At 50.5% G+C, this 285,230-nt stretch overlaps 2 protein-coding genes across 3 annotated transcripts; both read right to left on the bottom strand.

Moving 5' to 3' along the window:
- Positions 1-82,260: 82,260 nt before the first annotated feature.
- Positions 82,261-222,896, bottom strand: UVRAG (UV radiation resistance associated). Of its 2 annotated transcripts, XM_064144217.1 has the most exons (15): positions 222,654-222,896; positions 198,316-198,433; positions 196,558-196,592; positions 193,866-194,027; positions 192,431-192,505; positions 190,071-190,156; positions 166,966-167,071; positions 164,718-164,844; positions 161,280-161,364; positions 159,608-159,695; positions 158,628-158,688; positions 155,073-155,238; positions 131,264-131,342; positions 98,624-98,715; positions 82,261-86,818 (listed from the first exon to the last, which is right to left on the bottom strand). In XM_064144217.1, the coding sequence occupies exons 1-15, from the start codon at positions 222,732-222,734 to the stop codon at positions 86,116-86,118; spliced, it is 2,064 nt and encodes a 687-aa protein (XP_064000287.1). In that variant the 5' UTR covers positions 222,735-222,896; the 3' UTR covers positions 82,261-86,115. The 2 variants fall into 2 exon arrangements, with proteins under 2 accessions (XP_064000287.1, XP_064000288.1); XM_064144218.1 differs by lacking the exons at positions 82,261-86,818; positions 98,624-98,715 and adding an exon at positions 123,532-123,774.
- A 10,947-nt stretch (positions 222,897-233,843) lies between these two features.
- Positions 233,844-271,095, bottom strand: DGAT2 (diacylglycerol O-acyltransferase 2). Its single transcript, XM_064144215.1, has 8 exons — positions 270,965-271,095; positions 258,229-258,348; positions 256,407-256,514; positions 255,160-255,230; positions 240,189-240,393; positions 238,035-238,209; positions 236,256-236,458; positions 233,844-234,182 (listed from the first exon to the last, which is right to left on the bottom strand). The coding sequence occupies exons 1-8, from the start codon at positions 271,002-271,004 to the stop codon at positions 234,028-234,030; spliced, it is 1,077 nt and encodes a 358-aa protein (XP_064000285.1). The 5' UTR covers positions 271,005-271,095; the 3' UTR covers positions 233,844-234,027.
- Positions 271,096-285,230: the final 14,135 nt, after the last annotated feature.

Here is a 285,230-nt window from a genome sequence, read left to right as displayed (position 1 = left end):
AATTGAGGAGCCCAGAACTGGACACAGCACTCAAGGTGTGGCCTGAGCAGTGGTGAGTACAGGGGCAGAATAACCTCCCTTGTCCTTCTGGCCACACTGTTCCTGATGCAGGCCAGGATGCCATTGGCTCTCTTGGCCACTTGGGCACACTGCTGCCTCATCTTCAGCTTACTGTCTATCAGTACCCCCAGGTCCCTTTCCTCCTGGCTGCTCTCCAGCATCTGATGTTTACAAAGGGCAGGCTGTCCTCTGAGGCACAAACTGAGGTTTCCACTCCCATGCAGCCAACAGTCTGAGAGGGTAGCCCAGCCAAGCAGATACAGATTTGATCCAGATTTCTCAGCACAGAAGAGACATGAACCTGTTGGAGCAGGGCCAGAGGAGGCCACAACAATGATCAGAAGAGTAGAAGCTCTCTGCTGTGAGGACAGGCTGAGTTTGGGTTGTTCAGCCTGGAGACAGCTCTGGGCAGACCTTGTTGTGGCCTTTCAATAGCTAAATGAAACCCCTAGAAGGAAGATGGGGAGAGGCTTTTCATCAGGGTCTGCTGTGACAGAACAAGAGGTTTGAAGCTAAGGAAGAGATTTGTACTGGGTAGAACAAAGAAGTTATTTTATAGTGAGGGTGGTAAGATACTGGCATGGATTGCCCAGAGAGGTGATGGATGCACCCTGGAAGAATCCCAGCTCAGGTTGGACAGGGCCCTGAGCAATCTGCTCTAGCTGAAGATGTCCCTGCTGAGTGCAGGGGGGGTGAACTGGATGACCATGGTCTGGTTGATTGGACAGGGCTGGGTGCTAGGTTGGACTGGCTGAGCTTGGAGATCTCTTCCAACCTGCCTGATTCTATGATCCTGTGACCTTTAAAGGTCCTTCACAAACAAAACCATCCCATGATTCCACAGTCCCCTGATTAATTATTTACTTAATTTACTTATTGTTGGCCTCTATTCTCAGCAGTGATGTCCATTTACTGCCACACAAGCCTGAATGCTCAGCTCTAGGATGAATATCTACACTGGAAACATCTGAAGCTATTTGAGATGCTCAGTTGCTAAGGTTGAGTTGGAGCCCCACAGTGAGGTGGATATTTCCCTTAGGACACATCAACATTTATGACCTCCTATATTGTGCTTTAATGATCAAGTTTGGCCCACACATTGATGTTTTGCCTCAGAAGAAGTGAATCTGGCATCTTTGGCTGTGCAAATGCCTGCACTCTCCTGCTAAGTTGTCTCTGTTGTGCTGCACCTAATGAGAGATAGTTCCAGGCTCTGAGGGAGGAGTTTTGAATTCCCTTGGAGATTTGATGCACCAAGACTGATGCCAGAAAGTCTGGCCCCAGCAGAGGAGGAGATGTTCAGCAAGCTGGTGGGTTTTGGCAGCAGACCTGGCGCTCAGACAATGCCTGCAAATGATGGCAAAGCAGCTTTATGGTATTAATTAGCACAGCCTCAGCTGAGACACCATAATTGCCTGCCCAGGGGGTGAATTATGAAGTGAAAAGCTTCATTCCCAACTGCTGTGAGTCAAATCACTTCTGCTTTGCATCAGGAAGGGCAGGCAGCACACACAGCCATGGCTGGATCTCATGATGGAAGGATTTTGGTCATTCAGAGCTGAATTCAGGCAAGGCTTTACAACAGAATCATAGGATCATAGAATAAGTTAGGCTGGAAAGGACCTTAGAGATCATCTACTTCAATATCCCTGCTTAGGCAGGGATGCCTCTCAACCTGGCCTTGAACACTCCCAGGGAGAAGGCATCCATGACTTCACTGGGCAACCTATTCCAGAGTCTCACCATCCTCCTACTGGAGAACTTCTTCCTAAGCTCCAGCCTAAACCTACTCTCCCTCAGCTTCAAACCATTCCCCCTTGTCCTGTTCCTAGAGATCCTTATGGGAAGTCCCACACCAACCTTTTTGTAGGATCACTTCAGGTATTGGGAGGCAGCCCTAAGGTCCCCCTGGAGTCTCCTCTTCTCTAGGTTAAACAAGCCCATCTCTCCACAGCTGTCCTCCTAGCAGAGGTGTTCCAGACTTGGGTCATAGAACTGTTTTGTTTGGAAAAGGCCTTTCAGGTACTCAGGTCCTACTGTCAAGCTAAGACCAGCATGGCCACTAAACCATGTGCCAAAGTGCCACCTCCACACATTGCCTGAACACCTCCAGGGACGGTGACTGCCACCACCCCAGGCAGCCTACATCACTCCTGCTTTCAGCTCCATCACCTTCACAGTCACTGCCTGGGCAGCCACAAGCTCCTGAGTCAGCTGAAACAACTGTGGTCAGGGAGCTGGATGCATCTTTTCCACTTCCAGGCACTCTGAGAAGTCCAACCTGAAAGTCCCCTTGATGAGGAGCACAGAATCACAGAATTAATCAGGTTGGGAAAGACCTCTAAGATCATTGAGTCCAACCTCCCTTCAGGTAGTTGTAGAGAGCAATGAGCTCTGCCCTGAGCCTCCTCTGCTGCAGGCTGCACACCCCCAGCTCCCTCAGCCTCTCCTCACAGGGCTCTGCTCCAGCTCCCTCCCCAGCCTTGCTGCCTTCTCTCAACACCTTCCAGCACCTCAACATCTTTCTTAAATGGAGGGGACCAGAACTGGACACAACATTCAAGGTGTGGCCTCACCAGTGCTGAGTACAGGGGCAGAAGGACTTCCCTGGTCCTGCTGGCCACACTATTCCTGACCCAGGCCAGGATGCCATGGGCCTTCTTGGCCACCTGGGCACACTGCTGGCTCATGTCCAGCTGCTTCAAACTCATGGCCTTGAACTCTGCCCATCTGTCCAGCCTGAGAGTTGGATGGAGCTGGATGCATCTCTTCCACTTCTAGACACTCTGTGAAGCCCAGGCTGAAAGTCCACTTGCTGAGGAGCGTGACAGGGAGCAGGCACATCTCCAAGGCACAAATGTTAGAGGTTTGAACTGCAGACTGGAGGCATTTCAGCACACAGCTGCAGGCCACAGGGCATTCCTTCTTGAGCCATGGCTTTATTATTTCATGCTCATACCTTTCTTTCCAGAGAAAAGGTTGTGCTAATCTGAAGCCTAAGGCAGAATTCATGGGGCCTGATGGATGGGGGCCTGACATCTGGGTAGGTTTGATTGAGCCATGGCAATATCTGCTGAAAGCACACAGTGAGCACATCTGATTTGGCCATGATCATAGAGTCATAGAATCAGGCAGGGTTGGAAGGGAGCACAAGGAGCAGCCAGTCCCAACCCCTGCCATGCCCAGGGACATCCTACCCTAGAGCAGGCTGCACACAGCCTCAGCCAGCCTGGCCTCAAACACCTCCAGCCATGGGGCCTCAACCCCCTCCCTGGGCAACCCATTCCAACCTCTAAGGTTCTGTGATTCTGTGACAGAGACCTCCTTGGACAGCAGCCACTGAAGAAGCTTCACCCCTGTGATGCTTCAGCTTTATACTGAAGATGACATCCGTGGGATGGAATCCCTTGGTCAGTTTAGGGCCTCCTGTCCTGTGCACTCTGCTCATCCCCACCTGTGCCACCTGATGACACATGACACACAAGATGCAGCAGTGCCCTTGGTCCTCACAGGAGCAAGTTTCAGCCAGAGTCCTTCCACGCCCAGCCCTTGGCAGTAACTCTCCCCATCAGTGTTCCCACTGCTAGGAGCAGCCCCTGGCTGTGCAAACCTGCCCTCGACTTCAGAAAGTGCCCTCACTGAGCAGAGCCTGAGCTGAGAAGTCAAATCCCTGAGCAGAACTGGTTCTGCTCTCGCTCAAACCAGGACAACCTCCTTTCTCAAGTGTGTTTTTCCCGATTTGCTACCAAGGGTTTCACTGCTGCCAGCAGGAGCAGCAGAAGGAGTTCATCCCACGTGGCAAGACCTGGTCCATCACCCTCTTTTTCAGGAAGCAAAAGCCTTTAATCTCCCAAGCCCAATCAATCCCCATTCCTTCTCCTCCCTCACACAGATGTCAAACCAGCTGTGGCAGGAGCTGAAAATGGGCTTTGCATTATGTCCAGCTGTTAGGCAAATCAGGCAGCAGAAAGACCACATTTGGGACCTCTTTTTTTCTCCCCCCCCCCCCTTTTCTTTCCTCTCCATTGCTGTCAGTCAGATGGAACAGCAGGTCCCTAAAACAGTTATGAAAAACCATTAGTGGGAGAAGACTTTGAAAGTGTTCCTTGTTTATACATTTGCTGGAGGGTCTAAATCCTGGTAGGGCTTAGAAAAATCCACAGTTCTCACTCAGCTTTCAACTCTGCTTGGGCAAGAGCTGTGCAGCACAGGATAATAAATAAATGTCATGCCACATGTATACACATTTCCATCCCAGGCTGCTTTCAATTTCTCCTTTCAGGCATGTTTTGCCCTGCTGGTTCCCTTTGCTGGCTGTATAAGAACCAGCTTCAGCACGTCTCTGAAAGCTTTCCAAACAGAAAGCTCATTCATGTCCTCAGCTCTGAGATGAGTAACAGTCTGCAGCCATCTACCTCAGGAGCCATAAAGCAGAGTGGCCTAGTTTGGAAAAGCTCCTCTCTCCCTCCCCACTGTGTTTTGTTTCTGGTTTTAATGGAGATGATATCCTGGAGGAACACAGGGATTGGAAGTGATGCCAGCAGAGGAGCTCTGAAGAGTCAAGTCCTCACATCTCTGAATTCAGCAGCCAGAGCTGACCTGGTTGATAGTTCTTCTATAGAGACACTTCATTCCTCACATCCTGAGATGATTCCAGAGTGCATTCACTTCACATCCTGAGATGATTCCAGAGTGTGTTCACTTCACATCATGAGATGATTCCAGAGTGTGTTCACTTCACATCATGAGATGATTCCAGAGTGCATTCACTTCACATCCTGAGATGATTCCAGAGTGCATTCACTTCACATCCTGAGATGATTCCAGAGTGTGTTCACTTCACATCATGAGATGATTCCAGAGTGCATTCACTTCACATCATGAGATGATTCCAGAGTGCATTCACTTCACATCCTGAGATCATTCCAGAGTGCATTCACTTCACATCCTGAGATGATTCCAGAGTGCATTCACTTCACATCATGAGATGATTCCAGAGTGCATTCACTTCACATCCTGAGATGATTCCAGGATGTGTTCACTTCACATCCTGAGATGATTCCAGAGTGCATTCACTTCACATCATGAGATGATTCCAGAGTGCATTCACTTCACATCCTGAGATGATTCCAGAGTGCATTCACTTCACATCCTGAGATGATTCCAGAGTGTATTCACTTCACATCATGAGATGATTCCAGAGTGCATTCACTTCACATCATGAGATGATTCCAGAGTGCATTCACTTCACATCATGAGATGATTCCAGAGTGCATTCACTTCACATCCTGAGATGATTCGAGAATGTGTTCACTTCACATCATGAGATGATTCCAGAGTGCATTCACTTCACATCATGAGATGATTCCAGAGTGCATTCACTTCACATCATGAGATGATTCCAGGATGTGTTCACTTCACATCCTGAGATGATTCCAGAGTGCATTCACTTCACATCATGAGATGATTCCAGAATGTGTTCACTTCACATCATGAGATGATTCCAGAGTGCATTCACTTCACATCCTGAGATGATTCCAGAGTGCATTCACTTCACATCCTGAGATGATTCCAGAGTGCATTCACTTCACATCATGAGATGATTCCAGAGTGCATTCACTTCACATCCTGAGATGATTCCAGAGTGCATTCACTTCACATCCTGAGATGATTCCAGAGTGTGTTCACTTCACATCATGAGATGATTCCAGAGTGCATTCACTTCACATCCTGAGATGATTCCAGAGTGCATTCACTTCACATCCTGAGATGATTCCAGAGTGCATTCACTTCACCTCATGATTCCAGAGTGTATTTGGGTGTTAGATTTCACCTGGAGAGCTGGCTGGAGCACCTCTCCTATGGAGACAGACTGAAAGAGTTGGGGATGTTCAGTCTAGGGAGAAGGAGGGTCCAAGGAGACCTGATTATGGCCTTCCAGTATCTGAAGTGGCCTACAAGAAGGCTGGTGAGGGACTTTTAGGGATGTCAGGTAGTGACAGGACTTGGGGGAATGCAGCATCAGATTGGATGTTAAGAAAAAGTTCTTCAGTATGAGAGTGGTGAGAGCCTGGAGCAGGTTGCCCAGGGAGGTGGTGGAAGTTTCATCCCTGGAAGTGTTTCAGGCCAGGCTGGATGTGACTCTGAGCAGCCTGCTCTAGTGTGAGGTGTCCCTGCCCATGGCAGGGGGGTTGGAGCTGGCTGATCCTTGTGGTCCCTTCCAGCCCTGACAATCCTGTGATTCTGAAAACAGAGTAGTGCAGTAACCTGACAACTGCTGGAACTGCTCACCTCATGCACATGTCCTCATCATTTGTGTTCAGTTGTGGGCTCCTGAATTGCAGAGAGCTGCTGAGGTGCTGGAAGGTGTTGAGAGAAGGGCAGCAAGGCTGTGGAGGGGCCTGGAGCAGAGCCCTGTGAGGAGAGGCTGAGGGAGCTGGGGGTGTGCAGCCTGCAGCAGAGGAGGCTCAGGGCAGAGCTGATTGCTGCCTGCAGCTGCCTGCAGGGAGGCTGTAGCCAGGTGGGGTTGGGCTCTGCTGCCAGGCAAGCAGCAAGAGCAGAAGGGGCCAGAGTCTGAAGCTGTGCCAGGGCAGGTTTGGGCTGGATGTGAGGAGGAAGCTGTTGGCAGAGAGAGTGATTGGCACTGGAATGGGCTGCCCAGGGAGGTGGTGGAGTGGCTGTGGCTGGAGGTGTTGCAGCCAAGCCTGGCTGGGGCACTTAGTGCCATGGTCTGGTTGGTTGGGCAGGGCTGGGTGCTAGGTTGGGCTGGCTGAGCTTGGAGCTCTCTGCCAACCTGCTTGATTCTATGATTCTGTGCCAGATGCCCCATCCCTAGAATCATTCAAGGTGAGATTGAAAGGGGCTTTGTGTTCACCTGCTCTTGCTGAAAGTGGCTCTTCAGGCTAGGGGTTGGATTAGACAGGCTTTGGAAGCCCACTCAACCCAAACCCTTCCATGTTTCCATGACTTTTGGACATGTTCTGCCTGCAGTGGAAGCAGAGACATCCCTGCTGCTCCCTCAAAGATAATTCATGGTGGCTACCTCAGAGTGGCAGGGCTGAAATCACACTTTAGTGGAGTGATCAGAGGGAAAGATGATTTGTTGCCATTTGGTTTTGCCTTCTAATCTTGGCTGGGCTTTCCCTTAGAACAATAAACTGCTGCCCCCTTCCTCCCCCTCCCTTCCCTTTTCTTGTTAATGATATCATAGCTATGAAGCACTCTGGAGTGAGTTTTATCAGGCACAGCATGGGTGGGGGAAGGCAGAGGCCACACTGCAGCAGCACCCCCCAGCTAGGCACGCATTAATGAGCCCCATAAAGCACACCCCCGTGGTGTCTTCTGCCTTAATTGTCAAATGGTTTCCAGATTGAAAGCCCCTAAAGAGAAGCCTTGGGAGGCTCTACCTTCATTAGGTAACATCAAAAGCAGCAGTAAACATAGGAAATGGGAGCTGCCCTCTCACACTCACCCAGGCACATCACCCAGGGCTTTGCTCCTTTGTTCTTTCTTATTGGCCCAACTCAATCAAAAAGAAGTTAAAAAAAAAAAGGGGTGAGGGTTGGGGGGAAGTTATCATTGAGGCAGAAACTGGATGCACCAAAAATCATAGAGCCATAGAAAGTCAGGGGCTGGAAGGGACCTCAAAAGATCATCTGGTCCAGCCCCCTGCCAGAGCAGGATTTAGAGTCATAGAATCATAGAACCAGTCAAGGTTGGAAGGGACCACAAGGAGCAGCCAGTTCCAACCCCCTGCCATGCCCAGGGACACTCTACCCTAGAGCAGGCTGCACACAGCCTCAGCCAGCCTGGCCTCAAACACCTCCAGCCATGGGGCCTCAACCACCTCCCTGGGCAACCCATTCCAGCCTCTCACCACTCTCATGCTCAACAACTTCCTCCTCACCTCCAGCCTCACTCTCCCCACCTCCACCTTTGCTCCAGTCCCCCCACTCCTGACACTCCCTCACAGCCTCCAAAGTCCCTCCCCAGCTCTTTTGGAGCCCCCTTCAGATCCTGGCAGGCCACAAGAAGGTCCCCTGGGAGCCTCCTCTGCTGCAGCCTGCACAGCCCCAACTCTTTCAGGCTGTGCTCACAGCAGAGCTGCTGCAGCCTCTGAGCATCCTCCTGGCCCTGCTCTGGACACTCTCCAGCATCTTCACAGCCCTCTTGGAATGGGGACTGCAGAACTGGATGCAGGACTCCAGGTGGGGTCTCAGCAGAGAGGAGCAGAGAGGGAGAATCACCTCTCTCAACCTGCTGGTCACACTTCTCAGTTTCTCTGCCCACCTGGAGATCTGATTCTGTCCTGATGGCCCTTCCCAGCCCTTTACCCCTTGTGGAGTTATAACATGTGTGAGGAAGCAGAAAGCAGGCTAAGCCCCGAGGGTTTGAAAGCCTTGCCCATCATCTGTAGGAGTGCAGGGCAGCTTGGCGTAACTCAGGGCTCTGGGAGCCCTATCCTGAGGTGATTTGAGGATGTTTTAAACTGTCTATGATGAACTCCATCCCTCTGCCACGTCTCAGGCAGGGCACTTGAAGATCTTACAAAAGTTGGCTCCTTTTCTCCTTGTTTCAATCTCCTTTTGATCCAAGCCATAGCAGGGTGCTTCAGTTTCTTCAGATGTCTCTTTCTTCTTTCTTTGTTTTCCAGCACTGCCTACTTGAGAGCTTCTTGTAGCTGTTTTCAGGGCATCTGGTACTGATCACAGGCAGAGACACAATAACAGACTTGCTGGAGCACAGCTCCGGTGTAGGGTGGTCTGGAGTGGGAGACCTCCTGCTCACAGCTTTCTTTGGTACAGGCTCTGGTCCTGAAAACACCCTGGGAAGGAAGGGATTTGGAAGGAAGGAGTTTGGAAAGAAGGAGGGAATTTGGAAGGAAGGAAATTGGAAGGAATTTATAAAGGAGGGAGGAAGGAAATTGCAAGGAAGAAAATTGGACAGAAGGGATTCAAAAGGAAGGGATTTGGAAAGAAGGAAGGAATTCAGAAGGAACAAATTTGGAAGGAAGGAAATGGGAAAGAAGGAATTTGGAAAGAAGGAGGGAAGAAGGAAGGAAGGAAGGAAGGAAGGAAGGAAGGAAGGAAGGAAGGAAGGAAGGAAGGAAGGAAGGAAGGAAGGAAGGAAGGAAGGAAGGAAGGAAGGAAGGAAAGAAGGAAGGAAGGAAATAGGAAGGAAGGAATTTGGAAAGAAGGAGGGAAGAAGGAAGGAAGGAAGCAAATAGGAAGGAAGGAAGGAAGGAAGGAAGGAAGGAAGGAAGGAAGGAAGGAAGGAAGGAAGGAAGGAAGGAAAGAAGGAAGGAAGGAAATAGGAAGGAAGGAATTTGGAAAGAAGGAGGGAAGAAGGAAGGAAGGAAGCAAATAGGAAGGAAGGAAGGAAGGAAGGAAGGAAGGAAGGAAGGAAGGAAGGAAGGAAGGAAGGAAGGAAAGAAGGAAGGAAGGAAAGAAGGAAGGAATTATTTTGGAAAACAGGAGGGAAGGAGGAAAGGAAGGAGGGAGGGAGGGAGGGAGGAAGGAAGGAAGGAAATAGAAAGGATGGAATTTGGAAAGAAGAAGGGAAGAAGGGAAGAAGGGAAGAAGGGAGGAAGGAAGGAAGGAAGGAAGGAAGGAAGGAAGGAAGGAAGGAAGGAAGGAAGGAAGGAAGGAAGGAAGGAAGGAAGGAAGGAAGGAAGGAAACAAAGGAAGGAAATTGGAAAGAAGAAGGGAAGAAGGAAAGAAGGAAGGAAGGAAATAGGAAGGAAGGAATTTGGAAAGAAGGAAGGAAGAAGGAAGGAAGGAAGGAAGCAAATAGGAAGGAAGGAAGGAAGGAAGGAAGGAAGGAAGGAAGGAAGGAAGGAAGGAAGGAAGGAAGGAAGGAAGGAATTATTTTGGAAAACAGGAGGGAAGGAGGAAAGGAAGGAGGGAGGGAGGGAGGGAGGAAGGAAGGAAGGAAACAGAAAGGATGGAATTTGGAAAGAAGAAGGGAAGAAGGGAAGAAGGAAGGAAGGAAGGAAGGAAGGAAGGAAGGAAGGAAGGAAGGAAGGAAGGAAGGAAGGAAGGAAGGAAGGAAGGAAGGAAGGAAGGAAGGAAACAAAAAGGATGGAATTTGGAAAGAAGAAGGGAAGAAGGGAAGAAGGAAGGAAGGAAGGAAGGAAGGAAGGAAGGAAGGAAGGAAGGAAGGAAGGAAGGAAGGAAGGAAGGAAGGAAGGAAGGAAGGAAGGAAGGAAGGAAGGAAGGAAAATCTGGTCCCATCCTCTTGACCCTCACCTTTCAGATATGGATCAGCACTGATCAGATCCCCTCTCAGGCTGCCCTTCCTCAGGCTAAACAGCCCCAGGGCTCTCAGCCTTCCCTCCAAAGAGAGATGCTTCTTTTGGAGAAGGTTACAAAGGTCGTATTGGTTGTGAAGAAGCTTCTGCAGAAGGTTCTGAGTGGATACCTTTGCTGCCCACCTGTGCTGCAGGGCTCTCACCTCTTCAGTCCTGACAGAAACCAGCACAAAATACTGCCCAGATGAACAGGAAAGCCAAGTCACAGGATCATAAAAACAAAGAGGTCTGGAAGGATGAGGAGAGGTCATCAAGGCCTTTTCTTTGCCTCAAGGCAGGATCAGTCGTTCCTAAGCCACTCCTGACAGATGTTTGTCTAATCTGCTTTTAAAGAGCTCAACTGGCTCAAGAAGCAGAGCCTCCCTGGGCAGCCTACCCCAGTGCCTTGCCGTTAGCAGCTTGCCTCAGGTTTAACAGAGCTCTCCCAGGGCTCTCTGTAAGACCATGACTTCATGCCTTGTTCCCTGAGGATATTCCCTTCCTCTTTACAACCCTTTTTATATAGTCAGAGACTGCTGAGGGGAGCTCTGCATAATCCCCTCTAGCTGCATGTTTGGTGTCCAGGCTGCTGACCAGCCTCAGCTGCGTGAGGAGCTCCCATGGACTCCTGTAGGGTTTATGCTCACTTATGGGATGGGTCAAGTAACTTCACAGAATCACAGAACCATCCAGGCTGGCAAAGCTCCTCAGGATCACCAAGTCCAACTTAGAACCCTACTCTGCAAGATCCACCTTAAACCATATCCCTGTGCTCCACAGCCAAACCACCCTTAAACACATCCAGTTAGTGACTCCACCACCTCCCTGGGCAGCTCTTTCCAGTCCCTGACCACTCTCTCCATGAAAAACTTTTTACTAACATCCAATCTAAACCTCCCCAGCCTCAGCTTGAGGCCATTCCCCCTTCTTCTGTCTTCAATTACTTGTGAGAAGAGACCAGCAGCAGCCTCTCCACAATGTTCCTTCAGGTAGCTGTAGACAGAACAGTTCCTCTGCTGTCTTACTGCTGGCCAGTAACGGTGGCCCAAGACCTGTTAGGTGCATGAGTGGGGCATGGAAGTCTTGCTCCCTGAGAGCTTGTGCCACTGTGAAATGCTTGGGCAAGTGTATCTATGCAGAAGTCCCCTTGGGGTGCTGCTGCCTGCTCTCAGTTCTACACTGCCAGCCTGCAAGGTTGCTAACATCGTCTACGCTCTTGTTGGGCACCACACTGGCCCTGGTGGCTTTCTTCATTGCTGGTCCTTGAAGCTTTGTTCTCACTTCTGAACTGCTGCCCCATGAAGACTGTCACCATGGGGAGCAAAGATCAGGCATCATCAGTCTGTGCACCCCCTGCCCAGCACTGCTGCCCAGCAGCCCAGTGGCTTGCTCTGGACTTAAGCAGCCTCCACTGAGGACCTGAGTGGCCCAATGGCTCTAGCTTTGCTCACCTGAGGTACAGGTGGCTTAGTTGCAAAAACACCACAGCTGCCCTCCACAGAGGCTGCCAGACCTGCTCAAAGACTCTTCCATTAGGGAGCTTGGGGGTTAGGTTAGGGTCATCTAAAGCCAGCAAGAGTAGATGCTCTCACAGTGCTTGCTCTTCCTTTCTTCCTTTCTCCCTTTCTCTTTCTCTTCCTTTCTTTGACTCTTTCTCTTTTTTTTTCTTTCTTTCTTTCTTTCTTTCTTTCTTTCTTTCTTTCTTTCTTTCTTTCTTTCTTTCTTTCTTTCTTTCTTTCTTTCTTTCTTTCTTTCTTTCTTTCTTTCTTTCTTTCTTCCTCCCTTCCTCCCTTCCTCCCTTCCTCCCTTCCTCCCTTCCTCCCTTCCTCCCTTCCTCCCTTCCTCCCTTCCTCCCTTCCTCCCTTCCTCCCTTCCTCCCTTCCTCCCTTCCTCCCTTCCTCCCTTCCTCCCTTCCTCCCTTCCTCCCTTCCTCCCTTCCTCCCTTCCTCCCTTCCTCCCTTCCTCCCTTCCTCCCTTCCTCCCTTCCTCCCTTCCTCCCTTCCTCCCTTCCTCCCTTCCTCCCTTTCCTTCCTTCCTTTCCTTCCTTTCCTTCCTTCCTTTCCTTCCTTTCCTTCCTTCCTTTCCTTCCTTTCCTCTCTCCCTTCTCTCTTTCTCTCCTTCTCAGTCTTCACAGGGCTGCATCTTTACCTATCCCTTGCTCTGCCCCTTTGAGCCCTTACAAATTCCTCAGACAGAACTTCATCTCCTTTGCCCGTAGCCATAACAATAACAAGAACCACAAAAGCATGTGTCAATCTCCTGGAGGGCAGAAGGGCTCTGCAGAGGGACCTGGGCAGGCTGGACAGAGGGACTCAGTACAAAGCCAGGAGTTTTAACAAGTCCAAGTGCCAGGTTCTGCACTTGGGCCACAACAACCCCATGCAGTGCTACAGGCTGGGGACAGAGTGGCTGAGAGCAGGCAGGCAGAGAGGGAGCTGGGGGAGCTGGTTGACAGCAGCTGAACATGAGGCAGCAGTGTGCCCAGCTGGCCAAGAAGGCCAATGGCATCCTGGCCTGCATCAAGAAGAGTGTGGCCAGCAGGACTAAGGAAATCTTTTGCCCCTGTACTCAGCACTGGTGAGGCCACACCTTGAATGCTGTGTGCAGTTCTGGGGCACTCAGTTGAGGAGAGTTGTTGAGGTGCTGGAAGGTGTTGAGAGAAGGGCATCACGGCTGGGGAGGGGCCTGGAGCAGAGCCCTGTGAGGAGAGGCTGAGGGAGCTGGGGGTGTGCAGCCTGCAGCAGAGGAGGCTCAGGGCAGAGCTGATTGGGAGGTTGTGGCCAGGTGGTGTCTCTTCTCCCAGGCTCACAGGGGCAGAACAAGAGGACACAGCCTCAAACTGTGCCAGGGCAGGTTCAGGCTGGATGTTAGGAAGAAATTCTTCCCAGCAAGAGTGGTTGGCATTGGAATAGTCTATGCAGGGAGGTGGTGGAGTCCCCATCCCTGGAGGTGTTTAAAAGGAAGCTGGATGAGGCACTTAGTGCCATGGTTTAGTTAATTAGAAGGATTAGATGATAGGTTGGACTTGATGATCTTAGAGGTCTTTTCTAACGTGATTAATTCTGATTCTGGAGCTTTGCTTGCAGTGGTTGTGACCCAGGTCCCTGATCTGGCACTGTGACCCAGTCCACAATCTGGCACTTGACCTTGTTGAACCTTATTCCAGTGGCCTCAACCAATTGGTGCAACCTGTGCAGCAATGAAGTGACAACCTTTCCTCCAAGGAGGTGTGACAAAGTGACTCTGAAGTTAGTGTAGGATGCTTGGAAGATAATAACTGCCTAAGATCAGCATCAGTTGTGTTCCCACCAGCTCAGGGCAAGTCCTCTGCAGACATCTGCTGTGGGATGTGTGTGGGGGAGGTGTGTGTTCGTGTGTGGATGTGCATGCCAACTGTGTTACAGACATCTGCTCTGAGGTGGTATTCATGTCTCCAAAGTGCATGTCAATGCTGAAGCCTCACCAGGCTTTGGCTGCATCTCTGTCTCTCTCTCTCAGCCTCTTTCTCCCCACTCCTCTCCCTCCACATCACAATCTGGGCACTCGGTGGCTGCCAAACACGCGAGACAAACATCTGCCTGCCAGAAAAGTGCCTGTGTGGGGTCTGCTGCTGCTGCTGCTGCTGCTCCATGAGAGGTGACAGCCTTCAGGGCTTGGAAGGACTGCCCAGCACCTCGCTGCTCTTCAGCTCTTGTTCATCTCTTTACACCTCCAAGCTCTGCACTGCCTTCCATGGCCACAGCACTTCACCGCTTCCAGACTCGGACACAGGCCACTTCTCCACATCTCCCAGGGAGCATTTCCTTTAGCTCCTCTGCCTCTTTCCCATCTCCCTCATTTTCATGGCCCAGACATTGCAGTGGGAGGATTCACCAGGCTGCAGTAACACAAACAGTGCAAAGAAATAATTCTAGGACAATGAGTATCAGAAGCAAGCACTGAGCTGTTGGAGACCTAGACCAGACCACCAGGAGTGGAGACTTAGACCACTCAAATCTGGAGAGCTAGACCAGACCACCAGGAGTGGAGACTTAGACCACTCAAATCTGGAGACCTAGACCAGACCACCAGGAGTGGAGACTTAGACCACTCAAATCTGGAGAGCTAGACCAGACCACCAGGACTGGAGACTTAGACCACTCAAATCTGGAGAGCTAGACCAGACCACCAGGAGTGGAGACTTAGACCACTCAAATCTGGAGAGCTAGACCAGACCACCAGGAGTGGAGACTTAGACCACTCAAATCTGGAGAGCTAGACCAGACCACCAGGAGTGGAGACTTAGACCACTCAAATCTGGAGAGCTAGACCAGACCACCAGGAGTGGAGACTTAGACCACTCAAATCTGGAGAGCTAGACCAGACCACCAGGAGTGGAGACTTAGACCACTCAAATCTGGAGACCTAGACCAGACCACCAGGAGTGGAGACTTAGACCACTCAAATCTGGAGACCTAGACCAGACCACCAGGAGTGGAGACTTAGACCACTCAAATCTGGAGACCTAGACCAGACCACCAGGAGTGGAGACTTAGACCACTCAAATCTGGAGACCTAGACCAGACCACCAGGACTGGAGACTTAGACCACTCAAATCTGGAGACCTAGACCAGACCACCAGGACTGGAGACTTAGACCACTCAAATCTGGAGACCTAGACCAGACCACCAGGACTGGAGACCTACACTACTCAAATCTGGAGACCTAGACCAGACCACCAGGACTGGAGACCTACACTACTCAAATCTGGAGACCTATACCACTAGGACTGGAGACCTACACTACTCAAATCTACAGACTTAAACTCCTCAAACCTTGAAGATTTTGTCCAACAAACCTATTTTCTCTGATTGTTGTCTTCCCATGGTACTGTTCCCTTTCCTCACTCACATCTGTCTATGTAACAAGTCTGGTAGATCTCAGCCTACACATCTAAAGCTTAACACAATCACATCCTGACCTTGCCTATGACTTACAAGCTTCACTGCAGCAAAAATAATGTCACTCTGGTTAAACAGAAGCATCTTCACACAGAGCTGCTTGGTATGGACTTCTCTTTGCATTTCCACCTCCAGCCATGAGATGAAGCCTTCGAGTTCAGAGTATTTGGGCACCATAGCATGGAGGTAAGTGAGCAAAGCTATGGATACTCCTTTTCCCACACACCACTGGAGGTGTACAGCAGCAATCAGGAGGAAATCATAGAATCATAGAATCAGGCAGGGTTGGAAGGGAGCACAAGGAGCAGCCAGTTCCAACCCCCTGCCATGCCCAGGGACACCCTACCCTAGAGCAGGCTGCACACAGCCTCAGCCAGCCTGGCCTCAAACACCTCCAGCCATGGAGCCTCAACCACCTCCCTGGGCAACCCATTCCAGCCTCTCACCACTCTCATGCTCAGAAGTTTCCTCCTCACCTCCAGCCTGGCTCTCTCCACCTCCAGCTTCACTTCATCCCTTTTTCTTGTAGTGGCCAAGAGTTTAGAGAAGCAAAGAATCAGGAGAAGCAAACAGGTTGTCCAGGGAGGTGATGGAAGCCTCATTCCTGGAAGCTGTTAAGGTCAAGCTGAATGGGGCCCTGAGCAACCTGGTCTAGTGTGAGGTGTCCTTGTCCACAGCAGGGGTGGGGGGGGGGGTGGAAAGCATCTTTAAGATGCTTTTTAACCCTGACCACTCTGTGATTCTGTGATTCCTAAGCATGACTCACTTGCTGTGCACCCATCTGGAGGCTGATCCTGCTGAGCACAGCCCCAGCACACCGGAACCATCACATCCTCCCCCTGAAGTGTTGAGGTTTTATAACTGGGGCCAAGCCAAAAAGGAGAGGGAAGAAACTTGGTTTCTGCAGCATTTGTCAGGGAGGGAAGGCAGGAGGGAAGATGTGCAACACATCTGTTTTGCAGTAGGACATCTTACCTCAGACCAATTCATCATGGTCCATCCACCCTGCTGGGACCCAGTGGCAGGTCACCAGCAGAGGCCTCAGCTCCACTGCCTCCCCAGAAGTGATCAAAGGGTGAGGTTGGGAGTGGTGTAAGCTTTCCTGGATGGGATTACAGACCAGTCAGAGCATGCAGCACTCTGTCTAAGAGACCTTCCTTTTCATCCCCCCCCCGGAATGGGTTGGTTTTAGTTCCACTCCTGCTATGCCCAGCACACAGTGCTCATGGAAGATGCAGTAAGGATGGTTTTGGAGGAGGACACACTGCAGCTTGCAGCCCAAAGGTTTGCAGCAAACTGGTGGTGTGTAGGGCTCACCCCCTGCAGCAGTCATCTTTACACAGCAACAAGTCATAGAATCACAGTCTGCTTTGGGTTGGAAGGGACTTTAAAGGTTATCTAGTCCAACTCCTTTGCCATGGGCAGGGACACCTTCCACTAGACCAAGGTGCTCAGATCAACCTAGCCTTGAATACTTCCAGGGATACAACATTCATAACTGTCCTGAGCAACTTGTGGTAGCCTCTTGCCACCTTCACAGTGAAGAATTTCTTCTTGATATCTGTTCTAAATCTCCTCTCTCTCAGTTTAAAACCATTGCTCCTCATCCTAACACTACCCTCCCTGGTGGAGAGTCCCTCCTCATCTTCCCTGTATCCCACTTTAAGCACTGAAGGGCTCCAAAAAGGCTTTCCTAGAGCCTTCACTTCTCCAGGCTGAACAATCCCAACTTTCTCAGCCTGTCCTCACAGCAGAGGTGTTTCAGCTCCCTGATCACCACCATAGTCTCCTGTGGACTTGCTCCAACAGTCTTTATGCTGGGAGCCCCAGAGCTGAACAGAGGTCTAGGTAGGCTTTGGCAAGAGTAGAGTGGAATGTCTGGGTCCTCAACTCTTCAAGTTATGGTTGAAAGTTCAAGAGTGGTTCAAGTCTTCAAGACTGGTTCAAGTCTTAAGCTCCAAATGAGGCTTGAAGGTGAAGTGAGACCAAACAGCATGCAGGAAAAGAAACTGGAGCAGAAACATTTCACTGAGACCAACAACACAAAGACAAAACTGCTGTCTCTTGGCACCTCATTTGTGCTGGGTGGAAGGTGAAAGGATGCTGGCACTGGTCCTCTGTGGCTGTCCTTATACAGTAACTGGGTGGAAATGGAGTGGTTTTCTGGGCTGGGTTCGCAGCTTCTGAGTCTGCCAATGGGAGATCCTCAGCAGAGAAAACCCCAACATATTTCATGGGTCCATTTATGAGGAGAGACTGAGGGAGTTTGGGCTGTTCAGTCTGGAGAGGAGAAGGTTTCCAGGTGACCTTATTGTGGCTGTTCAGTATCTTAAAGGGGCCTACAAGAAAGCTGGAGAGGGACTTTTTAGGCTGTCAGGTAGGGATAAGACTAAGGGGAATGGAACAAAGCTGGAAATGGGTAGATTTAGACTGCATGTTAGGAAGAAGTTCTTCAGCATGAGGGTGATGAGAGCCTGGAACAGGTTCTCAGGGAGGTGGTGGAAGCCTCCTGGAGGTGTTTAAGGCCAGGCTGAATGAGGCTGTGGCCAGGCTGATCTAGGGTAGGGTGTCCCTGCCCATGACAGGGGGAGTTGGAACTAGATGATCCTTGTGTTCCCTTCCAACCCTGACTGCTTCTGTGATTCTATGATCTTGTCCTGACAACTGGAGGCTGGAGATTCATACAATTACAGGGTGTGGAGGAGGCTGCAGCAAGGTCTGAGCTGCTGGGTAGTGCCAGAAGCAGATAACAAAGCACACATCAGCAGAGACACAGCTTCCAAGAAGGAAAATCCACTTTCCTTTCAAGGAGGAAAACTTCCAAAGGAGAGGAAAACTTCCAAAGGAGAGGAAAGCCCAACCAACACTTGGCAGGTTAGTGTCAGTCACACACTCTTAGAATCAGTTTGGTTGAAAGAAACCTTTAAGATCATGAAGTACAATTGTTAATCCAGCACTGCCAGGTCACCACTAAACCATGTCCCTCAGCACCACAACTCCTTGGCTTTTAAATCCCTCCAGGGATGGGCCAGCAATGTGCTCTTGTGGCCAAGAGAGCCAATGGCATCCTGGGGTGCAGCAAGCAAAACGTGGCCAGCAGGGCTAGGGAGGTTCTTCTCTACTCTGCCCTACTGAGACCACACCTGGAATACTGTGTCCAGTTTTGGGCTCCCCAGTTCAAGAGAGACAGGGACCTGCTGGAAAGAGTCCAGCAGAGAGCCATGAGGATGAGTGGGGCCTTGAGCACCTCCCCTATAATGAAAGACTGAGAGCCCTGGGGCTGTTTAGTCTGCAGAAGAGAAGACTGAGAGGAGATATGGTCTGGGAGTGCAAATATCTGAGGGGTGGGCATCAAGTGGAGGGGGTCAAGCTCTTCTGGGTGGTGCACAGCAAAGGAGCAGTGGATACAAACTGGAACAGAGCAGGTTTCACCTCAACATGAAGAGGAGAACATGAAACAGGCTGCCCAGGGGGGTTGTGGAGTCTCCTACTCTGGAGACTTTTCAGCCCCACCTGGATGCATTCCTGTGTGGACTTGCCTAGGAGGTCCTGCTCTGGCAGGGGGCTTGGACTGGATGAACTTTGGAGGTCCCTTCCCACCTCTAACATTCTATGATCCTGTGCTATGGGGACTCCACCACTGCCCTGAGCAGCCTGTGCCAGGCTTTGACAGCTCATCTGTGGCATATTGCAGGGGATGCAGGGGCAGCCTGTGAGGACAGCTGTGGAGTGGCAGCCTGTGTGTTCATCAGCTCTTGGCTCTGCTGTGCTTCACTAGGAGCTTCTGCTGTGCTTCCCTAGGAGCTTCTGCTGTGCCCTTGCAGAGGCAGAGCTGCCCTGGGGTGGGTGTTGACTGCAGCCGTTTCCCTCATGCCTGCGCAGGGAGCACCTGAAGCCTGCAGAGCTGGGAAAGACCTCCTGAGCTCCATCTGCTGCTACCTCAGCAAGCTCATCCCAAGCCTCAGAAATCCCAGGTGTCTCTCCAGCTAGAAACTACCACGACTCCATTGCCCACTCTGACCTCCTCTTAAACAACGCTGGGGCTGCAGGAAACTTCTCATCTCCTTTTCCTGCCTCACTGGCTTAGGTGGAGGAGACTTAGCATGTCAGTGGTGCACTGGAGTTGTCACAGCTCCTTGTAATCACTCCATATATTACCAGGAGTGACTCCCACAAAGGCTTAAGCTCCATGACAACATTTTCCAGCTCTGCCTTGTTGCATCCAATTACCCTGACATGAAGCTGATGCAGAAAAAGATGATCCATGTCTCCCATCCAGAGACTGGCTGGAAACTTTCCCCCTACCCCTATGCCCTGCTCCATCCTTCTTCTTGTGGATGAGTTACATCTTCCCTGGCTGCCTGCTTCGGTGAGCATCCGGAAACTCAGGAGCAAGGAAGAAATATGGGAGCAGTAAAGCAGAACAAGTCCTATTGTTCAGATGTTAAAGGCAGGCAGCAAGGTGGGACGTGGCATGAATCACAGCTGCGGCTTGCCTGGAGGATGGAGGTGCCTCACAAATGGCAGCTGGTGTTGATTATCTGGAGAAGTTCTCCTCTTTGTTTTATTCCCTAGTCCCTCCTGTTCTAATAGAATCAGCATGGGCTGCATGACTCTGCTCTCTGGAAGATCCCAGGGATGAGTTAGTAATCCATCACAAGCAGATCACAGAAGCATGGAATGTCAGGGGCTGGAAGGCACCTCCAAAGCTCATCCAGTCCAACCTCCCTGCCAGAGCAGGACCTCCTAGGGTAGTCCACACAGGAATGCATCCAGGTGGGGTTGGAAAGTCTTCAGAGTAGGAGATAGCTCTGCCTCAGCAAGGGCACAGCAGAAGCTCCTAGTGAAGCAGAGCAGAGCCAAGAGCTGGTGAACACACAGGCTGCCACTCCACAGCTGTCCTCACAGGCTGCCCCTGCATCCCCTGCAATATGCCACAGATGAGCTGTCAAAGCCTGCCACAGGCTGCTCAGGGCAGTGGTGGAGTCCCCATAGCACAGGATCACAGAAGGTTAGAGGTGGGAAGGGACCTCCAAAGCTCATCCAGTCCAAGCCCCCTGCCAGAGCAGGACCTCCTAGGCTAGTCCACAGGAATGCTCAAAGGGCTGCAGCAGCTCTGCTATAAGGACAGACTGGCAGTGTTGGGCTCTGCAGCCTGGAGAAGAGAAGGCTTTGAGGAGATCTTGAAGTGGCCTTCCAGTATCTGAAGGAGGCTACAGGAGGGCTGGGGAGGGACTACTGATAAGGACCAGGAGGAATGGGTTTAAACTGGAAGAAGATGAGTGAGGGTGGTGAGACACTGGCACAGGTTGCCCAGGGAGGTTGTGGAGCACAGAAGCAGCCAATGTGATCATAGATCACATTGGCTGCTTCTGTGCTCCACAACCTCCCTGGAAGTGTCCAAGGCCAGATTGGATGTGGCCTTGAGCAACCTGTTCTAGTGGGAGGTGTCTCTGCCTATGGCAGGGGGTTGGAACTGGCTGAGCTTTGAGGTCCCTTCCAACCTAACCAGTTCTATGATTCCATGATACATCACATTCCCTGCTCCCAGCAATCTCATCATATCCAAGATACTTTCTGATACCTCAATTTATAATCTGGGGGCTACACCCAAGTACCAACCTGGGACAAAGTAGGAAGGCTTAACTTGGGGTCAATGGTTACATCCCATTTGTCTCCACCCACCTCCTTGGCTCATTCCTCTTTGGAGCCCTGCTCCCAAGTGTTGACAATGTTGGCATGTTCAGCCACTGTAGCTTGTCACTGCTGGTTCCAAATGCATCAGTAACCTATGCCATGTGGTTGGTGAAGATGGCAGAGCTCTGAAGGTCATAAGAAATCCTGGATTCTGGCTAGTCTTCAGAAGAAGGGCACAGAGTCTCAAGTTGTGTCAGGGCAGGTCTAGCCTGGATGTTAGGAGGAAGTTCTTCACAGATAGTTCTGGGCTCTTCTGTTCAAGAGAGATGTTCAAGAGGTACTGGCACCAAGGCTGGAGAGGGGCCTGGAGCAGAGCCCTGTGGGGAGAGGCTGAGGGAGCTGGGGGTGTGCAGCCTGCAGCAGAGGAGGCTCAGGGCAGAGCTGATTGCTGCCTGCAGCTGCCTGTAGGGAGGCTGTAGCCAGGTGGGGTTGGGCTCTTCTCCCAAGCAAGCAGTAACAGAAGAAGGGGCCAGAGTCTGAAGCTGTGCCAGGGCAGGTCTAGGCTGGATGTGAGGAGGAAGTTGTTGGCAGAGAGAGTGATTGGCACTGGAATGGGCTGCCCAGGGAGGTGGTGGAGTGGCTGTGGCTGGAGGTGTTGCAGCCAAGCCTGGCTGGGGCACTTAGTGCCATGGTCTGGTTGGTTGGGCAGGGCTGGGTGCTAGGTTGGGCTGGCTGAGCTTGGAGCTCTCTTCCAACCTGCTTGATTCTATGATTCTATGCCCCCCAGCTAGGTGGTTTAAATCCAGAACTATGAGAGAATGTTGTCAAGTCTCCAGCCCACAAGCTTGGTTGGTTTGTTTTTTACCTTGGAGCAAGGGGAAAAATGAATAGGAGAACCCAAAGGCTGGGAATAAGTCTAGGAGGCAAATCAAAAGAGTGAGAGGAAGGGGAAACAAAATCAAATAACAGGAAAGCAAGAAAAGAAGTGGAGGGAAGGAGAGAAAAAAGGGGTGGAAAAAAGCCAGGGGGAGAAAGATGGATGCTGATAAATGGCTCTGCAGAAAGGCATACTGAAAGTTTGTTTGCAATCTCATGGCACCAAAGCAAGGCAGGATTAATGGCCTTTGGCACCTTGTAAACTCAGCAAAAGCAAATTTGCAGCAAAGAAGTCCTTTCCCAGCAGTCTCCTCTTTCTTGCTTAGCAGGGCTGACATCTCCCCTTTCATCAGGGCTGCAGGAAGGGAGCTGGAAGCTTTGCCAGGACGCCTGCGGTAGTGCCCTGTCTACTCTTGCAAAGGCAAACCACAAGCAAACAACTCCATCAGATCTTTAATGACCCAAACCACCTCCTAACACTCTGCTGGGACAGTGGGACCAAGGGTGAACTCATAAACTCTGCTGGTGGGGCTGGCAGTCATTGCTGTCCCAGGCTGCTGGATAAAGGGAAGCTGAGAAGGGTCACACAGAAAGCCAAGGTCAAAGCTGAGACAGAAGCAGAGACTGCATTAAAGAATCATAGAATGGGTTGGGTTGGAAGAGACCTTAAAGATCATCCTAGTTTCATCCCCCCCTGTCATGGACAGGGACACCTCCCACCAGACCACATTACCTAAGGTCTCATCCAGCCTGGCCTTAAACACCTCCAGGGAGGGAGCAGTCACAACCTCCCTGGGCAACCTGTGCCAGTGTCTCACCACCCTCACTGCAAACAACTTCTTCCTCACATCCACTTTCAATCTCCCCTCTGCCAGTTCAAACCCATTCCTCCTCCTCCTGTCATGACAAGACCTTGTCAATAGTCCCTCCCCAGCCCTACTGCAGCCCCCTTCAGATCCTGGAAGGACACTCCAAGGTCTTCTCCAAGCCTTCTCTTCTCCAGGCTGCAGAGCCCAAACTCTCCCAGCCTGTCCTCACAGCAGAGTTGCTGCAGCCCTCTGAGCATCTTGGTGGCCTCCTCTGGACTGGCTCCAACACTTCCATGTCCTTCTTGTGTTGGGGGCTGCAGAACTGCACCCAGGACTGCAGGTGTGGTCTGAGGAGAGCAGAGCCAAGGGGCAGAATCCCCTCCCTTGCCCTGCTGCCCACACTGCTCTTGCTGCAGCCCAGCACACAGCTCTTCCTAATCTCCAGTCTAAATCCCCCAGTCTGGCCTAGCTGTCTAGACAGTTGGTCCAGTTGTCTGTCACCCATCCTGTGATCATGATAGAGCACCATATGCTCCTTTATGTCCCTGCTCAGGCAGCTCAGCCTAGCTGTTGTGCCCAAATTGAATTACTCTTCCTCTGTCAGCAACTTTACCAAAGGTGTAGTGCTAGATGGCTTCCATGGTCCATGGCCCTTTCAAAGACCTTACAGTCAACCACTGCTGGGCATCATCCATATGATGCCTAAGGGCCAGTGGGGGTGAATGATGCTGTCTGGGCACTGTGAGTCACCTCTCTTCCCCATATAGAATCATAGAATCAGGCAGGGTTGGAAGGGAGCACAAGGAGCAGCCAGTCCCAACCCCCCTGCCATGCCCAGGGACACCCTACCCTAGAGCAGGCTGCACACAGCCTCAGCCAGCCTGGCCTCAAACACCTCCAGCCATGGAGCCTCAACCACCTCCCTGGGCAACCCATTCCAGGCTCTCATCACTCTCCTGCTCAACAACTTCCTCCTCATTTCCAAGCTAAATCTCCCTACCTCCAGCTTTGCTCCATTCCCCCCAGTCCTGTAACTCCCTGATAGCCTCAAAAGTCCCTCCCCAGCTTTTTTGGAGCTCCCTTCAGGCACTGGAGGGCAACCTGGGGCAGCAGCCCAGGATCCAGCTGGCTGGATGAACATAGTGCTACTCATGTTCAGCTCAGGGTAGGATTGCACACCTAGCAGATGATAGCTGGACATATTCAAGGTGAGGCTTGAGAGGGCTCTGGACAGCCTGGTCTAGTTGAGAATGCCCCTGCTGACTGCAGGGGACTAAGTGACCTTTGGAGGTCATTTCCAACCCAGACCATTCTATGGTTCTATGATTCTAGTCATGGAAGAAGTGCTGGCTTGGAAGAAAGATAACCTTTGGCTTGCAAAACCCAGACAGAGCAGTGAAGGTTTGAGAAGCCTCTAAGCCACTCCTCCTTTTGCCAAGGAGTTGCAGTATTTGCTCTATGAGCCATGCAAGAAAGCCTAGGAGAAGATGGAAGCATCTCCTCTGCTCCCAGGAGCAACGTGAATGTGAATCTACAACAGCACACAGACACCTCCACTGCTCAGCCCCTGCACACATACACACAGGACTGACCTGATGAAACTGGGAAGGTGTCCAAAGGCATCTGCAGTGTCAACAGAGGGTGATGGAAGAAGCTTGGCATGCAGAGCTGGTTGAGCAAGGCCTCCCTGCTGCTGCTGGGATGTACAGTTCAAGGGCAGCACAATAAGCTTGTGGCTTCTCCCACCTGCTTAGGACCTGGCATCCAGCTTGGCAGTCATGAAGCTGATGTTCTCACGAAGGGCTGGAGACAAAACCACACAGGGTTTAACATTTAATGAGCTGATTGTTAGCTGTAGCTGGGATAGGAGCTGATGAGAAACACGTTGGTGTCTAACCAGCAACAGAGACCCATCTGTGCTGTTCCTCCAGCCAAAGCTAAATGGTTCTGAGAAACAATCCCATGTCTGGTCCTCAGTGTCAGCATGGGGGCAGAATGGGAACTGCTGATGTTCTGCTGGCCAGACTGCAAAAACAGCTCCCACCTCACCCCTGGATGGTCTCTGTTGTCTCTTCAGTGGAGAAGGGGAAGAACACAGCAGGTATTTGTTAGATGCTGCAGCCCTGTAGCCTTGGGAGCAGGTCCTGAAAACTGGCAGGGGTGAGATACATCTACTGACAATCTTCTTCAGAGTCTGCCCTGCTGAGACCACAGCTGCAATACTGTGTCCTGTTTTGGGCTCCCTAGTTCAAGAGAGACAGAGACCTGCTGGAGAGAGTCCAGCAGAGAGCCATGAGGAGCATTCTTGTGCTCCTCCTCATGCTGCTTCTCTTCCTTCTGACTGGAGGACTTGAGCATCTTCCCTGTGGAGAGAGTCTGAGAGCCCTGGGGCTGTTTAGTCTGGAGAAGAGGAGGCTGAGAGGAGCTCTGCTCAATGTGTATAAATACCTGAGGGGTGAGTGTCAAGTGGAGGAGGCCAAGATTCTTGGGTGATGAACAGCAATAAGCCAAGGAGCAATGGATGCAAACTGGAACAGAGAAAGTTTCAGCTCAACAGGAGGAGAAACTTCTTTGGTGTGAGGATGGCAGAACCCTGGAGCAGTCTTCCCAGAGAGGTTGTGGAGTCTCCTTCTCTGGAGGCTTTCCAAACCCACCTGGATGCATTCCTGTGTGCACTGTCCTAGGGGATGCTGCCTTGGCAGGGGGATTGGACTGGATGGTCTCTGGAGGTCCCTTCTAACCTTTAAATTTCTGTGCTTCTGTCTCCTTCCAGATATCCAGGAACTTCCAGTTTTGGGCTGGCATCCTCAGCCATGGAATAGCCAAATGTCACTGACTCCAAACAACCACTCTGGCCCTTTCCTTTGCCAGGATCTCCAGACTTCAGGCTTGGAGAGGTTACATTAGAAACATGGCATCTACTGCAGCACCTCTGTCCTTTGCATCAGCTTCTCAGGCAGCTCCCTGCATTCATAATCCTGAGCAAGGAGGCAGTAGAGCTCCAGGTCTAGCTCTGTTTCAGGTGGGATGAGATCAGATTGCACTTGAGAACCTTGCACTCCATTAGACTGTGTGGGACCTTTAACCCAAAGCTTGTCCTTTCTTGTCCTTTGGCTTGTTGTCTTCTTGTATGGAGTGCACTAAAAGGAGCTTCTGATCTCCTCTCAGCAAATCTCTGCAGTGTCACCATCATCTGATGAACATCTGAAGCAAGATGATTCACCTTGGGTGTCACCACCTCATCACACCCAGTTGTTAAGGGTGTAATCCACCAAACCCTCTTCATCTCAAGATCTGCCCTTTACACTTGCTCACAAAGTCCAAAATGCCACCCCAAAACCTGTCTTCTTTCAGTGACTATCATCTGAGCACCTCAAAGAGTGCTGCATTTTATGTGCAGCAGGGCAGAATCTCTGGAGTCATAGAATCATAGGATCAACAGGTTGGAAGAGAGCTCCAAGCTCAGCCAGCCCAACCTAGCACCCAGCCCTGCCCAACCAACCAGACCATGGCACTAAGTGCCCCAGCCAGGCTTGGCTGCAACACCTCCAGCCACAGCCACTCCACCACCTCCCTGGGCAGCCCATTCCAGTGCCAATCACTCTCTCTGCCAGGAACTTCCTCCTCACATCCAGCCTAGACCTGCCCTGGCACAACTTGAGACTGTGTCCCCTTGTTCTGTTACTGTTTGCCTGGCAGTACACCTGGCTACAGCCTCCCTTCAGATAGTTGTAGGCAGTAATGAGGTCCCCCCTGAGCCTCCTCTTCTCATGTCCTTCACTGCCAGGAGGTTGCTCCAGAGTCCCAGAAATGTGCAACTCCATGGGGCTGGAAAACTTTGGGGCTGGAAAACTTTGGGGATTCAAGCTATTGTTCTATTTCTCCCACAGCTCCTGCTTGGGAAGGCTGAGAGCAGCCTCATTGCAGAGGACAAGGCAACATAGGACTCCTTGAGACACTCATGGCCTGCAAGGACTTCTGGAGAAGGAAGGAGGTTAGGAACTGGGGCTCAGAACAAGGGGACACAGACTCCATCTGCACCAGGGGAGGTTTAGGCTGGATGTGAGGAAGCTCTGCAGGAGGAGTGATTGGCATTGGAATGGGCTACCCAAGGAGGTGTTGGAGTCCCTGTCCCTAGGAGTGTTTAAAAAGAGGCTGGATGTGGCACCTGGTGCCAGGGTTTAGTTGATTAGATGGCATTGGGTGATAGGTTGGACTTGATCATCTCAAAGGTCTTTTCCAACCTGATTAATTCTGTGATTCCTCTGATCTCAGCCCCCACAGCTGCCACTTTGCCCACGATGTGGGATCCTGGATGCTGAGCACTCTCCCTTCAAGCCTCTGGGTGCAAACTCAAGCAGGATGAGCTAGAAACACACCAACCATCAGGTCCTTGATGAAACTCTACTCTCTCTGTGGTTCATTTTGATTCCAGCCGTGAGATCTGTGGAGATGTTGTCATAGTAGGAGGCATGAAGAAAACCAAGACAAAAGAAACAGACTAACAAACCTCTGTAAACAGGAAGGGGGAGGGGAGCCAAATATCTGAGCATTTAAAGGGAAATAATTAGTGCTGGACCCAACCCAGATCATTTATCTAAGACCCCACATACCTTGGGGACCTTCATCTGAACCACGTTTAGCTTTTGCTTCTTCTCTTTTCTTTCTCGTTCCCCCTTCTTCTGTTGTTTTTAACCAGGCTGAAGCCTACAAGAGCAAGATTTGAGGCACTAATAACCGTGGCTGATTTCTGCCTGGACTGCTTTCAGCCTTCTGTCTCTTAATGCTAACCAGCAAAGTGAAACAATAATTAATAACACTCAGAAGTCTGCAGGCTGAGCGCGAAAGTGCCCTTGTTCCCCTCCGCATTCCTGGTGCTGATTCTGCAGGGCCCCAACCCAACAAAGCAATCAAAGACATCTGGACAGCTGACAGCCTGCCCAGCAGCTCTGGCTCTGAGCAGCTCAAGGCTATTTCATCCAAAAAGGTGTTGGGTTGTTAGCTGAAGAGCTGCATGGACATCTTGAACAGGTTCTTGCCTTGGCGTTCCGACCGCTCGCGCCTGGGTCTTTTTATGTGGGCTTCTGTGTTTTCATAGCTGGCCACGGTAAATCCAGCCCTGGAGCTTTAGATGAGCTTCCAGAATGGTTTCAAGGAAGGTATTGTTTGATGCAGAAGGGGTTTGTGGGGTCTTCTGCAAAGTTTCTCTTAGGCTGTGTCCATATGGGTAAATCAAACAGCACCTGGGATTGTCCGCAGGGCCACGAGGGTGATCTGAGGGCTGAGGCAGCTCTCCTGTAAGGACAGACTGAAAGAGTTGGGGCTGTGCAGGCTGGAGCAGAGGAGGCTCCCAGGGGACCTTCTTGTGGCCTGCCAGGATCTGAAGGGGACCTAAAAAAAAGCTGGGAAGGGACTTTTTAGGATATCAGAGAGTGCCAGGAGTGGGGGGGATGCAAAGCTGGAGATGGGTAGGTTCAGACTGGAGGTGAGGAGGAAGTTGTTGAGCAGGAGAGTGGTGAGAGGCTGCAATGGGTTGCCCAGGGAGGTGGTTGAGGCCCCATGGCTGGAGGTGTTTAAGGCCAGGCTGGATGAGGGTCTGGCCAGGCTGATCTAGGGTAGGGTGTCCCTGTGCATGGCAAGGGGGTTGGAACTAGATGATCTTTGTGGTCCCTTCCAACTCTGGTTCTATGATTCTATGAGAGCTCTCTTCTCCAAATGGTTTAGTTTTTTAGGATACTCTTGGCACCAGTCAGGTCTGGACCACCAGACTGCTCCATGAACACCTCCCAGGCACAGCTCAGGCGGTAGCACAAAGCATGGACAGCAAACAGGCAGTTTGAAAGCCCTCACTTTGGTTTGGATGGTAAGAAAGAGCAGGAACACGAACTGCAGTGCTGCAGATCAGCATTGGGCACGTTCAATTTACTGGTATAGACACAGAGACTGAAATGAAGCTTTAGATGAGCTTCCAGAATGGTTTGGAGGAGGGTATTGTTTGATGCAGAAGGGGCTGTGTGGTCTTCTGCAAAGTTTCTCTTAGGCAATGTCCATATGGGGGTAAATCAAACAGCACCTGGGATTGTTCACAGGCATCACAGCTCCCTTCTCCAAATGGCTTAGTTTTTTAGGATGCTCTTGGCACCAGTCAGATCTGGACCACCAGACTGCTTCAGGAACACCTCCCAAGCACAGCTCAGGAGGTAGCACAAAGCAAGGCCACCAAACAGGCAGTTTGAAAGCCCCCACTTTGGTTTGGATGGCAAGACAGAGCAAGAGCATGAACCTCAGTGCTGCAGCTCAGCACTGGGCACATTGAACTCGCCGGTACAGCCGCGGCGACTGAAATCTCTCTCTTACCCTCTCCGTTACCCAGTGGGAACATGTCATGTGGCAGAGAGATGTTTATAAACCTTCACCCATCTGGAAGCCATTATCTGAAAACCCAAGTTTATTTGAAGAAATTGTATTAAATGATTACATGTTATTTTTTTGCCTCAGCTAGAAAGCAAACTGTTGTACCATAGCTGAGAGCCCCTCTTTGGTCCGGATTTGTTTGAACGCTCGAGCTGGATTATCAGCAGCAGGCTATGGCAGCTCATTTGGCTGCCTGGCTGCAGGCATCTGGTGGTAGGACGTAATTTATTAAGAGTTTGACTCTTTGTTTAGGTTTATTTGTTACTGTTTCTCTTCTCCATCTTCTCTTAGGTCTCCACATTACCCCCTCCGAGTTGCCTCTTTATATTTACTTACGGCGTTCTGCAGTGGAGGTCTGAAGTGCACACTGAAGGCCAGCAAAGAAAGAGAAGAAGAGAAGGAGGCTGCTGTAAACCAGCAGATAGGTGGCCAAGATGTTGTCACTTGTGTTGTGTACTGGAAGAAAGCTGGAGGAGACAGTTGTGGGGCTGATTCTTTCCCCCAGTGAAAAAATAGAGGGGAGGGGATAAAAACCCCAAGCAGAACTGTGTACACTTCTGGAGCCCTCAGCACAAGAAGGACATGGACATGGCCTCAAAGCATCATGAAGAAAGGGACCTGGGGGTGCTGGGTTAGGCTTATTTGTTATTGTTTCTCTTCTCCATCTTCTCTTAGGTCTCCACATTACCCCCTCCGAGTTGCCTCTTTATATTTACTTACGGCGTTCTGCAGTGGAGGTCTGAAATGCACACTGAAGGCCAGCAAAGAAAGAGAAGAAGAGAAGGAGGCTGCTGTAAACCAGCAGATAGGTGGCCAAGATGTTGTCACTTGTGTTGTGTACTGGAAGAAAGCTGGAGGAGACAGTTGTGGGGCTGATTCTTTCCCCCAGTGAAAAAATAGAGGGGAGGGGATAAAAACCCCAAGCAGAACTGTGTACACTTCTGGAGCCCTCAGCACAAGAAGGACATGGACATGGCCTCAAAGCATCATGAAGAAAGGGACCTGGGGGTGCTGGGTTAGGCTTATTTGTTATTGTTTCTCTTCTCCATCTTCTCTTAGGTCTCCACATTACCCCCTCCGAGTTGCCTCTTTATATTTACTTACGGCGTTCTGCAGTGGAGGTCTGAAATGCACACTGAAGGCCAGCAAAGAAAGAGAAGAAGAGAAGGAGGCTGCTGTAAACCAGCAGATAGGTGGCCAAGATGTTGTCACTTGTGTTGTGTACTGGGAGAAAGCTGGAGGAGACAGTTGTGGGGCTGATTCTTTCCCCCAGTGAAAAGAAAATAGAGGGGAGGGGATAAAAACCCCAAGCAGAACTGTGTACAGTTCTGGAGCCCCCAGCACAAGAAGGACATGGACATGGTCTCAAAGCATCATGAAGAAAGGCACCTGGGGGTGCTGGGTTAGGTTTATTTGTTATTGTTTCTCTTCTCCATCTTCTCTTAGGTCTCCACATTACCCCCTCCGAGTTGCCTCTTGCAGCATTCTACAGTGGAGGTCTGAAGTGCACACTGAAGGCCAGCAAAGAAAGAGAAGAAGAGAAGGAGGCTGCTGTAAACCAGCAGATAGGTGGCCAAGATGTTGTCACTTGTGTTGTGAAAGCTGGAGGAGACAGTTGTGGGGCTGATTCTTTCCCCCAGTGAAAAGAAAATAGAGGGGAGGGGATAACAAACCCCAAGCAGAACTGTGTACAGTTCTGGAGCCCCCAGCACAAGAAGGACATGGACATGGTCTCAAAGCATCATGAAGAAAGGCACCTGGGGGTGCTGGGTTAGGCTTATTTGTTATTGTTTCTCTTCTCCATCTTCTCTTAGGTCTCCACATTACCCCCTCCGAGTTGCCTCTATTTACTTACGGCGTTCTGCAGTGGAGGTCTGAAATGCACACTGAAGGCCAGCAAAGAAAGAGAAGAAGAGAAGGAGGCTGCTGTAAACCAGCAGATAGGTGGCCAAGATGTTGTCACTTGTGTTGTGTACTGGGAGAAAGCTGGAGGAGACAGTTGTGGGGCTGATTCTTTCCCCCAGTGAAAAGAAAATAGAGGGGAGGGGATAAAAACCCCAAGCAGAACTGTGTACACTTCTGGAGCCCTCAGCACAAGAAGGACATGGACATGGCCTCAAAGCATCATGAAGAAAGGGACCTGGGGGTGCTGGGTTAGGCTTATTTGTTATTGTTTCTCTTCTCCATCTTCTCTTAGGTCTCCACATTACCCCCTCCAAGTTGTCTCTATTTACTTATAGCGTTCTGCAGTGGAGGTCTGAAGTGCACACTGAAGGTCAGGAAAGAAAGAGAAAAAGAGAAGGAGGCTGCTGTAAACCAGCAGATAGGTTGCCAAGATGTTGTCACTTGTGTTGTGAAAGCTGGAGGAGACAGTTGTGGGGCTGATTCTTTCCCCCAGTGAAAAGAAAATAGAGGAGGGAGTTGACAAACCCCAAGCAGAACTGTGTACAGTTCTGGAGCCCCCAGCACAAGAAGGACATGGACATGGCCTCAAAGCATCATGAAGAAAGGGACCTGGGGGTGCTGGGTTAGGCTTATTTGTTATTGTTTCTCTTCTCCATCTTCTCTTAGGTCTCCACATTACCCCCTCCGAGTTGCCTCTTGCAGCATTCTACAGTGGAGGTCTGAAGCGCACACTGAAGGCCAGCAAAGAAAGAGAAGAAGAGAAGGAGGCTGCTGTAAACCAGCAGATAGGTGGCCAAGATGTTGTCACTTGTGTTGTGTACTGGAAGAAAGCTGGAGGAGACAGTTGTGGGGCTGATTCTTTCCCCCAGTGAAAAGAAAATAGAGGGGTGGGGATAACAAACCCCAAGCAGAACTGTGTACAGTTCTGGAGCCCCCAGCACAAGAAGGACATGGACATGGTCTCAAAGCATCATGAAGAAAGGGACCTGGGGGTGCTGGGTTAGGTTTATTTGTTATTGTTTCTCTTCTCCATCTTCTCTTAGGTCTCCACATTACCCCCTCCGAGTTGCCTCTTTATATTTACTTACGGCGTTCTGCAGTGGAGGTCTGAAGTGCACACTGAAGGCCAGCAAAGAAAGAGAAGAAAAGAAGGAGGCTGCTGTAAACCAGCAGATAGGTGGCCAAGATGTTGTCACTTGTGTTGTGTACTGGGAGAAAGCTGGAGGAGACAGTTGTGGGGCTGATTCTTTCCCCCAGTGAAAAGAAAATAGAGGGGAGGGGATAACAAACCCCAAGCAGAACTGTGTACAGTTCTGGAGCCCCCAGCACAAGAAGGACATGAACATGGCCTCAAAGCATCATGAAGAAAGGGACCTGGGGGTGCTGGGTTAGGCTTATTTGTTATTGTTTCTCTTCTCCATCTTCTCTTAGGTCTCCACATTACCCCCTCCGAGTTGCCTCTTGCAGCATTCTACAGTGGAGGTCTGAAACGCACACTGAAGGCCAGCAAAGAAAGAGAAGAAGAGAAGGAGGCTGCTGTAAACCAGCAGATAGGTGGCCAAGATGTTGTCACTTGTGTTGTGAAAGCTGGAGAAGACAGTTGTGGGGCTGATTCTTTCCCCCAGTGAAAAGAAAATAAAGGAGTGGGATAAAAACCCCAAGGAAGACTAAAGCAGAGCACTGACCTTCAGCAAAGGCACAGATCTCAAGCTGAGACTGGGTAGGTTTAGGTTGGCCATTAGGAGAAAGTTGCTCACAGAGTGGTCAGGGACTGGGATGAGCTGCCCAGGGCAGGTGGTGGAGTCACTAACATTGGGTATGTTTAAGGGTGGTTTGGATGCAGTGCTTGGGGATATGGTTTAAGGTGAATCTTGTGGAGTAGGGTTCTAGGTTGGACTTGGTGATCCTGGGGGGCTTTGCCAGCCTGCATGTTTCTGTGGTTCTGTGATTCTGAGGATGAGACCTGCAGGGGGGGTTGGAGTGGATGATCTCTTTCAACTGAAGCCATTATTGGATTCAGTGATCATCATTAAGATTGGGAAAGAGCTCCAGGATCAACAAGTCCACCCATCAGCCACCATGCCCATTAAGCAATGTCTCAGTATCATGTCTGTATGTGCTGCTGGACACCTTCAGTGAGAGTGACTCCACCACCTCCTTGAGCAGCCTGTGCCTGTGCCTGACAGCTCTTGCAGCACATCAGTTTTTCCTGCTAGCTCATTTAAATCTCCCCTGGAGCACCTTGAGGCCATTTCCTCTTGTCTTGTCTCTACTTACTGGCGAGAAGAGACCAACCCTCACCTCAGTACAAGTCCCTTTCAGGTGGGGATCGCTTCAGTGAGAAGGTGAGGAGAGGGGAGTGAGCGAGGAGAGATCTCACAAGATGCCTTTTGAAGGGCAAAAGAACTGCTAGGTTTAAGCACTTGAACTAGTGGAAAGTCAGATCAACCCCTGCATCTCCTTCACTTCTGGCTCCTAGCCCATACACATGGTGCCTCTGCAGCCTGCCCTTTCCAACCCATCTGCACCACCAAACTCCTGTGTGGGGGAATCTCTTTCCCTCTGATCTTTGCAAGCTCCATCCCATCCCGCTGATATTCATCCTGAGGGAGTCTTGCTTTGATCAAATTTCTTCCTCCCCAAGCAGCTCTCCTCAGATTCCACCATCTGTGCTGCATCCAACACGAGCTGCTTCTCCTCCTTTTCAAAGCCTCTCATCCTTCAGTCGGTGTCAGGCTGTTCCCAGTGCCAGGTTTTGCATCTGCTGCCCATTTCAGGTGTACTCAAACATGTGCCTGGACTCATCCCCTTCAGGAGGCAGCATCACTCAAGTGCTTTGTAGAGTCTCCTTCTCTGGAGATACTCAAAACTCACCTGGGTGTGTTCCTGTGTGATCTGCTCTAGGTGATCCTGCTCTGGCAGGGAGGTTGGGCTGGATGAGCTTTCAAGGTCCCTTGCAGCCCCTGACAGTTGCAGTTGATCCTAGAGGTCTCTTCCAAGCAAAACCATTCTTGGATTCTATCCTAAGGAGCTTTCTTATAAAATCTTCTGTTTAGCAGATTTCACAGAGTCATAGAACTGCCAGAGCTGAAGGGACCTCAAGGATCACCCAGAGCCAAGCCCTCTGCCATGGGCAAGGACACTTCACGCTGAATCAGGTTGCTCAGAGCTGCATCCAGCCTGGCTTTAAACACCTCCAGGGATGAGGCTTCCACCACCTCCCTGAGCAACTTATTCCAGGCTCTCACCACCCTCATGCTGAAGAGCTTCTTCCTAACATCCACTCTGAATCTCCCCCTTTCCAGCTTTGCTCCATTCCCCCCACTCCTGGCACTCCCTGACAGCCTAAAAAGTCCCTCCCCAGCTTTCTTGTAGCCCCCTGCAGATCCTGGAAGGCCACAAGAAGGTCACCTTGGAGCCTCCTCTGCTCCAGCCTGCACAGCCCCAACTCCCTCAGTCTCTCCTCACAGCAGAGCAGCTCCAGCCCTCTGCTCATCCTTGTGGCCCTTCTCTGGACACCTTCTAACACCTCCATATCCCTCTTCTACCAGGGGCTCCAGAACTGGATGCAGTACCCCAGGAGGGCTCTCACCCTGGATCATCACCTTCTGTTGTGTTTGTACTGCGACCTGCAGAACAACCACCCCCTGCCATACACACACCCAAACTACAACCATTTACTTCTCTGCCCTGTGGCCACATTTCCACTCCTCCAGAGCCATTCCTTAACTCCTAAGCTAAATCCCTTCACCAAGCAGGAGAAATGTCAGCCACATCCCATGATTTGTATCCTCTCAAGGTTTCCAAGCCTGCCCTTATCAGCTTAATTTTTCACTTTATTTTTCTTGCTAATGACATCTTTTGAAAGGAATTCCACATTCTGGCTGATTCAGAGGCATTTATTAATTACATCCTGCTCTTTGTTTATTAATGAGCCTGGGTTCTCATTTTCCCCTCTTTTATAATTGCAAAGGGCTTTTATTTCCCTTTAGCCCCTGTCCACTTCACATGAGCTCATAAATGCTTCCTTTCCTATGGCCCAGAGATTTTCACTATTAGCTTAATTGACCAATGGCTCATCTCAAGCAGGGACTGACTCATTGTGCACCAGAGCTGTCAGCAAGTTGATTAATGGATAATAAGCTCACTGGGGCTGAGTCCAGGACAGCTGGAGATAAATAGACATGAAAAGCAAGCCTGGGTTCCTCCTCTGCCTTCTCACAGCACCTAGCACAGCACAGAGATGCTCCAGAGTTCATAGATCATAGAAGAGCTTGAGCTGGAAGGGATCTTAAAGATCATTTAAAATCATAGAATCACAGAACCAGGCAGGGCTGGAAGGGAGCACAAGGAGCAGCCAGTTCCAACCCCCTGCCATGCCCAGGGACACCCTACCCTAGAGCAGGCTGCACACAGCCTCAGCCAGCCTGGCCTCAAACACCTCCAGCCATGGGGCCTCAACCACCTCCCTGGGCAACCCAGTCCAGCCTCTCACCACTCTCCTGCTCAACAACCTCCTCCTCACCTCCAGCCTCACTCTCCCCACCTCCACCTTTGCTCCAGTCCCCCCACTCCTGACACTCCCTCACAGCCTCCAAAGTCCCTCCCCAGCTTTTTTGGAGCCCCCTTCAGATCCTGGCAGGCCACAAGAAGGTCCCCTGGGAGCCTCCTCTGCTCCAGCCTGCACAGCCCCAACTCTTTCAGGCTGTGCTCACAGCAGAGCTGCTGCAGCCTCTCAGCATCCTCCTGGCCCTGCTCTGGACACTCTCCAGCATCTCCACAGCCCTCTTGTCCCAGGGGCTCCAGAGCTGGATGCAGGACTCCAGGTGGGCTCTCAGCAGAGCAGAGCAGAGGGGCAGAATCCCCTCCCTGGCCCTGCTGGCCACACTGCTGCTGCTGCAGCCCAGGCTCTGCTTGGCTCTCTGTGCTGCAAGTGCACACTGCTGGCTGTTAGTCTGAACACCCCCTGGCATTGGCAGGGACACCTTCCAGTTGACCAGGTTGCTCAAGGCTTCACTCAACCTGGCCTTGAACACTTCCAAGGAGAATGCATCCATGAGACTCCTTCCTAGGAACAAAGATAAAATGTTATCTTTATTCTAGCATCATAGAACCATAGAATGGTTTAGGTTGAAAGGGACCTCAAATCTCAGCCAGTTCCAAACCTCCACCATAGGCAGGGACACCTCCCACTAGAACAGGTCACTCAGGGCCTCATCCAACCTTATTATACCTTATTAATAAGACAGAAATGAGAAGAACTGAGTGGGGGGGAAGCAATGTATTTGCTGGGCAAACCCTTTTGCAGGATTGCTTTGACTCAAGGACCTGGAAGTACTTGATGGGTGCTGATGAAACACCATAGAATGGTAGAATTGTTTCAGTGGGAAAAGATCTTTAAGATCATGGAATCATAGGACTGTTTTCCTTGGAAAAGCCTTCTGAGATCATCAAGTCCAACCATCACCTCAACAAAACCACAGCCACAAAAACATGCCCCAGACTGCCATGTCTCCATGGTTTATGAATGTCTCCATCACATTCCTGGGCATCATTGAGTCCAACTATTATCTAACTCCACCAAGACTGATGCTGAGCTATGTCACAGAATCATGGAACCAGAATAATTGTGGTTGCAAAAGACCTTTGAGATCATCAAGTTAAATCATCCTCTGTCAGGTCTGGTGCTAAACCACATCCCTCAGCACCACATCTCTGAGTCTTTTAAACACCTCCAGGGATGGTGGTTCAACCACCTCCCTGGTGAAGCCAAATAGACCTCAAGGAGGTTTAATTTGGGGTGAGTATGGTTGATTTAAAACTGTTCTAGTTTCCTTTTCCACAATGTCCTATGGGGAAGAAGAGGAGATGGTATCAGGGGATGTAGTGATAGGACAAGGGGAATGGTTTTAAACTAAGAGAGTGAGTTTTAGACTAGATATAATGAATAAAGATTTCACACTGGGTGTGGTGAGACACTGTCACAGGTTGCTCAGAGAGGGGGTTGATATCACATCCCTGGAAACATTCCAGGTCAAGGGGCTCCAGATCAGGAGCTAGGAAGCCCTCCCTGCTCTAAACATTCCAGGTCAGGTTGGATGGGGCTCCAGATCAGGAACTAGGAAGCATCCACTGCTCTAAACATTCCAGGTCAGGTTGGATGGGGCTCCAGACCAGGAGCTAGGAAGCCCTCCCTGCTCTAAACACTCCAGGTGAAGTTGGATGGGGCTCCAGATCAGGAGCTAGGAAGCCCTCCCTGCTCTAAACACTCCAGGTGAAGTTGGATGGGGCTCCAGACCAGGAGCTAGGAAGCCCTCCCTGCTCTAAACACTCCAGGTGAAGTTGGATGGGGCTCCAGATCAGGAGCTAAGAAGCCCTCCCTGCTCTAAACACTCCAGGTGAAGTTGGATGGGGCTCCAGATCAGGAGCTAGGAAGCCCTCACTGCTCTAAACACTCCAGGTGAAGTTGGATGGGGCTCCAGATCAGGAGCTAGGAAGCCCTCCCTGCTCTAAACACTCCAGGTGAAGTTGGATGGGGCTCCAGATCAGGAGCTAGGAAGCCCTCCCTGCTCTAAACACTCCAGGTGAAGTTGGATGGGGCTCCAGATCAGGAGCTAGGAAGCCCTCCCTGCTATGCATTGTGTTGCAGATTTAATGCTTTGATGTTTACCTCTTCCTTTACTTTGCAAAGGAAACATTCCAGGTCAGGCTGGACAGGGCTCTGAGCAACCTGATCAAATTGAGGATGCTCCCACTCATTGCAGGGGTAGGTGGACTAGATGACCTTTAAACACCCCTTCCAGCCCAGAGCTGCATGCCCAGTGTTGGAAGCCATGGGATGCCACCACCCATCAGCTCTACAATTAAGCAAGCTCCAATGTGTCTTGCTGATGCAGAAGTTGCTACATCCTCACGTGAGATGAATCACAGAATTGTCAGGGTTGGAAGGGACCACAAGGATCATCCAGTTCCAACCCCCTGTCATGGGCAGGAGCACCTCACACTAGACCAAGCTGCTCACAGCCCCATCCAGCCTGGCCTTAAACACTTCCAGGGATGAGGCTTCCACCACCTCCCTGGGCAACCTGTGCCAGGGTCTCACCATCCTCATGCTGAAGAAGTTCTTCCAAACATCCAATTTGAATCTCTCCACTTCTTGTTTTTCTCCATTCCCCCCAGTCCTATCACTACCTGACACCCTAAAAAGGCCCTCAGCAGGCTTCTTGTAGCCCTCTTCAGATACTGCAAGGCCACAGTAAGTTGTCCTTGAAGCCTTCTCTTCTCCAGACTGAGCATGGCACACAGAGCCACACATGCCCTGATGAACACATGCCTCTTCAGTGAGGCAGGATGGAGCTGTGCTTCCATGCACAGGAGCAGAAAGCCTAAGCTTAGTGCAACTCCTCAGCCTCCTCACCACCAGCAGGACAACTTGGCAGTCAGAACCAGATCTGAGGTTGAGGCCCTCTGCCCTAAGATGTACCTCTTCAAAAGGAGCTGAGTAAATGTAGTTTTGGAGGATGTCAGCAGAGAGCTGACCGACATCTCAGGGGTCCCAAGGTGAAAATGGGAAGAGAGCAGGTGAGTCTAGCACCTGACACAGCCAATTCCTTTCATTTGCTTCTCACCCTCTCCAGATGTGCCACAACCTGATTTGTGTTTCAGACACAAACAACACACTCCCACATAAGGTCCCTCCACCACCATGTTGGCACAAAGCAAGAAAGCCCTTTGTGGAGCCCAAAACATGTCCTGTCTGCACAAGGGGAGCTTGGAAACTGCCTGACACATCAGAGGAGACAGCTTCAAGAATCTGATCTTCTGCCTCTTCTGCTGTCAGCTGAGAGCTTCCTCCTTTAGCCTACCCCTTTGATTTATGTTGCTTTTGCACTTCTGAGCACCTGCAAAGTGTTTTTGTCCCATTCATTTTGACTTGGAAGTTTCAATGTTTCCCAGAAGGAAAATAAATCACTCAGCTTAGGAAGATGCACCCCACACAACCTCCTCCCTTGCCTGGATCCCTCCTTTCCTGCCTTCCACTTTCTTTTCCCTCCTACTGTTCCCTTCCCCACTCTCCAAGAGGGAAGAGGGATGATAAATGTGCCACACAAGGTATGAAGTTCCCATACCAAGAGTAATGAGGCAATCCCATCTGTCCAAACCTGGTTTCCTGAGCACCTAAATAAAGATCTCTGCACCCAGTTCAGTCCCCATGACTGGAGATGATGGCTGTGGACCCAGGAAAGAGGGCTAGATAATGTCACACAACCACAGAAACAGCCAGGTTGGAAAAGCCTCTCTGGATCACCAAGTCCAACCTAGAACCCTACTCAATAAGACTCAGTTGTTAGAACTCAGTGGTTAGGAAAAAAAGCCTGGCTGGGGCACTTAGTGCCATGGTCTGGTTGGTTGGGCAGGGCTGGGTGCTAGGTTGGGCTGGCTGAGCTTGGAGCTCTCTTCCAACCTGATTGATTTTATGGCAGTGACCCACTCTGGAACACCCTCCCTTCCCTCACCACTTGGACATCTCATTCAGCCTTCAACCAGTGCTAAGTGGCTGGAAAGCAGCCAGGAAGAAAGGGACCTGGGGCTACTGATAGACAGTAGGCTGAAGATGGGCCAGCAGTGTGCCCAGGTGGCCAAGAGAGACAATGGCATCCTGGCCTGCATCAGGAACAGTGTGGCCAGTAGGACAAGGGAGTACTCAACACTGCTCAGGCCACACCTTGAGTCCTGTGTCCAGTTCTGGGCTCCTCAATTGCAGAGAGCTGTTGAGGTGCTGGAAGGTGTTGAGAGCAGGGCAGCAAGGCTGGGGAGGGGCCTGGAGCACAGCCCTGTGAGGAGAGGCTGAGGGAGCTGGGGGTGTGCAGCCTGCAGCAGAGGAGGCTCAGGGCAGAGCTGATTGCTGCCTGCAGCTGCCTGCAGGGAGGCTGTAGCCAGGTGGGGTTGGGCTCTGCTGCCAGGCAAGCAGCAAGAGCAGAAGGGGCCAGAGTCTCAAGTTGTGCCAGGGCAAGTCTATGCTGGATGTGAGGAGGAAGTTGTTGGCAGGGAGAGTGATTGGCACTGGAATGGGCTGCCCAGGGAGGTGCTGGAGTGGCTGTGGCTGGAGGTGTTGAAGCCAAGCCTGGCTGGGGCACTTAGTGCCATGGTCTGGTTGGTTGGGCAGGGCTGGGTGCTAGGTTGGGCTGGCTGAGCTTGGAGCTCTCTTCCAGCCTGCCTGATTCTATGATTCTTTGATCTTGTGCTTAGGCACACGACAGACAACTGAGCTACCCCTGGCACTGAAGGAGGTGCTCCAAACCCCATGAAACTTTTGTCTCACCAAGCCTTGCTTTAAATCCAAATTAAAGTCATTGACAAGTGAGCCTCAATCCCCAGATTCAAACCTGGCTTAAGGTTTTCCACAACTTGCTTCTCCTCTCCTCAGGGAGAGGGAACCACTTGTGAGTTCACATTACCAAGTTTATGATGGGATTATTCCCCCCCCTTTCCCTCCCCTGCAAACTAGATTTAAGTGGTCATTCAGTCTGTCATCTACCTGCCCTCCATGGACTTCTCCACCTGCTCATTTGTCAACCAGCTCTGACAGAAAGCTGAAGCTCTCCAAACAAGCTATGGTCCTATTTCCACACTAAAATAAAGACCTAGGGAAAGGAATGAGCTCAACCTAAGCAAATTGCTGGTGAATTTTTGATCCCTTTTTAGCTGATTCATACAGGGTAGGGGATGTAGATAAGCAGACTGCAGCAGGGAAATTGTGGCCTTCCAGTGGCTGAAGGGGGTCTCCAAAATAGCTGAGGAGGGACTTTTGAAGACATCAGGGAGTGACAGGACTAGGGGAAAAAGAGCAAAGGTGGAGGTGGGGAGAGTGAGGCTGGAGGTGAGGAGGAGGTTGTTGAGCAGGAGAGTGGTGAGAGGCTGGAATGGGTTGCCCAGGGAGGGGGTTGAGGCCCCATGGCTGGAGGTGTTTGAGGCCAGGCTGGCTGAGGCTGTGTGCAGCCTGCTCTAGGGTAGAGAGTCCCTGGGCATGGCAGGGGGTTGGGACTGGCTGCTCCTTGTGATCCCTTCCAACCCTGCCTGGTTCTATGATTCTATGAATCTTATTGAATAGGGTTCTAGGTTGGACTTGGTGATCCTGAGAGGCTTTTCCAACCTGGATGTTTCTGTAGCATTATCTAGCCCTCTTTCCTGGGTCCACAGCCATCATCTCCAGTCATGGGGACTGAGCTGGGTGCAGAGAGCTTTATTTAGGTGCTCAGGAACCCCAGATTTGGTCAGATGGGATTGCCTTGTGCTCCCTTCCAACCCTGACTGATTCTATGATTCTATGAGTCTATGATCCTTGTGCTCCCTTCCAACCCTGACTGATTCTATGATCCTTGTGCTCCCTTCCAATCCTGACTGATTCTATGGTTCTATGATCCTTGTGCTCCCTTCCAACCCTGACTGATTCTATGGTTCTATGATCCTTGTGCTCCCTTCCAACCCTGACTGATTCTATGACCCTTGTGCTCCCTTCCAACCCTGACTGATTCTATGATTCTATGACTCTATGAAATGGTACCCAAACCCCTAAAGGAATTCTAAAGATGCAGCAAAAGATGAGGGACAATCTTAAAAGAAAAAAGGAAATCAATGTAACAAATCATCAACCTTGAGACACAAACCCCAGAGTCTGTTTGCTGCCATTCTTTGTTCTTCTAGTTTGTAGCTGCATTTGAGTCCACTGAAACTGAACAGCAGGGGTTGGAAGGGACCTCTGGAGGGACCTCTAGTCCAAACCTTGCTACAAAGGTACCCCCCCCACACACACACTTCCAGGCTGCCTAGAAACACCTGAGTAGAAAGCTGGGGAAGGGTTCATAGATTGAATTGTAGATTGGGTTAGGTTGGAAGGGACCTCAAAGCTCAGCCAGTTCCAACCCCCTGCCATAGGCAGGGACACCTCCCACTAAAGCAGGCTGCTCAAGGCTTCATCCAACCTGGCCCTGAACACCTCCAGGGAGGTTGTGGAGGACAGAAGCACAGAATGTGATCAAAGATCACAGAACTGGACACAGCACTCAAGGGGTGGCCTGAGCAGTGCTGAGCACAGGGGCAGAATAAGCTCCCTTGTCCTACTGGCCACACTGCTCCTGAGCCAGGCCATGGCCTGAAGCTGCTTCAGGGAAGGTTTAGGCTGGATATTAATCATAGAATCAACCAGGTTGGAAAAGACATCCAAGACCATGCAGTCCAATGTCTGACCTGAAAGAGTGGTCAGGCATTGGAACAACCTGCCCATGGTGGAGTCACTATCCCTGGAGGTGTTGAAGAATCATCTGGACATGGCATTTGGGGACATAGTTTAATGGCCATGGTGGTGTTAGGTTGAGAGCTGGGCTCGATGACCTTGGAGGTCTTTTCCAAGCAAAGCCAGTTCTATGGAAAAGCACTGGAAATTCCTCCAGGAAGCTCTTTTCCCACATGGTTTGCAGTTGTGCTTTGCACGGTGAGGTCCCCAGGCGCAGGTGAACCTGTTCCAACCCAAATGGCACTCAGCCCAGCAGAGAGGCCACAGAAACCAGGGCCAAGTGCCTTAGAACTGGTAGTGACTTCAAAATGACCACCTGCCCTCATGGTGACATCTGTTTCAAAACAAGCAGGACCCTTTCTTCTAGGCTGAAGGTTTGAATTGCTTGGTGATGTCATCGAGAACATATTTAGGGCATAACTCATCTCAGCCTAGACTTTGTCAGCAAGTTAAATGAGTTACATCACCAAGTGTCTGCTTCTCTGCCTTATACTAACCATAAAAGTAATAAAAGTATATGAGAGCAGGAGGAAAAAAGAACAAAAGATCATTCCATCAGAAAGAGATCATTCCAGTAACTGCTGTAGCAGTGCTGGATTAACAGTGGGACTTAGAGAATCAGAGAATCAAGCAGGTTGGAAGAGAGCTCCAGGCTCAGCCAGCCCAACCTAGCACCCAGCCCTGCCCAACCAACCAGACCATGGCACTAAGTGCCCCAGCCAGGCTTGGCAAGAACACCTCCAGCCACAGCAACTCCACCACCTCCCTGGGCAGCCCATTCCAATGCCAATCACTCTCTCTGCCAACAACTCCCTCCTAACATCCAGCCTAGACCTGCAGCTCTTTTGTCCAGAAGAGGTCTGTATGTCCCAGGTGGGATGTTTGCTACCTGAATTAACCCAGCTTAGCTATGCAGCACCTCAGTCTCTTTAAGTCATCTCCATTTCCAAGGATGTGTCCCCTCCAGGGACAGTGACTCCAGCACCTCCCTGGGCAGCCCATTCCAATGCCAATCACTCTCTCTGGGAAGAGATGTGATGTAGGTGAGATGTCTTCTGCAAATGACATAGTTGTAAGAACCATAGAATCATTCAGCATGGAAAAGGCCTTTAAGATCATCAAGAGACACTGGAAGGTGTCCAGAGGAGGGTGACAAAGCTGGTGAGGGGTCTGGAGCACAGTCCTGTGAGGTGTTCTAGGAAAGCCTGGCTGGGGCACTTAGTGCCATGGTCTGGTTGATTGGGCAGGGCTGGGTGCTAGGTTGGGCTGGCTGAGCTTGGAGCTCTCTTCCAGCCTGCTTAATTCTGTGATTCTAGGCTTTACTAAAGTCTAAATACAGTACCACAGTGTCACAGTATCATCAGGGTTGGAAGAGACCTCACAGATCATCAAGTCCAACCCTTTACCACAGAGCTCAAGGCCAGACCATGGCACCAAGTGCCACGTCCAACCTTGCCTTGAAGTGCCCCAGGGACGGCGACTCCACCACCTCCCCGGGCAGCCCATTCCAGTGTCCAATGACTCTCTCAGTGAAGAACTTTCTCCTCACCTCCAGCCTAAATCTCCCCTGGCACAGCCTGAGGCTGTGTCCTCTCATTCTGGTGCTGGCCACCTGAGAGAAGAGAGCAACCTCCTCCTGGCTACAACCTCCCCTCAGGTAGTTGTAGACAGCAATAAGATCACCCCTGAGCCTCCTCTTCTCCAGGCTAACCAATCCCAGCTCCCTCAGCCTCTCCTCGTAGGGCTGTGCTCAAGGCCTCTCCCCAGCCTCGTTGCCCTTCTCTGGACACGCTCAAGCATCTCAATGTCCCTCCTAAACTGGGGGGCCCAGAACTGAACACAATACAGAGCACCAACAGCCTCTCCCTCATCCACTGAATGGATCAGCTTCTTGTAGAAGGAGATCAGGGTCACCAAGCTGGACCTGCTCTTCAGAAGCCCATGCTGAATGGGCCTAATCATCATCTGATTGCCCTGCACATGTTGCATAATGGCCCTCAAGCTGATCTGCTCCATGACTTTCCCTGACGCTGCTCTGCAGCCCTCCCTTCCCGAGTCCCAGCTGTAATCAAACAGTCTGTTAAGTCTAAGCTGCTATTTTTAATGGGGAAAAAAACCCAAAAAAAACCCCAACAACCTCAAAAAAAAAAAAAAAAAGACAGAAGGAATTCAGATTGTTCTGTTTGCTGACCTGGAGCTAGCAACACATAACCCCCAGCCTCCCTCTGCAGCTCCAAACCATCGGTGCGAGCGCAACGCAAGATGCTGAGGAAGTGACCCCTCACAAACATTAGGATGAGGCTTTTGTGTGGTGGTCCCTGTGGAGTGATCTACAGAGTGATCAACAAACTGCCCTGCTGCCACCCAGCCCCCCCCCAAGAAGTTCCTCATAGTCTACTCTGCATATACCAGGGGTTGTTTCTTCCGAGCGGCTCCTTCGGAGACGGTGAGTGAGGAGGGAGCGAAGCTCGAGGGGATCAGAGAGTCCTCTCCCAGGGATGCAGTGACCTGTTTGACTGCTCACTCTAAAGCAAGAAGGAAAAGGTGGTTGCTGAGGTCTTTCTGGCTGAAGATGCTCTGCCTGGGGGAATAGAAGAGGAGAGGGAGCCATGGGTTGGTTTGTGGGGGAGTGAAGACCTACCTGGGAATCAGGAGGCTTCCCCCCACTGCTCTTTACTATGCAGAGTAGGGTGGAGGGGGCTGCTCTGGTCCTCCTGCACTCGTGCAGGCAGTGGAGGGGGCTCTGTCTGCTTAAGAGAGAAGCTGAACAACCCAGAGGAGCCCTACTGACAGTTCTGCACTCATTCCAGACACAAAGGAGACATCAGAGCTTCGGCATCTCTTCAGAACAGAGACACCTGCTCTCACAAGAGCATCTCCAAGGCCAAGGCAGCTTTACAGGGATGTCTCCTGCTGAGAGACAACTGTAATACCTCATCTCCTCCCAAGCACTGGAGACCAGCTCTTCCAGGGCTGGCTATAAACCTGTGGCCTCATCCAACTTCTTTTTATGTTTATAGAACTTAAGGAAGGAGGAAAGCTCCAAAAGCCCATCTGGTTGTCTCCCTCCTCCTCTCAGGGAAAATTCCCACCTCTGGAGTTTGTTTCTGTTCTCTGGGACTGAGCCCTTGATTTGGCAGCTCTCAGATCACATCCAGCCTGCCAGACACCATGGTGGACTCCATGCAGCTCCAGAGCAGACAGCTTGTGGAGTTACCACGAAGGTCCCATAACACTGAAATGCAGTCCAAGCAGACATCCTGTCTCCTGGACAGCAAGGTGGGATCAGGGACAACCTCTCCTGGATAGCAGGGTGGGATCTGGGACAGCCTCAAGCTGCCACAAGACCCAGCAACTCTGTTGCTGCTTCTGCTTGGCCCAGGCTGAAAAGTAGCCCTCTCCTCTCACCTCAGGGTACAGCAGCTCAAGCCCATCTGGAAGAGCTACAGCATCACAGCATCACAGACTACCAGGAGCTGGAAAGAACCTCGACAGCTCCTCCAGTCCAGCCCCTCCTGCCAGAGCAGCATCACCTAGAGCAGATCACACAGGAACACACCCAGGCAGGTCTGCAATATCTCCAGAGAGGGAGACTCCACAACCCCCCTGAGCAGCCTGTGCCAGGCTTCTGGCAACCTCATAGGGAAAAAAATCCTCCTCGTGCTTCCATTAAAATTCCTATGCCTCAACTTCCACCCAGTGCCCCTTGTCTTGTCATCAGACATCACCCAGCAGAGCCTGGCTGCAGCCTCTGGGCACTCACTCTGCACATCTTTATCTCAGTCTCCTCTCCAAGCTAAAGACCCCCAGCAACCTCAGCATCTCCTCCTAAGAGAGGTGTTCCATTCCCTTCACATCTTTGTGGCTCTGTGCTGGACTCTCTCAAGCAGTGTGAGCAGCAGGACAAGGGAGGTTCTTCTGCCCCTGTACTCAGCACTGCTCAGGCCACCCCTTGAGTCCTGTGTCCAGTTCTGGGCCCCTCAATTCAAGAGAGATGTTGAGGTGCTGGAAGGTGTCCAGAGAAGGGCAACAAAGATGGGGAGGGGCCTGGAGCAGAGCCCTGTGAGGAGAGGCTGAGGGAGCTGGGGGTGTGCAGCCTGCAGCAGAGGAGGCTCAGGGCAGAGCTGATAGCTGCCTGCAGCTGCCTGAACCTGCTTGGTTCTAGGATTCTATTCAACTGCAATGTTTTGAGTAAGTCCTTTAAGTTGAACCCTGAACTGCAATGTATTGAAGAAGTCCTTTAGGTTGAGTCCTCAACTTCAACATATTGAGTAAGTCCTTTAGGTTGAGTCCTCAACTTCAACATATTGAGGAAGTCCTTTAGGTTGAGTCCTCAACTTCAGCATATTGAGGAAGTCCTTTAGGTTGAACCCTCAACTTCAACATATTGTCTAAGTCCTTTAGGTTGAGTCCTCAACTGCAATGGGTTGAATAAATGCTAAATGTCTCCTTGGCTGGCATCACAGCTTTATCATATCTCCTCTTGCTCTCATCCTAGCAGTGTTCCCTTCCCTGGAAAGGTTCTGCCTGCTCCTGTCCACCACCCCTCTTCCTACCCCAGCATTATCACTGGAGTCTGGCAGGACAATGTGAAGTGAATTTGCACTTGTCTCTCCTGCTGTTTGTTTTGATGGCCTGGAGTGTTCCTCCTGCTGGAGGGTTTGTTTGAATTCCTGCATTTGCAGCCAAGCCTTTGTAGCTGAGCAAATCCATGTGTGCTGCTCTCCTTTTCACCTTGGAGTGCTCCAAGCTTTCATGGTTCTGCCCCAGCTGTGGTGTCCAAGTCACGCGTTCCTCACAGAGGGACAGAGAAGATGTGTGGTGTCTGCCTACAAAGATCAAGCTCTCAAACCCCATGGGTTTCCATGTGTTATGGCAGGGCTCTTCAGCTCCTTTCTCAGTTTTAACTGTTCTTCTCCTCTGCAAATACTCTGGCTGCTGATCCCCTACCCTGCTCTTGAGAGGCTGCCAGTTTCTGGGACATCACATTTGGTCTTTTCATCCAGGAGGAAAAACAGGAGACACAACTCAGTTCTTGTTTGCAGTAGAGTCATAGAATGGTCCAGGCTGGAACTCTTGCTGGGAAAACACTTTTCCTCATCTCCAGTCTAAACCTCCTCAGTGGCAGCTTGAGGCCATTCCCTTTTGTTCTAGCACTAATCTCCTGGCAGAAGAGACCAGCACCAACCTCTCCACAACCTCCTTGCATGTAGCTGCAGACAGCCATGAGGTCCCCCTTCAGCCTCCTCTTCCTCACTCTAACCATCCCCAGCTCCTTCAGCCTCTCTTCAGCAGATGTCCTCTCCAGGCCCTTCCCCAGCTTCCCTGCCCTCCTCTGCCCTGGCTCCAGTACCTCCACATCCCTCTTGTATTGAGGTGCTCAAACCTGAACACAGCCCTCGAGGTGAGGCCTTCCCAGGGCAGAGCTCAAGGGGACAATCCCCTCCCTGCTCCTGCTGGCCACAGCATTTCTGCTCCCAGCCAGGATGCCTTTGGCTGTCTCTGCCCCCTGGCCACACTGCTGCCTCATAATAAGCTGCTTGTTGATTAGAACTCCCAGGTTGCAGAATATGATGTCACAGGGAGTGCTTTCAGGGATGTCCCCTTAAACTTGTGTCATGCTGAATCAGCTGGGGCAGCTCAGGGATTCAGAAGGAAAATCACATGGGATGCTCACCACCAAGACAAGTCAGAGTGCACCATGACTAATCACTGCTTCCAGCACAGCTGTGGAGCATCATTTTTCACAAGGGCTTCTACTGATAGGTTGGGAGGAAAATAGATTTAAGTTCGAGGAGAGGAGGTTTAGGCTGCAAGGAATTCTTTAGAATGAGGGTGGGGAGACACTGGAACAGGTTCCCCAGGAAGGTGGAGGATGCTCTCTCCCTGGAGGTCATAGAAACCTAGAGTCAAGCATGTTGGAAGAGAGCTCCAGGCTCAGCCAGCCCAACCTAGCACCCAGCCCTGCCCAACCAACCAGACCATGGCACTAAGTGCCCCATCCAGGCTTGGCTTCAACACCTCCAGCCACAGCCACTCCACCACCTCCCTGGGCAGCCCATTCCAGTGCCAATCACTCTCTCTGCCAACAGCTTCCTCCTCACATCCAGCCTAGACCTGCCCTGGCACAGCTTCAGACTGTGTCCTCTTGTTCTGTTGCTGCTTGCCTGGCAGCAGAGCCCAACCCCACCTGGCTACAGCCTCCCTTCAGGTAGGTGTTGAAGACCAGGTTGGATGAGGTCCTGAGCAAGCTGATCTAGTGGAAGATGCCCCTGCTGATGGCAGGGGGAATTGGAACTAGATGATCTTCAAGGTCTCTCCCAACCCAAACCACTCTACAATTCTATGATCATAAACCCCCCCTTTGGCTGTCCCTCCCCACACCCTCACCCAACATTGAAGGTACTTAGAGCATGAAAACTATGCAGCAGTGTGGAAGGCTGCCAAGACACCCAGGGAAGCCTGGAAAAGCATCTCTGTAATGACACCAAGCTCTGGCTAAGCCAAAATGTGTCACAGGAGGCTCTGTGGGGAAGCACTAATTTATCAGTCTAACTAGACTGGAAATTCCTTTTCAGCAGGATGTGTTCCCTCTCCAACATGTGCAGCACAGCCCAAGGAATGAGCAATGAACTTGATATCTCTTTTATGTCTGCCATGGCAGACAGCCTTTTCATAGGAATAATAATTAGACTAATTAAAACAGCCTGCCCATTGGCTTCACACTGCTCTTGCTGGATGTGAAACACAGGATGGGAAAGATCATGAGACATTCGTGGTCTTCACCCTTGAAATGCCTGTGTCCTGCCTCAGTTTACTGCATGGAATGATAGGGGTTGGAAGGGACCTTCAGAGATCAAGTCCACCCCCCCATCAAAGCAGGATCACCCAGAGCAGGTCACACAGGAATGCATCCAGATGGCTCTTGAAAGTCTCCAGAAGAGAAGACTCCCAGGCAAGCAGCAACAGAAGAAGGGGACACAGCCTCAAGCTGTGCCAGGGCAGGTCTGGGTTGGATGTTGTTAGGAAGTTGTTGTCAGAGAGAGTGATTGGCATTGGAATGGGCTGCCCAGGGAGGTGGTGGAGTCTCTGTGGCTGGAGGTGTTGAAGCCAAGCCTGGCTGGGGCACTTAGTGCCATGGTCTGGTTGGTTGGGCAGGGCTGGGTGCTAGGTTGGGCTGGCTGAGCTTGGAGCTCTCTTCCCACCTGCTTGATTCTATGAAGAGAGACAAGGAATTACTTTGGAGAGTCCAAGGGAAGGCTACAAAGGTGCTGAGGGGAATGCAGCATCTGTGAGGAAGAAAGGCTGCGAGACCTGGAGCTGTTTAGCCTGGAGAAGAGCAACCTGAGAAGGGATCTGCTCAGAGCTTAGCAATATCTAAAGGGCAGGGGGGAAGAGACTCAGAATCACAGAATTAACCAGGTTGGAAAAGACCTCTAGGATCACTGAGTCCAACCTAGCACCTAACTATTCTCATTAACTAAAGCATGGCACTAAATGCCTCATCCAGCCTCCTCTTAAACACCTCCAGGGATGATGGCTCCACCACCTCCCTGGGCATCACTCTTTCTGTGTAGAACTCCCACTCTTCTCAGTGGTGCCCCATGGCAGGGCTATGGGGCAATGGGCACAAACTGGAACCCAGGAGGTTCACAGACTCACAGAAGCATCAGGTTGGCAATGCTCCTCAGGATCACCAAGTCCAACCTAGAACCCTACTCTACAGGATTCACCTTAAACCATAGCCCCAAGCACCACATCCAAATGGCCCTTAAACACATTCAGGCTTGGTGACTCCACCACCTCCCTGAGCAACTCATTCCAGTCCCTGACCACTCTCTCTGTCAACAACTTTTCCCTAATGTCCAATCTAAACCTCCCCAGCCTCAGCTTGAGGCCATTCCCTCTTGTTCTGTCTCCAATTACCTGTGAGAAGAGACCAGCAGCAGCTTCTCTTCACAGTGTCCCTTCAGGTAGTTCAGTCTGAACACAAGGAAAATCTTCCTGACCTTGAAGGCACCTGAGCCCTGGGGGAGGCTGTCCAGAGGGATTGTTGAGTCTCCTTCTCTGGAGAGATTCCAAACCTGCCTGGACATTGTGATCCCAGGCACCTTGCTGTGAGTGACTGCTTTAGCCATGCGTTGGACCAGATCATAGAATCAGCCAGGCTGGAAGAGAGCTCCAAGCTCAGCCAGCCCAACCTAGCACCCAGCCCTGCCCAACCAACCAGACCATGGCACTAAGTGCCCCAGCCAGGCTTGGCTTCAACACCTCCAGCCACGGCCACTCCACCACCTCCCTGGGCAGCCCATTCCAATGCCAATCACTCTCTCTGCCAACAACTTCCTCCTCACATCCAGCCTAGACCTGCCCTGGCACAGCTAGAGGCTGTGTCCCCTTCTTCTGTTGCTGCTTGCTTGGGAGAAGTCACCAACCCCACCTGGCTACAGCCTCCCTGCAGGCAGTTGTGGACAGCAATGTGATCTCCAGATGTCCCTTCCAGCTCCCACCATCCTGTAACTCTGTGCTCATGCTCACTCCTCAACCCTTTCTTGCCCTGAGCATCAGCAGGATTTCTTTCCCTTGTCTGCTTGGGTTCACAAACCATCAGCAATTCCCTCTCTGGCTAGAAGTGGTCAAGAGCTGTAATGGTTTTTGAAGGGATAAACACACAGACACAGGTATGTGCAGGACAGGATCATATACAAGTTGTGCTTTCTTAGGGAGCCAAGCAGAAAGCAAGCCAGATGACTTCAACCCAAAAGGCACTTGGAAAAGCAAACCTTGAGATAGTGATCGTGGTGGGGGTGTGGATTAAGCTGGTGCAAGAAGAAACAGGCTGTGAGGGTAGCTGGAGCTCTTGGGTAAAGGAAAATAAACAGTGATGCAAAAAAATAGGTGAGATCAGCCACGAGGATGAGGACTGCAGAGCCTCAGCCAAGGTTTTGTAGGCTGAGAGCAGAATCTGGCTTTAGATGAAGAAAATTGCTACTGGCTGCTTGGGGTGAATAGCTCTGGGTGCACCCATCCTGCAGCACTGGGGCACAGAGATCACAGTGGCACTGTGCTGATAGCACACTGAAGGTAGGGGTGGGGATGTGAACAAGAGCAGAAGCCAAAGCATTTCTCCTCTTTCAAGGACCTTGTGTTGTCCCCGAGAGCAGCATGGTTGAGGCTCCCCTCCCAAGTTCAGGTGGGGAGAGATGGTTTAGTGAAAGCACAAGAATTGGCCTGACAGATGAAAGGGCCTGGAGGAATGAGGAACTTCATGAGGCTCCACAAGGATCAGTGCAGAGTCCTGCACCTGGGAAGGAAGAAGCAAATGCATTGGTGCAGGCTGGGAGGTGATCTGCTGGAGGGCAGCCCTGTGCAGAAGGAGCTGGGAGTGCTGCTGGGCAAGAAGCTCTCCATGGCACAGCAATGTGCCCTTGTGGCCAAAAAGGCCAATGGGGACCTGGGAGGGGCATTGAGAGGAGTGTGGGCAGCAGATGAGGGAGGTTCTCCTCCTCCTCTACTCTGCCCTGGTGAGACCTCACCTGCAGCGTTGCATCCAGTTCTGGGCTTCCCAGTTCAGGGCATACAGGGATCTACTGAAGAGTCCAAGGGAGGGCTGCAAAGATGCTGAAGGGGCTGGAGCAGTGCCCTGTGAGGAGAGGCTGAGAGCCCTGGGGCTGTTTGGTCTGGTGAAGAGAAGACTGAGAGGGGATCTGATCAATATCTGAGGGCTGGGGGTCAAGAGGGAGGGGTCAGAGTCTGCCCAGTTGTGCCCTGGGATAGGAGAAGAGGCAAAGGATGGAAACTACAGCACAGGGAGTCCCACCTCAGCATGAGGAAGAACTTTTTGACTGTAAGGGTGATAGAGCCCTGGCACAGGCTGCCCAGAGAGGTTGTGGAGTCTCCTTCTCTGGAGCCTTTCCAGCCCTGTCTGGATGTGTTCCTGTGGGACCTGAGCTAGATTCTCTGGTCCTGCTCTGGCAGGGGGGTTGGACTTGATCTCTGTAGGTCCCTTTCAGCCCCTAACATCCTGTGATCCTGTGAACATCTCATTCCTGCCCTGAAGGACAAGCCTCACGTTTGCCTCATGTCTCCACAATGCCTCTGATCAGCAGTTCCCACCATGACACCCTGGGTTAACCTTCTCCTATTCATCTTTCCTCTCCAAAGAAGCCTGTGCAGGTGAGAAGTTTCAGTCACCCTGCATCACATGAGCATTCCCTTCCCAGGGAGGTGGTGGTGTCACCATCCCTGGAGGTGTTGCAGCCAAGCCTGGCTGGGGCACTTAGTGCCATGGTCTGGTTGGTTGGGCAGGGCTGGGTGCTAGGTTGGGCTGGGTGAGCTTGGAGCTCTCTTCCCACCTGCTTGATGCTATGATTCTATGATATGCCAAGGTGCCTGTAGCATTCATCTACCTACCCAAAGCTTTATTGGCTGAGCTGGACTGGGAGACTAAGCCTGACCTGGGAGACCCAAGCCCCTTCCTGCTCTGCTTTTTTGCCTCCTCTAAGTGATAAATTCCTCAGAAGCAAGACCATCAAAGCCCAGCTGTAAATCTGTCTTCCATGAAGGAAGGGCAGGTGGTAGAGCAAGCAGGAGGAGGGCAGGCATCGTGGGTGCTCCAGAATAATCACCAGTGCAAAGAAAACCCCCAAAAGTGTGAAGGAAAGAGATCCATAAACCTCCTTTTCTGGCTTGTAGCATGGAGCCCCAGTTCCACCCAGCCCTCTGAGGAACTGGCTGTGCAATGGGTGACTGCTGCCGATGATGTGCAGGGGCAGCACTAAATCACAGGCCTGAGAACAGGCAGAAGCAAAGCCCCCAAGACTGCTTTGTGAGGTTTGGGTTATTAAATCATCTCTTCTAAGGAGACTGTTGCTTTAAAAGCAGTTCATGCTTTCAGGCAGGAGGCTTGCCCAAGCCTGGCTTTTGCTCTGCAGCTGCAAACACTCAACTCCCAATAGATCTACCTGAAGCCAAGGAAACAGAAGGCACTGACAGTTTGCTGCTGGCTGTGTGCTCCCTGGAGCCAGATTCCCACTGCCACCCTGCTGCAGGACCAACAATTTTCCTGGTCTAGACCCCAGAAGATGTTTTTGTCCTCCCTGAGTGCACCACTACCAGCTCCTGGCTGTGAACAGGGAAGCCAACACTACCATCCTCTGAGTGCTCTGAAGAATAGAATCATGGAATCAACCAGGCTGGAAGAGACCTCCAAGCTCATCCAGTCCAACCTATCAACCAAGCCCTGCCCAATCAACTAGACCAATGCACTAATAATTAGGAGCAGGTCTCTACTCCTCCTTGGTGAGATTCCACCTTCAGTGCTGTGTCCAGTCCTGGAGTTCTCAGTGCAGGAATACATGGACCTGTTGGACTGGGGCCAAAGAAGGCCACCAAATTGATGCAAGAGATGGAAAACATCCTCTGAGAAGAAAGACTGAGAGAGCTGAGGTCGTTCAGCCTGGAGAAGCACAGAATCATGGAATCAAGCAGGTTAGAAGAGACCTCCAAGCTCAGCCAGGCCAACCTAGCACTCAGCCCTGGCCAATCAACCAGACCATGGCACTAAGTGCCTCAGCCAGGCTGGAAACTGAAGAGTGGTTTGTGTTTGCTGCAGACAGGAGTCCTTCCTTCGCAAACACCTCCCCAGCGGGAAGCTGCAGGACAAAGCTCAGCCTGACGACTTGGAGCTGATTAGACATCTTAGTTGTTGTTTTTTTTTTCCCTCTCCTCCCCATCACACAGCTTGGTGTGGAAAAGTGCAGAGCCTGAGCATGTGCATAGCTCTGAAATTACTGCTATCCATCACGTCCAGCTGGCTCTTGGAGGGAGCCCAACCGCTCCAGGAGCTCCGCAGCGTAACAACAGGTGATTATCCTTTGTTCCAGCTCACTTTGTCACAGGAGCCTCCCAGCCTTTGCTGGACTGTGAGTTGTAGTTGGGTTCCAGGAAAACAACAGAAGACCCAAGCAGTGAGACAGGTCTTTGCTTCTCTGGGGAGGGCACTTCATGTTTGGGCAAGGAGTCAAGGGCTGCCTGTAAGCCAATCAGACAATCACTGTCTTGTGCCTCACTGGAAAAAAGCTAAACCTTTAACCAAGTCCTGTAGCTTTAGTCATGGAATCACAGAACTGCCAGGGCTGGAAGGGACCCCAAGGATCATCTAGCTTCAATCATCTTACCATGGGCAGGGACACCTCATGCTAGAGCAGGTTGCTTGGAGTCACATCCAGCCTGGTCTTAAACCTTACCATGGGCAGGGACACCTCACACTAGAGCAGGTTGCTTGGAGTCACATCCAGCCTGGTCTTAAACCTTATCATGGGCAGGGACATCTCACACTAGAGCAGGTTGCTTGGAGCCACATCCAGCCTGGTCTTAAACCTTACCATGGGCAGGGACATCTCACACTAGAGCAGGTTGCTTGGAGTCACATCCAGCCTGGTCTTAAACCTTATCATGGGCAGGGACACCTCACACTAGAGCAGGTTGCTTGGAGTCACATCCAGCCTGGTCTTAAACCTTATCATGGGCAGGGACATCTCACACTAGAGCAGGTTGCTTGGAGTCACATCCAGCCTGGTCTTAAACTTTACCATGGGCAGGGACACCTCACGTTAGAGCAGGTTGCTTGGAGCCACATCCAGCCTGGTCTTAAACCTTATCATGGGCAGGGACACCTCACACTAGAGCAGGTTGCTTGGAGCCACATCCAGCCTGGTCTTAAACCTTACCATGGGCAGGGACACCTCACACTAGAGCAGGTTGCTTGGAGTCACATCCAGCCTGGTCTTAAACCTTATCATGGGCAGGGACATCTCACACTAGAGCAGGTTGCTTGGAGTCACATCCAGCCTGGTCTTAAACCTTATCATGGGCAGGGACACCTCACACTAGAGCAGGTTGCTTGGAGTCACATCCAGCCTGGTCTTAAACCTTACCATGGGCAGGGACACCTCATGTTAGAGCAGGTTGCTTGGAGCCACATCCAGCCTGGTCTTAAACCTTATCATGGGCAGGGACACCTCACACTAGAGCAGGTTGCTTGGAGCCACATCCAGCCTGGTCTTAAACACATCCATGGATGAGGCTTCCACCACTTCCCTGGGCAACCTGTTCAAGTGTCTCACTACCTTCAGAAAGGAAGAGTCCAGAAGGAAAGGGCCCAAAAGGGAGGGAAGAGGCCAGAAGGGAAGAAAGACCCCAGAAGGGAGAGAAGAGGCCAGAAGGGAGGGAAGAGCCCAGAAGGGAAGAAAGAGCCCAGAAGGGAGAGAAGAGCCCAGAAGGAAAGAAAGAGCCCAGAAGGGAAAAAAGTACCCAGAAGGGAAGAAAGAGCCCAGGAGGGAAGAAAGAGCCCAGAAAGGGAAAGACAATGGCAGACCTGAAGTAGATCAGCCCTGGGGAAGAAAAGATCTTTTCCCAGTCATCTTCATCCTCTCTTTTCAGCTTAGCCTGGAACCACAGGATCACAGAATTGTTTTGGTTGGAAGAGACCTCTAAGATGACCAAGCCCAACCCAAGCTCTGCCAAGTCATCACTACACCATGTCCCTCAGCAGCACATCTACAAGGCTTCCAAATCCCTCCATGGATGGGGACTCCATTGCTGCCTGGGCAGCATGTTTCAAAGTGTCACAAGCCTTTGGAGGAAGAAATTCAACCTAAACCCCCTCTGGTGCCTCTTGAGCCTGTTTTGTCTTATCTTTGTCACTTGTCACCCAACCTTGCTACAACCTCCTTTCAGGTAGTAAGAGAAACTCAAAAGGATTTCCTTCAGCCTCCTTTTTACCCAAGCTAACCAATCCCAGTGCCTTCAGCTGCTCCTCACCAGGACTTCTGCTCTGGACCCCTCACCAGCTTCATTGAGCTTCCTTGCACACAAGATTAATTTTAAGACTCCAGCCATGGGTATGGGAGGTTCTCAAGCACCAGCAAGAAAAGGTCATTTGGGTACTAGGCAAACATGCTTGGAGTTGGAAGGGGCTTCAAAGGTCATCTTGTCCAACCCTCCTGCAGGCAGCAGGGATATCTGATAAGGTTGCTCAGAGCCACATCTAATCTGATCTGGAGTGTTTCCAGAGATGTACCTGCAGTCCTGGGTGCAGTTCTGGAGCCCCCAACACAAGAGGGACATGAAGCTGTTGGAGCCAGTGCAGAGGAGGCCACCAAGATGCTGAGAGGGCTGCAGCAGCTCTGCTATGGGGACAGGCTGAGAGAGTTGGGACTGTGCAGCCTGGAGAAGAGAAGGCTTCCAGAAGACTTCCAGGATCTGAAGGGGGCTACAGGAGAGGGCTGGGGAGGCACTGCTGACAAGATCTGGTAATGACAGGACAAGGGGTAATGGGTTTTAAGTGGCAGAGGAGAGATTGAAACTGGGTGTCAGGAAGTTGTTTGCAGTGAGGGTGGTGAGACACTGGCACAGGTTGCCCAGGGAGGTTGTGGCTGCTCCCTCCCTCCCTGGAGGTGTTCAAGGCCAGGCTGGGTGAGTCCTTGAGCAACCTGTTCTAGCGGGAGGTGTCCCTGCCTATGGCAGGGGGTTGGAAGTGGCTGAGCTTTGAGGTCCCTTCCAACCTAAGCCATTCTATGATTACATGAGGCATCTACCACCTCTCTGGGCATGCTGGACCAGTGACTCACCAGCCTCAGTGTCAAACACTTTCACCCTCTCTCTAGCTTGAATCTCTTTTAGTTTAAAACCACCTCCCCTTGTCCTGTTGCAGCAGATCCTGCAGAAAAGTCTGTCCCCATCTTCTGACTCCAGTGCAGAGCCACAAAGGTGATGAAGGGAATGGAACATCTGTCTTATGAGAAGAAACTGAGGGAGCTGGGGCATGGAGCTTGGATAAGAGAAGCCTGAGGGCAGACCTCATTCATGTGGCTAAAGCTGTGCAGGGTGAGTGCCCAGAGGCTGGAACCAGGCTCTGCTGGGTGATGCCCAATGCCAGCACAAGGGACACTGGGTGGTAGCTGAGACATAGGAAGTGCCATGGAAACATGAGGAGGATGTGAGGAGGAAGTTGTTGTCAGAGAGAGTGATTGGCACTGGAATGGGCTGCCCAGGGAGGTGGTGGAGTGGCTGTGGCTGGAGGTGTTGCAGCCAAGCCTGGCTGGGGCACTTAGTGCCATGGTCTGGTTGGTTGGGCAGGGCTGGGTGCTAGGTTGGGCTGGCTGATCATAGAGTCATAGAATCAGTCAGGGTTGGAAGAGACCACAAGGATCATCTAGTTCCAACCCCTCTGCCATGGGCAGTGACACCCTAGCCTAGAGCAGGCTGCCCAGAGGCCTCTTCCAACCTGACTGATTCTATGGTTCTATGAACCATAACTCTTCCAGCCATGACCAGCCCTGGCTGCAGCCTCTCTCAGCTGCAGCAAACCTCATGCACATCACATTGATTGGAGTTCCCACTCCCAAGAAGACCCAACCACCCATTTCTCAGCCTCCTGTGGAAACACCACAGGTGTTAAGAAGAAGTTTATCAATCAAAGCCCCCACAGCCCAGGGGGAAGATATCCCCTACCTATTTTCTAGCACAATGAACAAAGCCCAGTGTCAAGTTGCAGCAGGTTGGGCTAAAAAGCACAGGCAGACCAAAGGCAAGGAGTGCTCCTAGGAGACACAGCACACAGGATACCTTCTGTCCTCTCCAAATGTCAAAGTCCTCTCCCCTCCTAGCTATTCTCTGTCCTTTACACTAACCTTTTACCTTCAGTTAATCTCTTCCCAACCACAACCCTTCACAAGAGGCTTGGCCCTCTCCAGCAGGTCATTGCTTTGAGCAGCAGAGCTATTTGCAGCAATCAGCTCTTGCTCAAGAGCCAGGAAGCAAATGGTCAAGGAGGTTAATTGAGTAGAAAACATTTCCATGGCAGCTCCAGTTCGTGGGACTCAGGGTGTGCATTGGTTCCCCCTTCCCCTCTGTGTGGAAAACACAAAGGTGTTGCAACCACTCTTGGAGACAGGGAATGACATCTGCATCTCCAGCACCTTCCTACTGAATTCCTTTGGTGAAGGAGTCTGACCCTGCCTGGAGAGGAGGTTCATGCCTCAGCTGGCTGTGCACGACAGGAAGGGCCCATCCACACCAGCACAGCCTCCTTGCATGCAAGAACCACCCACAAAGTATCTTCTCCCATCACCTTTCCTCAGCCAAGGACTCCTAAAGCCCATCTTGAGAGGTGGCTCCTTGCAGGCATGTTTTTGTTGCACAAGCTTCGTCCCCATCACTCATCTTCCAGACAAAAACTGCTCCCTCTGGTCATAAAAATCAAGTCACAGCCTGCTTGCAACGTGATGATCTGAGAACAGAGGAGTTGCAAATGCCTGGGCTTAAAACCCAGGTGAAATTCTGAAGAAGAGGCAAAAAAACCCTCCCAAAACACAACCAAGCTCAGGTGATGTGCGTGCTGTGGGTGAAAGATGGTCAGTGCATCACTTCACCAGTGCTCCTCAGCTGTCCCAGGTGATCCCAAATGGGCTGCACCAAAACAATTGTGACCCTGCAGGATAAGGGAGGGGATTCTCCCCCTCTGCTCTGCTCCCATGAGACCACACTTAGAGCTCTGGGCTCAGTTCTGGTGTCCCCGACACAAGGAGGATATGGAACTGTTGGAGGAGGTCCAGAGGAGGACAGGAAAATGATCCTGGAGAACCTCCCCGATGGAGACAGGCTGAGAGAGTTGAGGCTGCTCAGCCTGGAGAGGAGAAGACTTCAGGAAGACCTTGCAGGAACCTTCCAGTACCTGAGGGGGTCTACAGGGAAGCTGGAATGGGACTTTTGAAAAGGGCTGGGAGTGACAGGAGGAGACTGAAATTTGAGGAGGGCAGATTTAAAGGGGAGATCAGGAAGAAGTGAGGCTGCTGAGACACTGGAACAGGTTGCCCAGGGAGGTGGTGGATGCATCATTCCTGGAGGTGCTCAAGGCCAGGCTGGACAGGGTCCTGAGCAAGCTGTTGGAGAGGGATTTGGAACCAGATGACCTTTAAGGTCCTTTCCAACCCAAACCATTCTATGATTCTGTGATCCACGGCTGCAAAACAAAGGCAGCTGCTGGAGAGCTCTGCAGTTCATCTGCTGGCAGCTGAAAGCAGCAGCCAAAGCATCTCCACTTCCCAAGTGCATGCTCCTGGGTCTCAGATGAACAAAGAAATTCAGCAACTCCCAGAAATTCCATGGAATGCTAGAATGGTTGAGGTTGGATCTCAGAGCTCAGCCAGTTCCAAGCCCCTGCCATAGGCAGGGACACCTCCCACTAGAACAGGTCTCTCAAGGTCTCATCCAACCTGGTCCTGAACACCTCTAGGGAGGGAGCAGCCACAACCTCCCTGGGCAACCTGTGCCAGTGTCTCACCACCCTCACTGCAAACAACTTCTCCCTAACATCCACTTTCAGTCTCCCCTCTGCCACTTATAACCCATTCATCCTCATCCTGTCATTAACAGACCTTGTCAATAGTCCCTCCCCAGCCTTCCTGTAGCCCCTCTCAGATCCTGCAAGGCCACTCCAAGGTCTCCTCAAAGCCTTCTCTTCTCCAGGCTGCACAGCCCCAACTCTCTCAGCCTGTGCTCACAGCAGAGCTGCTGCAGCCCTCTCAGCATCTTGGTGGCCTCCTCTGCACTGGCTCCAACACTTCCATGTCCTGCTTGTGCTGGGGGCTGCAGAACTGCCCCCAGGGCTGCAGGTGGGGTGTGAGGAGAGCAGAGCCAAGGGGCAGAATCCCCTCCCTTGCCCTGCTGCCCACACTGCTCTTGCTGCACCAGCACAGGGTTGTGTCTGGGCTGCACTCACCCTGCAGGCTCCTGTGGAGCTTTTCACCACCCCAGACCCCTCAGGGCCTTTTCACGAGGGCTGCTCTCAGCCATTCCCCACCCAGCCTGGAGCTGTGCCTGGGACTGCCCAGCCCCAGGTGCAGGACCTTACACTTGGCCTTATTGAATGCCATGAGGTTGTCCTGGGCACAGCTCTGCAGCTTGTCCAGGTCCCTCTTTGGAATGTGGGAGAAACCTCCTGCAAGCCTGGTGTCAGAAGGGTTCTCCTCGACATCTAGTGGTGAGAACAGGGGGAGAGATAAACAGGGCAGGAGCAAACAAGCCATGCTATTGCAGGAAGATTAATTACCAGCACAAGAACATCCAGGCTTGCTGATGAAATATCTTACAGTATATTGCCCTCAGGAGAGCAGCTCCTTTTGCTGATTTATTTTAACCTCCACATTACCCAGATACATTAGAAATGGCTTCAGAGGTGCCCTGGTGTTATTTCCCCCCACCCCCACCCCCTTGACAGCAAACAATAAACTCTTTCTCAGCTATAAAACATTGCCAAGGAAGCCTTTGACGTGAGTAGAAGAAATATTGAGGACAATGAAGTCACAGGGCACTGTGGGAACCAACTTGAGCCACGCTGCAGGGCTTGCACAGCATGAGAAAGCCTGGTTCAAACGGAGTAGCAAGAGCCTTGGAGGTAGTAATTATTAAAGATCTTCTGCTTAAAGATCCTCTGGAGCCTCTCTATTCTTTTAATAAGGGTCCCAGCCAGCTTTACAGCTTCCAGAGGAGCCAGCTAAGCACGAAGGAGGAAGGGCTCAGCGTGAGGGAACGTGGGCAGGAGCTGGGCTGCCTGCAGCTCTCTTTAGTGGGGTGGCAGACACACAGCTCTGGTGGAGATCTGGTGTCCTGCTTGCATCCCTGCTTTCAGTCTCACTGAGGTGGAGGTGAACACCAGCATGGGGCACCCGTGATGGATGTTAGTTATTGCCAGAGAGTGATTGGCATTGGAATGAGCTGCCCAGGGAGGTGGTGGAGCTGCTGTGGCTGGAGGTGTTGCAGCCAAGCCTGGCTGGGGCACTTAGTGCCATGGTCTGGTTGGTTGGGCAGGGCTGGGTGCTAGGTTGGGCTGGATGAGCTTGGAGGTCTCTTCCAACCTGCTTGATTCTATGATTCATTTTGGTCAGATAAAGACCTTTAAGACCACCCAAAAGCTTCCCCAACACTGCCAGGTCACCACCAAGGCATGGATGCAAAGAGCAGAGCAGGGAAGGATATGCAGCCTGGAGAAGAGGAGGCTCAGGGCAGACCTTCACTGCCTGGCTCTGCACAGCTCTGCTGGTTCCACCTTCACTGCCTGGCTCTGCACAGCTCTGCTGGTTCCACCTTCACTCCCTGGCTCTGCACAGCCCTGCTGGTTCCACCTTCACTGCCTGGCTCTGCACAGCTCTGCTGGTTCTACCTTCACTCCCTGGCTCTGCACAGCCCTGCTGGTTCCACCTTCACTCCCTGGCTCTGCACAGCCCTGCTGGTTCCACCTTCACTCCCTGGCTCTGCACAGCTCTGCTGGTTCCATCTTCACTGCCTGGCTCTGCACAGCTCTGCTGGTTCCACCTTCACTCCCTGGCTCTGCACAGCTCTGCTGGTTCCATCTTCACTGCCTGGCTCTGCACAGCTCTGCTGGTTCCACCTTCACTGCCTGGCTCTGCACAGCTCTGCTGGTTCCATCTTCACTCCCTGGCTCTGCACAGCTCTGCTGGTTCCACCTTCACTCCCTGGCTCTGCACATCTCTGCTGGTTCCACCTTCACTGCCTGGCTCTGCACAGCTCTGCTGGTTCCATCTTCACTCCCTGGCTCTGCACAGCTCTGCTGGTTCCACCTTCACTCCCTGGCTCTGCACAGCTCTGCTGGTTCCATCTTCACTCCCTGGCTCTGCACAGCTCTGCTGGTTCCACCTTCACTGCCTGGCTCTGCACAGCTCTGCTGGTTCCACCTTCACTTCCTGGCTCTGCACATCTCTGCTGGTTCCACCTTCACTGCCTGGCTCTGCACAGCTCTGCTGGTTCCACCTTCACTGCCTGGCTCTGCACAGCTCTGCTGGTTCCACCTCCACTCCCTGGCTCTGCACAGCTCTGCTGGTTCCACCTTCACTGCCTGGCTCTGCACAGCTCTGCTGGTTCCACCTTCACTGCCTGGCTCTGCACAGCTCTGCTGGTTCCACCTTCACTCCCTGGCTCTGCACAGCTCTGCTGGTTCCACCTTCACTCCCTGGCTCTGCACAGCTCTGCTGGTTCCACCTTCACTGCCTGGCTCTGCTCTGAGGACAGGGTAGGAGAGGTGGAGCTCTTCAGCTTGGAGAAGAGAAGGCACCCAGGAGACCTTGGAGTGGCCTTCCAGGATCTGAAGGGGGCTGCAGGAGAGCTGAGGAGAAACTATTGACAAGGTCTGGTAATGACAGGGTGAGGAGGAATGGGTTTGAACTGGCAGAGGGGAGGTTGGATGTTAGGAAGAAGCTGTTTGCAGTGAGGCTGGCAAGACACTGGCACAGGTTGCCCAGGGAAGTTGTGGAGGACAGAAGCACAGAATGTGATCAAAGATCAAAGATCACATTCTGTGCTTCTGTCCTCCACAACCTCCCTGGAGGTGTTCAAGGCCAGGTTGGATGAGTCCTTGAGCAACCTGTTCAAGTGGGAGGTGTCCCTGCCTATGGCAGGGGGCTGGAAATAGATGACCTTTGAGACCCCTTCCAACCTAAACCATTCTGTGACTCCATGATTCTGATTTTATTCTATTCCATTTTATTTTGGTTTGGTTTATTTTGCATTATTTTACTTTATTTTGCATCATTTTATTTAATTTTGCATCATTTTATTTAATTTTGCATCATTTTATTTAATTTTGCATTATTTTATTTTATTTTGCATTATTTTATTTTATTTGCCTTTTTGCCTGTCTCTTTCCAGGTCCTGCAGCACTGGAAGGGATCCCTGCAAAACCACTTTGGTTGGGGAGCTGTTGTCAGGTCATTTAGAAAAGTCTGCAACACTTTGCAAATTGTTCTTGCTGGAGGTTGTACAATAACAAGGCCATTACTCAAAAAAACAACCCCAAAACCCAAACCTAACAAACCACAACACCAAAAAAACCCCAAAACTCCCCAACCAAGAATATTATGTTAGGCACAGCTTAGCTTTCTCCACCCAAAATCACTCTCTCTGCCAGCAGCTTCCTCCTCACAATCAACTTAGACCTCCCCCAGCACAACTTCAGGCTGTGTCCCCTTCTTCTCTTGCTGCTTGCCTGGCAGCAGAGCCCAACCCCACCTGGCTACAGCCTCCCTGCAGGCAGCAATCAGCTCTGCCCTGAGCCTCCTCTGCTGCAGGCTGCACCCCCCCAGCTCCCTCAGCCTCTCCTCACAGGGCTCTGCTCCAGGACCCTCCCCAGCCTTGCTGCCCTTCTCTCAACACCTTCCAGCACCTCAGCAGCTCTCTGCAATTCAGGAGCCCACAGCTGGACACAGCACTCCAGGGGTGGCCTGAGCAGTGCTGAGCACAGGGGCACAAGAACCTCCCTTGTCCTGCTGCCCACACTGCTCCTGAGCCAGCCCAGGATGCCACTGGCTCTGCTGCCCACCTGGGCACTGCTGCCTCAGCTTCAGCTACTACCTACATATATATAAATCCACACTTTATATATATATATAATTAGATGTGTGTTTTATATGTATAGATACAGATATAGATGTAGATAGAGATACAGATATAAAATATATGACTAAAGAAATATTTCTATATAGCCTTACATATTTATACATTATATTTAATATCTGAATATAGAAATACTTAGACTTAAATAAATATAAATATTTTCCATGTTTATATGTCATACTTTGTATTATATATAAATAAATAAATAAATAAATAAATATATATAATCATAGAATTAGTATCGACCTTGTTGGAAGAGAGCTCCAAGCTCATCCAGCCCAACCTAGCACCCAGCCCTATCCAGTCATAGAATCAGAGAATCAACCAGGTTGGAAGAGACCTTCAAGCTCAGCCAGTACGACCTAACATCCAGCCCTAGCCAATCATAGAATCAATCAGGTGGGAAGAGAGCTCCAAGCTCATCCAGCCCAACCTAGCACCCAGCCCTGCCCAACCAACCAGACCATGGCACTAAGTGCCCCAGCCAGGCTTGGCTGCAACACCTCCAACCATGGCCACTCCACCACCTCCCTGGGCAGCCCATTCCAATGCCAATCACTCTCTCTGCCAACAACTTCCTCCTCACATCCAGCCCAGACCTCCCCTGGCACAGCTTCAGACTCTGCATATACTTATATATATTTTTTTGTATACTGCATATTATACAGATATGAATAATTATTTTTGTAGGCATTAATACAACATATAAAGAAATAGATATTAATTATAATAGTATAGAGTAGTTATTGCATATAATTATATACAGAATCCTATAAATTATTTGTATAAATATATTTATATATATATGCTACATATATGTATATATGTTTTTTATATATATGTTTTATATATATATGTTTCATATATATATGTTTTTCATATATATGTGGTTTTATATATATGTTTTTTATATATATACATATATATGTATATATATACACATATATATGTGTATGTATACATATGTATATATAACAAAGATATACACATATAATATATATGAGGTATGAATGTATATGAATATTTGTATATTTTTATATGATATTTATAATACATAGTATATATATAAATATATAGTATATATATACATAGTAAACATATATATATACTATAGTATATATAGAGACTATAATACATAGTATATATATAAATATATAGTATATATATATACATAGTAAACATATATATACACTATAGTATATATAGAGACTATAATCCATAGTATAAATATAAATATATATACACACATAGTAAACATATATATATACTATAGTATATATAGAGACTATAGTATATATATACATAGTATATATATAAGTATTTATTTATATCTATAAATACACATTTATATAGATAGCATATATATATAAAAAGATATAGTGTATATATATATATATATACATAGTATATATATATATATTATAGTGTATATATATGTAGTATATATATAGAAATATATAGTATATATACATAGTATATATATACTATAGTGTATATATATATACACATAGTATATATATGCTATAGTGTATATATATATTATATATATATATATATATATGTATATATGTATATATATATACACATATATATGTGTATATATATGTATATACATATATATGTGTATATATATGTATATACATATATATATATAAAAATATATATATATATATATATATGTGTGTGTGTGTGTATATATGTATATACATATATATATATATAAATATTCACATGGAGGATTTTTATATGTAAGAAAAATTCCCTGTATAGGTCTATGTATAAATAATAAATTAATATACATATATAAAATGCATGAAATGAAAAATAAATATTAAATTTAAACTATAATATGTAGCATAATAGACATAAAAATAAATAGAAAATGTAAAATAAAATCGGTACATTTAAATATAGAAATATATATAAATGTATATTCTATTAAGTATAAAATATAAAATGAAATATGTGCATTTAAATATAGAAATATATAAAATGTATATTCTATCAAATAGAAAATATATAATAAAATATGTAAGTTTAAATATATAACTATATCAAAATGCATAATCTATTAAATATAAAATATAAAATAACATATGTAAGTTTAAATATATAACTATATCAAAATGCATAATCTATTAAATATAAAATAAAATGTGTAAGTTTAAATATATAACTACATCAAAATGCATAACCTATTAAACATAAAATATAAAATAAAATATGTAAGTTTAAATATACAACTATATCAAAACGCATAACCTATTAAATATAAACCATGAAATGTGTAAATTTGAATATATATCTATATAAAAATGTATATTTTATTAAATATAAAATATAAAATATGTCCCTTTAAATATATAATGATATAAAGTGTATATTCTATTAAAAATATAAAATAAAATACGTACATTTAAATATTTAAATATACTAAATAAATATATATAATATAATATATTTATATAAAATATTATATATAAAAACGTATATTCTATTACATATAAAATATAAAATGAAACATGTCAATTCAAATATAGAAATATATAAAAAGGTATGATTTATTAAATATAAAATGTACAAATTTAAATATAGAAATATATAAAAAGGTATATTCTATTATATATAAAATAAAATGTATAAATTTAAATGTAGAAATATATTAAAAGGTATAATCGATTAAATATAAAATAGAATGTGTAAATTAAAATATAGAAATATATAAAAAGGTATACTCTATTAAATATAAAATGTATAAAATTAAATATAGAAATATATTAAAAGGTGTAATTTATTAAATATAAAATGTATAAAATTAAATATAGAAATATATAAAAAGGTATAATCAATTAAATATAAAATGTATAAATTTAAATATAGAAATATATTAAAAGGTATAATCTATTAAATATAAAATAAAATGTATAAATTAAAATATAGAAATATATAAAAAGGTATAATCTATTAAATATAAAATAGAATGTATAAATTAAAATATAGAAATATATTAAAAAGGTATAATCTATTAAATATAAAATAAAACGTATAAATTAAAATATAGAAAGATATTAAAAGGTATAATCTATTAAATATGAAATAAAATGTATAAATTTAAATACAGAAATATATAAAAAAGGATGTTCTATTGAGTTGAAAATATAAAATATGAAATATAATATGTGAGTTTAAATATATAACTACATAAAAATATATAAGCTATTAAATATAAACCGAAAAGTGTAAATTTAAATATATGACTGTATAAAAATGTATTAAATATAAAATATAAGATATGTAAGTTTAAATATATAAATATATAAAAAGTATTTTCTGTAGAATATAAAATTAAACACGAAAATTTAAATATATAACTATATAAAAATGGATAATCTATTAAATATAAAATAAACCATTTAAATATATAAATATATGAAATGCATACTCTATGAAACACAAAATACAAAATGAAATGTGCAAATGAAATACACAAAATGTATGAATGTAAATAGATATAAAGAAATAAGAATACATAAATATAATTTGTAAGACAATAAATATAGAAATAAGAATAAATCACTGTAAAATAAAATGAGTATATAAAAATGTAAAAAATGAGTATATAAAAATGTAAAAATATATAAAATATTTTAAATGTAAAATAAAAATATATATAACACAGAAAATATATGAATATAAATTTTTAAATCATATAACACTAATAAAAATATAAAGGATATATAAATATAGATATAAATAAGAATAAATGTAAGTGTAAATATTAAATAAAAAATATAGAATGTAAAATAAAATGGATGAATAAATATATAAAGATAAAATAGAAAATGAAATGTGCAAAGATAAGTATATAAATATATTAAAATATATTTATAACTATGTAAATATATATAAAAACTATAAATATATCTTTATACAAATAAATACATATATATAATTTAATTGTATATTTAAATATATGAATATATATCAATATATAAAAGGTATACATAAGTATATAAATATATAAAAGGTATAAATAAGTATATAAATATATAAATACATATATATGTATATAAAAATATATATAACTACATATACAAATACATATAAAATAAAAGAATATATAAATGTAAGTGCAAATATTAAATAAGAAATATAGAATGGAAAATAAAATGGATGAAGAAGTACATAAAGATAAAAAAGAAAAGAAAATGTTTAAATAGAAATATAGCAATATATAAAAATATAATTATATATTTATAAATATAAATAAAAATATAGATGTAAACATATAAAATTTCTTTATATAAAAATAAATACGTATAGTTTATATAAATAAAGAAATAAGTATATCAATAGATAGGAATATATTTATATATTTATAAATAGATAAATAGATATAGATATATATGAATATATAAAATTTATTTCTGTATAAATGAATACATATAATTTATTTTTATATATATAAATAAATATATTATATATAAAATATATAAATAGATATAAATAGATAAATAGATAAAAATATATATGGATATGCAAAATTTATTTATATATAAATGAATATATAAAATATATAGGTTATATAAAAATATATATAAATAAGTATATATGTATATAACTGTATTAAAATAAATAGATATTTGAATATAATATATAAATATATATATTAAAATATATATTTATATAAGTATAGTGTGTATATATACACTATATACTAATATATGTACTATATACTTATATATAAGTAAATAGATAGTGTATAGTATATATATACACTATATACTAATATATATACTACATACTATAGTATATATATATATACTATATACTAATATATACACTATATACTTATATATAAGTAAATAGATAGTATATAGTATACATATACTATATAATATATACTTATATATAAGTAAATAGATAGTGTATTGTATATATATACACTATATACTAATATATATACTATATACTATAGTATATATATATACTATATACTAATATATACACTATATACTTATATATAAGTAAATAGAAAGTATATAGTATATATATACTATACAATATATACTTATATATATAAGTAAATAGATAGAAATAAATATATATAGATAAAATATATATAAATAAAATAAGTATATATAGATGTATACATGAATATATAAAATAACTTTATATAAATTTAAGTACATAAATATATTTATATAGATAAATATATGAACTATGTTAATAGTTTTATATATCAATATATATATCAATATATATAGAGAGAGATATAGATACATGGAATATACATTTGTGATAGAATCACAGAATCAAGCAGTTTGGAAGAGATCTCCAAGATCATCCAGTCCAACCCATAAATGAATATATATATGGAATCCATATACTTATGCAAATATATATATATATATATATATATATATATATATATATATGGAAAAGAATTTAGCACCAGCTGCAGATGACACTGAACAATTCCCCCTTAGCTCTGTGTGCTGTCCTGCAGCAAGGTTATCTGCCCATCCCTCATCACTTCCTAGCACAGGGAAGAGCCTGCGAGGATTCAGGTATTTATATCTTGCATGTGCTGTGGAAAGAGGGAAAAAATCCCCCCCCAAGAGATCATTGAATCACAGAACCAAGCAGGTTGGAAGAGAGCTCCAAGCTCATCCAGCCCAACCTAGCACCCAGCCCTAGCCAGTCATAGAACCAAGCAGGTTGGAAGAGAGCTCCAAGCTCATCCAGCCCAACCTAGCACCCAGCCCTAGCCAGTCATAGAACCAAGCAGGTTGGAAGAGAGCTCCAAGCTCAGCCAGCCCAACCTAGCACCCAGCCCTGCCCAACCAACCAGACCATGGCACTAAGTGCCCCAGCCAGGCTTGGCTGCAACACCTCCAGCCACGGCCACTCCACCACCTCCCTGGGCAGCCCATTCCAGTGCCAATCGCTCTCTGCCAGGTTGGACTGGATGATCTTGGAGGTCTCTTCCAACCTGGTTGATTCTATGATTCTATGGTCTGGTTGGTTGGGCAGGGCTGGGTGCTAGCTTGGGCTGGCTGAGCTTGGAGCTCTCTGCCAACCTGCCTGATTCTGTGATTCTATGATCATCTCTTGCCCACTTCTAGCATCCCGAGGTCTCTGCAAGGGGCTCTGCAAAGCTGGATTCAATGAAGTTTTACCCCCTGGTTGGGTCTGGTCAGAATCACAGCTTGGGTCATTGGAGTGGTTGCTAAATTTCCACAAGGTTTCAGCAACTTTCATTTCCTTTCAATCAGTTTTTCCCTCTCCTGATCAGTCCTTGCTGGCTCTCATACATTTCCAGGCTCTGCAGCCTCATAAAACTTCATGGGAGAACATTTCTGCTTGGAGGGTGTGGGGCAGGAAATTGCTGTCATTTTTCACTTCTCCAGCCCAAGGAGGTGTTCACCAGGCCCATCACTGGTGGGCAGTTGCACACTGGCCCTTCCAGCACCATCCCCAGAGGTCTCAGAGCCAGCAGCCAGCCCAGAAAAGAAGCCAAGGTCTTTGTTTTGACTGGCACGGGGAAGGCAACTTGGGTGCTGCAGCAGCACAGCATCTCCAGCTGACCCCCTCAGCAGCATCTTGGCAGTGCAGGGGTGGCTGCAGCACACCTCAGCCACCTCTGAAGGTCAGCAGCAACTCAGAGGCATGTGTTTTGTCCTGGGCTTGGACACAGCACAGCCTGTCCCAGCACAGCTGAGTCAGTGTGAGCCTGGAACACCTCTGTGCATTGTCATCTCCCTGATGGACCTGGGCCACAAGACCTCTGAGAAGGACTTCCACAGACAGCCTGTGTGTGGGGAGAGGTCACAGAGAGGAGCTCTGTGGCAGAGCACAGACATGCAGAGAGGGTTGCAAGTATCCACCAAGCTTTGTCTGCTCCCCCTCTGCTCTGCCCTGCTGAGAGCACAGCTGCAATGCTGTGTCCAGTCTGGGGCTCCCCAGGGCAGGAGGGACAGGGACCTGCTGCAGAGAGTCCAGCAGAGAGGCACGGGGGGGAGTGGGGGACTTGAGCATCTGCCCTGTGCAGAGAGCCTGAGAGCCCTGGGGCTGCTTAGGCTGCAGGAGAGAAGGCTGAGAGGAGCTCTGCTCAATGTCTCTCCCTAGCTGAGGGGTGGGTGTCAGTTGGAGGGGGCCAAGCTCTTTTGGGGGGTGCAGAGCAAGAAGCCAAGGAGCAATGGATGCAGAGTGGAAGAGAGAAGGTTTCATCTGCACAGGAGGAGGAGAAAGTTGTTTGGTGTGAGGGTGGCAGAGGCCTGGAGCAGGCTGCCCAGAGAGGTTGTGGAGTCTCCTTCTCTGGAGGCTTTCCAAATTCCCCCTGGATGCATTCCTGTGTGGGCTGCCCTGGGGGATGCTGCTTTGGCAGGGGGTTGGACTGGATGATCTCTGGAGATCCCTTCCAACCTCTTCAGGTTCTATGATTACCACCTCCCCAAGCAACCTGTTGCAGTGTTCCAGCACCCTCCTGGTGCAGAACTTGTTCCTCACATCCAAGCTCAATCTGCTCTGCTCTACTTTGAAGCCATTGCCCTGTCCCTGCAGCCCTTTGCAGTCTCTCTGCAGGTTTCATGCAGCCCCCTTCAGGTCCTGGCAGGCTGCTCTTAGGTTCTCCCTGGAGCCTTCTCTTCTCCAGGCTGCACACCCCCATCCAGCCAGGTGGGTTTTGCAGTTCCTGTCCTCTCAGGAGAGAGATGCCCAAGGACAGGAGGTAAGAACTGTTTCCTTTCAGCAGAGGAAGGTCATTCTGCATGTTTTGGTGGCTTGCCAGCTAATAATTGCCAAACATCCTTTGCAAGCATCACTTCTACCTGCCTTCACAGCTTGCTTCTCACTGCACAGGATGGGGCCAAATTCCCACTCCCATCCTCTCCTTTGCTGGGCTCCAGCCTTGAGAGCAGCTCAGCACTCAGGTTGCTTTACTGGCTGCTCAGTGTCATCCAGCCCATGCCCTGGGACAAAGCTCTGGCTGTGGTGGGCTCCTGGATAATCCAGACAGGCACCTTTTTGACTCCTGTGCTGGACTTTCCTGGCAGGCAGGGAGCTGGGGGGCAGCCAGGAAAGGAAAATTTCTAAGTATAAAACCCAAAGTGTCCTCAGCCTCACAAAAGTGTCAAAGTAGGAGGCACAGGGTTGACCCAAACTATTTATAAGCTGAGACCTGATGGAAACATGATGGAGCTGAACCAAATTCCTGTTTCCATCCCATCCTTCTCCTCGCAGCCTGTCACCTCTGGCACCAGCCAGTGTCTTTCTTTGAATCACTGAATCACAGAATCAAGCAGGATGGAAGAGAGCTCCAGGCTCAGCCAGCCCAGCCTAGCACCCAGCCCTGCCCAACCAACCAGACCATGGCACTAAGTGCCCCAGCCAGCCTTGGCTTCTACACCTCCAGCCACAGCCACTCCACCACCTCCCTGGGCAGCCCATTCCAATGCCAATCACTCTCTCTGCCAACAACTTCCTCCTCACATCCAGCCTAGACCTGCCCTGGCACATCTTAAGACTCTGTCCCCTTGCTCTCTTCTATCTGTAACAGCATCAGCTCTGGCTCTTGCTCTACTTGAGATGGGAAACCTCTCACAGGTTCACAGCATGTTAGGGGTTGGAAGGGACCTCTGGAGATCATCAAATCCAACCCCCCTGCTAGAGCAGGTCCATAATCTAGTGCAGGTCACACAGGAACACATCCAGACAGGGCTTGAAAGGCTCCAGAGGAGACTCCACAACCTCTCTGGGCAGCCTGTGAGCCTTACAGTAAAGAAGCTCTTCCTCACGTTGAGGTGGACCTCCCTGTGCTGTAGTTTATGCCCTCAGCTCCTCTCCCACTACTTACCCCCACATGGAGCCAGCTCACATTTTTCCACTGGGACACAGCAACTTTCTCTCCTCAGTAGAAAGCAGCTCCAAAATTCCACTGGTGACATTTCACAGCTGAGAGCCATCAGAGAGCTGAGTCTGTTTCTCTAAGGAGGAGGTGGAAGGAGGAGTGATGCTGTCCACATGTCGGATGGGCACAGGCAAGTCCCAGGCCAAGCTCACACCTCATCATGGCAGCTTATTAACTGCCAGCTCAAGGGCTTGAGAAGCAACTTCACTGTGTTGCAACCTTCATGTAGAGATGGAAAGATTGGGGGATAGGTCCCACTGGTGGAGTTAATGAGGACAGCTAAAGCCTTATCTGCTTGTGGAGCTTATCAAAGCTGGGCACAGGCTGTTTGGAGGAGATGCTGTGGAGATTCTTCTCCTGCTCTGCAGAAAGTGGGACAAGAGGCTTTAACCTCTCAGCACATCTGACTAGTCCTGAGCTCTCTGGGCAACCTCTAATGAAGCATCTCCAGCCTAGGCAGCCCCTGGCAAAGTGGAAGGAGGCAGTGGGGAGAGGAGGAGGAGGAGGAGGCTCATCTGCAAGATGCAGTAGGTTCATTGAGTCTTAGCTGTGATACTTGCACAGGGGGAGACATAAGTCAAGGTTGTACTGCTTAGGTTCCAAAAACACATCTGAGAATCATAGGATGGTTTGGGTTGGAAGGGACCTTAAAGATCATCTAAGCTACCTGGACCTGACTAAGGCATTTGGCTCTGTCCCACAGGACACCCTGGTCACTGGACTGGAAAACACAGACTGGATGCGTGGAGCACTGCTGGGTAAGGAATGGGCTGGATGGTGGCACACAGAGAGCAGTGATCAAGGGCACAATGTCCACCTGCAGACCAGTGCCAGGTGGTTCCCTCGGGGGTCAGTGCTGGCACCAGTGCTGTGGAACATCTTTGTCAGCAATATGGACAGAGGAATCAGTGCACCCACAGCAAGTCTGCAGATGGCACCAAGCTGTGTGGCACAGTCGACTTGCTAGAGGGCAGGGATCCAAAGAGGGACCTGGACAGGCTGCAGAGCTGTGCCCAGGCCACCATCATGACATTCAACAAGGCCAAGTGTAAGGTCCTGCACTGGGTCTGGGTAATCCCAAGTACAGCTCCAGGATGAGCGGGGAATGGCTGAGAGCAGCCCTGAGGAAAAGGACCTGGGGGTCTGGGGTGATGCAAAGCTCAACATGAGCCTGCAGTGTGAGTGCAGCCCAGACACAACCCTGTGCTGGGCTGCAGCAAGAGCAGTGTGGGCAGCAGGGCAAGGGAGGGGATTCTGCCCCTTGGCTCTGCTCTCCTCACACCCCACCTGCAGCCCTGGGTGCAGTTCTGGAGCCCCCAACACAAGGACATGGAAGTGTTGGAGCCAGTGCAGAGGAGGCCACCAAGATGCTGAGAGGGCTGCAGCAGCTCTGCTGTGAGGACAGGCTGGGAGAGTTGGGGCTGTGCAGCCTGGAGAAGAGAAGGCTTGGAGAAGAGCTTGGAGTGGCCTTGCAGTATCTGAAGGGGGCTACAGGAAGGCTGGGGAGGGACTATTGAGAAGGTCTTGTCATGAGAGGATGAGGAGGAATGGGTTTGAACTGTCAGAGGGGAGAATGAAAATGGCTGTTAGGAAGAAGTTGTTTGCAGTGAGGGTGGTGAGACACTGCCACAGGTTGCCCAGGGAGGTGTTCAAGCCCAGGTTGGATGAGTCCTTGAGTGACCTGTTCTAGTGGGAGGTCATTAAATCAGAGAATCATAGAACCAGGCAGGGTTGGAAGGGAGCACAAGGAGCAGCCAGTTCCAACCCCCTGCCATGCCCAGGGACACCCTACCCTAGAGCAGGCTGCACACAGCCTCAGCCAGCCTGGCCTCAAACACCTCCAGCCATGGGGCCTCAGCCACCTCCCTGGGCAACCCATTCCAGCCTCTCACCACTCTCCTGCTCAACAACTTCTTCCTCACCTCCAGCCTGTTCTAGTGGGAGGTGTCCCTGCCTATGGCAGGGGGTTGGATCTGGATGAGCTTTGAGGTCCCTTCCAACTTAAGCCATTCTATGATCCAGTTTCATCCCCCCCCAGGGGCAGGGGATCCCTTCCACCAGACCACACTGCTCAAAGCCTCATCCAAGCTGGCCTTGAACAGCTCCACAGAGGGCAAAAATCTGCTCAGCCACAGGACTGGGGATTCATTCACTGCTTCTTAATGAGCTCCCCTTGAAATCAGCACCCAGCCCCTGTCTTTGGGAGCTGTGCAGGGCAGAGACCTCCACCTCTGATCCCAGCCAACAAGGCAGGAGAAGGAGAGAAAACACAGCTCCTTTGGAGGCTCCACAAACACCCTGGCAGCAGTCACCAAGCTGAGTCTGATCTGCAGGCATTCTTTTAGCTCAGTACCACTGGGAATCCTGATTTCTTTTCAGTTTGGGTCTTTCCAAGGCTCACCCACAGGAAATCCCTGAGCTGGAGGCTTTAGCTGTAATGAACTTATTGTATATTTGAGCACTGGATGTCAGTTTGGATTAGGATGGTAAAAAAATAAGCACTGAGAACATGCAACCATCCCCTGGGGTCACCTGTCAGGAACTCCAGACTGAAACTGGCCAGATTTGGAGCACTGCAACCTTCATCTATGTTTCCCCCTGTGTAAATATCACAGCTACAACTCAGTGAACCTACTGCATCTTGCAGATGAGCCTCCTCCTCCTTCTCCTCTTCCCACTGCCTTCTTCCACTTTGCCAGGAGCTTCCCAGGCTGGAGATGCTTTGTTAGAGCCATCTTGCAGATGAGCCTCCTCCTTCTCCTCTTCCCATTGCCTTCTTCCACTTTGCCAGGAGCTTCCCAGGCTGGAGATGTTTCATTAGAGGTTGCCCAAAGAGCTCAGGACTAGTCAGATGTGTTGGGAGGTTAAATCCCTTCTATTAGTACCTGTCTAAATCATTGTCACTTGTGTCATTCTGGGAGCTTAAAGTCCCAGGCACACTCAGGATCCAATCCCACCCTCCCAGGCACACTCAGGATCCAATCCCACCCTCCCAGGCACACTCAGGATTCAATCCCACTCTCCCAGGCACACTCAGGATTCAATCCCACTCACCCAGGCACACTCAGGATTCAATCCCACTCTCCCAGGCACACTCAGGATTCAATCCCACTCTCCCAGGCACACTCAGGATTCAATCCCTGCCTCCCAGGCACACTCAGGATTCAATCCTTGCCTCCCAGGCACACTCAGGATTCAATCCCACTCTCCCAGGCACACTCAGGATTCAATCCCACCCTCCCAGCACACTCAGGATTCAATCCCACTCTCCCAGGTACACTCAGGATTCAATCCCACTCACCCAGGCACACTCAGGATTCAATCCCACTCTCCCAGGCACTTCTTGGTTGATTCTGTGATTCTAAGGGGATGCTTAGGAGAAATTTCTCCGCTGCCTCCTCCCTGGGGGTGCTCAAAGCCAGGTTGGATGAGGCCTTGAGTGACCTGTTCTAGTGGGAGGTGTCCCTGCCTATGGTGGGAGGTTGGGAGTGGCTGAGCTTTGAGGTCCCTTCCAACCTAAGCCATGCTGTGAGTCTGTGATTCTGTTTGCTGTGCTCAACTCACGCCAAAAATCATAGCAGAGGCAGAGCTTTGGAGGTCACAGGATCACAGGAGGTTAGTGGCTGGAAGGGACCTCAAAAGATAACAGGATCACAGGATGCCAGGGGTTGGAAGGGATCCAGAGATCATCCAGTCCACTCCCCCTGCCAGAGATCACCTAGAGCAGGTCACACAGGAACACATCCAGGTGAGTTCTGAATGCCTGCAGAGAAGGAGACTCCACAGCCTCTCCGGGCAGCCTGCTCCAGGGCTCTGCCACCCTCACTGCAAAGAAGTTTCTCCTCCTGTCCAGCTGAAACCTTCTATATTCATGCTTAGCCAGCCAAAGAGCAGGAAGACAGCTGCTCTGCTTTGCTGCTCTGCTTTGCTGCTCTCCAAGAGCTCCCTGGAGGCAGGACCAGGCTTGGCTGCTGCTGAAGCTCTCCTGCAGGGAGCAAGCCCACGTTCATCAGCCCTGCACTCTCCAGCCCCTGCTATCTGGCAGGATTAAAGCTTCCCAGCAAAGCTGACAGCGTTTTGGACTTCTCACCCAGGGCAAATCCTACCTCAATTTAGCAAAGGCTCCTCTGAGGATGAAGGAAGAGCCAAACAGGGCCCTTTGCCTTGTCACCCTCGGTGCTGCTGACAAAAGCTATCGCGATGGAGCCAAGCGAAGCGGAGCCCTTGGCCCACGCCAGTGTGAGAGCATTTCCTGCTAGCACAGGGGAGCAGATCCACATGGAGGTGAAGATGGCTGCTGGAGGATGTGGAGTTGCTCTTGCTGTATAGCACAGATTCCACAGATTGGTGGAGAAGCTCAGCAGGAGCCAGCAGTGTGCACTTGCAGCCCAGAGAGCCAAGCAGAGCCTGGGCTGCAGCAGCAGCAGTGTGGGCAGCAGGGCCAGGGAGGGGATTCTGCCCCTCTGCTCTGCTCTGCTCAGACCCTACCTGGAGTACTGCATCCAGTTCTGGAGCCCCATTACAAGAGGGCTGTGGAGATGCTGGAGAGTGTCCAGAGCAGGGCCAGGAGGATGCTGAGAGGCTGCGGCAGCTCTGCTGTGAGCACAGACTGAAAGAGTTGGGGCTGTGCAGGCTGGAGCAGAGGAGGCTCCCAGGGGACCTTCTTGTGGTCTTGCAGGATCTGAAGGGGGCCTAAAAAAAAGCTGGGGAGGGACTTTTTAGAGTGTCAGGGAGTGGCAGGAGTGGAGGGAATGGAGCAAAGCTGGAGGTGAGGAGAGTCAGAGTGGAGGTGAGGAGTCGCTGAGCATGAGTGGTGAGAGGCTGGACTGGGTTGCCCAGGGAGGTGGTTGAGGCCCCATGGCTGGTTCTGGGGTTCAATGGGTCTGTAAGAGCAGGGCTTCACCTGGCAGATGAGGAGCATTGAAAGCCAAAGGCTGGAGGTTACCTCTAGACAAAGCAGATGGTAACCAAGTTACAACAGGGACATGGCTGCAGGTGCCTAAGCTCCTCTGGGAATTACATGAGGTCTTGCAGTTGCAAGAGGCTGTAGCTGCCCAGCTTAATGTTCTGACCAGTCCTGGTCTCCTCTTCACCACCAGCTGTGCTAGGAAGGATTTCCACACTTCTCTGTAATGCTGTGGTTTACACTGCAAACAACACAGAGAGGCTGTGGAGTCTCCTCTGGAGAGGTTCCAAACCCCAAGCTGGACACGATGCTGTGCAACCTGCTCTGGGTGCCTCTGCCTTGGCAGAAGGGTTGGACTGGATGATCTCCAGAGGGTCCTTCCAAACTCCACCACTCTGTGAGATACTGTGAAAGACAAGAGGAACTCTGTGAGGTTACCCCCAAAGCTGAGTTGTTATCAAAACATCTGCACTGTGCCTGCCAGGTGCCCCTTGAGGAATTTTCCCTCTTGGTCCCACTCAAGGCACAGTGCAAGTGGAGCCATGGAAAACAAGAGGCACATAAGGCTCCTCTGTCTTGCTGCCAGTACTCTTATGTCTCCAATTAAGGCATTGAGGAGGTCTCAGGTTGCTCAGAAACTTCACCCTCCTCAGAAATATGCAGGGAGAAGAAGATTAATAGGAGCAAAATGAATTCCAAAGCCAGCAGCCACGTTCTGTGCAGAGCTAAGCCAGGGCAGACAAAACCACAGAAGACAACCACTGTGATTTCATGGATTCATGGGAAGGGTTTGGCTTGGAAGGGACCTGAAAGATCATCTGGTTCCAACCCCTCTGCCATGGGCTGGGGCACCTCCCACTGCAGCAGGTGGCTCAAGGCCCCATCCAGCCTGCTCCCCCTGGCATTGGCATGCAGGCCATGTACCACTGCTGGCAGGTGGACATGTGATGGACAGCCAGAATGCTGCTGCCAAGAGACCAAAAATCAATCATCAGAGCAAGTGCTGGATTTATTTCTGCCAGCCAAGGAAACCAAGCTCAGTTTTGCCCAAATAAACAGCCTGAGCTTGTTTCAGTGACTGTGGGTAATCAGTGCAGGGTGCTCAGCCCTCTCCTGCAGCTCCAGGCTTGGAGACATGGCAGAAAACACTGCTTACATTCTCCACCTGGGAGATGTTTCCCCTGGGCAGGAGCAGAAGCCTTCTGCTCGCTGTAGCTGGGGAAAGCAGTGCCCCTGCACACAGGCAGCCAAGTCAAGGCTTCATGGACCTGTGTCAATGGAACCTTTGTGATACCTGAGCACCAGAAAGCACTTTTTGAAGGCCAGAGCCTTAGCTGCTCTGCAGAAGAATCTGGACAGGTTGGCTGGGTTGAGGTCAGTGGAAGGAGACTTAATAAGGTCAAGTGCTGGGTTCTGCACTTGGGTCACAAGAAGCCCATGCAGTGCTCCAGGCCTGGGGCAGAGTGGCTGGAAAGCTGCCCAGCAGAAAAGGAGTTGGGGGTGTTGGTTGACAGCAGCTGATCATGGGCCAGCAGTGTACTCAGGTGGCCAAGGCCACCAACATCCTGGCTTGGATCAGCAATGGTGTGGCCAGCAGGAACAGGGAAGTGATCTTACCCCTGCAGTGGGCACTGGTGAGGCCACACCTCAAATCCTGGGTGCAGTTCTGGGTCCCCTCACTCCAAGGACACTGAGGTGCTGGGGTGTGTTCAAAGAAGGGCAGAGAAGCTGGGGAGGGCTCTGTTAAACAAATCTTCTGAGGAGCAGCTGAGGGAGCTGGCATTGGTTTGTCCTGAAGGAGTTGGAGGGGAGACTGCCTTGCTCTCTGCAAGTCCCTGCAAGGAGGCTGGAGTGAGACAGGAGTTGCTCTCTTCTCCCTAGTGATGAGTGATAAAAGAAAGGGCCTCAGAATCCTCAGCATAGGAGAGGCAGGGATCTGTTGGAAGGGGGCCAGAGGAGCTCACAACTCTGATGGTAGGGCTGGAAGCCCTCTGCTGTGAGGCCAGGCTGAGAGTTTGGATCGCTGAGCCTGGCGAAGAGAAGGCTCCAGGGAGAATCTGCTGTGGCCTTCCAGTATATGTAAGAAAGATGAGGACAAACTTCACCAGGGTCTGTTAGCACAGGCCAAGGGCTGATGCTTTAAACTAAAAGAGGGAGACTGAGACCAGGCAGAAGGAAGAATGATTTTTGTATGACGAGAATGGCGAAACAGTCCCAGGTTGCCCAGAGAGGTGACAGATGCTGGAACCATCCCAGACCAGGTAGTCTGAGGCTCTGAGCAATCTGATCTAGTTGAAAATGTCCCTGCTGAATGCAGGGGGGTTAGGACTAGATGACCTTTAAAGGTCCCTTCCAACCCAAACCATTCTATCATTCAGTTTACTCTCTGCTGCAACAGAGGTTTCAATAACGCTGCGGAACAGCTTAGAGCAGAATTCCTCACCTCTATCTTCCCACTTCAGGACTCTACAGTTGGCTTCTTGGCATCCTACTCCCTGCTGACAGACAGATTGGGTGGGAGAAAAGGAAAAAAAACCCAACACCCTACTAACAAGAAAAACAACAACCCACCCCTGATGCTCTGACGGTGCTGGGAGAGTCCTGATGGCTCTTCACATCACACTGCCTCCCCCCAGCGACTCTACGCCATGGACTGCCTCCTCCCAAGCCTTCTGCAGCAGGCTCCTGCTTGAGGGCAATGGAAGGTTTTGAGGCAGACACATGTTACTTATTAGCTGGGCTCACAGAAGGTGCTGGATGAGTAGCAATGCCTCCCTGGTGAGGGGAGGTGGTGTTTTCCACTAGCCAGAGGAGCTCTGCAGAGCCAGCTGTCTGCTGGCCCCTCCGGGCGGTGTTTTTCCAGCTGTGTGCCATCTCTTTGGAAGGGACGTGGAAAACTCCAGCACCATCTCTTCTCAAACAAGACTGGGAGCCAACAAAGGCAGTCAGGTCCTCCTAGCGAAGCTTCTTGCCTTAAGAGTCACAGTTTGATCAATTCTGGGCTGGATGAAGTGAAAGAGGGCATGGAGAGGACAATGAAGGGAACCACAGAAACATGCAGGTTGGCAAAGCCCCTCAGGATCACCAAGTCCAACCTAGAAGCCTACTCTGCAAGATTCACCTTAAACCATAGCCCTAAGCACCACATCCAAACCACCCTTAAACACATAGAATCATACAATCAAGCAGGTTGGAAGAGAGCTCCAAGCTCAGCCAGCCCAACCTAGCACCCAGCCCTGCCCAACCAACCAGACCATGGCACTAAGTGCCCCAGCCAGCCTTGGCTGCAACACCTCCAGGGACAGAGACTCCACCACCTCCCTGGGCAGCCCATTCCAGTGCCAATCACTCTCTCTGCCAACAACTCCCTCCTAACATCCAGCCTAGACCTGCCCTGACACAACATGGGAATAGAATCATAGAATCAACCAGGTTGGAAGAGACCTCTAAGACCATCCAGTCCAACATCCAGGCTGGGTGACTCCACCACCTCCCTGGGCAGCTCATTCCAGTCCCTGACCTCTCTCTCCATGAGAAACTTTCTTCTAATGTCTAATCTAAACCTGCCCAGTCACAGCTTGAGGCCATTCTCCCTTGTTCTGTCTTCAATTACCTGTGAGAAGAGACCAGCAGCAGCCTCTCCACAAGTTCCTTTCAGGTAGTTGAATACCTTAATGCTGCATTTCAACTTCTGAAGGAGGCCTACAGGAAAGCTGGGGAGAGACTTCATAGAAGGGCTTGGAGAGATAGGATGAGGAGCAATGGTTTGAAACTGGAGCAAGGCACATTTAGGTTGGACACTGGGAGGAAGCTCTTCACCATGAGGGTGATGAAATACTGGAACTGCTTGTCCAGGGATGTGGTTGAGGCCCCATCCCTGGAGACATTCAAGATCAGCCTTGATGTGGCCCTGGGCAGCCTGCTCTAGTTGGGAGGGGGATTGGACATGATGACCTTTGAGGATCCCTTCCAACCCAATCTGTGACAGAAGACAGGCTGTTGTGAGGGCTGTTCAGCCAGGAGAAGAGAAGGCTCTGGGAAGACCTTAGAGCAGCCTTCCAGTCTTTGAAGTGGGTTACAGGAGAGCTGGGGAGGGACTTTCTACAAAGCCATGCAAGGACAGGATGAGAGACAATGGCTTCACACTGCAGGGAGCAAATTCAGATTAGACATTACAAAGAAATTCTTCATCATGAGGCTGGTGAGACACTGGAATAAACTGCCCAATCCATAGAGAATCCAACCCTGGAAGTGTTCAAAGCCAGCTTGGGTGAGGCCTTGAACAACCTGGTCTAGTAGGAAGGTATCTATGCCCATGGTCTCCAAGCTGGTGACACGTGGGTTTGAGGGGTGTCAAGGAGTGCCAGGACTGGGGGGAATAGAGCAAGGCTGGGGGTGGGGAGATTGAGGCTGGAGGTGAGGAGGAAGCTGATGAGCAGGAGAGTGGTGAGAGGCTGGAATGGGTTGCCCAGGGAGGTGGTTGAGGCCCCATGGCTGGAGGTGTTTAAGGCCAGGCTGGATCTAGGGTAGGGTGTCCCTGGGCATGGCAGGGGGGTTGGAACTGGCTGCTCCTTGTGCTCCCTTCCAACCCTACGATTCTATGATCCTACGGCAGGGGGGTTGCAAATGGATGACCTGTAAGGTCCCTTCCAACCCAAACCATCCTCTGACTTGATGATTGTGGTTGAAAGAAGGGGTTGTAAAGCAAGCAAGCCCAGAGGAGCCATCAAGAGAAGGAAGACACAGGAGAGGAGAGATACTAATCAGTTTTATTGTATAAATACAGAGGAGCTTTCCCGCAGTTGCCAACGGAGGTCGAATGTCTCATTTGCTACGGGCTATAGTCTGGAGTTGGTGCTTATTTTAACTACCTGCTCAAGCAAGGAGAAGCCAATGCTGTTGTGCTTGCTATAAAAATAGAGTGGGATGTGATCTTCCAAAACTAATATTCTCAAAAATCTTAGGAATTCCCAGGCAGGGGGGAGGGGGAAGGAGGAAGGAAAAGCAGAAGATGGCAACGAAATGTTTTCTCCACTTGAAGACATTTGCAGACATTTAACAGTGTCACAGCTGTGCAGGAACTGAAAGGCTCTTGCCAGTTTAAAGCACGCTGTGACAGATCATCTCACCTCCAAACCTGCTGTTTGTTTCTCTCCCACTGAGTAATTCACAAGGGGAGGGGAAGGGGGAGAAGTAATCGCGGCCGAGCGAGGTGCGAGGCGGCTGAGGGCTGTACAATCTGCTGTCCTCTCCTCAACGAGGAGTTGCTTGGTGCTTTAATTAGCCCTGTGACTCCATCCCACTTCACACCCCCTTCCTCTACAGGAAGAAAGAGGGGAAGTTGCAAGAGAAACGTGGGGACAACTCAAGGCCAACTAAAGATCCACTCAGAGCAAGCTCTGTCAAAGAAACTTTGTGCAGGACCCAGCTACCGCCTTTGACACGTGAACGACCACGGGGCTCAGACAGGGACAGCAACACCAGGGAGGAGAAATGGACTTCATTTGGTTGGGTGCAACCTGAGAAAACGTCCAACTAGTGACCAAAAGAGGGAAAAAAACCCTCAAATCCAACAAACAAACAATCCAAAGTCCTGCTGACGCTCTAAGGAACCTAAGTGGACGTTGGTGCTGAATTGCACTGAGCCGCTCCGTGCGCGCCTACGCCACACGGACACTTCACTACTACTCTTTGGGTTGCTTGGAAAAGTCACCACCAGGCACAAGCTCTCTGCTACAGAGCAAACTGAGTGTGCCTACAAGCAGGGCTTGTGCTGCTTTCAGCCTGCCAGATCTCATCTCTCAACTCAACGTTCCTCAAGTTCACCTAAAATCATGCTGCTGTCAGAAGAGGGCAAGATACAAGCAGAGGACAACTTCTCTTATGGCCACCTCATGAAGAAGTGCTGAGCTTTGGGGTGTTCAGTTCTCCCTCTCTACACCAAAGCACAGAGAGGATGAGTTGATGGAGAAGTGCTGAGCTTTGGGGTGTTCAGTTCTCCACCTCTACACCAAGCACCATGAGAAGTTCTTGTCACCTCTTAAAGATGATGGATGCACATCAAGCTGCTGTAACACTTGAACACAGGACAGCTCTTCTGGCCAGAAGTGCTGAGCTTTGGGGTGTTCAGTTCTCCACCTCTACACCAAAGCACAGTGAGGATGAGTTGATGGAGAAGTGCTGAGCTTTGGGTGTTCGCTTCTCCCTCTCTACACCAAAGCACAGTGAGAGCTTCCTACCCATATCCTCTTAAAGATGATGGATGCTCATCAGCCTGCTGCAGCACTGGAACACAGGAAAACTTCTCTTCTGTCCAAAGTGCTGAGCTTTTGGGTGTTCATTTCTCCCTCTCTACACCAAAGCACAGTGAGGATGAGTTGATGGAGAAGTGCTGAGCTTTGGGGTGTTCACTTCTCCCTCTCTACACCAAAGCACAGAGAGGATGAGTTGATGGAGAAGTGCTGAGCTTTGGGGTGTTCATTTCTCCCTCTCTACACCAAAGCACAGAGAGGATGAGTTGATGGAGAAGTGCTGAGCTTTGGGGTGTTCGCTTCTCCCTCTCTACACCAAAGCACAGTGAGAGCTTCCTACCCATATCCTCTTAAAGATGATGGATGCTCATCAGCCTGCTGCAGCACTGGAGCACAGGAAAACTTCTCTTCTGTCCAAAGTGCTGAGCTTTTGGGTGTTCATTTCTCCCTCTCTACACCAAAGCACAGTGAGGATGAGTTGATGGAGAAGTGCTGAGCTTTGGGGTGTTCATTTCTCCCTCTCTACACCAAAGCACAGTGAGGATGAGTTGATGAAAGAGTGCTGAGCTCCCTCCACACCAAAGCACGGTGAGAACTTCCTACTTAACTCTTCTCAAAGATGATGGATGTACATCAACCCTCTGCAGCATGGAAGCTTTTCATGAGGTTGGAAGAGAGGAGCTTATTCAGGGGAGAAGCCACTGGTGAATGTGTCCACCTGGAAGCACATTCACCACCTTACAGCAGGGGGGTCCCTACTGCTGAGCACTTCCACCCCACCCATCAGACTGGGAGAGAGCACAGCCAAAGAATCAGCGTGGCAAGGCTTGATCCAATTGCTCCATCACACACACAACCCTTAGAAGCTAAGAGAAGAAATGTGAATATAATTTTAATACAATCATTAAGGTGTTATCCAGAAAGATGCAGACTCTAGAACAGTGCTGTGATCTGTACTGGTTCTCACATACTCACCTGGTTTGGACAACAGATTATACACATCCATGTTTTAAAGAGTTAATTTAGGCTTGCCTGAGGGGGTGAAGTTAGGAGAGACTAAGTCATTGGGTCAAAAGAAAGCACAGACCAAGGAAGGGTTAAAAAAGAAGCCAGGTGTGATGAAGTGGTTTTTCACTCTGCTATAGGTTTGAGGGCTCACAGCTGAGCCCTGATTCTTGGGTGCACAACAAGAGAAAGCAAGAGGAAGGAAATCCCAAGCGGAATGAACAGAGAGGATCACAAATCAGGCTGCAAATGGCTTTCCCACGAGTGCAGCTGGAGATGTGTGCCAGTGGTCACCTTCCTAAGAGCAACTCACACCTCCAGCGTGCTGCTGGGGGTTTCTTTCCTCAAAGTCCAGATGGTTAGGAGGGTCTTAATGCAGATGAAAAGACTAAAGTGCCTCCTTTCTGCAGGGGGGGAGGGATCCTACAAATTCATCTCTTTCCAAAGTGCTGACTGCATTTTCAGTCTGGGGTTTTGGGAAGCCATCTGTGAAGTGCCTCCCAGCAGCACACTGTCTCCACGGGCATCTCAGAGGGTGGCAGCTAGCCCTGACTTAGGGAGTTTGTTAGGTCTCTGCTGATGAGGGTCTGCAACCAGCTGAGGTGGGGAAGAGTCAGGCTGAGATTCTGACACAAAACCTTAGAGAGGAGTTAGTCCTCAAGGCTTCTGTGGTTGGAGCAGCGAGTATGGAGTAAAGGAGAGGAGGAAAAATGCCACTCCTGATGAATCTGATGCAAGGAAACCGCAGATATCTCACAGGTGCTCATTCTCTGGCTGAGTTCACACCACCAACCGAGGACCCATCAGTGCAAACTTCAAAGGTCACAGAGCACAGGCAAGAGAAAGCTGCCAAATTATAACTAAATCATGGTATTTCTGTAACCCTGACTCCACTGCTGAAGGAAACACAAAGAGCTCTTGCCATGGAAGGTAATTTATGCTGCTTTTAAAATGAACTTCTTTATTTTCCCTTCTGAAAAGAAATTTCACTCGATATAATAACGAAGAGACGAACAAATGCTCAGAGAAGGGCCTGATCAGAGCCCAGAGCTGTTGCCAGGAGAGCCTTTAGAACTGGATTTCAATGCCTAAACTGAAAGTATTTCCACCAGATTACAAATACCAGACTTGGGAGGGCTGGAAGCAGAAACAACTTTTCCCTGGGCTGTGACTTATCGCCTGCCTTACCGTGCTCGAGTCCATTTGTCTAACACCACAGGAATAAGCTTTAGCTCTTCTTTCCTTCTTCTGTTTTAGAATTAATATAAAGAATAAGTGCAATTTTGTCTCTCTCTACCCCCACCCACTGCCTTCACCTCAAAGGCTGCTACCAGATCCCTGCTGCCAGCTCACTTGTCCGAGCTCTTGCGTGGCCTGCGGAAGCTGGACATGTTTTCGTTCAGTGCATAGATCCTGCGAGAGAACTCCTCAAACTCCCCCAGGACTTGTTCATCACACTCCACTGCCACAGCATGCTCCACTGGGATGGAGTTAAAGTCTTCTAGCTGATCTTCTGTGCTGAACCCCGTGGCTTCCATCCCCATGATCTCCTCTGCTTGCTCCACGGTGCAGCAGAGGATGGGACCCGGGGAGGGACGAAACTCACAGGGCTGCTGGCTGCCGGCGGTGCCGGAGCAGTCGCCAGGGAGGAAGGCTCCGTTTATTGCACTGCTGTGTCCTAGGAAAGACTCCTGCTGGTCTTGAGTATTGTTCAGGCTCCTGTTTTCTCCATTTAAACTGCTGGACAAGTTCTCACCTTTCTTGGTACTTCCTTTAGTGGAGTCCATCGAGGTATCCAAGGAGGAAGATATGGAGACAGGTTTCTTCTGTAGCTCTCCTACGCGGGCGCCGATGGCAACAGGCTGCGTTACAGCAGAGCTGTAGCTAGGAGGAGGAGTTTTGTGCTGCAGTCTTTCATTTCCTGTGCTGGCTCGTTTTCGGAGTCCTTTATCTGGAGAAGGAAGCCCACTGGAGAAGCCAAGATCCAATCTGGCAAAGCTGGAGCTCTGTCTCTTTGGAACGGGAATTGCGCTGGACGTGTGGTGCCGATCACTGCAAAAGGAGGAAAGGATAAATCACAGCTGTCAGGCACACTCACCAAGCAGGACAGATGTTCAACCAAAGGCTGAAGCAATTATTTTATCACAACTCCAGGCTGCCTTTGGTCAACTGCTTGTCTCCTAGAAGTGCTAAAACCCCAAACGTGTTTAATGCTCTGCGAGCTACAGAAGACACCCCAGAGGACAGCTCTGACCGCAGAGCGCTAAGGTGGTGCAGGAACATTTACAAAGCTCGATGGTTTGAGGAGTCAATCACCCAAGAAACCACCACATTCTGTTAATTTGGACTGTTAACACCGTTTTACAGGGTGCACTTTATGAATTATTACTGTTGACCATATCTTTATGCATTTATGGCCTGCACTGGGCCACCATAAACTCTTGAAACCTGAGTGCTAAAGGCTGAATCCTCGGCGAGAAAACTTCTTCCAGCAGTGGACTCTCCTGACAGCTGCACAAAGGAGAACAAAGAAACCTCAGCTCACTCCTGCTATTTATTTACAGAGGATTCATTTTGCCTGTGACCTGCTCCAGGTGATCCTGCTCTAGCAGAGGGCTTGGACTGGATGATCATTGCAAGTCCTTTCCAAGCCTTAACATTCTGTGCTCTTTGCCAGATCTTCTGCTTTTCTGTGCCAATCATTCCAGAACAGCATTTCTTTGGACCTCGAGTTTCTTGAGGGACATGAACTAATCAAGCTTCATCTACAAGGTTGATTTTAGTGTTTAATCCCATTCCACAGATCATTTCCACTGTCTCAGGTCCTAGCTTTTGGAACATCAACTTGGTGTCAGCTGGGATGGGTTATTTGAAGTTCCTTTCATTGGCTTAATCCTTCTCCAAACATAATCACCACTCTGCATGCAAACTGCACGTTGGACATTAGCAACTGGGTTGTATCCCTGCCAAATTGAAACCAAAATCATAACAAGAGGGCTAGGACCGACCTGCTGGATCCAAAACTCCAACATTCAACTGCTGCCACTAAGAGCCTCCTTCACTAACTCAATTGAAAAGAAACTGAGGGGATTAGGACATCACTCTTGGGAAGAAAGGCTGAGGGACTTGGGGCTTTTTAGCCTGGAGAAGACTGGGAGGGGGAATCTCATCAATGCTGATCAATACTTGAAGGGTATTAGGAGGATGGGGCCAGATAGAATCACAGAATGGTTTAGGTTGGAAGGGACCTTCAGAGATCATCCAGTCCAACCTTCCTGTCAAGGCAGGATCCCCCAGCACAGTCCACACAGGAATGTATCCAGGTGGGTTTGGAAAGCCTCCAGAGAAGGAGACTCCACAACCTCTCTGGGCAGCCTGCTGCAGGGCTCCAGACAGCACAGACTCAATGTTTTAATGGGTTTGAACTGGCAGAGGGGAGATTGAAACTGGATGGCAGGAAGAAGTTCTTTGCAGTGAGGGTGGTGAGACACTGGCACAGGTTGCCCAGGGAGGCTGTGGCTGCTCCCTCCCTGGAGATGTTCAAGGTCAGGTTGGATGAGGCTTTGAGTGAGTGACCTGTTCTAGTGGGAGCTGTCCCTGCCTATGGTGGGGATTAGAACCTCTAAGGTTCTGTGATTGCACCTAAATATGAGAAATTTCTTCATTATAAGAGTGGTAGAGCCCTGGAGCAGGCTGCTCAGAGAGGTGGTGGAGTCTGTGTCTCCAGAGGCATTAATAACCCACCTGGAGATTGTCCTGAGCAACCTGCTCTAGCTGAACCTGCTCTGGCAGGGGAGTTTGGACTGGATGATCTCCAGAGGTCCCTTCAAACTCCTATCATTCAGTGACTCAAGGGGGATCTGTCTTAGAATCAGAGAATGGTTTAGGTCAGAAGGGACCTCAAAGCTCAGCGACTTCCAACCCCCTGCCATAGGCAGGGACACCTCCCACTAGAAGAGGTCACTCAAGGTCTCATCCAAACTGGCTTTGAACACCTCCAAGGAGGGAGCAGCCACAACCTCCCTGGGCAACCTGTGCCAGTGTCTCACCAGCCTCACTGCAAAGAACTCCTTCCTAACATCCACTTTCAACGTCCCCTCTGCCAGTCCAAACCCATTCCTCCTCCTCCTGTCATTACCAGACCTTGTCAATAGTCCCTCTCTAGCCCTACTACAGCCTCCTTCAGATACTGGAAGGCCACTCCAAGGTCTCCTCCAAGCCTTCTCTTGTCCAGGCTGCAGAGCCCCAGCTCTCTCAGCCTGTCCTCAGAGCAGAGCTGCTGCAGCCCTCTCAGCATCTTCATGGCCCTCCTCTGGACTGGCTCCAACAGCTTCATGTCCTGCTTGTGCTGGGAGCTCCAGAACTGTCCACACTGTCTTGCAGGGGGAATCACAGTTAGGAGCAGTCCCTGGCAGGGATCCTTCTCCACATTATTTTCACTTTTCCCCCCCCATCTTTTTGCTCCACTTTGTAAACAGGATAAAGTCAGACTGCAAAGTGTGCAGAAGCAGTGCTGAGGGACAAGGTTTAGTGCTGCCCTGGCAGTGGTGGGTTAATAATTGGACCTGATGAACTTAAAAGGTCTCCTCCAATCAAAATGATGCTATGGTTTCATGAAGTCCCCCCTGTGAACAATAAGCACCCCAAGGGGAAGGCAGCATGAAGTACCACTGCTCTTTAATTTCCTCTTCCATCTTACCACCTCCTCCCAGGCTGCTCCTTAATACAATGTGCAGAGCTTCCTTCTCTTCCATAAAAAACTTTAGATTCCCTCAAGGAAAAGTTACTTTCCAGCATCTAGAGTTGTGGACAGTGGAGGGATTTGTGCCACACATGCAGCTGGCAGCAAAAGAATTGCATCTGCTGAGATTTCAGCTGCTGGTTTGGACCTTTTCAATGCAAGCGTGGCACTTGCAGCTTCGTCTGCAAAGGTCTGGAGGGTTCCTAACAAAGGCAAGGAGAAAGAAAGCAGAGAATCATAGAATCAAACAGGTTGGAAGAGAGCTCCAAGCTCAGCCAGCCCAACCAACCAGACCATGGCACTAAGTGCCCCAGCCAGCCTTGGCTTCAACAACTCCAGCCACAGCCACTCCACCACCTCCCTGGGCAGCCCATTCCAGTGCCAATCACTCTCTCTGCCAACAACTTCCTCCTCACATCCAGCCTAGACCTGCCCTGGCACAGCATGAGGCTGTGTTCCCTGTTTGTAACTTGAGTCTGTTGCTTCCTACCTGGGAGAGGAGACCAAACCCCACTTTGTTACAAGGTTGGATGAAGTCATCCTTGAGGTCACTTCCAACCTGGTAATTAATGATTTAAATCAGCGAGCATGTAGGCAACTCAAAAAGAAGGTGAGGGGTGTGAGGACATCATTCTCACACAAGCTCCTTTTCAGACTTGAGGAGCACTTACTGTCAACCCCTTCCCCACCCCAAAAATAATTGGTTGTTCCCAGAACTGATTTCAGGGCTACATCCTCTGCAGAAGCAGTGACAGGAATCATTCCTCTTGGTTTCTATTGAGATGCCAAGGATGAGTCAAATGGGAAAGTATTCCTGCTGGACTGGAACCCAGGAAAGCTGCAGATGCCAGAGAAACAACCCCACACATTTGAAGGAATAAAACCCAGAAAGGCAAGAGTGGGAATCATGGAATGGTTTGGTTGGAAGGGACCTTTCAAGGTCATCTAGCCCAATCCTCCTGCAGCGAGCATGGACATCTTCAGCTAGAAGTGGTTGCTCAGAGCCACTTCCAACCTGACCTTGAATGTATCCTTTGCAAAGTAAAGAAGTTGGACATCAAAGCATCAGCTCAGCATAGCAGTGAGGGCTTCCTATCTCCTGATCTGGGCCCAAAGACATGAAAGGGTTTACAGGAAGTTCTGCCACTCCTTTGGACTTTCTTCAACCACCCACGGGTTGAAACAGACCTTTAAGAGAGACAAATCCAACCCAGGGAGAATTCCAAGCTGCATCTTAAGGATTTAAGTCCAGGTGAGTGTTTCTCAGGGTAGTCACAAGGCCAGGGACTCTTCACACAACGTTTTAGTGGTGAAAGCTCCTGCCTGAAGTGTGGGCAGCAAAAGGAGGGTCCAGGCAAGCCACCACAGTGGCCTGAACAGCAGCCTACAGACAGGTGTGGGGTGAGCCCTCCTGTCTGGAATCATAGAACCATTTAGGTTGGTAGAGACTTTGGAGATCATCATAGGGCCATGAAAATGATCAAGGGGCTAAAGCAACTCTGCTATTAGGACAGGCTGAGGGAGCTGGGGGTGTGCAGCCTGGAGAAGAGAAGGCTCCAGAGAGACTTAATAATAACCTTCCAGTACCTGAAGGTGGCTACAAGAAGGCTGGCTGCAGAGAGACTGTTTACAAAGACCTGTGGGGACAGGATGAGGGCAGTGGCTTCAAACCAGAGCAGAGCAGACTGAGACTGGATGTGAGGAACAAGTTGTGCACCATGAAGGTGCTGGAAGACTGCAACAGGTTGCATGGGCAGGTGGTGGAGGGCCCATGCCTGGAAATACTGAATGTGAGGCTGGACAGGGCTCTGGGCAACCTGATCTAGTTGAGGATGTCCCTGCTGAGTGCAGGTAGGAGGTTGTATTAGATGACTTTTAGAGGTAACTTCCAACCCTGCTGATTCTATGATCAAGTCCAACCATTAGCCTCAGCCTGCCAAATCACCACTAAACCATATCCCTCAGCACCACATTTCCACAGCTTCTGAAGCCCTCCAGAGAGGGAGATTCCAGCAGTGCCCTGGGCAGTCTTGTAGCACAAGATGCAAGATCTCAGAAAAGCAAGGGGCAAGAGAAGTGAGGAGGACATGTAGTGAAAGAAGAGCAGCAAGCAACCCTAGATTTAATCCTAGCTCCTGAAGTTGTAGGAGGCAGATTTGAAACAACAAAAAGCAAGGCTAGGAATCATAGAATGGTTTGGGTTAGAAGGGATCTTTAAAGGTCATGGAGCCAAACTCCCCTGCAGGCAGGAGAGACATCTCAGAATCAGTGAGTGGCTTAGGTTGGAAGGGACCTCAGAGATCACCTACTCCAACCTCCCTGCCACTGGCAGGGATGCCTCCCAACTAGACTCCACTATTCAAGGCCTCCTCCAACTTGGCCTTGAACACCCCCAGGGAGGAGCTATCCACAGCCTCCCTGAGCATCCTGCTCCAGAGTCTTAGCACCCTTGTACTGAAGAACCTCTTCCTAAGCTTCAGTCTAAGCCTGCTCTGCCTCAGCCTCAAACCATTCCCCCTTGGCCTGTCTCTAGACACCCTTAGCCAAAGTCCTTCTGTAGTTCCTGTAGGATTCCTTCTTGGAGAGACAAACTCTTCACCTTCTGAGTTAGCTGTAGCTGCTACTCCTAGTTGTTGTGCTGGACTACACTCCAAGTTTGCCCATATTAACTTCCCTTAGCTCAGTCTCTTTACAGGGCAAAGACTCTCAGCATCCTTGTACTGAACAACTTCTTCCTAAGCTCCACTCTAAGCCTGCTCTGCCTCAGCCTCAAACCATTCCCCCTTGGCCTGTCTCTAGACACCCTTAGCCAAAGTCCTTCTGTAGTTCCTGTAGGACTCCTTCTTGGAGAGACAAACTCTTCACCTTCTGAGTTAGCTGTAGCTGCTACTCCTAGTTGTTGTGCTGGACTACACTCCAAGTTTGCCCATATTAACTTCCCTTAGCTCAGTCTCTTTACAAGTCAAATACTTAAGTATGGCACAAAGCTGCCAAACTGGCAACCCCCAGGTTCTCTTCAGGGCACTTCAGGCACAACAGCCACTTTTCTGGGCAGGAGCAGAAGACATTGAAGTGTCTGAGTAAAGCAACATGAAAGCTGTGGTGTGCCTAACTAGCTGGAGAGAAGCAGCTTTTGGGTGGCACAGAAAGTGAAGCTCCTCCTGAGGAGAAATGTGCTCCAATTCCTTTGTAAAATGGAGCTCTTGGAGGCAAGTGGGTGAGAAATTAATTAGTTTGTAGGACCAGGAGAGGTTTTCAAGAGCTTGTTATGACAAGGCTACTCAAGCCAACACTTTATGTATGCCTGAACAATACCTCTTTAGTCCAGCAGCCAAAACAAATCTTCCCTTCCTTAGTAAGCTGAAGTGGCAGAATGATCTATACTAAGTGATCTAACAGCCTGAACCCAGCAGCAATACAAAGCTAATCTCCCTCCACTCCAAAACAACTTCCCAGCTAATAGAGTAGATCAGGGCTGCCCCAGAAGGCAGCAAGGCAGGAATGATCTTCATTTATCATGCAAGTGTTCAAACTAATGAATCAGAACAAAAAGCACTTGCAGGCAGGCTCCTTCAGCCACAGGCACTCAAATGGAGCTTACTTAAGGCTGAAAGAAACCCCAAAACCCAACAGGTTTTAAGCTGCTTGAGCCATGTGGTACAGCAATGTGCCCTGTGGCCAAGGAGGCCAATGGGATCCTGGAGGGCATTAAGAGGAGTGTGGGCAGCAGATAGAGGGAGGCTCTCCTCCACCTCTACTCTGCCCTGGTGAGACTTCACCTGCAATATTGCATCCAGTTTTGGGCTTCCCAGCTCAGGAGGGACAAGAATCTACCAGAGAGAGTCCAAGGGAGGGCTATGAAGATGCTGAAGGGGCTGGAGCAGTGCCCTGTGAGGAAAGGCTGAGGACCTGGGGCTGTTTGCTCTGGTGAAGAGAAGACTTAGAGGGGATATGATCAGTGCTTATAAATATCTGAGGGCTGGGGGTCAAGAGGGAGTCCTGGCATAGGACAAGAGGCAATGGATGGAAAGTACAGCACAGGAAGTTCCACCTCAACATGAAGAAGACCTGCTTTAGTGTGAGGGTGACAGAGCCCTGGCACAGGCTGCCCAGGGAGGTTGTAGAGCCTCCTTATTTGGAGCCTTTCCAGCCCTGTCTGGATGTGTTCCTGTGGGACCTGAGCTAGATTCTCTGGTCCTGCTCTGGCAGGGGGGTTGGACTTGATGATCTCTGGTGGTCCCTTCCAACCCCTAACATCCTGTGATCCTGTGATGTGGGCAGTGTTGTGGGCTACAGCAAGTGTGGCCAGCAAGTCAAAAGAAGGGATTCTGGCCCTGTGCTCTGCTGTGCTGAGATCCCACCTGGAGTGCTGGGGCTAGCTCTGGAGCCTGGTCTGGGTTGGAAGTGTCCTCCAATCAAGTTCAAACCCCTCTGCAGTCAGTAGAGACATCCTCAACTAGATCAGGCTGCCCAGAGACCTCTACAGCCTTACCTTTAATAGCTCCAGAGTGGATCCTCAACCACCTACCCATGCAACCTGTTGCAATGTTCCAGCAGCCTCCTGGTGCAGACTTTGCTCCTGACATCTAATCTCAATCTGCTCTGCTCTACTTTGAAGCCATTGCCCTCATCCTGTCCCTGCAGCCCTTTGCAAACAGTCTCTCTGCAGCCTTCTTGCAGGCCCCCTTCAGGTCCTGGCAGGCTGGTACTAGGTCGCCCTAGAGCCTTCTCTTCTCCAGGCTGAGCAGCCCCAGCTTCCCTCTGCCTGTCCTCATAGCAGAGCTGCTCCAACCCCCTGAGGGAGGTGGTGGAGTCACCACCCCTGGAGGTGTTGAAGCCAAGCCTGGCTGGGGCACTCAGTGCCATGGTCTGGTTGATTGGGCAGGGCTGGGTGCTAGGTTGGGCTGGCTGAGCTTGGAGCTCTCTTCCAACCTGGCTGATTCTGTGATCATTTTTGTGGCCCTCCTCTGCACCTGCTCCATCAGGTCCATGTCCTTGCTATATTGAGGGCTCCAGAGCTGGATGCAGCACTCCAGGTGAGGTCTCCCCAGAGCAGATCCAAGTGGCAGAATCAGCTCTCTGCATCTGCTGCCAACACTGCATGGGATGCAGCCCAGGCTGCCCTTGGCCTTCTGTGCTGCAAACTCACACTGCCTGCTCCTGTCCATTTCTAACCTTCTTTTCTTAGTGAGCAGGCTCTGGCTGTAATTTGTTTGCAGCTCTGCTGAAAAGAAAGAGCCTCTTCAGTCAGGCTCATTTGTGATTGTTTAATCTGCCTGCAAGGGGCTCAGGGAAACTGCAAAGCAGTCTGAGAGACAGAACACAATCCCCGGGCTCAAAGATGTATCTTTTCCTCCCCACAAAACGTTTCCTCTGAGGGACATTATTGGATCACAGCTGGTCAAAACACTAAATCTTCATTGTCTGGCCAACAGCCAAACCCCCACAGCTACAGCATTTTAGTATGAGAATACTTGGGGAAAAGGGGAGGGGGAAAAAAACCCCAAACCCAACAAAAGAGGAAAAAGAAACAACCCCAAACCCCCAAACCCTTCAAGGACCATTTGATGCTTTCTTTTTTTTTTCTGGTTGCAAACTATGACCTCATGGCAGCCAGAACGTTCAAGGAAGGTGTTTAAGTTGGTTTCTAGCCATCTGAAACGTTTGAAGCTGTGAGTGCAGCCCCTGAGCCAACCTCATGTCAAGTGTGCTAGAAAGCAATAATCGTTTCTCACCTGCTCGGAGATTACCGCTTCAAGAACCCACTGCAGCCGTGGGGGCTGCCAAGGGGAGGCTGCCACTGGCAAGCTGAGGTGAAAGTGTGTCTTGTGGCAGCTCAGAAGATGGGACACATGCTTTAGAGAGATAAATTCATCCTGGGAAATGGAGCTACCAAGGTTTGTTTGGTGCTGGTGAGGTTGGAAGAGGCTTTTTGATCGCTCAGCTAGAGCTTGCGAACTAAATGCTAACCGCTCGACCACAGCCCCCAGCTGGCATCCTGGGGGGCAGCAGCAGAAGTGTGGCCAGCAGGGATAGGGAGGTTCTGATTCCCTTCTGCTCTGCCCTGCTGAGACCACAGCTGCAATACTGTGATCAGTTTTGGGCTTCCCAGTTCAGGAGTGACAGGGACCTGCTGCAGAGAGTCACAGAATCAACCAAGCATAGAATCAACCAGGTTGGAAGAGACCTCCAAGATCATCCAGTCCAACCTATCAGAGTCCAGCAGAGAGGCACGAGGATGAGTGGGAGACTTGAGCATCTGCCCTGTGCAGAGAGCCTGAGAGCCCTGGGGCTGCTTAGGCTGCAGGAGAGAAGGCTGAGAGGAGCTCTGCTCAATGTCTCTCCCTAGCTGAGGGGTGGGTGTCAAGTGGAGGGGGCCAAGCTCTTTTGGGGGTTGCACAGGAATAAGCCAAGGAGCAATGACAACAAGCTGTGTGGCACAAGTGACTTGCTAGAGGGCAGTGATGCCATCCAGAGGGACCTGGAAAGGCTGGAGAGGTGGGCCCAGGCCAACTTCATGACATTCAACACGGCCAAGTGTAAGGTCCTGCACCCAGAGGTTGTGGAGTCTCCTTCTCTGAGAACATTGAAAAGCCACCTGGATCCATGCCTGTATGACCTGCCCTAGGCAATCCTGCTCTGGCAGGGTGGGGCTAGGATTGGATGATCCTTCAAGGTCCCTTGCAACTCCTAACACTCTGTGATTCAGGTTTGCATGGTCTGCTTTAGTTGTCCTTACTCAACACAAAGTTTAGAGTAAACAAAATGAAGCTGAAAAATAAGGAAAGGAACATAAAGAGTCTCTTGGTGTAAGGCAGCCATGATCTAAAGAGTCTCTTGGTGTAAGGCAGCCATGATCTAAAGAGTCTCTTGATGTAAGGCAGCCATGATCTGAAGACTCTCTTGATGTAAGGCAGCCATGATCTGAAGGGCTTGACTTAGAACCACAGAATCATCAAATCAGTCAAGGTTGGAAGTGACCACAAGGGTCATCCAGCTCCAACAACCCTGCCATGGGCAGGGACACCTCACACCAGAGCAGGTTGCTCACAGCCACATCCAGCCTGGCCCTAAACACCTCCAGGGATGAGGCTGCCAACACCTCCCTGGGCAACCTGTTCCAGTGTCTTAGCACTGTTATGCTGAACAACTTCTTCCTAACATCCAGTCTGAATCTCCCCATTTCCAGCTTTGTTCCATTTTCCCCCAGTCCTATCACTCCCTGACAGCCTAAAAAGGTCTGAGCTCCAAGCTCAGCCAGCCCAACCTAGCACCCAGCCCTGCCCAACCAACCAGACCATGGCACTAAGTGCCCCAGCCAGGCTTGGCAAGAACACCTCCAGCCACAGGCACTCCACCACCTCCCTGGGCAGCCCATTCCAGTGCCAATCACTCTCTCTGCCAACAACTTCCTCCTCACATCCAGCCTAGACCTACCCTGGCACAACGTGAGACTGTGTCCTCTTGTTCTGTTGCTGCTTGCCTGGCAGCAGAGCCCAACCCCACCTGGCTACAGCCTCCCTGCAGGCAGCAATCAGCTCTGCCCTGAGCCTCCTCTGCTGCAGGCTGCACACCCCCAGCTCCCTCAGCCTCTCCTCACAGGGCTCTGCTCCAGGCCTTTCACCAGCTTCATCATCCTATAACCAGCAACTTTGGCTCATCATCTATCACCTCCAGATGTCAACTTTCAGATTTGATACCAGAACAACACCACCACCAGAAAAAGAGAGAAGCTTTTGCAGTTCTGTAGCTCTCCAGGAAATAAAGATTTGTCTTGATTTCATCTACACACAGTCCAAACAATATTTGCAGTAGGGAGGAAAAGGGGGAAGAAAAAGTAAACACAGCAGAATATAGGTGCCAGGAGAGATATGAAGGGGGAAGCAGAGCTTGTAGACCTGCAGGCTTGCTGCCATAAATCAGGCATGTTGGGATGTGAAAACATTTATTAATCATGCAAGTGTCATGCCTGAGAAAGCAAATCAGCACAAATCTCACCAGGCAGAGGGACCCAGCAGCAAGCAGATGACAGCTTGATGCAAAGGCACTGGAGCTCTGCAAAGCCTTCAGCAGGGCCATGGGATGCCCCAGAGCTCCAGGCAGAACAAGAGAGTTTGTGAAAGCTTCACTAGGAGGAACTTGAAAGCCAAATTTGCTTTGATAGAAGTGGGTGGGAGGTTTGGTTTGGTTTTATCCTGAAGGGGTGAAGAAACAAAACCCTATTCTGTGCTCACATCCAAAGTGATGCTCAGCAGAGAAAGAAGTTAAGCCTGACACAAAAAATGGTTTTTCAGTTCCCCTGAACATCTAAGGGACTCAATCCCATGCCAGACTGCAGAGGTAGAGATGTCTCTGTGAGAAATACAGAGAGGGGACAGTAAAAGTGAGGATGATGTATGGCCTAGGAGTTAAAAACAGTCCTGTGCAGAGAGAAACTGAGGAGAATCACAGTAGACCCACAGAATGGGCTGGGTTGGGAGGGACTTCCAAAGCTCATCCAGTCCAACCCCCTCTGCACTCAGCAGGAACATCCTCAATTAGATCAGCTTGACCACAGCCCTGTTGAGACTCACTTTGAGTATCTCCAGGGATGAGATCTTCACCACCTACTCATGCAACCTGCTGCAGTGTTTCAGCACCCTCCTGGTGCAGAACTTGTTCCTCACATCCAATCTCAATCTGGATAAGGCACTTGGTGCCATGGTCTGGTTGACTGGGCAGGGCTGGGTGCTAGGTTGGACTGGATGAGCTTGGAGCTCTCTTCCAACCTGGCTGATTCTATGATTCTATGATTTTTAAGAGCCTCATCCAAGCTTTTCTTGAACACCTCCAGGGACAGTGACCCCACCACCTCCCTGGGCAGCCCATCCCAATGCCAATCACTCTCTCTGCCAACAACTTCCTCCTAACATCCAGCCTAGATTTGGGGTCCATCAGAGGGAAGAGATAAAAGTACCAGAACATATTGGATATTCACATGCTTTTTAGTTTAGGAGACTCACAACCTTCACCACATGTACTTAATTCCTTTTAAAAACTCTTACAAGTCTTCTTTTTCTCCTGTTTGTGCCATCCACCTCTTTCTTTTTCATCAAAAAGAAACATTAAGCACTTACCATCTAACCATGAGCCCAAGCTCCAGGAAGTTTTTCAGGTTAGGAAGAGTTTGCCTTAGATCTGGAGTACTCAGCCCATGTTGATATCTAAGCTGTGAAAGGAGAGCAAAATGAAGTCAGTGCAGCTTCTCAAATCCCTGATTACAATTAATACAGCATTAGTGGGCACTTAATTTACTTGGCTTTCAAAGAAGATGGAGGATAATCAGATAGTTCCACAAGATCACAGAAGCACAGAATCATAGAATCAGGCAGGCTGGAAGAGAGCTCCAAGCTCAGCCAGTCCAACCTAGCACCCAGCCCTGCCCAACCAACCAGACCATGGCACTAAGTGCCCCAGCCAGGCTTGGCAAGAACACCTCCAGCCACGGCCACTCCACCACCTCCCTGGGCAGCCCATTCCAATGCCAATCACTCTCTCTGCCAGGAACTCCCTCCTCACATCCAGCCCAGACCTGCCCTGGCACAACTTCAGACTCTGGCCCCTTCTGCTCTTGCTGCTTGCCTGGCAGCAGAGCCCAACCCCACCTGGCTACAGCCTCCCTGCAGGCAGCTGCAGGCAGCAATCAGCTCTGCCCTGAGCCTCCTCTGCTGCAGGCTGCACCCCCCCAGCTCCCTCAGCCTCTCCTCACAGGGCTCTGCTCCAGACCCCTCCCCAGCCTCGCTGCCCTGCTCTCAACACCTTCCAGCACCTCAGCAGCTCTCTGCAATTCAGGAGCCCACAACTGGACACAGCTGGACTCAAGGTGTGGCCTGAGCAGTGCTGAGCACAGGGGCAGAAGAACCTCCCTTGTCCTGCTGCCCACACTGCTCCTCAGCCAGCCCAGGAGGCCATTGGCAATCTTGGCCACACAGCCAAGTCTTATGGTGGGCTTGGATTCCTTTTTCTTTTCACTTGGATGAAGAGAACCATACAATATAAACTACTAAACCATCACCACATTCTCCTGATGGGATCACAGTGGATTTGGTTAACCAAAGAACCAGCCTGGGGCAAAAGAAATATAAAAAAGGGAGGGGGGAGGAAAAGAAATCACCAAAAATCAAACACATGATGCTTGTTCCTCCTCCAATCAGATCTTCACAGCACAGCCCTTTTTATAGTCACTCTTCAATTCTAAGGTTTCAGAGCATGCAAAGAATTGGATTAAGGGATCCTGCTATTTCCAACAGCCAGGATAAGAGGAATGTGTGTGAGACTTCTATCAACATGTGAGCAAAAAACTCTGTTTCTGCTAACCAATCCCTTCCCCTGCTCCATGTTCACATTGCAGAGAGCAGAGATGCACAGTGAGTCACAGAACATCAGGGGCTGGAAGGGACCTGGAAAGTTCATCCAGACCAACCCCCCTGCCAGAGCAGAGTTACCTAAAATAGGTCACACAGAAACAAGCCCAGGTGGGTTTGGAATGTTCCCAGAGGAGGCTCCACAACCTCTCTGGGCAGCCTGCTCCAGGGATCTGCCACCCTCACAGTTACTTGCTCCCAGTGCCCCTTGTCCTGGCAGTGGTCATCCCTGAGCAGAGCCTGCCTCTGTCCTCCCCACACTGCCCTGCACAGCTTTAGCAGCAGCAGTGAGGGCAGCCCTCAGGCTCCTCTGCTCCAAACCCCAGCTCCCTCAGCCTGGGCTCACAGGAGATGTTCCACTGCCTGCAGCAGCTTTGTGGCTCTGTGCTGGACTCTCTCAAGCAGTTCCCTGAGGTCTTTCTTGAACCAAGGAGCCCAGAACTGGACACAATATTCCAGATGTGGCCTCACCAGGGCAGAGTAGAGGGGGAGAAGAACCTCTCTGACCTATGAACCACATCCCTTCTAATTCACCCCAGGGTGGCACTGACCTTCTTGGCCACAAGGACACATTGCTGGCTCATGGGCATCTTTCTGTCCACCAGCACCCCCAGGTCCCTTACTCCTATGCTGCTCTCCAACATGTCAGTCCCCAGCTCATCCTGGACCATTTGGCTGTTCTTTCCCAGATGCCCTTGCTGTATTCCAGCTCTCCAGCCTGTCCAGGTCTCACTGGATGGCAGCACAGCCCTCAGGTGTGTCAGCCACTCCTCCCAGTTCGGTGTCATCAGCAAACCTGCTGACATAGCCCTCTGTGCCCTCCTCCAGGCTGCTGGTGAATATATCACAGCACTGGTCCCAGTACTGACCCCTGAGGGACCCTGCTAGACACAGTCCTCCAGCTGGACTCTGTCCCATGAACCACAACTCTCTGATAAGGTAGGATGTTTAGTTCTGTGCAGCTTCTAGAAAGAAACATTGCTTAACTTTATAAACTTTGTTCTGTTTGGGCTTTAAAATAGCTTAAAACTGAAGCAATGTTGCTTTAGGTGCCTGTAGCAAGACAAGCTGCTGCTGACACATCCACAGAACAAACCTCCAAGCAAACCCAGAAGCTGCTGAGAAACTCATCTGCCTTCCAGTGACAGAAAGAGCTCCAAACAGTTAAAGCATCAGAGACACCTCCCAGGCTTTGGTCTGGCTCCAGGATTACCTTCCTGTTAACTCCTACCTCACAGTGCTCTGCAGCAGGCTCACACAGTACCACAGAATCACTTCAGCTGGAAAAGACCCTTTCTTCCACTCCTACCCCTCAGCCTCTTGTGACAGGACAAGAGGTGATGGTTTTAAACTGAAAGAGGAGATTCAGATTAGAGAGAGGGAGGAATTTGGTTTACTTGATGAGGGTGGTGAAAAACAGGCCTAGGATGCCCAAGCAGGGGGGTAGATGTTCCATACCTAGAATCATTCCAGTTCAGACTGAGCAACCTGCTCTAGTTGAAGATCATAGAATGGTTTGAGTTGGAAAGGACCTCCAAAGCTCATCCAGTCCAACCCTCTCCCCACTCAGCAGGGACACAGAATCAACCAGGTTGGAAGAGACCTCCAAAGCTCATCCAGTCCAACCTATCAACATCCTTTAGAAACACAGAATGGTTTGAGTTGGAAAGGACCTCCAAAGCTCATCCAGACCAACCCCCTCTGTACTCAGCAGGGACACAGAATCAACCAAGTTGGAAAGGACCTCCAAAGCTCATCCAGTCCAACCCCCTCTGTACTCAGCAGGGACACAGAATCATAGAATCAAGCAAGTTGGAAGAGACTTCCAAAGCTCATCCAGTCCAACCCCCTCTGCACTCAGCAGGGACACAGAATCAACCAGGTTAGAAGAGACCTCCAAAGCTCAGCCAGTCCAACCCCCTCTGCACTCAGCAGGGACATCCTCAACTAGATTAGGTTGCCCAGAGCCCTGTTCAGCCTCACCTTCAACATCTCCAAGGATGGGGCCACAACCACCTCCCTGGGCAACCTGTTCAAGTGTTCCACCACCCTCATGGTGCAGAACTTGTTCCTCACATCCAGTCTAAATCTCCTCTAATTTCAAACCATCACCCCTTGTCCTGCAGACCTTTGGAACCATCTCCTCTCCAGCCTTCCTGTAAGCCCCTTTCAGGTAGAAGAGTCCAGCACAGCCTCTGTGATTCTCTACACCTGTGATGTGCTACAGTCAGATTCATACATGTACCTCTAACATCAAAATCAACTTTCAAAGGAGAATAGTGCAGGGAGAAGGCAGCTGTTTGCTCCCACATATAAAAGGGCAGACAAACAAAAGCTGCCTGTGTGCTGCCTTGATTCTCCTAAGAAACTGAGTTCATGTTCCAACTGTTGCTATTAAACATCACCCACCTCCTCCTGCCCCACACTAACCTTCCAAAGGAGCCAAACAGCACTTGCAAAAGCAACATTTTATTGTGAGATGGGATTGTTCCTCCAGGATATTCCAGACCTGGCCATCCCCTGAAAACGTGCCTGGTTTCATTACAGGGAACAAGTGTCCAAGGCTTGTGCTCACATTTATGTATTCTCCATGGGACTCTGAGTAAATCATTAATGGTGTGCAAGGAATAAAATATTAATTGCCATTTCCTTACTGATATTTAGCTCCTCCACAGAGCTTGGTTTTCCCAAGGGCTGTGTGAACTGTTAGTTCACTGAGCAAAAACACGTAGTAAACGTGAACTGGGAAACAAATAAGGTAAAGATATCAGGCAGGAGGCTGAGCCTGCTCTCATGTCAGCTACTAGCAGCACTTAGTCGTAGATCATAGAATCAACTAGGTTGGAAGAGAGCTCCAGGCTCAGCCAGTCCAACCTAGCACCCAGCCCTGCCCAACCAACCACACCATGGCACTAAGTGCCCCAGCCAGGCTTGGCTGCAACACCTCCAGCCACAGCCACTCCACCACCTCCCTGGGCAGCCCATTCCAGTGCCAATCACTCTCTCTGCCAGCAACTTCCTCCTCACATCCAGCCTAGACCTGCCCTGCCACAGCTTGAGGCTGTGTTCCCTGTTTGTAACTTGAGCCTGCTGCTTCCTAACTGGGAGAGGAGACTAAACCCCACTTTGTTACAAGGTTGGATGAAGTCATCCTTGAGGTCACTTCCAACCTGGCCCCTTCTTCTCTTGCTGCTTGCCTGGCAGCAGAGCCCAACCCTACCTGGTGACAGCCTCCCTGCAGGCAGCAATCAGCTCTGCCCTGAGCCTCCTCTGCTGCAGGCTGCACCCCCCCAGCTCCCTCAGCCTCTCCTCACAGGGCTCTGCTCCAGGCCCCTCCCCAGCCTTGCTGCCCTTCTCTCAATACCTGCCAGCATCTCAACATCTCTCTTGAACTGAGTGGCCCAGAACTGGACACAGCACTCAAGGTGTGGCCTGACCAGTATTGAGTACAGGGGAAGAATAACCTCCCTCATCCTGCTGGCCACACTGTTCCTGATGCAGCCCAGGATGCCATTGGCTCTCTTGGCCACCTGGGCACACTGCTGCCTCATCTTCAGCCTACTATCCACCAGTACCCCCAGGTCCCTTTCTTCCTGGCTGCTCTCCAGCCACTCTGTCCCCAGCCTGTACTACTGAACAGCACAGGTCCTTCTATGGACCCCTGAGGGACATCATTTGTCACTGCTCTCCATCTGGACTTCAAGCCACTGAGCACTACCCACAAGAACATGAGGCCAGACTCTGCTCAGTGGTGCTCAAGAAGAGGGCAATGGGGCAGCAGGCACAAGGAGGATCCATCTCAAGATGAGAAACCCCCAAGCCCCCCTTTATTTTCCTATGAGGGTGACAGAGCCTTGGAGCAAGCTGCCCAGAGGGGTTGTGTAGTCTCCTTCTGCAGAGAGATTTAAAACCCACCTGGATCTGATTCTGTGCAACCTGCTCTGAGTGACCTTGCTTTAGCAGGTCTGGACTGGATGATCTCCAGAGGTCCCTTCCAAACCCCTACTGTCCTGTGATCCTGCTTTTACGTGCAGAGAAGCACAGCTCATTTCCTACTACACTAATTCCTGTACCAGTACTTACTGACTAATGGGATACAAGCACATACAGTAACTTCCAGCCAGACACCACAGACTACCTGGCCTGGAATCTCCTTTTTGACTTTCTGGAAACACAGAATAACTCTAACCCTGAGCTCATCTGTTCATCATTTACTCCATTGTATCCCCAGTCATATTCATCTTGTTCTGAGCCACATGGAAGCAGTCTTACAGCTCACACTATGCTAATGAAGTCCAAAATATAGCATCATAGAATCAAGCAGGTTGGAAGAGACCTCCAAGATCATTCAGTCCAACCTATCAGCCACTTCAGTCCATGCTGTGTATAATGCTCCAGTCTACACACAAACCTCCTGCAGTTTTGCCCTCCTCTTGGTCTGCACTGCAGCAGGTAACTGGACCTTGATCTTGTAGCAGTGTCTGTAAGTAGAGTACTGGGTCCAGATCTGGCCTTCCCAGTTAGAATCATAGAACCACAGAACCAAGCAGGTTGGCAGAGAGCTCCAAGCTCAGTCAGTCCAACCTAGCACCCAGCCCTGCCCAACCAACCAGACCATGGCACTAAGTGCCCCAGACAGGCTTGGCAAGAACACCTCCAGCCACAGCCACTCCACCACATCCCTGGGCAGCCCATTCCAGTGCCAATCACTCTCTCTGACAACAACTTCCTCCTCACATCCAGCCCAGACCTGCCCTGGCACAGCTTCAGACTCTGGCCCCTTCTTCTTTTGCTGCTTGCCTGGCAGCAGAGCCCAACCCCACCTGGCTACAGCCTCCCTGCAGGCAGCTGCAGGCAGCAATCAGCTCTGCCCTGAGCCTCCTCTGCTGCAGGCTGCACACCCCCAGCTCCCTCAGCCTCTCCTCACAGGGCTCTGCTCCAGGCCCCTCCCCAGCCTTGCTGCCCTTCTCTCAACACCTTCCAGCACCTCAGCAGCTCTCTGCAATTCAGGAGCCCACAACTGGACACAGCACTCAAGGGGTGGCCTGAGCAGTGCTGAGCACAGTAGCAGGAGAACCTCCCTTGTCCTGCTGCCCACACTGCTCCTGAGCCAGCCCAGGATGCCATTGGCTCTGCTGCCCACCTGGGCACTGCTGCCTCAGCTTCATCTACTACCTATCAGTATCCCCAGGTCCCTTTCTTCCTGGCTGCTCTCAGCCACTCTGGCCCCAGCCTGTAGTGCTGCTTGGGGTTGCTGTGGCCAAAGTGCACTTCAAGAGAGAAAGGGAACTACTGAAGAGAGTCCAGAAGAGGATACAAAGATGCTGAAGGATCTGGAGCATCTCTCTGAGGAGAAAAGACTAAGAGCCTTCATGCTTTTGAGCCTGGAAGACAGCAGCCTGAGAGGAGATCTGCTGAACAGTCATCAGTATCAGCAGCTTTTGTGAGTATCAGGAGGATAGGGACTGGTTCCAGTAGTACCCAGTGACAGGACATGGGGCACTGGGCAGAAACTGGAGCTCAGGAGGTTCCACCTGAGTTAGCTTCAGGTTAGCCAGACCAGGCACAGACATTTGCTCTCCCTCTTCTCTAGTGTCTTGCAGCAATTCTCTCTACAGCTACCTGAAAGGAGTTTGCAGTGCAGTGGGGGTCAGTCTCTTCTGCCTGGTATCAGGTGATAGAATGAGAGTAAATGACCTCAAATTGTGCCAAGGGAGGTTTAGGTTGGACATGAGGAAAAATATCTTTCCTGGTAAAGTGGTTAGGATTGGAACAGGCTGTCCAGGGAGACAGAGGAGTCATCACCCCTGGAGATGGTCAATAAATGTGTGGACACAGGACCTGGAGACACCCCTGGTGGCCTTAGGTTGACAGTTGGACTTGGTGATCTTAGGGGTCAGTTGTATGATTCTATGAGGAGAAAACACCTTTGCTGTGAGGGTGCTGGAGCCCTGGCCCAGGCTGCCTGGAAAGGTTGTGGAGTCTCCTGCTTTGGGGAGATTCCAAACTGGCTTGGATGTTGTGATCCTATGCAACCTGCCAGGGGTGACCCTGCTTTAGGCAGGGGGTTGGACAGGATGATCTCCAGAGGTCTCTTCCTAGGAGTACCATGCTGGGACTCTGTGATTCTCTGCCTATGGCAGAGATGGGCCCAATGCACTACTACACCATGCAAGCTGCTCTGCTTCTGTCAAGCCAGTCAGGAGCTATTTTGACTTCAGTTCAAGAAGGAGGGTTTGGGGTTTTTTTCTGGTCTTGATAGCATCAAACATTTCAAAGGACACATCTGCTCCACAAATGTGAAAAGCCCACAACAACAAAAATAGAAGCAAAAGTCTTCTTTCAATCAAGTTTTGGAGAGCTGGGCAGGAGCCAAGCATTTACAGAAGGTTTTCAGAGCATGGTCAGAAAAGGTTGGGGAAGAGAAGTCTGAAATGCAAGCTTTAATAACATGACATAGTTAATTGTTTTCCAAGGTCCTGGCTGACTTCTCAGGCTCTGAAGGAGCACTGGCTGGGATTCAGATGACTAAGCACCACAATAATGAAACCAGAAAGTGTTGTTACAATGCCTGTTGCTATATAAACAGCCTTGGGGGCTCGGTGAAATAATGCCTGCTGCTATATAAACAGTTGAGTGTGTTTAGACCTTTTGGGGGGGAGGGGGAAATTGGAGGGTTTTTTATGCTCTTCACATGTTGTTTGCCTTTGTTTTATTAAAAGTGAGGTAGTTTAGTCTAGCTCTGACCAGGTATGGGAGCTTAGTGGGCTGAAGCTTAAGGTGCAACATCAGGGAAAGATGCTGAGGTATCAACGAGCTCTTTAGATGAGAAACTACTTTAAAGGCAGTTTGATTTTTCATAGCTCAAAGATTAACAGAGCTTGGAATGAAACCTAACCAAGGCCATCCTTATCTTCCTCCCTTTTCTTTCTTCCTTCTTCCTTTCCTTTCTTCCTTCTTCCTTTCCTTGTATTCAAAGCTTCTCCAGGAATTAGGAGAGGGTAAAAAAAAACATCCCAGAACCATAGAATCGTTTCACTTGGAAGAGACCTCTAAAATCATTGAGTCAACCATCAACTTGACACCACCACAGCCACTAAACCACATCCCAGAGTGACACAGACACAGGTTTCTTCCCTCCCTTCCTTCCTTCCTTCCTTTTGTTACTCAAAGCTTCTCCAGGAGCTAGGAGAGGGTAAAAAAAACATCTCAGAACCATAGAATTGTTTCACTTCAAAGAGAGCTCTAAAATCACTGAGTCAACCATCAACTTAACACCATCACAGCCACTAAACCACATCCTAGAGTGACACAGCCACAGGTTTCTTCCTTCCCTTCCCTCCCTTCCTTCCTTCTCTTCCATTCTTCCTTTTGTTACTCAAAGCTTCTCCAGGAGCTAGGAGAGGGTAAAAAAACCCATCCCAGAACTATAGAATTGTTTCACTTCAAAGAGAGCTCTAAAATTATTGAGTCAACCATCAACTTAACACCACCACAGACACTAAACCATATCCTAGAGTACCACGGCCACAGGTTTCTTCCTTCCTTTTCTTTTATTCAAAGCTTCTCCAGAAATTAGGAGAGGGTAAAAAAACCCATCCCAGAACCATAGAATTGTTTCACTTCAAAGAGAGCTCCAAAATCATTGAGTCAACCATCAACTTAACACCACCACAGCCACTAAACCACATCCCAGAGTGACACAGCCATAGGTTTCTTCCTTCTCTTCCTTCCTTCCTTTTGTTACTCAAAGCTTCTCCTGGAGCTAGGAGAGGGTAAAAAAAAAATCCCAGAACCATAGAATTGTTTCACTTCAAAGAGAGCTCTAAAATCATTGAGTCAACCATCAACTTGACACCACCACAGCCACTAAACCACATCCCAGAGTGACACAGACACAGGTTTCTTCCTTCCTCCTCTTCCTTCCTTCCTTTTCTTTCACTCAAAGCTTCACCAGGAGTTAGAAGGGGGTCAAAAAAACCATCCCAGAACCACAGAATCGTTTCACTTGGAAGTGAGCTCTAAAATCATTGAGTCAACCATCAACTTAACACCACCACAGCCACTAAACCACATCCTAGAGTGACACAGACACAGGTTTCTTTCCTCCCTCCCTCCTTTCTTTCCTCCCTCCCTCCCTTCTTCCTTTCCTTTTATTCAAAGCTTCTCCAGGAATTAGGAGAGGATAAAAAAACCATCCCAGAACCATAGAATTGTTTCACTTGGAAGAGACCTCTAAAATCATTGAGTCAACCATCAACTTGACACCACCACAGCCACATCCCAGAGTGCCACAGCCACAGGTTTCCTCAGCGCCTCCAGAGATGGTGACTCCACCACCTCCCTGGGTAGCCTGTTCCAATCCCTGACTACTCTTGCAGTAAAGAAATGTTTCCTAATCTCCACCCTAATCAAATCAATGTTATAATCAATGTTTATAACTATCTGAGGGCTGGGGGTGAGGAGAGGGGGACAGGCTCTGCTCACCGCTCCCTGGGATAGGACAAGGAGCAATGGATGGAAGCTGCAGCACAGGAGGTTCCAGCTCAGCACAAGGGGGAACTTCTTGACTGTAAGAGCCACAAAGCAATGGAACAGGCTGCCCAGAGAGGTTGTGGAGTCTCCTTCTCTGAAGACTTTCAAGGCCTGTTTGGATGTGTTCCTGTGTATGGTCCTGCTCTGGCAGGGGGAGTGGACTCGATGATCTCCTTGGGTCCCTTCCAACCCCTGCAAACCTCCCCTGGCACAATCTGAGGCCAGGAAGAAGAGAGCAACTCCCACCTGGCTCCCATCTCCTTTCAGGGAGTTGTAGAGAGCAATGAGGTCTCCCCTCAGCCTCCTCTTTTCCACACTAAACAAGCCCAGGTCCTTCAGCTGCTCCTCACCAGCCCTGCTCTTCAGACCCTTCACCAGCTTTGGTGCCTTTCTCTCGACACACTCCAGCACCTCAGTGTCTTTCTTGTGGTGAGTAGCCCAAAAATGAACCCAAGATTTGCAGTGTGGTCATAGAATCAAGCAGGTTGGAAGAGACCTCCAAGCTCAGACAGTCCAACCTAGCACCCAGCCCTGGCCAATCAGCCAGACCATGCACTAAGTGCCTCATCCAGGCTTGGCTTCAATACCTCCAGGGACAGTGACTCCACCACTTCCCTGGGCAGCACATTCCAATGGTCTCACCAGTGCAGGATCACAAGCACTACCTTGGTCCTGCTGGCCACACTGTTGCTGATCCAGACCAGGATGCTGGTTGCCTTCTTGGCCACCTGGGCACACTGCTGGCTCATGTTCAGCTGGCTGGTGACCAACAGCACCAGGAATGCTATCACCAATTACCTGTGAGAAGAGACCAGCACCAGCCTCTCCATCACACCCTTTTTAGGTAGTTGTAGAGAGAGATGAGGTCTCCCCTCAGCCTCTTCTTTTTCAGACTAAACAGCCCCAGCTCCTTCAGTCACTCTCCATAAGGTTTATTTTCCATATTCATGGACTATTCTCCATTATTCACAGAATAATTAAGGTTGGAAAAGTCCTCTGAGATCACTGAGTCCAACTGTCAGCCCAATACCATCATGCTTACTAAACCACAGCCCAAAGTGCCATGTCCACACTTTGTTTTGAACACCTCCAGGGACAGTGACTCCACCACTTCCCTGGGCAGCCTGTTCCAGTGCCTGAACATTCTTTCTGCGAAGGATTTTCCCCATATATCCAACCTAAACCTCCCCTGGTGCATCTTGAAGCCATTTCCTCTTGTCCTAAGGCCATTTCCTCACTTCCACCTGAAAAGCAGGGGAAATGCATGCATGAAATCTAAGCTCAGGAGTAATTCAGCAGTGAGCAGGGCAATGATCTCCTCCTCTGACAACAGATCTAATTCCCTTCTACCTCCTTTGATTTGCCTTTGAATTACATCAAGCTGCTCCTTCCCCTCACATCCATCAAAATACAAAAGCCTGATCATTACTCCAAGCCAGCAGCAGCCTGGATGCTGATCCTCAGCAACTTGTAATACTCTGCCAAGCATTTATGAAGCAGGCTTTGGTTTGTTATTGTTCAACCTGAAATGTGATAACAGGCACCATTCAAGAGTGGATTTTGGTTTCACAGCAAGAAGTGTTTATTGGAGATCAACCACAAGAAAATAAGGGAATAGGAGTAGGTGTGGGAGGACATGCAGGACACACTGCAGAACTAAACATTCAGATGAGCCAAAAGCCACTTTTCCTCTAGGACTCTCTTGCTGATATTCATGAGAGTAAACACAATATCCCTCCAGAGAGGTCTCAACCATCAGCCTTCATGGTTCAGGTCTGATGACCCAGTAAGGATATGGGAAACCACTGTCAAAGACAGGCTGGGGGGGAAATAGCCACTTAGAGAAGTCAAGTATGCCTGTAAAACTTAGTGGTTAGTGGGCTCACTGCAAAAACAACATCCAGGGGCCCCCTTGCCCATAAAGGTGCCTCACACACAGCAGAGTTTTATAGAAAGAACATTCAATAATAACAATTAAAAAGGCAATTTAGAAGATAGAGCAGTTACTGGCCTCAGAAAAGCTTCCCCCTTTCCCCAGCCAAGCACTCAACTAACTAAAACCACCTTTAGTGTTCAGCTCTCCTCTTGCCTCCTGATGGCTCGATGAGATGAAACCATGAAGCGTTAACCTCTGCAGGCTGAGGTCACAACTGCTATCACAAAGTGATATTTATTGGATTAGAGGACCTGGGCATGTTTGCTTCCTATGACCTCATGCAGCCTGAGCTGTTGTATTAAAAGAAACCATTCCACCAGGCACAGAACAAAAGGTCAGATGTGCAAAAGGCAGAAGGGGAAAGAGGAGCAACCTTTTGTGCCTCCCATCTTAAAGCATAGAATGGTTTAGGTTGGAAGGGATCTCAAAGCTTATCCAGTTCCAAACCCCTGCCATAGGAAGCTCAACCTCCCACTAGAACAGGTTGCTCAGGGCCTCATCCAACCTGGTCCTGAACACCTCCAGGGAGGTTGTGGAGGACAGAAGCACAGAATGTGATCAAAGATCACATTCTGTGCTTCTGTCCTCCACAACCTCCCTGGGCAACCTGTGCCAGTGTCTCACCACCCTCACTGCAAAGAACCCTTCCCTAATACCCAGTTTCAATCTCCCCTCTGACAGCTCAAACCCATTACTTGTCCTGTCATTAACAGACCTTGTCAATAGTCCCTCCCCAGCCCTCCTGGAGCCCCCTTCAGATCCTGGAAGGCCACTCCAAGCTCTCCTCAAAGCCTTCTCTGCTCCAGGCTGCACAGCCCCAACTCTCTCAGCCTGTGCTCACAGCAGAGCTGCTGCAGCCCTCTCGGCATCTTGGTGGCCTCCTCTGCACTGGCTCCAACACTTCCATGTCCTGCTTGTGCTGGGGGCTCCAGAACTGCCCCCAGGGCTGCAGGTGGGGTGTGAGGAGAGCAGAGCCAAGGGGCAGAATCTCCTCCCTTGCCCTGCTGCCCACACTGCTCCTGCTGCAGCCCAGCACAGGGTTGCTGTATGGGCTGCACTCACACTGCAGGCTCATGTTGAACTTTGCATCACCCACTCTCTCTCCAGCCTGAACTGTTCCTGGGCTTGTTATGATCCAAATGCAGGACCCAGCACCTGGCCTTGTTGAACTTCATCCCACTGCCTTCAGCCCATCAATCTACCCTGTCTAGACCAAACTTAAAAGCTGAGGTCAGGGAGCAGTAAACCAAGACCTATTCAGCAATGTCCTTCCTGAAAGCAATCAGCAACTCATGTCTGCTGCACTGAACCACAGCTTCTTGTCTCTGTTTCCATGACAGTCACTTGTGAAATACTCCCAGGAATTACCCAGGAAGCCATCAAGGGAAGCTACAAGAGCTCCTTCTCCAGAAAAACAAAATCCTGGAAGTTCTGGATTCCACACAATGGTCTGGGTTGGAAGGAACCTCAAAAGCTCACCCAGTCCAACCCCCTCTGCATTCAGCAGAGACATCATCCACTAGATCAGGTTGCCCTGTCCAGCCTCACCTTCAACATCTCCAGGAATAGGAGACATTGCCCTTCCTGGGCAACCTGTTGCAGTGTGCCAGCACCCTCATGGTGCAGAACTTGTCCCTCACATCCAATCTCAATCTGCTTTGCTTTACTTTGAAGCCATTGCCCTTGTCCTGCCCCTGCAGCCCTTTGGAAGCATCCTTGTAAACTAGATGATTTTTAAAGGTCCCTTCCAACCCAAACCATCCTAGTTGTAAAAGGAAGCCTCAAGCAACTCCCTAGGCAACCTGTTGCAGTGCTCCACCACCCTCATGGTGCAGACTTTGTTCCTCACATCCAATCTCCATCCGCTCTGCTCTATTTTGAAGCCATTGCCCTCATCCTGTCCCTGCAGCCCTTTGCAAACAGTCTCTCTGCAGCCTTCTTGTAGCCCCCTTCAGGTCCTGGCAGGCCACTATTAGGTCTCCCTGGAACCTTCTCATCTCCAGGCTGAACAACCACAGCTCCCTCACTCTGTTTCCATAGCAGATGTACTCTGAACATTCTGGACTGATCACAAACCAAATAAGCCACTTTGGTGCCTTTTGCTGGAGAACAATTTGCTCTTGGACTTGAACCACAGTACATCATAGACTTGAAAGGCATATCTGGCTGACTGAGCAGCTGTCATTCCCAAAGCTTTGAAAACAGGATTTGTGCCCTGATGTGCCAAATCCCATGCACAGAAGACATGAGGCAAGCCCTGCCTGGAAGCACAGAACTTAAACACTGAGCTGTACAGCAGAGAGAACAGAGGATGGGGCTGGGTGGGATGGGAAAATGACAGCTCAGCAAAAGTAAAGTGTCACAGCTTGTCACTTGCTGGCTAATGACAGCTAAGTGTCATCTTTATGCACTGAATAAGTGAGGGTTTGGCTAATGATAGCCATTTTAGCAGGAACAGGGTTCTCCTCCCCCCCATTAAGTGATCACAGAATGGTAAGGATCTTTAGAGATCACTGAGTGCAACCCCCTGGACAAGGCAGGTTCACCTAGAGAAGGGCACACAGGAACACATCCAGGCAGGTTGTAGATGTCTTCACCATCAACCTGGGCAGCCTGGTCCAGTGCTCTACCACTCCCAAAGTAAAGAAGTTCCTCTTCATGCTTAGCTGGAACCTCTTCAAGTTTGTGCCTGCTACCCTTGCCCTGTCACTGGGCAGCACTGAGTAAAGCCTGGCCCCATCCTCCTGACTTCCACCCTTTAAGTACTTAGAAGCACTCATGAGATCCTCCCTTAGCCTTCTCTTTTCCAGACTAAAAACTCTAATTCTCAGAGTCACTCCTCACAAGAAAGATGTTCCAGTCCCCTCAGCACCTTTGCAGCCATTTGCTGTACCCTCTCAAACAAGTCCCTGTCCTTGAACCAGAACTAGATAGGGTACTCTGAATGTGGCCTCACCAGGGCTGAGTAGAAGGGGAGACCTTCCCTAGACCTGCTGGCCACAGCTGCCATTAGCCTTCCTGGCCACAAGGGCACATTGCTGGCTCATGGTCACCCTGTTGTCCACCAGGACTCCAACAGACCAGCCCCATCCTGTACTGACCCATGGGGTTGTTCTTCCCCAGATACAGGACCTGACAGCAGCCCTGACTGAACTCCATCAGAGCTCCCCTCCCCCAGCTCTCCTGTCTGTCCCAGTCATGCTGGCTGGCAGCACAGCCTGAAGCAGTGTCAGCCACTCCTCCCAGTTTGGCACCATCATCAAACTGGCTGAGGGTATGCTCTGTCCCTTTGTCCAGATCCCTGATGGATATATTCACAGAATCACTGAGGCTGGAACAGACCTCTGAGATCAAGTCCAGTCTATGACCTGCGACCAGCACAGCAACCAGACCATGGCACTAAGTGCCACATCCAAGCTTTCCTTAACTCCAGGGACAGAGACTCCACCACCTCTCTGGGCAGCCCATTCCAGTGTCTAATTCCCCTTTCCATCAGGAAGTGCTTCCTAACACCTAACCTCAATCTCCCCTGGAATAGCCTCAGGCCACATCCTCTCATCCTGTCACAAGTTGGGGGTTGGACTCGATGATCTCCTTGGGTCCCTTCCTACCCCTAACATCCTGTGAAGTTGCTTGGCAGAAGAGCCTGACCTCCCCCTTACTACAGCTTCCCTCCAGGTAGTTGCAGAGTGTGATAAGGTCCCTCCTGAGGCTCCTCTTCTCCAGGCTATTGAACAGGGCTGGACCCAGTACTGACCGTGGCAACATGATAAGAAGTGAGCAGGCTCCTGAGGGGAGAAGCTGCTTGCAACTGAGGTCCACAAATTCCACAGGTGTTACTACTTTACATCTGAAAGCCTCCAGAGCACACCCCCCACTCATTAGGAAGAGTTCCACATTCCATCTTTTCCCTACACTAACACATTGTGCCACAGCTTGCTAACAGCCTTCCCACTTCCCTATCTCCTTCAATTTCCAAATGCAGAGCTTGCATCCAGCTCCAGAGCAGCCTGAGCTGGCAGACCACAAGTGTTTATGTCAGCCTGGCTGTATCAGGAACCCATTTGCCTTTTGCTTACTACATTTTGGGGCTGTTTTAAACACAAACTCATTTCTGGCTCAAACACTCAGCAGGCTGAGCAGGTAAGACATGGAGATGATGACAGCTACAGCGTACACGAGTGACCTAACACACACAGCATGCTTGCAGGGGGTGGTCCTCAAAATCCATCTGTGGAGGGCAACTCTTCTACTACACCCAACCATGTCATCCACCTCACCTCATCTGCTCCATGTGCTCTGTGACAGCAGCAAGGAGCAGAGCCCCCAGCTTGGGCTCAGGTTGCAGGTGCAGGCATTGGTAGAGGTTGAACAGGCAGACCTGCTCTGGACTAGAGCATCTCCAGAGGTCCCTTCCCACCCCTGTCATTCTGTGAGTCTCTGAGAGACAAGATCTAGAGAGAAGGCTCTGAGGTGACCTTATTGTGACCTTTCAGTGTCTGAAGGAAGCCTGTAAGAAAGCTGGGGAGGGACTTTTTAGGCTGTCAGGGAGTGACAGGACTGGGGGAAATGGAACAAAGCTAGAAATGGGGAGATTCAGAATGGATGTTAGGAAGAAGTTCTTCAGCATGAAAGTCTGGAATGGGTTGCTCAAGGAGGTGGTTGAAGTCCCATCCCTGCAGGTGTTTAAAGCCAGGCTGGATGAGGCTGTGGACAGCCTGATCCAGTGTGAGGTGTCCCTGCCCATGGCAGGGGGTTGGAACTGGCTGATCCTTGTGGTCCCTTCCAACCATGACTGATTCTATAAGACCTGCTCCACCACATTGCACAGAACTGGTGAGGTCATACCTTGTATAATGGCTTCCTTCTGCAAGAAGCACCTTGAGTTGCTGGAGGATGTCCAGAGAAGGGCAACAAAGCTGGTGAAGGGAGTGGGGAACAGGGCTGGTGAGGAGCAGCTGAGAGACCTGGGCTTGTTAAGCCTGGAGAGAAGAAGACTAAGGGGAGACCTTCTTGCTCTCTACAGCTCCCTGAAAGAAGGCTGGAGTGAGGTTGGTCTCTTCTCCCTAGTAACAAGTGACAGGATGAGAGGAACTGGCCTCAGGTTGCACCAGGGGAGGTTTAGGTTGGACAGTAGGACAAATTTCTTTCCTGAAAGAGTTGTCAAGCCTTGAACAGGCTGCCCATGGACATGGTGGAGCCACCACCTCTGCAAATGACGTTCAAAAGCCACACAGATGTGGTTTAATGGGCATGGTGGTGTTGGGTTGTCAGCTGGCCCTGATGATCTTCGAGGTCCTTTCTAACCTTAATAGTTCTATGATTCTAAGTTGACATCAGCCTTTGCTGGCCTGCATGGGCAAGGACAGGCAGGCTTTCATCTGAATGAAAGGGTGACTGTTGTTACAGCTAATACAGTCTCATTTCAACCTATTTTCTCTTGGCATGGGCAGTAGGAAAGGAGGAAAAAAAAGGAAACCTTCCAACAAACCTGCAAAAACCCTGTGTAAATTCCACTATCCTAAATGATCTGGCTGGGGATCAGCCCATCACTGCCCTAGGAGACTTTCAGGCATGAAACCTCTCCTGAAAGCTTTTGGCTTTAGGCAGCTGGAGAAGGTAACTTTGTGGTTTTTCAGGTGCAGTCCCTTCCTCTCGACGTTAAAACCAACGCTTGGCACTTTACAAGACGAAGGACTCGATGCTGGCTTCAACCTGTGCTGTTTCAAGAACACTTTTCCCCTGTGCAGTTAAATTGGCCACAAATTCAGACAGTGCATTCTTTCTGAACCCTGCATTTTATGGTCCTACTTCAGGGGGCCTCATAAAAGATGTAGTGTGCGAGTCACAGTATCCTACACTCGCAGGGTCACAACCACTGCACCTACACTGATACCCAACGCAACTCTTAAAGATACTTCTGCTCCATAGTTTTATTGCCAAAACAAATTTCTAGGCCCTAACATTTCTGCTGTTCAACTTCCCATGGAAAACTTTAAGAGTTTCTATTCCAAAGTCCATTTTCTCACGTGTTTGGTAGTCTACCAGAGCCAGAAAGTGAACATCTCGCTTTGCTTTACTGTGTCCAGTTCTGGTGCCTCCAATGTAAGGAGGACGTGGAGCTGTTGGAGAGGGTCCAGAGGAGGCCACAAAGATGATCAGAGGGCTGGAGAAACTCTTCTATGGAGACAGGCTGGAAATGTTGGGGTTGTTCAGCCTGGAGAAGGCTCCAGGGAGACCTTAGAGTAGCCTTCTAGTACCTAAAGGGGGCGCAAGAAAGCTGGGGAGGGACTTTCAGCAAGGGCTTGTAGTGGCTGGATAAGGGGCAATGGATGGAAGCTGGAAGAGGGGAGATGAGGAAGAAATTCTTTATAGTGAGGGTGCTGAGACACTGGAACAAGTTGCCTGGGGTGGCTGTGGATGCCCCCTCTCTGGAAGTGCCCAGGGCCAGGCTAGATGAGGCCTCGAGCAAGTTGTTCTAGTGGAAGGTGTACCCTGCCCAAGGCAAGTGGAGTTGGAACTGGATGACCTTTCAAAGTCCCTCCCAACCTAACCCATTCTATTACTGTTGTGCTTTAAGAGCTGAATTTCAGTTCAGTTTCTTCCATGTGGCACTAGTACAGAAGCAGTTAACTTCTGCTCCATGCAGCTATTTGAAAGGTCTCAGTTTGACTGCAACTAAAACATGTCAAGAAGCATCTTGCTTTTGTTCTGTGCTTCTCTGAAAGTTCCTTACCTAGTGCATTGGACAAGCAACTGAACCAAAAAGCAGGAGAGCAGAGCTGGCCGACTGACATCTCTAGCAGGTTGCAGAAACCACACAAACGTTGCCTGCCACCCTGTGGACACAGCTACTCTGGACACACAAAAGCAAGGCTAGACCCAAGGTGCTTGCATGGATCTGGATTGCACCGGAGTGAAAACAAACACCCTTGGGGGAGCTGACAACAGATTGCTGGAGTGATTCCTTCCTGTCAAACAGCAAAGTTCATCTGCTGCTAATGACTGTCAGATGAAGGCAGAACTATTCCTTGGCCAGGGCTGAGTAAATCATGCCAATGTGAAGAGGAGCTTTAGTCTAACATCACTCAATAGCTGTCTGACAAAACAAATCAAGGCTGGATCAGGATTGAAGCTTTGCCTTCGTTAAGCTAAGAGGAAAAAAAAAACACCCAAATCTTTAACTCATTCAGGGTAAGAAAGAATTCCCCAAACCTGGAAATGATGCCTGGGGAGGTGTGCTCTGGATGCCAACAACTGCAGAGCCTCCCTGACCAACAATCAGGGATCAGGTGCAGTAAGACCAGACACATTTACTGCCTAGCTTGGTTCCAGGACATCAGATGAGCTGCTAAGAGGCATCCCTGTCAGAGAGGTTGGAGGAGATGATCTTTCAGGTCACTCCCAACCAAAGCCATTCTGTGAATCCATGCAAACTGAGCAGCAAACAATTTGGCCTGTTCCACAATTCTCCTCTGAGCCATAGAATCAAGCAGGTTGGAAGAGAGCTCCAAGCTCAGCACCCAGCCCTATCCAGTCACCTAGACCATGGCAGTAAATAGACAAGGAGAGACACCACATCCACTGAAGGCAGATGGACCATGGTTACTGCAGCAATGAGGCTAAAAGTGGACTCTCAGGGATCCTAATTCTGGCCCATGGCTCCGTGGCAAAGCTGGGCCAACACTCAGAACCAGAAAACCAGATCAAGAGACAAATTAACTTCCACCTCCCTTCTGTGGCTGGCCAAAATACCAAATCATAGAATCACAGGGCTGGAAGAGACCTCAAGGATCATCCAGTTCCAATAGCCCTGCCATGGGCAAGGACACCTCACACCAGAGCAGGCTGCTCACAGCCACATCCAGCCTGGCCTTAAACACCTCCAGGGATGAGGCTTCCACCACCTTTCTGGGCAGCCTGTGCCAGGCTCTCAGCCCCCTCATGCTCAACAGCTTCTTCCCAACATCCAGTCTGAACCTACCCACTTCCAGTTTTGCTCCATTCCCCCCACTCCTATCACTCCCTGACACCCTAAAAAGTCCTTCCCCAGCTTTCTTGTAGCCCCCTGCAGATCCTGCAAGGCCACAATAAGGTCACCTCAGAGCCTTCTCCTTCCCAGAGCAGAAAAAAAGCAACTAGAGAAGAGCTCAGCCTAAGTAAAGAGACCCAACCAGCACCCAGAGGTGATGTTAGGGTGATCATCAGGTCTATTCCTACCTAGCTGGGGGGCCACCAAGGCCCCCCAGCCTTTAAGATCCCACTCCCATTCACCCAGTGTGCACCATGAGCACTCACCAGTGATGCCAGGAGCAGGATCCCTCTGCCCAGTTGGGCACAGCTTAGGGCTGCTGCCTTTCCTGGGGCCCATTAAAAAGGGGAGTGGGCAGGGAGGGCAAAGTGGTCACAGCTGGGCTGGGAGGAGCCTCCAATAGCACCCAGGTTCAAAAGGGGAGTGGGCAGGGAGGGCAAAGTGGTCACAGCTGGGCTGGGAGGAGACTCCAACAGAACTCAGGTGCTCTGGGTTTGGGGAGTAAAAGGGCAACATGCAGTGTGGGGTGGGAAAGGGGCAGAGGTGATTCCTGTAGTAGTTTTTGCTGGGTTGATGAAGTTTTTGCTGGGTTGATGAAGTTTTTGCTGGGTTGATGAAGTTTTTGCTGGGTTGATGAAGTTTTTGCTGGGTTGATGAAGTTTTTGCTGGGTTGATGAAGTTTTTGCTGGGTTGATGAAGTTTTTGCTGGGTTGATGAAGTTTTTGCTGGGTTGATGAAGTTTTTGCTGGGTTGATGAAGTTTTTGCTGGGTTGATGAAGTTTTTGCTGGGTTGATGAAGTTTTTGCTGGGTTGATGAAGTTTTTGCTGGGTTGATGAAGTTTTTGCTGGGTTGATGAAGTTTTTGCTGGGTTGATGAAGTTTTTGCTGGGTTGATGAAGTTTTTGCTGGGTTGATGAAGTTTTTGCTGGGTTGATGAAGTTTTTGCTGGGTTGATGAAGTTTTTGCTGGGTTGATGAAGTTTTTGCTGGGTTGATGAAGTTTTTGCTGGGTTGATGAAGCTTTTGCTGTTGTTTTTCTTTAAAGCCTGGAGCTTTCCACCCCAAAGCTCCCAGTTTGACCACTGTGGAAGCTCAGTGATAAAGGATATCACAGAATGGGCTGGGTTGGAAGGGAGCTCCAAAGCTCAGCCAGTCCAACCCCCTCTGGTCTGAAGCTGGAGCAGGGCAGGTTTAGATTGGACATCAGGAAGAAGTTCTGCACAGTGGTAAAATGCTGGAACAGGTTGCCCAGAGGAAGTTCTGCACAGTGGTAGTGGTGAAATGCTGGAACAGGTTGCCCAGAGGAAGTTCTGCACAGTGGTAGTGGTGAAATGCTGGAACAGGTTGCCCAAAGGCTTCCACCACCTCCCTGGGCAGCCTGTGCCAGGCTCTCAGCACCCTCATGCTGAACAACTTCTTCCTGACATCCAATCTCAATCTCCCCACCTCCAGTTTTGCTCCCTTCCCCTCAATCCTATCGCTACCTGACAACCTAAAAAGTCCCTCAACAGCTTTTTTGAATCCCACTTCAGATACTGCAAGGCCACAAGAAGGTCTCCTCAGAGCCTTCTCTTCTCTAGACTGAACAGCCCCAACTCTCTCAGTTTGTCTTCAAAGGAGAGCAGCTCCATCCCCATGATCATCCTCCTGGCCCTTCTCTGGACATCTTCCAGCACATCCAGATCTTTCTTGTAATAGGGGTTCCAGAACTGGACACAATACTCTATGTGGGGTCTCACCATCATTTGATACTCAGAGTTGCAAACAGGTTGATTGTCCTGTGCAAGAAAAGAGCTGCAGTAAAACCCCTTGTAGCCAGGATCAGAAGAACCTGCACTATAGCTGCAGAGCAAATTACTTCCACTCCAAGCAAGCTGGCAACTGGGAGAGGAAAAGTGTCTGTCAAGAATCATGCAGGAGACAACCTCTTGGAAACCTAAAGGAACTGGAAATTCCATGAGAAAAATCAGAATGGTTGTGTTGGACCTTCAAGATCATCTAGTTTTGACTGCCCTGCTGCAGGGCAGGGACACCTTCTACCAGTGCAGGTTGCTCAAGGTCCCAGCCAATCTGAACTGGAACACTTTCAGGGAGAAGGCATCCAGAACTTCCCTCAACAACCTCTTCTGGTGTCTTACCATCCTTACAGGAAAGAATTTCTCACTAACATCTACTCTAAGGTTACCTTTGTCTGATCTAAGACTAAGCAACAGCCACTCACCAGCCTGGATCTGCTTCCCAGCACTCCCACAAAGGGCTTTTTGCTTTCAACCAGGGGGCTTAGCCCTCATGACTCTGCACTATGCCTCCCAAATCCTTGCTAAGAGACATGTCTAACATCATGGAACATGTTCAACCGTTGCCAGGCAGCTCATCTGTAGGTGAGGTTTAAGCTGATGTTTAAAATGCCTACTCAAGAAGGTGGCAGATGGAGTTGAACACCCTCCAGCATCTTCCCACATCTTCCTGCTCCTATGCAGATGAGATCTCCTGGAAGAACATCAAGCTCCTCTGCTTCATATTCTCTTCAGTGGCTACACATCACATACGTGTGGGTTAGAAATAATGACCACTACAGGAACAAAACCAGGCTGTATCATCTTGTTTAGACCTTTGGGCCAGGTAGTCCACAGTGTGCATGCTCACTAAGAACTCACCATGAGAAAGATGGTCACTAAAATAAGATGATCTCTTCAGGTGAGCAGCAGAGCCAATGGCATCCTGAGCTGGCTCAGGAGCAGTGTGGCCAGTAGGATGAGGGAGGTTATTCTGTCCCTGTGCTCAGCACTGCTCAGGCCACACCTTGAGTGCTGTGTCCAGTTTTGGGCTCCTGAATTGCAGAGAGCTGTTGAGGTGCTGGAAGGTGCCCAGAGAAGGGCAGCAAGGCTGGGGAGGGGCCTGGAGCAGAGCCCTGTGAGGAGAGGCTGAGGGAGCTGGGGGTGTGCAGCCTGCAGCAGAGGAGGCTCAGGGCAGAGCTGATTGCTGCCTGCAGGGAGGCTGTAGCCAGGTGGGGTTGGGCTCTGCTGCCAGGCAAGCAGCAAGAGCAGAAGGGGCCAGAGTCTGAAGCTGTGCCAGGGCAGGTCTGGGCTGGATGTGAGGAGGAAGTTGTTGGCAGAGAGAGTGATTGGTATTGGAATGGGCTGCTCAGGGAGGTGGTGGAGTCTGTGTGGCTTGAGGTGTTGCAGCCAAGCCTGGCTGGGGCACTTAGTGCCATGGCCTGGTTGATTGGCCAGGGCTGGGTGCTAGGTTGGGCTGGCTGAGCTTGGAGCTCTCTTCCAACCTGCCTGATTCTGTTCTATTCTATGATACTGAAATGCTGCTCTAAGGTTTCCCTGGAGCTGTATCTTCTCTAGGCTGAGCAACCCCAATTCTTACTTCATCCTCCAGCTAAAGGCTCATCTTCACCAGACACTCCACACACATCCATGACTCAGCAGCTATGGAGTTTGTGGGGCCAGCTACCTACTGACTGCTCTCCCAGTGCCTAATGCCTTTGAAATCTGAGCAATTCACTCCCACCTCACTTGTGTTGTGCTTCAGTTTTGACCACACTCTGCAATTAGTGATTTAATTGTTTTGAGAGGGAGGGGCTGATATTATTAGAGAAAAAAAAAATTAGAGCATCACATTTGCATCTTTGCTGGAGTCAAAGAGCTGAAATCATAGCTGGAAATTTAGTCTTACCTAATAGTAGAGAGAAAAAAAAGCTTTGTGAGGGATTCCAGTTTAGAGATAGAAAATGTGGGGATTGAAACAATTTGTGCTGAGATCCAGCTGGAAGTTATTAGGATCTCTTGGAATTAACACACATTGTTTTGACTTGGGAATGTAACAGCAAAGCAAGTTTCTTCCAAATAAATGCTCTACCAAGCTAGGGTTAAGCTGCTTCTAATTCCAGTCCAATTCTCCTGAGTGCAAGATGTGGTTTTCATTGTTCTGACCCTGCTGCTTTACAAACTTTATCTCTAGAAGAGTTCTGATTTCAGTGATTTTGCTTCATACCAACCCCAGTCTTGCTTCTTTCCCCACTCTACAGTTCACAGAACCATAGAATGTCAAGAGGCTGAAAGGGACCTCAAAAGCTCATCCAGTTCACCCCTCCTGCCAGAGCAGGATCACCTAGACCAGATCACAGTATCACAGTATTATTAGGATTGGTAGAGACCTCATAGATGACCAAGTCCAACCCTTTACCACAGAGCTCAAGGCCAGACCATGGCACCAAGTGCCACGTCCAGTCCTGCCTTGAACAGCTCCAGGGACGGCGACTCCACCACCTCCCCGGGCAGCCCATTCCAGTGTCCAATGACTCTCTCAGTGAAGAACTTTCTCCTCACCTCCAGCCTAAATCTCCCCTGGTGCAGCCTGAGGCTGTGTCCTCTTGTTCTGGTGCTGGCCACCTGAGAGAAGAGAGCAACCTCCTCCTGGCCACAACCACCCTTCAGGTAGTTGTAGACAGCAATAAGGCCACCCCTGAGCCTCCTCTTCTCCAGGCTAACCAATCCATCCAGACAGGTCTTGAATATCTGCAGAGAGATATTCAAGCAGCATGGTCCAGTGTTCTGGCACCCTCTTGTTTCTCCTTGCTCCAAGAAATTGTGGAAGGACAAAAAGAACCACCAAGCCATGACAAAAGTCTGTGAAAGCAGGGAAGCTCACTGAAATCCTTTCAAGTATTTAAGTTGATGCAAATTCTCCTGAGGTCCTGAGTGTCTCACCCACAGTGACCAAGATTTGCATGAATGATTTGAGCCAGGTGATTGCAAAGGGTTAAGGCTGGGCTAGGCACTAACCAAGCACCAGCTGCTCTCCATGAATCATAGAATCATAGATTCAACTCAGCTGGTAGAGAGCTCCAAGCTCAGCCAGCCCAACCTAGCACCAAGTCCTGGCCAATCAACCAGACCATGGCACTAAGTGCCCCAGCCAGGCTTAGCTTCAACACTTCCAGGCACAGCAACTCCACCACCTCCCTGGGCAGCCCATTCCAATGCCAATCACTCTCTCTGCCAACAACTTCCTCCTAACATCCAGCCCATATGAACTCCTCTCCCTGCCCAAAGGGAAGAGAAAAGGAATAAGGAAGAGAGGCTGATGGGTTGGGGAAGAGAAACAAAACTGCTTTAATGATTATTACTAAAATGAATGAGCTATAAATAGACAGAAACCAACATCAAACCCACCCCCTGGTGGCAATGGTGTCACCAGCACCACTGATGCTGTGGGCAGGCACTGGGGAAGAACCAGACTGGATTCAGCAGGAGATGAGAACTGGATTCAAGAACTCACAAGCTGGGATCAAAGGTGATGTCAGCCATTCAAGAAGAGGCTTGATCCTCCTGATGTCCATGGGCTGGAATCCCTTGTTGGACAGTTTAGGGCCACTCAATCCCAGAGATGCCATCTCTTATTCATTGCACCCCAGCTTGGGGGCACACAAGATTTAGCAGTGCCCTTGGCCTGCACAGGAGCAGATCTAATCCAGAGCTTAGCTCTTCTGCAGCCCACCCCTTGGCAGTAACTGTCCCCATCAGCTTCTCACTGCTAGAAGCAGTCACTGCCTGTGCAAACCTGCCCTGAGCTTCAGAAAGTGCCTGAGATGAAAAGTCAAATCACTGAACAGGACTGGTTCTGTTCCAGCTTGAACTGAGAAAGAGAGGAAGATCCAAGCTCTTCACCAGACACTCCAGTAGAGTCAGAACTCTTCCTCCCAGGCACCTCTAATCTTCCCACACCTCTCAAAGGGACTTAAGCAACTGATCCTCATTTATTTGTGACAGAAGAATTCACAGGGCTGGTTCTCTGAATTAAAGACAATGACTTTGGGCCTTAAAGAATTCCCTCATGGGTTGGAATGGTTTAGGTTGGAAGGGACCTCAAAGATCATCCAGTTCCAACCCTTCTGACATAGGCAGGGACACCTCCCACTAGAACAGGTCACTCAAGGCCTCATCCAACCTGGCCTTGAACACCTCCATGAAGGAAGCAGCCACAGCCTCCTTGGGCAACCTGTGCCAGTGTCTCACCACCCTCACTGCAAACAACTTCTTCACAACAGCCAGCTTCAATCTCCCCTCTGTCAGTTTAAACCCATTCCTCCTTGTCCTTGTAAACAGTCCCTCCCCAGCCCTCCTGTAGGCTCCCTTCAGATACTGGAAGGCTACTACAAGCTCTCCTCAAAGCCTTCTCTTCTCCAGGCTGAAGAGCTCCAGCTCTTGGAGCCTGTCTAGAGATAAGAAAGAGGCAGCTGATCATTCTCCAACCAAATTTCACCTAATCACATAAACCAAGCACAGAATCACAGAACTGCTGAGGTTGGAAGAGACCTTTGAGGTCATCAAGTCCAACCACTCACCTAGAGCTTGCAATCCCAGCACTGCTGCTAAGCTACTACCTTTGAACCATGTCCCACAGCACCATATCCATGCATCTTTTAAGTACCTCCAGGGATGGTGACTCCACCACTTCCCTAGGCAGCCTGTTCCAAGGAGAGATGGGAATCTATCTGGAAGCTTCTCATGAAGTAGTCTTAAGATTAATAGATTCAGAAGATGATTTAGCTTGGAAGGGACCTTAAGATCATCTACTTCCAACTACCAAGACCTTCACTTCATTCAGTTAAGAATACTTCCCAACCTTGCCCAAAATCATAGAATGGTTTGGGTTAGAAGAGACCTTAAAGATCATCCAGTTCCAATCCACAATCCACAGGCAGGGGCACATTCCTCTAGACCAGGTTGCTCAAGGCCTGATCCAACCTGGCCTTGGACCTTCAATGTCCTTCAATTCAACAATTGAGACCTTCAGAGGAGGAGACAAAGACTTCAAGCAATCTCAGCCCCTGAGTATAGAGGTTTGTGATGCATTTCTGGATGTTATCTCCCTCCTCTGTGGAATTTCTTCCTGGCAGAGCTATGCAAAAGCTGCAAAATTTGCCCCAAACCAAGGTGTCTGTGTTGGACTGCTGCAACACTTTCCTGATAAACCAAAGACTAGAAACCCCTCACAGTTCTGGTGATGTTTTTCTCTTCAGCAGCATGCAAATCTCCAACATTAACATGTGAACCACTGGTGTTGTACAAACCACTTCAAAGCTTGGCCACCAGCTGCTCCAGCTTGTACCAGCACCAGTGAGCCCATGGCAAATTGTGACTCTTTTCTATGCCAATACACAGTTAAAGGCATCATTTACTTTTATGGGTTTAAAACACATGCCAATGTTTGCAGAAACCAACTGCAGGGAATTGGGAGGTTAAGGTAACTGCAGCCAGTTCTGCTCAGACCCCATTCCAAGAGGGATGTGGAGATGCTGGAGAGTGTCCAGAGCAGGGCCAGGAGGATGCTCAGAGGCTGCAGCAGCTCTGCTGTGAGCACAGCCTGAAAGAGTTGGGGCTGTGCAGGCTGGAGCAGAGGAGGCTCCCAGGAGACCTTCTTGTGGCCTGCCAGGATGTGAGGGGGGCTCCAAAAAAGCTGGGGAGGGACTTCTGAGGCTGTGAGGGAGTGTCAGGAGTGAGGGGAATGGAGCAAAGCTGGAGATGGGTAGGTTCAGACTGGAGGTGAGGAGGAAGTTGTTGAGCAGGAGAGTGGTGAGAGGCTGGAATGGGTTGCCCAGGGAGGTGGTTGAGGCCCCATGGCTGGAGGTGTTTGAGGCCAGGCTGGCTGAGGCTGTGTGCAGCCTGCTCTAGGGTAGGGTGTCCCTGGGCATGGCAGGGGGTTGGCACTGGCTGCTCCTTGTGCTCCCTTCCAACCCTGCCTGATTCTAGATGGGTGAGTGACCATGTGTCATAGTCCTTTAGAATCACAGAATGGCTTAGGCTGGAAGGCACCTTGGAAATCATCTACTCCAAGCTCCCCACCGTGGGCAGCGACACCTCTCAACTAGACTTGGTTGCTGAAGGCCTCATCCAGCCTCATATTGAGCATCCCCAGGAAGAAGCCATCCACAACCTCCCTGAGCAACCTATTCCAGAGTCTCACCATCAACACAGTGAAGAACTTCTTTCTCAGCTCCAGTCTAAACCTACTCTGCCTCAGCTTTAAACCATTCCCCCTTGGCCTGTCTCTAGACACCCTCAGCAGAAGTCTCTCTGCAGCCTTCCTGAACAAAATTAGAACAAAAGGTTTCAACAGGTCCAAGAGTGGTAGAAACTCAGAGATGTCAGATGCAAACAAGAAAACAGGTGAAGTGGTCACAGCATGCTAGAAGTTGAAAGTGACCTCCAGATATCATTTTGTCCAGCCCCCCTGCCAGAGCAGGACCATAATCTAGTGCAGGTCATACAGGAACAGGTTGCTCAAGGCCTCATCCAGCCTGACCCTGAACACCTCCAGGGAGGGAGCAGCCACAACCTCCCTGGGCAACCTGTGCCAGTGTCTCACCACCCTCACTGCAAACAACTTCCTCATAACAGCCAGCTTCAATCTCCCCTCTGCCAGTTTAAACCCATTCCTCCTTGTCCTTGTAAATAGTTATAGAATCACAGAATCAACCAGGTTGGAAGAGACCTCCAAGATCATCCAGTCCAACCTAGCACCCAGCCCTATCCAGTCAACTAGACCATGGCACTAAGTGATGTCCCTTCCCAGCCCTCCTGTAGGCTCCCTTCAGATACTGGAAGGCTACTACAAGCTCTCCTCAGAGCCTTCTCTTCTCCAGGCTGAAGAGCTCCAGCTCTTGGAGCCTGTCTAGAGATAAGAAAGAGGCAGCTGATCATTCTCCATCCAAATTTCATCTAATCACATAAAACAAGCACAGAATCACAGAACTGCTGAGGTTGGAAGACACCTTTGAGGTCATCAAGTCCAACCACTCACCTAGAGCTTGCAATCCCAGCAGTACTGCTAAGCTACTACCATTGAACCATGTCCCACAGCACCACATCCTAACATCTCCCCAGTCAAACAGCAATAGAACAAGGGGACACAGCCTCAAGTTGTGCCAGAGAAAGTATAGGCTGGATGTTAGGAGGAAGTTGTTGGCAGAGAGAGTGATTGGTATTGGAATGGGCTGCCCAGGGAGGTGGTGGAGTCACCATCCCTGGATGTTGGACTGGATGATCTTACAGGTCTCTTCCAATCTGTTTGATTCTATGATTCTATTCCCATGTTGTGCCAGGGGAGGTCTAGGCTGGATGTTAGGAGGAAGTTGTTGGCAGAGAGAGTGATTGGCATTGGAATGGGCTGCCCAGGGATGTGGTGGAGGCACTGTCCCTGGAGGTGTTGAAGCAAAGCCTGGATGAGGCACTTGGTGCCATGGTCTAGTTGACTGGCTAGGGCTGGGTGCTAGGTTGGACTGGCTGAGCTTGGAGGTATCTTCCAACCTGCTTGATTCTATGATCTAGCTGAAATCTCCCCTCTGCCAGTTTAAACCCATTCCTCCTCATCCTGGCATTACAAGACCTTATCAACAGTCTCTCCCCAGCCCTCCTGTAGACCCCCTTCAGATACTGAATCCAGCCTGTCTATATCCCTCTTCAGAGCTTCCCTACTTTCAAGCAGATCAGCAGACAAACTGAAGGCTGAAGAGTTCCTACTATCCATCAAGAAGGAAGAACAGAGCAATTGTATCACCCAACTGAACAGCCCAGTATGGGAACCCTAAGGTCACAAAAGGCTGGAAAGCAAAGTGAGCAACATCACAACTCCCAAGGCACAGAATGAACTCATGTATTTACATAAGAGGAGATTAAGGAAAGCACTGAGTTGATAGTAATGGAGAGAGAAAGCTCTCAAAGCCTTTGAAGGCAGAGGGTAGTTAATCCTTTAGTCTCACTGGTCTTCCCCATGAAAGTCAAGTGTGAACAGCTGGCTGCCATTCTTAATAGCAGCAACAAAGAGTCACAGTCTAAGTTATATTAAGAACTTGGTTAAGTGAATTTTCCAAGATTAGCAGGCCTTGATTAACTTCATCTTAAGGTATTTCAGCCCTTTAAGTCATTTCAGAGCCATTGGAGGTTATCTTCCAAAATACACTAAGCATGGGCAAGATATCAGAAGTCTGGAAAAGGGTAAAGGGAATCCAAGCTTAAAAAACAAACAACACAGAGAGCCCCCAGAAGCTTTAATTCAATTTGGGGTAGGGAATGGGGAGGGGGAGAAAGTGGTGGAAGAGAGAAGTGGAAAAACAAATCAAACAAGCATAAAAAGGAGCTGATTTTCCCTTCTTTTTTTTCTCCAGGCTAAGTCTATCAGACAGCTCTTGTGTTGAGCCTTGCAAACAGGTTAGGAACTGAAATACCTCTGTTGGAATTTAAACCAAGCTCTTGGTGCTGTAACATGCTCACAGCTGTGCCTGGGGAATGGGATATTGATGAAGTATGAATGAATACAGAGCAAGAAAGGACTCTTTGGGTGCAGTCAAACAAGGGTTTGCTGCTGTGGATGGAAGTGTCAGGGAATCATAGAATCAACCAGGTTGGAAGAGACCTCCAAGCTCAGCCAGTCCAACCTGTCCCCCAGCCCTAGCCAGACAACCAGACCATGGCACTAAGTGCCTCAGCCAGGCTTTGCTTGAACACCTCCAGGGACAATGACTCCACCACCTCCCTGGGCAGCCCATTCCAATGCCAATCACTCTCTCTGCCAACAACTTCCTCCTAACATCCAGCCTATACTTTCCTTGGCACAACTTGAGACTGTGTCCCCTTGTTCTATTGCTGGTTGCCTGGGAGAAGAGACCAACCCCCACCTGGCTACAACCTCCCTTCAGGTAGTTGTAGACAGCAGTGAGGTCACCCCTGAGCCTTCTCTTCCGCAGGTTAAACAACCCCAGCTGAAAGCAGTGACAATTCAGCTATTTTGATGTAGCTGTATGACACAAGGACATCACCATCCTGGCCCTGAGGGACCAGCACCTCTGCTCCATTATTACTGTGGCCCTGACACAGCATCTCTTGGGGCTCGACCTGGGTTTAGGTGTTCTCCCATTCCTGTTCAAGATTTTGATTAGGTGATCTGCATAGAGAACAGGCAGAGATGCAAACAGCACAAAGCTGAGGTTGAGTTTACAGCCTACCTGTCCACGTCTCCTAGAGTTACATCACCAGGCTGGAGAAGGAGGGCTGGATAATCATACAATCAGGCAGGGTTGGAAGAGACCACAAGGATCAGCCATGGCCTTGGCAACATGGGCACATTTGTGTGTCATGGATAATTTACTGTCCCCCAGAACTCAAAAGGTGCTTCTCCATGGAGCTGCTTTCCAACAGGTCAATCTCTAATATGCACAAACCATTTTGCACAGGTGTCATTCAAAAATGCAGATGGAAGATAAATCCTTAGCTGGTGATGTGTCCAGTTCAGGGCCTCTCAATTCAAGAGAGATGTTGAGGTGCTGGAACGTGTCCAGAGAAGGGCAGCAAAGCTGGTGAAGGGCCTGGAGCACAAACCCTATGAGGAGAGGCTGAGGGAGCTGGGGGTGTGCAGCCTAGAGAAGAGGAGGCTCAGCGGGGGACCTCACTGCTGTCTACAACTAACTGAAGGGACATTGTAGCCAGGTGGGGGGTGGCCTCTTCTCCCAGGCAACCAGCAATAGAACAAGGGGACACAGTCTCAAGTTGTGCCAGGGTAGGTCTAGGCTGGATGTTACAAGAAGTTTGCAGATGACACCAAGCTGGGGGCAGATGTGACTGAGTTGGAGGGCAGAAGGGCTCTGCAGCAGGACCTTGACCGCCTGGACAGATGGGCAGAGTCCAATGGGATGGGGTTCAATAGCTCCAAGTGCAGGGTGCTGCACTTTGGCCACAACAACCCCATGCAGAGATACAGGCTGGGGTCAGAGTGGCTGAGAGCAGCCAGACAGAGAGGGATCTGGGGGTGCTGATTGATACCCACCTGAACATGAGCCAGCAGTGTGCCCAGGTGGCCAAGAGAGCCAGTGGCATCCTGGCCTGCATCAGGAATGGTGTGGTCAGCAGGAGCAGGGAGGTCATTCTGCCCCTGTACTCTGCACTGGTTAGACCACACCATGAGTGCTGTGTTCAGTTCTGGGCCCCCCAGTTTAGGAGGGACATTGAGATGCTTGAGCGTGTCCAGAGAAGGGCAACGAGGCTGGGGAGAGGCCTTGAGCACAGCCCTACGAGGAGAGGCTGAGGGAGCTGGGATTGGTTAGCCTGGAGAAGAGGAGGCTCAGGGGAGACCTTGTTGCTGTCTACAACTACCTGAGGGGAGGTTGTAGCCAGGAGGAGGTTGCTCTCTTCTCTCAGGTGGCCAGCACCAGAACAAGAGGACACAGCCTCAGGCTGTGCCAGGGGAGATTTAGGCTGGAGGTGAGGAGAAAGTTCTTCCCTGAGAGAGTCATTGGACACTGGAATGGGCTGCCCGGGGAGGTGGTGGAGTCGCCGTCCCTGGAGCTGTTCAAGGCAGGATTGGACGTGGCACTTGGTGCCATGGTCTGGCCTTGAGCTCTGTGGTAAAGGGTTGGACTTGGTGATCTGTGAGGTCTCTTCCAACCTTGGTGATACTGTGAAGTTCTTCACAGAGAGAGTGATTGGCATTGGAATGGGCTGCCCAGGGAGGTGGTGGAGGCACAGTCCCTGGGGGTCTTCAAGCAAAGCCTGGCTGAGGCACTTAGTGCCATGGTCTGGTTGACTGGATAAGGCTGGGTGCTAGGTTGGCCTAGATGATCTTGGAGGTCTCTTCCAACCTGGTTGATTCTATGACTCTGTGATCCCTTCTCTTAAGCACAACAGAAGAAAATCTCAAGCAGAAAGCTGCAAGTGAAGAGAGTGATTTGGAGAACACCTCCACTCATGTTTGCCATGGAGAACAGCATGGCCAAGTACTAGAGGCACACTCATGTCCTACAGACACTAAGCAGATTGGTAGATAGAAATAAAAGTCAGTGTACCAACCTGTGCTATGTTTTTGTTGAGAAGATAGACTCCATATTCAAACTGAAGCTTCTCCCCTCCTTTTGGATACAAAGGAAATCTGATGGGAAATAAACAAAAAGAGGAAAAAATAAGATGAGATTATTCACAGAATAGCAGAATGGAAGGGGTGAGAAGGAACCTTGAAGTTCAAGTCCAAATCCCCCTGCCAAAATAAGATGGCCAAGGGCAGGTCACAAAGGAACACATCTGGAGACTTTGGAAATCTGCCTAGAGAAGGAGACTCCACAACCTCTCTGGGCAGCCTGCTCCAGGGCTCCAGCACCCTCACAGTTTCTCCTCATGTTCAGGTGGACTTATTGTTCCTTGCCCTGTCACTAGGCACCACCAAAAAGAGCCTGGCACCTTCATCTTCACATCCACCCCTCAGATATTTAGAGACATTGGGAAGATCTTCTCTCAGCCTTCTTTTCTCCAGACTAAGCAGCCTCAGGGTGCTCAGTCTTTCCTTACAGCAGAGATGCTCAAGGCTCCCAGTCAGTCTTGTGGCTCTCTGTTGGACTCTCTGCAGCAGATCCCTGTCTCTCTTGAACTGGGGAGCCCAAAAATGGACACAGCATCCCAGTGTGGTCTCACTAGGACAGAACAGAGAGGGAGGAGACCTTCCTAGACGGCCTTTGGAGTGAGGAGGGGGCAGCCTCTGCTCCTTAGTGTCAAGCAACAGAAACAGAGGAGCTGCACCAGGAGAGGCTCAGGCTGGATATCAAGAAATACTTCTTCACAGAGAGAGTTCTCAAACATTGGAATGGTCTGCCCAGAGCAGTGCTGGAGTCACCATCTCTGGAGGTGTTCAAGCAGCCACTTAGGGACATGGTTTAGGACTGACCCTTCAGTGCTGGGCCAAAGGTTGGACTGGATGAGCTTTGAGGTCTCTTCCAACTGGATGTTTTCTGTGATCTAACATTTCTCTGTATGGAAACTACACCACAAAACAAGCTTTTGCTGGGTCAAGAACCTTATGTTCTGTAGCTCCTAATCAAGATACTGAGCTTATTATCTGTCCCACACCCACCTGAGATCAGAAACAAAAGCCCCTCTCATATCTGAGATAACAAACAGAAGAGATCAGTATCTGCTAGAAACAACACACATCCTGGAGGGGTGATTAGGCAGAGTGGATTTTATCATCAATCAGCCCCACAGCCAAGGGCACTTGCAAATTGAAGGAGAATTATACAGCACCATTAAAGCTAAAGGTCAAGAGTGCAGCAGATCAAGTATGAAGACATCAGCTCCAAGTTTTATGCTGCTTTCAAACTCAGTGGTTCACCTCGAGTTGAGGAACATAAAAATCATCATGAATAGTAGATCTCTGCCTCACCTTGCTTAATAGCTCTATAAATTCAACTAGTTCCTCCTGCAAGGAAATATAACCTTCCAAAAGGAACACAGGCTGCAAGAAATCCACCATGCCTTAGCCTAAGTGTAAAACAGAAACTGAAAGGAATTCATTTTGACATCACAGAGTGGTAGGGGTTGGAAAGGACCTCCAGAGATCAGCCAGCCCAACCCCACTGCCACAGTAGGATCCCCTAGAGTAGTCCACACAGGAATGCATCCAGGTGGGGTTGGAAAGTCTCCAGAGAAGGAGGCTTCACAACCTCTCTGGGCAGCCTGCTCCAGGGCTCTGCCACCCTCACATCAAAGAAGTTTCTCCTCCTGTGGAGCTGAAATCTCTGTTCCACTTTGGATCCATTGCTCCTTGACTTATTGCTCTGCACCCCCCAAAAGAGATTGGTCCCCTCCACTTGATGTCCATCCCCCAGATAATTATAGCCCTGGATCAGATCTCCTCTCAGCCTTCTCTTCTCCAGACTAAACAGCCCCAGGGCTCTCAATCCCTCTCCATAGGGAAGGTGCTCAAGTTCCCTACTCCAGCAGATCCCTGTCTCTCCTGAACTGCAGAGCCCAAAATTGGATACACTGGGCACAGTATTCCAAGTGTGGCCTTACTAAGGCAGAACAGAGGGGGAAGAGAACAGCCCTAGACCTGCTGGACACACATTTCCTTATGCACCCCACAATCCCTCCTCTTATCAGTGGAAAGAGCCTGGCTGCATCCTCCTGACAGCTACCCTGCAGCTGTTTGTAGGCTTTGCTAAGGTCCCCTCTCATCCTTCTCTTCTCCAGACTAAACAACCCCAGGGCTCTCAGCTTTTCCTTGTAAGAGGGATGCTCCAGTCCTTTAATCATCTTTGTACCCTCTGTTGAACTCTCCAAACAGTTCCCTGTCACTCTTGAACTGGGAAGCTCAGGACTGGACACAAGACTCCAGACGTGGTCTAACTAGAGCTGAGCAGAGGGCGAGAAGAACCTCCCCTAACCTGCTGGTCACACTCTCCTTAATGCACCCAAGTATATCACCTTAGCCACCAGGGCACACTGCTGTCCCATGGAGAACTTCTTATCAATCAGGACTCTCAATGCCCTTCTCTGTGGAGCTACTTCCCAGCAGGTCATCCCCTAAGCCCAGTGTTATTCTTCCCCAAGCTACAACGACACTACCCAAACTGAGCAAGATTTAAAGGAGGTCTTTACAATGAGCACCATAAAACCAACTCCAGCCTGACACTAAAAGCACCATTAGGAACACAAGCCACGTTTCATTGGAAGGTAGAATTTCATGAAGTCACCAGGCACCAGAACTGTGCCTTCTATTATTAGACAGAGAGCTCTTGCAGACACACAGCCTAGAAAAGAGGTCAAAAACTGTTTTGCTACCCTCTCCCACACACAGTTTCTTTCAAGTGGTAAAGATGAAGTTTTTCTGTTTATCACTTGGGTCCTGCTTCTTTGCTAATACTCAGATTTCCACCCTCTGACTTCCACTAATTAATCTTGAAAGCCTTTCAACTACACCCAGCCTGGTGTCAGCTTGCATAACATCAGCACTTACATGAAAGCCTTGAAAGATGTCAGTGGATGTCTCTGTGTGTGCACATTTAAGACTTGGAGGAAAATGAAGCCAACCTTTCTCTCTCTATGTTACCTTGCTTGCCCATTAAAGCCTGGTCACAAGCAATAAACTGAAGGAAGAAGAACCACAATGTGTTTGTGTAGTGCTTCACTGAGTGTAATTGAATGCAACTTTAACTGCTTGGCTCTGAAATTCCTCTTGCCTGCTCCTTAGGAAAGCACAGCTCTAAGTGAAACCTCTCACTCTGGCATGCTGCAAAGAGTCAAAGTCTGCTGGGTAAGGATTCAGTTATCCTTGCTGCAAAAAAAGACACTTGAAAAATGACTGTTTTACAGGGTCTGTAATCGTGAAGCACTCAGTTAAACACAAATGGCATCTGGCTGCCCACTTCAGGCCAAGATGCACCTTCTTGTTTCTATTCTTGCTGATAGGTTTTTGGGGAGGGAGGGGGGAAAGAATGCAAACCATTAGGCTTCTTGAAAGCAGAACACACAGACTCTGAGATCAGAGAATCCCACCACAGTGGGGTTGGAAGGGACTTCTGGAGACCAGCCTGGTCACAGAATCACAGCATTAACCAGGTTGGAAAAGACCTCTGAGATCAACAAGTCCAACCTGTCACCTAACCCTTCTAATTAACTAAATCATGGCACTAAGTGCCCCATCCAGCCTCCTTTTAAACACCTTCTTTTAAATCCCTCTGCTAAATCCTCTGCTCATCCCACAGCAGGTTGCACAGGAGATTACAATGTGCAGGTGGGTTTGGAATCTCTTCAGCAATGGAGACTCCACAACTTTTCTGACCCAGTGCTCCAGCATCCTCCCAGAGAACAAGTTGTTCAGATGAAATCTCCTGTGGTGCAGGTTGTGCTCTTTGTCCTGGGCACCACTGAAAAAGAGTCTGCCCCCATCCTCTGGACCCCCACCCTTTAGATTTTGGTCAGCATTGAGAAGATGCCCTTCTCAGGTTGCACTTCCCCAGGCTCAACAGCCCCAGGGCTCTCAGCCTTTCCTCCTCACAGAGATGCTCCAGGCCCCTTATTAACTTTGGAGCCTCTGCTGGACTCTCTCCAGTAGTTCTTTCTTGAACTGAGGAGCTCAGAACTGGAGACAGTGATGCAGATGAAGCCTCACCAGAGCAGAGACAACAAATTCAAAGGAGTAAGTGTGATGTGATAGCTGACAGCACTTACACTTTTAATTGACTCATAAAGAAGACCTTAATCTAGAGAACATGAAGCTGATGCAAGAAAAGCCACAATGTTTAGTAACTTCCAATCAGGAACATTCTGGTTGGAAAAGAATTTCAGGATCACCAAGTCCAACCCAGAGCCCTACTCTGCAAGGTGCACTCTAATCCCAAGCACCACATCCAAACCACTCTTAAACACACCCAGGGTTGGGGACTCCACCACCTCCCTGCTCAGCCCATTCCAGTGCCTGACCACTCTTGCTGGGAAAACATTTTTTCTCCTCTCCAGTCTAAACCTCCCCAGTGGTAGCTTGAGGCCATTTCCTCTTGTCCTAGCACTAATTCACTGGCAGAAGAGACCAGCACCAACCTCTCCACAACCTCCTTGCAGGTAGCTGTAGACAGGCATGAGGTCTCCCCTCAGCCTCCTCCACCTCACACTAACCATCCCCAGCTCCTTCATCCTCTCCTTATCAGGTTTCCTTTCCAGGCTCTTCCCCAGGCTTTGCCCTGCTCTGCCCTGGCTCCAGCACCTCCACATCCCTCCTGTCTTCAGGTGCCCAAAACTGAACACAACACTCAAGGAGTGGCCTCACCAGAGTCAAGTCCAAGGGGACAATCACCTCCCTGCTCCTGCTGCACTCACTCCAGCAAACATTCCATGATTCCATGTGCTGCTGAAAGCAAGTCTGAGAAGTCTGAAGGGCAGATTAGATAGAGAACTGCCTCTGAAAGAGTTTGTCACATGTACAATTGAAGGTGAGATGCTTACAGCAGTGTGGATGAATCAAGTTCAGTGGTGGGCTGCTTTCTTATGCAAAGTATTTAGACTGGAGATTGGATGCATTTAAAAGTCTGGATTAGATGTATTGAAAAGTCAAAAAAGTCACTTAAACCAACAGAAAAGGTCTTTAAAAGGTTGCTTCTGTTGCCTGCAGATATTAATTCTGGGAAACAGAGGTCTGCTTCAAAGTTAAAAATGTGATTAGCCTAATTCCAGTGTTCTCAGCAATAGCTCAGCCTTCTAGGGGGTTGGACACAATGATCTCTGGAGGTCACTTCCAATCTCTAACATTCTGTGATTCTCACAAAGACCTCACCTCCATCACAGAAGAAGGACACAGAGCTGCTGGAACAGGTCCAGAGGAGGGCCACAAAGATGATCCAAGGGCTGGGACACCTCTCCTATGAGGGTAGACTGAGGGAGCTGGAGTCTAGGTGAGAGAAGACTCAGGGGAGAGCTTAGAGGTCCCTTCCAGCACCTGAAGGGGTCCTACAAAAAGGCTGCAGAGGGACTTCTGCTAAGAATGCCTAGCAAGAGGCCAAGGGGGTATGGTTTAAACCTGAGGCAGAGCAGGGGTAGATTGGAACTCACAAAGACGTTCTTCAGTGTGAGGGTGGCAAGACTCTGGAATAGATTGCTCAGGGAGACTGTGGATGCCTCCTCCCTGAAGGTGTTTAAGGCCAGGCTGGATAAGACCTTGGGCAACCAAGTCTGGTTGAGAGGTGTCCAAGGCAGGGAGATTGGAGTAGATGATCTGAGGTCCCTTCCAACCTAAGCCATTCTATGATAAATGAATGACAGAAGAGGAGGCTCAGGAGTATTCTCACTGCTCTCTACAGCAGCCTGCAGGGAGGCCATAGCCAGGTGGGGTTGGGCTCTGCTGCCAGGCAAGCAGCACCAGAAGAAGGGGCCAGAGTCTGAAGCTGTGCCAGGGCAGGTCTGGGCTGGATGTGAGGAGGAAGTTGTTGGCAGAGAGAGTGATTGGCACTGGAATGAGCTGCCCAGGGAGGTGGTGGAGGGGCCGTGGCTGGAGGTGTTGAAGCCAAGCCTGGCTGGGGCACTTAGTGCCATGGTCTGGTTGGTTGGGCAGGGCTGGGTGCTAGGTTGGGCTGGCTGAGCTTGGAGCTCTCTTCCAACCTGCTTGATTCTATGATTCTGCTCTAACAACAAAGAACTTCTCCTGATTGTCCTAACTCTTCCAGCTGACCTTAGATAAGCACTCAGCCATCAAGATCTCATTTAATTTTATGCCCTCAGCTAATCTTTTGCTGCCTTGCAGAGTCACTTCAGCATCTGATGAACATGCACTAAACCACCCCAGGATTCCTGGTTCAGTCAGCTGGGAACCCTTAGGGGAAGCTGAAAGAATCCTTATTCCATACATTGATATCAGACCTCCAATATCTCCTTGTGAATTCAAATCCAAACACATTTACTGCTGTGTCCTGTGATTTATGGACTCCTCCACATCCAGGACAACACGAAATTAAATCACATAGGCACCAGTTTTTATTGTCTATAACCACCTGCCTTTAATACAAGCTATTTTTAAAGCTTAAGCAATTGCTTCATTGCTAACTGCTTTCACCTGCTTCTACTTTGCTATGACACCAGATGGTTCAGATCTTTCCTTCTCTCTTCTCTCCACGTTTCTACCATATCCCAAATTCCACTAAAGCCTGGAAGTTTAAGCTCTACTTCAGAAAGCTCTTTAGGGAAGCAGTCAATAAAATGATGATTGTTTTGGTTGGGTTTTTCCCCCCCCCCATACATCACATCTAATTGTTTTCCATTAGCTGAAGTGTGGCACAATTTAAATGCCTTCTTCTATAACCCATTTGGCAATTGGAACCAAGAGTCCAAATCTAGATCCAAATCTTAATTTTCCACGTGCTGCAGAAGGTTAAGGGGCACTAATATTTGTAGCTATGCAAGATGAATTCACAGCAAGGACATTGATCTGTCAAGATTGGAAGGGGCCTCAAAGATCATCCACTCCAACCTCCCCATCATGGGTAGGGACATCTCTCAAATACACTTGGCCACTCAAGGCCTCATCCAACCTGACCCTGGATACACCCTAAGGAGGAAGCATCCACAACTTCCCTGGGCACACTATTCCAGTGAGAGGCCTTGAGCACAGCCCTACGAGGAGAGGCTGAGGGAGCTGGGATTGGTTAGCCTGGAGAAGAGGAGGCTCAGAGGTGACCTTATTGCTGTCTACAACTACCTGAGGGGTGGTTGTGGCCAGGAGGAGGTTGCTCTCTTCTCTCAGGTGGCCAGCACCAGAACAAGAGGACACAGCCTCAGGCTGTGCCAGGGGAAATTTAGGCTGGAGGTGAGGAGAAAGTTCTTCACTGAGAGAGTCATTGGACACTGGAATGGGCTGCCCGGGGAGGTGGTGGAGTCGCCGTCCCTGGAGCTGTTCAAGGCAGGATTGGACGTGGCACTTGGTGCCATGGTCTGGCCTTGAGCTCTGTGGTAAAGGGTTGGACTTGATGATCTGTGAGGTCTCTTCCAACCCTGATGATACTGTGATACTGAAGAACTCCTTCCCAGTATCCAGTCTAAGCCTGCTCTGCATCAGCTTCAAACCATTCCCCCCTGGCCTGTCTCTAGACACTCTTGTGAAAAGTCTCTCTGCAGCCTGCAGGATCCCTTCAGGTACTGCAAGGCAGCTCTAAGGTCCCCCCTGGAGTCTTCGCTTCTCCAAGCTGAACACTCCCAACTCCTTCAGCCTATTCTCATAGCAGAGGTGTTCCAGCTCTTGGATCATAGAATCAAGCAGGTTGGAAGAGACCTCCAAGCTCAGGCAGCCCAACCTAGCACCCAGCCCTGTCCAATCAACCAGACCATGGCACTAAGTGCCTCACCCATTCTTTTCTTGAACACCTCCAGGGACAGCGACTCCACCACCTCCCTGGGCAGCCCATTCCAATGCCAATCACTCTCCTCTGGGCTCACTCCACCAGCTCTGTGTCCTTCTGCTGGGGCCAGCAGCACTGGAGGCAGGATTGGAGGTGGGATCTGAATAGAGCAGAGTCAAAGGGCAGAACCCTCTCTCTTGCCCTGCAGCCCAGCACATAGCTGCCTTCTGGGCTGCATGAGGGCACTGCTGGCTCCTGGGCAGCTTCTCAATCAGACAAGACACCCAAGAAAGTTAAATATCCAGTAGTTAACTAAACCTCAGAAAATTAGTTGAGTGGCTAACTGATGTCCATGCACCAGCACAGGTGAGAGGTTAATCTGATAGAAAGCAGCTGCCCAGAGGAGGAGTCCTGATTTTAACGCCAAGCTGCCCACGAGCCTGCAATTTGCTCTTGTATCAAGAAGGTCAATGGTCTTAAGGGGTGCATTAAGTAGAGTGTGACCAGCAGGTTGAAGGAGGTTCTCCTCACTCTACTCTGCACTGATGAGAATATACCTGGAGTACTGGGTCCAGTTCTGGGCTTCCCAGTTCAAGATAAACAAGAAACTACTGGAGAGGGCACAACTATGAAGATGCTGATCCTGCTTCCAGTTCTGCTGTCCCCAGCAGGAGGAGGACACAAATCTGGTGGAGGCCACAAGAGGCCACAAAAATGATCCAAGAGCTGGAACACCTCTGCTATGTCTCTGATAAAAAGAAGCTGAGGTGCCTGTGACTGTTTAGCATGAAGAACAAAAGACTGAGAGGGAAGCTTCTCAGTGGCTATCAATATCTAAAGGGCCAGGGTCAAGAAGATGGAGTCAGACTCTTTTCAATGGTGCCCAGGATCAAGGGTCACAGGCACAACCAGGAAGGAAAGACTTCTTTACTTTGAGATTTACACAACCTTGGACCAGGCTGCCCAGAGATGTGGTGGAGTCTCCTTCTCTGGAGAAATTCCAAACCATCCTGAATCTGATTCTGCATCCAGTTCTAGAATCCCTACTACAAGAAGGATGTGGACGTGCTGGAGAGTGTCCAGAGCAGGGCCAGGAGGATGCTCAGAGGCTGCAGCAGCTCTGCTGTGAGCACAGCCTGAAAGAGTTGGGGCTGTGCAGGCTGGAGCAGAGGAGTCTCCCAGGGGACCTTCTTGTGGCCTGCCAGCATCTGAACGGGGCTCCAAAAAAGCTGGGGAGGGACTTTGGAGGCTGTGAGGGAATGTCAGGAGTGGGGGGACTGGAGCAAAGGTGGAGGTGAAGAGGAAGTTGTTGAGCAGGAGAGTGGTGAGAGGCTGGACTGGGTTGCCCAGGGAGGTGGTTGAGGCCCCATGGCTGGAGGTGTTTGAGGCCAGGCTGGCTGAGGCTGTGTGCAGCCTGCTCTAGGGTAGGGTGTCCCTGGGCATGGCAGGGGGGTTGGGACTGGCTGCTCCTTGTGCTCCCTTCCAACCCTGCCTGATTCTATGATTCTGGACAGCCTTGCTTTAGCAGAGGGGTTGGCCTGGATGATCTCCAGAGGTCCCTTCCAGCCCCCAGCACTCTGTGGCTGGGAAGGTGATGCCACTGCGTGTTCGCAGTACCTTTGATACTTCCTGCCCCACTGCATGCACCAAATCTGTCAGACAACAAACTTGACCTGGCTTTTTCCTTCACTTCTTCTCGAGGACAAGAAGCAGAAAGGCTGCAGGGAGGTGACTGGAGAGCAGACTTGGCAGAAGGCAGCTGAAACCCAATCATTCACTATTACGCAGATAAAGACCTGATGTAATTGTGGTGACTGTAACAGTCGCTGCCCCAATAGCGAAGTCATCCATCAGATCTAGGGAGCAACTCTGCCTCACACAACACTCCCTCTCCCTCCCCCCAAAAAAACAGGCTACTTTAGAAGAAAAAAAGATGAATTTTAAGCTTAACCCATGGACAGGACACTCTGTATGGGGATAGACCTAAATAGCCCAATCCAGATAAGATAATGACCTGAAGAAGTCCCAAGTTCTTGCTTGCTATGGCTGAAGCGTGAGGAGTGTATGAGAATGAGGCTTAAATATTTACTGGAGGTTGAGTTATTTCACCCTCACCCCCTTTTGGTGGGGGAGGGTGAGGGGGACAAGTAGGGGAGAAAGGAGCTCCCTCTAACCTAGCCACATCCTGTTTGCTCATTTTGCTCACGTTGTAGCCAGAGGAGAAAGGTTTTGCTTTCTAAAGGTGCTGGGACCAGAAGAAAGCCAATCTTTGAAAGTCTTTTAAGTGAGAAGGACTGTCCAGTGAGCTCACTTGCATTCACTGCTCCCCAGGCCACCTCAAATCATGTATCAGGAGAAATTCCTTGCTTTGAGGAGGATGGAACACTGGCCCAGGCTGCCCAAATAGGTTGTGGAGTTTCCTTACCTGCAGGTTCCAAACCCGCACGGATGCGATCCTGTGCAACCTGCTGTGGGTGACCCTGCTTTAGCAGAGGGGTTGGACTTGATCTCCAGAGGTCCTTTCCAATCCCCACCAGAAGAGAATCACAGAACATTAGAAGCTGGAAGGGCCCTTGAAAGATCACCCAGTCCAATCCCCTTGCCAGGGCAGGATCACCTAGAGTTGGTCTCACAGGTACACATCCAAGTGGGTTTAGAAAGTCTGCAGAGGAGGAGACTCCACAACTTCTCTGGGTAGCCTGCTCCAGGGCTGCCACCCTCACAGGGAAAAGGTTTTTCCTTATGTTCACATGGAACCTCCTTTGCTCCAGCCTGCTCCCACTGACCTTTGCCCTGCCATTTGACATCCCTGAGCAGAGCCTGCTCTGTCCTCCTTACACTGCACATCTTTATCAACATGAATGCGGTCACCCCTCAGGCTCCTCTGCTCCAAGCCCCAGCTCCATCAGCCTATCTTCAGCAGGGAGATGTTCTACTGGATGGGGCACTTGAATCAGAGAATCAGGCAGGTTGGAAGAGAGCTCCAAGCTCAGTCAGCCCAACCTAGCACCCAGCCCTGGCCAATCAACCAGACCATGGCACTAAGTGCCCCAGCCAGGCTTGGCTGCAACACCTCCAGCCACGGCCACTCCACCACCTCCCTGGGCAGCCCATTCCAATGCCAATCACTCTCTCTGCCAGGAACTTCCTCCTCACATCCAGCCTAGACCTGCCCTGGCACAGCTTCAGACTCTGGCCCCTTCTGCTCTTGCTGCTTGCCTGGCAGCAGAGCCCAACCCCACCTGGCTACAGCCTCCCTGCAGGCAGCTGCAGGCAGCAATCAGCTCTGCCCTGAGCCTCCTCTGCTGCAGGCTGCACCCCCCCAGCTCCCTCAGCCTCTCCTCACAGGGTTTGTGTTCCAGGCCTCTCAGCAGCTCTGTTGCTCTTCTCTGGACATGTTCCAGTATCTCAACATCTCTCTTGAACTGAGGAGCCCAGAACTGGACACAGTAGTCAACTTAGTGCCATGGTCTGGTTAATTGGCCAGGGCTGGGTGCTAGGTTGGACTGGATGAGCTTGGAGGTCTCTTCCAACCTGCTTGATTCTGTGATTCCATGGTGGAGGTTAGAAGCAGAGCTTGGGGTGGCTACCAGTCTGCTAGGAACAGCGAGGTGAGGTCAGTCTCTTCTGCATCATATCAGGTGATAGAATAAGAGGAAATAGCCTGAAATTGTGCCAGGGGAGTTTTAGGTTGGAGATCAGGAAAAATTCTTTCCTGCAAGAGTGGTCAGGGGTTGGAACAGGCTGCTGAGGGAGGTGGTGGAGCCACGAGCCCTGCAGGTGTTCAAGAAACCTGTGGGGATGGCACCTGGGGCCATGCTTTAATGGCCACAGTGGTGTTATGTTGAAGGTTGGACTCCATGATCTTAGAGCTCTTTTCCAACCAAACCAACTCTGTTAATTAGTCTACCAACCATCAGCATGACTGGAAAAGCCATAAATGACTACGTCAAGGTCCCCATCTGGTGAGCAATGCTGAAATCAAGTGAAAAGGCAGGAGAAAAAACAACAAAAAAGAAGGATTACAGGAATATGAATCACAAAAATCACAACCAAATTCTGAGTTGATTATTATAGGGGTCTCAGTTTCTACTTCAGAGCAAAAGCTACGCTTGTAAAACAAATCTGATGACAAAAACACAGACTGCCAAGGGGCTTAAAAGTAAAAAAAGGATCTCCTCAGTCAAGCTTTACACAATATGATGGTAATTAGGTCAGTGGGAAAGGAGAACATATTGGCAGCTGAATCTGTGCAATGCATGTTCAGAATGCCTCTTGGAATAGCTCAATGCAATGATAATGGAAAGCAGAAGCCACTGTCATCTTCCTCCTAAGATGTGGAACTGCTGTGACCTTGCTCTTGGAGAACCTACAACAGCTTAGATACGTGCAGGCTGTGCACAGGGAAAAGCAGCAGAGACTTGGATTGTGAAAGTTAGTGAAGCATAGAATTGGGTTAGAAGAGATCTTAAGAGCAGAGAGTCAGAAAATTGTTTCAGTTGGAAAAGACCTCCAGGATCATCAAGTCCAACCTTCAGCCTAACACCACCATGGCCAATAAACCACGTCCCAAAGAGCCATGTCCAGATGTTTCTTGAACACCTCCAGGCATGGAGACTCTACCACCACCTCCCTGGGCAGCCTGTTTCAATTCCTGACCACTCCTTCAGTTCAGATTTTTTTGCCCAGTCTCCAACCTAAACCTCTCCTGGCACAATTTCAGGCCATTTACACTCATCCTAATACTTATTACCTGGAAGAAGAGGCCAAAGACAATCTCACTGCAATCTCCTTTCAGGCAGCTGTAGAGAGCAATGAAGCCTCTCCCCCCAGCCTCCTCTCCACCAGAGTAAACAAGTCCAGTTTCTTCAGCTGCTCCTCACCAGACCTGTTCCCCAGGCAGCTTTGTTGTCCACTTCTGGACCCACTCCAGCACCTAAGTGTCTTCTGTGTTGCGAGAGGCTCAAAACTGAACACAGTATTCAAGGTACAGCCTCAGGAGTGCCAGATAAAGTCCAACCATAAACTGCCAGCACTGCCAGGTGACTACTAAACCATGTCCCTCAACACCACATCTAGATGGCTTTTAAACCCCTCTGGGCAATTCTTGGTCAACCAGAGCATGGCACTAAGTGCCCCAGCCAGGCTTGGCAAGAACACCTCCAGCCACAGCCACTCCACCACCTCCCTGGGCAGCCCATTCCAGTGCCAATCACTCTCTCTGCCAGCAACTTCCTCCTCACATCCAGCCTAGACCTGCCCTGGCACAGCTTCAGACTCTGGCCCCTTCTGCTCTTGCTGCTTGCCTGGCAGCAGAGCCCAACCCCACCTGACTACAGCCTCCCTGCAGGCAGCTGCAGGCAGCAATCAGCTCTGCCCTGAGCCTCCTCTGCTGCAGGCTGCACACCCCCAGCTCCCTCAGCCTCTCCTCACAGGGCTCTGCTCCAGGCCCCTCCCCAGCCTTGCTGCCCTGCTCTCAACACTTTCCAGCACCTCAACAGCTCTCTGCAGTTCTGGAGCCCAGAACTGGACACAGCTGGACTCAAGGGGTGGCCTGAGCAGTGCTGAGCACAGGGGCACAAGAACCTCCCTTGTCCTGCTGCCCACACTGCTCCTCAGCCAGCCCAGGATGCCATTGGCTCTGCTGCCCACCTGGGCACTGCTGCCTCAGCTTCAGCTCCTCTCTCCCACCACCCCCAGGGCCCTCTCTGCCTGCCTGCTCTCAGCCACTCTGTGCCCAGCCTCTAGTGCTGCTTGGGGTTGTTGTGGCCAAAGTGCAGAACCTGCCCTTGGCCTTGTTCAATCTCATCCCATTGGCTCTGCCCACCCATGCAGCCTGGCCAGGTCCCTCTGCAGGGCTCTGCTACCCTCCAACACAAGGACTATCTGTAAGGACAGAGCAGACAACCTCGCTATCAGAGTTTTCAATCTCCCTGGCACTGAAGGATCATTTTTAACTGGAGGATTCTTCAGACAGGTCAAGTCCTTGTTGAAAAATGAAGTAATGTTTTGACAGATCAGGAGGGTCTTGTTCCAGTGGGAGTCAATTAGGAGTAGGATGTCTTCACAGAAACATTTCTCAGCTGTGGACGTCTGGGGTCAGTGATCTCATCTGCTGCTAAAAACAAAACCTGCCTTCTCAGAATGGCCAGGAGCATGGCAAAGCTCCTAGTCCCCAGAAACAGCATCTACATTTATGAATGAACACCTGATCTCACTCTCAATCCACACACAGTGATATCTGCTGAGCCAGTGAAGGCAAAAAGCACTATTTGGGGGATGAAGCAAATAAAACAGTCAGGATTCTAGCTAAGTATCCTCAAGAATGTGGAATGTCAAAGCACAGTTCAAGACAAGTTCATGGCAACAAAGCTTTCTGTGAGCAGTGGAGTTGAACACTTAACACACACTCAATCCACCACAAAGCATCAGCTTTGCTCTGACAGCTCTCAGATTTCCCAACAAGCAATCTCCTTCCATCTGATTGGAGTTTGCCAAAGCTGCTTTGCAAAGAGGCTGTTTGATTATCTCAGCCAAAGGACCAAAGGTGATGGAAGACTTCTGGATTGAGTTGGGAGATGTTAGTGCCAGACTGCTTTCTTGCAAGGGGGTGATCTGCTACCAGGCACAAAGCAATTGCCACCTTTGGTTGTACTCAAGTCCACTACAGCTGAAACTTGGATTTTCACACAGTCAGAGAATGTCAGGGGCTGGAAGAGACCTCAAAAGCTCATCCAGTCCAACCCACCTGAGCAGAGCAGGATCACCTAGAGCAGATCACACAGGAACACATGCAGGCAGCTCTGCAATATCTCCAGAGAGGGAGACTCCACAGCCCCCCTGGGCAGCCTGTTCCAGGCTTCTGGCAGCCTCGCAGGGAAAAAATTCCACCTCATGCTTCCATGGAACTTCCTATGCCTCAACTTCCCCCCAGTGCCCCTTGGACTGGCATTGGGCATCACCCAGCAGAGCCTGGCTGCAGCCTCTGGGCACTCACCTGCACAGCTTTATCAGCAGGAATGAGGGCAGCCCTCAGGCTCCTCCTCTCCAAGCCCCAGCTCCCTCAGGCTCCCCTCCTAAGGAAGATCTTCCACTCCATTGTGGCTCTGTGATGGACTCTTCCAAGGAGTTCCCTGAGGTCCTTCTTGAACCGAGTGGCCCAGAACTGAACAGAGTACTCCAGATGCAGCCTCACCAGGACAGAGTTGGGGCTGTTCAGTCTGGAGTAGTGGAGGCTCCCAAGTGACCTTCTTGTGGCCTTTCAGTATCTGAAGGGGGCCATGGCAGGGGCCTGGAACTAGATGATCCTTGTGGTCCCTTCCAACCCTGACTGATTCTATGAGTCTGTGAATAGAGTGGGACAAAAACCCCTCCAGACCTACTAAGCACAGCCCTTCTAATCCACCTCAGGATGCCATTGGCCTTCTTGGCCACCAGAGCACATTGCTGACCCATGGTCAACCTTCCAACCACCAGGACCCCCAGGTCCTTTACCCCTTCACTGCTCTCCAGCAGGTCAGTCCCCAACCCATACTTGGCGACAAAGCTGGTGAGAGGCCTGGAACACAAGGCATGAGAGGAGAGGCTGAGGGAGCTGGGGGTGTGCAGCCTGCAGCAGAGGAGGCTCAGGGCAGAGCTGATTGCTGCCTGCAGCTGCCTGCAGGGAGGCTGTAGCCAGGTGGGGTTGGGCTCTGCTGCCAGGCAAGCAGCAAGAGAAGAAGGGGACACAGCCTCAAGTTGTGCCAGGGCAGGTCTAGGCTGGATGTGAGGAGGAAGTTCCTGGCAGAGAGAGTGATTGGCATTGGAATGGGCTGCCCAGGGAGGTGGTGGAGTTCCTGTCCCTGGAGGTGTTTAAGAAAAGCCTGCCTGAGGCACTTAGTGCCATGGTCTGGTTGGTTGGGCAGGGCTGGGTGCTAGGTTGGGCTGGCTGAGCTTGGAGCTCTCTTCCAACCTGCTTTGATTCTATGATGCATGAGGTTGTTCCTTCCCAGGTACAAGTGTACTACAGTATTCGAGAGCAAAAGCAGAAACACCAACAGAGGCAACTCACAAAGGTTGTTTCCCTCCAGCCATAACAATCCTTACTTTGCTCCAAACTGAAAGCTCCTCTTCAGTCAAAACATCTGGCAGCAGAGTAACAGAGGCATTTCAGGCAGGGCTTGACAGACAGCATCAGAAGACCTCAGGAACTGGTTCATCACAGCATTCTTCCTGAGTTTAGGAGGCTGTGATGAAGTGCTAGGTTTTAGTTCCACTAGAATAGAGCCAAAGAATCGAGGTGCTTTATTCAGGAAATGGATTTGCTTGTCAGAGGAGAGAGGAAAATGCTGCTGAAGTAGCTTAAATCTAGGAGGTGTATCTCTTCAACAGCCTTCAGACTCCAGAACTTTGGAGGAGTGCTGCTGTTTCCTTTCTGCAGCCTCAGTGCACACTGGAGATGTTTGAAAGGAATGACTGAAGGTATTCAGTGAATGTTGTGCTCCTGCCTTACCTTGGTGGCTCAGAAAGCCACAGAAGGAGATTTATGGGAGGAAACTTAAAGCCTTTTACTAGTACACAAAAGACATCAAATCAAATTGATTTGGCCAAGCTTGAGAAGTAGCCTGTGAAAACCTCAGGAGGTTCAAGAAGGCCAAGTGCAAAGTTTTGAATCTGAGTCAGGGCAATCTCTGGTATCAGTCCAGGCTGGGAGATGAAGGGCTGAGGAGCAGCCCTGTGGAGAAGGACTTGGGAGGGATGCTCCATGAAAAGCTGGAAATGAGCTGATGATAGAAGCTCACAGCCCAGAAGGGCAACCAGATGGTGGGTTGAATGTGGAGGAAGAGGATCTGTACCTCTGCTCTGCTGAGATCACATCTGCAGTGCTGGGGCCAGCTCTGGAGTCCTCAGCACAGCAGAGGCAAGGACCTGCTGAAACGGAGCCAGAAGAGGCCACAAGAGGGTTGGAAGCCTTCTGCTGTAAGGCCAGGCTGAGTTGGGGTCATTCAGCCTGGAGAAGAGAAGGTTCTGGGGAGACCTTCTGATGGTTTTCCAGTACTTTAAGCAGAGGCTACAAGAAAGCTGGGAGCAGACTTTCTATCAGGGCATGTTGTGACAGGACAAGGGGTGATGGCTTCAAGCTGGCAGAGGGGAGACTTATACTAGGACTAAAGAATTCTTTTACACTGGAGAGACACTGACCCAGGTTGCCCAGAGAGATGGCAGATGCCCCATCTCAGGATAGGTTGGATGGGGTTCCAAGCAACCTGCTCTAGATGAAGATGTCCCTGCTCACTGCAGGGTGGCTGGACTGTCATAGAATGATTTGGGTTGGAAGGGACCTCCAAAGATCATCTAGTCCAACCCTCCTGCAGTCAGCAGGGGCATCCTCAACTAGATCAGGTTGCCCAGAGCTCTGTCAAGCCTCATCTTGATTATCTCCAAGGATAGAGCCTCAATTATCTCCTTGAGCAACCTACTGCAGCGTGCCACCACCCTCATGGTGCAGAACTTGTTCCTAACATCCAACCTCAATCTGCTTTGCTAGTGTGAAGCTATTGCCTTTGGTCCTATCACTACAGGCTTTTAGAAGCATCCTTGTAAAGGAGAAGATTTTCAAAGGTCCCTTCCAATCCAAACCATCCTAGTTGTGAAAGGAAGCAGCTGTTAACTGGATATAAACACTAATATCTCTACAATTAGAAAGCTCAGCATATGTTACTGCCTGGTATCTAGACCTTACTTGTACCCTCAGTACCCTCCAGACAAGTGTTAAGCTCTCACTACAGCCTCCTGCTTCTTTTATAGTGGAACTGAAGAGTATAACAGTAACTCCAGAAGAGAACATGCCACAGTTCTACAAGAACCCTGAGATCATAGAATCATAGAATGTCAGGGGCCAGATGGGACCTTGAAAGATCATCTGGTCCAGCCCCTGTGCCAGAGCAGGGACACTGAGGTGCTGGAGCAGGTGCAGAGAAGGGTGATGAGGCTGGGGAGAGGTTTGGCAAACATGACCTATGAGGAGTGGCTGAGGGAAGTGGGGTTGTTTAGTCTGGAGAAGAGGAGGCAGAGAGGAGACCTTATTGCCCTTTACAACTACCTAAAAGGAGGCTGTAGTGAGGCTGGAGCTCATCTGTTCTCCTGAATTACTAAGACAGGACAAGAGGAAAGAGTTGCATCAGGGGAGGTTTAGGTTGGATGTAACCAGGTGGGGATTGGTCTCTTCTCCCAGACAACCACCAAGAGTACAAGGGGACACAGTCTCAAGTTGTGCTGGGGGAAGTATGGGCTGGCTGTTAGGAGGAAGTTGTTGGCAGAGAGGGTGATTGGCATTGGAATGGGCTGCTCAGGGAGGTGGTGGAGTCACTGTCCCTGGAGATGTTCAAGAAAAGCCTGGCTGGGGCACTTAGTGCCATGGTCTGGTTGACTGGCTAGGTCTGGGTGCTAGGTTGGCCTGGATGAGCTTGGAGCTCTTTTCCAACCTCGTTGATTCTATGATTCTATGTTGGGAGGAAATTCTTTACTGAGTGGGTGGTCAGGCACTGGAACAGGCTGCCCAGGGAGGTGGTGGAGTCACCATCCCTGGAGGTGTTTAAAAGGAGAGTGGTTGTGGTGCTTGAGGCTATGGTCTGCTGATGAAGGATGCTGGGATGAAGGTTGGACTGGATGATCCTGGGGGTCCTTTCCAACCCCAGCAATTCATAGTGATTAGATGTTGTGCTGAGGGATTTGGTTAGGTCAAGGACTTGTCAGTGTGAAACTTATGTTTGGACTTGATGATCTTGAAGGCCTTTTCCAGTCTAAGCAAGTCTGTGATTGTGTGATCACCTAGAACAGATCACTTTGGAATGTGTTCAGATCATAGATGGGTCTTGAATATCTCCAGAGAGGGAGATAACTCCACAGCCCCCCTGGGGAGCCTGTTCCAGTGCTCTGTCACCCTCACAGGGAAATAATTCCTCCTCAGGTTCACATGGAATCTCCTGTGCCTCAACTTCCACCCACTGCCCCTTGTCCTGTCATTGGGCATCACTGAGAAGAGGCTGGCTCCATCCTCCTGGCACTCACCCTGCACATATAAGGGGTGAGATAAGTGACTTGGCTCATCCAACTAAACAAATCTGAAGTGGATCAAATATTTCCCAAAGGCAACTCACATTCTGAAAGCTCACAAAGATATTTAACCACCTTATTAGAAAGCTGGTAAAGGAGCTTAAAAGTGAAGTCACACATTTAGAGAGTGTAACATTAAACCCAAACATGTGTAGTTAGGAAATTGCTCTCAAGTGAAAACATCAGCTGGTCCCCCAAAGCATCATTTGTAGAAGCTCTCAACGTGGAGCTTAGGGCAACACTGCAGGCCAAAAAAACACAAGTACAAAGCCAAGTCAAATGTTTAACCATCCAATAATCATGATGCTAAAGACTGAGCACTGAGAAAAGCTCACTCTAATTACTCAAGAGGCTATGCTGGACTCCTGTACCTGAAGGGGGCCTATAAGAAGGCTGGGGAGGGAATGCTTCCAAAGGCCTGTAGGACAAGGGATGATGGTTTGGAATTAGAGGATGTTTAGATTGAATATTAGGACCAAGTTCTGCACCATGAGGGTGGTGGAACACTGGAACAGGTTGCCCAGTTTGGTGGTTGAAGCCTGGAGATATTCAAGGCTGAGGCTGGAGAGGGCTCTGGGCAGCCTGATCTAGTTGAGGATGTCTCTGCTGTCTGTAGGGGAGTTGGACTGGATGAGCTTTGGAGGTCCCTTCCAACCCAAACCATTCTGTGACTTTGCAAAGCTGCTCCACACAGGTGACTGAAATAAAGAGATTTAGCAATGCCTGTTAACTGCTGTGTTTGGTTCAGTTACAGCAGGTGAGAAACCTGAGCTGTTAGTACAGAAAGAACACTGCCAAGTTAAGACATTTGAGGTTTTCAAGAGCAACCCAAATCCTCTGAGAGTTGGCAGGATTGACTCTCCAATAGCTGGGACAAGAAGATCTCAGGCAGGAGCTAATCCTGAAACAATCTTGCAGAACACAGGTAAATGACCCAGCAGGGATTCATTTCCTTTACTCAGCTTTCTCCATTTCAGAAATCTGTTGTGAAATAAAGTATTAAGTCATGAGGCTTTGGAAAGCTACAGCCTGAAGGATTAAACCTTCCAATCTGTCTCAGACAACAGGAAATTGTTCTAATCTTTATCCACCCACACACACAGGCAGCTCTGCTCAGCAGAAATTTGTTTTCCAGATAGAAATGTTCTGCTTTGCTACCCTTCTGAAAGTGATGGAGAGGAAGGGCTGTGAGCATGTGTTTAAAGGACTAAACTGAAGCAAAGCAGATTAATGTTCCATTCAGTTGCCCAGGAAGTGTTTGGACAAGTCATTAACAGGGTATCAGAATCAATCTGCAAGAAATCATTCTATAGCCATTTTTTGACTGTGTCACAGCAGGAAGCCCTCAGTGAGTTTAACTCTTAGGGTGAGTTACCTCTGGTGTCCTGCCACAAATCGCTGAGCTTCAATGGCAAATCAGACACTTGCAAGCAACAGAAGGAAAAGCTTCTTTACTTTGAGGGTGATGCAACCCTGGACCAGGCTGCCCAGAGAGGTTTTGGAGTCTCCTTCTGTGGAGAGATTCCAAATCCAAACGGACACTGAGATCCAGGACAACCTGTTTTAGCAAGGGAGTTAAAATACAGGCTGAAAGAATTGGGGCTGTTCAGCCTGGAGAGACCTTAGAGCTACATTTCAGTATCTGAAGAGGACCTATAGGAAATCTGGGAAGGGACTGTTTAGAAGTTGTGACGTGATGAGAGGCAGTGGTTTGAAACTGGAGCAGGGTAAATTTAGGTTGGACATCAGGGGGATGTTCTGCACAATGACAGTGGTGAGATAAAGGAACAGGTTGCACAGGGATGTGGTTGAGACCTTGTTCCTGGACACATTCAAGATCAGAGTCAGTGTGGTACTGGGCAGCCTGATCTAGTTGGAGGTGTCTCTGCTGACTGCAGGGGGATTTGGACAAGATGACCATTGAGGGTTCCCCCTTCCAACCCAATGCAATCTGGGAATCTGTGACTAGGTGACCTCCCAAAGTCTCTTGCAACCCCTACAATGTGTGATTGTGTGATCCAAATCCTTGTCAGTCATGCACAGTAAGATTCCTCCATCTTGGTCTGAAGGATGAGTTAAAATATTACAATACTTTGATTTCAGATTTCCAGAGAGGAGACTTCTGTACAGCACCCATGTCACAACAGACCCAGCTACTTGACTTCTTTCTCCTCAACCATTTCATGTGCTCCTTTTTCAAAGCCTACACATGGAAAAAGAATGTTACTGGTGCTGCAGACTGGACCCTGCAGCCACCTACAGACACAGGGGATGGGATCAGAGCAGCTGGCCTTCCACAGCTGGTCAGAACTGCATTCCTTGGAGCTCTGTGGTTGCAGGCTACAAAGTGAAGCTTAACCAGAATTTGCCACTATTTTCCTCTTAGAGCACACAGGTGCAAAAGCAGTGGGAAAACAGGCAGAGAGCCAGAAGGCAGGAGAAGACATTCAGGGAGTGAATTTGAGGACAGCAAGATTGTTTCCTAGCAGCATGACAATAACAGCATAGCTCCAAGTGGCAAGGCAGCCACTACAGGACAAGTGAAAAACTCATCACTGAATGTTCAGGGCAGTTCCCAGGATCTACACAAGCTGAGGGATGAAGTGTTGGAGAGCAGCCCTCTGAAGAAGGACTTGGGTGTGCTGGTGGGGGAGAAGCTGGACAGGAGCTGGCACTGAGCGCTAGCAGCCCAGAGCCAGCCCTGTCCTGGGCTGATCCCCAGCAAGTGTGGGCAGCAGGGGCAGGGAGGGGATTCTGCTCCTCTGCTCTGCTGAGATCTCCCCTGCAGTGCTGGGGCAGCTCTGCAGTGCTCAGCACAGCACAGACAGGGACCTGTTGGAATGGAGCCAGAGGAGGCCAGAACCATGATGGAAAGGCTGGAAGCCCTCTGCTGGGAGGTCAGGTTGGGAGGTCAGCCTGAAGAAGAGAAGGCTCCAAGGAGACCTTCTGCAGTCCTTTCAGTACTTCAGTAGGGCTATAAAGAAGCTGGGGGATAGAGTTTTTATCAGGGCCTATTGTGATAGGACAAGGAGTGATGGTTTGAAACTAAAAGAGAAATAATCAGACTCTAGAGAAGGAAGAAATGTTCCACACTGAGGGTGGTGCAACACTGACCCAGATTGCCTTGAGAGGTGAGAGATGCCTCATCCCTTGGCACATTCCAGATCAGGTTGCTTGGAGCTCTCAGCAACCTGCTGTAGCTGAAGTTGTCCCTGCTCACTGCAGGGCAGCTTGACTAGATGACCTTTAGAGGTCCCTTCCAACCCAAACCATTCTACAGTTCTCTGATAACTACAAGTGAGGAGATTCAGATTGGATGTTAGGAAGAAGTTCTTCACCATGAAGGTGGTGAGACACTGGAACAGGTTGCCCAGGGAAGTGGTGGAAGTCTCATCCCTGGAGGTGTTTAAGGACAGGCAATCTAATTAGGTGTGAGGTGTCCCTGCCCATGGTAGTGGCATTGGAACTAGATGACCTGTGAGGTCCCTTCCAGCTCTGACAATTCTCTGATTCTCTGACTTCCAGCACCTAGCAGCTGGCAGGGCTTTTCCCCTACTAGATTTAAACCCTTTGCACTAAAGCAAGCTGGTTTTTTTTCTCTCATACTTATCAACTACAACTCCAGCACTGGCAGTAAATCCCCACTAAAGCTACACTTGCTACATGCTTCTCAGTCCCATAGCCAGCAGCAGAACACAAAAGGGCAGCAGCCTTCAATCAGCAGCTATAACTCAGCTATATAAAGCTTTCTTCTAGCATTATTAGAGCCACATCAATAATGAACAGACCTAGAATGACAGAGCTCAACTACTCCATTGGAACACAGAATTACAAGAGGAGAAATTCATTTTGAAGCTACCTCCAGTAGCCTGTCCCACAGCCAGTGAAAGCAGAAACAAGTTCAAAGTCAGTGTCACCTGAGGCAGAGAGAGATGGAATTGTTCAGCCTGAAGAACAGGAGGCTTAGAGGAAACCTTATTGCTGTCTACAGCTACTTGAAAGGAGGTTGGAGTGATGCTGCTGTTGGCCTCTTCTCCCAGGTAATTAATGACAGGACAAGAGGAAATGGCCTCAAGTTGCACCAGGGGAGTTTTAGGTTGGATAATAGGAAAAAATTCTTTGCTGCAAGAGTGGTCAGGGACTGGAACAGGCTGCTCAGGAAGGTGGTGGAATCCCCATCACTGGAGGTGTTGAAGAAGCCTGTAGATGTGGTGCATCAGGGTAGACTTTAATGCTCATGCAGGGGTTGGGCAGAAGGTTGAACTTGGTGATCTTACAGATCTTTTCCAGCCTTAATGATTCTATGATACTCAGCCTGCCCCAAAGTGTTCTGGGTGGGTTTGGTTGTTGATTTGATTAAAAATCAGGTTGGAAAAGACCTCTGAGATCATCAAGCACAACCTGCCACCTAACCCCTCTCATTAACTAAACCGTGGCACTAAGTGCCCATCCAGCTTCCTTTTAAACATGTCCAGGGATGGGGACTCCAACACCTCCTTGGGCAGCCCATTCCAATGCCAATCACTCTTGCTGGGAAGAACTTCTTCCTAATATCCAGCCTAAACCTGCCCTGGCACAGCTTGAGACTGTGTCCCCTTGCTGTGTTGCTGGTTGTTTGGCAGAAGAGATCAACCCCACCTGGCTACAACCTCCTTTCAGGTCGTTGTAGAAAGCAATGAGCTCTGCCCTGAGCCTCCTCTGCTGCAGGCTGCACACCCCCAGCTCCCTCAGCCTCTTCTCACAGCGCTGTGCTCCAGGCCCCCTCACCAGTCTTGGTGCCCTTCCCTGCACACATTCAAGCACCTCAACATCCTTCTTCAATTGAGTGGTCCAGAACTGGAGAGAGTAGTGAAGGTGTGGGCTGAGCAGTGCTGAGCACAGACACAAGGTGCAGAAGCTGCTCATGCCGTACTTACTCGCGCTCCTTCTCCGTCAGCTTGTCGTTGATGTTGTCTTTGATGGTGGAGCGAGAGCCCTTGTGGATGATTGGATACCTGAGTGGCACTTGGAGGAAGAAGGAGATCATGGAAACCAAGTGAGCAGTGTAGCCCAGGGCAACAGCAATGCTTCCATCATCTTTTGCTGCCGAGAACAAGAAAGAGATTAAGCAATGGAATGAACTGGGATCTCTCTGCAGGCTCAGCACAACTTCATCCTTACAGCTTTGATAACCACAGAATGTCAGGGGCTGGAAGGGTCACTCCACCAAGCTCATCCACTCCAATCCCCCTGCCAGAGCAGGATCACCTAGACCAGATCACACAGGAACACATAGAATCAAGCAGGTTGGAAGAAACCTGTAAGATCATCCAGTCCAACCTATCACCCAGCCCTGGCCAGTCAACCAGACCATGGCACTAAGTGCCTCATCCAGGCTTTGCTTCGACACCTCCAGGGATGGGCACTCCACCACCTCCCTGGGCAGCCCATTCCAATGCCAATCACTCTCTCTGTGAAGAACTTCCTCCTAACATCCAGCCTATACTTCCCCCAGCACAACTTGAGACTGTGTCAGACTCCACAACCCCCCTGAGCAGCCTGTTCCAGGCTTCTGGCACCCTCACAGGGAAAAACATTTTTCCTCATGTTCCCATAGAACTTCCTATGCATCAACTTCCACCCAGTGCCCCTTGTCCTGGCACTGGGCATCACCCAGCAGAGCCTGGCTGCAGCCTCTGGGCACTCACCCTGCACATATCGTCAGCATGAAGGAGGTCACCTCTCAGGCTCCTCCTCTCTGAGCTCCAAGCCCCAGCTCCCTCAGGCTCTCCTCCTACAGAAGATGTTCCACTGCCTTCAGTGTTTTCGTGGCTCTGTGCTGGGCTCACTCAAGCAGTTCCATGTCCCTCTTGAACTGAGGGGCCCAGAACTGAACACAATATTCCAGATGTGGCCTCACCAGGGCAGAGCAGAAAGGGAGAGGACCTCTCTGGACCTACTGACCACTGCCCTAATAATACACCTCAGAATGGCACTGGCTTTCTTGGCCACAAGAGCACACTGACAATGGTATGGTTCATGAAGTCATCAGAAGAGCAGGTGTCAGTCTGAGATGGGTTTAGCAGCTCCTCCACCTCCCTGGGCAGCCCATTCCAGTGTCTAATTACCCTTTCCATCAGGAAGTGCTTTCAACCTAAACCTCCTCTGGCACAGCTTCAGGCCAGGCTCTTGTCATAAGTTGCCTGGCAGAAGAGCCTGACCCCCACCTGACTACAACTTCCCTTCAAGGAGTTGTAGAGTGGGATAAGGTCTCCTTTGAGCCCTCTCTTCTCCAGGCTATACCACCTCAGCTGCCTCAGCCTCTCCTCATCAGCCTTTCCCTCCAGTCCCTTCCCCAGGCTCATTGCTCTCCTCTGGACCTGCTCCAGCACCTCAGTATCTTTCTTGAAGCACTTCACCATGTGCATGATCATTACCAGTTGTGCTTTTATTGGTCTTCACGCAGCTTTGCTCACACATATTTATAGAGCAAAAGCCCTTGCACAGAGGGACAAGGCAAAAAGATGAACCTCCTCAGCTCCAGAGCTGGGCCACAAAGCTCATCAGAGGGCTGGAGCGTCCCCCTCCTGCGAGGACAGGCTGAAAGCTGAAGTTGTTCAGCCTGGAGAAGAACTTTGAAAGCTACAAACTACTCTTCTCAACATTTGGATTGGTGAGGGAAGGTAAAACAAAACTAAAAGAGGAAAAACGAAACAAATTCCCCAAGAGAAACTGGAAGTCAGATGGAGCTGACATGTGTGAGCAGAGCCAGGGAAAAGCTGCATTCCTCCACAACTGCATTTCTTAGTGAGATCAGCTGGAGGGACACCGACCCCAGGCTAAGAGCTCTGTTCTCTGCCAGTAACTGGGAGAAGGGAGCTTAACCCATTGCTATGAAGTATCAATTTTGACACTGAAGGTTTCAGCCTTGGAGCTTTATCTCATGGGAGTGCCCAGAAAGATTCAAACTGCAACCTTTAGCCATGTTAAGGCCTTTTCCTTTCTGTTGCATCTGAAGACACCAACACAAACAACATGGTTAAGGCATGGAGACAGACTGAGAGAGTTCATATTGTTCAGTTTGGAGAAGAGAAGGCTCTGAGGTGACCTTATTGTGGCCTTGCAGTATCTGAAAAGGGCTACAAGAAAGCTGGGGAGGGACATTTTAGGGTGTCAGGAAGTGATAGAACTGGGGGGGAATGGAGCAAAAGTGGAAGTGGGGAGATACAGATTGGATGTTAGGAAGAAGTTCTTCACCACGAGGATGATGAGACCCTGGAACAGGTTGCCCAAGGAGGTGGTGGAAGCCTCATCCCTGGAGGTGTTTAAAGCCAGGCTGGATGCAGCTCCGAGCAACCTGCTCTAGTGTGAGGTGTCCCTGCCCATGGCAAGAGGGTTGGAACTGGATGATCTTTGAGGTTCCTTCCAACCCTGACACTTCTGTGACTGTGAAATCAGCTGAAAACAGAAGATTTTCTAAGAAAGCTTCTTATCATAGAATGGTTTGCTTGGAAGAGACCTTTTGGGTCAACTGCAACCATGAAATCACACTGAGCTCTATCAGAACACACAATATACTGCTGGAGTGAGTCCAGAGAAGGGCTTCAAGGATGCCACCAGACTGGGTGGAGCAGCTGCCACACCAGAAGGCTGTGCTGCCATTCAGACAGACCTGGACAGGCTGAGGGTTGGGCAGGGAGAAACTGAATGAAATTCAACAAGGGCAAGTGCAGAGTCTGGCACCTAGAGGTGTCCAAGGCCAGGCTGGATGAGGCCTTGAGCAACCTGTTCTAGTGGGAGGTGTTCCCTGCCTATGGTGGGAAGTTGGAACTGAATGATCTTTGAGGTCCTTTCCAACCTAAACCATTCTATGATTCTTCCATGTCTGCTTTAAGCACTGTAAGGCCACAAAAAGGTCTCTCCACAGCCACTGTCAATGGATGAAGCAGAAGCTGTCTTGTAAAACACTCCACATTGTCAGGCAGCCTTAAAGCTGGAAGAAACTCAACTGGTTAAGTCCACCAGCTACAGCCAGGATTCATGCACATTGCCCCACTAATTTATGGGCTGCAAATAGCCACAATGGAATTTTAGCTCAGACAAATATTTTCCAGGATCACTGAGTTTGGAAGGCACCTCTGGAAATTGTGTGGAGTCCTGGCTCAGAGATGACAGCAAGGAAAGCTACAACAGGTTGCTCAGGACTGTGTCCAGTTGGGTTTTGAGCACGGCCAAGCATAAAGAGTCCAAAGCCTCCCTGGGTAACTTATTTGAGTATCAAGTCACAGCATACAGCTATTTTTCTCTGAGTCAGCAGTAAGTTCTTTTGTACTAGGTAGGAAGTAGGAATAAATAATGCATAAGTTTCCTTCTAGTCCACAGCTTTCCAGGCAGAAATTTGGCTCCTGCACCGTTGCTATCGGTTTGCTTAACACTATGAAGTTCAGAAGCAGTGTGAGTTGTAAGAGCTCCAATTAAGAACATCCAGTTACCTTGAAAGTCTTCAGAATTAGGAAGCTTGACTCCACAAACAAAGTAATCCTTTTGTTCATTCTGTTAAGTCAAAACAAAGATAATCAACAGTAGCAAGTGAGAATGGAACAACCACCAGCAGCAAATGGCAACCTGCACAACGTCTGATGACAACAAAGCATCTTTGGAAAGCAAAAGCTCCTTTCCTGAACCCCAGAGTGACTCTGATAAAGCGTTTTAGTCCTCTTTTCATCTAACTCAGAACTTAAATGCAAGTTGTTTAAGGAAGGAAGAGCTTCACCTTAATCAATTCATCAGATAAAAGGGTTTGGAGCTCAGTATTTTAACATCTGTGGCCTTGTAGTATCTGAAGGGGCCTACAAAAAAGCTGGGGAGGGACTTTTTAGGACATCAGGGAGTGGCAGGAGTGAGGGGAAATGGAGCATAGCTGGAGGTGAGGAGAGTGAGGCTGGAGGTGAGGAAGAATTGTTGAGCAAGAGAGTGGTGAGAGGCTGGACTGGGTTGCCCAGGGAGGTGGTTGAGGCCCCATGGCTGGAGGTGTTTGAGGCCAGGCTGGCTGAGGCTGTGTGCAGCCTGCTCTAGGGTAGGGTGTCCCTGGGCATGGCAGGGGGTTGGGACTGGTTGATCCTTGTGCTCCCAGCCCTGACTGATTCTATGGTGTATGTGCACTCTGTTAAAGTTCACCCTAGCCTACTGTCAGAGTTTACTATCATTATTGTGACCAAAATGGAAAGCATTCATTAAGTTAGAGCTAGAAAGAGTTTACTTCTCTAGCAGAGACCAGTGAAGAGATGCTGCCATAAATCCTCTCCCCTCAAGGCTTGCAGGCTAAGGATCAAATCCAAGAAAAAGCTGGAATAAACCAGCATGAGTGAAGAGCAAGTTTCATCCCAAATAAAACATGGCATTTGCTTTAGAGTGTAACAAGCAGGACCTTCATTCCAGCATCAAGCAGGTTTGGAAGTGGCTAGAAACATACCAAATCTATGGGGTAGATGTAGGAGAGCTCCGACAGCAGCTGCTTGCAGCGAATTGTCTGCTGGGCATTTGTCTTCAAAAACAGTTCTCTTTGGGGAAAAAGAGCCCAAAACCATTAGTTCCTTCAAAAGCTTGGAAGTCAAGGTGGCAACCCCTTGTTTCCCTTCTGGATCTTCCCAAGTAGCAGGTCCCCTCCCTTAATTGCACCAAAACAAATGCAGGAGACAGAATTATTGAGGCTGGAATAGACATCTGAGAGCATCGGCTCCAGCCTATGCCCTGACACCACCACAGCAACCTGACCATGGCACTAAGTGTCACATCTAAGCTTTCCAGAGACAGACTCCACCACCTCCTTGGGCACTCCATTCCAGTGCCTAATTCCCCTTTCCTCGAGGAAGTGCTTCCTAACACCCAACCTAAACTTGCTCTGGCACAGCTTCAGGCCATGCCCTCTCGCCTTGTCACAAGTTGCCTGGCAGAAGAGGCTGACCTTCACCTGACTACAACTTCCCTTCAGGTAGAGACAGAGTGTGATAAGGTCTCCCCTGAGTCTTCTCTTCTCCAGGCTAAGCACTCCCAGCTCCTTCAGCCTCTCCTCATCAGCCTTCCCCTCCCCAGTCTCATTGCTCTCCTGTGGACCTGCTCCAGCACATCAATACCTCCCTTGCAGTGAGGGGCCCAGAGCTGCTCGAGGTGAGGCCTCTCCAGTGCCAGAACAGGGGCAGAATGACAGCCCTGGTCCTGCTGGCCACACTACTCCTGATACAAGGCAAGATGCCACTGGCCTTGCATGCCAGCTGGCACACTGCTGGCTCACTTTCAGCTGGTTGTAACCCAGCACTCCCAGCTCCCTCTCTACTAGGCACAGAGGCATCTTTCCAGTTTGAGTCGTACCTCATGTTGCAGGCTTAATTTCACAGCATCACAGTGTGGTTTGGGGTGGCAGGGACCTCTAGAGGTCATCTAGTCCAACCCCTCTGCAGTCAGCATGGACATCCCCCCCAAGTATAGCAGGTTGCTCAGACCCTATCAAGCTTGACCCTGAATATCACCAGGGATGAGGCTTCTACCATCTCACTGGGCAACCTGTTCCAGTGTTCCACCACCCTCAAAGTAAAGAACTTCCTCCTCATGTCCAATCTGCCCTTCTTTAGCTTTACCTATGGCAATTAAGTCTTACAAAACTAAGCCTACAACAAGCCCTGCACTGTCCTCACCTGCAACCAAGCATCTCTTTTCCTCTCTGCTAGGCTTACCAATGCTAATTATCACTTTAGAACTCTGTGAAATGTAGCAGAGGTCTTAAGACAAGTTTTAGGAAGGACAATTAGGATGAATTTGGACAATGGCTTCAAACTAGAAAAGAGCAGATTTAGATTGGGTGTTAGGAACAAATTCTTCACTATAACCACAGTGGAACACTGCAGCAGGTTGCTCAGGGAGGTGGTTGTGGCTCCATCCCTGGAGATATTCAAGGTGAGGCTGGACAGGGCTCTGGGCAACCTGATCTAGTGGAAGATGTCCCCACTGACTGCAAAGGAGGTTGGACACAATGACCTTTGGAGGTCTCTTCCAGCCCAGCCCATTCCATGATTCTAATTTGGTGCCAGGAATCCCACTCTGAAGCTTCTATTTTGCTTCCAGTTGCAGGAAAAGCAGAGTTCATTTACCTCTTAGCAGTGCATTCCTTTCTCAGCTCATGAAGGGATTCATTATGCTCTTCAAGTTTCAGGTGTTCAGTCCCAAATGCACATTCTAAAAAACAGGAGGAATTGGAGGGGGATAAAAAACACCCAAAAACTTAGCAGGAAATATTTTCTTAGCTGAAGTTTAAAAGTAGGTATGACACAAACGTTGGCAATAATGATTCAGTTACTCTTCAGTGCCCATTTGACATGTTCTGATGTCCAACTGAGGAAGGAGAGTGCAAGAGGAATATCAGACTTCAAGCACTGCCCACGACCTACCAACCAAATATGAGCAAGGGAAAAAAAAATCCTTCTCAATATGTTTCCCTGGGAAGTATTTGAGTGAAAGCATCTCAGCCAAGGCAGGTTCTTCTTCCCCTCTGCTCTGGCCTGCTGAGACCACAACTGCAATACCGTGTCCAGTTTGGGGCTGCCCAGTTTAAGACAGAGAGGGACCTGTTGGAGAGAGTCCAAGAGAGAGCCATGATGATGACTGGGGGACATAAGCATCTCTGCTATGAGGAAAGATGAGCCCTGGGGCTGTTCAGTGTGGAGAAGAGAAGGATGAGAGAGGATCTTATCAATGTCTATCAATATCTGAGGGGTAGGCATCAAGAGGAAGGGGCCAGGCTCTTTTCAGTGATGCCCAGTGGTAAGCAGTGGCTAGAAACTGGAACACAGAGGATTTCACCTCAACACAAGGAGAAACTTCTTTACAGGAGGGTGGCAGAGGCCTAGAACAGGCTGCCCAGAGAGGCTGTGGAGACTCCTTCTCTGGAGACTTTCATGACCCATCTGGATGCATTCCTGTGTGGCCTGCCCCAGGGGATCCTGCTTTGGCAGGGGAGTTGGACTCAATGTCAGGGGCTGGAAGGGATCTCCAGACATTCTTTGATTCAACACCTGCATGGCCAAAACCAAGTGAAAGGCAAAACCTCCTTTCTAATAGTGGCAAACAACTTTAGACTCAAAGTGTGAAAAAATAGTCCTGCCACAAGATCAAACATCCTTGTGGCTTGGTCTTTGGGAGCTCCAAAGAGAGAGCAGCAGAGCATTTGATTGCAGGACACTTTGCCAGTAAAAGGAAACACCAAGACTGAGAATTTCAGCTTTCACTTCACAGAAACCTGTGTCTGTCTAAAACTACCTGCAGGGAGGCTGTAGCCAGATGGGCTTGGGCTCTGCTGCCAGGCAAGCAGCAAGAGAAGAAGGGGACACAGCCTCAAGCTGTGCCAGAGCAGGTCTAGGCTGGATGTGAGGAGGAAGTTGTTGGCAGAGAGAGTGATTGGCACTGGAATGGGCTGCCCAGGGAGGTGGTGGAGTGGCTGTGGCTGGAGGTGTTGAAGCCAAGCCTGGCTGGGGCACTTAGTGCCATGGTCTGGTTGGTTGGGCAGGGCTGGGTGCTGGGTTGGACTGGCTGAGCTTGGAGCTCTCTTCCAGCCTGGCTGATTCTATGAAATCCACCACTGTGGGTGTTAGAAGTGACTTCTGGAGATCATCTGGTCCAATCTCCTTGCTAAAGCAAGGTCACCCAGAACACAGGACTGCATCCAGATGGGCCCTGAAAGTCTTCAGAGAAGGAAATTGCACAACCTCTCTGGGCAGCCTGCTCCAGGGCTCTGTCACCCTCACATGAAAGATGTTTGTCCTTTTGGTGTAAGCTTTTTATTTAATAAGTTATTAAGAGGCATTTTTGTCTTCTAAACACTTACACCAGGATCCTAATCAGAGGTAAAACAACAACCTTCATGACATTACTGAATCATAAAATGGCCTAGGCTGGAAGGGACATTACAGAATGGTGGTGATTGGAAGGGACCTTGAAGATCATGAAGTTCCAGAACTCCCTACTATGGCCAGGGATGCCTCTCAACTAGATTCAGCTGCTCAAGGCCTCATCCAACCTGCCCTTGAGCACCCTCAGGGAGGAAGCATCCACAACCTCTGGGCAACCTATTCCAGAGTCTCAGCATCTTCCTACTGAATAACTTCTTCCTAGCATCCAGTCTAAGCTTGCTCTGCCTAAGCTTCAAACCATTCCCCCTTGGCTTGTCTCTAGACAGCCTTATGAGAAGTCTCTCTCCAGACTTCCTGGAGGATGCCTACAGCTCCTGGCAAGCAGCTCTGAGGTCACCCTAAAGTCTTCTCTTCTCCAAGCTGAACTCCCTCGGCCTGTTCTCATAGCAGAGATGCTCCAGCTCTTGGATCACCTTTCTGGCCTCCTCTGGACTCCCTCCACCACATCTGTGTCCTTCTGCTGGGGACAACGGAACTAGAGGCAGGATTGGGGGTGAGGTCTGGTCAGAGCTGAGTAAAAGGGGAAGAATCCTTTCTCTTGCCCTGCTGCCCACACTCCTCTTGCTGCAGCCTAGGACAGGCACTTTTGTCTGTATTACAGTGCAGCTCTCCTGATTTTCTCATAAAGCTCTAATTAAGCACAGATCTAAGAGGAGTGTTTCAGATAAGAAGATACTTAGAGATGGAAACCCAACATTTGCTCTCCAGACAGAGGGTGAAGAGATTCTATCTGGCTGCAAACTTCAGGAAGAGAAAAATACAAGGATAATAAAAGAGCAGCACCTTCCTTTTGGTTACCATAATCATGCACTAGGCTGCTACTCTTCCAATCATCAGATGATCAGAGAATCACACAATGTCAGGGGCAGGAAGGGACCTCCAAAGCTCCTCCAGTCCAACCCCCCTGCCAGCCTGCCAGAGTAGCATCACCTACAGCAGATCACACAGGAACACACCCAGGCAGGTCTGCAATACCTCCAGAGAGGGAGACTCCACAGCTCCCCTGGGCAGCCTGTTCCATGCTTCTGGCACCCTCACAGGAAAAAAAATCCTCCTCATGTTTCCATGTAACTTCCTATGCCTCAACTGCCCCCCAGTGCCCCTTGTGTTGGCATTGGGCATCACCCAGGCAGAGCCTGGCTGCAGCCTCTGGGCACTCACCCTGCACAGCTTTATCCACATGAAGGAGAGCAGCCCTCAGGCTCCTCCTCTGCAAGTTACACAGCCCCAGCTCCCCCAGTCCCTCCTCCTAAGGAAGATGTTCTGCTCCATCATTGTGCCTCTGTGATGGACTCTTCCAAGCAGTTCCCTGAGCTCCTTCTTGAACTGAGGGGCTCAGACCTGGGCACAGTATTCCATATGAAGCCTCATCAGGGCAGAATAGAGGGTGAGGAAAACCTCTCTGGACCTACTAACCACAGCCTTTCTAATCCACCCCAGGATGCCATTGGCCTTCTTGGCCACCAGAGCACATTGCTGGCTCATGGTCATCCTTCCATCCACCAGGACCCCCAAGTCCTTTACCCCTTCACTGCTCTCCAACAGAACGAATCCAGGAGGTCATTCCCCAACCTATGCTGACATTGAGGAGTAGTAGAGAAGCAACAATGTTTCTACACTCACCTTTCTCCTGCAAAGTACTTTTTTCCTTGTGCAGCAAGGCCACTTCCTGACCAAGGGCTTTCCTCTGCCTCTCCAGCTCGTTCCGTAGCACCAGGATCTTCAGCTGTAAACATTCACTCTCCTTTTTCTATTGGAAGTAAAAAAAACCAGACTTTAAAACCATGAAAGCTTTTCTGCACACCTGCAAGCCCACAAAAGAGGTGACAGAAGAAAGCAACAGGGTAACAGTCATGTCTGGCAGCCTAAATACTGAGCCCATGGGCAACAGGGATGTTCTCTTAAGAAACTCTTCCCAATACCCAACCTGAGGGTGGTAATGACCTGCAGCCAGCAGGGTTAACATCTTTGATTTCTGAATTGGATTGGGTATACAAAGTCCCATTTTTCCCTTTGACCAAATCATTAAACCAGTCTGACACAGAGCTGAGTTACTTGGAAGAGGGACAGGGACCTGCTGGAGAGGGTCCAGTGCAGGGCGACAAGGACGATGAGGGGACTGGAGGGCACTGCCTGATGAGGAGAGGCTGAGGGACCTGGGGCTGCTTAGTCTGGAAAAGAGAAGACTCAGAGGGGATTTGATCAATGTTTCTAAGTATCTGAAGGCTGCCAGGAAGGGGGTACAGGCTCTGCTCACTGCTCCCTGGGATAGGACAAGGAGCAATGTGTGTAAACTGCAGCAAAAGAAGTTCTGCCTCAACACAAGGGGGAACTTCTTGACTGCAAGGGTCACAGAGCACTGGCACAGGCTGCCCAGAGAGGTTGTGGAGTCTCCTTCTCTGGAGACTTTCAAGGCCTGTCTGGATGTGATCTATGTTAGATAGGATTGTCCTGCTCTGGCAGAGGGGTTGGACTGGATGATCTCCTTGGGTCTCTTCTAACCCCTAACATCCTGTGAGTCTGCAAATCCAGAATCTACCTTGGAGCAATAAAATAACTTCACAACTCACAGAATCACAGAATTATTGAGGCTGGAACAGACCTCTGAGATCATCAGGTCCAGCCTATGACCTGACACCACCACAGTGACCTGACCATGGCACTAAGCTTTCCTTAAACACCTCCAGGGATGGCAACTCCACCACCTCCCTGGGCACTCCATTCCAGTGCCTAATTACCTTTTGCCTGAGAAGTGACTCCTGACATCCAACTTAAACCTCCCCCAGTGCAGCTTCAGGCCATGTCATCTTGTCATAAGTTGCCTGGCAGAAGAACCTGACATCCACCTGACTACAACATCCCTTCAGGTAGTAGTAGAGTGTGATAAGGTCCCCTCTGAGTCTTCTCCTCTCCAGGCTGAAGACCTCCAGCTCCCTCAGCCTCTCCTCATCTGACTTCCCCTCCAGTCTCTTCTCCAGCTTCAATGCTCTCCTTTGGACCAGCTTCACCACCTCAATATCTCTTGCAGTGAGAGGCCCAGAGCTGCACACAGTGCTCGAGGTGAGGCCTCCCCAGTGTCAGTATGAGGGTAGAATGACAGCCCTGATCCTGCTGGCCACACTATTCCTGATACAAGCCAAGATGCCAATGACCTTCTGTGCCAGCTGGGCACACTGCTGGCTCCTGTCTGGCCATCTGTCAAGTGAGCCTTTTCCTACAGGAGGCTTCAGACATGTGCCAGCGAGCAGCAAGAGAGTGAAATCACAACTCTTGTTCTGTCAATTCACTGCTGTGAGCTGAGCTCAGCCTTTCTGGGCAGAAAAGAGAAACCAGTGCCAGTGTCCTCTTTCTTTTCCTCTGGAGAGGGGAACAGGATAAGCAAAACAAACTGTCAGAAGCTATTGCAAAATCTAACACAATTCCTGCTTAAAATGAATGTTTCACTTCAGTGACAGCTTGTGCACGAATTCCAGTCACCCAAAGGGAGCTGGGGTGCAAGGAGGTACAGGCAGGAGACTCACCTCCCTCCAAATCTACCACAGCTCCCTGTCAAGCTTTATCTAAATCATGAAAAGTTTGGTTTCACCTGAGAAACCTCTTTCCTGCACTGTGCAATGTTGATGCTTTTAGGATATAAAAGCAATTATACAAAACAAGGGTAAAAACAGGGCAGGTAATCTCTCAACCCAGTTGAGTAACACAGACAGGTCTAAGATCCATTACATTACACTCCTGAGATGAGTTCCCAGTTGAAATAAAAGGTTTAAATAACGATTTCAAGTTCAAGGGTGGAAGAAAAACCCCACCCAACTCCAAGCCATCAGCCAAATGCTTCAGTAAGGCTGCACAACATGGTTGAAAATCAACTTACCAGCTCGTTGCTCGTTGATGTACACCTCAGCTTCTCTTCAATCTCCCTTCCTATTTTCTGAACAGTTACCTGAGTCTGTTTAATTGCACACTGGGCTCTGTGAAGCCTGCAAGGAGAAGAGAAGAGCTGAACTCAAGGTTCCCTCAGGATGAGTGCAGCAGGTGCCTCGAAACCAGCAGCAGTGCAATGGACCCAGACTGTCAACTGCCGGTTTGAAACGAAACCTTTAAAGAGGAATCACAGAACCTTAGAGGTTGGAAAGGACCTCAAGAGATAGAATAGAATAGAATAGAATAGAATAGAATAGAATAGAATAGAATAGAATAGAATAGAATAGAATAGAATAGACCAGGTTGGAAGAGACCTCCAAGATGATCCAGTCCAACCCCGTGCCAAAGCAGGATCCCCTGGGGTAGTTCAGACAGGAAAGCATCCAGGTGGGTTTGGAAAGTCTCCAGAGAAGGAGACTCCACAACCTCTCTGGAAGGAAGTTCTTCCTCCTATTATCCAGCCTATACCCAGGTCTCACCAGGGCAGAGTAGAGGGGAAGGAGAACCTCCCTCCATTTGCTGCCCACATTCCTCTTAAGACCCCCCAGGACCCCACTGGCCTTGTTGGCCACAAAGGCACATTGCTGTGCCACGGATGCTGTCCACCAGCACTCCCAGGTCCTCCACAGGGCTGCTCTCCAGCAGATCACCTCCCAGCCTTTGCTGGGGCAGTTTATTGTTCCTTCCCAGGTGCAGAGCTCTGCACTTATCCTTGTTGAACCTCATCAGGTTGCTCTCTGCCCAGCTCTCAGCCTGTCCAGGTCTCTCTGAATGGCTGCACAGCCTGCAGGTCTCTCATCCAAGCCTCCCAGTTTGATGCTGTCAGCAAACTTGCTGAGTGGACTCTCTCTGTCCCTGATGAAGATGTTGAGCAGGACCAGATCGAGCACTGATCCCTTCTCCATATATCTTTAGCTGACACAAAGCTACCCAGGCCAAGAGCATGAAAGACTCTTAAATGCCCCCAAAGAACAAACTTATGTAACGAGCCCAAAAGGTTTTTGAGGCAAGTTTGAAGTGTGAAAAGATGAAATGGTTCTACTCATTAGCCCTGGCTTCAGAGTGAAGAGGCAAAAGTGATTATTTAGTTGTCCCATAGGGAAGAAAAAGCAAGCAATGGCCTGAGCAGCTCTGAGAGAGGCATTAATAACTTCCTTAGAATTAATAAGGAGTGGAAATGAATGTCTTGGTTAGGGAAAAAGAGTTGGTCTGCAGACATCAGCTGATGGGTTTTGAAGGCATGCAAAGGCAGGCTTGCTTCTCCCATCCAAAGCTTCACTATTAATGGCTTTTCTCGTGTAAGGATGTTTTTCAGGCAGCCTTTTTGCCTGTGGGAAACTCAAGAGAGTTGTAGAATCAGTCAGGGTTGGAAAAGATCACAAAGATCATCTAGTTCCAGCCCCCCTGCCACGGGCAGGGACACTTCACACTACAGGCAGAGGGGTTGGAACTAGATGATCCTTGTGCTGCCTTCAACCCTGATTCTATGATTCTACATCAGGCCATCCAGAGCCTCATCCAGCCTGGCCTTAAGCACCTCCAGGGATGAGGCTTCCATCACCACCCTGGGCAACCTGGTCCAGGCTCTCACCACCCTCATGCTGAACAACTTCTTCCTCACGTCCAGTCTGAAGTCTCCCCACAACCTCTCCGGGCTAAACAACCTCAGTTCCCTCAGCCACTTGAGGCTTGTGCCTTTCAGCAGCTTCATGGCTCTCCTTCAGAACATGCTCTAACACCTTAATATCCTTCTTGTAGTGAGGGGCCTGAAACTGGACCCAGGATCCATGGTGTGACCTCACCAGTGCTGAGTACAGGGGGACAACTCCTGCTCTTGCTGTGGGTGCTGGGTCACCCAAGTGCTCAGTCTCACATCCCTAATGGAGTACTAAGACCTCCTGGAAACAGTTATTTCCTGCTGGGAAGTATTATTTTTACTTCCTACTTTCCTAAATGCATCCTGATGCTGTTGGCAGTGGCTGTGCAGGTCAAAGCCAAGGTTTGCTGCCCATCCTGAACGTCATTCAGAGCTCTGCTTTCACATCATGTAGCAGGATCTAAGTTTCCTACTTCAACAAGTTTCCAGCCTGCCTCTTTCCAGAAGTCTGGAATACTTTTCTTTCCAGACATAGAAAAGCCTCACCCAAAAGTTGAAACTTACAGGCAAAGAGTAGTAATTGAGTGATATTTCCCTTTCCTCCTCTTCTAATTTTATACCCTAAGAACATTCTTGCTTTGGTCTGCTAGGTGATGAAGAAAGAAGTTTTACAAGTCTTCACTTCATGTCATCTAGGCAGCAAAACCTGGCTGCTGAGGAGTGTTTTATTCCTTGAAAGAGGATTTATGCAACTGAGAAATTGTTAGAAAGCTCATTTGTCATCTGAGTTCCTCACAGTGATTTGATCAACAAATTTGCTTGCAGAATCACAGAATCAACCAGGTTGGAAGAGACCTCCAAGAGCATCCAGTCCAACCTAGCACCCAGCCCTAGCCAGTCAACTAGACCATGGCACTAAGTGCCTCATCCAGTCTTTGCTTGAAGACCTCCAGGGACAGTGCCTTCTCCACCATCTCCCTGGGCAGCCCATTCCAATGGGAAATCACTCTCAAGTTCTTCTATCCAGGCCCAAGTATAAGGAGCAAACACAGCAATGTGCCCTTGTGGCACTTGCTGTTGCTGAACCTTATGAGCTTCCCCTGGGCACACCTTCCCAGCTTGTGCAAGTCCCTCTGGAGAAGATCATAGAATCAAGCAGGCTGGAAGAGAGCTCCAAGCTCAGCCAGTCCAACCTAGCACCCAGCCCTGCCCAACCAACCAGACCATGGCACTAAGTGCCCCAGCCAGGCTTGGCTGCAACACCTCCAGCCACAGCCACTCCACCACCTCCCTGGGCAGCCCATTCCAGTGCCAATCACTCTCTCTCCAACTTCCTCCTCACATCCAGCCTAGACCTGCCCTGCCACAGCTTCAGACTCTGGCCCCTTCTTCTCTTGCTGCTTGCCTGGCAGCAGAGCCCAACCCCACCTGGCTACAGCCTCCCTGCAGGCAGAAATCAGCTCTGCCCTGAGCCTCCTCTGCTGCAGGCTGCACACCCCCAGCTCCCTCAGCCTCTCCTCACAGGGTTTGTGTTTCAGGCCTCTCACCAGCTTTGTCCCCCTTCTCTGGACACCTTCCAGTATCTAAACATCTGTCTTGAATTGAAGAGCCCAGAACTGGACACAGCACTCAAGGTCATAAGGTGAAAAGGTCCTCCCTCATCCTCCTCTTCCTCACACTAAAGAACCTCAGTCCCCTCAGCTGCTCTCTAGGGTCTTCTCCAGCTTGGTTGCTCCTCTTTTCACCTGCTCCAGCCCCTCAATGTCTTGTATTGAGATGCTCCAAACTGAACACAGCTCACTAGGGCCAAACACCTCTCTACTCCTGCCTTTAATAAGAAATGGTTTTCTTTTCCAGCCAAGCATCATCCAGTTGTTTCTTGCAACATAAAAACCCCTACAGTGAAACTTGGCTGCCTGGATGCCACAAAATTTCCATTCCAAGACAGCAAACTTCCTGTTACTGCCTGACTCAATCCCAGTATGTTCACTGTGCTTCCAAAGCCATTAAAATGGTAACAGTGAGATCATGACCACATCCAAAGTCAAGCCTTCCAAGATGCAAATTTAGGTGTCTTCCCATCTAAAAAGCAGCATCCATCATGAGAAATCTCCCTTCCCCAGCCAAAATAAAGTCCCCATTGCATCCACATGGAAATCTTCAGACATCCAACAACAGGAATACAAACTAAGCACATCAGCATGGAAATTCTGCCCATTGCTCCTGCAGGCTTTGGTGGAAGCAGTTAGGATGGCACCACTGAATGGAGAGCAGTAAGCTGAGGCCATAAATTTGGTGTAGAATTTACTTGTAATGAATGGAGAGAGCCCTCAATGCTAACTGACTGCACTCTGTTTCCATTGCTGGTCTCAAAGCAAGCCCAAGCCTGCAGTCTAAAGTGAGCTTAACTTGTGCTTGAAGTTCTTGCTTTGGTAACTGGCGACCAAGAGCCAAGTGCTGGCATAACCAATGTGCCATCAGGCAGTGCAGGGCTCTCTCTGTTCCAGAGGGCTCTTGCTTTAGGGGTTTTCATGATAATTAACACATCCATAGGACTTAAAGAGCTGATTGAGGGCTTCAAGAGGCCATTGGCCTGCTACCAAATTTCCTCTGGAAAGCCAAGGCAGCTACAGCAGAAACTCCAAGGCTTTTCCAAGAGCCAACAGTGTTGTCATCCTGGGTCTGGTGTCTCTGCAGCAGCTCAGGGCTGTTGTCAGCCAGCAGCAGAGTCATAGGAATGTGAAGTGTGACTGATTTATTGCCAGGGGCTTGGAGAGCTGCTGTGCAATTGTCCAGTGTCAGGTGAGTTGTGTGTTGCTGCATGGGGAGGGAGTGGGAAGCAAATCAGACCTTGCAATTCCTTACCACTCTAGTATGGTCTGGAATCACAGAATGGTTTGGGGTAGAAAGGTCCTTAAAGATCATTCAATTTCAACCTCCCTGTTACAGACAGGGACACCTCCCACTAGCCCAGGTTGCTCAGGGCCTCATCCAGTCTGGTCTTGAACACCTAATATCTGAGGGCTGGGAGTCAAGAGGGAGGGACAGGCTCCTCTCACTTGCTCCCTGGGATAGGACAAGGAGCAATGGATGGAAGCTGCAGCACAGGAGGTTCCAGCTCAGCACAAGGGGGAACTTCTTTACTGAAAGGATCCCAGAGCACTGGAACAGGCTGCCCAAAGAGGTTGTGGAGTCTTCTTCTATCAAGACTTTCAAGGCCTGTCTGGTTGTGCTCCTGTGTGACCTGAGCTAGATTGTATGGTCCTGCTCTAGCAGAGGAGTTGGGTTCAATGATCCCTTTGAGTCTCTTCCCACCCCTGATATGCTGTGACCTACAGGCAGGAGACACCCAAAGGCTCCCTAGGCAACCTGTTCAGTGCTCCACCACCCTCACTGTTAAGAACTCCCTAATGTCCACTCTAAAGCTCCTCTCTTCCAGCTTAAATTCATTCCCCCTTGTGCTATCACAAGAAGCCCTTGTAAGAAGTTCCTCCCCAGCTTTCTAAGTAGCCCTCTTCAGGTACTAGAAGGTTGCTCTAAGGTCTCCCTGCAGCCTTCCCTTCTCCAGGCAATGACTGCTGTTGTTGACTCTTCTCCAGATCCACAACTGTTGTTCCACTTCCATTCTCATCTGCTTCAAGGTGAGTGAGATGAAGAGGAAACAAAATACTCTCCCTTCATTTGGGAGCTTAAAAGGCAGAGGGATAGCTACAAAAACATCAGCCACCTTCTCTAAGCTAAGACTAACAAAAGCCACATCCTTAATCCTATCTAGGAAGAACCAGCAGCAAAAAATCTCAACATGTCTTAATGTGCTAGTTCCAAAGTGGCTCAAAGATGGCCTACCTGGGGTAGTTCTGCACCATGAGGGTAGTGGAACACTGCAACAGGTTGCCCAGGGAGGTGGTTGAGGCCCCATCCCTGGAGATAATTGAAGGTGAGGCTGGGCAGAGCTGTGGCAACCTGATCTAGTTGAGGATATCTCTGCTGAGTGCAGAGGAGGTTGGACTGGTTGAGCTTTGGAGGTCCACCCCAACCCAGACCATTCTATGATTCTACTTGTTCAAAACTTTTCAAGTCAGACATAAAATTGCTGCCTTTCCTCTTTGCCACAAATAAAGAAGCCAACCAAACAAAGCCACAACACAACTACCATCTACCTTGGCTGTAAGATCTGAACCAATGCTAGCACACAATGTTCTGCCAACCCAGCCAAGTTGGCTTCCCACTTGGAGGAAACAAGCAAAAAAGTACCTGCCAACTTTGGGATCTCTTCACCATCACAGAAATTTCTTTGCAACAACATCCTTGTGTAGCTTGCAAAATCCAGAAGCTTCCCTGCACAGTGCTGGGCTCCAACATAACTTTACAACATGGAAATGCACTGCAGCAACACATTTGCTCCTGGTAGGCTCCAGGCAATGGCTGAAGGTTCAGCAACACATTTGCTGCCTTTGAGCTCCTGGTAAGCTCCAGGCAATGGCTGAAGGTTCAGCAACACATTTGCTGCCTCTCAGCTCCTGGTAAGCTCCAGGCAATGGCTGAAGGTTCAGCAACACATTTGCTGCCTCTCAGCTCCTGGTAGGCTCCAGGCAATGGCTGAAGGTTCAGCAACACATTTGCTGCCTCTCAGCTCCTGGTAAGCTCCAGGCAATGGCTGAAGGTTCAGCAACACATTTGCTGCCTTTCAGCTCCTGGTAGGCTCCAGGCAATGGCTGAAGGTTCAGCAATACATTTGCTGCCTTTCAGCTCCTGGTAGGCTCCAGGCAATGGCTGAAGGTTCAGCAACACATTTGCTGCCTTTCAGCTCCTGGTAGGCTCCAGGCAATGGCTGAAGGTTCAGCAACACATTTGCTGCCTTTCAGCTCCTGGTAGGCTCCAGGCAATGGCTGAAGGTTCAGCAACACATTTGCTGCCTTTCAGCTCCTGGTAGGCTCCAGGCAATGGCTGAAGGTTCAGCAACACATTTGCTGCCTTTCAGCTCCTGGTAGGCTCCAGGCAATGGCTGAAGGCTCAGCTGAAGCACTTTCCTTTAAGACACACTGTGGGATCCTGCAGCAGAGATATGTCTCTTGGTCATGAACCACTCTGGTGAGTTACTGGTTTCTGCAGCAAGTTCTTTGCTGGCTGCACCTTGCCCAAACTGAAAGCTGGAGTGCAGTGACAGCTGTGAAGAGAGGGCACTGCCAGCAGGTTTGCTGCTGACACCAAGCTAGGTGGAGTGGCTGACACCCCCTCAGGCTGTGCTGCCATCCAGCAGGACCTGGACAGGCTGAAAAGCTGGGCAGGGAGAAATGGAATGAAATTCAACCAGGGCAAGGGATCTGGCATCTGGGAAAGAACAACCCCATGGATCAGTACAGGTTGGAGACTGACCTGTGGGAGAGCAGCATAGAAGAAAGGGTCATGAGGGTCCTGGTGGATGATTCTCCAAAGGATGATCATGAGCCAACAATGTGGCCCTGTGGCCAAGAAGGCCAATGCCATCCTGGGATGGATTAGAAGGGGAGTGGTTATTAGGTCAGAGAGAGGTTCTCTTCCCCCTCTACTCTGCCCTGGTGAGGTCACATCTGGAAGACTGAGTCCAGTTCTGGGCCTCTCAGTTCAAGAAGGACTTCAGGGAACTGCTTGAGAGAGCCCAGCACAGAGCCACAAAGCTGCTGCAGGCAGTGGAACATCTCCTGTGAGGCCAGGCTGAGGGAGCTGGGGTTTGGAGCAGAGGAGCCTGAGGGCTGTCCTCACTGCTGCTGCTAAAGCTGTGCAGGGCAGTGTGGGGAGGACAGAGGCAGGCTCTGCTCAGGGATGACCACTGCCAGGACAAGGGGCACTGGGTGCAAGGGCTGGGTGCTAGGTTGGACTGGATGATTTTGGAGGTCTCTTCCAACCTGACTGATTCTATGATTCAAAGTGGAGCAGTGGAGGCTCCATGGGAACACAAAGGAAAACCTTTTCACTGTGAGGGTGACAGATCCCTGGAGCAGGCTGCCCAGAGAGGTTGTGGAGTTTCCTTCTCCAAAGACATTCAAAATTCACCTGGATGCATTCCTGTGTGATCTGGTTTAGGAGATCCTGCTCTGGCAGGGGGGTTGGACTGGATGATCTTTCAAGGTCCCTTCCAGCTCTTTACATTCTGTGATATGCTTCTATCTACATTAATGAAAGAGCTTCAGCTTTATTAGGGTTATGATACACAATTCTGTATCATATCCCTAATAAATCACATCCCCCACTCCAGGTAGCTCTCTGCTTCTATCAGACACATCTGGATTTCTCATGTGCAGACCTTAAAGCCATAAATACATCCATTAATTACAGCAGTCACATTCTACAGCTACTCCCTCACAAGAGACATAATTGCATGCCCGCGGCCTCATTCACCAGAACAACCTTTGGTTGAAAGGAGGAGACTAAATTTAAACTGAGAATTACTGCCAGAGGTTGAGAAAGGAGAACAAAATACTTCTGGCAACGCCAGATGAAGGATCCTGGAAGTAAACCACCCAAACCTATCATTAAGGAGAAAAAAAAATACTAAGCCAAGCCTTTCCTATTACACAAAAAGCAAAGGAAAAAGGAACATTCACTGCTTTATATCAGTCAGAAATCAGATGATGGAGCATGCCAGCCAGCTCTCAAGTGTTTTTCAGAGAGCCCCTTAAAGCAGCACTTGCTACAGCTCCTTTCCCACAAGAAAAGCTGCTGTAATTCATAATCATACACTTCCCTCTCCCAACTTCCTCAGAAAGCTACACCTTCAATTTGTCAAGAGCAGATGGAGGGGGAGGGAAGACAGCAGGGAGTAAGAAGAGAATAAACCTCAAGTCTGATTTGCCTATTTATGGCATTAAAGGTCTACAAGAAGTAGAATCAGAATCAACCAACTTGGAAAAGACCTCCAAGCTCAGCCAGTCCAACCTAGCACCCAGCCCTAGACAATCAACCAGACCATGGCACTAAGTGCCCCAGCCAGGCTTGGCTGCAACGCTTCCCAGGGACAGCAACTCCACCACCTGCCTGGGCAGCCTATTCCAGTGCCAATCACTCTCTCTGACAACAACTTCCTCCTAACATCCAGCCTAGACCTCTCCCAACACAACTTGAGACTGTGTCCCCTTGTTCTCTTGCTGCTTGCCTGGCAGAAGTGACCAACCCCACCTCGCTACAGCCTCCTTTCAGGTAGTTGTAGACAGCAAAGAGGTCACCCTTGAGCCTCCTACTCTCTTCTGCAGGCTGCACACCCCCAGCTCCCTCAGCCTCTCCTCACAGGGCTCTGCTCCAGGCCCCTCCCCAGCCTTGCTGCCCTTCTCTCAACACCTTCAGCACCTCAACACCTCTCTTGAATTGTATAGCCCAGAACTGGACATTGGTAGCAGCAGTAGTAGTGCTGTAAGGAACTCCAACAAGACAGTCCTGCTGAAGCAGATGCATCCTCATCATTCTTAAGGACCATTCTCAAGTGACCTACCAATGCATCCACATTGGGGTTTGGACTAGGTGACCTTTGGAGGTCCCTTCCAACCTAAGCCATTCTATGATTCAGATTGAAGTTTCTGAATGACCAAGTCCATGTGGACAGTGCAATGCTGGATGCTTTACCTGAGGTACTGGTGGGTGAAAAGCTAGGAATGAGCTGGCAGTGAGTGCTGCCAGCCCAGACCAAATCATGTCCTGGGCTGATCCCCAGCAGCAGGGGCAGGGAGGGGATTCTGCCCCTCTGCTGTGCTCTGCTGAGACCTCACCTGCAGTGCTGGAGCAGCTCTGGAGTGCTCAGCACAGCACAGGCAGGGATCTGTTAGAGCAGAGTCAAAGGAAGCCACAACCATAATAGGAGGACTGGAAAGACTGCTGTGAGGTCAGGCTGAGAGAGTTGGAGGTGTTCAGCCTGGAGAAGAGAAGGGTCCAGAGAGACCTTCTGGTGGCCTTTCAATACTTAAAGGGAGCCTACAAGAAAGATGACAAAGGGCTTCTTAGCAGGGTCTGCTGTAACAGGACAGGGTGTGATGGTTTCACAACGAGGGCAGTAAAACACTGGACCAAGTTGCTCAGAAAGTTTCTGACACTACATTCCTGGAAACATTCCAAATCAAGTTGCTGGGGATTCTGAGCAACCTGCTCTAGCTGAAGATGCCCCTGCTCAGTAGACTCATAGGATCAACCAGGTTGGAAGAGACCTCCAAGCTCATACAGTGCAACCTATCCCCCAGCCCTGTCCAGTCAACCAGACCATGGCAATGAGTGCCTTATCCAGGCTTTGCTTGAACACCCCCAGGGATGGTGACTCCACAGGAGAGAGGAGGTAGACTACATGACTCTATAGGTCCCTTCCCACCTTAACCACTTTATGACTTGCAAATGAAGAAGGAAATAAACTGCTTATCAAACTGGCAGGAGGGGAGATTCAGGCTGGACATCAGGAGAGAGTTCTTTACAATGAAAGTAGTGAAATACTGGAGTATGTTGCTCAGGGCAATGGTTGAGATGCCTCATCTCAGGAGAGAGAATCATAGAATCAACCAGGTTGGAAGACACCTCCAAGCTCAGCCAGTTCAACCTAGCACCCAGCCCTGCCCAATCAACAGCATTCAAGATTCAAGAGCAGACTGGATGTGGCCCTGGGCAACCTGATCTAGTTAGAGGTGTCCCTGCTTACTGCAGAGATACACAGATGACCTTTGAGGGTCTCTTCGAGGAGACCTTACAGTGGCCTTCCAGTATCTGAAGGGGACTCCAGGAGGGCTGGGGAGGGACTATTGACAAGGTCTGGTAATGACAGGAGGAGGAAGAATGGGTTTAAACTGGCAGAGGGGAGATTGAAAGTGGATGTTAGGGAAGGGTGGTGAGATAGGCAGTGAGGGTGGTAAGACACTGGCACAGGTTGCCCAAGGAGGCTGTGGCTGCTCTCTCCCTGGAGGTGTTCAAGGCCAGGCTGCATGAGGCCTTGAGTGACCTGTTCTAGTGGGAGGTGTCCCTGCCTATGGCAGGGGGGTTGGAACTGGCTGAGCTTTGAGGTCCCTTCCAACCTAAACTGTTCTCTGATTCTATGATCTTTCAAGGTCCCTTCCAGTGCCTAACATTCTGTGATCCTGTAACATCCCCATATTGCTTCTGCTGAAAATCTATCACCCCAGGAGGGTCTTAGCCCATATGGTATAGTAGGAAAGCTGAAGTTAAGAGCAGCAGCAGCAGACTACTGACCCTGCAGTTAAGTTGACATGCACAAAACCCCCAAACCACCACCTAAACTCCACTTCTTTTGTGCTTCATGGACTGCTTCAACTCACTGTGACCCATGCTGCTCTCTTCTACAGATCCTGGCAGAAGCTAAGCTTGTAAATTGGCTCTTCAAATGACTGATTAGCACCACTCAAGTGAAATGGCCTGGGAACAGATTGCTCTGAAAGTCTTGATTCCACAGATCTCAAAATCCCTAAGGAATCTTCTTCCTTATTTCCACTGATTCTCAGAAAGACACCACCCCACATGGTTGTTAGGCCAAGAGAGATGATACTTGTCAGACTCTTCAGCCATTTCTGCTTGTTTGAGTATCCAGAGACACTGGAGAGGTCCAGTTACAGTTCATGTTTATTTATGCTGGCCTGAGGCCACCTGGGTTTTCATCTCCAGAGTCAAGGGGATGCCTGCCTTGTCTTGGCTGCCACTCCAGGACAAAGAGCCAAGTCTTCCAGGTGGGAAATCCATGTTAGAAACATTAAGCCTGGCCATGATAGACAAAAACAACCCTGCTTATCACTAGCAAAGGGAATATTTAGCAGAGGAACTTGCTGATTGAAGAGCACAGGTCAGGTGAGGAGAATCCTACTGCCTGCTCCACATGTGAGATTGGCTATTTCCACCTCCTGCTGGCAGAGTGAAAGCAGCATCAGTAGCAACATTACAAAGGCTGAAAGGCTGTAAAATGAGCCATGAAGTTCAGTAAGGACAAGTGCAGGTTCCTGCATGCAGGGAGAAGTAACAACAGGCACCAAGACAGGTTGGGGATGCCCTGCTGGAAAGCAGCTCCATGGAGAAAGACCCTGGAGTGTTGGAGCAAGTTCTGCATGGGCCAGCAATGTGCCCTTGGGGGCAACAGAGCCAATGGCATCCTGGGGGGCAGCAGCAGAAGTGTGGCCAGCAGGGTTAGGGAGGTTCTGCTCCCCTTCTGTTCTGCCCTGCTGAGAGCACAGCTGCAATGCTGTGTCCAGTTTGGGGCTCCCCAGGGCAGGAGGGACAGGGACCTGCTGCAGAGAGTCCAGCACAGAGCCACGGAGGGGAGTGGGGGACTTGAGCATCTGCCCTGTGCAGAGAGCCTGAGAGCCCTGGGGCTGCTTAGGCTGCAGGAGAGAAGGCTGAGAGGAGCTCTGCTCAATGTCTCTCCCTAGCTGAGGGGTGGGTGTCAAGTGGAGGGGGCCAAGCTCTTTTGGGGGGTGCAGAGCAAGAAGCCAAGGAGCAATGGATGCAAAGTGGAACAGAGAAGGTTTCATCTGCACAGGAGGAGAAACTTGTTTGGTGTGAGGGTGCCAGAACCTGGTGCAGCTTCAGGCCATGCCCTCTCATCTTGGCACAAGTTGCCTGGCAGAAGAGCCTAAGTCCCACCTTACTACAACCTCCCTTCAGGTAGTTGTAGAGTGTGATAAGGTCCCACTTGAGTCTGCTCTTCTCCAAACAATTAGCTCTGCTCAAGCTCAAACCAGATAGATACACACAGGAAAAGCTAGAACAAGGCACTGCAAGGCCATCAGACCATCAGTGCCAAACCTTTCCTGCCACACACATGCCATCTTCTCAGGACATGGCACTGTGCCTGCTGCATGAACATCCACAACTACACTGAGAAGGGTTTTGGTTGTGGCTATGAGTTGGGACCATTCATGTCATGATATCATAGAAGGCTATCAGGTTACTCAAGCAAGATCTCCCCTTGGTAAATCCATGTTGGCTCCTCCTGATATCCCTCTTTTCTTCCATGTGGTTAGACATGGCCTCCAGAATGAGCTGCTCCATCTCTTTTCCAGGGATGGAGATGAGGCTGGTCTGTAGTTGCCAGGAAACAGAAATACATCTGTGATGAATTACTGTTCTGATCACACAATCACAGAATTGCCAGGGGTGGAAGGGATCTCAAGGATCAGCCAGCTCCAACCTCACTGCCATAGGCAGAGCCACCTCACACTAGAGCAGGTTGCTCACAGCCTGGCCTTAAACACCCCTCCAGGGATGAGGCTTCCACCACCACCCTGGGCAACCTGCACCAGGTTCTCAGCACCCTCATGCTGAAGAACTTCTTCCAAACATCCAATTTAAATCTCCCCACCTCATTTTGCTCCACTCCTCCCAGTCCTGCAGGCTTCTGCACTTTGGCCACAACAACCCCAAGCAGCACTACAGGTTAGGGACAGAGTGGCTGAGAGCAGGCAGGCAGAGAGGGCCCTGGGGGTGGTGGGAGAGAGGAGCTGAAGCTGAGGCAGCAGTGCCCAGGTGGGCAGCAGAGCCAATGGCATCCTGGGCTGGCTCAGGAGCAGTGTGGGCAGCAGGACAAGGGAGGTTCTTCTGCCTCTGTGCTCAGCACTGCTCAGGCCACATCTTGAGTGCTGTGTCCAGTTCTCAGCCTCTCAATTCAAGAGAGATGTTGAGGTGCTGGAAGGTGTCCAGAGAAGGGAGACAAAGCTGGGGAGGTGTGAGCAGAGCAGAGCCCAGAGGCAGAATCCCCTCTCATGCCCTGCTGCCCACCCTGCTCTGGCTGCAGCCCAACACACAACTGCCTGCTGGACTGCATGAGGGCACTGCTGCTGCCTCCTTGACAGCTTCTCAGCATCCAATCCACCCAAGTCTCTTCCTTCAGACCTGATCCTTTACACTCATTTCTAGCACTCAAACTGTACAGGTAACCAGATCTTGTTGCTGCTACTGAAAATATCATTTGATACAAAAACACAACCAAAATGCTTTCAGCTTGTAACTACCTGGCTGCATAAACACACTCATGTGCATCTCACCTGCTGAAAGGTCAGACCACAGAGACAGTTGATTTGACCAAAGAGATGAAAACACAGGGGCAAGTTTCACCAGTTCTTGGAGCACTTTTTAGTCTCCAGGCAGCACTTGGGAAGAATTCAGGCTCTTGACAGGTTGGACTGGATGATCTTGGAGGTCTATTCCAACCTGGCTGATTCTATGAATGAGCACTTTGAACACACAGCTATTAGCAGGCCAATTGCTCTATCACAGTATCACCAAGGTTGGAAGAGACCTCACAGATCATCAAGTCCAACCCTTTACCACAGAGCTCAAGGCTAGACCATGGCACCAAGAGCCACATCCAATCCTGCCTTGAACAGCTCCAGGGACCACTCCACCACCTCCCTGGGCAGCCCATTCCAGTAGCCAACGACTCTCTCAGTGAAGAACTTCCTCCTCACCTCAAGTGATTGCACCTCTAAGTGCAACACCACCACAAAGGAAACAAAAAGCTGTTGTAGGACACAAGATTTTACCCCTTGCATGCAGGAATTGAAGTAAAAATTGCAACAGAGAGGATTTTGAAGCCTTTAGCACAGTGGCTGCCAACGTATCCCATTTTCCCAACACTCCTTAAGCCTGAAAGGTCTATTTTTCAGTTTCAAGAAGAGAAAGGAGAAGAAAAGGAAGAGAACACTAAAAAAAAACCTTATTCCCATCAGAGCTGCAAATGTGCTGAGGGCTTGACTACAGAGACACATCCAGAACATGACCTCAGCTGAATTTGGCCCTTCCTGAGTGTTATGTGAAAGGTGAAACGTGCTGCTCCACAACCTCTTATTACCAACTCCCTAATATTTAGAGAGCCTTTAAGTGACCTCTTTTTGGGTGTTTTTTTTTTGCAGGAAACCTGACAATAGGGCCAAGGGACCCAAAGCACCTCCCAATTCTGAGCTTTCCAGGTGGGGTGGTTCAGTTTCCCCTTCGTTAAAAGTGGGGTTTTGTTTTAAAACAAGGGGCTGGAAGAAGGTTCAGCATTTCTATGTGGCATGAAAAACTTATTAGCAGCACCACATTGGCTCAAGGATCTTGCTCCCTGCCCAAAACCAAGGAGGTTCACAAGCTACAGAGGTGCTGAGAATGTCCTTGGGGTAAAGCTAAGCTGTCTGGGTTCTTAAACTTTTCCTCCTGCTTAATGGCCTTGTAAATCCCTGGAATTAAGCATCTGAGCACACAGGCAATGTTTTAATCCAACACTATAAACTTTTTTCTACTGTTCACACACTCTGGCATCCCTAATTAATTGAAATCAACATCATTTCAACCAAGCACCTGCTTTTCATTAGGAGTTTCAGCTATTCACTTGTGAGAAGTGAGGAGGAGGAGAACCACAGGGATGATCCTGCTCTGCATCTCTGCTATGAAAACAGGTTGATGGAGCTGGGGTTGATCAGCTTAGAAAATAAAAGACCCAGGGGGATCTTAGAGCTGCCCTTCTAATACCTAAAGAGAACCTAGAAGAAGGCTGCAGAGGGACTTTTGCTAAGGGAGCCTGGAGAAGGGCCAAGGAGGAAGAGTTTGAAGCTGTGGGAGAGCAAGGTTAGACTGGAGCTTAGGAAGAAGTTCTTCAGTAAGAGGGTGCTGAGACTCTGAAACAGGCTACCCAGGGAGGCTGTGGATGCCTCCTCCCTGGGAGTGTTCAATGCCAGATTGGATGAGGTCTTGAGCAGCTGAGCCAAGTTGAGAGGTGTCTCTGCCCATGGCAAGGAGGTCAGAGCAGATGATCTCTGAGGTCCCTTCCAAACTAAGCCATAAAGTTAAATCACAGAATCAACTTCCTCCTCAAAAAGTTTGACAGCAAACAGAGACCAGCCACAGAACTTCTCATTCTGTAGGTTTTCAAGAGTTGAGGCTTGAGCTGTAACTGGGTAGGTTTAGACTAGATAGGAGGGAAAATGTTTTCCCAGTAAGAGTGGTCAGGCAGTGGAATGGGCTGGGCAGGAAAGTGGTGGAGTCTCCAACTCTGGATGTGTTTAAAGGTGGTTTGGATGTGGTGCTTGGGGCTCTGGTTTAGAGTGAGCCTTGCAGAGCAGGGTTATTGGTTGGACTTGGTGATCTTGAGGGGCTTTTTCAACCTGAATGTTTCTGTGATTCTGTGAGCCAGGATCTGCTCTTTCTGTCAATCTTCACAGTGCTCCTGGTGGCTTTGCCACACCTGGCAGCATGGTACCATCAGAGGAACTGGGATGCAGGTACCACCATCACCAGGACTTGCTTCTGCCTTGAGAAGTCTGAAAGCAGCCAGTGCAAGCTGCTCTTCAGCTTCACATGCCATGAAAACATGAGGAAGCCACATGTGCAGCTTGTGAATTTTAACTACAGACAGATCTCAAATCACGAGGAAGTCTTTCAAACTGTGGGATTTATGTGACCAGATGCAAATCTTTCTGGTGCAGACACCTCCCTGTTTTCTTTACAGCCAATGGACAGAAGCAGGCAGACAGCAGTTCATTTCCTCCCAAAGCACCAGTCCTGTCAAATGAATCAACTCAAATTATAGACTCAAAAGATCTTTTTTCAGCCTAAATGATTCTCTGAGATAGAGTCCAACCATGAACCTATCACTACCAAGTCTGCTGCAAAACTACTTCTTTACATGGAACATGTTGGACATGAGGAACAATTTCTCCCCCCAAAATGTTGTCAAAGTCTAGACCAGGCTGCCCAAGGCAGTGCTGGAGTGCCCCTAGCCCTGGGGGGATTTAAAAGCCAAGGAGATGTGGTGCTGAAGGACATGGTTTAGTGGTGAGCTGGCAGTGCTGGGTTAATGGTTGGACTTGCTGATCTTAAAGGTCTCTTTTTCCCAGTTCAAATGATTCTGTGATGTTCTCACCAAAACTATCTTTGAGGAGAATTCATGGGTTAGCTACTCAAGCTTCAGCTGCTGAAAGAGGTGGCTTGGTAAGGGAAAAAGGACATCTGCCAGCAGGAGACTATTTTTAGTTACTTTAATTGTCACCTATCAAAGGTAACTAGCAGTAGAGAGAGGGAACCTGCAAAAAACCAGAGCTGATCTGAGAGGGAACAGAGAAGATTCAGGACTAATTGAAGGATTTTGCCTCAACTCTCAAGGAGCTTTCTTAGCTAGGAAGTATTTGGGGGGTACTGGTGGGTGAGAAGCTGGACATGAGGCAGCAATCACAAGCTCACAGGATATTAGGGGTTGGAAGGGACCAAGGAGATCATCCAGTCCAACCCCCCTGCCAGAGCAGGACAATCCTATCTAACACAGATCACACAGGAACACATCCAGACAGGCCTGGAAAGGCTCCAGAGAAGGAGACTCCACAATCTCTCTGGGGAGCCTTACAGGAAAGAAGTTCTCCCTTGTGCTGAGCTGGAACCTCCTGTGCTGCAGCTTCCATCCATTGCTGCTTGTCCTGTCCCAGGCAGCAGTGAGCAGAGCCTGTCCCCCCCCTCCTGGCAGCCTTCAGATACTTACAAACATTGATCAAATCTCCTCTCAGTCTTCTCTTCTCCAGACTAAGCAGCCCCAGGTCCCTCAGCCTCTCCTCATCAGGCAGTGCCCTCCAGTCCCCTCATCATCCTCCTAGCCCTCCACTGGACCCTCTCCAGCAGATCCCTGTCCCTCTTCAACTGGGGAGCCCAAAACTGAGCACAGTATTCAAGATGAATACAGAGTAGAGGGGGAGGAGAACCTCCCTTGATCTGCTGGACACACTGCTCCTATTACACCCCAGGATCCCATTGGCCTTCTTGGCCAGCAGGGCACATTGCTGTGCCATGGGTAACTTGTTACCCACCAGGACTCCCAGGTCCCTCTCCACAGGGCTGCTCTCCAGCAGTCACCTCCCAGCCTGTCCTGGTGCAGTTTATTATTTCTCCCAGATGCAGGACTCTGCACTTGTCCTTGTTGAACCTGCAGCCTAGAAGGGCAATGGCAGCCTGGGCTGCATCACAAGAAGTGTGACCAGCAGGTCAGGAGGTGATTCTATCCCTCTGCTATGCTCTGGTGAAACCTCACTGCAGTATTGTGTCCAGCTCTGGTGTCCCCAACACAGAAAGGTCATGGATCTGCTGAAATGGATCCACCACCTCCCTGGGCAGCCCATTCCAATGCCAATCACTCTCTCTGTGAAGAACTTCCTCCTAACATCCAGCCTATACTTCCCCCAGCACAACTTGAGGCTCTGTCCTCTTGTTCTGTTGCTGCTTGCCTGGGAGAAGAGACCAACCCCACCTGGCTACAACCTCCCTTCAGGTAGTTGTAGACAGCAATGAGGTCCCCCCTGAGCCTCCTCTTCTCCAGGCTAAACAACCCCAGCTCTACAGCAGGCCTCAGCCCACCAATGCAGCCTGCCCAGGTCTCTCTGCAGAGCATTTATACCTTCCAGCAGATCAACACTCCCTCTCAGCTTGGAGTCATCTACAGTCTTAGTGAGGGTGTCTTGATTCTCTTGTCCTGACCATTCAAAAAGCTATTAAAGAGACCTGGCCCCAGCACTGAGCCCTGGGGTGTACCACTTGGGACCACAAGTCAAAGAAGTGCAAAGGCAACATGAACAAACCCAGGCATGAACAAAGCACTCAGGACAGCCAGCACATATTTGCCTCTTTCTATTTAACAGGGACTTGATATTAGGCAGCATGAGAGCTCTCTTCTAATAGACTGCCAGAATGTAACCAGATCTTCTTAACGTGCCCCCTGGTTGTTTTCCATTCAAAGTACAAAAGACAGACATTGAAAAGGCAGCTTTTGGTTCAAATAGGCTTTACAGAATGGAGAAACAGCACACTGAAAATTTCAGACAGCCTCATAAAATAAGAACTCCTGAATAAGCAACCCAGAGGTAACTTTTCCTATCTGGAATAGGGAGCTGATGCTTCACGCAGCCAACAGTGACACCTACAGCCAACATCACTCAATGCAGTCAACTTCTACAGTACCACAGCATCACAGCATCACCAAGGTTGGAAGAGACCTCACAGATCATCAAGTCCAACCCTTTACCACAGAGCTCAAGGCCAGACCATGGCACCAAGTGCCACGTCCAATCCTGCCTTGAGCAGCTCCAGGGACGGCGACTCCACCACCTCCCCGGGCAGCCCATTCCAGTGTCCAATGACTCTCTCAGGGAAGAACTTTCTCCTCACCTCCAGCCTAAATCTCCCCTGGCACAGCCTGAGGCTGTGTCCTCTCGTTCTGGTGCTGGCCACCTGAGAGAAGAGAGCAACCTCCTCCTGGCCACAACCACCCCTCAGGTAGTTGTAGACAGCAATGAGGTCTCCCCTGAGCCTCCTCTTCTCCAGGCTAACCAATCCCAGCTCCCTCAGCCTCTCCTCGTAGGGCTGTGCTCGAGGCCTCTCCCCAGCCTCGTTGCCCTTCTCTGGACACGCTCAAGCATCTCAATGTCCCTCCTAAACTGGGGGGCCCAGAACTGAACACAGCACTCAAGGTGTGGTCTAACCAGTGCAGAGTACAGGGGCAGAATGACCTCCCTGCTCCTGCTGGCCACACCATTCCTGATGCAGGCCAGGATGTCACTGGCTCTCTTGGCCACCTGGGCACACTGCTGGCTCATGTTCAGGCAGGTATCAATCAGCACCCCCAGATCCCTCTCTGTTTGGCTGCTCTCAGCCACTCTGACCCCAGCCTGTATCTCTCCATGGGGTTGTTGTGGCCAAAGTGCAGCACCCTGCACTTGGAGCTATTGAACCCCATCCCCTTGGACTCTGCCCATCTGTGCAGGCGGTCAAGGTCCCACTGCAGAGCCCTTCTGCCCTCCAACCCAGCCACATCTGCCCCCAGCTTGGTGTCATCTGCAAACTTGCTGATGACTGACTCCATGCCCTCATCCAGATCATCTATGAAGATGTTAAAGAGGATGGGGCCCAGCACTGATCCTTGAAGGATCATTAAAACCCTAAAAAGCCTTTTTGAAAGCACATTAAAGAGTTCCTTTCTTGTCAAAGGTTTCCTTTGTAGCACATCTACTGCTTTTATAAGGACAGGCTGAGAGAGTTGGGGTTGTTCAGCCTGGAGAAGGCTTCAGGGTGACCTTCTTGCAGCCTTTCAATACTTAAAGGGGCATGTAAGAAAGAACAGAGAGGGAACAGTGTTTTTAACATAGCCTGCTGTGATGGTTTGAAACTAGGAGAGATAAAAGCAGACCTTTAAAGATCTCTCCTAACCTAAACCAATCTATGATATTATGTATGGTATGAGCAAGTCAACCTAAGTTCACTTTTGGGTGTTTCTGAAGGTGAAGTATGAAGGTAAACAAGAAAACCTTCTCTAGATGTGCTTTAATTACAGTTGCCAATACCTGAAGGGATCCCACAGGAAGGCTGCAGAGAGACTTCTGCTAAGGGTGTCTAGCAACAATGGTTTGAAGCTGAGGGGGAGCAGGGTTAGGTTGGAACTGAGGAAGAAGCTCTTCAACAGGAGGGTGCTGAGACTCTGGAATAGGCAGCCCAGGGAGGCAGTGGATGCCTCCTTCCTGAAGATGTTTAAGGCCAGGTTGGATAAGGCCTTGAGCAGCCAAGTTGGCAGGCATCCCTGCCCATGACAGAGGAGCTGATGATCTCTGAGGTCCCTTCCAAACTAAGACATTCAAGGGTGTGATGACAGCAGTTCAAGCCTGTGTACTGTGGAGGAGCACAACAAAGGTTTAAAACACATTTGGCAGCTTGGCTGCCAGCAATCTGTATTTTAAAGGACACTTTCCAAGACAGGTTGATCACTTCACAGAGTCACAGAAACATTAAGGTTGGAAAAGACCCTCAGGATTACTAGGTCCAACCAATAATCCTGCTCTACAAGGTGCACCCTAAACCATAGCCTCAAGCAAACCACTTTTAAACATATTCAGGGTTGGGGACTCCACCACCTTCCTGCCCAGCCCATTCCAATGCCTGACCACTCCTTTCCATGGACAAAAAAACCTGCTAATGTCCAGTCTAAACCTACCCTGTTGCAGCTTGAGGCCATTCCCTCCTGTTCTATCACCCAGTGAGAAGAGACCAGCACCAACCTCTCTACAACCTCCTTTCAGGTAGCTGCAGACAGTTATGAGGTCTCAATTCTGCAGTGCATTCATAGAATGGTTTGAGTTGGAAGGGATACTTAAAAGTCATCTACTCCAAAGTCCTTACAATGACTAGGGACATCTTCAATTAGATCAAGTGGCTCAGGGTCCCCATCCAATTTGACCTGGAATGGTTCCAAGGATGAGGCATCTGCCACTTCTCTGGGCAGCCCAGGCCAGTGTTTCATCACTCAGTAAAAAAGTCTTTTATCTAGCCCAAACCTTTCCTCTTTTAGCTTAAAGCCATCACCCTTGCTCCTCTTGCAACAAGACCTGCTAAAAAAAATCAGTCCCCATACTTCAAGACCTCCTTTAAGCACTGAAAGGTCCCTCCCTAAAGCCTTCTCCAGGCTGAACAACCCCATCTCAGCCTGACTTCACCACAGAAGGGTTCCAGCCCTTCTTGTGGCCTCACTCCAACAGGTCCCTGTCTGTGCAGAGCTGAGGACTCCAGAGCTAGAGACAGCACTGTAGGTGAGTGTGCTAGTTTGAATCTAGCTAGAAAGTTTTGATGAGAAAGATTAGGTCACAGGCTGTGAAAGGGAAATAGTGGTGATGTCTAGAATCATAGAATCAAGCAGGTTGGAAGAGACCTCCAAGATCATCCAGTCCAACCTATCCCCCAGCCCTATCCAGTCAACCAGACCATGGCACTAAGTGCCTCAGCCAGGCTTTTCTTGAAGACCTCCAGGGACGGTGCCTCCACCACCTCCCTGGGCAGCCCATTCCAATGCCAATTACTCCACTCATAGGCTTGCTAAGATGTATAAGAACAGGAGTATAAACACAGATAAGGCCTTCGGGCACTGCCTGAGCTCTGGGATGCATTTTTCTCTCTTAACCTCATCCTCCATCTCTCTGATTAATCCACCTGCTTCCTAACCCCCCTGGCTGACCCTCCATTCTTCCCTGGGGCACAAGGCAACATTTGGGGTAAGGCAGAGGGGTGGGAGAAGGTGGAAGGGCAGTTGGGAGCCCCTCTTGGGGATTCAGGTTCCTGGGAGGGCTGTTGTGCTTCTGTATTACCTTTTAGCTTGTCTATTTCTGTATATAAATGTGTATACTGTAAATACCTGCTTGGATATTCTGCTAGCTGTAAATAATAAGCTTCATTCAATTTCCAGAGCTGACTGGAAATCACCCAGACTAGACTCAAAGTGTGTGGGGGGGATAGGTAACACCCAAACCACCACAATGGGGTCTCAGCAGAGCAAAGAGCAAGAATGTGTTGAATGAACTGCTCCTGGCTGGGCAGTGCATCTCTTCTGGATTGCAAGGGAGAACTGTGCAAAAGCTAAATGCAATCCTGTGCTTCAACACTGGAAAAGAATAAAGCAAGCCCCCACCCTCACACTTCGGTGTGGAACTGTTTTGCTCCAATTCCAGCATCATTCTGCCACAGGAGGGTTTGGAAAGTTGCTTTTTAATCCTATTGCTCTAATTTATTAAAATCCAGTTTAATTTTCTGTTGAAGAGGACACAGTTGGGGTTTTCCTCAGCAGCTCTCCAACAAAAACGTTCCATGTTTTCAGTATTTGAAGGATTAAGGCCATGAGCCAACTCCACAGCCAGCTCTTATGCCAGCCTCACAGCTGCCTCTCATGCCAGCTCCACAGCCAGCTTTTATGCCAGCCTCACAGCTGCCTCTCATGCCAGCTCCACAGCCAGCTCTTAGGCAGATCACTCAAAAGTCAGAGAATCATAGAGTAATAGAATCAGTCAGGGTTGGAAGGGACCACAAGGATCAACTAGGTCCAACCACCCTGCCATGGGCAGGGACACTTTGCACTAGATCGAGTTGCTCAGAGCCTCATCCAGCTTGGCCTTAAACACCTCCAGGGATGAGGCTTCCATCACCTTCCTGGGCAGCCTGTTTCAGGGTCTCACCACCCTCATGGTGAAGAACTTCTAACATGCAGTCTGAATCTCCCCATTTCTAGTTTTGTTCCATTCCTCCCAGTCCCATTACTACCTGACATCCTAAAAAGTCCCTCCCCAGCTTTCTTGTAGCCCTCTTAAGATACTGAAAGGCCACAATAAGGTCACCTAGGAGCCTTCTCTTCCCGAGACTGAAGAGCCCCAACTCCCTCAGTCTCTCCTCATGGGAGAGGTGCTCCAGCCCTCTGCTCATCCTTGTGGCCATTCTCTGGACACCTTCCAACACATCCATATCCCTCTTGTAATAGAAGCTCCAGAACTGGTCCACATAGCAGAAGCCTGAAGACCATGAGGAAAATACCAAACCATCATAATTCATCTTCTTGCTACCAGCAGCAAACCCCTCTCCTTTTGCACATGGCAGTCCAGAAGGTGTCTCTGCATTTGGAACTGCTCCTTTCATCCATAGTAAAAAGAAGTTCCAATAGGTGAACAAGACAGCCTGGAAAATCTCACCTAAGCAAAGAGAAGACATCGTACGAGTTACGGACGCAGTTCTGATCCACCTGGAGAAGGCTGCTCTTCAGGGTACCTGAGTGATCCTGAAGGCAAAGAAAGAATCCAGGTCAATTTAAGAATCAAAAGCTTGTTGATTCACAGAATCATAAAAAACACACAATGTCAGGGGCTGGAAGGCACCTCAAAAGCTCATCCAGTCCAAGCCCCCTGCTCAGAGCAGGTCATATAGGAATGTATCCAGGTGGGTCTGGAATATCTCCAGAGAGGGAGACTCCACAGCCCCCCTGGGTAGCCTGTTCCAGGCTTCTGGCACCCTCACAGGGAAAAAATTCCTCCTCATGCTTCCATGGAACTTCCTATGCCTCAACTTCCCCCCAGTGCTCCTTGTGCTGGCATTGGGCATCACCCAGCAGAGCCTGGCTGCAGCCTCTGGGCACTCAGCCTGAACAGCTTTATCCACATGAATGAGGGCAGCCCTCAGGCTCCTCCTGTCCAAGCCCCAGCTCCCTCAGCCTGTACTCCTAAGGAAGATCTTCCACTCCATCTTTGTGGCTCTGGGCTAGACTCTTCCAAGCAGCTCCCTGAGGTCCTTCTTGAAATGAAGTGCACAGAACTGGACACAATATTCCAAATGTAGCCTCACCAGGGCAGACTAAAGGGGAAGGAGAAGCTCTCTCAACCTACTAAGCACAGCCCTTCTAATCCGCCCCAGGATGCCATTGGCCTTCTCGTCCATCAGAGCACATTGCTGGCTCATGGTCATCCCTTCATTCACCAGGACCCCCAAGATCATCCAGTCCAATCTATCACCCAGCCCTACCCAATCACTAGGCTAAGTGCCTCATCCAGTCTTTTCTTGAACACTTCCAGGGATGGCAACTCCCCAGTCTCTCTGGGCAGCCTGCTCCAGGCCTCTGCCACCCTCACACTAAACAAGTTTCTCCTCCTGTGCAGATGAAACCTTCTCTGTTCCACTTTGCATACATTGCTCCTTCTCTTACTGCTGTGCACCCCCCAAAAGAGCTTGGCCCCCTCCACTTGACACCCACCCCTCAGCTAGGGAGAGACATTGAGCAGAGCTCCTCTCAGCCTTCTCTCCTGCAGCCTAAGCAGCCTCAGGGCTCTCAGGCTCTCTGCATAGGGCAGATGCTCAAGTCCCCCACTCCCCCCTGTGGCTCTCTGCTGGACTCTCTGCAGCAGGTCCCTGTCCCTCCTGCTCTGGGGAGCCCCAAACTGGACACAGCATTGCAGCTGTGCTCTCACTGGGGCAGAGTAGAGGGGGAGAACCTCCCTAGCCCTGCTGGCCACATTGTTCCTGCTACAGTCAGGAAATTGTCTCTCCTCCAGCCATTGGCTCTCTTGGCCACGAGGGCATGTTGCTGGCCCATGCAAAACTTGCTGCCCACCAACACTCCAGGGTCTTTCTCCATGGAACTGCTTTCCACCAGGGCAGCCCCAGCCTGTACTGGTACCTGGCTGCTCTTGATGCCCAACCTAAATCTAACCTGCTCCAGTTTCAAACCACTGCCCCTTGTTCTATCATTCCAAGGCCTTCTAAACAGTCCTTCATAAGGGACACCTCTCAACTAGACTCAGCTGCTCATCCAACCTGACCATGAACAGCCCCAGGAAGGAGGCATCCACAACCTCCCTGGGCAAACTATTCCAGAGTCTCAGCATCTTCACACTGATGAACAGAACTTCTTCCTAAGCTGCAGTCTAACCCTGCCCTCCATCAGCTTCAAATCATTCCCCCTTGGCCTGTCTCTAGACACTCTTAGCTAAAGTCCCTCTGCAGCCTTCCTGCAGCATCTCTTCAGATATTGGAAGGCAGCACTAAGGATTCACTGGAGCCTTCTCCTCTCCAGGCTGAACCACCCCAGTCTCCTCACCCTGTCCTCACAGCAGAGCTGCTCCAGCTTTTGGATCATCTTTGTGGCCTCCTCTGGCCTCCCTCCACCAGCTTTATGTCCTCCTTCTGCTTTGGGCAGCAGCACTGGAGGCAGGTTTGGAGGTGAGGTCTGAGCAGGGCAGACCCAAGGGGCAGAATCCCTTCTCTTGCCCTGCTGCCCATCCTGCTCTGGCTGTAGCCCAGCACACAGCTGCCTGCTGGGCTGCATGAGGGCACTGCTGGCTCCTGGGCAGCTCCTCAGCAACCAACACCTTCAAGTCCCTTTCTTCAGGGCCGCTCTCAACCCACTCTGCACCCAGCCTGGATTTGTGCCTGGCCAGCTTCTTGCCAAAATGATGCATTTCAGTGGTCTGAGCAGCCAAGGTGTGAATGTTTAAGTTTAGCAGTTCAACTTCAGCTTGTCACCAGGACTAACAAGCCAGAACAAATATGATTTACCCCTTACCTTCTGTTCAAATGAAGCTCCATAATAGCCATCATTCAGACCAAAAATTATCTCATTTGGGTTTCTTGCATGTATCTGTGAGAAGAAAAATCAACCATTTTACACTCAGTTCACTGTGACTGCACACTGCAAAAGAGAATAAATTGCTCTGTTTAAAAACCTGAAAACAGTTTATCAGCCTTTGAGATTCCAACCATACATGAAAGCTAAGAGAAGACTGGACTGGACCATAACATGGATTTGCTTCACAGCTTTAAAATGTCACATATCACATCAGTGTTATGTATCAGGACCAATACTGTTCAATATCTCCATCAATCACACAGAGAGATTGAGGAGGGAATTGAAGGCACCCTCAGCAAGTCTGCAGGTGACACTGTATTGGGTGGGAGTGTTGATCTGCTGGAGGGTAGAAAGGCTCTGCAAAGCCACCTGGCTGGGCTGGAGCAATAGGCTGGGGTCACTTGTATGAGGTTTAATGAAACAGAGTGCTGGGTCACAACAACATCATGAACACTGCAGGCTTGGGGCAGGGCGGCTGGGGAGCTACCCAGAAGAAGAGAGAGAGGTGCTGGCTGACAGCAGGCTGAACACAAACTGCAGAGTCCAGCAGAGAGCCACGGGGGGGGGGGGGGAGTGGGGGACTTGAGCATCTGCCCTGTGCAGAGAGCCTGAGAGCCCTGGGGCTGCTTAGGCTGCAGGAGAGAAGGCTGAGAGGAGCTCTGCTCAATGTCTCTCCCTAGCTGAGGGGTGGGTGTCAAGTGGAGGGGGCCAAGCTCTTTTGGGGGGTGCACAGCAGTAAGGGAAGGAGCAATGGATCCCAACTGAACAGAGAAGGTTTCATCTCCACAGGAGGAGAACTTTGTTTGGTGTGAGGGTGCCAGAGCCCTGGAGCAGGCTGCCCGGAGAGGTTGCAGAGTCTCCTTCTCTGAAGGCTTTCCAAATCCACCTGGATGCATTCCTGTGTGGACTCCTCTAGGGGATCCTGCTTTGGCAGGAGGGTTGGACTGGATATCTCTGAAGTCCTTACCTCAAAGGCTCTGTGACTCAGTGGGTCTAGCCCCATCCTCTCACTCCTCTACCTTTTTGCTGTTGATCAGCATTGAGAAGATGCCCTCTCAGACGTTCGAGATCACGCTTGATGGGACTCTGAGCACCCTCATCTAGTTGTAATGTCCCTGCTTACTGCAGGGTGTTTGGGCTAGATGACCTTTAAAGGTTCTTTCCAACCCAATGCATTCTATGATTCATGTCCAGATGTGGCCTTACCACAGCAGAGGGGGGAGGAGAAGCTCCCTCAACCTGCTGGCCACACTCTTCTTAATAAACCTCTGGAGACCATCGACCTTCTTGGGTGCATTGCATGCTCATGGTGATCTCATCCACAGGTTGTTATTTACTTGAGGAAAGAAAAAAGGCACTCTTGTCACATTACCTGCTGGCCCAAGTACTTCAACCCATCTAGATTGACTTTCCATTCAATCAGAAGCTGAAAGTGCTCCTTCTTGCCACCCCAGATCCTCACAACAAAACAGGAGACAGAGGTATCAAGACGATCAGGCATCAGTCCAAAGTCCAGACTCCTCCATGTTGGATTCTGTAGGTATTCAAAGAGGGATTAAACCAACTCAAACTACATGAAAGAAGCCTTAAAATGGACAATTCAAATTTCTGGTCAAGTGCATGGTCAGAGATTTAAAAACCTTAAGAACAGTGAACACAGAGCTGAAGCCAACAGGCTCTGCTGCTTTCACTTCAGAAACTCAGCGTGGGCTCAGCCTCCTTCCATTACAAAATGTTCAAGACTTGAGTTCAGAATTTACTAACCCAGTTCAGACAAATTAGGAACTTGAAAAGTGGAAGTGAAATCCCTTTCCAAGTTCTAATTCAGCTTCTGAGAACTAGGGAGCAGCTTCCACTGCAGAAGCTCACATCAAAATGCTGATCTACTCCTCATTAATTAAAGCTTGCATCATTTATTGGCAGGTTTGTTCACATTCTTCTTCTCCTCTGCTGCTGATGGCAGCTCTTGAATGCTGTCATTAAGAGCTTCTCTTCACTCCAACAGATCAGATTTGCACCTCAGGCTCTACAGAAGCAGCACACATTAAGCTAAACTTCAAAGATCTATTCCACTGCAACTCAGATTTGCAAATGTGGGGCACTGCACCAACTTTCACTCACCTCTGATAACCTTTAAATTGAAGATTCATGGCAACTGTTCTGCTTGGCCCAAGCTGCAACCAAAGCAAGTTAACTCAATGCTACTACTGCTAAGAACTATACACCAACTCCAGGAATTCTACAAGCCAGAAGTCACAGGGTGTCCAAAGGTAGAAATGGGAAAGTGCTTGGTATAGCTGTCTCCCTCTGCTGCACACAGAGAGAGTGGCTACTGCAAAATAAAAAGCATAACTTCAGCATCCCATGGAAAGGCCAAGCCTTTCCTTCTGGATTCTGCTCTGAATCCAGTGAGACCACACCTGGAATACTGTAACCAGTTTTGGGCTCTCCAACTGAGAGAGATAGGAATCTGCTGGAGAGAGTCCAACAGAGAGCTACGAGGATGACTAAAGGACAATTTAGTCTGGAAAAGGGAAGGCTGAGAGGGAATCTTATTAATGTCTATAAATATCTGAGGGATGGGTGTCAAGAGGAAGGGGAGAGGCTCTTTTCTGTGGCACCCAGTAATAGGACAAGGAATAATGGACATAACACAAGGAAGTTTCACCTCAACATGGGGAGAAACTTGAGTGTGAGGATGATAGAGCCCTGGAACAGGCTGCCTAGAGAGGTTGTGGAGTCTCCTCCTCTGCAGACTTTCAAAGTCAACCTGGATGTGTTCTTAGGTGAACTGCTCCAGATGATCTTGCTTTGGCAGGGAGGTTGGAGTCAGTGATCTGATGAGGCACTTGGTGCCATGGTCTAGTTGACTGGATAGGGCTGGGTGCTAGGTTGGACTGGATGATCTTGGAGGTCTCTTCCAACCTGATTGATTCTATGATTCTATTATTTCTAGAGGTCCCTTCCAACCCCTAACTTTGTGCTAAAGCAGCTTGGAACAGGCCAAGCATCTCTGAACTGGCTATCTGGAACAAGATAGCCCTGGAAAGAACGGAGAGGCAAAGCTATCCAGTAAGCATGAGGGAAAGAATGCATTCATCAAGCTTTCCTGAGGAGGAGGGAGATTTGGTAGCTATTTAGACACAGGAACAGCAGGTCATTAAAATATCCATTGATTATGCATGGAATTTCCTCAGGATAACTTTCAGTTAGAGCTTTGGTATTCCATCTCCTATTTCCTTTGGTCTCAGACTCCCCTGCTGTTATTCTTTTTCCCAATTTAGAATAAACAAGACTCAAAATCCTAAAGCCTAAAATAAGCTGGACAAAGCCTTGAGGCTGCAGATGGCTCCGCCTTGTTCAGGAGGTTTCCAAAGCACTTCCAAGCTCAGTGTGCTGTAAAAGCTGCAGTTCCACCTTATTAGCATAGATATTAAGGGTCTGTTTATCATCTGTCTGGACTAGATGGAGAGGGGAATAGAGTAACAAAGGATGAGCAAAGTAATAAAGGATGAAGCTGGTGACAGAGCGGCTGGAGAGCAGCCAGGCAGAAAGGGACCTGGGGGTACTGGCAGATAGTAGTGAACAAGAGCCAGCAGTGTGCCCAGGTGGCCAAGAAGGCCAATGGCATCCTGGCTTGTACCAAAAATGTTGTGGCCAGCAGAAGTAGGGAGGTGATTTTTCCCTTGTACTGGGCTTTGGTGAGGCCACTCCTCAGGTTTTGGGCACCTCAAGACAAGAGAGATGTGGAGGTGCCACAACTTGAGACTGTGCCCCCCATCTCCATGGCCTCCTCAGACCCTCCAGGTCCCTTCCCTTTGAGTGTTAGATGCTACCTGCAACAGACCACTGCACCACAGCTGTTAAAACAAGCATGCATTTGTACAACTCATTAACTCTCTACTCCAACCCTTGTGAAGAGAGCTTGAAAAGGTGGAGAAGAACCTGACATAAGAGTGGAAATACACACTTAAGAGTTACCTACCCAGCAGAGAAATCAATACACTGCAGAAAATGCTTAAGTAAAATAGTAACAGTGATTTTTCCATATTAACATAACTTACCAGAGAATTCTTGATCACCTCACTCTTATAAAACTCTACAGAAAAATAAGAGGGGGTGGGGGGAGGGGAAAACAAACAGTTTTAGATTTGCTTCAACACCAACAAAAAAAATTACTGTTTGAAATAGAAACAAAAGCCAAATTAAGGAACACTCAAAGACAAATGGATTCGGTTTATCAGTAGCAGATTCATGGGCAAGACTAAAATGTTATTGTGGCCTTCCAGGATCTGAATGGGGCCTCTAAAATAGCTGAGGAGGGACTTTTTAGGATATGAGGTAGTGACAGAACTAGGGGGAATGGAGCAAAACTGGAGGTGGGGAGATTCAGAGTGGCTTTGAGGAGGAAGTTGTTGAGCATGAGAGTGGTGAGAGGCTGGAATGCGTTGCCCAGGGAAGTGGTTGAGGCCCCATGGCTGGAGGTGTTTGAGGCCAGGCTGGCGGAGGCTGTGTGCAGCCTGCTCTAGGGTAGGGTGTCCCTGGCCATGGCAGGGGGGTTGGAACTGGCTGCTCCTTGTGGCCCATTCCAACCCTGATTGATTCTATGACTCTAAGATTCATGCCACTGGCTGATCCTTGTGCTCCATTCCAACCCTGATTGATTCTGTGATTCTATGCTTCATGCCACTGGCTGATCCTTGTGCTCCATTCCAACCCTGAATGATTCTATGACTCCAAGCTTCATGTCACTGGCTGAGAATTCTACTTTTGGAAAAATAAGCAGCTGTTTTATGCCCTGTAATACAACTGCTACACACAGAGTAGAACACTCATCCAAAAGTTCCAAAGGCTGGAATTTTTTGTACTCTTGGCCTAGTTTCTTAAATTACTGGTAGGGGGGAGAAGAAAGCAACAACAAAAATAAGCTGATTTAAGAGACTTTACCACATCTGTCTTTCTTTTGCTGCTCACATGAAAGCTTTTGTGAAGCTTTATTTTCACTGCTAGTACACGGTGAGGATGCTAACAGTAGCAGGTGGTCAAGGCAAAAAAGAAAGACAGAATTAATGTTGTAGTAATTGAAAGATTAATCATAGGTTGGAAGGGATCTCAGAGATCATCTACTCTAAGCTTCCCACCACGGGCAGGGACACCTCTCAACTAGACTTAGCTGCTCAAGGCCTCATCCAATCTGGTCTTGAATCATAGAATCATAGAATTAACCAGGTTGGAAGAGACCTCCAAGATCATCCAGTTCAAGCTATCCCCCAGCCCTAGCCAGTCAACTAGACCATGGCACCAAGTGCCTCATCCAGGCTTTTCTTCAACACCTCCAGGGACAGTGACTCCACCACCTCCCTGGGCAGCCCATTCCAATGCCAATCACTCTCTCTGTGAAGAACTTCCTCCTAACATCCAGCCTAGACTTCCCCTGGCACAACTTGAGACTGTGTCCCCTTGTTCTGTTGCTGGTTGCCTGGGAGAAGAGGCCAACCCCCACCTGGCTACAATGTCCCTTCAGGTAGTTGTACACAGCAATGAGGTCACCCTCAGGCTAAACAACCCCAGCTCCCTCAGCCTCTCCAGGAGGCAGCCACAACCTCCCAGGCACCTATACCAGAGTCTCACCATCCTCACACTGAAGAACTTCTTCCTAAGCTCCAGTCTAATGCTGCTCTCCCTCAGCTTCAAACCGTTCCCCCTCAGCCTGTCGCTAGACTCCCTTAGGATAAATCCCTCTGCAGCCTTCCTGGAGGAAGTAAAACTAGTAAAAACCACAAGTAGATGAGTAATAAAAGTTGATTTCAAGGCTGGCTTACCTTTGTAGATCTTAGTGTTATCACACAGGTGAAGAGTGAAGTAGGTGTCCAAGAGGCGATAACCATTCCTGTTGATGATGTTCCGCGCTGCGATGTTCCGGAGGTGGCGAAGCCGGCGCTGAGGAGAGCAAAAACCAAACCAAGTAAAGAACTTCCATTGATTGAAATTCTTACCTTCAACTATCTGCCCACTGCCCCTTATCCTCTCACTGGGTACCACTGAAGAAAGACCAGTCCCATTCTCTTGACATTCTGCCTTTAAGTATTGATCAGTGTTGACGAGATCCCCGCCTCGGTCTTCACAGAATTATTGGGGCTGGAATAGAGCTCTAAGATCATCAGGTCCAGCCTGATGATCTGACACCACCACATCAACCAGACCAGGGCACTAAGTGCCACATTCAAGCTTTCCTTAAACACCTCCAGGGACAGCAACTCCAGCATCTCCGTGGGCAGCCCATTCCAGTGCCTAATTACCCTTTCACAGGATCACAGGATGTTAGGAGTTGGATGGAACCTGCAGAGATCAAGTTCAACACCCCTGCCAGAGCTGGACAATAGAATCTAGTGCAGGTCACACAGGAAGACATCCAGACAGGTCTTTAAAGTCTCCAGAGGAGGAGACTCCACAACCTACCCATGAGGAAGTGCTTGCTAACACCCAACCTAACTCCCCCTTGCACAGCTTCAGGCCATTCCGTCTTATCTTGTCACAAGCTGCCTGGCAGAAGAGCCTGACCCTCACCTTACTACAACTTCCCTTCAGAGAGCTGTAGAGTGTGACAAGGTCCCCCCTGAATCTCCTCTTCTCCAGCCAGAACACCCTCAGCTCCCTCAGCCTCTCCTCATCAGCCTTTCCCTCCAGTCCCTTCCCCAGTTTCATTGCTCTCCTCCAGACCTGCTCCAACACCTTAATATCTCTCTTGCAGTGAGGGGCCCAGAGCTGCACACAGTGCTCGAGGTGAGGCCTCCCCAGTGGCAGTAGAGGGGCAGAATGACAGCCCTGGTCCTCCTGATACAAGCCACGATGCCTTCTGTGCCAGCTGGGCACACTGCTGGCTCATGTTCAGCCAGGTGTCAACCACCACTCCCAGCTCCCTCTCCATCTTCTCTCCTCCAGGCTAAAGAGCCCAAATTCTCTCTTTCCTCACGAGATGGATGTTGTGAGAGAGACTGAATCAAGCTCTCTTCCCCTCCTCTCTCCAAGTATCAAACAGCTTTAACATCTGTGGCTAAGAACCCTTGGTTTCTAAATTTTGTCTTCAAACAAACAGTGAATGTGAAACAAGTTAGGAAAGTTGAAGCAGCCAAAGTAATTTTGCTCAGCCACTCTCAAATCATTGCTCAGCAGTGGCTGGGACTTTACCTTTCGAACTCCCTGCATGCTTCAAACCAGACTAGCATGAACTCAACACTCAAACTGCCACTTCAAACAAATAATGTTCTCACCAAATCCTTCAGTGTTATTCTCTTCATTGGTCTCTCAACCTACCAGACAAGGTGTTGGCAAATGGCTCCCTATCCTCTTTAAGGTCACCACAAACCACCTCCTAGCCTCAAATGATTGGTTTAGTTCATCCTTTTACCACAGGCTTTGTTTTACAGCACATTGCCTTTTCCCCAAAAGCTTCATTTGTAACTCTGGAGCCACCTTAGAAGAAACATTCTTACACTGACCAAAAAGTGGATTCAAAATGCTTCTAAAAACAAAAAGAAAACTTAGAATCATAGAATCAAGCAGGTTGGAAGAGACCTCCAACATCATCCAGACCACTCAGCCCTGGCCAATGAACTAGACCATGGCACCAAGTGCCTCATCTAGGCTTTGTTTGAACACCTCCAGGGATGGGCACTCCACCACCTCCCTGGGCAGCCCATTCCAATGCCAATCACTCTCTCTGACAACAACTTCCTCCTCACATCCAGCCTAGACCTGCCCTGGCACAGCTTCACACTGTGTCCTCTTCTTCTGTTGTTGGTTGCATGGCAGAAGACATTAACCCCACCTGGCTACAGCCTCCCTGCAGGCAGCTGCAGGCAGCAATCAGCTCTGCCCTGAGCCTTCTCTGCTACAGGCTGCACCCCCAGCTCCCTCAGCCTCTCCTCATAGGGCTGTGCTCCAAGCTTGCAGCCTCATCCACCCTGGCCTTAGACCCCTCCAGGGATGAAGCTTCCACCACCTCCCTGAGCAACCTGTTCCAGAGTCTCACCACCCTCACAGTGAAGAGGTTCCTAACATTCAACCTAAATCTCCCCACTTCTAGTTTTGCTTCATTCCCCCCAGTCCTACCACCACCTGACACCCCAAAAAGTCCCTCCCTTCTCATTAGAAATTCTCTGTTCTATGAAAGCATCAAGAATTTTTCTATCACAAAGAGGGATTTCCCCCCAAGATAAGATGCTCTACAACCAGAGCAGTCATTCCAAAAAGTCCAGTTAAAAAGAACCCAGACAGCAACAATCAAAACACAAGCAGCTACATGCCATTAGTGCTTTTGCAGCCTCATGACTCACATCACTTAAACCAGCTGTGTTTGCAAGCTGGTAAGGCTGGATCTGCCTCTCATTAAAAGATAAGCAAAACATGCAGATGAACAGAGATAATTCTCACTGCTAACTCCTCAGATGCTTGCCAGTCTATTGGCAACACAGCACTGAAGCTCTCTAGCACTGCACCAAGAACCTTCACGAGATAACACATGCCAAAGAGAGTTACTTTTCAGCACAACACTGGTTTAGGGTGAGCTCAGACAAGCAGAATTGATGCCATGAAAAAGGCTCTTGAACTCCAGCAGCTCTGAGCTTCATGCAGGCAGCCTGAGCTGGTCCGGTTCACTGCTCCTTGGGGTGGTAGAGCAGGTTTAGCAGCTCACTCTAGGGGGTTTGTGACACAAGAGGTTCTTTTGATTGCTGCAATTGCCCAGATGTCCTTTGCAAATCCCAAAGACATCAATGGAGCAGTGAAATTGCTTGGTAGAGCTTCTTATCATCTGATTCCATTGCAAGGCTAGAATCTAGCCTGCAACTGGGTGAAAGCAGCTGCTGGGTAGCAACTCAGCACTCTCCTGCATGAACAGAATGAGTGCTTCCTTCTACCTTGACCACAAACCAAGAGAAGAGAGACTGCAGTTTTCCCTGAGCAGCAGTTTTTGTCTGGCCCTCATGGGCATCATGAGGCACATCAAGAACAGTGTAGCAAGCAGGCCAAAGGACCTTCTCCTTCCCTTCTACTCTGCCCTGATGAGGCCACATCTGGAATACTGTGGTAAGTTCTGGGCAAGCCTGTTCAAGGACAAAGACTTACTGGAGAGGGCACAGCAAAGGGCTACAAAGATGTCTAGAGGACAGGAACATCTCTGATGAGGAAAGACTGAGGGAATTGGGGCTCTTTAGTCTGGAAAAGGGAAGACTGAGGGGGGTGAATCTCATCAACACTGATCAATACTTCAAGGTGGGTGTCAGGAAGCTGTCACCAGGTTTTACCCAGTGCTGCCCAGTGATAGGACAAGGCACAGACTTCAACATAAGAAATTCCATCTAAACATGAGGAGGAACTTCTCTGAGGGCAATGGAGCACTGAAACTGCTCAGAGAGGTGGTAGAGCCTCTGTCGCTGGAGTGATCTTCCAAACCTGCCTGGATGTGCTCCTGTGTGACCTCCTCTAGGTGAACCTGCTCTGGCAGAGGGGTTGAACTTGATCTCCAGAGGTCACAGAATCACAGAGCCTTAGAGGTTGGAAGGGACCTCCAGAAATCACCCAGTCTAACCCCACTGCCAAGGCAGGATCCCCTAGGGTAGTTCACACAGGAATGCATCCATACAGGTTTGGAAAGCCTCCAGAGGAGGAGACTCCACAACCTCTCTGGGCAGCCTGCTCCAAGGCTCTGACACCTTCACACCAAACAAGTTTCTCCTCAGGTTGAGGTGGAACCTTCTCTGTTCCACTTTGCATCCATTGCTCCTTAGCTTCTTGCTCTGCACCACATAAAAGAGCTTGGCCCCCTCCACTTGACACCCACCCCTCAACTAGGGAGAGACATTGAGCAGAGCTCCTCTCAGCCTTCTCTGCTGCAGCCTAAGCAGCCCCAGGGCTCTCAGGCTCTCTGCACAGGGCAGATGTTCAAGTCCTCCACTCCCCCCCCCCGTGCCTCTCTGCTGGACTCTCTGCAGCAGGTCCCTGTCTCTCTTGAACTGGGGAGCCCAAAATTTGGCCCAGTACTGCAACTGTGGTCTCAGCAGAGCAGACTAGACCCTGCTGGCCACACTTTTCCTACTGCACCCCAGGATGCCATTGGCTCTGTTAGCCACAAGGGCACATTGCTTGGCCCATGCAGAACTTGCTGCCCATCAGCACTCCAAGCTCTTTCTCCATGGAGCTGCTTTCCAGCAAAGCAGCTTCCAACCTGCACTGGTCCCTGATGTTATTTCTCCCTAGATGCTCCCCAACCTCTGCCATTGTGTGATTCTGTGATTATGAATACACTGCTGGAAGTAATTGCACCAGTTTCCAAGCATAGATATACCCCAAAGATAGAGAGAAAGGCTGGTCAGGAAAGCTTTAGAAGGAAAACAGACCTTACTACCAGGTAGGTTTCCCTTCTCATGCCTGCAGAGCCGCAAAACCAGCTGCAGGAATTCACCAGCAGTATTCTGGCAGAGCTGCTACTGAGTGCAGCAAGACCATGAACCATGCTCAGCAATGATCAGCTTCTCTGAAAAGTTCAGAAGCTTAATTCTCCTTTAAGCACCTCATTCAGGTCCCATCACTGAGGAAGGATGATCAGAGCAGTTATTTCATGGAACAAGTCTTTCCACTCAAGAACTTTCTGGGAAGCACTCCAGATCTACCCCAGGCCATGAACAAGTCAGACTGCTACAGAAGCAAAGTATTTCAATCAACAACCTTGTTCATACTTTGCCTTTCAGCAGGTGACCTCAGAACTCTACAGTGTGCTACATCTTCTGAAGTTTAAAGGATAGAATCTGCCTGCTCTTTTCAGCCTTAGTTTCCTCAACACTAGGATAGCACAGAATGGTTTGAATTGAAGGGATCTTTAAACATCATCTAGTCCAAGCCTCCTGCAGGGAGACCTACAATTAAAGCAGGTTGCTCAGAGCCCCAAACAACCTGACACAGAATGGTCCCAGGGATAGGGCATCTACTGCTTCTCTGGGCAACCTGGGCCAGTGTCTCACCATCCTCCACCTGAAAGATGTCTTCCTTCTCTCCAGTCTAAATCTCCCTCTTTTTGTTTCAAACCATCACCCCTTGTCCTGTCACAACAGGCCTGGCAAAACAGCCCCTCCTCATCTTCTCTGCAGGCCCCTCTCAAATACTGGAAGGCCACCAGAAGGTCTCCCTGGAGGCTTCTCTTCTGCATCCTGAACACCTCCAATTCTCTCAGCCTGGCCTCACAGGAGAGGGCTTCTCACCCTCCCATCATCAATGTGGCCCACTCTGGCCCTGCTCCAACAGGTGCTTCAGCACTGCAGGGGAGGTCTCAGCAGAGGGGCACAATACCCTCCCTGCCCCTGCTGCCCACACTGCTGAGGATCAGGACAGGGCTGTCAGGGCTCAGTGCTGGCTCAACTCCAGCTTTTCACCCACCAGCACCCCCAAGTCTTTCCCCACAAGGCTGCTCTCCAGCCCGGACTGATACTGGGGATCGCCCCGACACAGATGCAGGACCTCGCACTTGGCCTCGTTGAACCTCGTGGCTTTGACACAGGAACACCTCTCCAGCTTGCCCAGACTAAAACACAAAGTCACCTGGGTTTTGAAGCCAGGATGTCTCATATCCTAAGCAAGCATCATACCCTGGACCAACAAGCCAACAACAAAGCTATGCCCTTCTTGTTTCTAACATCTGCTACCATCAATACAAATCACTGCAGCGGTGGCAAGGGTGGAAGAAGAGAAGAAAAGGGAAGAAGCCAAAAGAGAAGAGCACTGCTGTTAACAAAAGGTCTGGACTGTTCATGGAACCACAGGAGAACAGAAACCACCTACAACAGCCTGAAATATTAATGGAATTCCATAATTATTTGTTCAAGTCCACGTAATGGGTAGCAAAAATAAGCACAGCCAGCTCTGACTCCTCCTCCATCTTAACCACTTTATTACTCTCTTACAAGAATCTGATGACCCTGGGAAAAATCACAAGGATGTAAACATATCTGAGCTGGATGAGAATGGAGCCAAACACCATGCTTCTATCTTCACTACTGATCTGTGACAGTTAGCTAATGCTCAGGCTCCAAGAATGAATTGTGAAGCTCAGGTCATTTAGACAGGCAACAGCTAAGCCTATTCTTCATCACATGGAGCAGCGGAGATGATCTAATGTCCCACTGCTGGGACAAGAGGGAGGTCTGTCTTCTCTCTGTCCCACATCTGCCTCTTCCCACCCTCTCTCTCCTAGTAGCATGATCTGCCCTCTTCAGCACTGTTTATTCACAGAATCATAGAATGTTAGGGGTTGGAAAAGACCTCAAAAGATCAAGTCCAACCCCCCTGCCAGAGCAGGGTCACCCAGGGCAGGTCACACAGGAACACATCCAGGTAGGTTTTGAATGTCTCCAGAGGAGGAGACTCCACAACCTCTCTGGGCAGCCTGTTCCAAGGCTCTGTCACCCTCACAGTGAAAAAGTTTCTCCTTATCTTCCCAAGGTACCTCCTCTACTCCAGCTTGCACCCAGTGCCCATTTTCCTACCACTGGATATCCCTGAGCAGAGCCTGGCTCCATCCTCCCAACACTGCCCTGCACATCTTTATCAACATGAATGAGGTCACTCCTCAGGCTCCTCTGCTCCAAGCTACAGAGCTCCTGCTTCTCCAGCCTGTCCTCAGCAGGAAGATGCTCCACTGCTTTCGGCATCTTTATGGCTTTGAGCTGGACTCTTTCAAGCAGTTTGCTGAACTGAGAGGTTCAGAACCTGACAGACTCTTCCAGATGTGGCCTCACCAGGGCAGAGGAGAGGGACAGGAGAACCTCTCTCTGACCTAATAACCACAGCCCTTCTAATCCACCCCAGAATACCACTGGCCTTCTTGGCCACTAGGGCACATTGCTGGCTCAGGGACTGCTGCCCTCCTAATTCTTTAAAGGAGAACAAGGGGACACAGTCTCAAGTTGTGCCAGGGCAGGTCTAGGCTGGATGTGAGGAGGAAGTTGTTGGCAGAGAGAGTGATTGGCATTGGAATGGGCTGCCCAGGGAGGTGGTGGAGTCGACATCCCTGGGAATGATGAAGCCAAGCCTGGATGAGGCACTTAGTGCCATGGTCTGGTTGATTGGCCAGGCCTGGGTGCTAGGTTGGACTGGCTGAGCTTGGAGCTCTCTTCCCACTTGCCTGATTCTATGATTCCATGAGTTCCTTTCAGTTCAGAAAGAGCTCTGCCCTCTGTACAAGCTGGCACACATTCTGCTTTCACCTGCCTTTCATGTGAGGCTCCTTGCTTGTTTATGACCCACAGCAGCTCTGGAAGAATGTAATGCTAAAATAATTGGAAGGATTTTGCTTAAAGCAGGGTGCAAAGATTACTTAGCAACTACACAAAGGTTACCACAGAAAATCTAATGGCTTTGAACTTAAATGAATTGAGCTGGTCAACTATTTGGGTTTCTGAATGTTTGTCATAGTTCAGCCACAGAGCAAAAAAAGAGCTTTCTATGTTTTGTAGTTCACAGCAGACTGGTTGGTTTGGAGTGGTTTAGGTTTGGTTTGATTTCCCCTTTCTCAAAACAACATAGAATCAGAGTGGTTTGGGTTGGAGGAGACCTCCAAAAGTCATCTAGTCTGGGATGATTTAGTCTGGAGAACAGGAGACTGAAAGGAGATCCTCTCCCTCTCTACAGCTGTCTGAAAGGAGGTTATAGTGAGTTAGGGGTTGGTCTCTTCTCCCAGTAACAGCTGATAGGATGGAAAGAGATAGTCTCAACTTGTGCCAGGAAAAGTTTAGATTGGATATCTATCAAAAAAACAAAAAAAGACCCCAAAATGGCCAATTTGAGAGCATCTGAAGGAGCTCAGGAGAACCTCGAGGTGGAGACACCAAGGAGGACACAAAAGACACAGCTGGGACCTCAGGAGATCAGGAAAAAGTCTTCCCTGCAAGAAGCACTGAAACAGGCTGCCCTGGGAGGTGGTGGAGTCACCACCTCTAGAGGTGGTTAAAAAACTTGTAGATGTGGCATTTGGGCCCATGGTTCATGCTTGTGCTAGGCTGACAGCTGGACTCAACCAGAAAGGTCTTTTCCAACTGAAACAGTTCTGTGGTTTTATGGCACTGTGCACTTAAGCAGCAGTTTGACTCTGGGGATCCTTCAGCTTTACACTGAACATGACATCCATGGCATGGAATCCCTTGGTGCCCAGTTTAGAGTCACCTAAGACTCATGGAATTGTCCAGGATGGAAGGGACCACAAGGATCATACAGTTCCAATCACCCTGCCACGAGCAGGGACACCTCACACTAGAGCAGGTTGCTCAGAGCCACATCCAGCCTGACCTTAAGACCTCCAGGAATGAGGCTTCCACCACTTCCTTCAGCATCCTGTTCCTGTCTCTCTCCACCCTCACAGTGAAGAACTTCTTCCTAACATCCAATCTGAGTCTCCCCACTTCTAGTTCTGCTCCATTTCCCCCAGTCTATCACTACCTGACACCCTAAAATGTTCCTCAGCAGCTTTCTTGTTAGTCCCTTTCAGATACTGCAAGACCACAGTAAGGTCTCCTCAGAGTCTTCTCTTCTCCAGACTGAACAGCCCAACTCTCTCAGTCTGTCTTCACAGGAGAGGTGCTCCAGCCCTCTGATCATCTCCATGGACCTCCTCTGGACACCTTCCACCACCTCCAGATCTTTCTTGTAACAGGGGCTCCTGAACTAGATGTAATACTCCAGGTGGGGTCTCACTAGAGTGGCACAGAGGGGGAGAATCACCTCCCTCTACCTGTCTGCTGCTCTGCACAGGTTCTACCTCTTACTTACTGCACCCCAGTGTGGCACATGAGATCTAGCAGTGACCTTCTCTGCACACCAATCATTGACAGTAACTGTATACACCAAGAGGTATGATTTCTAGAAGCAGACAGCATCTACAAGACACATCAGAAGCTTCAGAAAGTGCAGTCACTTAGAAAAGACAAGAGCTGAAACTTGAAATCACTGAAGAGAGTTAGTTCTGTTCCAGCTGAAATCAAGGCAGATGCCCAGGACTGTGTCTAGGTGAGGTCTGCATCTCTCCAGAGGAGACTCTACAACTTCTTCAGGCAGCCTGCTCCAGCTCTGCCACCCTTACAGGAAAGAAGCTCAGACTTAAAACCACAGGAAGGCCAAGAAAACATTTCTACACCCATTCAAGCCCCCCTTGCACACCTAATCACATCCCTCTTGCTAGGAAGATTTATGTAGAAGCTTTGCCATTAAACAGCTTTCCACAGCTCAGCTTTTGACAGCTCAGAGTCAAGAGAGTCACACATGACTTCAGATCTACTTCAGAAGCAAAGCAGAAACGTTTGATGTGCAGTTTTGTAGGCCACACCATAGGGAATCTTTGGAATTCTAGCTTGATGCCCTTTCAGCACACACTTGAAGACAGTGAGGCCCTCAAAGCCACACAACCATGAATTTCATGGATCTCTTGTGAATCTCCTTATAATTGCATCCCTTTGTATCTCAGAGTGCCCTGGAGCAGAGCCCTGTGAGGAGAGGCTGAGGGAGCTGGGGGTGTGCAGCCTGCAGCAGAGGAGGCTCAGGGCAGAGCTCACTGCTGTCTGCAGCTGCCTGCAGGGAGGCTGTAGCCAGGTGGGGTTGGGCTCTGCTGCCAGGCAAGCAGCAGCAGAACAAGGAGACAGAGTCTCAAGTTGTGCCAGGGGAGGTCTAGGCTGGATGTGAGGAGGAAGTTGTTGGCAAAGAGAGTGATTGGCATTGGAATGGGCTGCCCAGGGAGGTGGTGGAGTGGCTGTGGCTGGAGGTGTTGAAGCCAAGCCTGGCTGAGGCACTTAGTGCCACGGTCTGGTTGATTGGACAGGGCTGGGTGCTAGGTTGGACTGGATGAGCTTGGAGCTCTCTTCCAACCTGGCTGATTCAATGATTCAATTTCCTCAGGTGGTTGGGTGCAGCAGCAGCAGCTCACTAAATCATTTTCCATTCTAAGATTCAGCTATTTTCTGACAACAGACTTCAAAAAATTCTGCCTGAGGCTAAGACCAGTTCAAAGATGTGGGGTAGGAACCCAACTACTTTACTTCCTGGGAAGATGCAGCATGAATTTAAAACACTTTCTTCCCTAAAGACTGGATTCAAGGAGGAGACACTGGATCTGTGCAGTGTGATTTACTCACACTAAAGGACCACAGGAGGAGTCAAAACTACTTTCATCAACATGGACTCAAAGCTTCCACAGACACACAACTGGGAATTTTACTTCATAGATGCTTAAATCCCTTTCCTTATGCTTCTGGGCATCCAAAAGTCTTCTGAATGGTTGGCTTCAGACATAAAATACTTACAGAGCTTTCACTTGGGACACAACAAGGCTCTACAGAGGCACCTGGACAGGCTGGATTGAGGGGTCAAGACCAGTTGGATGAGGTTTAACAAGATGAAGTGCAGGGACCTTCACCTGTGTGAAAACTAACCTATGAAATAGTCTAGGATTGGAGAGGAGTGGTCAGAAAGCTGCCTGGCTAAAAAGGGCCCTGGGGGTGCTGGTCAACACCACCTGAAGGAAAGCTGCCATGTGCCCAGGTGGCCAAGAAAGCAAACAGCATCTTGGTTTGGCTCAGCACTGGTGTGGCCAGCAAAGCCACATCTCAAATACTGGGTTCAATTTTAGGCTCCTCACTACAAGAAGGATGCTGAGGGGCTGAAGAAGAGCAACAGGTTTCTAATCATCCATACTCCACCAAAACTACTTCCGTACTACACTCAGTGTTTCAACAAGAACAGTCAGCACATCTCTCTTTGACATGGCCTGTGCAGAAGTATCATTATTCTCCATCTGCTTGAACACAAAGCATTCCTGCTCTGTGAGGACAGCCTGAGAGAGCCAGGATCAGTCAGTCTGCAGAAGACAAGGCTTCAGGGAGACCTTCTGGTGGCCTTTCAGTGCTTGAAGGGAGGCCTATGAAAAAAGTAGGGAGGGGATTTTACAAGGGCATGAAGTGAAAGGACATGGAGTGATGGTTTTAAACTGAGAGAGATGATTGAGAATCGATCGGATGCACACAAGAAGTTCTTTATGTCAGGGTGGTGAGAGACAGGCACAAGTTGCCCAGAGAAGTTACAGAATCATAGAATCAACCAGGATGGAAGAGACCTCCAAGCTCATTCAGTCCAACCTAGCACCCAGACTTGGCCAATCAACTACACTAAGTGCCCCAGCCAGCCTTGGCTTCAACACCTCCAGCCACGGCCACTCCACCACCTCCCTGGGCAGCCCATTCCAATGCCAATCACTCTCTCTGCCAACAACTTCCTCCTCACATCCAGCCCAGACCTGCCCTGGCACAGCTTCAGACTCTGGCCCATTCTCTGTTGCTGCTTGCCTGGCAGAAGAGCCCAACCCCACCTGGCTACAGCCTCACTTCAGGCAGTTGTGGACATGAGGTAGCTGTGGATGCCCTGTGTTAAAGACCAGGTTAGATAAGGCTTTGACTGATCATGGTAGGGGAGTTAGAACTAGATCATGAAGGTCTCTTCCAACCCAGACCATAGTATATTTGTAAAACAGTCCTTCATTAGCTCAACCCAGAGATAAAAGCTGCAACCAGTGAAGTCAGTGCTGTATCTGACAAAATACGTCAGCCTGTGGCACAATCTGCTCCTTCAATGCTAACTGAAATAGCAACAGGAGAATCAGAAACTGACTAACATAGCTCATCGTGCAGTAACTGAAAGAGTCACACAGCTATTTATTGCTCTTAAAGGGAGTCAAGCCACAGAATCCTAGAATCGTAGAACCAGGCAGGGTTGGAAGGGAGCACAAGGAGCAGCCAGTGCCAACCCCCTGCCATACCCAGGGACACCCTACCCTAGAGCAGGCTGCACACAGCCTCAGCCAGCCTGGCCTCAAACACCTCCAGCCATGGGGCCTCAACCACCTCCCTGGGCAACCCAGTCCAGCCTCTCACCACTCTCCTGCTCAACAACTTCTTCCTCACCTCCAGACTCACTCTCCCCACCTCCACCTTTGCTCCAGTCCCCCCACTCCTGACACTCCCTCACAGCCTCCAAAGTCCCTCCCCAGCTTTTTTCGAGCCCCCTTCAGATGCTGGCAGGCCACAAGAAGGTCCCCTGGGAGCCTCCTCTGCTCCAGCCTGCACAGCCCCAACTCTTTCAGGCTGTGCTCACAGCAGAGCTGCTGCAGCCTCTGAGCATCCTCCTGGCCCTTCTCTGGACACTCTCCAGCATGTCCACAGCCCTCTCATGAATCACAGAATGTTAGAGGCTGGAAGGGACCTCAGAAGATCATTCAATCCAGCCCCACTTCCAGAGCAGGATCACCTAGACCAGATCACACAGGAACACAGTCAAGTAGGTTCTGAATATCTCCAGACTACACAGCCTCCCTGGACAGCCTGTTCCAGTGTTGTGACCTTCATAGTGAAAAAATTCCTGCTCATGTTTCCATGGAACAGGGCAACCCACTCTAGGTGACCCTGCTTTAACAGAGGGGTTGGACTAGATGATCTCCAAAAGTGCCCTTCCAACACCCCCCAAAGCATCCTAGAATGGTTTAGGTTGAAAATGACCTCAAAGATCATCTAATTCCAACCTCCCATGCTGTGATTGTCTGTGACAAAAGAAGAATCAAAACAGAGTGTATTTAAATGTAATGCTAGCAGAAAGGGTTCAAAAGCAAACTCAGGAGCCCATGCAGAGCCTTAGGCAAATGAAGTTCCCTAAGTACTGTTTCAACGGCTGAGTTTGCTTACAGTCACTACAACATCAAGAGCCACAGACCAAGCAGGCTGGCAAACACCACAGATCCAAGGAATAAAAGCTGTCAGCAGATCCTATATAAAACTGCTCTCAACTGAGATGAAGAAAAATCTGACAAGCAGTGACCACTGGCTGGGCAAAGCTTCTCTTGCTGGGTATGGGTATTTAAGGACACTAGATGCAGCCATTCTGACTTGAACCAAAGACCTTTAAGAAGCAGCACTTAGACAAATATCAGCTTTCTTGACTGATGCTTCCCCTTCTGAGTTTGTTTAAATAAATCTTTACTCAGTTGCAAGATGAAAGACCTAAACTGTTTCTTTGACATGGTCTAAGGAGGTTTTTCTTCCCCTCTACCCTAGGGAGACTACAGCTGGAATACTGTGTTCAGTTTTGGGATCCCCAGTTCAAGAGAGACAGGGACCTGCTGCAGAGAGTCCAGCAGAGAGCCACAAGAACGAGTGGGGGACTTGAGCATCTGCTTTGTGCAGAGAGCCTGAGAGCCCTGGGGCTGCTTAGGCTGCAGGAGAGAAGGCTGAGAGGAGCTCTGCTCAATGTCTCTCCCTAGTTGAGGGGTGGGTGTCAAGTGGAGGGGGCCAAGCTCTTTTGAGAGGTGCAGAGCAATGAGAGGAGCAATGGATGCAAAGTGGAACAGAGAAGGTTTCAGCTCAACAGGAGGAAAACCTTCTTTGGTGTGAGGGTGACAGAACCTTGGAGCAGGCTGCCCAGAGAGGCTGTAGAGTCTCCTCTGGAGAGAGAGCTGTGGAACCCTTAGGTCCCCTTTCAGATACTGAAGGGCCACTAAAAGGTCTCCTTGAAGCCTTCTCTTCTCCAGACTGCAGAGCCTCAGCTCTCTCAGCCTGTCCTCATAGCAGAGCTGCTGCAGCACTCAGAGCATCTTTGTGGCCTCCTCTGGACCCACTGCAGCAGTTCCATGACCTTATTGTGCTGGGGGCCCCAGAACTGGAGGCAGTGTTCCAGGTAGGGTCTCACCAGAGCAGAGGGGCAGAATCCCCACCCAGTCCTGCTGCTCTCCTGGATGCAGCCCAGCATATGGTTGCCTTCTGGGCTGCCAATGACCATTGCTGGCTCATGTTCAGTTTTTCACCAGCTGACACCCACAAGTCCTTCTCCCACAGCCTGCTCTTGAGCCATTCTCCACTCAACCTCTATTTCTGCTTGGGATTGCTGCAACCCAGGTGCAGGACCTTGCACTTGGCCTTGCTGAGCTTCATGACCTTCCAAACCACATCTCCCTGGAAGTCTGTGTAAGAGCACCAGGTCCATGCTCTGTGTCACAGTGTTTGCTTACTGCAGCAGCACTTCCCTCTCTACTTGTCATTTAAAGCCAAGGAGAAGTGAAAGCCATATTCAAATCTGACACTTTCCATCCACTGTTCTGATTCCCCCCAGCATATTTAGCAGCAAAGAGGAAGTCAAATATTTAAGAGTTAGTCTTTTATACTGTTATATATTCCACTGAATAAAAAAATACATAGGGCTGGGTGCTAGGTTGGACTGGATGATCTTGGAGGTCTCTTCCAACCTGGTTGATTCTATGATTAAGTGCTCTTTTCACACTCTTCTAGCTCTAAAAGGACTTTGGATGCAGCCCTGAGCCCATGGAGCAGCTGTCTTCACTTCTCCCATGCACAAGACCTCTCAAACAACTGCCAGCACACTTTGCATCTCCCATTTCAGCTACCTTCCTCAAGTTAAGAGTGATTTGTACCTTTAAAGAAAGTAACTATGAAATTTTAGCCTTGCTCTGCTTCATTCAGAGTCTTCTCATGTTCCTCTATCTCAAATCACTTTGATCATCTCAAGTACTTAGAGATCCTAAGGCTAGGGGATCTCATGCCCCTGTACCTGGACTGCTAAAAGTGCACCTCAAATTCTGGGTTCAGTTTTGGGCCACTCACTCCAAGAAGGCTGCCCAAGGGAGGTGGTGGAGTCATCCTCCCTGGATGTGTTCAAAAAATGTGTAGACATGGCACTTCAGGACATGATTTCATGGTCATGGACTCAAAGATTCTAGGACTCTAAGGAGGATATTGAGAGGCTGGAGCACAGGATGTTAGGGGTTAGAAGGGACCTCCAAATATCATCAAGTCCATCCCTCCCTGCCAGAGCAGGGCCACAGAATCTATGGTTAGGTCACACAAAAACACATCCAGACAGGGCTGAAAAGTCTCCAGAGGAGACTTCACAACCTCTCTGTGCAGCCTGTGCCAGTGCTCTGAGACCCTTACAGTAAAGAAGCTCTTCCTCATGCTGAGGTGGAACTCCCTGTGCTGTAACTTACATCCATTGCCCCTTCTCCTGTCCCAGGGCACAACTGAGCAGAGTCTGTCCCCTCCCCCTTGACCCCCAGCCCTCAGATATTTACAAGCATTGATTAGATCCCCTCTAAGCCTTCTCTTCACCAGAGCAAACAGTCCCAGGGCCTCAGCCTCTCCTGACAGGGCACAGCTCCAGCCCCTTCAGCATCTTTGTAACTCTGGAGTATGTCTAAATAAAGGCAACAAACCTGGTGAAGGGTCTAGAGCACAAATCATATGAGGAGCTGCTGAGGGAACTGGGGGTGTTTATTCAGGAGAACAGGAGGTGAGGGACAACCTTTTTGCCTTCTGCAACTCCCTGAAAGCAGGCTGTGGTGAGCTCAAGCTCAATCTCTTCTTCCAGAAAGCAAGGACCAGGACAAGAAGAAATGACATCAAGTTGCACCAGTGGAGGTTTCAGCCAGATATTAGGAAACATTTCTTCACTCAATGAATGGTTAAGCCCTGGAACTGGCTGTCCAGGGAGGTGGTGGAGTCACTGCCTCTGGAAGTGCTCAAAACACATGCAGATGTGGTGCCTGGGGACATGGTTTAGTGGTGCACTTGGCAGTGAAAGGTCAATGGTTGGAACTGATGATCTTGGGAGGTCTCTTGCAACCTTAACAATTCCATAATGCACCAAATGTGTTGGACTGTCACTTCTGAGTGCTGAAAATCTGGGTTTGTTTATTTCTGGAATCCAGAAATACCCTCAATCTAGAAAAAAAAAACCTTCCTTTTTTTATTCCTGGGAAGTTCTTCCCAGAAGTACTTTCAAAAGTTCACTTCACTCAGGCCTTTCATTCCTCTGCACCCTGAGAACACAACTATCTGAAGCATTTATGTTAAGCTCTTGCTGTGACTAAAATCCCCAAAGCTCCAAAGCTATTAGTTGTTTAGAATATATAATTCACAGGATGGAAGGGACCCAAGGAGATCATCCAGTCCAACCCCCCTGCCAGAGCAGGACAACACTAGCTAACACAGATCACAGAGGGACACATCCAGACAGGTCTTGAAAGGCTCCAGAGAAGGAGAATTCCTCCAGGAATTCCTTGAGCTGCAGCTCGATGGAACAATTTCCTGCACAAGAAACTTTACAGTACAGATGAAGCTTCACTTCCAGGTCATCAGTGAGATATCTATAGATCTTGCAATCAGCTTCTCATTTCTTTCTAGCAAGGCTCATGGAATCATAGAATCAACCAGGTTGGAAGAGACCTCCAAGATCATCCAGCCCAACCTAGCACCCAGCCCTATCCAATCAACCAGACCATGGCACTAAGTGCCTCATCCTGGCTTTTCTTGAAGACCCCCAGGGACAGTGCCTCCACCACCTCCCTGGGCAGCCCATTCCAATGCCAATCACTCTCTCTGGGAAGAACTTCTTCCTAATATCCAGCCTATACCTACCCTGGCACAACTTGAGACTGTGTCCCCTTGTTCTATTGCTGCTTGCCTGGCAGAAGAGGCCAACCCCCACCTGGCTACAATGTCCCTTCAGGTAGCTGTAGACAGTAATAAGATCACCCCTGAGCCTCCTCTTCTCCAGGCTAAACAGGCCCAGCTCCCTCAACCTCTCCTCATAGGGTTTGTGTTCCAGGCCCCTCACCAGCTTTGTTGCCCTTCTCTGGACATGCTCCAGCACCTCAACATCCTTCTTGAATTGAGGGGCCCAGAACTGGACACAGCACTCAAGGTGTGGTCTGACCAGTGCTGAGTACAGGAGAAGAATAACCTCCCTTGTCCTACTGGCCACACTGTTCCTGATGCAGGCCAGGATGCCATTGGCTCTCTTGGCCACCTGGGCACACTGCTGGCTCATCTTCAGCTTACTGTCTATCAGTACCCCCAGGTCCCTTTCCTCCTGGCTGCTCTCCAGCCACTCAGTCCCCAGCCTATAGTGGAAACCTGAAAAAGATATTTTTCAGTGTCCATAGCAAAGACATTCAAAGGCTTGGAGTAATCTTTCAGTACTTCTGCTTAAAATATCATCTTCTGCAGCTAGACACTTACTGAAGGTCAGGCTGGATGGGGTTCTGAGGAACCTGATCTAGTTGGAAATGCCTCTGCTGCCTTTATTATTTCATGTTCAATGTTGATTTTTTTTGGAGGGGGGGAGTGGAGTTTCTTCTTACTACTTCAGAACTTGCTTGGCTGGAAGAAGTTTTTCAGTTCCTGAATAAGATTTCCATCATCAGTATTGAAAGCAAAGGGCCTCAAACAGGTTTAGGATGGGGATAAGCCATTGTTTGAGTGGTGGTGGGATGGGAGCAAAGGGTTGGAGTTGATGATCTGTGAGGTCTCTTCCAACCTGATGATACTGTGATATCTTGGCCATGTGACACTGACCCAGCCCCTGGAAATGTCCCCATGGGTTTCACAAAACCAATATGAATCTAGTCTGACAAGCCTGTATCAGTGCTAAGTAGAAACAAAGGTGATGCTCTGCAGTTTGCTGAGGACCATCACATGGCTCATCACGGAACCACCTCAGGTCCTTTGTCCTTTTCTCAAACCTCTGTCCCATACTATATGAGCTAAAGTGCTCCCAGGGTTAATTAAGCTCACATGGAAGTCCCAGGAGTCCTGCTTGCTAAGTACTGCTCTTGGGCTCCCAAAAACTCCATCAAACTCCACCTGTTTTTTCATGAAGCCCAGGCTGAAAGTGAATGGAAGCTACAGGGAAGTTGGGGAGTTCCACAAACTGTTCTGCTCTGAACACCTGCTTTTGATGTCTGTGGCTGAAAGCTCATTGCTGTTCCTTCCCACACCTACTTCTGATGTCTGTGGCTGAAAGCTCATTGCTGTTCCTTCCCACAGAAACTTTCACCATCCAACAGGACATGGAAGTGAGAGAGACAATATTGGGTCACCTGGACTTTGGTCCAGCACTAGTCACAGCTGTGCACACTGGCACAGTTTACCCCTTCCCTCCTTACTACCATGTTCATATTTACCAGAGCATGTTCAACTCCCTCCCAAGCAATAAATCTTTGATTTTCACCTTGGAAACCCACTGCTGACATCACCACTGAAACACAGTTGACCAATATGGAACTGAAACTAAAACTTGTGATGAAAAAGATCCCTACTGTATGCCCTAGGATCTCTGAAATATACCCAAGTAAGCTCCAGGGAGCAGAAAATTGCTTATATCAAAGTATCAGTGATATGGCTCCAGGAGTTGAACAACTGCCTGGGAAAAACCAGACCTTGATGGAGCTGATCTGTGGTCTCATTACAGGACTGCCTCATGTACAGACTAAACATCACATTGTCTTCCCCCTGCAATTTGGAAGTAAGCCATAGATAGCCTTCAGAAGAGAGTTTTTTGCAACAGATCATCCAACTTGCCAGTAGAATCATAGAATCAACATCATCTGGTCCAACCTTTCACCCAGCCCTGGCCAATGAACTAGACCATGGCACTAAGTGCCTCAGCCAGGCTTGGCTTCAACACCTCCAGGGATGGAGACTCCACCACCTCCCTGGCAGCCCATTCCAATGCCAATCACTCTCTCTGCCAACAACTTCCTCCTCACATCCAGCCTAGACCTGCCCTGGCACAACGTGAGACTGTGTCCTCTTCTTCTATTACTGGTTGCATGGCAGCAGAGCCCAACCCCACCTGGCTACAGCCTCCCTTCAGGTAGTTTTAGACAGCAATGAGCTCTGCCCTGAGCCTCCTCTTCTGCAGGCTGCACACCCCCAGCTCCCTCAGCCTCTCCTCATAGGGTTTGTGTTCCAGGCCTTTCACCAGCTTTGTTGCCCTTCCCTGGACACCTTCCAGAGAATCAGGAACATGAGATCAAACCTTTTAGAATACACCTGGCAAAGACTGGTGGCAGAGATGCAACCAGCTGGTGAACAGTCCCCTGCAGTTGGTGCACAGTCAAACCAGTGCTTGAAATACTTTGCCTAATCAGTCAAGTCACAGCAGTGCTAAGCTGTTACACTTACAACTTAACAACTCCTCTACTATGCTGGAATCTGCATTGGGGTTTGTTTCCTTTTTGCTTCTGTCTCCATCTTGATCAAAACACATTAGGAAGGAACATTTTTGTCATGGTTCTAGCTGTTTTCACAGAATGTCTGGGGTTGGAAGAATGTTTAGACATTACCTAGACCAACTCCACTGCAGTAAGCATTGGAATGGGCTGCCCAGGGAGGTGGTGGAGTCACCATCCCTGGGGGTGTTCAAGAAAAGCCTGGCTGAGGCACTTAGTGCCATGGTCTGGTTGACTGGATAGGGCTGGAGGATAGGTTGGACTGGATGATCCTGGAGGTCTCTTCCAACCTGGATGATTCTACGATTCTAACATGTTCAACTAGCTCAGGTGGCTCAGAGCTTCATTCAACCTGAGCAGGAATGTTTCTAGGGAAACCCCATGGCAGGGGGGTTGGAACTGGATGATCCTTGTGGTCCCTTCCAACCTTGACTGATTCTATGATAAGGCATCTACCACCTTTCTGGGCAACCCAGAACAGAGTTTCACCATCCTCATTATTAAAACAGTCTTTCTTCTATCTAGTCTGATGTTCCCTCTTTAAAACCATCACCCCTTGTGCTGTTACTACAGGCCTTGCTAAAATGTTCCACTGCAGCTTTCCTGTAGGCCCCCTTTGAATACTGAAAAGCTGTTCTAAGGTGTCCCCAGAGCCTTCTCTTCTCTGGGCTGAAGAAAACCCAACTCTCTTCAGCCTGTCTTTACAGCAGTGGGCTTCCAGCCCTCACATGATGTTTGTGGCCTCCTCTGGAACCAGTCCAACAGGTCCATATGTTTCTTGTGCTGGGGGACCCAGAGCTGGACCCAGTACTGCAGGTGGGATCTCAGCAGAGCAGAGTGGCAGAATCCCTCCATCAACCACTGGCCACCATCATTTCTAAGAGGTCTTCCTCTTCTCCACCAGTTTACTGATGCCCTGGTTCAACATCTTAGCAACAGGGATGCTTCAGTCTGTGGCCATGGATCTGATCTAGTGTCTTAACCACTGACTGATTGAAAGTATTTTGGTTCAAAACAAAAAAAGAAAAGATGTCTTCTTTTTCTCCCTTATTCACTCACTACAAACCATGCATCAGCAGAGCAGGAGCTCCAATTCAAGCCTGCAGGTCTACCTCACAGTTCTTTTTAAAGCTTCACTCTCACTAATGCTGGAATTGACATTAAGAGTTCATCAATCTCAGCACAAGAGCTGCAAGTGCTGGAGGCCCTGCTTCTGGAGCCCATAAATATGTGCTTTCCTGTCTCTAGACAACCACACAACAGCTGTTTTGGTCAGCAATTAGCAGAGCAACATTCAACAGATCATTTGACTGCAGCATGACTTGCTCTCCTTCTCAATACTGCATTTTTTCCCTCCTGCTCCTTCCATCTAGCATAGAAAGCTGAAAGGTTTGGCTTCACCCCACCACCTCTCCTCCTGCTTTGAGCTGCTTAAAACCTGAACTAGTGGAGGGTGTCCCTGCTCATGGCAGGGGAGGTGGAATTAGATGATCCCTGGGGTCCCTTCCAACCCTGACAATTGTGGGACTGTGTTATGCTGTGAAAACGACAGGACTGAGAAGTTGGAGCATTTGACTTGGGATGCCACTCCTGTTTTTCTTACATCAAGAGACTAGGAAGAGAAAATGCTCAAGAATCTCTGCTTTTATAAGGTAATTATTTCCCAGCACGTTTTCAGTTCTGTTAGGCTCACTTCCAGCAAAAGAAAACTATGTCCTGGCACAATCACTTAGGGATACAAATAGGAATGTTATGCTTAAGCAGATGAGTTCCTTTACAGCCGTGTCCCTCCATTTCTCCCACTTGCAAAGCAGAATATAACAACAGAAGGCATCTGTGGGGCAGATCAGCCTGACAGAAGTGTGGTCCCACTGGTAAAAAGGTTTTGGACACAACTTTTCACTCCTGCAAAAGTGTCTAATAGCAGGAGATTGGTTTTCCAATCAGTGTGAAGTTCAGTGGCACAATTAAATCTAGACTAGACCCAAATTACACCCTCAACACTTCAGTTAGAAAAGTCACTGCAGCTGCTGAAAACACTCCCTTTAAGTTCACATTTGAGAACCTGATCTTTAGAGAGATTTATAGCCATGACTCAGACCATCTTCCTCTCATCCTTACAGGCAAAAAAACACAGCACTGGGTGTTCCAGAGGAAACTGCCTACTAGAACAAATCTCCGAGTCGATTTCTGTGCTGGCAGGTAGCAAACAATTCCCTTGCCTGATGGAGCATCAGAGCTACACTCAGAGTAGCCAGATTTTTGCATGACAGAAGCACTGCAACAGACTGGAAAGACTTTTCCCTTCTTTTTCATCGTCCTGCAGCAAAACATCCACAGACTGATTCGCCTCTACAAGGTATGTTGCAAGCCAGGAAGAGACTTTGAAGCTCAGATAACACAGGGAAAGAGGAGGATTCCTTATCTGCCTCGGAGCATCTCGATTTGATTGCAAGCCCTGACACAGAGGCCTCAGCACAGGGTCCTGCTGTTTGCAGAGCACACAGCAAAACAATACCTCAGACTTTGTCACAGCCTTGCACTTACAGTACCATGTCTTCAGCACCCCCTACAAACATCCCACTAGCTTAAACTAAATATTTACTCGACTGGAACGTCCTATAATTGATGAGTCAGATTCTGCTCCTACAAACTCCTACAGAAGTTTCTGCTCCTAGGAAAATAAAAAGCAGCCTGTGTTTTGGTCTCACTTTCACAAATGAAATCACAGTACCACAGTGTCACAGTATCACCAAGGTTGGAAGAGACCTCACAGATCATCAAGTCCAACCCTTTACCACAGAGCTCAAGGCCAGACCATGGCACCAAGTGCCACGTCCAGTCCTGCCTTGAACAGCTCCAGGGACGGCGACTCCACCACCTCCCCGGGCAGCCCATTCCAGTGTCCAATGACTCTCTCAGGGAAGAACTTTCTCCTCACCTCCAGCCTAAATTTCCCCTGGCACAGCCTGAGGCTGTGTCCTCTTGTTCTGGTGCTGGCCACCTGAAAGAAGAGAGCAACCTCCTCCTGGCCACAACCACCCCTCAGGTAGTTGTAGACAGCAATAAGGTCACCCCTGAGCCTCCTCTTCTCCAGGCTAACCAATCCCAGCTCCCTCAGCCTCTCCTCGTAGGGCTGTGCTCAAGGCCTCTCCCCAGCCTCGTCGCCCTTCCCATCCAGCAACTAATAACTAAAGCTCCTCCCTGCAGCATTTCTTTGCTTGGTTCTTGCCCAAGCCTAGGAAAGAATAAACCCAAAAGTTCAGCAGGCAGAAGGCCACATTTGATGTCCTGAAGGATCCACTGCTCCCTGTAAAGTTGATCCTGAGCAGTGCTCGTGTTTATGCTCACTGCCAAAGCACAGGCAAGCATTTGCTGTCAAAATAAGCTCCATACCTTATTTAAGAGCCATCTTCACTCCCCCCTGGCTTTGCCCAGAAGTGGATGCCTGGTAAGCCACGTTTAGCTGAGGAACAGTTAGGGCATCATTTCAAGTTGGCACCTATTGATTTTTTCTCTACTAACTCTTCCTTTTCACAGCTGCTAAGATGTAGCCAAAGTCTACTCAGTAACATTGACTGCACCAAGGCAATAAAGCAAAACTTTGAGCACAGACTCACATCTTGGAGTATCCCTTGCTTTAGAAATGCCTTTGTTAGGGAATTATTCCCCCTCCTCCCCATGGCCAGCACCACTCCTGGACAATAAAAGTCACTGCATGCAAGAGGGGAAAGGGCACAGACCGAGTCTGGTAGGGATTGCTAACCCCTCCCGCAGAGCCTCGACTTCCTCACATAACCTTGCTCCTAATGCTCTCCAGCATTAAAACAATGGGACGGTTGCCCAGTAAACCAAAAGCCAACTACCAGCAAACAGGAAAAACCACAGAGTTAGCTGAAGGAAGGATGTGATGGGGATGGAACATTTCCCCACTGTTCAGAACAGCCTCGTTTTCAAGCGTGCTCGCCCACCCCGCCCATCAAAAGGCACAGCGGGAGAGGAGAGGGCACCCCCCAGCTGCTCCCACCTCACCCAAGCTTAGAGCTGATTTATCTGGGTCTTATCCATGCTGCAAGTGCACAGCTGTTGCCTGCACCCAGCATCTCTGTAAGCACAGAAGCAGCCTTTCAGGAAGAGGAAGCTCACCCCCTCACCCCTTGACTCTCCAGTACTGCCAGAAGAGGCACACAGACCCCTCCCCCATGTAAAGGGGACCTCACCTTCTCATCTCCCTACCAGAGCAAGAGGAAGGGGCTCAAACCCGCTTACCTCACGGACCTTCATTTCATCAGTGCAGGAACCCTGCCTCGGGCAGCCTCACACCTGGAGGGACCTTCCCCCTTACACCTCAGGGAGCATCTCTCTAACTCCTCACCTCAGGGCACCCCGCACCCACGGCAGCACCCCCTCTTCGCCTCAGAGAGCACTCCTCTTCCATAACACCTCTACACCCTAGACCACCCCAAACTTCAGAGACATCTCTCCTCTTTCACCCCAGGGCACCTCCCACCTCAGGAAGCAGCCTCCCTGCCTCTCGGAGGACCCCAGAGCTCAGGGGGCATCTCCCTTCCACTTCAGGGCAGTCAGGGTGCGCTCCACCACACCTCAGGGTACCCTCCACCCTAAGGAGCACCTTCTTTAGCTCTCGGGGGACTCCACATCTCAGGCAGCAGCCTTCCTACTCCTCAGGACACCTCAGAGCCTCACCCCTTACGCTTCGGTGCCCTCATAGCCCCCAGGAAGCGACCTCTTTCACCTCTCAGGCAACCCCTCACCTCACAGGGAACCCCTCTTGCCTCAGGACACACCTCTGCCCAAGGAAGCATCCCCTTTCAAGCATCCAGCACCTTCAGGAGCACCTCCTCCACAACTCAGGGCACCCCATACCTCAGGAGCACCTCTTCCTCACCCCACAGCATCCTACACATCAGGGAGCAAACGCCTGTACCTCAGGACACCTTCCAGTGCCGAGAGCATCCTCTATAGGACCCAGTGCCTCCCCCATCCCAAACCAGGGCCGCCTCCAGGTCACCCCTTTCTACCCGGGGCCCGTCCTACCTGCTGCGAGGGCAGCTCCACATGCAAGGCCCGGGTGGCGGAGCCAGGGGGTAAGGCGGCGGGGACGGCGACCGAGCTCATCCTCACGGCAGGGCAACGGCCGGGGAACGGCTGCAGCGCCCGAGCATGAGCACTGCGGGCCGCTCGCCCCCCGCCGCCACCGCTGCCGCCGGGCACCGAGGGGTTAATGGCGGCAGCAGCTCCGACCCGGGCCGCTGGCTACGGAGCCATATTACCGCAGTGCTGGGGGGCGGGCGGTAGGGGGCGTCCGGGCCGGTCATTGGCCAGCGCTCAGCCGAGGCGGGACCCCGGGTGCGCTCTTCACAAGCCATTGGCTGAGAAGAACGTCACTTAATTCCCCTCTGTCAAACCGTTGGAACGGGACCCATCGCCCATTGGAGGGTCGACTTCCGGAAGGCGGGACGATTCTGAAGGAGCGGCAGACGATTGGGCGAAAGCGGATTTGATTGACTTCGCTCGCGCTCCGTCACGTGTGTGTGGGGAGGGGGAGGAGGAAAAGCTGTTTTGGTCACGTGGTGGGACGAAAATATTTGGCGGGGCGGGGCCGGAGGCGGGGCTGGGGGCGGGGGTGGGGCCGGGGCGGGGCCGGGGTCGGGGCCGGGGGCGCTGCTGCCATGGCAACGCGAGCGGCCCGGCGGCAGCCGCGGCCCGGACACGGCCCAGGGGCGCCCGCGGCTGAGCTCCCCCGTGGGGTGCGCTCCCTCAGCCGCAGGCTCACGGAACGGCTGCCCGCCCCATATCGACCCGGATGGAAGAGACCTCCAAGCTCATCCACTCCAATCTATCGCCCAGCCCTAGCCAGTCAACCAGACCATGGCACTGAGTGCCTCAGCCAGGTTTTTCTTGAGCCCCTCCGGGGACGGCGGCTCCACCACCTCCCTGGGCAGCCCATTCCAATGCCAACCACTCTCTCTGTGAAGAACAATCGTGCCAGGCTGCCCTGCCTGTAAGCCAACCTGTCCCACATGATGTCTGTCTGCCTTACATCTCACCAGCCTGTTCGACATCGCAGCCGACAGCTGTACAGGCTCCCAGGATGTCAGGGGCTGGAAGGGATCCAAGGAGATCGTCCAGTCCAACCCCCCTGCCAGGGCGGGACCATACAGTCTGGCATCTCCTCCTCTGCAACATCACATCCATCTGCCCCACATCACCTCCTCCTTCCCCACATCACACCATGTACCCCACATCACCTCCTCTGCAACATCACATCCATCTGCCCCACATCACACCATGTACCCCACATCACACCGACCTGCCCCACATCACCTCCTCTGCAACATCACATCCATCTGCCCCACATCACCTCCTCCTTCCCCACATCACACCATGTACCCCACATCACACCAACCTGCCCCACATCACCTCCTCTGCAACATCACATCCATCTGCCCCACATCACCTCCTCCTTCCCCACATCACACCATGTACCCCACATCACACCAACCTGCCCACCGCCATCCCACGCAGACAACACCCGAGCATCCAGCTCCCCCAGAAGGAGCACCCCCAGCAGGCTGGCACCCTCCCCACGTACCACGCAGCACCAGGAGCGCCAGTCCTGTCCCCGCACCCAGCCCGGCCTGGCAGCGCCCTGCAGCACCGGCGCGGCGTAGGCGGCTGCTCGGGAGACTCCTGTCCCCATGCCGCTGCCGGGGCGCAGCACAGGCTGTGCCGGGACACCTCTCCGCACCGCCGCGAACACCCGGGAACACCCAGCCCACCTGCCCGGCGGCAGCGCCGCTGCGCCTGTCCCCAGCGCGGCTGTGCCACTGGAAATGCCTGTTCCCACCGGCCCGGGAGGCTGAGCGGGGCGTGCAGGGCTTGCAAGCCCTGTCCTCCTCTCCTGCTCCTGCCTTCCTGTCCTTTTTTCCTCCTTTCCTCGTGTCCACTTCTCTTCCTTTCTCCTGTCCTCTTTCTTCCTTTCCTCATGTCTATTTTCATCATTTCCTCATATCCACTTTTCTTCCTGTCCACTTTTCTTCCTTTCCTCCTGTCCTCTTTTCTTCCTTTCCTCCTGTCCACTTTCCTTCCTTTTCTCATGTCCACTTTCCATCCTTTCCTCCTGTTCACTTTTCTTCCTTTCCTCCTGTCCTCTTTTCTGCCTTTCCTCCTGTCCTCTTTGCATCCTTTTCTCCTGTCCACTTTCCATCCTTTCCTCCTGTTCACTTTGCATCCTTTTCTCCTGTCCTCTTTTCTGCCTTTCCTCCTGTCCTCTTTGCATCCTTTTCTCCTGTCCACTTTCCATCCTTTCCTCCTGTTCACTTTGCATCCTTTTCTCCTGTCCTCTTTTCTTCCTTTCCTCCTATCCACTTTTCATCCTTTCCTCCTTCCTTCCTTCCTTCCTTCCTTCCTTCCTTCCTTCCTTCCTTCCTTCCTTCCTTCCTTCCTTCCTGTTCTCTTTTCTTCCTTTCCTTTTGTCCTCTTTCTTCCTTTACTCATGTCTATTTTCATCCTTTCCTTCTGTCTTCTTTTCTTCCTTTCTCATGTCTATTTTCATCCTTTCCTCTGGTCCTGTTTTCTTCCTTTCCTCATGTTCTCTTCTCTTCCTTTCCTTTTGTCCTATTTTCTTTCTTTCCTCATGTCTATTTTCATCCTTTCCTCCTGTCCTCTTTTCTTCCTTTCCTCCTATCCACTTTTCATCTTCCTTCCTTCCTTCCTTCCTTCCTTCCTTCCTTCCTTCCTTCCTTCCTTCCTTCCTTCCTTCCTTCCTTCCTTCCTTCCTTCCTGTTCTCTTTTCTTCCTTTCCTTTTGTCCTCTTTCTTCCTTTCCTCATGTCTATTTTCATCCTTTCCTCCTGTCCTCTTTTCCTCCTATTTTCCTCTTTAGGCTGGGGACTGACCTGTTGGAGAGCAGTGAAGGGGAAAAGGACCTGGGGGTCTCTCTGGATGGGAGGTTGAGCATGAGCCAGCAATGTGCTCTGCTGGTCAAGAAGCCCAATGCCAACCTGGGGTGGATTAGAAGGGCTGTGGTTAGCAGGTCCAGAGAGGTTCTCCTCCCCTTCTACTCTGTCCTGCTGAGGCTGTATCTGAAGATTGTGTCCAGTTCTGCCTCACCTCCAGTTCAAGAAGGAGCTGAAAGAACTGCTGGAGAGAGTGAAGCACTGAGCCACAGAAATGGTGAAGGGAATGGAGGAGGAGAGCCTGAGGGAGCTGAGCTGGGGCTGTGTAGCCTGGAGAAGTGCAGCCTGGGGGATGGCCTCATTCATGTGCAGGGTGAGAGCCCAGAGGATGGAACCAGGCTCTGCTGGGTGATGTCCAGTGCCAGCCCAAGGGGCACTGGGTGGAATTTAAGCCTCATGGAAACATAAGGAAGAATTTTTTTCCCTGTGAGGGTGCCAGAAGCCTTGAACAGGCTGCCCAGGGAGGCTGTGGAGATATTGCAGACCTGCCTGGCTCTGTTCCTGTGTGATCTGCTGTAGGTGATCCTGCTCTGGCAGGGTGCTTGGACTGGAAGAGCTTTCAAGGTCCTTTCCAGCCCCTGACATTCTGTTCTCCTGCATGAGCAGGAAGTTCTTCACATGGAGGTGGGAGAGATGTGTGCATCCATGCACTTACTGCAGCAGATGGGTGGAATTCCACATTTTATGCTCATCAGCTCCAGGAACATCCACTGAGATGTAATAAATGGCACACTATGATCTTTCAGCAATGCTGCAGGTGGCCTGTTCACGTGGTTAGCAAATTCAAATGACCATTTCCTTGGGCAGCAGTAAATTACAGAGGGTCCTAGGTAATGCCATGCATACAGCAGAGCTTGCTGGTGCTGCTACAGCATTACTGCTCCAAGTCACCTTCCATCAAGCAGGGATGAAAGAAGACACAGCCCTGCCCTGCTGCTGCTTGCAAATGCTCTGGTTGAAAGAATCCAATGATCCTTATTAATTCACTCATTACTTCAAGCCCCAAAGGGTCACAGGATTGCAGGCTGCTGGGGGTTGGAAGGGACCTCCATAGATCATCAAACCACTATTATGTAACAGACTCAGAGAGCTGCTTTGGTTGGAAAAGACCTTTAAGACCATAGATTCCAACCACCAAGCCAACTCCACCATGCTCACTAAACCACGTCCCAGAGTGCCATGTCTAAGTGGTTTTTGAACACCTCCAGGGATGGTGACTCCACCACCTCCCTGGGCAGCCTGTTCCAAGGCCTGACCACTCTTGCAGGAAAGATTTTTTTTCTCAATATCCAGCCAAAAACTTCCCCTGATAAAAGTTGAGGCAAGAAGAGAGCTCCAAGCTCAGCCAGCCCAGCCTAGCACCCAGTCCTGCCCAACCAACCAGACCATGGCACTAAGTGCCCCAGCCAGGCTTGGCTTCAACACCTCCAGCCACGGCCACTCCACCACCTCCCTGGGCAGCCCATTCCAGTGCCAATCACTCTCTCTGCCAACAACTTCCTCCTCACATCCAGCCCAGACCTGCCCTGGCACAAATGCTTCCCTTTCTGCTCTGCACCTCCTCCTCAGGCAAGGTTATTCCAGTCTGGGTTCCTGGGTGTTTCATTGGCATCTCCCTAAGATGCTTTGTGTTTTCCCTTCTCATGGAGTCCCTGGCAGGCACCTCACGAGGGCAGCAAGTCCTCTCTCCATCTTTTTCTTCACTCACTGGGTTAGACCTTGCTCTGCTTCCAAGCACAAAACCAAATCCCAGCCTCTGCTTACACCGCCAATGGCTCCGTTCCCATTATATGACTTTAATTAAGGAGGGTCTCAAAGCAAGCTGGCCCAGAAAGCCACTGGCAGCCTGGGCTGCAGCCAAAGCAGCTCTGCCTGCAGGTGCAGAGAGGTGATTCTGCCACTTGGATCTGCTCTGGGGAGACCTCACCTGGAATGCTGCATCCAGCTCTGGAGCCCTCAACACAGCAAGGACATGGATCTGATGGAGCAGGTGCAGAGGAGGGACAGGAAAGTGATCAGGGGCTTGGAGCAGCTCTGCTGTGAGCACAGGCTGAGGGAGCTTCAACCTGGAGAAGGGAAGGCTCCAGGCAGACCTAAGAGCAGCCTGCCAGGACCTGAAGGGGGCTACAAGAAGGCTGCAGAGAGACTGTTTGCAAAGGCCTGTAGGGACAGGATGAGGGCAATGGCTTGGAAGTAGAGCAGAGCAGATTGAGATTGGATGTGAGGAACAAGTTCTGCACCAGGAGGGTGCTGGAACCCTACAACAGGTTGCCTGGGGAGGTGGTTGAGGCTTCGTCCCTGGAGATATTGAAGGTGAAGCTGGAGAGGGCTGTGGGTGAACTGACCTAGTTGAGGATGTCCCTGCTGACTGGGGAGGGGGTTGGACTGGCTGAGCTTTGGAGCTCCCTTCTAACCCAGACCATTCTATGATCACCCAGTCCAATCTTTGACCCAACACTGCAGATAACTACAGAACCCATCATAGACTCAGTCAGAGTTGGAAGGGAGCACAAGGAGCAGCCAGTCCCAACCCCCTGCCATGCCCAGGGACACCCTACCCTAGAGCAGGCTGCACACAGCCTCAGCCAGCCTGGCCTCAAACACCTCCAGCCATGGGGCCTCAACCACCTCCCTGGGCAACCCATTCCAGCCTCTCACCACTCTCCTGCTCAACAACCTCCTCCTCACCTCCAGCCTCACTCTCCCCACCTCCACCTGTGCTCCAGTCCCCCTGTCGCTAGGTGTCGCTGTTTGCACGCTGGCTGCTGCTGAAGCTGAGGAACAAGGACTTAGGGAATCCAGCATAGACTGCATATGTAAGCCGTTTAATGCATCAATCAGAAGGCTCTTAGACTATTTCAGCAGGCTGTTACAGGATTCCATCAGAATTACATGTTAATTTCCAATTGGTCCATGCTACACCTTGCTACGTATTTTGTGCTTAAGGCATATTCGTTACTGAGTACAAAGGCATGTTGAATATTGAATAAACAAAGGCAGCACTCAGTATAACCAGCTAAGGAGGCATCGTCCTTGTAGGCCAGGATACAGCTGATTCTAAGATAGATCTATGACTGTTTATTACTATGTTTCTTCTACACAGCTGCACAACAAGGACACAACATCTTCACCCGCTGGGTTCAAGTCGCTTACGTATTTATTGCAAAGCAACTGCTCCTACATCCCACATCCCCCCCACTCCTGACACTCCCTCACGGCCTCAAAAGTCCCTCCCCAGCTTTTTTGGAGCCCCCTTCAGATGCTGGAAGGCCACAAGAAGGTCCCCTGGGAGCCTCCTCTGCTCCAGCCTGCACAGCCCCAACTCTTTCAGGCTGTGCTCACAGCAGAGCTGCTGCAGCCTCTGAGCATCCTCCTGGCCCTGCTCTGGACACTCTCCAGCATCTCCACAGCCCTCTTGTCCCAGGGGCTCCAGGGCTGGATGCAGGACTCCAGGTGGGCTCTCAGCAGAGCAGAGCAGAGGGGCAGAATCCCCTCCCTGGCCCTGCTGGCCACACTGCTGCTGCTGCAGCCCAGGCTCTGCTTGGCTCTCTGGGCTGCAAGTGCACACTGCTGGCTCCTGCTGAGCTTCTCCTCCAGCAGCACCCCCAAGTCCCTCTGCTCAGGGCTGCTCTCCAGCCAGGCACTGCCCAGCCTGCAGTTGTGCTTGGGATTGCTCCAACCCAGCTGCAGGACCTTGCCCTTGGAGCATTCATTAGTGCAGGCTTTTGCAGGATCTCTTACTAAAATATTACTTAATTCCCTCCCCTCTGCTGTAGGGTTTGGATTTGCAAGCAGCTGCTGTGCTTTGATGGAAAACCTGATCATTGTAAGCACTGCTTGGAACAAGCTCTGCAAGGAGTGACCTTCCTCTGCTCATGCCAAGTGTGGCTTCCAGTGCCTTATCAGGGCACAGACTGTCAGAAGTGGTTTGAGCAGAGGCTTTTTGTGCAGTCCTAGAGCAGGCACTGGAAACCCAGGCTGAATGTTTGCTCGCAGAAATCAGAGGAGCAAATCATTCTCACTAAGGCAAGGAAAAGGGGAAGCAAGCAACACGTGAGCTTTATCTTCTGGAGCAGGACACTTTGAAGCTCTATTAACCAAGACTGAAAAGAGCAGAGTAAGTTTGGCCCTCACCTTGAGGAACAGCAGTGTCAGCCTGTGAAAGTCAGCCAGCACTGATAGACCAAAGTCCCAGCCCAACAGACCCCAGGTTAAACCCTCCCTTGTTACTAAAAGAGTCCACATGAACTTTAGAGCAACCTGGGCTATTTCTGGAGCACTTCACACCTCCAGCAGAAGGCAGCTGAGAGCTCTGATAAGAGCTGGAAGGATTTCACAGACTCATAGAACCAATCAGGGTTGGAAGGGACCACAAGGAGCATCCAGTTCCAACCCCCCTGCCATGGGCAGGGACACCCTACCCTAGAGCAGCCTGGCCAGAGCCAGCCTCAGCTGAGGACCAGGATCCTGCTCCTTGGGTGCCAGGCAGCAACAAAGCCCAAAGGAGCAGTGGGACATGAGATTTCCATATCTGCTCAGGGAAGGAGGCCCACAGGTGTAGGCTAACTTAGCTCTGTACAAAGAGGCAAAACCCAGGCCTAAGCCCACAAAGACTCCCAATCATGGAATTGCAGGACTGCCAGAGCTGGAAGGGACCTCGAGGATCAGCCAGCTCCAACCCCCTGCCATGGTCAGGGACACCTCACACCAGAGCAGGCTGCTCACAGTCACATCCAGCCTGGCCTGAAACACCTCCAGGGATGAGGCTTCCAACACCTCCTTGGGCTACCTGTGCCAGTGTCTCACACTCTCCTGCTGAAGAGCTTCTTCCTAACATCCAATCTGACTCTCCCCACCTTTAGCTTTGCTCCATTTCCCCTCAGTCCTGTCACTCCCTCACACTCCAAAAAGTCCCTCCCCAGCTTTCTTGCAGCCCCTCTCAGATACTCCAAGGCCACAATAAGGTCTCCTTGAAGCCTTCTCTCCAGACTGAACAGCCTCAACTCTCAGTCTGTCTCCATAGCAGAGCAGCTCCAGCCCTCTGCTCACCCTCATGGCCCTTCTCTGGACACCTTCCAGCACCTCCAGATTCTTCTTGTAACAGAGGCTGCAGAACTGGCTGCAGAACTGGCTGCAGTAGTCCAGGTGGGGTCTCAGCAGAGGGGCAGAATCACCTCCCTCACCTGCTGGCTCTCCATCAGGTCCTTGCCTCTGCTGATCTGGGGAGCCCAGAAGTGTGCAGAAGGATTTGATGATTGCTTGAATCAATCAGTCACAGCATCAATCAGCCATAGAATCCTAGAAGTTGGAAGGGACCTTTGAAGACTGAGTCCAAACACTCTGCCAAAGCAGGGACACATCCAGGGGGGTCCTGAAAATCTCCAGGGAAGGAGAAAGAGGTTTGTCACAGAATCCACCAGGTTGAAAGAGACCTCTAAGCTCAAGCCCAGCCTATCACCTAAGCCTTCTAATTAACTAAACCATGGCACTAAGTGCCTCACCCAGGCTCCTCTTGCACACCTTCAGGGATGATGACTCCACCACTCCCTGGGCAGCCCATTCCAATGCCAATCACTCTTGCTGGGAAGAACTTCCTCCTGACATCCAGACTAAACCTACCCTGGCACAGTTTGAGGCTGTGTCCTCTTATTCTGTCCCTGGGTGCCTGGCAGAAGAGACCAGCTCCAACCTGGCCACAACCTCCCTTCAGGTAGTTACAGAGAGCAATCAGCTCTGCCCTGAGCCTCCTCTGCTGCAGGCTGCACACCCCCAGCTCCCTCAGCCTCTCCTCACAGGGCTCTGCTCCAGGCCCCTCCCCAGCCTTGCTGCTATTCTCTGGACACCTTCCAACACCTCAACATCTTTCTTCAATTGAGTGCCCAGAACTGGACACAGCACCCAAGGTGTGACCTGACCAGCGCTGAGTACAGAAGCAGAATGAATCCCTGGTCCTGCTGGTCACACTCTTCCTGATGCAGGCCAGGATGCCATTGGCCTTCTTGAGCAGCTGGGCACACTGCTGGCTCCTGTTGAGGTGAACAAACTGGAAGGCAGGAATTTCCAAGTGATGGATAAAGGGTAAATGGGGGCAGAGAGACTGACACCTTCCCACCTCACACCAAACAACTCAGGCCACACATCACAGCAACACCAAGGAGACCAAGAGCAGGCCACTACTACTTTTTGCCCAAGTTTATTCCTAGAAATTTGTACAAAAAAAAAAGAGAGAAGAGCAGATTTGATACTTGGTAATACAACAAATCTATCAGACATGGCAGATGGACATTCATCTGTAGAGGCAAGATCCCAGGAATGTCAAGTTACCATCATCTTGCACGGAAAGAAAGGCACATTTGAGCTCCACAACACACTCAAGCTGGACCACTGGGGGAAGGAAATGAAAAGGCAGGTCTGACATGCAAGTAGTGCAACGTTTCAGGTTTGCATGTGGACACCTTTTTGCTCTGAAGAGAAAGGAGGGGGAAATCTTGCTACAAGCAGTGCCAACAGCCACGTAAACAGTTTGCAAACACTTGAGAGCCTAGGCGTGGAGCAGCTACTCCTGAACCTTCACTGCATGAGAGAGTTAAAAGCCATCTCTAGGCAGAAATTATTCCTAGCTTCCCCCAAATGGGATCAACCCCCCCCCACGTGCTTCCATCAATAGCTCCCCAAAGCATTTAACCTGACAGGTTATACCCTAGAGGTCTGCAGGGTTGCACCATCTCATCAGCCCTTGGAGCTTTGTGGCTCTGGAGGAGTCTCACATAGAATCAGGCAGGTTGGAAGAGAGCTCCAAGCTCAGGCAGAACAACCTAGCACTCAGCCTTGCCCAATCAACCAGACCACAGCACTAAGTGCCCCAGCCAGGCTTTGTTTGAACACCCTCAGGTATGGCAACTCCACCACCTCCCTGAGCAGCCCATTCCAATGCCAATCACTCTCTCTGTCAACAACTTCCTCTTAACATCCAGCCTAGACCTGCCCTGGCACAACTTGAGGCTGTGTCCCCTTTGTTCTCTTGCTGGTTGCCTGGCAGAAGAGCCCAACTCTCACCTGGCTACAACCTCCCTTCAGGTAGTTGTAGACAGCAATGACATCTCCAGCTAAAGCTTTGGAAGTGCCTTCCAACCCAGGTGATTCTGTGGTTTTCCAACTCCTGATCTCCTCTATGTAATGTGGAGACTTCTTGGGAAGAGGCTGTCTTTGATGTGTCCATTTGGGTCCATTGCACCCAAATGTTCATAGGAGCTGAAGGCACCACCTCCAACTCAGTGGTGCCCACACTGCATGCTGCTGAGACAGTGTCAGGATGGTGTCACTCAACTCTTGCCATGTTGCCCAGGCATCTTCTGTTGGCTGTAAAGAAGAGGCAGGCTCCTGATCATCTAGGTTGGGGAAAAAAACCTTTAAGGCCATCAACTCCAACCTCTGATCTAGCATTGCCAGGCTGTGCTGCCAGCCAGTGTGACCTGGACAGGCTGAGAGCTGGGTGAAGGCAAACCTGCTTCTGAACTGACAGTCAAAACACAGGTGGTGAAGTCACAGCCACCAAAGCATCCACCACACTGTGCAGCAAGCTCCACCAGACCTATAAACCCAGCTCCATCCTTTGGTTTCCTGCATCACTCCAAACAGGGGAGGTGTTTGGTGTTCTCCTTGTGCTTTTGGAAGAGGCTTTCCCAAAGCCTTCAGTGCTCTGCAAGGATGCCTCAGCACAGCCTCCATGCAATGTGCCTGTAATACTGCAGGTCCTGCTGCTCAGCCTGAAAACCAGATGGATGCTGCTCTCCCTAAACAGCTTTGTGCTGCAGCAATGCTTCTCATCCACAGCTGCTGATGCAACAGCATCGTAGAGCAGATTCTAAAGGCAATCATTTCCCCCCTGACTACCTCAACTCTCACAGCAAGAGGAGGGGAGGTGTTTGGCATTCTCCTTGTGCTTTTGGAAGAGGCTTTCCCAAAGCCCTCAGTGCTCCACGAGGAAGCCTCAGCACAGCCCTTGTGCAATGTGCCTGTAATACTGCAGGTCCTGCTTAGATCAGCCTGAAACCCAGATGGATCCTGCTCTCCCTAAATAGCTTTGTGCTGCAGGAATGCTTCTCATTCACAGCTGCTGATGCAACACCATTATAGAGCAGATTCCAAAGGCAATCATTTCCCTCCTGACTGACTCTCTGGACCCTGACAGCAAGGGGCAGTTGTGCTTTTGTTTCTTTTTCCTGACACAAAGACATCTGTCATGGGATTTATCCAAAAGGAAAACCTTTTTTGTTGGTGGTGGTGTTTTGGTTTTATTGAGTGATCTAGCAATGCTTCAAAACACTTCCCTTGAGAGACACACATACACCCAGACATGCTTTCAAGTAACATGATGACAGTTTGGACTCCTGGAGAAGATGTGTTGATTCCGAGAGGAGGAGGTGGTTGGTGCTGCTGAAACAGTCTCTTTCAGTTGACTTCCAAGACCTCAGACTCTGGCAGGCCAAATTTGCTCTTGTACTTGTCAAAGAGTTTGATCAGAGAGTCTACATACATGCTGTGGTAGAAGTCCACTTCCTTCTGGGATGGGTTGTCAATTTTGGGGATGGTGATGGGCTCCCCAACTGATTGAAAAGAGAAGAGAAAGATCCAGGTTAGGTTGAATGCTCTGCACAGCCTGGAGATCTGCCCTCTGTGGCCACAGCTGTGGCAGCTCAGCACATGGAATCAGTCAGGGTTGGAAAGGACAACAAGGAGCAGCCAGTTCCAACCACCCAACATGGGCAGGGACACCTCACACTAGAGCAGGTTGTCTTGAGCCACATCCAGTCTGGACTTAAACACCTCCAGGGATGAGGCTTCCACCACCTCCCTGGGCAACCTGTTCCAGTGTCTCACCACCCTCATGGTGAAGAACTTCCTAACATCCAGCCTGAACCTCCCCATTTCTAGCTTTGTTCCATTCCCCTCAGTCCTGTCAGTCCTTGACAGCCTAAAAAGTCCCTCCTCAGCTTTCTTTTAGTCCTCTTAAGATACTACAAGGCCACAATAAGGTCACCTCAGAACCTTCTTCTTCCCAGACTGAAGAGCCCCAACTCCCTCAGCCTGCCCTCATAGGAGAGGAGCTCCAGCCCTCTATTCATGCTCATGGCCCTTCTCTGGACACATCCCACTTTGGCATAGTACAGCTTGCCCTTAAAGCAGAGCTTTGTTCAATTCCTCCCAGTTTTGCCACCAGCAAGATGCTCATCACATCTGCAGCCATGTCCAGGTGCATTTTAGCTATGTAAAAGCCAATAGTGCTCCACTGGGGATAGTGCTTGGGAAGTTCCTGTGTGATCCTGCTCTGGCAGGGGGGTTGGACTGAATGAGTTTGAGGTCCCTTGCAACCCCTGACCTTAGGAATCACAGAATGGTTTAGGTTGGAAGTGATCTCAAAGCTCATCCATTTCCAATCCCCTACCATAGGCAGGACACCTCCCACTAGAACAGGTTGCTCAAGGCCTCCTCCAACCTTCTGTAATTCTGTGAGGTTCCATTTGCTCCTGTTTACAGCAGAGTGATAAACCCTTCCTCAAAGAATGAGACACACAGAATGGTAGAGGCTGGAAGGGAGCTCTGGACATCATCTAGTCCAGCCCCTTGGCTAAAGCATGGTCACCCACAGCAGATTGCACAGGATCATGTCCAGGTGGGCTTGGAATCTCTCACCAAGAAAAAGGAGACTCCATAACTCTCTGGGCAGCCTGTGGCACCTCACATCCTTATGTTTAAGGTTGGACCTTCCTGGGTTCCAGTTTGTGCCCATTGCCCCTTATCCTGTCACAGAGCACCACTGAAACCAGTCTGGCTCCATCCTCTTGAGACCTGCCCTGGAACTGTTGCTCAGCATTGAGAAGATGCAAGGGAAGGAAGCAAGGCTAAAAGCTGCAGCTCTTGTGTGTGCTCCTCTACACACACCACAGAAGCCAAACATTTCCCCCTCCCTCTAAGCCTTTCTGCTTTGGGTTGGAAGACTCAAAGGCAAATTTTAGGGTTGGTTTTAAGACTCAGCTGTCAGACAAGAGGACAGAGTCTCAAGTTGTGCCAGGGGAGGTCTAGGCTGGATGTGAGGAGGAAGTTGTTGTCAGAGAGAGTGATTGGCACTGGAATGGGCTGCCCAGGGAGGTGGTGGAGTTGCCATCCCTGGAGGTGTTCAGGACAAGGCTGGATGAGGCACTTAGTGCCATGGTCTGGTTGGTTGGGCAGGGCTGGGTGCTAGGTTGGCCTGGCTGAGCTTGGAGCTCTCTTCCAACCTGGCTGATTCTATGGCAGCATCACACTGCCAGTCCTGAAGGGAGACTTAGCCAGGTGGGGTGGGCCTCTTCTCCCAGCCAACCAGCAACAGAAGAAGGGGCCAGAGTTTGAAGCTGTGCCAGGGCAGGTCTAGGCTGGATGTGAGGAGGAAGCTGTTGGCAGAGAGAGTGATTGGCACTGGAATGGGCTGCCCAGGGAGGTGGTGGAGTGGCTGTGGCTGGAGGTGTTGCAGCCAAGCCTGGCTGGGGCACTTAGTGCCATGGTCTGGTTGGTTGGGCAGGGCTGGGTGCTAGGCTGGGCTGGCTGAGCTTGGAGCTCTCTTCCCACCTGCCTGATTCTGTGAACTCAAGTATGCTGCTACCTAGAGAAACACACAGCATGTGCTTATAGCAGGAACTTACCAACAGTAGTGATGGGCTTGGAGTAAGGTAACAAGCCCCAGGTGTTGGAAGAGAAGAGGCCACGGCCATGAAAGATGCATGGAGCAAAGCCAATGTGCTTCTGAAACTTCTTCTGCACCCATCTTCCCCAGGAGCCCTCCTCAAAGATCACCTGCTTGTACACTTCGTTCTCCCCAAAGGAGTAGACAGGAACCAAGTCAGCACTAGAGAGATGAAAAAGAGATTAGGACTCCACCACCTCTGGGCTGCAGCCAGCCCTGCAGCACCACACTCACTGTTCCGGACCCTGAGGGTGAGCATCCACAGGTTTTTACTGCCCAGAGCTTTGTGTGCAGCACAAACTTGTGACACAGCAGCCACAAGTTTCCCTTCCTGCTGAGGTAGAACTTCCTGTGTTCAGTTTTGGGCACCTCAAGGCAAGAGGGATGTGGAGATGCTGGAGCCAGGGCAGAGCAGGGCAGGGAAGCTGGGGAAGGGCCTGCAGAGGAAATCTGATGAGGAGAGGCTAAAGGAGCAGGGGATGGTTAGAGTGAGGAAGAGGAGGCTGAGGGGAGAGCTCCTGGCTGTCTGCAGCTACCTGCAAGGAGGTTGTGGAGAGGTTGGTGCTGGTCTCTTGTGCCAGGGAATGAGTGCTGGGACAAGAGGGAATGGCCTCAAGCTGCCACTGAGGAGGTTTAGACTGGAGAGGATGGAAAATGTTTTCCCAGCAAGAGTGGTGAGGCAGTGAAATGGGCTGGGCAGGGAGGTGGTGGAGTCCCCAACTCTGGATGTGTTTAAGGGTAATTTGGATGTGGTGCTTGAGGCTCTGGTTTAGGTTGAGCCTTGCAGAGCAGGGCTCTGGGTTGGACTTGGTGATCCTGAGGGGCTTTGCCATCCTGAATGTTTCTGTAATTCCTGGGTTCCAGTTTGTGCCCACTGGCACTTTTCCCATTGCTGGACACCACTGGAGGGAATATCTGCTCCATCCTCTTGTGCTTTTACTTTGGATGTTGATCAGTATAATTTCAAGTTCCTAACCTGTGCTAACTGACATCCATAAGAAGACCCAGCCACATTCTCTGGCTTCATGTGCAGCTCTCCTGCTCTGCAAAAACCTCAGATCATAGAATCAAGAAGGCTGGAAGAGAGCTCCAAGCTCAGCCAGCCCAACCTAGCACCCAGCCCTGTCCAGTCAAGCAGACCATGGCACTAAGTGCCCCAGCCAGGCTTGGCTGCAACACCTCCAGCCACAGCCACTCCACCACCTCCCTGGGCAACCCATTCCAATGCCAATCACTCTCTCTGCCAACAACTTCCTCCTCACATCCAGCCTAGACCTGCCCTGGCACAGCTTCAGACTCTGGCCCCTTCTTCTCTTGCTGCTTGCCTGGCAGCAGAGCCCAACCCCACCTGGCTACAGCCTCCCTGCAGGCAGCAATCAGCTCTGCCCTGAACCTCCTCTGCTTCAGGCTGCACACCCCCAGCTCCCTCAGCCTCTCCTCACAGGGCTCTGCTCCAGGCCCCTCCCCAGCCTTGCTGCCCTTCTCTCAACACCTTCCAGCACCTCAACAGCTCTTTTGAATTGAGGAGCCCAAAACTGGATGCAGCACACAGCATCTTCATATCTATCTCTGTGCCCTACTCAGGGCCAGAGGCCACAACATGTCTGATGTTCTGGTCATACATCCACACAGCACAGCAAGACTGCGGAGAGGAGAATGCATCCATCAGCTGCTGGAGGGCATGAGAAGACCTTTCCCATGCCAGCAGCAGTGCTGTGGCATTGAGACTGTGTCTTACCCATGCCGTAGTGCCAGTTTCACAAATCCTTTCCTGTTCTTCAGGGTCACAGAATTCTTCCCTGGGGTGCAGTTCAGGGACTCTGCTGCTCCTCCAACCACGATGATGATGGCATTGCCACTGCCATTCTTGGACAGGATGTAGTCTATGCTGTCACGGTTCACAGGACATATACCTGCATAGCCAAGAGACATGTGAGGGTCAAGATGTGAGATTATGGAGATCTTGGAAGATTCTGGCCAGCAGGGCCAGGGAGGGGATTCTGCCCCTCTGCTCAGACCCCATCTGGAGTCCTGCATCCAGTTCTGGAGCCCCCACTACAAGAGGGCTGTGGAGATGCTGGAGAGTGTCCAGAGCAGGGCCAGGAGAATGCTCAGAGCCTGCAGCAGCTCTGCTGTGAGCACAGCCTGAAAGAGTTGGGGCTGTGCAGGCTGGAGCAGAGGAGGCTCCCAGGGGACCTTCTTGTGGCCTGACAGTATCTGAAGGGCACCCAGCCCTGCTCAACCAATCAGACCATGGCACTAAGTGCCCCAGCCAGGCTTGGCTGCAACACCTCCAGCCACAGCCACTCCACCACCTCCCTGGGCAGCCCATTCCAGTGCCAATCACTCTCTCTGCCAACATCTTCCTCCTCACATCCAGCCTATGGATGCCCTGAACTGCCCATACTTGCCCTGTTCTCCACACCAAGGCTTTCTGACACCCAGCTCTGGCTAAGAAGGCAGCACAGATCCCTGCTCAGCCCTTTCACACTTGTTAGCAGAAGGAGATCAAAGTTGCTCCCAGCACTGAGCGTGGAAATCCTTCCTCCACCAAGCATGAACCATGCAGATGAGTGGCAGCTGCTGCACTGTGCTGCTCCTCACCACATTTCCACACTACACAGGATTTTCTGGCCATCTCCTCATGCCTCCAAGGATCTCTGCTGTTAGCTCTCATTTCCAGCAGGCCATGAAACAGAATCATTGAGTCGATTTGGCTGTTAGAAAACATGAACCCAGCACTGCCAGATCAACACTAAACCATGTCCCTTGGCACCACATCTACACAGCCTTCAAACCTCTCCATGGGTGATGATTTTACTCCCCTAGGCAGCTTTGAACCACATCAGGGCCAAGTGGGTTGTTCCCCCTCTCCCCAATTACCAAATGCTGTGAAATGCAACAGTTGGTTGTAAATGAGCTTAGGATGTGCAGTGGAAGCAGTGAGGTTTGCTAAGCTTTCACTTGAAGTGATTCATCCCCAATTCATCAAAGGGTTGAGGCAACTGTCAGCACTTCCTAAGTGCTGTTAAAACCTTTGCAGTGATGACCTCAAGGTCCACCATGACAAAGTGAAGACAAATGAAGGCTTTCAGGGGAAGTTAACACAGTCTGAGAGCTCACATCACAGAATCAATCTGGTTGGAAAAGACCTTTGAGATCAAGTCCAACCTATCACCCAACACCATCTCATCAACTAAACCTTGGCACCAGCTGCCACATCCAGCCTCTTTTTAAACACTCCACCTTCTGATCACTTTCATGGCTCTCCTCTGGATCTGCTCCACCTTCTGATCACTTTCATGGCTCTCCTCTGGATCTGCTCCACCTTCTGATCACTTTCATGGCTCTCCTCTGGATCTGCTCCACCTTCTGATCACTTTCATGGCTCTCCTCTGGACCTGCTCCACCTTCTGATCACTTTCATGGCTCTCCTCTGGACCTGCTCCACCTTCTGATCACTTTCATGGCTCTCCTCTGGACCTGCTCCACCTTCTGATCACTTTCATGGCTCTCCTCTGGACCTGCTCCACCTTCTGATCACTTTCATGGCTCTCCTCTGGATCTGCTCCACCTTCTGATCACTTTCATGGCTCCCCTCTGGACCTGCTCCAACAGGTCCCCATCTTTCTTGCTTTGAGGACTCCGTAGCTGAGCTCAGTAATCAGGTTGGGGTCTCACCAAGATACCAAATCTCTTTACAGTGCTTTTGGACAAGAGCATCTTTGAGTTAGGGATGGATGCAGAGAAGCAGCAGTCCCCACAGCAGCAATGTTTCTGTGATGCTACCAGAGAGAAGTGGTTGCAGGAGCTTCTACCACAACTTTTCACATGAGAAGAGGACAGATCAGAGGTAAGGGCATAAGAAGGAAGAAGGAACTCTTGCACTTACCACCAGACATTAAGTAGTCCCTCAAAATGGGCATCCTGAAGTTCCCAGCCAGGGTAGCAAGGTAGGGTCGTATTCCAGGGAATTTCTGGCTGACACCTGTGGCCTCTGTGCTGAAGTTGCAAAAGGCACCCAAGCCCATGATGCCATGTGGATGGTAGCCAAAAATGTAATTCCTGGTTGTCAGCAGGTTGTGGGTTTTAACCAGCTAGAAAATAAAAGAGAGAGAGAGGTCAGATGAAGACAAATGTTTTCAGGTGATAAAGAAACAAACCAAAACCAGAAAAGGAGAACAAGACCAAGTGGAAGGGTCTGCATCTGGGGCTGGGCAGCCCCAAGAATAACTCCAGGCTGGGTGAGGAAAGGCTGAGGGCAGCCCTGAGGGGTCTGGGGTGATGCAAAGCTTCACAGGAGCCTGCAGTGTGAGTGCAGCCCAGACACAACCCTGTGCTGGGCTGCAGCAAGAGCAATGTGGGCAGCAGGGCAAGGGAGGGGATTCTGCCCCTTGGCTCTGCTCTCCTCACACCACACCTGCAGCCCTGGGTGCAGTTCTGGAGCCCCCAGCACAAGCAGGACGTGGAAGTGTTGGAGGCAGTGCAGAGGAGGCCACCAAGATGCTGAGAGGGCTGCAGCAGCTCTGCTGTGAGGACAGGCTGAGAGAGTTGGGGCTGTGCAGCCTGGAGAAGAGAAGGCTTGGAGGAGACCTTGGAGTGGCCTTCCAGGATCTGAAGGGGGCTACAGGAGGGCTGAGGAGGGACTATTGACAAGGTCTTTCAATGAGAGGAGGAGGAATGGGTTTGAGCTGTCAGAGGGGAGATTGAAAGTGGATGTTAGGAAGAAGTTGTTTGCAGTGAGGGTGGTGAGACACTGGCACAGGTTGCCCAGGGAGGCTGTGGCTGCTCCCTCCCTGAAGGTGTTCAAGGCAAGGTTGGACAAGGCCTTAAGCAACCTGTTCTAGTAGGAGGTGTCCCTGTCTATGGCAGGGAGTTGGAACTGGATGCTCTTTGAGGTCCCTTCCAACCTAAACCATTCTGTGATTCTAATGCCCAGTCCCCAGCTTGTGTGTCACCCTACCACAGACAGCAGCTCCCAGGTCCTGCATATGAGCTACCCTGGATTTCATGGGCTGTGATAAGAGCTCTGGGCAAGCTGATCTAGTCGAGAATGTTCCCTGCTTACTGCAGAGGGGGTGGGACTGGATGACCTTCAGAAGCCCCTTCCAGCCCAGAACAATCTGTGATTCATGCAGACTTCAGTTCTCGAAGCAGAGGCAGCAGAATCACAGATTGCAGAACCAGGCAGGGTTGGAAGGGAGCACAAGGAGCAGCCAGTTCCAACCCCTGCCATGCCCAGGGACACCCTACCCTAGAGCAGGCTGCACACAGCCTCAGCCAGCCTGGCCTCAAACACCTCCAGCCATGGGGCATCAACCACCTCCCTGGGCAACCCATTCCAGCCTCTCACCACTCTCCTGCTCAACAACTTCCTCCTCACCTCCAGCCTCACTCTCCCCACCTCCACCTTTGTTCCATTCTTTGTCACTCCCTCACAGCCTCCAAAGTCCCTCCCCAGCTCTTTTGGAGCCCCCTTCAGATGCTGGCAGGCCACAAGAAGGTCCCCTGGGAGCCTCCTCTGCTCCAGCCTGCACAGCCCCAACTCTTTCAGCCTGTGCTCATAGGAGAGGTGAACAAACAGGCTGGCCTTAGCCATGAGCTGACTGCCAGCCAAGCAGGAACAGGGTTTGGGCTGCTCTAGCCTGTGCCATTTGTTTCCCTTCTCCTCCCAAGGGCACTCTTGCAAACCTCTTGTCCAAACCAACCAAGTTCTCCGTGGCCCCGTAGCCGCAGCTACGCCTCCTCGCAGGCTCTCTCTCAGCACATTAGTGGCTCCTGGCCCAGCAGGAGGGAGGCTAAAACCCCATAAAAATCAGTGTCCCAGAACAGCAGCAAGTTTGCTTAGTACCTGGTGAAAAAAAAAAAGCTCCAAGCACTTAATCTGCCTGCTGGCCATGCTCCAAGGAGGCAAAATGCACACAAGAGTGGCTTACCGCTGGAACCATCCCTCTTTTCAAGGGATCCTGCTCTACTCTGCATGCCAAAGGGCTGCCAGAGCACCTCAAGCCACCCACAGCAGAGCTGCAGGATCACATTGCTCTAGGGGTCAGCAATGCTCCTGGAGCACCTCCTCACCTGTTTGCACAGCAGGGACACTCCAAGGCTACCTTAGATGAGCACAGCACAAACCAGGTGTCCTGATGGGAGTTAGAACAGGACTAATTCTGCTCAGGGATTTGGCTTCTCAGTTCAGGCACATTGCTTTGTGCACAGCACCATGAAAGTGGTGAGAGGCTGGAATGGGTTGCCCAGGGAGGTGTTTGAGGCCAGGCTGGCTGAGGCTGTGTGCAGCCTGCTCTAGGCTAGGGTGTCCCTGGGCATGGCAGGGGGGTTGGGACTGGCTGCTCCTTGTGCTCCCTTCCAACCCTGCCTGATTCTATGATTCTTTAGGGGTGAGCAATGTTCCTGGAGCACCTCCTCACCTGTTTGCACAGTGTGGACACTCCAAGGCTATCTTAGAGGGGCAGAGCACAAACCATGCATCCTGCTTGGAGTTCAACAGGACTAATTCTGCTCAGGAATTTGGCTTCTCAGCTCAATCCCTGCTCAGTGAGGGCACTTTGTGAAGCTGAGGGCAGGTTTGTACAGGCAGTGGCTTCTCCTAGCAGTAAGAAGCTGATGGGGAGAGTTATTGCCAAGGGTTGGGCTGCAGGAAGGCTTTGGCTGAGACTTGCTGCTGTGCAGACCAGGAGCACTCCTGAATCTAATCTGAGCTACATTGGGGTGCAATTAATAAGAGGTGGCATCTCTGGGGAAGAGCAGGCAGGAGAAGTGACCTTAAACTGCCCAAAAAAGAAGTTCCATCCCAGGGATGTTATATTCAGTATAAAGCTGAGGGGTAACAAGAGCTCTTCTTTAATGGCCAATGTCCAAGCAGGATTCTGTCCACTCAACCTTCAGCTCTGATCCCTGTGTGCCTCAACCCAGCCCCCATCTACCACTGAGCCCAGCCACTAGCAGTGGTGATGATGACAACATTGCCAGCAGGGGTTGGGTTTGATACTGAGTTTGTATCTGATTATTTCAGTTTGTTCTCATTACTTCCATTCCACCTGGCTTAGCTTTCATTTCCAACCCATAATTTGGGAGAGTGATTGGCATTGGAATGGGCTGCCCAGTGAGGTGGAGGAGTCACCATCCCTGGAGATGCTGAAGACTGAATGAGGCACTTAGTGCCATGGTCTGGTTGACTGGACAGGGCTGGGTGCTAGGTTGGACTGGATGAGCTTGGAGCTCTCATCCAACCTGCTTGATTCTATGATGATTTCTGCTCTCTTACTCCCTTTCTCTTCCTTTTGGGAAGGGAGAAGGGCTGGAGAGACTATCACTTGTCTAGTGTTCAGCCCAGTCTTAATCCCTAACACCATGCCCTGGTACAGTCAGGGCCTGATACTGGCCTCTGGTATCTGGCCAGAAGCTCTTTTACTGTTTCAAGTTGCAGCTATGTCACAGCATGGTAAGGGTGGGAAGGGACCTCTGAAGGTCAAGTCTCAAAATGTCACAGGCTGGAAGGGACCTCAGAAGATCATCCAGTCCAACCCTTCTGCTGCCAGAGCAGGATCACCTAGAGCAGATCCCACAGGAACAGGTTGCTTGTAAGCAGTATTAACATTCCCCCTCAGCCTCCTGCCATGCATGCAAGCAGCTTTCCCTGGTGGCACACAAGTGGTCTGAGTTGGGGAGCTACACAACAGGGCTGCTACATCACCCTGCAGAACCAGAATGGTCTGGGTTGAAAGGGACCTCCAAAGCTCAGCCAGTCCAACAGTCAGCAGGGACAGCCTCAACTAGAGCAGGTTGCCCACAGCCCTCTCCAGCCTCACCTTCAACATCTCCAGAGATGGGACCACAACCACCTCCCCAAGCAACCTGTTGCAGTGTTCCAGCATCCTCATGGTACAGAACTTGTTCCTCACATCCAAACTCAATCTGCTCTGCTTTGAAGCCATTGCCCTCATCCTGTCCCTGTAGGCCTTCACAGTCTCTCTGCAGCCTTCTTGTAGCCCCCTTCAGGTCCTGGCAGGCTGCTCTTAGGTCTGCCTGAAGCCTTCTTTTCTCCAGACTGAGCACCCCCAACTCCCTCAGCCTGTCCTTGTGGCAGAGCTGCTCCAACCCTCCCATCATTTTTGTGGCCCCCCTCTGGACCTGCTCTATCAAGTCCCTGTCCTTCCCAAGTGGAGGACTCCAGAAGCAAGGTGTTGGGCTGGATGATCTCTAGAGGCTGCTCCCAAACAGTGCATCCTGTGACTCTCTCCAAGTAGGGATCAACAGCTGGACTCTGATCTTAAAGCTCCTTCAGAAGCAAAACAGCTCTATTAAAGTCCACTACTCTTCATGTTTTCCTGACTCAGTAGGCTTGGGCAGGACCCACAAGCCCCAGTTGCACCTTCAAGCACCAAGTACTAAACAACTGCACCTCCACAAAGGTCTCCCAGGGTCAGATGCCGTAGGAAAGAGTGCAGCTTTCCGAGACGTCACAGCCACGTTACCCACCCTTGGCCAAGGAGAGCCTCAGCAGCCAACAAGTCCCTTTTGTTGAATCATGCTGCAGGGAGCTGAAAGTGCTGTTGCAACACAGCCCAGAGCATGCCCAGAAATATGATTCCCTCCTCCTCCTCCTCCTCCCCATGTCCCCCACTGCTGTCCCTAGATGAGGCTCCAACATTTGTGCTATTTCAGACAGCAGCTGCCAGCCAGGCGTGACGCAGCAGAGGGTGAAGCAAGTTGAGTGCCCCTCTTTACACTTTTCCTCCAGCCCTGAGGACAAGCCAGGCTACAGGAAGCATGGTGGTTGTGGCTAGCTGCTCTGTAGAGCCTCCAGGGTCTGTGTCCCTCCAAGTCAGCCTTCCTCCTCTCTCCTGCGTCCCTCCAAGTCAGCCTTCCTCCTCTCTCCTGCGTCCCTCCAAGTCAGCCTTCCTCCTCTTTCCTGTGTCCCTCCAAGTCAGCCTTCCTCCTCTTTCCTGTGTCCCTCCAAGTCAGCCTTCCTCCTCTTTCCTGTGTCACTCCAAGTCAGCCTTCCTCCTCTTTCCTGTGTCCCTCCAAGTCAGCCTTCCTCCTCTCTCCTGCGTCCCTCCAAGTCAGCCTTCCTCCTCTCTCCTGCATCCCTCCAAGTCAGCCTTCCTCCTCTTTCCTGCGTCCCTCCAAGTCAGCCTTCCTCCTCTTTCCTGTGTCCCTCCAAGTCAGCCTTCCTCCTCTTTCCTGTGTCCCTCCAAGTCAGCCTTCCTCCTCTTTCCTGTGTCCCTCCAAGTCAGCCTTCCTCCTCTCTCCTGCGTCCCTCCAAGTCAGCCTTCCTCCTCTCTCCTGCGTCCCTCCAAGTCAGCCTTCCTCCTCTCTCCTGCATCCAATTTGATGATGACTCTGCTGCCACTCCTCAAAGTGAAAGGGCTCTCCCTTGACCAACTGGGACAAACAGGGCTTCCAGAATGGAGTCATGAATGTTAGACAACACCTCTGAGATGATGGAGTCCAACAATAACATGGTTTAGGTTGGAAGGGACCTCAAAGCTCAGCCAGTTCCAGCCCTCTGCCATAGGCAGGGACACCTCCCACTAAAACAAGTTGCTCAAGGCCTCATCCAACCTGAACACCTCCAGGGAGGGAGCAGCCACAACCTCCCTGGGCAACCTGTGCCAGTGTCTCACCACCTTCACTGCAAAGAACTTCTTCCTAACATCAACCCAACTAAACCATGTCCCCAAGTTCTACGCCCATGGGTTTCCTCCACCACCTCCCTGGGCAGCCTGTTCCAATCCCTGACTGCCCTTGCAGCAAAGAAATTGCTCCTACCCAACCTAAACCTTTCCTGGTGCAACTTGAGGCCATTTCTCTCATCCTGTTATTAGTTACTAGTGAGAAGAGCCCAATCCTCACCTCACTCCAACCTCCTTTCAGGTATTCGTAGAACACCAGAAGGTCTCCCCTCAGCCTCCTCTTCTCCAGACTAAACAATTCCAGTTCCCTCAGCTGCTCCTCATAAAACCTGAAGAAATGGTGCCTGGAAACCAGTCTCCAGGAAAAAAATGGAGTGGGAATAAAACCAAGCAATGATATTGAGAACAACTCTTCCACCTCTCAGATCCTGCTCAGTTCTAGCAAAGACTCCAAGCCTGGTAGCTAAAGACACACATCTTGTTTGGATGCAGCCCTTAGAGCTCTTCTCAGGGCAAAGTAGTGATTTCCAAGCTCCAAGCCTCATCCCTTCACCTCCACCAAGCACAGAATCTCCAAGGCTGGGACAGAGCTCTGAGATCACCAAGTGCAGCCCATAAGCTAACACAGCCACATCAGCTAAGCCATGCCACCAAGTGCCACATCCAGGCTTTTCCTGAAGACCTCCAGGGATGGTGACTCCTCCTCCCTGGGCAATCCATTCCAGTGCCTAATCACCTTTCCATGAGGAAGTGCTTCCTAATGTCCTTGGTGCCATGGTCTAGTTGACTGGCTAGGGCTGGGTGCTAGGTTGGACTGGATGATCTTGGAGGTCCCTTCCAACCAGGTTGATTCTATGGTCCAACCTAAAGCTCCCTTGGCACAGCTTCAGGCCATGTCCTCTTGTCCTGTCACAAGTTGCCTGGCAGAAGAGCCTGACCCCCACCCCACCACAACTTCCCTTTAGGGAAGGAGAGAGTGATGAGGTCCCCTCTAAATCTCCTCTTCTCCAGGCTGAACACCCTCAGCCTCTCCTCATCAGACTTCCCCTCCAGCCCCCTCACCATTCTTGTAGCTACAGCACAGCTGACAGAGGGAGCTTGTCCTTATCACTCTGGGACACAGAGCATTTGTGAGCTGAGCTGGGCAGAGCCCCACAGCTGCTCTCACACAGCCACACTGTTCTGCTGCAAGCTATGGCAAGCTCCCTGCTCCAGTCCTTCCATCCCATGCAAGGACACCCAGCTGCCAGAGGATCCCAGTGATCACACACCTTGTCCAAGCCCCAGCTAAGCTACAGCCTGTTCTCTCTGAGTTTTGCTTTCCAAGCACTATCATGGGGGCACAAGGCTGGGGATACCCACACCATGCTCATCTTCATCACTTCCAGTCCCAGGACTGAAGCTTTCCTTTGGAGGCTGCACATTCTCTATTAGCCTTCTTCCACCTGTCCTCTTGACAAGCAAACCCTGAGCTGCCTTAAGGATGTGCTGTAGGTGTCACTGACAACATTTCTGCTCCTCTCTTCTGAGCATCTAACAGGTTTTTCCTTTTGCCTTCAAGTTTCCCTCCAGCCCTCAACTCCTTCAAGGCCCAGAGCTCCCAAAAGGCAGATGCAGCAGGGCCATGGTGCATTCCAGATGGTGTATCAGGGAAAGTGTGTTCCACAGGTCCAAGGAGGTTCTGCTCCCCCTCTGCTCTGCTCTGCCCTGCTGAGAGCACAGCTGCAATGCTGTGTCCAGTTTGGGGCTCCCCAGGGCAGGAGGGACAGGGACCTGCTGCAGAGTCCAGCAGAGAGCCACGGGGGGGAGTGGGGGACTTGAGCATCTGCCCTGTGCAGAGAGCCTGAGAGCCCTGGGGCTGCTTAGGCTGCAGGAGAGAAGGCTGAGAGGAGCTCTGCTCAATGTCTCTCCCTAGCTGAGGGGTGGGTGTCAAGTGGAGGGGGCCAAGCTCTGTTGGGGGGTGCAGAGCAAGAAGCCAAGGAGCAATGGATGCAGAGTGGAAGAGAGAAGGTTTGAGCTGGGCAGAAGGAGGAACTTGTTTGATGTGAGGGTGGCAGAGGCCTGGAGCAGGCTGCCCAGAGAGGCTGTGGAGTCTCCTTCTCTGGAGGCTTTCCAAGCCCACCTGGATGCACTCCTGTGTGAAGTACCTTAGGAGAGCCTGTTGGACAGAAGGCTTGGACTGGCTGATCTCTGAAGCTCCCTTCCAGCCTCTAAGGTTCTGTGGTTAGTGCTGGGATGGAAGCTGGACCTTTAGCCCCCTGCTCTCACACACCTATTCCCAGCTGCTACCTGAGAACAAACCTGTTGCCCTGGGAGCAAAGGTCCAGTCATCTGCTCCAGAAGATGAGGTTCCTTTAACTAGAGCTAAGCCTGCCTGCAGAAGCAATAAAACAGTGCAATGATGGCTAAAAAAAGAGAAGTGTTAGCATTTGGGGCCAGAAACACCCAAAGGGTTGCCAAATGTATTTGAGGGAAGAGGGTAAGTGGGAGACTTGAGCATGCAGAAAGAGGACTGCAGAGATGCTGCTGGCTCCTGGTGCTGAGCAGCAAAGAGCAGGATGAAGGTAGATGAAGGGTCCAGAGCAGAAGTCATGGGAGGAGCAGCTGAGGGACTTGGGGTTGCTTAGCCTGGATAAAAGGAGGCTGAGGGGAGACCTCACTGCTCTCTGCAGCTCCCTGAGAGGAGGTTGGAGCAAGGTGAGGGCTGGTCTCTGTGCTGAGTGTGTTCTACACCCAGTGAACAATCCTGGCATGCATTAAATACCTCAACCAAGCTAAGCTTTGCTCAAGGACAGGTCAGCAGTGTGCCCGAGTGGCCAAAGTAGCCAACAGCAGCCTGGCTTGGAGCAGCACTGGTGTGGCCAGCAGGACTGGGACAGTGGCTGTCCCCCTGTTCTCAGCACTGGTGAGGCCACATCTTGAGAGCTGGATTCAGTTTTGGAGTCCTCTCACTACAAGACAGACATTGAGAGGCTGGAGCAAGCCCAGAAAATGATAAGAAAGCTGGTGAAGGGTCTGGGGAAGAGCCCTGGTGAGGAGCAGCTGAGGGACCTGGGGTTGTTTACTCTGGAGAAAGGAGGCTGAGGAGAGACCTCACTGCTCCCTACAGCTCCCTTAAAGGAGGTGGGAGTGAGGTGGCTTTTGGTCCCTCCTCTCAACAAACAGATAATAGGATGAGAAGAAACAGCCTCCAGTTGCACCAAGGGAGGTTTAGGTTGGACACTGGCAAAAGTTTCTTCCCTGGAGGGGTTGTCAAGGCCTGGAAGAGGCTGCCCAGGTCAGTGGAGGAGCCTCCAGCCCTGGAGGGATTGAAAAGCCATGGAGATGTGGTGCTGAGGGACACAGTTTAGCAGCGATCTGGCAGCACTGAGTCAGTGGTTGAACTTGGTGATGTTAGAAGTCTTCCTCCAGCCCAAATGATTCTCTGACTCTGATAATCTGTGTGGGTCTCATCTACCTGCAAGCTGAGCAGCAGCAACTACAGAAGCAAGCAGAAGAATTGAGCTCATCCTGCAGGATCCAAGCAGCTGTAGGGAGCATTAAGACAGCAAAGCATCTTGAGGACTGCAATTAGCTGCATCCCACTCAGCAGCACTGTGGAAAGAATTGTCTCACCTCCTTAGCAGGGCAAGCTAGGGCCCAAAGGCTCCTCCAGGCTCGTGGTGTTAGCACTACACAGAGAATCATTTGGGCTGGAAGAGCTCTTGGATGTGATCAAGTCCAACCATTAATCCAGCACTGCCAGGTTACCAAACCATATCCCTCAGCACCACATCTACCAAGCTTTCAAATCCCTCCAGGGGTGGAGAATCCACCACTTCCCAGGCAGCCTCATTCCAGGGCTTGACAACCCTATGAGGGAGGAAATTTTTCCCCAGTATCCAACTTAAATCTCCTTTGGTACAAAAAGGAAGCAAAACAAAGCAGAAGCCTTCATTCCCATCCTGTAAATCATCTCCTGCAACTAGGGAGCAGCTCTGCCAGGAAGCCAACTAGGACAGAGTGCAAGGCAAAGGCTGTAAAAAAGGCAGAGCCTTGCAACAGTTCCTGCTCTGGCACCCTGTTGAGTGTCCCTTCTCAGCAGGAGACCAAGGTGGGCTCACAGCACAGATCTGAAAGGTGAGCCAAAGGTCTGCAAGTCCTTATCTCAAAGGCTATTGCCTGTGCAGATAAGCAGCTGTGCTCACCTGCCGAGGGGCTCCTTAGCATCCTTGGCATGCTAATACTCTTGGTAACCACAGGGTGTTAGGGGCTGGAAAGGACCCCCAGAGATAGAATCACAGAACCAAGCAGGTTGGAAGAGAGCTCCAGGCTCAGCCAGCCCAACCTAGCACCCAGCCCTGACCAACCAACCAGACCATGGCACTAAGGGCCCCAGCCAGGCTTGGCTGCAACACCTCCAGCCACAGCCACTCCACCACCTCCCTGGGCAGCCCATTCCAATGCCAATCACTCTCTCTGCCAACAACTTCCAAACAACATCCAGCCCAGACCTGCCCTGGCACAGCTTCAGACTCTGGCCCCTTCTGCTCTTGCTGCTTGCCTGGCAGAGGAGCCCAACCCCACCTGGCTACAGCCTCCCTGCAGGCAGCAATAAGCTCTGCCCTGAGCCTCCTCTGCTGCAGGCTGCACCCCCCCAGCTCCCTCAGCCTCTCCTCACAGGATTTGTGTTCCAGGCCTTTCACCAGCTTTGTCTCCTGTCCAACCCCCCCTGCCAGAGCAGGACCAGAGAATCCAGCTCAGGTCACACAGGGGAGGGTTAGGCTGGATGCTAGGAAGCACTTCCCCAGGGAAAGGGGAGTTAGGCACTAGAATGGGCTGCCCAGGGAGGTGGTAGAGGCACCATCCCTGGAGATGTTTAAGGCAAGCTTGGCTGTGGCACTTAGTGCCATGGTCAGGTCGCTGTGGTGGTGTTAGGTCAAAGGCTGGACTTGATGGTCTGAGAGGTCTGTTCCAGCCTCAGTAATTCTTGCCCTAAAGGATAGCTTTAGATTGTGGCACTCCCCTCACAACATCCTCAGAGCAGCAGGATGTGACTGGGAGGCTGCTGGGAGCTTGTCTGGGTAGCAGCAGCCCTGATTGCAGCCAGGCACACAGCACTGTGCCCACCCCTGCAAGAGCTTGGGCTTTAGCTGAGAGTTCAGCACCAGGATTTAGCTCACTGGAAGCCTCCTCAGCTGCTTCATGCATTGCTTAGCTTAAAGCACTGTCTGTAAGGCCAACCACTAAGCAGGGGGCAAACTTAAGCTTCTGCTTTCCTAAAATAGCTTCTCAGTGTCAGAGCAGCTGCACAAAGTTCCACTGAACGTGGGCAACCTCTGCTCATCCTGAGGAACTGACCCAGATTCAGGCTGCTTCTCCAACCCACACGAGCTTACAAAACATGACCTGGGCTCTCCAGACACAGGTGTCAAGGGCATGCAGCCAGGCTCAGGGCAGAGGTGCCCAGTGACAGGACAAGGAGCAGCAGGTACAAGCTAGAACACAGCCAGGCTCATGGCAGAGGTGCCCAGTGACAGGACAAGGGGCAGCAGGTACAAGCTAGAACACAGCCAGGCTCATGGCAGAGGTGCCCAGTGACAGGACAAGGGGCAGTGGGTACAAGCTTGAACACAGGAGGCAGCAGAGCCCAACCCCACCTGGCTACAGCCTCCCTGCAGGCAGCTGCAGGCAGCAATCAGCTCTGCCCTGAGCCTCCTCTGCTGCAGGCTGCACCCCCCCAGCTCCCTCAGCCTCTCCTCACAGGGCTCTGCTCCAGGCCCCTCCCCAGCCTTGCTGCCCTGCTCTCAACACCTTCCAGCACCTCAACAGCTCTCTGCAATTCAGGAGCCCAGAACTGGACACAGCACTCCAGGGGTGGCCTGAGCAGTGCTGAGCACAGGGGCAGGAGAACCTCCCTTGTCCTGCTGCCCACACTGCTCCTGAGCCAGCCCAGGATGCCATTGGCTCTGCTGCCCACCTGGGCACTGCTGCCTCAGCTTCAGCTCCTCTCTCCCAGCACCCCCAGGGCCCTCTCTGCCTGCCTGCTCTCAGCCACTCTGGCCCCAGCCTGTAGCATTGCCTGGGGGTTTTGTGCCCAACCCATAGAAAGGTTTATGTTGGAAGGGAGCTCAAAGATCATCCTGTTGAACACCTCCAGGGAGGGAGCAGCCACAACCTCCCTGGGCAAGCTGTGCCAGTGTCTCACCACCCTCACTGCAAAGAGCTTCTTCCCAACATCCACTTTCAATCTCCCCTCTGCCAGTCTGGACATTGTGATCTTGGGTCACCTGCTCTGGGGTGACTCTGCTGTATCAGGGGGAGTTGGACTCAATCTCCAGAGGTCCCTTCCCAGCCCCCTACCATTCAGGGATTCTGTGAACAATCCCTACTGGCATTTCAAGATGCTGACTCAGGTGGAAATCAAGCCTGATCAGCACAAAGATCTGGCCAGAGAGTCTCTTCTTCATGTAGTTACTGTGAGAGAGCAAACCTGATGCCAACAGGTAGAGCTGTGGAGGACTGCAGCAGAGCTGGCCACAAGTTCTAGCATGCAGCTTTGTCAGAGGCCAATACTGGTAGCATTCCAGGCTGGGTAGACTTAGTCTGCATCAGCTGAGCCCACAGCAGCCAGGCACATGGAAGACTTCCACTGTCAGCCCTGCAGTCACTAAAGGTATCATAGTGAGAGGCCTCCATTCCCAAGCTGGTGGTGCCACAACTGTCACCCACTGGGACTTGAATCTCTATTCCAGGGGAGGTGGCCTCAAGATTTGGGGAAGAAAATCTGCAGAACTGATATCTAAGCCCCAAAATAAAGAGTAAATTCTAAGCTAATAACCTGATGCAGATGTGCCCTGTGCTGAAATGGGTGCAGCTGGCACAGCCCCTGGGCCAGAGCTCGCAGAAGAGAATCACAGAATCAGTCAGGGTTAGAAGGGAGCACAAGGATCAGCCAGTGCCAACCCCCTGCCATGCCAGGGACACCCTACCCTAGAGCAGGCTGCACACAGCCTCAGCCAGCCTGGCCTCAAACACCTCCAGCCATGGGGCCTCAACCACCTCCCTGGGCAACCCAGTCCAGCCTCTCACCACTCTCCTGCACAACAACTTCCTCCTCACCTCCAGCCTCACTCTCCCCACCTCCACCTTTGCTCCACTCCCCCCACTCCTGACACTCCCTCACAGCCTCCAAAGTCCCTCCCCAGCTTTTTTGGAGCCCCCTTCAGATGCTGGCAGGCCACAAGAAGGTCCCCTGGGAGCCTCCTCTGCTCCAGCCTGCACAGCCCCAACTCTTTCAGGCTGTGCTCACAGCAGAGCTGCTGCAGCCTCTCAGCATCCTCCTGGCCCTGCTCTGGACACTCTCCAGCATCTCCACAGCCCTCTTGGCCCAGGGGCTGCAGAACTGGATGCAGGACTCCAGGTGGGGTCTCAGCAGAGCAGAGGGGCAGAATCCCCTCCCTGGCCCTGCTGCCCACACTGCTGCTGCTGCAGCCCAGGCTCTGCTTGGCTCTCTGGGCTGCAAGTGCACACTGCTGGCTCCTGCTGAGCTTCTCGTCCAGCAGCACCCCCAGGTCTCTCTCCTCAGGGCTGCCCTCCAGCCACTCACTCTCTTGAGATTCCCACTCTACCAGTGTGTAGCACAGACTGTCCCCAGGACTCCAGGCTACCTATTTGCAAGTGAGGCAAGGCCATTTCTGTGGCTACACTTCAAACTGATCTGATTCTCCTAACTGAATTGTCCCAGAAGCATCCTTGTGAAGAGTCTCCCAACCAAATTAGAACCCAAATCTAACTCATTTGTACACAGTTGTGGGTGAGTATCTGCAGAGGGCTAACAAGAAAGCTTCTGAGGGTCTTTTTAGGGTGTCAGGTAGTGATAGGACTGGGGAGGAATATATCTAAGCTAGAGGAAAGGAGATTCTGATTGGATGTTAGGAAGAAGTTCTTCACCAAGAGAGGGGTGAGACATTGGAACAGGTTGCCCAGGGAGGTGGTGGAAGCCTCATCCCTGGTGTTCTTTAAGGCCAGGCTGGATGTGGCTCTGAGCAACCTGATGTAATGAGAGGTGTCTCTGCCCACGGCAGGGAGGCTGAAGCTGGATGATCCTTGAGGTCTCTTCCAACCCTGAAAACTCTGTGACTTGGTAGTAGAAACTGCATTTGGGATCCCTCTCCAGCACTGGAGCACACTCTGCTCTCCATCAGCTGAGACCTAGGCTGACCAGGCTGTGCAGCCCTGGTGTGTTTTTCCATCTACACCTACACTTGCCAAGGATTACCTGTTCAAAGCAGCCAGAGTGTGGCAAGAGGTTTGTTCCCCTGCAGCACCAAGACTAAACGACTTGGCAGGAGGAGGACTGTTGGAAGCCACTTTTGGCTTCCTGCTGGAACAGGATTTCCAACTGCTTTCTGAGGCTGGACTGTCTTAAGGACAGGTAGATGAAAAACCCATGACAAGGTCCCTCCCTTTTACTCAGGCTGAGTAGAACTTGCCAGCAGCTTTACATAACAGTCCCTTCAGCTGCGTGTCCTTCCAAAGAGGATCAGGTTCCCTCCCAGCTGAGGTTGGCTCCTGTTCCCTTCCAAGTCCTTCAGCTCATTCTGCAGTCCCCAGAGCAGGCTGACAGCCCTGTCCTCTGTCTGCAACACATCTGAACTGGTAGGGGAAGTACAAGCAGAAGGTGGACAAGTTACATGTTGGAGAAGAGCCAATCAGGGATCAGTGCTGGGCCAAATCCTGCCCAGTAGCTTTACTGATGATCTGGAGCAGGGGATTGAGCTCCAAAGCTCAGCCAGTCCAACCCCTTCTGCACTCAGTAGGAACATCTTCAACTAGAGCAGGCTGCCCACAGCCCTCTTCAGCCTCACCTTCAGGCATGGGCTACAAGCACCCCCCCAAGCAACCTGTTACAGGGTTCCAGCACCCTCCTGGTGCAGAACTTGTTCCTCACATCCAAGCTCAATCTGCTCTGCTCTACTTTGAAGCCATTGCCCTCATCCTGTCCCTGCAGCCCTTTGCAAACAGTCTCTCTGCAGCCTTCTTGTAGCCCCCTTCAGGTCCTGGCAGGCTGCTATGAGGTCTGCCTGGAGCCTTCTCTTCTCCAGGCTGCACACCCCCAGCTCCCTCAGCCTGTCCTCATAGCAGTCCTGTTCCAACCCTCTGATGATTTGGTGTCCCTCCTCTGGACCTGCTCCATCAGGTCCAGCACAGAGTTAAGTTGTCACTTACTCTTATTGGGAAATAATCCCTGAAGTACCTCCAAATGGCCCAGTTCCTCACCCACTGGGATCTTCTTCCACCTGAAAGGCAAGAAAACAACCATGTTTGAAAAGCTCTTTCCCCACAGGTGGGAAAAGAAGCCTAGAAAACTCCAAGTTTGCTGCCTCACTGGAGAAAGCAACAATTTCACTCCTCCCAGAGGGACACTGCACCTGTCACTGAACCCAGGTGGAACCATCCCTAGTCAGGACTTCAGCATACCCCAAGCCCAACTTAAAATTCAGGGCAGTGTCTGACTTGTCCACTGCCCAACAAGTTAACAGCTCAAGATAGAAACAGCTCAATGGTAGCCTCAGATTCATCCTTTGGGAAAGGCCTCAGTATAGGAGGGATATGGACTTGATGGAACTGGTCCAGAGGAGGGCCAGGGTTGGAGCAGGACTGCTATGAGAACAGGCTGAGGGAGCTGGGGATATGCAGCCTGGTGAAGGCTCCAGGGAGACCTGAGAACAGCCTGCCAGGACCTGAAGGTGGATACAAGAAGGCTGCAGAGAGACTGTTTGCAAAGGGCTGCAGGGACAGGATAAGGGCAATGGCTTCAAAGTAGAGCAGAGCAGATTGAGCTTGGATGTGAGGAGCAAGTTCTGCAGCAGGAGGGTGCTGGAACACTGCAACAGGTTGCCTGGGGAGGTGGTTGTGACCCCATGCCTGGAGATACTGAAGGTGAGGCTGGAGAGGGCTGTGGGCAACCTGCTCTAGTTGAGGATGTCCCTGCTGAGAGGGGAGGGGGTTGGATTGGCTGAGCTTTGGAGGTCCCTGCTATGAGGTCTGCCTGGAGCCTTCTCTCCTCCAGGCTGAACACCCCCAGCTCCTTCAGCCTGTCCTCAGAGCAGAGCTGCTCCAACCCTCGCCCTCCTGGATGTGTTCCTCTGGGATCTGTGTCAGATAGGATTGTCCTGCTCTGGCAGGGGGGTTGGACTCTCTCTCCTTGGGTCCCTTCCAACCACTAACATCCTGTGAGCCTGTCACCCTCTGAAGCTGTTCCACCAGGTCCTTGCCCTTTCCATGTTGAGGGCTCCAGACCTGGACACAGTACTGCCCCTGAAGTCTCTCCAGAGCAGAGTGGCAGAATCACCTCTCTCCATTCAGCCAAGTCCCACTAAGGAGGGAAGCCACCCATGGCAAGGAAGTGCTTCTTTGTCCAGGTAAGAGGACAGGGACAGTTGAGCAGCAAGGATCTGTGCTTCCATATTTACCTTTCTTTGGTGTGTTCCAGTCAAATACCAGCCAGGCTAAGTACAGAGCAGCAATGGCCCAGCAGTCTGTGCAGAGTATGTACATCAGGATTAAAGTGCAAGCAATACCTGTAGAGGAGCAAGAGGAGAAGCAGCAAACAAGACTGGGTCAGGTTTTGGTCTGTATTTCCAGTTGCATAAAGAGCCCCTTGCCTTTTGACCCTTCTCTGCTGCAGTCTTAGACCCCATCTGATGTCATTAAGCCTCCAACAAATCGGATTGAGCTGAGAACCCCTTATGTAGGGCTGAGGCAGCTACCTGCTTTCAAGTCCTCAGGGATTCTCCAGGTCTCTCTTCTGTAACATCTCCAGCTCGGGCAGCTGCTTCAGTAGGCAACAGCAACACTGCCACAAGCATGAAGAGTTCTTTGTGACCCTCACCAAGGTGTGTGTGGGGGACACAAGCCTCCCACTTCAGTGTCACAGTATCACCAAGGTTGGAAGAGACCTCACAGATCATCAAGTCCAACCCTTTACCACAGAGCTCAAGGCCAGACCATGGCACCAAGTGCCACGTCCAGTCCTGCCTTGAACAGCTCCAGGGATGGCGACTCCACCACCTCCCCAGGCAGCCCATTCCAGTGTCCAATGACTCTCTCAGGGAAGAACTTTCTCCTCACCTCCAGCCTAAATCTCCCCTGGCACAGCCTGAGGCTGTGTCCTCTTGTTCTGGTGCTGGCCACCTGAGAGAAGAGAGCAACCTCCTCCTGGCCACAACCACCCCTCAGGTAGTTGTAGACAGCAATTAGGTCTGCCCTGAGCCTCCTCTTCTCCAGGCTAACCAATCCCAGCTCCCTCAGCCTCTCCTCGTAGGGCTGTGCTCAAGGCCTCTCCCCAGCCTTGTTGCCCTTCACTGAACATGTTCAAGCATCTCAATGTCCTTCTTAAACTGAGGGGCTTGGAGCCAGGTGAGGGTTGGTCTCTTCTCCCTAGTCTCAGATGATAGGAGAGGAAATTGTGCCAGGGAGGAGATAAGGGAACATTTCTTTGCTGCAAGAGTGGTCAGATATTGGCACAGGCTGCCCAAGGTGGTGGAGGAGTCATTGACCATGAGAGTGTTCAAGAAACATCTGGACATGGCATTTTGGAAGTGGCTTAGTGGGCATGGTGGTGTTGGGTTGACAGTTGGACCTGACCAACTTCTAACCTTAATGATTCTGGGATCTTTCAGTCTTTCCATAGCTTCTGTGGTTTTCTAGAGCCAAGCACAGCTAAAACTATTTGTCTCTTGCTAAATAGCAAAGGATGCAAATATGCTCGTCCAGAGGAACCCAGACAGGCAAGGTGGGCTCCAGGGAGACCTTGGAGCTGCACTTCTATATCTGATAGGAGCCTACAGGAAAGCTGGGAAGAAACTATTTAGAAGGGCTTGAAGAGACAGGATGAGAGGCAGTGGTTTGAAACTGGCACAGGATAGATTCAGGTTGGACAAGAAGAGGAAGTTCTGCACAGGGAGGGTAGGGGAATACTGGAAAAGGTTGCCCAGGGATGTGGTGGAAGTTCCATCCCTGGAGACATTCAAGATCAAAGTTGGTAGGGTTCTGAGCAACCTGATTTAGTTGGAGATGTCCCTGCTGACTGCAGGGATGTTGGACAGGATGACCTCTGAGGGTCCCTTCCAAACAGATGCATTCTATGATGCTACTTCACAACATTCACACCTCCCAGGAGCTGCCCTGCTGCAGTGCACATGCAGTAATTAATGCTGAAGTTAATTTCCCTCTCCCATCCCTCCCCAGATTTAAGGTAGAAAAGCTTCAGTTCAGGCCTGATGTTTCACTTACCCATGACAAGGAAAGTGAGGACCCATTGCAGCACAGAGATGATCTGGAGTTGTTTCTCTACCTTGGATTTAGACAGCCAGAACAAATCCTGCAGAGCAGAAAGGATGTTGGATCCTGTGCCTAAAAGAAATCAAAGTTAAGGTTAATTCCATGGTCTGAGCAAAAAAAAAACCCAGAACAGCATTTTCCTTTCAAATAGGAGGTCTCAAATCCAACCTCCAGGCAGTTTGCTTCTGGAGAAAGACTTTTCCAAGGCTGAAAGACTTCACATAGACTGGAAGCATCCTGGAAGGGGAAGGACTCCCTTCTGGCAAGCCTCCAGCTGGTTTGAGGGTACTGGGAGGGATTAATGGGTAACATCAGCTCCCACCCAAACAAGCTTCTATTTACTTGACCATAAAAGTGTGGAAGGTATTAGTACTTAGTTCTGGCACCCCCTGCTTCAAGCTGCCAGTTCCTGGAAGTGCCGTTAGATAAGAGGGAAATCCTTGAGTTCACCATAAGCCAAGGATCAGCTGTCCCACACAGGAGCAGAGGATGGTAGGGATTGGAAGGGACCTAAGAGATCATCCAGTCCAACCCCCTGCCAGTGCAGGGCCACACAATCCAGCTCAGGGCACACAGGAACACATCCAGAGAGGCCTGGACAGGCTCCACACAAGGAGACTCCACAGCCTCTCTGGGCAGCCTGTGCCAGGGCTCTGGGATCCTTTCAGGCAAGAAGTTCCCCCTTGTGCTGAGCTGGAACCTGCTGTGCTGCAGCTTCCATCTGTTGCTGCTTGTCCTGTCCCAGGGAGCAGTGAGCAGAGCCTGTCCCCCCCTCCTGACCCCCAGCCCTCAGGTGTTTATAGACATTCATTCAATCCCCTCTCAGTCTTCTCTTCTCAAGACTAAGCAGCCCCAGGTCCCTCAGCCTCTCCTCATCAGGCAGTGCTGCAGTCCCCTAACTGTCCTTACAGCCCTCCACTGGACCCTGTCCAGCAGATCCCTGTCCCTCAAACTGGAGAGCCCAAAACTGAAGGCAGTACTGAAGATGAGGTCTCACCAGAGCAGAGGAGAAGGAGAACTTGCCTTGATCTGCTGGACACTCTTAATACACCTCAGGATCCCATTGGCCTTCTTGGCCACAAGGGCACATTGCTGTCCCGTGGTTAACTTATTAGCCAGCAGCACTCCCAAGTCCCTCTCCGCAGGCGAGAGGACCCCAGGCTGTGAGCCTGAGCTGTTGCTCAGCCACCTTCCACCAGCTCTGTTGCACAACTCCTCCATGCCTGCTGAAGGAAAGCTTCTGCACTCCAGAGCTTACACAGCACAGCCCCAGGGCTGCTTGTGCAACACCAACCCACAGCCCCAGGGATCCACAGCTCCTCTTGCTAAGGAGAACCACCACAGTGGGTCCTGAAGCAGGAAATATGGGATGAAGGAATTGAAAGTCACTCTTTTAGAAGCTTCAGCTCTCCAAGTAGGTAGCAAACCAAGGGAAAAGCTGAAGTGGAGGAGTTGACTCCCATATGAGGAGCCACCCACTGCCAGTGTTTGCTGAGTAGACTCAACTTGCAGGTCAGGTTTCCCCAGCAGAAGCTCTCATGCAGGTGGGTTTCCCTTGCCTTTAGTATGTCACAAGCACCATAAAACCTGCCTGAAATGCAGCTCAGGCTGCTTGGCCACTCAGGAGATGTTTATAGGCCTGTTTTTCACTCTTCAAGGATCAGCCTGTGGTTAAAAGGGAGGAGATGCTGCTAAGCAGCTATCATGTGGCACAGGTTCCATCCATGCTGTTGCTGGCAAGGTCTGACACTGCTGCTGGTGGTACCAGAGCAGATGTTCACATCACAGAGTGCAGGGGTCTGCACTTTGGCCACAACAACCCCAAGCAGCACTAGAGGCTGGGCCAGAGTGGCTGAGAGCAGGCAGGCAGAGAGGGCCCTGGGGGTGCTGGCAGAGAGGAGCTGAAGCTGAGGCAGCAGTGCCCAGGTGGGCAGCAGAGCCAATGGCATCCTGGGCTGGCTCAGGAGCAGTGTGGGCAGCAGGACAAGGGAGGTTCTTGTGCCCCTGTGCTCAGCACTGCTCATGCTACACCTTGAGTGCTGTGTCCAGCTGTGAGCTCCTGAATTGCAGAGAGCTGCTGAGGTGCTGGAAGGTGTTGAGAGAAGGGCATCAAGGCTGGGGAGGGGCCTGGAGCAGAGCCCTGTGAGGAGAGGCTGAGGGAGCTGGGGGTGTGCAGCCTGCAGCAGAGGAGGCTCAGGGCAGAGCTGATTGCTGCCTGCAGCTGCCTGCAGGGAGGCTGTAGCCAGGTGGGGTTGGGCTCTTCTTCCAGCTGAACATAAAATGTTAAGCCACTTGACTTTGTGGGTGCAGGAGCACTGGTCCAGACTGCCCAGGGAGGCTGTGGAGTCTCCAGAGATATTCATAGAATCAGCCAGGTTGGAAGACACCTCCAAGTTCATTCAGCCCAACCTATCCCCCAGCCCTATCCAGTCAACCAGACCATGGCACTAAGTGCCTCAAAGAAGAGCCCAACCTCCCCTGGCTACAGTCTCCCTTCAGCCAGTTGCAGACAGCAGTGAGATCACTGAGGGGCCCACAGCTGGACACAGTATTCCAGATGTGGCCCTGACCAAGTGTAAGAGAAATCTGTTGCTCTTGCTGAGGAGCCACAGCTTCAAGGCAGCTTCTACTGCAGCTGCAGGGACTTGCAGTCCCCAAACCCTGGCTTACAACCCAGCACGTGGACAAGCCTCACATGGGCTGAGCACTACCAGAGGTCAGTGTCAGGGAGGCTTTGAGCAGTGCTGGTGTCACTGGCCACATCTCCACGGCCTCAAAAACCAATCCAGAAGCCTTAGAGCTGCTTTGCAATCCATAACAGCCCAACCCCATGCAATGCAATCCCTCCAGCACCTGCACTTCACTACCCAAACATGTTTGGGTGGATGATCCCAACACTCCAGCCTTGGATCAGCTGAATCCTTGTCCCCTTCCCCTTCAGACAACTGTGTCCCTCCTGATGAAGATCTGTGCTCCAGCATTTTCCAGATGCTTGCAGAGATTGCAGGCATTGCTAGCCCTGGAAATAGACTGGTATAGGGTGGCATAAGTCAGCCTGTCAACTTGTTTCCTGGACCACATAAAGCTTCTCGTGGCAGGGTTCAGCTCTGGCAGACAGGAGGAGGGCAGAGGTTTGGCAGGCAGCTCAGCACCTGCCCCTGGACAAGTGGTGGCCTGGGTCAGTTATTTGCTGCAAGGAAAAACATCCTCCAGGCAGGTCAGGATTGGCCCAGAGCACAAAAGCCAGTAGTTGTCATAGGCAAGGCAATGCTAACACTTGGAATGACAGGAGCAGGGGTAAAGGGGTCACACTGGCAGAGGGGAGAGGGCAACTGGATGTGAGGAGGAGGTTGCTGGCAGAGAGAGTGCTTGGCATTGGAATGGGCTGCCCAGGGAGGTGGTGGCTGCCCCCTCACTGGAGGTGATCAAGGCCAGGTTGGATGAGGTCTTAGAATCATAGAATCAACCAGGTTGGAAGAGATGTCCAAGATCATCCAGTCCAATCTACCACCCAGCTCTGTCTGAGCAACCAGACCATAGCACTGAGTGCCTCAGCCAGGCTTCTCATAGAATCAGGCAGGCTTGGAAGGGAGCACAAGGAGCAGCCAGTGCCAACCCCCTGCCATGCCCAGGGACACCCTACCCTAGAGCAGGCTGCACACAGCCTCAGCCAGCCTGGCCTCAAACACCTCCAGCCATGGGGCCTCAACCCCCTCCCTGGGCAACCCAGTCCAGCCTCTCACCACTCTCCTGCTCAACAACCTCCTCCTCACCTCCAGCCTCACTCTCCCCACCTCCACCTTTGCTCCAGTCCCCCCACTCCTGACACTCCCTCACAGCCTCAAAAGTCCCTCCACAGCTTTTTTGGAGCCCCCTTCAGATCCTGCAAGGCCACAAGAAGGTCCCCTGGGAGCCTCCTCTGCTCCAGCCTGCACAGCCCCAACTCTTTCAGGCTGTGCTCACAGCAGAGCTGCTGCAGCCTCTGAGCATCAGTCCTTTTTTCTCAAGCACCTCCAGCCACAGCCACTCCACCACCTCCCTGGGCAGCCCATTCCAGTGCCAATCACTCTCTCTGCCAGCAACTTCCTCCTCACATCCAGCCTAGACCTGCCCTGCCACAGCTTCAGGCTCTGGCCCCTTCTGCTCTTGCTGCTTGCCTGGCAGCAGAGCCCAACGCCACCTGGCTACAGCCTCCCTGCAGGCAGCTGCAGGCAGCAATCAGCTCTGCCCTGAGCCTCCTCTGCTGCAGGCTGCACACCCCCAGCTCCCTCAGCCTCTCCTCACAGGGCTCTGCTCCAGGCCCCTCCCCAGCCTTGCTGCCCTGCTCTCAACACCTTCCAGCACCTCAGCAGCTCTCTGCAATTCAGGAGCCCACAGCTGGACACAGCTGGACTCCAGGGGTGTCCTGAGCAGTGCTGAGCACAGGGGCAGGAGAACCTCCCTTGTCCTGCTGCCCACACTGCTCCTCAGCCAGCCCAGGATGCCATTGGCTCTGCTGCCCACCTGGGCACTGCTGCCTCAGCTTCAGCTCCTCTCTACCAGTATCCCCAATCCCTTGAGCAACCTGTTCTAGTAGGAGGTGTCCCTGCTTATGGCAGGAGGATGGAACTGGACAATCTTTGAGTTCCCTTCCAACCTAATCCATTCTAAATCCCTGTAAGGACACAAACCAAGCCCAGTGGCAATGGGCAGAGGTGACACCTGGCAAGTGCATCTGCTTGGGCACGTGACTGGACTGGGGGGAATGGAGCAAAACTACAAGTGGGTAGATTCAGACTGGATGTTAGGAAGAAGTTCTTCACCATGAGTGTGGCAAGACACTGGAACAGGCTGCCCAGGGAGGTGGTGGAAGCCTGGAGGTGTTTAAGGCCAGGCTGGATATGGCTCTGAGCAGCCTGATCTAGTGTGAGATGTCCCTGCCTATGGCAGGGCAGTTGGATGGTCCTTGAAGTCCCTCCCAACCCTGACAATTCTGACTCTACCTTAACATCAAGCACCTGCACACTCCAGATGGACTCAGTGCATCGACTCTAGGCTGGGCCATTATAGATGTTAGAGCTGAGAAAGACATTTGCAGCCCATCCTGAGCCTGCTGTTCATGTCAGACTGAACACCTTGTGGGTTCAACCCTCCATGCAAGCCTTGGTTCCTCTCTTCTTCAGCTGGCCAAGATGGGGAGATGCTGGAGCTCTAGCACAGCAGGCTGGTTACTGATGATGGAGAGCAGGAGGACTTTGAGAAACCAACAGAAATGTGACTTTGGGACTTGAACACAGCAAAATAACCCAATACTTAATACAGCACTTTTAAGGTGAATCCTGCAGAGTAGGGTTATAGGTTGGACTTGGTGATCCTGAGAGCCTTTTCCAACCTGAGTGTTTCTGTGACTTCAGATCCCCTAAGAAAGCTCTTCCCTTTCAGGGCTCAGCTGTGGGACCACACCAAGCATCATTCACACATTTCAAACCACAAGGAGAATTAAGCATAGGAACAGCAACAACTTAACTCTCAGGAAGAGTTCATTAGTCTAATAACCAGGTCTAACAAGGCTCTTTAGACAACCCTCTCATTAATCCTGAGGGAAAGGATGCTGTCCAGAGAGTCAGAGAATCATTGTGACTGGAAGAGACCTTTAAGATCATCAAGTCTAGCTGTTAACACCCCCCAAGCCTTGTTCTCTAAACTGCTCACCAAGTTTGCTGCCCTGCTCTGGGCACACTTCAGCTCCTCAATACCCTTCTTGGAGTGAGAGGCCTAAACCTGTGCCCAGGTGTGGCTTCAGCAGTGCTGAGTGCAGGGAGACAACCCCTGCTGGCCACACTGCAGGCCAGGATGCTGGTGACATTCTTGACCACCTGGGCACATACTGGCTCACCTTCAGCCAGTTGCTGGCCAACACACTGCCAGGTCCATCTCCACTGGGCAGCTTTCATAGAACCAACCAGAGAGACCTCCAAGCCCATCCAGTCTAACCCATCACCCAGCCACTTCCAGCCACTCTTCAAGCCTGGAGCACTGCAGGAGGTTGTTGTGACCCAAGGGCAGGACCCAGCACTTGGCCTTGTTCAATCTCTCACAATTGGCCATTGATGTAGCCTGTCCCAAGCCTTCTGTGGAGCCTCAGTACCCTCAAGCAGCTCAACAATGCCACCCAGCTTGCTGCCAGCTACAAACTTACACCTAAAAACTCTGTCCTGGATCACTTTGTCTGGATTCTGTATAGTCCAGCCCTTGGTATCCATTTGGATCAGTCTTTTGCTAAAGGAAGCATTCTGAACCCTGGAGAAGCACAGGCTGTCATCTTCTACTGATGAGGGCAGTTCCTTATCCTGTGCTGGCCAGCCCCACACCATCCCCCCAGATCCTGGAGTGTTTCCCATTTGCTGTGTTTTCCAGGGCACCTGTTCCAGAACTAGAGACACCCCAATTATGTGGGGTCACAGCCTTAGCAACCAGAGCCAACCTGATCAGCCTAGCACGAGGTGTCCCTGCCCATGGCAGAGGAGTTGGAACTGGATGATCCTTGAGGTCCCCTTCAACACTGAGATATTGCAGCAACAGCTTTCCTGGTTTCAAAGGAGTTGGAACTGGATGATCCTTGAGGTCCCTTCCAACCCTGAGATATTGCAGCAACAGCTTTCCTGGTTTCAAAGGAGTTGGAACTGGATGATCCTTGAGGTCCCTTCCAACCCTGAGATGTTGTAGCAACAGCTTTCCTGGTTTCAAAGGAGTTGGAACTGGATGATCCTTGAAGGTCCCTTCCAACCCTGAGATATTGTAGCAACAGCTTTCCTGGTTTCAAAGGAGTTGGAACTGGATGATCCTTGAGGTCCCTTCCAACCCTGAGATGTTGTAGCAACAGCTTTCCTGGTTTCAAAGGAGTTGGAACTGGATGATCCATGAGGTCCCTTCCAACCCTGAGATATTGTAGCAACAGCTTTCCTGGTTTCAAAGGAGGTGCTGAGCCCCTCACCTCCCACTGCATCTGCTGCCATGGGCTGCTGGCTCCCACTGTACCTGATGCCATGGGGTCTTTGGGGGATACTGCCTACACTAAGCTCCTCATGACTCTGAAGGACACATCTTGCCAAGATGCCCAGAGCAGTGACTTCTCTCTCCTGGAGACCTCATTGCTGCACAGTGACAGGCTGCAGGTGGTTGCTGCCAAGGCAGCTTCATTTGCCAGCTGTCCTCAGAGTCTTACTACACTTCTGTCATCCAATTCCAGCAGTCATCAAGTGCAGTAGGTGCTACCAAGGAGATCATGGAATCAGGCAGGCTTGGAAGGGACCATAAGGATCATCTAGTTCAAACCCCCTGCCATGGGCAGGGACATCTCACACTGGAGCAGGCTGTCTAGAGCCTCATCTCACCTGGCCTTAAACACCTCCAGGGATGAGGCTTCAGCCACCTCCTGGGCAACCCATTCCAGGGTTTCACCACCCTCATGCTGAAGAATTTCTTCCTAACATCCAGTCTGAATTTTGTTTGAGCAAGCATTTGACTCCTGTCTGCAGCAGAGACTCAGCTAGGGGCAGCATCTGGTGTACTTCCAGCACAGTTTATTCCAGATACAGTCCTTAAACACCATCATTTACCTCAGCAGGACCTTTGGTTCTGCATCCCTAGGAGGGGAACTAAACAGGATTTCACACTTGGACACCAGAGAACCTGATCAAGAGCACTTAATTAGGGACCAGCCAAAGAAGTTAGCCAAGAGGAAGCACAAATCATAGAATCAAGCTGATTGAGACCTCCAAGCTCATCCACTCCAACCTAGCACCCAGCCCTGCCCAACCAACCAGACCATGGCACTAAGTGCCCCAGCCAGGCTTGGCTGCAACACCTCCAGCCACAGCCACTCCACCACCTCCCTGGGCAGCCCATTCCAATGCCAATCACTCTCTGCCAACAACTTCCTCCTAACATCCAGCCTATACCTCCCTTGGCACAGCTTGAGACTGTGTCCTCTTGTTCTGTTGCTGCTTGCCTGGCAGCAGAGCCCAACCCCACCTGGCTCCAGCCTCCCTTCAGGTAGTTGTATGTTAGAGAGGTTAAAAACCACCCAAAAGCTTGTCAAAGCCAGATTTCACCTGCTGGCTTTTCAGGACAATTAAGATGCTGATTCCTGGCCAAGACTTACACTGCCTCATCCAGCTTATGGAGAGGGAAATGAAGTTAGATCCTCCAAAGCATTAAGGTTCAAAGTGGCATTAATGAGGTTTCAGCTGGCATCCTGGGTCCCTTCTAGGCAGAGAGAGAGTCCAACAGAGGCTAGGAAGGTGCTGAGGGGCCTGGAGCATCTCTGTGATAAGGAAAGGATAAGACACACCTGGGGCTGTTGAGCTTGGAGAAGAGCAGCCCCAGAGGGGATCTGAGCAATGCTGATCGATAGCAAAAGGATGACTGCCAGGAGTGCGGGGCCAGACTCTTTCCAGTGATGTCCAGCAACAGCAGGAGAGGCAATAAGCACAAACTCAGACCCACCTGAAGATGAGGAGAAACTCCTTTGCTGTGAGGGTGTTAGAGCCCTGGAGCAGGCTGCCCAGAGAGGTTCAGGAGTCTTTTTCTCTGGAGAGATTCCAAACCCTCCTGGATATTGTGCTCCGTGGACAACCTGCTCTGGGGACCCCTGCTTTAGATGGAGGGTTGGACTGGATGATCTCCAGAGGTCCCTTCCAACCCTCACCATACTGTGGCTGACATTTTGAGCTACCTAATTAGCAAAGAACCTGGCACTGAAGCTAGATGAGATAAACCAGAGCAATACTGCCAGGATACTCCTCAGGACCCATGCAAAAACCAGATGCCTACAAGGCAAACTGCTACATCTGATGTGGGATCTGCCAAACCCTTGGAGCAACACAAGACACAGCCCAGCTGAAGTGCACAAGCTGCCTCCACTTCCAGTTTTGTGGTTAGTAGCAGTAGAAAGGGAGCAATTAGTCAGAAAACAACCAATTACCAGTGTGGGGCTTTAGTTCTCCTAACCTAAACACAACTAACCACCAGGCTGCTCCTGCCCCAGGAGACTGCTCCATAATCCCCTATCATCTGCAGCAAAGAATGGCCAGGACTGGAGGTCAGCAAGGTGTTAAAAGAGGGACTTGTGACAACAACAATTCTTTCAGTCCCTTCAGGTAGGAGCTGGGGCAAAATAGATTTGTTTTGGTGTTTATCTCATCTTAGACCTGCATTTCCCTGCAACACTGAACTTGGTCTTCTCAACAGTCACAGCTGGATGCGGGTTAAAGTGATGTAACTGTGAGGGTAGAGCCAGCTGCAGGAGACCAGTCAACAGGTTTAGAGTTAACTCAGCAGTGCCTGAGAGCTCTAGACAAGCATGGCACAGCAGTCTCAGGGCAGAGGTGACCAGTGAGAGGACAAGGGGCAGTGGGCATAAACTGGAGCACAGGAGGTTCCAGCTGAACATAAAATGTTAAGCCACTTGACTGGTCCAGACTGCCCAGGGAGGCTGTGGAGTCTCCAGACATCCATAGAATCAGCCAGGTTGGAAGACACCTCCAAGATCAGCCAGCCCAACCTAGCACCCAGCCCTGCCCAACCAACCAGACCATGGCACTAAGTGCCCCAGCCAGGCTTGGCAAGAACACCTCCAGCCATGGCCACTCCACCACCTCCCTGGGCAGCCCATTCCAGTGCCAATCACTCTCTCTGCCAGGAACTTCCTAACAACATCCAGCCTAGACCTGCCCTGCCACAGCTTCAGACTCTGGCCCCTTCTGCTCTTGCTGCTTGCCTGGCAGCAGAGCCCAACCCCACCTGGCTACAGCCTCCCACTCTGGGATATGCTTTCATGGCAATGGTGGTGTCAGTGATGGTTGGGCTCGATGATTTCAGAGGTCTTTCCCAACTGAAATGATTCAGTGACTCTGTGATCCTAAGAGGAAGGGAATCATTCAGCCAGGAAGGTTATGCAGGAGCTCTGAATGAAGTGCTCACTCGAGAGCAAGCCTAAACCTCTGCCTCCCAGGCAGTTCTGTCACTGATATGGAGGACTAGATGACAAAGGTCAACCTCCTGCAGAGAGCAAGGGCATCTCCCACCAGATCAGGTTGCTCAGGGCCTCATCCAACCTCACCTGGAATGTTTGTTACCACCTCTGGACAGCCTGGGCCAGTGTTTCCCCACCACCACAGCAAGACCTTTCTTCCTTCTATCCAGTGTACATCTCCCCCTCTTTCAGTTTCAAAACATCACCTCTCATCCTGCCACAACAGGCCCTGACCAAAAGTCTGTCCCCAGCTTTCTTATAGGCTCCCTTTAAGGACTGAAATGCCACAGGAAGGTCTCTCTGAAGCATTCTCCCATCTGAACAGCCCCAGCTCTCTCAGCTTGTCCTCTCAGCAGAGGGGTTCCAGCCCTCTGATTATTCTTCTGTCCTCCTCTAGACCTTCTCCAACAGGTCCATGTTCTTGTGCTGAGGACTCCAGAGTTGGACACTGTATTCCAGGTGAGGTCTCACCACAGTGGAACAGAGGAGCAGAGCCTCCTCTCTTGACATGCTGACACCACAACACAGCTAGCAACAGTGCTGCAGTCCTAAACCAGGAGCCCTCAGGTCCCCCACAAAGCAGAAGTGAGGTCTGCCAAATCTCAGGTGAAGCACAAGACCAATTCCACGGGAAAGCTGAGCAAAATCATCTCTCCCTCACCCCAAACATCTGTTAGATGAAAGAAGAGCAGAAAGAAAAAACACTTCAGCAGAGGACAGTCCTAACACAACCAAGCAGCACAAGCAGCCCCATGTGTGAACTGCTGCCCCACATCATCTCTGACCCTCTTTGATTTGCAGGGTCCCAGGTCACCATCACCCCCAAAGCCCACCCTGAGCCTGAGCTCCTGGTTTTTGCTTTCAACCAGAAGGCTTTGAAGCGGGTCCTGTGCCACGTTTGCCCGTGGCAGGCATCAGATCTGGCAAGGGGGTGCGTTGGTGGATGCTGCCATCACCAAGGCAACGTCTCCCCAGGCAGAAGCACATGAAGCAATGAGTAAGGAGGCACAAATATCACTGCAGGACCCCCCCAGGTGGTGCCTCAGAGCAAAACTGACCTGAGGAGAGTTAAGACAGCTTTCCAGCCCTAAGAAGGATTAGCTAGAGATGAGGCCAATCACTGTCCCCAAACCACACTGCACCTTGGATTCTGCACATGTCCTAGATCCATCAGTAAGGTGGCAGTGCCAACAAGGTGGCCACCGAGGTCTTGGGGCAGCCCTGCATATTTCATAGGTCTCCTGAATGATTTATTTCTCTGAGCTTGGCTTGCAGTTAACCCTGGGTTTAGCAGCTCGCAGGCTCCCGACTCAAGTGACCCCTCTCAACTCAAACATGCTGCCCTCTGCTTGTTGTGTAAGCAAGCTAAGGCGCTTTCAGGAGCGGCTCCGAGCACGGGAAGCAGATGCAGATCTTCTCACTTGGTCACAAGGGATCTCACAGGTCCCATCCCTGCCACCAGCAGGTGTGAGGTCTGACAGACCAGTGCCAGCAGTTGTGCGGGCAGGACGAGGGAGAAAAGCAAGAGCTTAGGGGTTAACTCGCCAGCTTCAGGTCCCCTTAGGCCTGATAATGATTTGCTCAATCAACAAACCATTTCGCAGGTCTCTTCAGCCCAGGAGCAATCAGCGCTTTGCTTTTTCAGGGCCCCCCCAAAAAAACCAACCCACCCTTTTGTAACAAGGAGCAACCACTCAAGGACCCTTCACAAGGCACAGAGGGTAAATCGCTGCCTCCTTTTCCTGCAAAGCCCTCCCGGTTTGCAAGCCTCGATGCTCCTCTGGCCAAACCCTTCCAGGAGGAGCAACCAAGTGAAATATTTACACCTGTTGAATTTCTTCCTGCGAGCTCCTTAGAGCTGCTGTTACAAGCTGCTTTTTGGGGGGGCTTTTCCCCTATCGTCTCTGCAGTGCTTTCAAACTGCAAGTTGCAACCTGCAGCAGCTCTGCCCACGATGTGTGCCAGCTGCTGCCACCCCGACCTGCTCCTCTCTCGGCGAGGAAGTGACTCGAAGCACCACGGAGGGCGGTGGAAGCCAACTCAGCCCTGCTTGCCACCCCCAAACCTTCAGCTCCCCGCTGCAAAGCAGCACCGAACCCCCAGCGTCAAGCTATTTCGTGGGTGGTTTCCCCCACCCCCGCTCGTGTTTTGATGGAGGTGTGGGGACCACAGCATCGCAAGATAAGGCTGCAGCAGTGAATTATTGCCAGCCGTGCAGCGTGGCTGAACTACTCCGGTTTCCTTCCTCCCATCGCAAGCAGGAAGGTTAAAGAAAACGAAAGAGATAAAGGCGTTTTAAACAGCAAGTGCAAACTCACGCAGAGAGACCAGAACCTTCCGCACCAGCTTCTGCAAAGCTGTTGGAGCTCCTCAAGCTCACTCAAAAAGCAAAACCTGAGCAGAGAGATGTAATCCTGCCCTCCCTCCCTCCCCCCCGCAGCGCACCACCACTAAGGGAAGCTGCAGCCAGCCTCCCCGCCATTGCACCTCGCTGCTCCTTTCCCCAACCAAACATTCCTGCAGGAAGGAAGAACCAGGAGAATATAACATCTAGGTGCTGCTTCCATCCCACCCTGCGGCGTCAACAGCTGGGATGCTGCTCCCTCGCCGTAGCATCCTCCCAGCGCTCATCTCTGCATCCCCCTCCCCGCGTTCTCCGTAACCCTCTGGTACCTCGCAGCACCCCGGAGTAGGCAGCGATGATGGTCTTCATTGCGGGGGAAGATGGTCAGGTCCCGGCCAGGGCCATGAGATGGAGGAGGGCACCCAGCTCCGCAGCTCCGGGGCAGCCGGCAAGTGGGAGAAGCACCAGCGGCACATCCCTATATAGCTCCGAGGAGGAGGAGGAGGGCGGGGAGGGGCGGGGCGGGTCCCAGCAGGGCTCTTTGGTTCCTCAGCTCGGGAAGGAAAGGTCTTGGGGGTCTCAGTGCTGCAGCTTGCTGCGTGGGATGGGGCTTTGGGAGCCGGGAGCAAGGACTGCGAGGTGAGGTGGGGGGGGGTGCCAGGAGGTGTTGAAGCAAAGCCTGGATGAGGCACTTAGTGCCATGGTCTGGTTGACTGGATAGGGCTGGGTGCTAGGTTGGGCTGGATGAGCTTGGAGCTCTCTTCCAACCTGGCTGCTTCTATTATTCCATGATTCTATGGAGCCAGGCTCTGCTGGGTGATGCCTGATGACAGTCCAGGGGGCAGAAGATGGAAGTTGAGGCAGAGAAAGTTTCATTTAAACACGAGGAGGACTTTTTCCCTTGTGAGGGTACCAGAAGCCTGGAACAGGCTGCCCAGGGGGGTTGTGGAGTCTTCCTCTCTGGAGATATCCCAGACCTGCCTGGATGTGTGCCTGTGTGCTCTGCTGTAGGTGATCCTGCTGTGGCAGGGGGGTTGGACTGGATGAGCTTTCAAGGTCCCTTCCAGCTCCTGGCATTCTGTGATTCTCTTTTCCTTCCCCTCATCACAGGATGAGGGAAAATGCTCCCAAGCCTTTGCTAGCAGAGGGCATTTTGGGACACCATAGACTTGGAGAATGTTTTGGGTTGGAAGGGACTTTAAAGGTCATCTAATTCCACCCTCCCCTGCCGAGGGCAGGGACACCCTCCACTAGATCAGGTTGCTCAAAGCCCCACGCAGCCTGACTTTGAACACTTCCAGGAATGGGACATCCACAACCTGTTCCAGTGTCTCACCACCCTCACAGTGAGGAATTGCTTCCCAATATCTGATATACATCTACTCCCTGTCAGTTTGAGACCCCTCATCCTATCACTATATCCCCTAACAAACAGCCCCTTTCCATCTTCCATCCTTGCTTGCTTCTTGCTCAGGTGCTCTCCCACCCCATTCTTGGCTGATTTTATCTTCCCCAATGGTATTTAAGGAGATTCAGGCTCATAAAAAGCATCAATGAATATAAAATATAGATAAAGATAAGACTTTAGAGATGCTTTTTTATTGTTAATAGAAGCTTTAATGCCATCATTAAGTTTCATTTTCATTAAGACAGCCTTCAGCTGTGCCCAGCCCGCTGACTAAGCCTCATTTTCTCCTCTTTACCCACGAAGTTTAAGGATCATCCACAAAAAATGAGGCATTATTTAGGTTGGCATCAAGATGTTAACATTGCTGCACCTGGCAAGAGATTTCAAGAGCTGGGGACAGAGGAGTCTGTCCCAGTTCTCATGAATGGGTCTGTCCCAGTTCCCATCACATTAAACCAGAGCACTGACCATAGGGGCATCTCTTGTTCCACTTGTTAAAAGAGAGATGAACTTGCTGCACCTCTGGACAGAAGATCAGACCTCTGCCCCTTTCTTAATCACAGTTTCTTCTTCTGGGCTGGCTCAGGAGCAGTGTGGGCAGCAGGACAAGGGAGGTTCTTGTGCCCCTGTGCTCAGCACTGCTCAGGACACCCCTGCAGTGCTGTGTCCAGTTGTGGGCTCCTGAACTGCAGAGAGCTGCTGAGGTGCTGGAAGGTGTTGAGAGCAGGGCAGCAAGGCTGGGGAGGGGCCTGGAGCAGAGCCCTGTGAGGAGAGGCTGAGGGAGCTGGGGGGGTGCAGCCTGCAGCAGAGGAGGCTCAGGGCAGAGCTGATTGCTGCCTGCAGCTGCCTGCAGGGAGGCTGTAGCCAGGTGGGGTTGGGCTCTGCTGCCAGGCAAGCAGCAAGAGCAGAAGGGGCCAGAGTCTGAAGCTGTGCCAGGGCAGGTCTGGGCTGGATGTGAGGAGGAAGTTGCTGACAGAGAGAGTGATTGGCACTGGAATGGGCTGCCCAGGGAGGTGGTGGAGTGGCTGTGGCTGGAGGTGTTGCAGCCAAGCCTGGCTGGGGCACTTAGTGCCATGGTCTGGTTGGTTGGGCAGGGCTGGGTGCTAGGTTGGGCTGGCTGAGCTTGGAGCTCTCTTCCTACCTGCTTGGTTCTATGATTCTCTAATTTGGAGAAGATAAAAAAGAATCTGCCTTTAGGGAAGCAGTTTGAGATCCCCTGAGGAAAATGCTGTTGCAAGCAGTGAGCATATGCAGAGGACAGCCCCAAAACAGCTCCAAAACCCCTTCAACTTTTGCCTTCTTTCCAGGGCACTATGTTGCTGAGCCACCAAGTTTTCCCCTTGCTCCTGGAGGTGCTGCTGCTGCAACATCCACTTCTTGGCCTAGAGAGCTGTGTCTACCAGCATGTTTTGCAAACCCCTCGTGTTTTCAGCTGTGGTGAGCTCAAAGCTGAGATTCAGAGGTGAAAGAGTGATTTGTTTCTCTTCCCAGTCCCCCGAGGCATTCTCATACCCTCCTCTTTTTTGAGTCAGGCTGGCACCAGGACTTGGTCACATCCCAGTTGGCCAAAGGACCTTTCTTCCAACAGTTGCTTGTTGAAACATGGATTAAAATGGAACATTGCAAGAGGTTGTCTGAAGAAAGGGTCTTACCCAACAGCTCTTGGATAAGACCTCCAAAAGGGAGCCCAGAACAGAAATAAATCATAGAACCATAGAAATCACAGACTCATAGAATCAGGCAGGGCTGGAAGGGAGCACAAGGAGCAGACAGTGCCAACCCCCTGCCATGCCCAGGGACACCCTACCCTAGAGCAGGCTGCACACAGCCTCAGCCAGCCTGGCCTCAAACACCTCCAGCCATGGGGCCTCAACCACCTCCCTGGGCAACCCAGTCCAGCCTCTCACCACTCTCCTGCTCAGCAACTTCCTCCTCACCTCCAGCCTCACTCTCCCCACCTCCACCTTTGCTCCAGTCCCCCCACTCCTGACACTCCCTCACAGCCTCAAAAGTCCCTCCACAGCTTTTTTGGAGCCCACTTCAGATCCTGCAAGGCCACAAGAAGGTCCCCTGGGAGCCTCCTCTGCTGCAGCCTGCACAGCCCCAACTCTTTCAGTCTGTGCTCACAGCAGAGCTGCTGCAGCCTTTGAGCATCCCCTCCAGGTAGGGTGTCCCTGGGCATGGCAGGGGGTTGGGACTGGCTGCTCCTTGTGCTCCCTTCCAACCCTGCCTGATTCTGTGATTCTATAAGCGTAACAGAGCCCTGGAACAGGCTGCCCAGAGAGGTTATGGAGTCTTCTTCTCTGGTGACTTTCAAAACCCACCTGGCTACTGTGATCCTGTGCAGCCTGATCTGGGTGACCCTGAATTATTACAGGGGAGTTGGACTGGATGATCACCAGAGGTCATTGCCAACCCTAACTCTTCTGTGACACTGTGAGATAGGTTGAGAGAAAGATGTTGATGTACTGGGACCAACATCTTTGCAAATCATGGAATCAAGCAGGTTGGAAGAGACCTCCAAGATCCTCAGTCCATCCATCATCTTTCTTTGGCCTATAACCAGGGGTCTATTTTTATATACTCCATTAAGCACTGAGAGGTTTTCATAATTAGCTTCTTTTAATTGCTTTCCTTAATGAGTCATTCAAGGCTGAGATCCCACTGCAACAGATATATATATGTAGTGCACACTTATATGGTTTGGATTGGAAGGGACCTCCAAAGGTCATCCAGTCCAACCCCCTGCAGTCAGCAGGGACACCTTCCACTACATCAAGTTGCCCAGAGTCTTGTTGAGCTTCACTTTGAATGTGTCTAGGGATGAGACCTCAACTCCCTCACTGGGCAACTTGCTGCAGTGTTTCAGCACCCTCACAGTACAAAACTTGTTCCTAACATCCAATCTAAACCTCCTTATCTCTAATTTCAAACCATTTCCCCTCATCCTATCACTCCAGACTTTTGCAAACAGTCTCTCTCCAGCCTTCTTGCAGACTCCCTTCAGCTGTATTTATACTTTTCCACACATTTGGGTGCAAAGTCCCTGAATCCTGATCATCTTCTTGCCCTGTCTGCTTCACTGGGCTCCTAGCATGGAAGGGATGCATTAAGAAAATCAATTAAAATAAGCTCATTATATATATAAACAACCTCTCAGTGCTTAATGAAGTGTTTCAGCTTGCAGGAGTAGAGACACAACCACAGAACCACAGAATCACAGAAGGGACCTCAAAAGGTCATCCAGTCCAAACTCCCTGCCAGAGTAGGATCAACTAGGGCAGGTAGGTCACACAAGAACACATCCAGGCAGGCTTTGAAAGTCTCCAGAGAAAGAGACTCCACAACCTCTCTGAGCAGCCTGCTCCAGGGCTCTGTCATCACAGCATCACAGCATCACAGGATGTTAGGGGTTGGAAGGGACCCAAGGAGATCATCCAGTCCAACCCCCTGCCAGAGCAGGACAATCCTATCTAACACAGATCACACAGGAACACATCCAGACAGGCCTTGAAAGGCTCCAGAGAAGGAGACTCCACAACCTCTCTGGGCAGCCTGTGCCAGGGCTCTGGGAGCCTTACAGTAAAGAAGTTCCCCCTTGTGTTGAGGCAGAACCTCCTGTGCTGCAGTTTACACCCTTTGCTCCTTGTCCTATCCCAGGGAGCAGTGAGCAGAGCCTGTCCCCCCCTCCTGGCAGCCTTCAGATGCTTATAAACGAGGCTGTAGCCAGGTGGGGTTGGGCTCTGCTGCCAGGCAAGCAGCAACAGAACAAGGGGACACAGCCTCTAGCTGTGCCAGGGGAGGTCTAGGCTGGATGTGAGGAGGAAGTTGTTGTCAGAGAGAGTGATTGGCATTGGAATGGGCTGCCCAGAGAGGTGGTGGAGTGGCTGTGGCTGGAGGTGTTCTTGCCAAGCCTGGCTGGGGCACTTAGTGCCATGGTCTGGTTGATTGGGCAGGGCTGGGTGCTAGGTTGGGCTGGCTGAGCCTGGAGCTCTCTTCCAACCTGCTTGATTCTCTGATTCTATGACTTATCAAATCCCCTGTGATCCTGACCTGGAGGATCACCTGTTCTGGAGTCATCCTCACAGTGAAAAAGTTTATCCTTAAGCTGCTGTTGCACCTGCTCTGCTCCAGCTTGCACCCTTTCACATCCCCATCCTGGTTAGCAGCTTGAGTACATGTCTTGGAGGCACAACTTGTGACATCCCATTTCTTGGGAGGAAGGAAAAAGCAGGCACAGCTCCAGGAGGACACATCTGAGCTCCGGGACAGCCTCTACCTTCACGTGCTTTGAGCTGCAGCAGCAGGGAACTGGCTGCCACCCAACACACATCTCACTTGTTTCACCACAACTTGTCCTACAACTCCTTTTTACCCTCTGTTCAGCTCACTGCCTGTCAGGAAACAGCTCCAAATCATAGATTGGAAATTGCTTGGCTCTCTTCCCTGCGAGGATCTATTTTCCCAGCAGGAAGATGTGCACCACAGTGCTAAATGTGGAATAAACATGGCTTGTTTTGGCTCCTTGCTGAGTGGTGGTGCAGGAGATAGATGACCCTGGCTATTATTAACCCATGTGCCTGGCAGGATTGTTCTGGAACAGTAACATCTTTTCAAATGCTCTGCTCTTATGGAATCACAGAGACACAGAAGCCTTCAGGCTGGAAAAGCTCCTCAGGATCCTCAAGCACAACCCAGAGCACTGTTCTACAAGCTGCATCCTAAGCCAGAGCCCCAAGCACCACATCCAAATGTCTATTAAACACACCCAGGGCTGGGGACTCCACCACCTCCCTGCCCAGCCCATTCCAGTACCACTCTTGCTGGGAAAACATTTTCCCTCCTCTCCAGCCTAAACCTCCCCAGTGGCAGCTTGAGGCCATTCCCTCTTGTCCCAGCACTCATTCCCTGGCACAAGAGACCAGCACCAACCTCTCCACAGCCTCCTTGCAGGTAGCTGCAGACAGCCAGGAGCTCTGTCCTCAGCCTCCTCTTCCTCACACTACCCATCCCCAGCTCCTTCAGCCTCTCCTCAGCACATGTCCTCCCCAGGCCCTTCCCCAGCTTCCCTGCCCTGCTCTGCCCTGGCTCCAGCACCTCCACATCCCTCTTGCCTTGATGTGCCCAAAGCTGAACACAACCCTCGAGGTGAGGCCTCCCCAGAGCAGAGCCCAAGGGGACAATCCCCTCCCTGCTCCTGCTGGCCACAGCATTTCTGCTCCCAGCCAGGATGCCTTTGGCTGTCTCTGCCCCCTGGCCACACTGCTGCCTCACATTCACCTCTTCGTGCAGCACCACCCCCAGGTCCCTTTCTGCCAGCAGCTCTCCAGCCACACTGCCCTGAGCCTGTAGCAGTGCTTGGGGTTGTTGTGGCTCAAGTTCAGGACCTGGCATTTGGTCTTGTTAAAGCTTATCCCATTACCATTGGGGATGGGTAGTGTGAGGAAGAGGAGGCTGAGGGCAGAGTCTATGGCTAAGTGCAAGGAGGTTGTGGAGAGGTTGGTGCTGGTCTCTTGTGCCAGGGAATGAGTGCTGGGACAAGAGGGAATGGCCTCAAGCTGCCACTGGGGAGGTTCAGGCTGGAGAGGAGGGAAAATGTTTTCCCAGCAAGAGTGGCACTGGGATGGGCTGGGCAGGGAGGTGGTGGAATCCCCAAGCCTGGGTGTGTTCAGAAGTGGTTTGGATGTGGTGCTTGGGCATTTGTTTTAGGGTGAGCCTTGCAGAGTAGGCTTCTGGGTTGGCCTTGGTGACTCTGAGGTGCTTTTCCAACTGGAATGTTTCTGTGATTCTGTGTTCTGAGCAGCATCACAGACATTGCACTATCTAAAGCTTACCTCCTGAAGCTGGATCCACATTATGTGGCCCAAGACCCAACTCCACAGCCTGGCTTTTAACTAGGTCATGCTTTACACTCTTCCCCTCCCCAGACCTCAGTGTCACACTGCCCTGTTATCTCAGAGGTATTTATCACGTTTGCCCTTCAAAGAGTTTGCTTAGGAAGGGGATGTTTGTAAGACAAAGCCTTGCAAAGCCTTTCCTCCAGAAGAATTTCTGCCCCTCAGCCATGCACCAACACAGCCCTGGGACATTTTTCATCTGGACATCTTCAGGGAAGAAACAAGGAAGAAAACATTGAACCAGTGTGGCAAAGCTTGCACTCATCTAGACTCTACCATAAGCAACTTTGATGAGGAGCAGGAAAGGGCACAGCAAAGGGTCCAGTCTCAATTTGCATCCCATAGATTTTCTATCCACCTGTAGGTCAACCATCATAAAGCCATAGAATCACTAAGGTAGGAAAAAAACTCTCAGATCATCAAGTCCAACCATCAACCTCACACCACCATGGCCACTAAACCATGTCCTCAAGTGGCAGGGCTTTTTGGACACCTCCAGGGATGGTCACAGGCTCACAGGATGTTAGGGGTTGGAAGGGACCTACAGAGGTCACCGAGTCCAATCCCTCTGCCAGAGCAGGACCAGAGAATCCAGATCAGGTCACACAGGAACACATCCAGACAGGCCTTGAAAGTCTCCAGAGAAGGACTCCACAACTTCTCTTGGCAGCCTATTCCAGGGCTCTAGGATCCCTACAGTAAATAAATACTTCCTCATGCTGAGGTGGAACTCCCTGTGCTGTAGTTTCCATCCTTTGCCTCTTCTCCTATCCCAGGGCACAACTGAGCAGAGTCTGTCCCCTCCCTCTTGACCCCCAGCCCTCAGATATTTACAAGCATTGATCAGATCCCCTCTAAGTCTTCTCTTCACCAGAGCAAACAGCCCCAGGGCTTTCAGCCTCTCCTCACAGGGCACTGCTTCAGCCCCTTCAGCATCTTCATAGCCCTCCCTTGGACTCTCTGCAGTAGATCTCTGTCCCTCCTGAACTGGGGAGCCCAGAACTGAACACAATATGGTGATTCAATGTCCTCCCTGGGCAGTCTGCTCCAAGGCCTGACCACTCCTGCAGCAAAGAAAGTTTTCCTAATATCCAACCTGCACTTCCCCTGGCACAGCTAAAGGCTGCTCCTCTCCTACCACTGGGCAGAACAGGGCAATGCTGACCTCACTACAATCTCCCTTCAGGTGGTTGTGGAGAGCAATGAGGTCTCCCCTGAAATCTTCTCTCTTTCCTGATGGCTCACCAGAGATTGGGTGCAGGCCAGCACAGGAGCACCAATGCTGCCAACCTCCCATTTCTCATTTGGTGCAGACACTGCAGAGGGACCTGGCCAGGCTGCATGGGTGGGCAGAGGCCAAGGGGATGAGATTGAGCAAGGCCAAGGGCAGGTTCTGCACTTTGGCCACAACAACCCCAAGCAGCACTGCAGGCTGGGGCCAGAGTGGCTGAGAGCAGGCAGGCAGAGAGGGAGCTGGGGGTGCTGGCAGAGAGGAGATGAAGCTGAGGCAGCAGTGCCCAGGTGGGCAGCAGAGCCAATGGCATCCTGGGCTGGCTCAGGAGCAGTGTGGGCAGCAGGACAAGGGAGGTTCTCCTGCCCCTGTGCTCAGCACTGCTCAGGCCACCCCTGGAGTCCAGCTGTGTCCAGTTGTGGGCTCCTGAATTGCAGAGAGCTGCTGAGGTGCTGGAAGGTGTTGAGAGCAGGGCAGCAAGGCTGGGGAGGGGCCTGGAGCAGAGCCCTGTGAGGAGAGGCTGAGGGAGCTGGGGGTGTGCAGCCTGCAGCAGAGGAGGCTCAGGGCAGAGCTGATTGCTGCCTGCAGCTGCCTGCAGGGAGGCTGTAGCCAGGTGGGGTTGGGCTCTGCTGCCAGGCAAGCAGCAAGAGCAGAAGGGGCCAGAGTCTGAAGCTGTGGCAGGGCAGGTCTAGGCTGGATGTTGTTAGGAAGTTGTTGGCAGAGAGTGATTGGCACTGGAATGGGCTGCCCAGGGAGGTGATGGAGTGGCTGTGGCTGGAGGTGTTGCAGCCAAGCCTGGCTGGGGCACTTAGTGCCATGGTGTGGTTGGTTGGGCAGGGCTGGGTGCTAGGTTGGGCTGGCTGAGCTTGGAGCTCTCCTCCAACCTGCTTGATTCTATGATTCCATGATTCTAGTTCAGGTAGTATTGAGGTGAAGAGTCTGCCTCCTACAACTCACTGCTTAATGGTGCAACCACTTTAGAGCCCAGGAGCTGGGCTCAGCTATTTCCATACCACTTGGGGTATATATACATATTGTTCATGGAGCTAAAAGTGATTTCACCTTACAAAAGGATTTGAAATGGAGCCATTTCTAGTCCTTTTTTAAGCTGCACTTACACCTCTTTTTCTTTCATTTTTCACATCTAGAAGCAAAGTTCAAGCCAAAACCTTCAAGCCAAAGCTGTAAGAGAGCTTTCAAGGGAGCTGTGTGCTGCTGGAGGGCATTGAAATGCAACATATAGAAAGAAATGGAAATCATCAAACAGTTTTAAGGAGGAAAAAAAAAAAACAAAGCCACACAAAAATCCATCCTCACTTGTCCCTTTTCCCCACCAGACAGATAGGAAGCTTTGTGCAAGTCACTGAGCAAAACCAGACTCTGGCTGCTGGCAGCAAGTCAAGGTATCGCTGCCTAGCTACAGGCTAAAATTAGAGCACCTAAAAATTAACTACAAGGAGAAAGAACTTTGGTCCCTGCTCTGGTTGAGCACTGGAGAATTAGTAATAGACACTTAACCAGCTCCTCCTTTAAGTCTGGTTGTGAGTACTTTGCAAAACAGAATGGGAAGAGGTTGCAAGAGACTCCCAGAGATCATAGAATCAGAGAATGGTTTGGGTTGGAAGGGACCTCAAAGCTCAGCCAGTTCCAACCTCCTGCCATAGGCAGGGACACCTCCCACTAGAACAGGTCTCTCAAGGTCTCATCCAACCTGGTCTTGAACACCTCCAAGGAGGGAGCAGCCACAACCTCCCTGGGCAACCTGTGCCAGTGTCTCACCACCCTCACTGCAAACAACTTCTTCCTAACATCCACTTTCATTCTCCCTTCTGCCACTTCAAGCCCATTCCTCCTCCTCCTGGCATTACAAGACCTTCTCAATAGTCCCTCCCAGCCCTCCTGCAGGCCCCTTCAAATAATGGAAGTATACTATAAAGTCTCCTTGAAGCCTTCTCTTCTCCAGGCTGCACAGCCCCAACTCTCCCAGCCTGTGCTCACAGCAGAGCTGCTGCAGCTCTCTCAGCATCTTGGTGGCCTCCTCTGCACTGGCTCCAACACTTCCATGTCTTTCTTGTGCTGGGGGCTGCAGAACTGCACCCAGGGCTGCAGATGGGGTGTGAGGAGAGCAGAGCCAAGGGGCAGAATCCACTCCCTTGCCCTGCTGCCCACACTGCTCTTGCTGCAGCCCAGCACAGGGTTGTGTCTGGGCTGCACTCACACTGCAGGCTCATGTTGAGCTTTGCATCACCCCAGACCCCCAGGGCCTTTTCACGAGGGCTGCTCTCAGCCATTCCCACCCAGCCTGGAGTTGTGTTTGGGATTGCCCAGACCCAGGTGCAGGACCTAGTCTAACTCACCTGCCAACACAGGTTCACCTAAAGAATCACAGAATCATAGAATCAAGCAGGTTGGAAGAGAGCTCCAAGCTCATCCAGTCCAACCTAGCAGCCAGCCCTGGCCAATCAACCAGACCATGGCACTCTGACTCTTCTGCATGCTTGGGTATTTTGTATTTGCTCTCAAGTTCAGAATCCATGCACGGTTGAAAACACCTCCCCTTGATGAAAGAAGCAGCATCTGGAAGTAGATAATTCATCTCCTTGCACAGGAAGAAAGTAACAAACCATGCCCACTGCACCCTGCAAGTTGTGGAGCAGAAAGGGCTTCTGAACATCCTGCAGGAGGTTGTCTTCTGATTGCTCCTGGCTCAGGCAGTCTGAGCTATAACCTGAGCCTTTCCATCATGCTGAAGTATTGGATATGGGTCTGCAATTGGAGGGCTTTAGAGACACAGAGACGTGGTGCCAAGGGACACAGTTTAGCACAGGGATTGGTAGAGTTAGAGAATGGTTGGACTCAATCATCCTAAAGGTCTTTTCTGGCTGAGGGCACTGTCAGCAAGTTTGCTGGTGACACCAAACTGGGTGGAGTGGCTGCCACACCAGAAGGCACTCAGTGCCATGGTCTAGTTGACTGGATAGGACTGGGGGATAGGTTGGACTGGATGACCTTGGAGCTCTCTTCCAATCTGCTTGATTCTATGATTCTATGATTCTAAGGCTGTGCTGCCATTCAGTGGGACTTGGACAGGCTGAGGGTTGGGCAGGAAGGAGCCTGGTGAAATGCAACAAGGGCAAGGGGAGAGTGTGGTACCTGGCAAAGAACAACCCCAGGGAGCAGTAGAGGTTGGGGACTGACCTGTTGGAAGGCAGAGAAGGGGAAAAGGATTTGGGGGTCCTAGTGGATGGGAGGCTGACCGTGAGCCAGCAGTGTGCTCTGGTGGCCAGGAGGGTCAATGCCATTCTGGGGTGTATTAACTGTGGTTAGTAGGTTGAGAGAGGTTCTCCTGCCCCTCTACTCTGCCCTAGTGAGGCCACATCTGGTGTACTGTGTTCAGTTCTAGGCCACCCAGTTTAAGAGGGACATGGAACTGCTGGAGAGAGTCCAGCACAGAGCTACAAAGATGCTGAAGGGAATGGAACTTCTCTGTTATGAGGAGAGCCTGAAGGAGCTGGGGCTGTGATGCTTGGACAAGAGGAGACTGAGAGGTGACCTCAGCAACGTTCATAAAGATGGAAAGGTGAGTGCCAGGAGGCTGCAGCCAGGCTCTGCTGGGTGATGCCCAATGCCAGCACAAGGGCCACTGGGGGAAGTTGAGGCACAGGAAGTTTCATGTAAGCTTGAGGAGGAATTTTTCCCTTGTGAGGGTGCCAGAAGCCTGGAACAGGCTGCCCAGGGGGGCTGTGGAGTCTCCCTCTCTGGAGATATTCCAGACCTGCCTGGATGTGTTCCTGTGTGCTCTGCTGTAGGTGATCCTGCTCTGGCAGAGGGTTTGGACTGGATGAGCTTTCAAGGTCCTTTCCAGCCTCTGACATTCTGTGATTCTGCAATTCTGTGACTTTCTAACCCAGCTGATTCTGTGATTCTATGTAGGGGTTGCCTGTGGTGGCTCAATGGATGAAAGATGCCTCACGTCCCAGTGGTGTTAAATTTAGGGGCTTGCATCACAGCCAAACATAAAGAAACCAGCTGAAAATGAACAAAGTCTGCAGGAGAAAGGCACCAGCCTTGTTTCACAACTCCTGCAGGTCCCAGTAGACTCAGTCCACAGACTAATGTGGGCAGTAGGTACCAGACAGATCCAGTCCTGCAACTCTTTACTCACCCAGGGAGTCACAGAATCACAGAGAACCACAGCATGTTAGGGGCTGGAAGGGACCATGAAAGCTCATGCAGTCCAACCCCCCCTGCCAGAGCAGGATCAACCAGACCAGATCACTGAGGAACACATCCAGGTGAATCTTCAGTATCTCCAGAGATGGAAACTCCACAACCTCCCTGGGCAGCCTGTCCCACCCTGACTGCAGTCACATCGAAGTGTTACCTCAAATAGCCTCTGTGTGCTCCACAGCTGAAGGATCAGGCTGGGAAATGCAGTGTAAGGGTGGTTAATAGTTGGTAGCATCCACAAGCTGAAGGCCAAACCTGATCTGGTCACTTTAGGTTGGCTATAGATTGGCTCTTGCTCTCATTCTGTGAAGTTGGAGTATCTAGAAAAGGCATAAAGATATGGAACCATGGAATCCAGAATTGTTTAGGTTGGGAAGAGCTTCAGGATCATTGAGTCCAAATGTTCAGCCAGCACTGCCAGGTCACCCCTAAACCATGCCACTCAGCACCACATCCACACATCTTCTCACTCCCTCCAGTGATGCTGACTCCACCACTGCCTTGGGCAACCTGTTCCAGGTCTTCACAACTCCTTGGGGAAGAAATTTTTCTCTTAATATCCAACCCAAACCTCCCCTGGGGCAACTTGAAGCTGTTTCCTCTTGCTCTGTGGAGCAGGAGAAAGAAGAGGACCAGTCTAGGAAGCAATAGAGCCAAACAAGTTGAAGTCAGTGATTATTTAAAAGCAAGCAGGCAAAACTGTTAAATTCTTACTTAAAATTGAGAAACACTGACAGAGGTTGCCCAGGGAGGGGGTTTGGCTGCTCCCTCCCTGGAGATCTGCAAGGCCACATTGGATGAGGCCATGAGCGACCTGCTCCAGAGGGAGGTGTCCCTGCCTATGGCAGAGGGGGGTTGGAACTAGGTAATCTTCAAGGCCCCTTCCAATTTGAGCCATTCTGTGATGAAGACATGGAGACAGGTGCAGAGAAGGGAATGAAAACAGCATGAGAGGGGTTGGCAAGAACCTCTGGAGACCATCTAGCCCCACTCCCACCAGAGCAGGTTCACGTAGAGCAGCTTGCACAGGAAGGTCTCTAGACAGGCTTTGGACAACTCCAGAGGCAAAGATAACAGAAACACAGAATTGCAGAAGCTTAGAGGTTGGAAGGGACCTCCAGAGATCAGCCAGGCCAATTCCCTTCACACAGGGATGCATCCAGGTGGGCTTGGAAAGCCTCCAGAGAAGGAGACTCCACAGCCTCTCTGGGCAGCCTGCTCCAGGCCTCTGCCACCCTCACACCAAACAACTTTCTCCTCCTCCTGTGCAGATGAAACCTTCTCTCTTCCACTCTGCATCCATTGCTCCTTGGCTTCTTGCTCTGCACCCCCAAAAGAGTTTGGCCCCCTCCACTTGACACCCAGCCCTCAGCTAGGGAGAGACATTGAGCAGAGCTCCTCTCAGCCTTCTCTCCTGCAGCCTAAGCAGCCCCAGGGCTCTCAGGCTCTCTGCACAGGGCAGATGCTCAAGTCCCCCACTCCCCCCCGTGCCTCTCTGCTGGACTCTCTGCAGCAGGTCCCTGTCCCTCCTGCCCTGGGGAGCCCCAAACTGGCCACAGCATTGCAGCTGTGCTCTCAGCAGGGCAGAGCAGAGCAGAGGGGGAGCAGAACCTCCCTAGCCCTGCTGGCCACACTTCTCCTGCTGCCCCCCAGGATGCCATTGGCTCTCTTGCCCACAAGGGCACATTGCTGGCCCAAGACAGCACCACAAAGACTCCAGCAGCCTGCTCCTGTGTCCCCACCACCTTCAATTCCTCCTCATGTTTAGAAGGAACTTTCTATGTTCTATCATTTCTTTTTTCTTTCTGCCTGCACTAAGTGGGGAGAGG

The sequence above is a fragment of the Pogoniulus pusillus genome, chromosome 6, assembly GCF_015220805.1.
Source record: "Pogoniulus pusillus isolate bPogPus1 chromosome 6, bPogPus1.pri, whole genome shotgun sequence".
Classification (NCBI taxonomy): domain Eukaryota; kingdom Metazoa; phylum Chordata; class Aves; order Piciformes; family Lybiidae; genus Pogoniulus; species Pogoniulus pusillus.
The sequence above is the reverse complement of the archived record's forward strand: the minus strand, read 5'-3'. Positions and strand labels throughout refer to the sequence as shown.

Excerpts from the sequence above, each read along its gene's own strand:
- UVRAG (XM_064144217.1), bottom strand. The coding sequence starts at position 222,734 with ATGAGCTCGGTCGCCGTCCCCGCCGCCTTACCCCCTGGCTCCGCCACC. Across the intron at positions 161,365-164,717 it reads AAGTACTTTGCAGGAGAAAG|AATGTGCATTTGGGACTGAA; the intron begins GTGAGTGTAGAA and ends CCTGTTTTTTAG. Across the intron at positions 159,696-161,279 it reads AAGGAATGCACTGCTAAGAG|AGAACTGTTTTTGAAGACAA; the intron begins GTAAATGAACTC and ends TTTTCCCCAAAG.
- DGAT2 (XM_064144215.1), bottom strand. The coding sequence starts at position 271,004 with ATGAAGACCATCATCGCTGCCTACTCCGGGGTGCTGCGAG. Across the intron at positions 255,231-256,406 it reads CTGGAACACACCAAAGAAAG|GTGGAAGAAGATCCCAGTGG; the intron begins GTAAATATGGAA and ends CTTGCCTTTCAG. Across the intron at positions 238,210-240,188 it reads GGACTACTTAATGTCTGGTG|GTATATGTCCTGTGAACCGT; the intron begins GTAAGTGCAAGA and ends TTGGCTATGCAG.